Source organism: Leptodactylus fuscus, chromosome 1, assembly GCF_031893055.1.
Source record: "Leptodactylus fuscus isolate aLepFus1 chromosome 1, aLepFus1.hap2, whole genome shotgun sequence".
Classification (NCBI taxonomy): Eukaryota; Metazoa; Chordata; class Amphibia; order Anura; family Leptodactylidae; genus Leptodactylus; species Leptodactylus fuscus.
In genome coordinates this window covers 270,613,833-270,850,844 of record NC_134265.1, presented here as the reverse complement: position 1 = coordinate 270,850,844, position 237,012 = coordinate 270,613,833, and the positions used below count along the sequence as shown (strand labels likewise).

Below are 237,012 nucleotides of genomic sequence, written 5' to 3'. Positions count from 1 at the left end.
TAATCTACAGGCATCATATCATAGAGTAGGAGAAGCTGAGCACATAGATTTACTGTGTAGAAAAAACAGGGGAAAAAATTCAGTCTACCTTTTGTGCCATTCTGTCTTCCTTGTAGAGTGTAAGCTCTTGCAGACAGGGTCTACACACTATGGTATGAATTTGATGTATTACTCTGTAATGTCTCATTCTACCTGTACTTTAACCTATGATTTTTAAAGTGCTGCGGAAGGGTTTAAAGGGGCTCTATCATTGGGAAAAGTCATTTTTAACTAAACACATACTTGCATAGCCTTTAGAAAGGCTATTCCACACATAGCTTTTGTATGTTAATCCCCTCAGTAGTTTTTGAACGAGACCATTTTTATTCATATGCTAATTAGCCCTCATCGAGCACTGTCTGCTATGTGAATAGCACAGGCTTCTGCTGATGAGTCATCTCCCTCCTCTCACACACAGCAGAGAAAGTGCTCGCTGAGACTTCCAGTACTCGTTGCTGGCTAATTAGCATATGAATAGAAACAGGCTCATTCAAAAACTACTGAGGGGATTAACATACAAAAGGTAGGTGTGAAATAGCCTTTCTAAAGGCTATGCAAGGTTGTGCTTAGTAAAAAATGAGTTTCCCAATGATAGAGCCCCTTTAAGGAGTTCAGGGGGCAGTTGTACACAGTGGCTGACAGTTATCATGCTATGTATGCTCATCTAGAGAGAAATGTCAATTATTGAGGCACTCCACCCACTGGACTCCTAAGCCCAGAATTATCAAAGATTTCAATTATAAAACAACAAGGTCTGCAGAATCATATTACATTATATGATATGTCAATCTGCTCAGTTTCTCCTGCTCTATAACATAAGCAAAGGATCCCTTTTACAGAAAATGTCCTTTAATTCTTGAAGTTGGCAGCTCTTATTGAATTAGCATCAGGATCACTATAAAGTCATATCTATCTCTAGGGAAACTGAATGACATAATGACTTCCAGTGGTTCATTTATTCTTTTCCCTTTTCAGTCTCGTTTTCGGGTGTCTATCCATCCACAATGCATTTTTTCATTCTTAAACACTGTAACTTCTTATTCACATTGTGTAGCTTCTTGACAGTCATTTTCCTGTTTGTCATTAGCTCTCATACTGACATGCTCCATTTCTCTCCTTTCTTCCTATTTCTGTTTCCATGTAATAGAAACAATGGCTCAGGGCACTAGCCACATTTTCCACATTTCCAGTTCTGTGATTAAAGTATTTTAGATCTGATTGTGAGAAATGCTTTCTTAGGGGCACAGACACTGGCCCATGACAGCCTTGATTCTCACCCTGGAAAAAAGCAACACATTTATCTGCAAGGCCCCGCAAACGCTAAAACAAAACATATAGAATCACATCTAAAATAAAAATTGTTGTTTGCCGCAAGTAGTGAAGTCAAAATATTAGAGAGACCTTTCAAGGCTTGTCTAGTCTATCCCGCTGCTATAAAATAAAGTGACAAACGTTAGTGCGTGACGTCATCAGCCGTGATCTTCTGCTCTATATAATAGACTGAAGCTTATTATAAGCATCAGCATAGGTGATCACTTCCTTCATATTGCCACTGAAGAGAAGCAATAGTATAGGAAGCAGTAGTATAAAGCAGGGTTCAGCCAGGGTTTTTTGGGCTGGGTGTTCATGTGGAATCCGCGTCAGAATCCGGCTCAAAAAAACGCCTCCCAATGAATTCAGTGGGTTCCTTTTTCTGTGAGCGGTTTGTTCCCGCTTGTGGAAAAAAGAAGCTGCAGGCCCTTTCTTCAGGTGGATTCCGTGGCTGATTCAGCTGCAAACGTCCATGGCATGACACTCCCTTCCGACTAGGCCCATTTATTTGGGCCTAATCCGGAGCGGAATTCCGTGACTGGAGGTCGGTGCACTGTATGCACTACACTGGCATCCAGTCGTGGCTAGCCATTTTTTGGACTAGATTCTGGGGCGGTCTCTGCCTCAAAATCCGGTCCAAAAAACTCCCGTGTGAACCCAGCTTAAGGGTGCGTTCGCATGTCGGAATAGAGCGTGGATTTTGAGGCCAATTCCATCTCAAAATCAGTGCCAAATTCCACCAATTCTTAATGCCAATGTGAGGAAGAGATCAGACTAGGATGCTGAAAAAAAATAATATATGGGGGATGCATGGGAGAAATCTTGGAGACGGTTGTGTGAGGAGCGGATGAGAGCAGAGCGGAGTAGGAGGTCATTGGAGGAGCTGAGGTTACGTGTGGGCAGGTAGCGGGAGATTAGTTCAGAGATATATGGAGGGGACAGGTCGTGGATTGCTTTGTATGTTAACGTTAGTAGCTTGAACTCAATTCGCTGGGCTAAAGGTAGCCAGTGGAGGGAATGGCAGAGGGGAGCAGCCGATGAAGATCGGGGGGTGAGGTGGATTAAGTGGGCAGCGCAGTTTAAGGTGGACTGGAGGGGGGCGAGGGTGTTTGCTGGGAGTCCATGGAGAAGGGTGTTGCAGTAGTCTAAGCGGGAGATTATGAGGGCATGGACGAGCATCTTGGTAGTTTCAGGGGTGAGGAAGGAGCTTATTCGATGGATGTTCTTGAGCTGGAGGCGGCAGGAGGTGTTGAGGGTTTGAATGTGTGACTTGAAGGATAGGTCCAGGGTAACCCCAAAACATTATGCCTGTGGGACAGGGGAAAGTGGGGTTCCGTTAACTTTGATAAATGGGTCAGGTGGAGGGGCCATACGGGGTGGGGTGAAAATGATGAACTCCGTTTTCTCCATGTTCAGTTTGAGAAAGCGGGAGAAGAAGGAGACTACGGCCGCTAATCAATCTGGAACTCTGGCCATCAGGGAGGTAATGTCTGGTCCAGAGATGTATATTTGGGTGTCATCGGCATAGCAATGGTATTGAAAACCATGAGATTCTATGAGTTGGCCCAGGCCAAGGGTGTAGATGGAGAAGAGGAGGGGTCCTAGGACGGAGCCTTGGGGGACACCTTACGAGATAGGGCGTGGTGAGGAGGTGGTGCGTGGGTGGGAGACGCTGAATGTGCGGTCGGTGAGGTATGAGGAGATCTAGGAAAGGGCCAGGTCTGAGATGCCAAGGGATGAGAACTGTGTCAAAGGCAGAGGAGAGGTTAAGGAGGAGGAGAAGGACAGAGTAATGGCGCTTGGCTTTACTTATATTACATACATACACATACAAAAACAAAGTGTTCTTACGTATTAGTGCACAACAGTAATATATAAGTTGCTTATATTTCAGCTTTATTTATGAAAGGCTTAGAGCCCCTCTTGGACACTGCAGATTTTTTGTGAAATGATTCAGAATACCTTGCTATTTTACAGTATGTCAAGATGTACATGTTATAAAATCCGTGATCTGGAAAAAATGGAATCCATATAAAAATAGGAAAGGTTTGCAGAAAAATATGTGAACGTGTGCTAGGAATTTTAATTTTTTTTATGTATAAAAATAAGATGTTTCTCATGAATGAAAAACTGCTTACCAGTAAGTCTTCTTAAGTATGCAAAACAGATGCATGAAAGAAGGTAACAGGAGCTATGTATGGAATCTCTAATATTATGTAGATATTGTAGACTTGATTAATCAATTCCACAGTGGTCACCTGGCACTTCGATAGTATGGAGGATCCCCCTCCCCTCCTTCCACCCTATGATCTGTTCATTAAAATGAGACCGCAGCTCGGTCTTTTTAGAATGCAGGCATTTGACTTTAAAATAGCAATAAAATTTTCCACAATGTTTTTTTTTTTCTGATGAATCACGTTCTTATGTGTCAGATGAATCCCAGTTATACCAAATACTCATTAATCAAGGTTAAAATAGCAGCAAGCAGATTTTTTTTTTTTTTTTGTTCTGGGAAAATAATCTCAATATATCATAAATGTAATTTTGCTCTAATGTACAATTGCATCACTAACATTAAAAATTAAGCTGCCATCACTACATATTTTTGTCAACTACTGCACTTTTCTAGAATTATGCATAATGAACATAATTGCAGGAAAATAGAATATGAGGAATAGGGGATGTTGAAAAGATTGTGATTGCTTGGAATAAATTTGCAGGGAAATGCACCTGAAATCACATTCACTGATCCTGATATATAAGACTGTAGGAGAGGAAGATAAACGAAGAGATCTATAAAGGACACAAGGTATTTACTGCTAGTTAGTGTTTCACCTCCAGTGGAGAAAACAACATTCTTTTTCTTCAAAAAAATAAAACCTCAGCAGACAGATTGTACATGTTAGAGGAGTGAATCGGATGTCTGAACATTTGGTAAAGATCACCAGCTTTTTAGGGCTTTAAATGGCTATTATTGCCTTTAGACACAATTTTTAAAGACTTTAAGGGGAATGTGTCACTATGAGAAAACACATTGTAGTCCACAGCCAACAATCAAAAAGTGAGATACGGAGACTCCAAAATACTCGGATAAAGTCTCCCGGGTTAGACACCATGACAATGTATGCAAAAAGAAAAAGTATATCCAACACATCAGAGCAAACCAATTAAAACTTACCTTTTAATCTTCAAAGAATAAAGTTCATATAAAAAGTTCCACAAAATATTGAGTATATAAATATGAGCATATAAACATACCAAAAATGACGAGACCGACACTACATACTGAATCGCTGACACATTTCAAGGCGAATGCCCCTTAATCATTGCGAATGTGTCACTGTTGAATATGCAGTATTTAAGAGGGGGTTTTTATATTTTCTATTCAAATTTGTATGTCTCTATCTAGATTTTAAGTTACTATATGGTACTATATCCAATATAGTTTTCACTATTGCTGCTAAGCTTAATAATAGACTGACACGTGTCAATTTTGTAGGGGTTTTCATTGCAAGTCACCTCATTTACGTGACACACAATGTTTGAATAGGAGATAACACCTTTATCGATAAAACCACATAAAGCTTCATTGCAATTTATTGTAGTGTGTAATTGATTTTAACTTTTGAGTTACAGTTATGGTCCAAATAAATACACCAAGTTGTATACAATCTTGTGGCTACAGTGTAGCTCAAAAGATAAAATGAGTGGTGCTAGGCAGTCACAGTATATCCCTAGCCTAACACCTATCATTACACCCACTACTGACAATAGATAATGTCACAGCTTTGCTATCCCCCTCCTAGCAATATGCGTAGAGAACTCTCACAAGCCACAGTGAGATGGATCCAGTCTGTTACCTCCTATGACTATTATTATGCTGTAAAGCACATGGTTGTAGAATTGGTAGGCTAAATCACTGACTCCAACTCCGACTCTAATAAATAGCTGACAACCTTGGTCACACAGGAGTGCTCTAAAAAGCTAGCAACTAAATGTCTTTGAGGGCAGGGCCCCACATAGCGTAAATGCTGCGATTTGGCTGCGGCAGAAATGTTGTGGCAAAAACAGTGGCATTTAAATTAGCTACTAAGTGGAAGGAATTCTGGTTAATCCAATTCACACATTGTAGAAAAAAATCAGCAGCGGAAATACTGCAATTTGATAAACTCTCGTGTTTTGCAAATCACAGTGCTTCAATTATACCTATTGTCAGGACGGGCCAGGGCCTCCACTGTGCTGCAGGAAGCGCCCGACCCGATTCTTGTCCAGTGCCCGAATCAGTGCTGGTTCCGATGCTGGGGTAGGCCAGAGGCCTCCGCTTGAGTGTGCGGAGGTTCCGGTTTCCCCCTAGCGCCAGGATAGGCACTTCCAGAGTCAGGGCAGTCAGCAGCAGGTTATTCGTTTACCAACGGCATCAGCTCTCCTAGCGACAAACCCTCCTATTTTCCTTTCTTGCTCCCTGTCACCTGTCTCATGTCCCTGAACTTGGATTCCCTGGATGTGTTTGACCTGGCTTGCTTTACAGACCTCTCCTCCATAATCCTGATTTGGCACCTTCCTGACCTCCTGTGTATGACCTTTGGCTTCCACCTGACCTCCTTTTTGGATCCTGTTTTTGTAACATTAAAGTTTATTGAAGGTTTTCCAAATAAATTTTTTACAACAAAGGGGAAAGGGGCAGCAGGGGGGAGAGGAGGGAAGGGGAAAAAGACCTGTGGCAACAATCCAGGTCCGTTTGGATCCTGTTTTTAGCTACTCTGTTTACCTCCAGGGTATGATCCGGCTTCCCTGACTACGCTTCTGCCTCTGTTACCACGTGACCTCCAGTTATCGACTCCGCTTGTTTGACCACGTATTTGCTTCTTGGGTATCTGTGACTCCCCTGGATTACCCTCCTGCTCATCTGCACTCCAGTACACCCTGCTCTCTTGGACTTCACTCTCAGGTTAGTATCTGGGTTCCTCTGGATCCTCTTACTTGGGGTTCGCTGGGTGTGCGTCACTCTCTGGGCAGTTGCGGATCTGAGCCTCGGACTTTTACCAAGTCCAACTCCACCATAAGGAGCTCTGGTGAAGAACTCCGGGGTCTGGCTCTGCTCCTGTTGGGAGAGTCTAGCACACCCAGGACTGTTTTTGCCTCAGCACTTGGGGGTTCTGGTTGCACAGGACTTAGGCCAGGGCCCCACTGGCTGGAAACGCCACAGTAAAAATCGCAGCATTTTACAGTACTTGCAAAGTGGATGGGATTCATGTGGGGCTGGTTGTCAGGCAAGTAAAACACGTGGAGCTCGGTCTTCAGGTTCACACTGGTGCTTGTTTTATTAGGTGCAGATCACAACAGTTCAACACAAATAGCTGTCTTCAGCATAAAGCAACATAAAGCAAACGGCTTACTTTAGCCACAAGGTAGTAAAGTCCATACACTCAGCAGGCTGGCTCTTGTAGTTCTCCACACAACAGAGCCTTTGGGTCCTCAGCTTCTCAATAGCAGCAGAAACCAGGGAAGTGAGACACACCCAACTGTTTGGACAGGGTTTAAGGCTCCCACTGCTGCTATTACAAAACCCCAGGATAGAGTTTCGGGCCCGGGTCTACAATTAAGCCCCAAAACCTGGATATGGATTTGTCCATCACCAAGTGGAGAGGAGCCATCTTAATGGTATATATCTCCCCTCCACAACCATTCCCACTGCCTGCCTACACCACTTTGCGAAAAAAATCGCAGCATGTCAGTTATATATATGGAAATGCCAGCAGCTTTCCTATAGATATAATTGTAACAGAAAGTCCACGGAGAAAAAGTCTGTGAACTTTCTGTTCAAAGCGCTGCGGGAATGCCGCGGTTCTTCCCGCAGCGCTTTAGCGCTGCGTTTCCGCCCACTGGGGCCTTAGCCTTACAGAGTTATTTGTTGCATCAGGTTCCTAACACCTATAGAAAAGGTGGCGGTTTCCATATAGGTATGATGTAAGCAGAAAGTCTGAAGAGGAAAACACTGAAAATTTTGTGTGAAAACCGCTGAGGGAAAAACTGTGATGCATTTCCATCATCGATTTTTACCTGATAGCGCTTTTGGGCGTAGCCTGAAAGTAAATATGTAGAAAGCTATGCATCTAATTAACTATATAATACCAATAATTGTATAATAAAATAAAAATAATTATTTTATTTTGAAGCTGAAGACAGTACATTTTTTCCAACTCCACCCAAAATTGGTTCTGACTCCATATCCCTGGTAAAGCATTGCAATAAAAGCAGGGGAGAAAGAAGGCAAAATAGAAACTCCCATAATGTACAAAAAAAATCTAAAATTATAAACAGATTTTTAGAAAAATTTTTGATATCTCACTATCTGTTTTTTTTTAATAAGTAAATTTAAAAATTGTTATATATATATATTCTATATTTAAAAGGAACGTATGTAACTGTTTTCTGGACACATGGTTATCACATCACATCACTGCTCGTTCTGGAGAGTGTTATGTTTCACATGCTGGGCATCAGATTGTGCAATGAAAATAAGTAGCAGGACAGCAATAAAGTATCTCAGCAGAAGAGCACGTGCCTTCTGTGAAGACAAGGACCAATTATAGCATTATCTTACACTGTGTAAGAGTCACCTATACATCTGTAAATAGAGACAAGGCAGCATCTGTGACTGGAGTGAGAGGTTGTCTTCTACATCGGTTTTCACCATGCACAGCAAGCTTTGGAAACATACAAATAACTGAACATTGCACAGCTGATAAAATATAGTAAGTGAAAAATAATTCTGAAGCAAGCTGCAATCGTCTGGTGGGCATTCACGGACATACAGTATAGGAATTTACTATAAACGTGTTTTTTTTTTTATAATAATAGTACATTTTTTTTATATAGCACCAGCATATTCAGCAGCACTTTCCAAATTTTATCAGTACTGTATAATGTGTTAATTAATTACTTTTATTACATCTTAAAAGGCAAGAATGAGCATGTTTTGTATATACTGGTACCAATTTATACAATGAGTACTGGGCTTTATGAGAGTGGGCAGCAGCAGTGGCTAAAGGCAAACAGAAATTTATAACATTCCTGTCAAAGAGTAAAAAGGATCTCTGTCTCAAAAGAACAGGGTTCTGACCTCCTATGTTATGGCACCGGTCTGGGGAACACAAAATGTGTACTAAGTAATATATATCTCATTAAAGAAACAACCACAAGGTCTCCCAGATATAAGACCAATATAAAGAATGAGGCTTAGCACAAAGTTGCTTTCGATATTTGGTGCGGGGGGGGGGGTACTGTACTGTAAAGACACTACAACAGTTACATGTCAGCCTCCACTCTTTAACCGGTTAAGGACCGCCGTACGTAAAATTACGGCCTGCGGTCCAGGTACCTAAAGACCGGACTATTGTAAAAATACGTCCTGTCTTTAGGTACCTATTTCGCGGGGGGATGGGTGCGGGGAGGACGGGGGTTAGGTGTTACTAACACCTAACCCCTTCCTCAATAACGTCCAGTCGGAACTGAGTCCGACTGGACGTTTTAACCCTTTCGATCGCGCCGTGAAACATCACGGCGCGATCGAAAGGCATCCGCCGACAATTAAATCAGATCGGCACCCCCCGCGGCGAGATCGGAGGGTGCCGATAGCAGTAAAAGGTAGTCTGGGGTCTGGCCAGTGACCCCAGACTGCCCGAAGCCCCCACATACCTGGTGATCCTGCCAGGACCTTCTGATGTCAGGCTGTGCGTCTACACAGCCTGACATCCTGCTACGGAATGCCATGTGGGACACCTGCAGGCTGTGTCTCACATGGCATTCTATATCAGCAAAGTATTGCTGATTGAAGTGTCCTAAATGGACACATGAAAAAGTAAAAAAAAATGTAAAAAAAATAAAATGAAGTGTATGAAAAAAATTAATAAAGTTATAAAGCCCAAAAATCCCTTTTTCTCAATAGAAAATGAATTATATAAAAAAAGAACTAAAAAGTAATAAAAACAATGCATATTTGGTATTGTCGCGTCCGTAACAATCTGTACAATAAAACTGAAATAATATTTAATGTACACGGCGAACGCCGGAAAAAAAAAACGGAAAAAACTCGCCGGAAGTAATGATTTTTCGCCATCTCACCATACAAAATATGCTATAAAAAGTGATCAAAAAGTCATATGCATCCGACAACAGTACCAATAAAAAGCGCAGGTTGTCCCGCAAAAAATAAGCCCTCAACCAACTCTGTCAACCGAAAAATAAAAATGTTACGCCTCTTAGAAGATGCGATGCAAAAAACATTGATTTATGTCCCCAAATGTGTTTTTCCTCTGCAGAACTAGTAACACATAAAAAAATACTATAAATGAGGTATCGCCGTAACCGTACCGACCCGCAGAATAAAGGGAACATGTTACTTATACTGTACGCTGCATGGCGCAAAATTAAAAAAGTAAAACTCAATGCCAGGATTGATTTTTTTTTTTTAAATCCAGCAAAAAAGGGTTAATAAAATGTATTCAATAAGATGTAGACACCCAAAAATGGTGTCAAAACGAAATGCATCTCATCCCGCAAAGAATAAGCCCTTATATGGCCGCGTCACCAGAAACATAAAGAAAATATAGCATCTCACAATGTGAAGACAAAAACCCTCAAAAATCGCCAAATTATTAGAACACAACTGGGTGCGTCATGTAGGGAATATATAAGCTGTGTGAGCGGATATCAGGGGACACCCCAGATTTACAGCTTATGAGGGAACAGACACCAGAAGTGACCCCTAAAGTGACCCCCAGAGTGACTCCCCCAATCATAGGAGCTACGGGGACATAGTAGGGAATTTGGTGTTTGCAATGTCCTCCGCACAGCTTATACATTCCCTCTTCGCCATCCGCTGTGCAGTCACGTCCGGGATACTAATACTCACTACACCCCCTGATAAATTCTTTGAGGGGTGCAGTTTTCAAAATGGGGTCACTCCTGGTACCCCATGGAATCCACTTTTCTGGTACCTTACAGGCTCTACAAACATGACATGGCGTCCAGATACCAAACATCTGAATCTGTGCTCCAAAAGCCGCATAGCGCTCCTTCCCTTCTGCACCCTGCTGTACGTCCAAACTGCAGTTTATGACACATGTATGACACATGTATGACACTGGTGTACCCCCGGATAACGGACATAATGTCATGTGTGGGTATAAACTGATACTAGGGCACAGCCGGACACAGAAGGGAAGAAGGGTCATTTGGTTTTTGGAGCACAGACGGTTTGGTTTTTGGATGCCATGACACTTTTGTAGAGCTGAAACGCCAGTAATTTGGAATCCCCTGATAAATTACCTTATTTTGGAAACTACACCCCTGAAGGATTTATCCAGGGGTACAGACAGCATTTTTAACCCCCACGTGTTGCTATAACTTTATATATATAACTATAACTGTAGTGGATTGTGAGAGGTGAAAATGACCATTTTTCCAGGAATACGTCCTTTCAGTGCCTAATATATTGTGCCCGACTTGTATCAGAGATGAACGCTCTAAAAGCTGTTGTGCCTGGGATACCCGTTTAACAGTTTTTGGAGTGTCTCTGCTGACATAAGTCGGGCACAACATGTTGCACACTGAAATGGCAAATCTGTAAAATTTTCATTTTTAACTTCTCTATCAGTTGCGATTTCATTTCTGGAAACTAAATAAATGCAACACTCAAGGGTTAAAAATTCTCGCTACACCACTTGATAAATCCCATCAGTGGGGTAGTGTCCAAAATAGGGTGACATGTCTGCGGATTCCACTTTATTGGCAATTCAGGGGCTTTGCAAAAGTGGCAAAAAAAACCAAACTGTGCTCCAAAAACCAAAATAGCGCTCCTTCCCTTCTGTCCCCGGTTGTGCCCAAACAGCCGATTCTACCCACATATGGCATCAAGTACGTTATCCGGGGTACACCAGTGTCATACATGTGGGCATACACTGCTATTTGGGTACCCAGCAGGGTGCAGATGTGAAGGAGCAATATGTGCTTTTGGAGTGCAGATTTAGATTCTTCGTTTTTGGACACCACGTCACATTTGCAGAGACCCTAAAATTGCCCCTACAAAATGGGGTCACTTCTTGGTGAATTCCAGTTTACTGGAACCTCCAGGGCTCTGCAAAAACATCATGGCGCCCAGAGGGTCCCTCTAAATCTGTATCCCAAAAGCTAAAACGCACAGTGGTCCTTCCCTTCTGAGCCCTGCTGTGTGCCCAAGCAGCAGTTTACACCCACATATATAATTTTTTGACCCCCGGGATGGCCCACTTAATAGTTTTAAGAGTGCAGGTCTCTGACAACACAAAGTGGGTGCAACGTATTGGGCACCGAAATGGCATATTTTTAAAAATTTCAATTTTCATTTTGTACATTAATTTTTGGGAAGCATTTTAGGCTCAAAATGATAATACCCCTTGATACATTCCTTGACAGGTGTAGTTTCTAAAATGGGGTCTCTTTTGAGGGGTTTCCATTGTATTGATACTTTAGGGGCTCTGCAAATGCGACATGGCACCTCAAAACTATTCCAGCAACATCTGCCCTCCAAAATCCAAATAGCGCTCTTTCCATTCTGAGCCCCAGCATGTACCCATACAGCAGATTTTGGCCACATATGGGGTATTGCCGTGTTCAGAAGAAATTGTGTAACAAACTGTGGGGGGCTTTTAATTCTTAAACTATTTGCAAAATTAAAACTATGGCGCTAAATGGACAATTTATTGGGAAAAAAAGTAATTTTTCATTTTCACGTCCCAATGTTAATAAAATCTGTGAAACACCTGTGAGGCCAAAATACTCACTCTACCCCTAGACAAATTCTATGAGGGGTGTAGTTTCCAAAATGGGGTCACTTATAGGGGGTTTCCACTGTATTGGTACTTTAGGGGCTCTGCAAATGCGACATGGGACCTGAAAAATATTCCAGCAAAATCTGCCCTCCAAAAGCCAAATAGCCCTCTTTCCATTCTGAGCCCCGCCATGTTCCCATACAGCAGATTATGACCACATATGGGGCATTTCTGTGTTCAGCAGAATTTGTGTAACGAACTTTATGGAGCTTTTTCTCCTTTATCCTCTTGTGAAAATTAAAAATTTGGGGCTAAATTGACAGTTTGTTGAAAAAAAAAGTAATTTTTCATTTTCATGGCCCAATGTTAATAAAATCTGTGAAACAGCTGTAGGGTCAAAATGCTCACTCTACCCTTTAATATGTTCTGTGGGGGGTATAGTTTCCCAAATGGGGTCACTTTTAGGGGGTTTCCACTGTATTGGTACTCTAGGGGCTCTGCTAATGCGACATGGCACCTAAAATTATTCCAGCAAAATCTGCCATCCAAAAGCCAAATAGCGCTCTTTCCATTCCAAGCCCCGCCATGTTCCCATACAGCAGATTATAGCCACATATGGGGTATTGCCGTGTTCAGGAGAAATTGTTTAACAAACTGTGGGGGGCTTTTACTCCTTTAACCCTTTGTGAAAATGAAAACTTTGGAGATAAAGTGACATTTTAGTAATTTTTCATTTACACATCCCAATGTTAGTAAAATCTGTGAAACAACTGTAGGGTCTAAATGCTGACTATACCCCTTGATGAATTCTGTGAGGGGTGTGGATTCTAAAATGGGGTCACTTTTGGGGGGTTTCCATTGTTTTGGTACTCTAGGGTCTCTGCAAATAAGGCATGGCGCTGAAAATTATTCCAGCAAAATCTGCTGTTCAAACACCCAGTGTCGCTCCTTCCCTTCCATGCACTGCCGTGTGCCCAAAAATCAGTTTACGCCCACATGTGGGGTATTTCTGTGCACGGGAGAAATTGCACAATAAACTGTCAGATGCATTTTCTCCTTCAACCCTTTGTGAATGTGTTAATTTTGGGTCTAAATGAATGTATTAGTGAAAAAAAATGAAATGTCTAAATTTCACTGCCATATTATTTTTATTCTTATGAAATGCTTAAAGGGTTAACAAACATCCCAAATGCTGTTTTGAATAATTTGAGGGGTGCAGTTTTGAAAATGGGGTAATTTATGGGGGTTTCTATTATACAGGCCTTTATAATTACTTTCAGAACTGAAGTGGTCCCTAAAAAATTGGTTTGGAGAATTTTCTTGTAAATCTGGAAAATTGCTGTTACACTTGTAAGCCTTGTGACGTCCAAAATAAATTAAAATACAATCAAAAGATGATGCCAATATAAAGCAGAGATATGGGAGATAATATTTATTCATGTATTTGGATGGTATGACTATCCGCCTGAAAAGCAGAGAATTTCACATTTTGAAAATTGCAATTTTTTTCAAATTTCCATCAAATTTCCTAGTTTTTTTATAAATAAATGCAAAAATATTGATTAGTGTTTACCACTAACATGAAGTATAATGTGTTACGAGAAAACCATCTCAAATTCATTTGTGTAAGTTAAAGCGTCTCAAAGTTATTGCCATTTAAAGTGACACATGTCAGTTTTGAAAAAAGAGGCCTGGTCTTTAACATACTTTTGGGCCTGGTCCTTAACCGGTTAAACCAGTATCTCCAATTCATTTCCACTTAGTGGTAAGTTTCTGCATAAACGCTCAGTTATAGCCCCTAGCAGCCATTACTCTTTTCCACCTATACTAGATATTACCCAGGGAATAAAACAATGTAGTAGTTAAATGCTAAAGTGTTGAGACCAGTTGGGTTGACTTTAATGTTTTGGTGGGAAATATGGGTCTTAGGGCTAGTTCACACGTGTTTCCGCGTGTGCATATTCCATCGCAGCTGCCGCGATGCAGTGCACGGCATCCCGTTGCAGCTTTCCGCTCCGGATTAGGCCCAAATAAATGGGTGTAGTCCGGAGGGTGCTGTCGCGAGGTGGACACTGGAGCTGATTTAGCCGCGGAATCTGCCTGAAGAAAGGGCAGCTCATTTCTTTTTTTCTGCTAGTGAAAAAAGAACGCTAGCGGTCTACATAGATAAAAATCCGCCCCCTCTTGCCCCATGTGAACCGGGCCTTACAGGTAAATTTTGTAGTCTGAATTAGTTACTTTCTGGGTAACACCAAAACATTATAGAATTCACATTAATCTCGTAAACACCGTTCTTCTTGTGAAGGTCACCAGGTCATGTAAGGAATTTTATAGACCTGGCAATGTTCTTTGTAGAAAAGGGTAAGCAGATTACATCTATTGGAAGTAGCTACCCTATAAATATGACTCTTTAGTAGGCCTTGTGATATGACTAAAAATGTTAGCCAAACCAGTCTTTTCCAAAAGAATAAGAGAACCATCTGCAGAAAGCGGTTTCTGTGTTCGTGGCTTGACAGTTCAGTACAGAGTGCTGGCAGGCTAGGTGAGAAGCCTTAGCATCTATGTCACCAGATCAGATCAAACTATATGACTAAGGATGCTAACTATATCTCAGAAGGTTCTGGTTTGGCTTAATTCCTACATATCATGTTGTTAGGTTGGTTAAAGTGCCTGACACTGACTATGTACCTACCTAGAGAGGTAGCTTTTCTGCTTTAGGAAACCCAATCTACATCAAATTCAGGAAATAGTTTATAAATAGCGATTTAGGGGGGGTTCACACTTGCGATCGTTGTCCAGTTTGTGCATTCCGCCAGGTTTCCGTCTTCTGCCCCAGCGAAACACACTCGATTGGGTTTGCAAAGGTGACCGCCTGTGTGCGTCTTCTGCCTATCCGCGGGAAAACCGTTTTTTTTTAGCCGGACAAAAAGTCCTGCATTCAAGCGAATGGGTTTTAAAACTGACTGCGGAATGCACAAACTGGACAACGAACGCAAGTGTGAAAGGGGCATTAGCGATTTCTAAGCAGAGATAGATCGTCTACAAAACATATTTTAAAATCTGTAGTTTATTGATAGAAAGATTCTTTAAGTAAAGAGTGATCTAAAAGGATAAAGCAAGGTAACAAGCAGTAAATATCAGTGATACATAAGAAAAGGTTTACCAACTGCCTAAAACATTCCCCATCTGGAGCAAGGTGATAAGTAAATGTGAGAATTTTCAGTATAGTCTCCCAGACAGTAATATAGTATTACAACAATTGCTTTCCACTGCTAATACTTCAGATGAACCTGCATTGAAGAATTATAAGTCATATAACAATGGTGTGTAGATAAGTTACATCTTCCATAAGCTGGACTCTGGCTTTTTCCATTCTTCATCCATCAACAGATTGTAGTTAAAAGGCCTGAAGTACTCCAACCGGTGGCTATAAAATACAGAGAAGACATTCTGATAAATATGGAAGTACGTTCATCTCTTCCATACAGGTATTAGTTCTCTTACAATGTAGATGTGAATGTGGCACATGAGATCTAGCATCACACATTGCTCTACAGTATTTTATCATTAATGTTCTTATGTAAAGGGATGAGCTCAGAATGGAAGGTCAACTGCTGTATAAAGAGGAACTCAACCTGCTTAAAATCAGAATGTGGCACTGTCCAGGAATATTTTCAGGGTTGTCAGGCACCAGACAAAAAACTAGATAGGAATTAGAAAGGTTTTATTTTGGAAAGGTTATACTTCAATGTTCTCTTAAAGAAGAACTTTCATGTCCTTGGGACGTGTGGTAAAATATACCGCTAGAAAGCCAAGAGTGCGCTGACGTCAGCTTTCCCAGTATGCACCCTGGTGCTGGAGATATCAATGCCTTTAGTTTCGGTATCAATATCTCTCCACTGTCAGAAAGGCGGGCCTTACAGCCTAGCATCATCATTGGGCTGTGAGGAAGGCCATCCCAACAGAATTCTTCCATAGCTTTGTACTGTCAGGAAGGTATTCCTCACAGCCCATCGATGACGCTAGGCTATAAGGCCCGCCTTTCTGACAGTGGAGAGATAGCAATGCCGAAACTATCAGCACCAATATCTCTAGTACTGGGGGCACATATTGGGAAAGCTGACAGCAACAGCGCACTGTTGGCTTTCTAGCAGTATGTATACTGCACATCTCTGAGGACATGAAAGGTCCTCATTAAAAGGGGACCTGTAACCAGAACCCATTTTTTTTTATTTATCTACAAGGCTGGGATCTTTTAGGGTGAATTCACACTGAGTAAACGCTAGCTTATTCTGAACGTAAAACACGTTCAGAATAAGCGGCGTCTAAAGCAGCTCCATTCATTTCTATGGGAGCGGGGATACGAGCGCTCCCCATAGAAATGAATGGGCTGCTTCTTTCACTCCGTGCAGTCCCATTGAAGTGAATGGGGAGTGCCGGCGTGTACGCTCCGGCATGAGCAGAGCTTGCCGTATACGCCGGCACTCCCCATTCACTTCAATGGGACTGCACGGAGTGAAAGAAGCAGCCCATTCATTTCTATGGGGAGCGCTCGTATCCCCGCTCCCATAGAAATGAATGGAGCTGCTTTAGACGCCGCTTATTCTGAACGTGTTTTACGTTCAGAATAAGCTAGCGTTTACTCAGTGTGAATTCACCCTTAAGCTGGAAGAGCTTCTATACATTTCTAATCGTGAATATTATTTTACATTTCATAGTAAATACTATTAAAAAGCTTATATTAAAAGATAGATAGACAGACAGAAAAAAAAAATCTGTCTCAAGTTGTCAAAAAAAAAAAAATGAATAAATGAAAAATGCCACTGAATTGCATCCTGGCTTTACTAGCAGAATATAAGAGAGCTTTGTATGGATTTCTCATATATCCATTCATCACATTGACTGGTTTTAAAAAGCCTGAAATACATGAATATAAATGTATGTTACCTTTAAAAAAAAATAAAATTAAAGTGCACCTTTTATTTTATGAAACTTTGGACATGTCCTAAGGTCTTACTGGTAAGGTTCAGATGTGGAGACCCCCTATGATAACTAAAACAAAGGGGCAGAAGTGCTCAGATGAGAGCTATACCCTATCATTTCTGAAATGATCTGCTTGGCTTTCCTTACAGAGTGCGGTATATACAGTTTCTACATTATCATAGATTTTTATTTGGTGTGATGCAATAGTATTACGTAGATTTAAATATTTCATGTCAGTTGTGGTGAAAATACTGATACAAGGATAACATTAATATACAGTATGTATAGATCATTTAAAAATGCTGACACTTTTCATACAGGTAAATATTGTATCTAATCTTCTAAAAGTGATCCATTATTTTATGAAAAAAATTTCGTAAACAAGGCAAAGCAAAATAAAGTAGCCCATGGGTATATAGCGTGTTTGCTCCAAAGTTTTCGGAGACAGACTGGTTGCTATGAAAAGATACAGCAATGGCTATTAGTTACAACAGGTTATACAAGATTTCTATGCAGAATATCCCTAGCAACCAGTCTTTTGTTATTTACATGGGACACCATTTCATAGCGAAGCTGGTGCCAAGTCAAAAATTACGTAGACGCAGAATCTCTTGTGCTAATAATCAGCTCAGGACGGGTTCACACTTGCGCCCCGGTCTCCGCTTTCAGGTTTCCGTCTTCTACCCGAGAAACTGGACAGGAGACGGAAATAGGCAGTCACTTTTCCAACCCATTCATTTGAAAGTGTCCGCCCGTGAGCGTCTTCTGGTCTCCGCGGCGAAACAGTCTATTTTTTTAACCGGACACAAAGTCAGAAATGCAGGACTTTGTGTCTGGTTAAAAAAAAACGGTTTCGCCGCAGAGACCACAAAACGCTCATGGACGGAGACAGTCTGCCGGGTTTCTGTGTCCTGTCTCCAGAAGACGGACACCTGCAAGTGGAGACTGGGGCGCAGATGTGAACCCACCCTCAAATAGTGACTGCTAATCTCAATATACACTTTGTAGTGTGGATCTAAGGGCTAGTTCACACGTGACTAGGCGTGTGCATATTCTGTCACGGCTGCCGCGATGGGATGTCGGGGCAGTGCACGGCATCCCGATGCGGCTTTCTGCTCCGGATTAGGCCCAAATGAATGGGCCTAGTCCGGAGGGTGCCATCGCGAGGGGGACACCGCAGCTGATTCAGCCGCGGAATCCGCCTGAAGAAAGGGCAGCTTGTTTCTTTTTTCCGCTAGTGGCAACATGGCATTAGCAGAAAAAAGAACACTAGCAGTCTACATAGACCACCATTGTGAGAGGGCGGATTATGACGTGGATTCCGCGCCAAAATCTGCCCCCTCTTGCCCTGTGTGAACGGGGCCTAATATTTCCCCAGTGACAACACATTGGAGAATTTGTCGCAGGGACATTATTTACCACCTGTTATCCACGCTATGTACATCATAAGATACCATGTAAAACATTCCCCAGACTTTCCTTGTAGCAGTACAATTATCACATCGCAGCTTCACAACTTTCACTACCTGCAAAATAAATAACTGGTTCTAATTCTGTAGCCTGAAAGGTGGTTTACAAAACGCTTTCCCAGTAAACTACTCTATTCACTTTGTGACTACCGCAAACAACTTTATCAAATGTCTCCAATTAGTGATCAAAGCCTTAGCCGCGGCGGTATTTCTCTTCCTGCCGTGCCTTTTGTTTCCCTTGTTACTTGTATTGCCTTCAGACCATTGTACAGAGATCAATTACTCTTTTTCACATAAGAAAACAGATGTCCACATCAATATTTGGAACACTTACAAGTCAGCTTGCTGCCCTTCCTGTACTTCTCTTTCAGGGACAGGATAAAGTGCCTCATATGTTCTCTTCTGCCCAGATCCATGAATTGCATAAGCATTAAATCGGTCTACGGAAGGCGGAAAGTATTCCCAAGGAATTAGAGCTCTGCCTTTCCAGGTCTCCTCTGTTATGGACGCTTGAAAGGACAGAGGTAGACATTGCTGTACAAGGAAATAATACAGGGTATTATATACTCAGGGTCACATAAGTGTGTTGGAGAAACAGCGTCATGCATTATTTATAAATTATAAAATCTCAGGCTGACAAAGATAAATTTAACATTAGCACAACCTGCTGCTGAGAGGACAGCCTACTCCATACATTAACCTATGTGGAATACAACTACACTCCCTTTGATCTTAGATTAAGATTACTTACAGCAGAAAAGACAAACATAATATTAAAGTTTACGCTGATTGTTTGTTTTAAGGATACGTTTAGCTCTTGGCATAGGTGAGTGGATAAGAGGAGGATAGTAAAATATTACAGGGGGAATTGTGGAAGATGGCAGCACGTTGGGGACATGGCAAATGAAGTTAATGTAGACAAATATGTTATTATGTATTTTAGTTGAGGATATAAACTCTATATACTTAATAGTGTTACTAGGTAAGACTGCCAATGGAAAAGACTTGGGGATATTAATGATAGTAAGCTTAACTTTGGCGACCAGTGCCAGCAAGCTGCATCCAAAGCAGATAAAATTATGGGATGCATAAAAGAGACATGGATGCTCATGACAGAACCATAGTCATGCCACTATACAGATTAGTAGTAAAGAGTATTGTGCACAATTTTGGGCTCCTATGTACAAGAAATATATAGTTAAACTAGAGAGAGTGCAGAGGAGGACATCCAGGATAACTGGGGGAATGGGTGGATTGGCGTACAGAAACAGATTAAGGGCAGGTTTACACCAGCACCCGCTCTCCGCTTTGTGGGTTTCCATCTTCTGCCCAAGAAACTGGACAGGAGACGTAAACCCGGGGGTCAGTTTTCAAATCCATTCACCTGAATGGGTTTACAAAGTGACCGCCTGTGAGCGTCTTCTGCCTCTCCGCGGCGAAACCGTTTTTTTTTTTTTAACCGGACAAAAAGTCCTGCATGTCTGACTTAGCCTAAAACGATTGTCTTTTGAGGAAATGGCACATCTATTGGACTAAGGCCCCATGTAACAGACCACAGTGGAAAAGCACTGCGGGAAAGACTATGGAGGAAACACATCATGGTTTGTCCTCAAGAGCTTTACATAGAAAGTCTGCAGAGTTTTCCTTTGAGGACTTCCTGCATCAATTATACCTATAGGAATACAGATAGCATTTCCATACGTATAATTGACATGCTGAAATTTCCAAAAGCGTGATGGTCAAGAGCTGTGTATACAGGTTTGACATACAGAGGCTATAGCACTTCCCAGTGCAAATGAGGCTCAAGTGCACTGGGTATGTTAAACCTGTTAAGAGGGGTAGCGGTTTGTCATACAACCAGGCTACACGCTCATATCAAATTTCCACCAATACATATCAAGCTCGCATTACTTATGGGGTTATACAGATGCACTTAACACTCTGTTCAAATTATCAATTAGATATAATGATCCTGTGATGAAGCCAAGAGCTGAAGACGGCAGCCATTCCAAACTTGGCAAATCACCACTAATTATTCACCGAGCTAAGAAGAAAGGAGGCAGCTAAAGGTTTCTAAACTGTATTATCCCTAATCTTCGCCCGCCCTCCTGTTTTATGGCTGACAACTGTGTTGTGCAGAACACGCCAGCTTTAATTAGAAATTTCATTTTATTAAATGGCTGTTGGCAGCGATAGACTAGGAATAAAAGAACGAGGAGAAAGAGAAGGCAGACGATCCTCCAGGTAGCTCATTTGCTCTTCTGCAGTGCCGTGTTGAGGATCCGATTTTCAGCTGTTTTAAATGTTTATGATCCACATTTCAGGCTGCTCAGCAGGATCCGAGACTCAGCAAAACCATTACCCTCACTTACCTTCCAAATATTCCTGCGTTGTGAGAGAAGTAGCACCAAATGATGCCCGTGTCTGCAAAAATAAAAATGCACAGCAGTCTGTACTTGAGTCATTTCTTGTATAAGTACCTTAATTCTATGACTGAGAGCAGAGACACGTAATGCAGCTATGATTGTTTTCACACTGCGCACACAGCGGCACCTGCACAACTGCATAATACTAAGCCAGGGCTGCACCGTTATTCACAGGATTACTACACATTCACTTTCCTGCTGGAGCCTCCTTTGGTTTTTAATGAGTGAAAAAATACAGTGAACTTTACTCTTCTTTGGCTCAATATTGTGCAGAGGGAATAACCCTTCCCATGGAGACAAATCAGGCGTTTGTATACAGCAATCTCTAACAGTACATCTGAACCTGTTGCAAATCCTCTAAGGGGCACCAAACTAAGATTCAAAGGAAATGCGTAATACATTAGATGGAAAATAGAATATCGTTTTTTAACTGTTACAAGTCAGAAATACTGCCTGGGCATTTACTGATATATATCAATGTATATAAATATATATAAGGCAATACAGCTTTATTCATGACTTAGAAAAATATGTTCCCATGGCAAATGATACATGTAGGAAAAGTGTGACGTGTATTTCCAAGGCTGCGCTACCTGATGTGGTATTAGTGCCTGGTGCTGAAAGTGTAATAAAAAAAAAATGTCACAATGCTTCATTTTTCAATACGTGTTTGTCACCTGGACCATATTTGCAACTAGGCACTGAAATTCCAGTGTCTATGGCAGCCATTTGGGGAGTGGTAGTGCCACACACAAGTAAGGCAAAAATATTTGAGGTGAATGACTTAAAAATTGTTAGTAAATGGGGTTTCATTTTGCAAGGGGAACTTTGCTGACATGCTGTCTTATGAGCCTAGTTATGTTGTAACTTGTGTTCATAGTTGAAGTAGGAGTTTGCTTCAATGTATCAATGCGGTTTCTGTGTAATTTCTATGGTATTTACAATACACAAGCCAGGATAGTTAACTAAATCTCACGATGTGAATGCAGTGCAGACAGCCACTAAGGAGCAGGTCTTTGTGTGTAGATGCCAACCCCACACATCCTGACTCCTGGTGAGTCAGAGCATGGCTGCTGACAGTTCAGTACATCAAACAAAGAAAAATTGTGACATCAAACACATATATGTAATAGTTTATGCTGTAAAACCATTCATGCACTGACTGATGGTTGGGGAACCCTAACAAATCAAATGTTGTGAACAATCTGCATGTGGAAGATTACTTAGTTCCCCAAATTATGTATACAGGGATTGAAGTATAATTCAATCTGCATGTTTTATATGCCTGGGCATGTAAGAGCGCTTGGCATCTCTTGGCATATCATACATATAGTTGATACTGAGATTTATGGCATATTACCATAATATGTGAGATCTCTCTGAGCTTAAAGGGATCCTATCATTCACATACTATTTTTTCTAGGTACCACGTCGGAAAAGTTTTAAGAAAGGCTATTCATCTCCTACCTTTCGTTCACCTACAATCCCGGTTCTTGTCCGTATGTAAATTAGCTCTCTCGCAGCACTGGGGGCGGGCCCCAGTGCTCAGACAGCACTGGGGGCAGCCCCAATGCTGCCAGAGAACTCTCTGCAGTGCTGCCTCCTCTTCTTCAGCAGTGTCATCTTCAGCCTCTTCTTCCGGCGGTGGCTTGTAACTTCTAAGGCCTCGGGCCACAGACTATGAGAAAATGGCCGCTTACACAGTATTGTAAGCGGCCATTTTCTCGTGGCCTGTTGGCATGCACAGTCTGCTCTGCCCAAGGCCTAGAAGTTACAAGTCACCGCCAGAAGAAGAGAATCCTGAAAGAAAATCCTGACGAAGATGGAGACGACGCTGGAGAGAGTTCTCTGGCAGCATTGGGGATGCCCCAATGCGAGAGAGCTTGGGATTGTAGGCGAACGGCAGCACGGAGAAGACGACGAAAGGTAGGAGACGAATAGCCTTTCTTAAGGCTATTCCGAAGTGGTACCTATAAAAAATAGTGTGTGAATGATAGGATCCCTATAAGTTATGTCATTGGGCCGCCCAGTCATGGGTGGGAGGTTACAGGAATTAGGCAGGGTTGATGAAAGGCTTTGAAAAGGGGTGATGTAAATTAATTGAGGGACAGATACTTTGGAGCCACCATCTAGTGTGCAGTCTTGGCTCTAAACGTCTCGGACGAATTCTGAAAGTAGTTTGAAAATGTTTTAATTTTTGGACGGCTATATTTACCCAATGCCTCAGCATGTAAAAGATAAACTGCAGATACTATTAGGGTGGGTGGGATTTCCTTGGTGCTCATGCAGTCATAGGCAGATCTGGTGAGGAGCATAGGGGTGCTGGGAGGTAGAGGTGGTTTTGTATTTTCTTTAGTTTTCTTGTTCCTATGTATTTTTATCCATCTCTGTGCCTCTTTTATGTAGGAGGACAATGTTGACTGTTGATCCACATGATGTACAGGTGTAAAATACCTCTGTCCATGTGGAATTGCACAACCACCTTGGATCCATTGGCTGAACGTGTTACAATAATAATATACCATGTTTGTGCACTGATACCAGCTCAAATTTCACACTGTGGCTGTGACTATTACATATTTTAGACAGAGAGTTGGAGTTTCATTACTATGCCTTATGCCTTCATTACATCACCAGAAAAAACAAGAACGAGGTAGACTGTACACTCAGCATATAGAAAAAAAGTCTAAAAGTATTTATTAATATATTAATACAATTATTACAAAATAACACACAATACAGGAAAAATTCCCACAAAGGATCCGCTTGGCCGCAACTTCATTGTCCCTTTGTAAAAACATCACATTGCCAAATAACATGTTTTTTTACAAATATATTCCAAGGTAAAAAGAACACCAGCATCAAAATGAGATATAGTAAGTGGGGTTATGGAAGTTATTAGAAAACACACCAACATAAGGATGAAAAATAATGGAAATTTTCACATGCAACTATATCAATAAACACTGTTGTAACCACAAAAAAACAGTCAATAATAATGCATGGAACAATGGAAGAGGCAAAGGGGTTGCATAAAAGAATAAGTAACCAGTGTAAACAACCTCACATGCAACTAGAACCAACAACTATATCTCGGTGTGTCGGAAACCTGCAGCCAGTGCACGTCCACAATGACAGCAGCAGTGAACCAGCACACAAATATATAAATGTATGGAATACCTTGAGAAGTCAGTTCAATGCATAATATTAAACCCGGTATGCTTACCCATGTGCAAGGCTAAACTAATGCCCGGGACCTGCAGCCAGCAGATCAGCCGATACGCGTTTTGGCACTTTTGCCTTCATCCCTGACGAAGGCAAACACAAAAGAAAACAAAAAACACTTAAGAAATGAGCATTTTAGAATTACTCATGTGTGGATACTACTAATCCCTGCCTTGCACACTAGAAGTATCCATGGGCCCGACTAACTAACCTAAGAGGGCACGAACAAAGCAGGAAAAATAACTCACCTGCAAGAGAAACATAAACCTGACTGGATTCACATTTAGGAAGGAGAAGCAGATACAGAGAAAGCCCCCACAGGTGTCCGACTGGACTAATGGTGAATATGAGGAACACAAACTATAAAGGAGACAATAAACGTGAAACACAGAAATACTGACACTATGCAAATGGATAGGAAAAACAAAACTCAGTATCACACACCAAAAACCCTACAAAAAGTCCAAACTTCCAAGCAGTAAAAGACTAGGGTTCACTGCACACGGAACAACTATGCTTGGAACAGGGTGCTTAAAGGGGTATTCCCACCTCACATACTCATCAGTCTTTACTGCTGTAAAATCTTCTTTCTTCCTGGTTTCTTGCATCATTTGGTGGGCGGGGTTTCACATGCAACCTGGCATTTAGCTCCGCCCCCAAATTCACATGAAGCTCCGCCCGCCCACATTGGACTATGAAGTACAGGCAGCAGCAACTCCATTCTGTGTTACATACAGACACTGCCTGTCTCTGCCATAATGAACACAATTGAATTAGCTAACCTGATAACTGGGAGAACAGAAGACAAGTTCAGAAATGAAAGCAGCTCCTCTCCCCTATCTGATAGCAGGAAGCTAAGTCACGTGGTGTAGACACAGGAATAGCTAGATACACAGGCTCGCTCCCTGCACTTAGCCCCTCCTCCCTCCCCCCTGAGAGCAGCAGATACATCACTTGACTCATGAGCAGCTAAGTCAGGGCTGTGGCCACAAAGAATTGAATAAAGTAAGATAGTGGACAAGCAAAGCAGTTTTGCTGAAGCAGTGTATTTAGGAAAAGTCTTACATTCACATTAAGAAGCAGTATAGATAGGATCCTTGTGATGGGACAACCCCTTTAAATACTTATCAGATATCAAAATAAGATGAATAGGCAGAAAGATATAGCTGAACGGACCAGGACTCAGATGACAGTAGCAATTTCAGGCAGACAGATCACTACTGGAAACCACAGGCAACAAAAGTTTAAGACCGACAACTGACAGCATGCAAAGTAGAGTTATATAGCCAGGAGTAGCCAGAAAGGTAATTGGATAGCCCACAACCTATAATGAGCCCTCAGCACTGCAGAGAGTCTTAGCCCCTTCAGATCGGACCGATCGGAGGCATTAGAGCCGGTTGTCTACTGCTTAAAGCAGTAGACACCCGGCGGCTATGGCGGCCGCCCGGCTCCCGGGCGGTCGCCATAGTTACAGACCCGACATGCGCCGTACTATTACGGCGCATGTCAGGAAGGGGTTAAGGGTCCATTCACATGGAGTAAACGCGGCTCATTTTGGCACAATACACGTGTAAAGAATACACGTGTAAAAAAATGATTCAAAAAACACATTGCAAGAGTGGAAAAATAAAAAAGTTATGGGCTTTGGAAGGGGGAAGAGTCAAAAATGAAAAATGAAAATCGAAAAGCGCCCGCAGGGGGAAGGGGTTAAAGATGACCTTTCACCTGGTGAATCTGCAATTTGCAATAGTTTTGTAAATGAGCTAGAAGATTGGTTAAACCATTAAGCGTACTGCGTAACAAGTTACAGGCAGTTCCATTAATGTCTTTCATATCACAAATAATAAACAGGAGGGTAAAGTGACCGTATCCTGGTTACTGCATGTCCTGTTTAACACGACAAATAACAATTATTTTTGAAATAGACTTTTCATAGGTCTCACTGACAGAAACGCTGCTGAAAGAAAAAAAAAAATTAAGAAAGTAAATCAACTAAAATTACCGTATATACTCGAGTATAAGCCGAGTTTTTCAGCACAGTTTTTGTGCTGAAAAAGCCCCTCTCGGCTTATACTTGAGTCAAGCAAAAAAAAATAATTTTTTTTTTTTTTTTTTTTTTTTTTGGGGGGGGGGGGTGTCTATGACCAGCCGCAATAAAAATTTATAGAATCTCCCATAAAATAGTGAAAAAACAGAGAAGCTTTAAAAAATATATAATAAAAAAAATAAAATAAATAAATAAATCCCTCCTTTCCTAGAATACATACAAAAGTAGAAAATGACTGTGAAACACATACACATTAGGTATCCTGTGTCTGACAGTGCCCGGTCTACTGAATATAGGGTATCTGCAGTGCTCCTGTTCCGTCGGAAAGGGATTAATAGGAGCACTGCATATATCCTGTATTCAGTCATGACTACAAACAGGTCATTTTTAATGCACAATGAAAGCTGCAAAAATAAAACCTATAAGAAACTGATGCAATAGCAGTTTATTTCTAATTTCACGCCATTTTGAGTTTTCTAGCTTCCCAGTACATCATATGGAGTATTAAATAGTACCATTAGAAACAGACATTTGTCCCACATAAAGACCTCATACAGCCTTGAAAGGAAAAACCAAAACAAAAAAAAAAAACACACAACAGTTGTGGGTATTGGTTATGAGGGTTTTCTTTAAGTTTGATACTGCTAACCTACCCTTAGTCCTGTTTTTGTCTCCATCCACTATGTACTTCTGGTGCTGGTGGCTGTTCACAGTTAATTGGTGGTCATGGTATTGGACCGAAACAGCCTGAAATAATGATCTATCTTAAGAATAGGTCCATACTAGAAACAGGGGATGGATGGGCTAAGCTGCAATACTATTCACTGCCACTATACAATGTAAGGTGTTTTACTGGGTAGCCAACAAAGAGGTGGGAGCCCAGGCCTCTTCAGACAACTGATCAGTCTAGGTGTCATACCTCCACCAATCTGATATTGATGATATGTCCTTAGGATAGGCTATCAACATCAGAGCCTTGAGGGTCTGACTCATCACCCAGCTGATCAGCTCTCTGAATGGCAGTGTAGCTCATACAAGAGCTAGAGCGGGTTGCTGGTTTATACTCAGTTTTCCATAGTTTTTGAAGAAGCTGTTTAGCTTTATTAAATTTAGTGGGACAACAGTGCAACAACTCGCACCTCCAAATTGAAAAATACAGTGAATAGGCTAAGGCACATGTACAAGTACCTTGGCCCCTTCAAACAGAAGATGTGTTGTTAAGGGCCAGACCCCCAGTGATCTGATATGGATAGCCTAGTTTTCTAAGGCTGGATAACCTCTTTAACGCCACTGACACTTCATGTGTACAGATAATTTGCAGCATGCAGTACTCTCATAAGTACTAAGAGTAGTGCGGAACAAGCACTTTTTATGATAGCTCATTTTCAGCTCTGCAAACCTTCAGTAGCATCTTAACTGCTGCTGATTAAACACTGTATAAAGTGCTTAGAATGATTTATGTGCTGACACTCACTGCCATTACACTAGAAAAACAGCTTGTCAGGACAAGCAAAAAAAGTTATCCAGTTGTATTATCTTTTAAGATGTCAGAAAATTGGAGGCACAGGGGGTCCAGAAGCTGCATTTCTCATAAATGGCCTGAGGGTCTCAGTGCCCTGGGCCTACGAAGACTAGCCATTCTCCGTTGGGATGTTGGGTACTCCCAGCATGGAGGCCTAGAAGCTGGGACCTCAGCTTAACAAGAGGATGCTAGAAATGCATATGTGGCCCATACCTACAGTGCTGCATTCCAGTCCTCTCCCTTTTCTGGGTCCCGGTGGCAGAGGAGGATGGTTCTCCAAGGCCCAAATCACCAGGGAGTGTGAAGGGGGTAAAGGGATCTCCTCCACAGCTTTATTGTTCCTCAGCAGTCATCTTGTGGGCAGCACTATAGCCAGGCTGATTTGGATTTCCAACCACCCCTTTCCAGCAATGGGACTATATAGCATCCTCAACTTTCAACAGGGACTAAGCTGCTGTACTTCTGATCCTCTCTGCTGCCTTTCTGCTAACGCCATGGACACCTAAGATCAATATAATTACAATATGACAATGATCCCTGTACTTACCTGGCGCTGAAACTGCTATTGCAGGCAAGTAACACATTCCCTAGTTTTGCTTCCTGCAATCTGCTATAAGGACTCTACCTCTGTTTTTACCATGGTGAAGGTGCAAGTGAAGAAAAATCTACAGAACCCTACATCTTAGCTATGCCTCCTGCTTTTCTGAAGCTCCATGAACCTTTCATCTAACTGCATAAGTGCCAATGGCTCCATTAAAGTAAGTGCTGCTTCAGTATTATTTTACCTGGAAAGTACAGTATCAGTACCCAGAAAAGCGCCAAAGAATACTTCAAGTCATAGTTATAAAACCTCACCAATATCAATTTCACTCTGTGAGAAAAAAAAAATGGAAACACACACTAATGATGACCTATAAAAAAATATATTTAACGGTCTTATAGCCTTTAGATGTTGATAATTTATCCCTAGGATAGTTCACTAATATCAGATCAGTGGGGGTGTGACAAATGGCACCCCAGCCAATCAGCTGAACCACACAATGCATGAAGACGGAAGTAGATGGCTGCATTCATTGTGTAGTGGTTGTGCCACGGCAATGCATTCACTTGAAAAGGTGCTGCAGTATGCCAACATGGCAACTACATAGTAGAGAGAGTTTCTGACCTCTACAGTGTATGAATAATGTGAAATGGGTAATATTACAAGTTGTTAGGCCCGGTTCACATCTGCATTTGCTATTCCATTCGGGGATCCCCCGAACGGAAACCTATATGCATTAAAAAGTGGATAGCCAAGAAGCCACATGGACCCCATAAACTATAGGTGTGAACGGATCCCTGGTCACAGGAGTGCACTGGCACAAGGGCTTGGCAATTAGGACCTAAATCAAAATCTTGCTTAGAGCTCGTTCACATAAGCGTTGTCCACTCCGTAGTTCAGGTTTCCGTTTCCTGCCTAAAACAGAGGCAGGAGACGGAAACCTGCAGGAGTCTCTCACCCATTCATTTGAATGGGTGAGAAAGATGTCCGGCCGTGAGCGGCGGTGAGCGTTTTAAGCTCTCCACCGCGAAACCGGGTTTTATAATCCGGACACAGAGTCGGACATGCAGTACTCTGTGTCCGGATTAAAAAATCCGGTTTCGCGGCGGAGAGCCTAAAACGCTCACCGCCGCTCACGGCCGGACCCGGTCTGAGCTTTCCGACTTCTGGCATGCAGAAGACGGAAAGCTCAGAACGGAGACCCGAACGCAGGTGTGAACCTAGCATTAGTAGTACATTTTACCTCAATCACTATTAATGAATGACTATTTTAAGACACTTCCCTTTTTTACAAGCCAGGACCTCCATTTATATATCACTGAATTTTGGCTTTGGATCTTTACATATCAGCAACCCTGATTGGACAGCATTCAGTCAGTGACATATCCTTTAGCCAATAGCAGTGTGACATAGGATGACATGCATACAAAATAACTGAAATAGTAGATTCACTGAATTGCCAGGGAGGTTTTCAAGGGGACTTTCATTCCCCCATTTTCCTGATCACTGGGAGTTGCAGTCAACAGAGCCCGAGCAAAGTGACACTTAAGGATAGGTGTCTGTAGAAACACAACACCTTTAAAGCTTAAAGGGATATTCCCAGTATCAAACCTTTTTGTATAATAACTGACATATAAAAAATATTGCTGCAGCACTAGGCTGTCCCCATCAGTCCCATACATACCTAACTGCCTGTAACTTCATTCAAACTCCTCCACATGGGGGCGCTAGAGGTGGGGCCTCTAGCGTCTGTGGGGAGTAGTCGAATTATATGAAACTCTCATCATGGAACTGTTTAATGACAATAGTAACTTCTAACCTGCAGCCCTGAAACCAGCAAAATTTCAATACAGTAAAATCATTACAAAACTACATAATTGCACATGATGCTGATGTAGCGCACCTCTCTGTTGCACCCTGTGTGAATACACCCTTACAGTGAATATTTTCAGAATGTGACTGGGCACAAACCACTGATATACTGTATAACGTGTTACAATTTTAGAAACACAAATAAAAGAACTTACGGGCCAAGTTCAACTTCTAGATACTGTTCCTTTTCAGAATTTAGGAAAAAAGCTTCAACAACTGTAAAAAAACGAACAAAACAGAAGAAAGTGATATAAATGATTTTAGAAACTAACTAGTCAATGTATTTAACTAAATGTAAATGCTTATATATCAGATGAAAACATGTAATGCTGAATGATCGATCTATGCTGCAATCTACACTCCACTTATCTGATAGGCATTTCAAGTTTTCTATAGAGTTCAGGTCAGATCAGTTTCCTTGCCAGGTAAAAGTCTTCATTGTGAACAATGGTTTGCATATTCTTATGTGTTATAGGGAGATGAATCTTACTCTGTGCCTGATGTAAAGATCATCCATCACTACCGGATAAGGTCATCTTACTTTCATTACGCCATGAACTTGATTTTCTGCCCACTCAGTTGGACAGGTTTACTAATAGAAATGCACCAAAATTTTGACTTCATTTGCACCACAAAACTGCACCCTGTGCACATTTATAGTGTGTTTTAGGCCAAGTCTCCACATGGCGTCCCGCAGCAAAAAAGCGATGTGGGAAAAACCGCAGTGGCAACACATTACGGTTCTTCCCACAGCGCTTTCGACAGAAAGTTTGCAAAGGTTTCCTCTCTGTTTCTATTATACGTATGGGGAAACCGCCAATATTTCCGTAGGTATAATTGACATGCATCGATTTCCAAAACCAAGCCAGTTTTGGAAATTGTGGCATGCCCATAGTGCGTTTTTTGTTGTTGTTTTTTTTTATGTAAATTGTGAACCTCATATAGGGCTCACAAGCTACATTTTTCCCTATCAGTAGGTCTTTGGAGTATGGGAGGAAATCCACACTAACATTAGGAGAACATACAAACTCCTTGTAGATGTTGTCCTTGGCAGGATTTGAACCCAGGACTCCAGCGTTGCATGGCTGCAGTACTAACCACCGGGCCACTGTGTTGCCCCCTTAGTGCGGTTTTTACCACAAAGTGTGCATTGAATTCGCTAGCATCCCATCCACTTTGCTCTGACTGTAAAACACCCAGATTTTTTCCATGGCAGAAACGCCACATGGGGCCCCAGCCTGAGTTGGCGAGAAGGATGTGGCTTACATTCTGGTGAACAATAAGCCAACTTATATGTGGCAGAAAACGCAGACAGTTTAAAGATGCAAACTCAAATTATTTATGTTTTCTCTTCTCTGTTGTTCTTGTCTTACTTCTTATGTACACTTTAAAGAAGACCTTTCACCACCTCTGCCACCTTCAATTCTATGGAATCCTGGCACAGTCAGGATTTCTCAGTATCACCCACTGTGCAGTTACTTTCAGCACCCAATATGACAATTAGGCAACAACCTCGAAATGCGCACATGACAGTAGGGAAAATAATTAGCATATTACCAGACTATTGCTGCCTATGGCCAGGACTGCATACCACAAAAGCTATTAACACAGCAGAGGAGAAGCTCAAGCAAGAAGACAGCCCCTATTATGTTGTACTATCATAATCTACTAGCAGAAAATAAAAACAAAGAAGATATATTTCTGGTACTATGGAAAAATATGCAAATCTGTTTCCCAAGATGTAAATAGAGAAACTGTGCCGCTGTTTGCTGCCCTCTAGGGGTAGCTCCCTTGAACATCATGGCCGACTTTCCTTCACTGCAATGATGCGGGATTTTGCCAAGTCAGTATCACAGCTGTGGACAGCGCTATTTCGATCTGGTTGGATCTCTGCAGTACAGCCTAGGGAAAACTGATATGGCAGAGGTGAGAGACTTCTAGAACAGGTTATGGGGATAATGTCACTCCCTAAGGAGAGACCACCTTCTCAGGCGTGTGAAGTCTTACAAAAAGCCATTTTAGCTCCACTGTGGGGATTATGAGAAAAATATGCAAATCTGTTTCCCAAAATGGCTTTTTGTAAGACTCCACACGCCTGAGAAGGTGGTCTCTCCTTAGGGAGTGACATTATTCCCATAACCTGGTCTAGAAGTCTCTCACCTCTGCCAAATCAGTTTTCCATAGGCTGTGCTGAAGAGATCCAACCAGATCGAAACAGCGCTGTCCACAGCTGGGATACTGACTTGGCAAGATCCCGCATTATTGCAGTAAAGGCTTATTGGAATGTTGGGCATGATGTTCCAGGGAGCTACCCCTAGCGTGCAGCAAACAGAGGCACAGTTTCTCTATTTACATCTTGGGAAACAGATTTGCATATTTCTCCCATAATCCCCTGTTTGTAAGATATCTGGTTCTGATAAATAAATTCCAAATAATAGCCACATATTCCTTTTAAGGTCTTGTGGTTGTTATTAGTAAACGCGTCCTTTTCTTTTACATCACATTTTATAAATTGATTATTAAGCTATTAAATATGTAATAAAGCAAAGTGCTATATAGTGCAATATAATATACTTCATCACTGACACATTTCACCTTCACCTTAATGTCAGATACTTATGAAGCATTTCTTCTAAGGAACTGTTGTGAGACATCTCTAATTAATTTAGCAGATTGAACATGTGTTATTTCTCTTTACTGCTGGGGTGATAAGAAGGTTTTAACTATTAAGGCTTGTTTTTGGTAAATGTTGAGATTTAGTGAATTTGTTAAATAGCACCATTAAATTTTACTGCATGACCAGCCTCTATATTAAAGAGGACCTTTCACCACTTTTGGGCACATGCAGTGTTATATACTGCCAGAAAGCCGACAGTGCGCTGATTTCAGCGCACTGTCGGCTTTCCCGATCTGTGCCCGGTGTACAGAGCTTACGGTGCCGGTACCGTAGTGCTCTATGGTCAGAAGGGTGTTTCTGACCATTAGCCAGAGACGTCCTTCTGCCTCGCGGCGCCAATCGCGCTGTGCTGTGGAGCGGGGAGGAACGCCCCCTCCCTCTCCTGATAATACTCGTCTATGGACGAGCTGTGTGAGCAGAGGGAGGGGGCGTTCCTCCCCGCTCCACAGCACAGCGCGATAGGCGCCGCGAGGCAGAAGGACGTCTCTGGCTAATGGTCAGAAACACCCTTCTGACCATAGAGCACTATGGTACCGGCACCGTAAGCTCTGTACACCGGGCACGGATCGGGAAAGCCGACAGTGCGCTGATTTCAGCGCACTGTCGGCTTTCTGGTAGTATATAACACTGCATGTGCCCAAAAGTGGTGAAAGGTCCTCTTTAACCTACAAGAAGTTCTGACAATTATTGTATATCATAACTTAGACTCTCCAGTGAGATCCAATAGCACATGCATTTTTTGTACTGGCTTATATGATCCATTATAGGGCTTTCAACAGATAACTGAATGTTTCTCTAGTAATTCATATGAAATCACCCATATTCATAGTACACAGTGATTTAATGTAGGGGGTAGATACAGTGTTTAGCAATTTAGCAAAAACTGTGGTACTGTGTTAGCTCTAAATCCAATTGCTATCACACCGTTTATTGCTGCTCTTGGTGATAATGGAAGATATTGGACGATAATGGAAAAGAATCTAACACAATGTCATACTATTACCCCAGAGTACCAAACAAGGCTGTCACTAGGGCAGTACTGGTGGCAATGGTCACAGCTCTAAGGGAAAGGGGCCCAATAGCTGGACATGTAGCTGCCCCCCCCCCAGTCACATTACTGCTGCTGCCCATGAGTAACAATGAAGTGCAGATAGCTCACCATAGACCCCCTATTCATGATATCACCTGAATATGGCCCTGCAGACGAAGCCTACCTGCATGCGTAGGACCCCCAATTCCTATACAATGTTGTTGTACCAAGCAGCAGTCAAAAAAAATTGCCTATATGTGCCCTGAAATTCCTGATGGCAGCCCTTTAACCAAAAACCAATGGATCTTAAAAACCTACTGAACAAACTGGCACAGCTATCTGACCTAAGAATGTGAAGAAGATTGTTCCCATCCAACAGAGAACTTTAAATGGCAAAGCATTTCAGCTGACATCAACTATATTAGGAGCATGTAGAACTTACTATTATTCAACAAGTAAAATTGTCTACTTTATAATAACTTGAGGTACACAAATGTTCAAATTGCGGAAACACAGCAGAATGTAGAGGTAGAAATAATTCTTATATATTTCCCATTCCTTTTGTAGCCATTCTTGGCAACCTTTGTACACCAATGTAACATCTAAACACTTCATTTGAGGTCCAGATGTGCTCCCAAGTATAGTAGGGAAGGGCTAGTATCTCATACTGTTACATGCCATTAGCAATTCCTCACATCAATGTGCTAAACAGAGCCATAGTTTTAGAGCATTGGTTGTCTGATACAGGGATATAGGGCAGCGATCAGGCATATGTAATATTCATGTACGAGAGTCTTTTTTAAAGAAGACCTGCCACATATCCTGACATGCCTTTTTTTTAGTAAATGCTTGCTTCTCTCATAGTGAAACAATTATGGAGCATTTTTTTTCTTATTACTCTGTTATTTCTATCAGAAATGTAAGAACACATTAAAAACTGGTGGTCTACCAATTGGAGGGATGTTGTCACAGAGCCAGACACCATACAATCAGTGGTAGCAATTCCAGAACAGGTACACCCTTTTGACAGGAAGAATGGGAATCAATTCGGTTTTCAATGTATTCATATATTTACTAGAGGAATACAGTGGGACAAAAAAGTATTTAGTCAGTCACCAATAGTGCAAGTTCCACCACTTAAAAAGATGAGAGGCGTCTGTAATTTACATCATAGGTAGACCTCAACTATGAGAGACAAAATGAGAAAACAAATCCAGAAAATCACATTGTCAGATTTTGTAAGAATTTATTTGCAAGTTATGGTGGAAAATAAGTATTTGGTCACCTACAAGCAATCAAGATTTCTGGCTCTCACAGACCTGTAACTTCTTCTTTAAGAGTCTCCTCTTTCCTCCACTCATTACCTGTAGTAATGGCACCTGTTTAAACTTGTTATCAGTATAAAAAGACACCTGTGCACACCCTCAAACAGTCAGACTCCAAACTCCACTATGGTGAAGACCAAAGAGCTGTCAAAGGACACCAGAAACAAAATTGTAGCCCTGCACCAGGCTGGGAAGACTGAATCTGCAATAGGCAACCAGCTTGGATTGAAGAAATCAACTGTGGGAGCAATAATTAGAAAATGGAAGACATACAAGACCACTGATAATCTCCCTCGATCTGGGGCTCCACGCAAAATCTCACCCCGTGGGGTCAAAATGATCACAAGACCGGTGAGCAAAAATCCCAGAACCACGCGGGGGGACCTAGTGAATGAACTGCAGAGAGCTGGGACCAATGTAACAAAGCCTACCATCAGTAACACACTACGCCGCCAGGGACTCAGATCCTGCAGTGCCAGACGTGTTCCACTGCTTAAGCCAGTACACGTCCGGGCCCGTCTGAAGTTTGTTAGAGAGCATTTGGATGATCCAGAAGAGTATTGGGAGAATGTCCTATGGTCTGATGAAACCAAACTGGAACTGTTTGGTAGAAACACAACTTTTCGTGTTTGGAGGAAAAAGAATACTGAGTTGCATCCATCAAACACCATACCTACTGTAAAGCATGGGGGTGGAAACATCATGCTTTGGGGCTGTTTCTCTGCAAAGGGGCCAGGACGACTGATCCGGGTACATGAAAGAATGAATGGGGCCATGTATCGTGAGATTTTGAGTGCAAACCTCCTTCCATCAGCAAGGGCATTGAAGATGAAACGTGGCTGGGTCTTTCAACATGACAATGATCCAAAGCACACCGCCAGGGCAACGAAGGAGTGGCTTTGTAAGAAGCATTTCAAGGTCCTGGAGTGGCCTAGCCAGTCTCCAGATCTCAACCCTATAGAAAACCTTTGGAGGGAGTTGAAAGTCCGTGTTGCCAAGCGACAGCCCCAAAACATCACTGCTCTAGAGGAGATCTGCATGGAGGAATGGGCCAACATACCAACAACAGTGTGTGCCAACTTTGTGAAGACTTACAGAAAACGTTTGACCTCTGTCATTGCCAACAAAGGATATATAACGAAGTATTGAGATGACATTTTGTTACTGACCAAATACTTATTTTCCACCATAATTTGCAAATAAATTCTTACAAAATCTGACAATGTGATTTTCTGGATTTGTTTTCTCATTTTGTCTCTCATAGTTGAGGTCTACCTATGATGTAAATTACAGACGCCTCTCATCTTTTTAAGTGGTGGAACTTGCACTATTGGTGATTGACTAAATACTTTTTTGCCCCACTGTAACAGAGTAAGGCTGCATGCACACGGAGTTACGCCGGGCTTGTAAAAATACTCATTCACAGCCATACACGCGAGCGCTGCGGATGGCTCCCGAACACTTCCCATTCACTTCAATGGGAGCTCTCGTAAAGCCAGCGTTACGAGCGCTCCCATTGAAGTGAATGGGAAGTGTTTGGGAGCCGTCCGCAGCCCTCATGTGTACGGCTGTGAATGAGTATTTTTACAAGCCCGGTGTAACTCCGTGTGCATGCAGCCTAACAGCTCCATGCAGATAAATCAAAAGGAAATCATGTTTTTAGATAGTGATATGCCTGAATAGCCTTTAAAAAGGCTATTCAGGTGAGGCTAGTAGATTTTGGAAAGACCCCCTGTTTTTTTTACATATTGGTAAAACCGATATGCAAATGAACCTGTCCGTGCACCCTGGACATTCCCCAAGGCAACGTGCACCCCCCCTTCCCTTGTGTCATACCTTTATAATACCCCCTCCTTTGCTTGTGCTCGAAGATGGCCTCCTCCTCCATAGGTGTAACCGCCTCCATTCTCTGTAGTTTCGATCCCTGCGCTTTGAAATCTTGGGCATGTGCAGTAACGCTCCTTTCTGAGCACTACTGAACATGCCTGAGCACCATTTTCTTATGGACAATGGAAGAAAGCGCACAAGAAAATGGCGCTCACGCATGTGCAGTAGCGCTCAGAAGGGAGCATTACTGCACATGTCAGAGATTTCAGAGCTTAGACTACAGAGAATGGAGGCGGTTACACCTATAGAGGAGGAGGGCATCTTGGAGCACAAGCATAGGAGGGGGCGTTATAAAGGTATGACTCGGGGGGGGTACACGATGGCTTAGGGAATGCCCAGGGTGCACTGATATGTAAAAAAAAAACAGGGGGGTGTCTTTTCAAATTCTACTAGCAGCACCTGAATAGCCTATCTAAAAAAATGATTTCCAAATGATAGAGCCCCTTTAAGGAGGCTTGTAAATGTATCACAATATAGTAATGTATGCGCCATTTCTCTATAGTATGCAAAGCATGGTTTTACACCATCATTTGTAAACTAAAGAAAGACTAGTGTGTGGATGAGATGAGCCCTCTTTAGTGGGTTTTAGCCTTAGCATTTTCCAGGAAATATGGACTACAGCTATTGTTTTCTCTGTTCTTTGATTAATAATTTCAGTCTCATAAAAAATGCAAATGACAAATCTCAAATCCACTAACCAACAAAAGTGGTAGAGGATTTCTATCTACGAACAATATATCTGAGCTTAATGTCATAAAACTTTAATGTAAGAATCTAAAATAGTTTATTATGTGTTTATATATTCAGAAGCGTCATGTTTATTGAATGAGGTGTATTCATCACACACGGCACACGTCAACAAGAATTTGACCCAGAATAAGATATACATTGAACTCTTTTCTATCCATGCATATATGAAAATCAAGGTCTTCTGGGATTTCTATTCCTATCTATACTGGAATAAGAAAATGGGGGAGGAAGATGGTAAGCAGCTTTGAAGAGCAATTCCCTGTGTAAAAATGGAGAACTGACTGCTTTATTAGTATGTATAGGAGTGATTATGTGGGCTTTTAACTGCAGAGTTGTGGATTAAATTATGGAGCATTTCCTAATTCACACAGGAAATAAAAGATCATAATTAAAAAATATATATATACACATTCAGGTATTTCCAGTCATATAGAGTAACTGCTTCGGTACCACATACTATATTTCATAGGATGAGGTGAGCAATAAGGTTGATCATACACCTTCAATATCTGGTGACCAACCGCTTTTTTGTCTGGCAGGTTACCTTCCCAACTCCCCCATACACATGTGCGCTTTCCTAGTTTTCCATGGAGTGAGGGGAATAAACCACTGCAAAACACCTTTGGGAGAGGACTATCTCTAAAGACAGACCTGGGCATTGTAGGGCCTGTGGGCTACATCCGGCCCTCTAACTATTTCTGATTGGCACACGTGAGATAGTTGTACAGGGGCGTACTCTCTATACTCAGAAAGCAATGGTGGCGCTCCGCCTGTGCTCTGAGCACAGCGTAGTCATCCATCCAGCGCCGCCTTTCTTCTGCTCTGCTTCAGACATGAACAATCGGCTCTTCTATCGGCTATTTTGTGGTGGACCCCTTTAAGAAGAGGAGGAGAATGGCTGACAGAGCAGAATAAAGGGGGCCTGGATGGAAATGACAATGCTGTGCTCAGAGCTTAGGGAGAACGCCCCCTGTGCTTTCTGAGCACAATGAAGAAAAATTCAAAAACGGCAGTGCGGACCTTCAAGATAAAGATAAGAGATGAATGGCCTTTATAAAGGCTATTACTACGTGCTTTAGTTTAAAACATGTTTTTAATGATAGAATCCCTTTAAGTTAAAGGGATGCTGATCTTTGAAAAGCTTGCTATTTTATGTCAGGATGTGATGCTAGTTTTTTAAACACTGCAAAAATTTACAATTTCGAAACTGAACAATCACAAGTTCATCATCTCATCATTAAATAATGTTGTAATTAGGTCCTCCACATTGTCATTGAATCATTGTAATGTTTCATTTACTGATTTTTATGAAGGGATAGTATAAATACTGTATATAGTATATAGGTATTGGGTAGAACTGAGTTAAGTATATTAGTCTGGCCCTCTAAAATCCTTCCAATTTCTCATGTGGCCCCATGGGAAAATGAATTGTCCTAAGAGAACAAAGGATAAGGTACGTTCACTTCTTTAACCTTAATACTTTTACAGAGTCAGCTGATCTGGCAGGTTAGAGTGACTTTGGAGTCGGAAGGCCAAACCATCGATTCCTATTTCTCCACATGCGGACTCCAGCTCCAACTCAGAATATTTTATGAGATTTGTATCTTGTCGATATAATCTGATTATGTGTTTTTCTACTAATGTACCCCATTATTTTGTTTTGTTATATAAAACTCAAAAGTAAATTAAAATAAATGTCAGACAGCTATGGACAGACAGGCGCAGCAAAGTTTCTAATTCAGGAAAACAAAATTGTAATTGAATTCCTATACCTCCATGGACCCACTGATATGCTTAAATCAGTAAAGGTCGCAAATTGGACAGCTATAGGACTTTTCCTCAGGCTCACATTCGCTAGCATGCAATTGTGATAATACATGGCCATGTGTATGGGGTGTACAAAAGTGAAAGGCAAAGTGCTGAAGTCTCGCTATATCAGCTCAAGATTACTGACTTATATGTGGTCCAGAGCGGGTCTGGAGTAGGCTTTAGCCCCAGATGTGGGACATAGGCTCATTACTGGGCCATAAAAGTCTGCTAAGTCTGCACATCAGGGCAGATACTGGGAGAAGAGGAAGTGACTAGGTCTGTCCCGACACTGAGAGCCTTGTGTACTGTATAGTGTTTGTTTTTTTGGGTGGATTTATGTGGCTAGATAGTAAGACACATGTACAGTTAGTATTTTCCTTTATAATTAGCGCTCAAACGAGCAGGATTTTTTATGACATTATTTTGTCTGAAGTTAAGAATGTATTTTATTTTGGTCATTTTTGTGCCTGACCTAAAGGTTTATTTTGGTATTTTTCTTAAATAAACTGCTTTGCTGCAAAATTTGTGTCCCCGTCTTTGACTGGCTGGGTCCGCACCACTGCTTCTACCGAGCTACCTTCCCCACAGGGGCCATAGCAAATAATCATCCATGAAAAACAGCTTTCACACATGCCTAAGAATATATTCGTGTGCATGGAACATAACATGGGATAGGCATTATTGCAATAAAAACAGCATGCAGTTCTTCATAAAAGAGTGCCCTGTAAACCCAGCCTCATATATAATATAATAAATAATAATTCTATTTTGAAGTGGTGAATAATATTGTCCGGCTCCACACAAAACTGACACAGACTGTGCAAATGATCAGCTTAAGGCTCTACTCTGATCACATATATTTTTTTACATCGGTTTAATCGGATGTAAAAACAAAAACAAAGGTTTCTACCTTTTTTTGGATGGACACAAAAGTATGTTATATTATGTTTTGGTGTCCTTAATAAAAAACTGAAATGGATCCTTTTTTTGTAAATGGACATCCATGTACACAGATGGTCATCTGGTTGCGTCCGATTTTTCCGGCCATTAAACGAATGTGCTAGACGGATATCAAAACGTGATCTGAATGAAGCCTAATTTGCACAATCATGCCACACATGCTAAATTTTTAATGGAATTTTCCAACTTCGCCAGTAACATTTTTGGTAGACAGAAATCTGCTATCAACCATTGTAAGCAATCACTTTCTTTCATTTTTCAAACAATGGTTGGCAGAAGTAAATGATTTTTGTCTATTGCTTTTAGGCCGCTATAAGTAGCTGCAGCAGATTTTATACAGAAGTATTTGCAAGCACAGACTGTCACAGTAAATCCACTGCTCATATATCCTTGTGGGCAGGTACACTGGAGCTAAGCTGCCAAGCTACAATGCATTCAAGTAGAAAATCATTAAAGGGATTCTACCACTAAAACACTTTTTTTTCTAGTTACCACGTCGGAATAGCCTTTAAAAAGGCTATTCGTCTCTTACCTGTGGAAGTGCTCTCCGCCGCGCCGTTCGTTCAAAATACCGGTTTGTACCGGTATGCTAATGAGTTCTCTTGCAGCGATGGGGGCGTCCCCATTGCAGGAGCAGCGATGGGGGCGTCCCCATTGCAGCTCGAAAACTCACCGCAGCGCCGCCTCTCCGGTCTTCGGTGTCCTCCCCTTGCTTCTTCAGCGTACTGTCGGACGCCTGCGCAGTACGCTCTGTTCGACGAAGATTGCCGAACGTACTGCGCATGCGCGAAATAGCGGTCCCAGCCATAGTGCGGGCACCGCACTTTCGCGCATGCGCAGTACGTTCGGCAATCTTCGCCGAACAGAGAGCATACTGCGCAGGCGTCCGACAGACACTGAAGAGGCAAGGGGAGGACACCGAAGACCGGAGAGGCGGCGCTGCGGTGAGTTTTCGAGCTGCAATGGGGACGCCCCCATCGCTGCTCCTGCGATGGGGACGCCCCCATCGCTGCGAGAGAACTCATTAGCATACCGGTACAAACCGGTATTTTGAACGAACGGCGCGGCGGAGAGCACTTCCACAAGTAAGAGACGAATAGCCTTTTTAAAGGCTATTCCGACGTGGTAACTAGAAAAAAAAGTGTTTTAGTGGTAGAATCCCTTTAAAAAAAATACTGGAATATACCCTGTAAAGGGAATGTATCACCAGAAAATGACCTAAGTTTTAATGTTAAACATTTTTAAGATTTTTTTTTTACATACTTTTTAAAATATGTCACTATCTGTATTAAAGAAAAGTACTATGTCCTTCAATTTTCTACATGGTCACTAAGCCTAATAATATTGACACTTGCCAATACTCTAGGGGTTTAACTTCAGACAAGACAGATAACAATAGAAGTGTAACAATAGACGATACAATCACCAAAATCATTACAATAGAAGCTCACATCTGTTAATATAAATAAAAACTAGGAGTAATATGTGTTTTAGACATTATAAAATATATCAAAATATGATCTATATATAAATTTATATAATAAAATATGAAATATTTCACTTTCTAGTTTTAATAAATAAATTTAATAAAATGGAGACACATTCCTTTTAGATTTACCACCTTCAACACCACAAGATTGGAAATTATTGTACATTGAGGGGAACTTATTAAAGGGGCTCTATCATTGGGAAAAGTCATTTTTAGCTAACCAAATACCTTCATAACCTTTAGAAAGGCTATTCCACACCTACCTTTTGTATGTAAATCGCCTCAGTGGTTTTTGAATGAGACCATTTTTTATTCATATGCTAATTAGCCTCCAGCCAGCACAGGAAGTTCCCAGCAGAACTGCTCTCTGCTATTCTCTCCTATCTATGTGTGCAAACAGGAAACAGGAAGTTATCAGCAGCCTGTGCTGTACACATACATAGGAAAGTATAGCAGAGAGGAGTGCACAATAAGACTTCCGGGGTGTATCAAGAGGCTAATTAGCAAATATAAGTATCTGTGTAAATCACAGATACAAAGAAGCTGCTTTCATCATACCACTAGACAACTTATTCACAAATAATGTTTATAAAAAATAAAATGAACAATTCCATTTTTTACATTGCAGTATATTTAACCGGTGTCACCATAAACATAACATTGTTTTCCTCAAACTTCATCAAGGTTAACCTGGAAACAACACATTTTCCCTGCATGTGATCACGTTTTGCATTTAAACTTTTCACAACTAGTTTTCGATATAATTAGCAGAAAAAACATAGAAATCAATTTGCACAGTGTTAAAAATTCCAGTTTCCACTTCAGCACATTCATCCATAGTGTGATATATTGTGTCACATATCTTTTTTTGGTCTAAGAATATTTTCTATAAAAACGGTTTAAGTAGTATTAACTAATAAAATGGAATATCACAGTTACAAATGTAATAATATGGCCATCTGCCAAAGCGCGGTTTGTTAATAAAACTGCTATGTGATCAAAAGTTAGAAACATGTACTGTTGCTCTTCAAGAGAACATTAAAAAAAAAAATTATATATATAGTGGTTTTCAGGGTCCCCACACAATAATCGTGCCATACAAAAACTTTTATCATGGGCAATACTATATAGTGCTGGAAAGCAAACACTGCGCCAAGTTCAGCGACATTGCTGGGCGGTTAGGAACCGCCAGCGATGATGATGAGCTGTAAGGTTGGCCTCTCTGATGCTGTGCAGTGATACTGGTGATGAAACGGGGCAGAGACAGCTTTCTAACGGTATATAACACCGCCAGTGTTAGAGGACATGAAAGATCCTCTCTAAAGTAGAACCCTATCTTTGCACTCAAGTGATGAAACAATGAAGTGGTAGTCATCTTTTTACTGACATTGAAAGCAAAGTGCAAGTTCCTCAGGGGCAGGCCAGATTTTGCTTCATACGTAGCATAGGCAGAGGATGAAAATGTGAATTACAACGAAAGGGACAGCAATACCATTGGAGAACTAGAGCATTTATTGCTGTCTGTAGGCAAATCAGCCAAATTGAGCCTGTTCCTGGTACACCAGAAGTCTGAACTGAACATCAATAGAATATTGGTTTCTCTACATTGCTTCATTGGTATGTGGGATGTGTTTTTGTCTGTATTTATAGCCCCTACAATAGCACTATCATTGGTTTGGAGGGCATATCAGACCTAACAGATACTCTTTAAAACTATAGAATATACTGAATAATAATATAATAATAATAATAATAATAATAATAATAATAATAATAATAGGCAGTCTCATTTTTAAAGTGTAACTTCTTCCCCATATCCAACTACATAAAATGAAAGATCACTACTGCCTTGCATGTACTGTTACCATTGCCTACCAGAGAAACATTTCGTGTTTTCATATGACAATACATAGTATCACTGGAAGAAACTGAAACTTCAAATTAAAGCAAGTTGGAATTAGCCTATTTAATGTATATTACGATCCAATGGAATAAACAGTTCGCTTACATAACTACGCCTAGATATACACACCATCAGTCTTTTGAGAACCATGTTGCTCCTGTAGGATTATAACACTGTGAAGGAAGTTCTTTTGCTACTCAGTTTAGATAATACATTTTAATTATATACCGTATTTTAAGAGGGGTGAGCAGTAACGGAATATCTCCTGAATATTCATGAGACCACATTCTGATTAGGAAACGCTGATGAAATTATCTAGAATCACATGTGTAAGCTATTTAAAGGAAAAAGCCCTCTTCACAGTGTAAAATGTATTGTATCATTAGAAAAAGCAGAAACAAACAAAAACAACATTTTCATGACATATACTCTTTAAAGATCACCTTTCAAAACCAATGGTATTTTATAATTCAGGGGGAAGCAACCTTTGACAAAGGTCGGCACTTCAGGTATATTTGCTTGGCACAGGGTTCTCTTTAATGTTTAGAACACTTCTGCTCCAAGTAGTTTATCTCTAGCATGAGCCATGTACAGACAAGCAATAAGGGAAAAGCATGAGGCCTAGCATATAGTGTCCAGGCTATGAGTGAATGGAGTGCATAATGGGGTCTATTATATAACTTATATGTAGGGGTCAACATCCTTACAACTAATGCATGGCACACCCGCAGCTTCATCTTTGACTTTTTTAAAAAATAAATAAAATCAGCACACGGTCCATAAAAGGTTGCTGACCTCTGTTATATAATTCGTTCTTTTGAGAGTATTAAAATATGTTTCTTGCTTTTCACTTACTACATTAAAGCTTCATTTTAATGGGAATACTAAAACAATTAAGGGGATATTATTTAATGTTCACTAAGCTTTTAACAAAGTCAATAGTACAGTGTGTATACAGATGGAGTGGCTAGATCAACATAACCCAATGAGTAGTGCAGGAGCCATTCACTTTGCAATGGATATTGCTAAGAACATTTACTTACAAGACAAGTTTTTGTTTGCCCACTGCTTCACATATATATATATATATATATATATATATATATATATATATATATATATATATGAGGACAAACTTTATTTCTGCTCCCTTCTGCAGTTTTTTTTAAAATTTTTGGTTGTCTCAAAGCCAATGGGTGGAGACTAGCTGTTAATATTTCCCATACACTGCACACAATACATATAGGAGAACCAAATCCTCAAGTCTCTCAGAGTCAACATTACAGAGAAGTACTGACCAGTATTGATGTGAATAAAACACATAAACTTAGTATTTAGCTGCTGCATAACTCTCCTTCTCCCCTGCCCGTCATATAGACTTCTATGGTTACATGTAAACTGATAGTATGCATCTGCAAGCTCCATTCCATCTTGGTTCAGAGATTTCAGAGTGAATGTCAGTTATATAGAGAGGGAGGGGTGACGAATAGAGCCTGACAAATGTAGAACTAAGAATATTTCTCTGATAAATTATTAAAGGGAGTCTATCATTCAGAAAACACCTTTTTAATTAATGGCACATTGGAATAGCCTTTAAAAAGGCTATTCTACTCCTACCTTTCATTCTTTGCATCTCTCTGCTGTTTCTGCAAAATTCTGTTTCTTCTCTTATGCAAATTAGGATCACTGGGGGCGATCCCCCACCCCTTTTAACCTTCTGATGACTCCCCTCCTCCTCTTCTCTGGAACTTCTTCCATTCACAGGCATCAGACACATCGCTGTACGTAAATCAAACCTCACATATGCACAATCAGCTCTGCTACTTTGGGATCAGGCACAGCCAAGTGTGCATGTCTGGGCAGCCATTTTCCGGTGGCCTGCTACATAAGCATACTGCGCCAATACGCTCGCATAGCAGACCATGTTACAAGTAGAATAGCCTTTTTAGATGCTATTGCAACGTGCCATCAGTTAAAAAGGTGTTTTTTTGAATGATAGACTCCCTTTAAATAGGTTTTCTAGACCGCAAATGATATTGATGATTTATTGTTAGTATAGGTTTGCAAGCAAAAAGGAAAAAAAAAAACTTTTAGGGGCAGTTCTGCTGATCGGCACCTTTTAAATAATTTTATAATAATCCAAGTTCAGTCATCAACTCTTGTGGCCTACTGCTTCTAATATTATATGCTGTATATATATATAAAACGATTACATGAGAGGGTGAGTCAGAGCATGATACAATGTAACATGAACCCGTTTCTAGACTACATTATTATAATTTTAGAAGCAGACTCATCAACCAATTATTTCCTACTTCCTTTTAAAGTTGACTTAGACACAGTTACATGAGATGAGTTAATTATCTTAGGTTAATATAATGTCACATAGGCTATAAAAACACTAGCCTTCACCTCCAGTTACGATCTATGAGAAATCTGACACAAGCTGTTAGCAGTGTAAGAGCCAAGACTGTAGAAGGAAAGGTAGATGTATAATTGAGATGGAAAGAAGGTCTAACTTTGTGTTGCTGGTGTCACACTATTCTAAAAGGCATAGAACATCAATTAACAAGCTCAATCTAGGATATAATTTGAGAATCAGCGTGAACAGCAGATATAGTATGACCTGTTTGTGAAAGCAGGCAGGTTGGCAGCAGGAAGATCAACTAGAAGCCATTAATGCGCTTGAGTTATCCTCTTCTATGAAGTTGTCTCTATTATAGTCAAGAGTTATTAGTTGTATGTCTTAGGTTCAATTGCTGTGAATCGCTTTCTATCGTTACACTTTTTAAGGAGTTGCCATTTATCTTTTCAAGATTCCAGAAAGGTAAATCTGCCTTATGTGCAGTGGGACATCTTAGTTTTCCTATGAATATAACCATATATGAATTTGCACTTATAGGTCATTGGTTCCCTTTATGTGACCTCAGTGGTCACATATGGCACAGGACGTCAACTGGCAATGGTGCGTATTGGACCAGACACCGGAGTGCTGGAGACAGGCGAGTGTTTTTTATTGTTTCAACTTCCCTGGCCTCCTCCCTGACTTTTGAAATTCCTTTAAAGGAGTTGTCCAGATTTTGCAGAGGTGACAGTCTTTTGTCTTTGCCGATGGATGTGACCTTGATTGCAGGAACGACCATGAATGACTGGGTTTCTGACAAGTATCAGATCATAGAAAGTTCCTGCATTCATGGTCATATCCAGTTAGATTTTCAAAAACTTTTAACTTTTATTTGTCTACAAATTTAAATATGGTCGTTTTCATGGGAAACCCCCTTTAGGGTGCATTCACACTGAGTAAACGCTAGCTTATTCTGAACGTAAAACACGTTCAGAATAAGCGGCGTCTAAAGCAGTTCCATTCATTTCTATGGGAGCGGGGATACGAGCGCTCCCCATAGAAATGAATGGGCTGCTTCTTTCACTCCGTGCAGTCCCATTGAAGTGAATGGGGAGTGCCGGCGTATACGGCAAGCTCTGCTCATGCCGGAGCGTACACGCCGGCACTCCCCATTCACTTCAATGGGACTGCACGGAGTGAAAGAAGCAGCCCATTCATTTCTATGGGGAGCGCTCGTATCCCCGCTCCCATAGAAATGAATGGAGCTGCTTTAGACGCCGCTTATTCTGAACGTGTTTTACGTTCAGAATAAGCTAGCGTTTACTCAGTGTGAATTCACCCTTAGGCTGAAGCCCCATGTTGTGAAAACACAACATTTTACAATATCTGCAAAGGGAATGGAATTGTAGCTAATCCCATCCACACAGTGCAGAAAAAAAATTGCAGCATGTCAATTATAGCTGCAGAAACGTTGGTATTTTCCATATAGGTGTAAAAAGGGCAAGATGTCCACAGAGGAAAACCATGCGAAAATGCAATGAAAACGCTGCTGAAAAAACACAGCTTTTTTTTTCGCTGCATTTCGGTACCTAGGGCTGTGGCCTTAAAGAGGACCTTTCATGTTATCAGGCTCATGCGGTTTTATATATCGCTAGAAAGCCGACAGGGCACTGTATTCAGCTCACTGTCGGTTTACTTGTTATGTGCCCCAGGGGAAGAGATATCAGTGCTGTTACCGATAGCTCTTCACTGTCTGAAGGACGTTCCTAACAGTCTGTAAGGAATGCCCCTCCTGACAGTATGTCCATAGTGATATACTGTCAGATGGGGGACGCTGAGCAGTGAGTAATGCACTCCCTCCTGACAGTACTCGCCTATAGACTTTTTAAAATCCGTCCACCTATTCAAAAGATATGGCCCCTGGAGCATAATATGTAAACCAGCTCTGATTCTCCAAGTGAGAAGCAACCTTTTAATTTCTTAAAGAGAACCATAAACTTACTTCCCACTTGGAGAATCAGAGCAAGTACATGTAATCTTCCTTGGGCAATATCATCCAGGTCACCTTCTGCATAAAAATACACTCTGATATTTGTATTTCTTGATAAAATCCTGCCCTTTAATAACTGCAATGCCAATATATAAAAGTCACACCTCACATTGCAAGGGGGAAAGTATGCCATACATGCCGCAACCCGGTGGAGGAGATCGGAGTAGTAGTGGCGTTGGCTGTGCCACCTGCTAGGCTGAGCACACTCCACACGTACCCCAATCCCACTTCAGGGCTGGTCACAGTCGAGAGGGGTCCTGCAGCTCTACCGGTTGGTGGAGGTAGTAGTAGTAGTAGTATTTTCCCCGGGGCACTTCTAGTTTGGGGAGGGGACCTCTCCTCTCTGAGCCGATATGATGGTGTTCAGAAGAGCCCTGATGGTAATGCAGGCATGATTCAGGAGTCCAGGTAGCAGTGAAAAACAAGTAACAGTTTATTAACCAGAAAAAACAGCAGAACCAGCAGCTTGCAGATGGGGTTGGTAGTTCACAGTCCAATCCCCTTGCCTTGGTCATAGGAAGTTATGCCCAGAGATGTTACAGTCTCAGGAATAGTAATCTTTGCCTACTTCTGCACTCGTGCCACTCCCAGTGTAAGATGTTGGGGGCTGTAGTGAGGCAAGGAGTCCTGACAGGGATCTGGTTACCTGGAGACTAGACCCAAATGAATTCCTCCTGTCAGGGTCCTCCATTGCACGGCACGGCTGGCAAATATTCAGTAGAGACACACAAATGAATTCCCTGACTGTCTCTGGAAGAGCCTGGGGTGATCAATAATCCTCCTAGAGACTGTACTGGTGGCTGTACTGGCGGCCACTGAAGTCCAGTCTGGGTCTTCCCTCTGCACAGCTCAGCATGAACTGGGCAGGGTGGCTGCTAACTCTAGACTGTCTTTCAACGGTCGCCAGGAAGACTGTAGTCCCCCATCCAGCGGCCTGTGATGGGCCAGGGCTGAACCAAGGCATGATTTTTGAACTGTGAGGAGGAAAATGAATAGGGAAAAGCTGCACAATAATCACATTAAATATTGAACATAGAAGACAGGACATACCAAAATAACCTGGAGGCTCAATAGACAAACACAAACATAGCAGCACTCCAGGATGCTGCATACACTTATACACACACTGTTTGAGCCTCATTTGCTTGTTTCTAAAACAGCTGTTATAAGGAAAATGTGCATCGATTGGACTAAAAGTATGAAAGGGCTCAGCATAATGTCTACTATTAATAAGCTGTGGTTGGTTGGATATCAAGAAAAACTAAAGGGGCTGCCTGACACGAAAAAAAAAAAAAAATCCTAACAGGTTCAGAATGGATAATACAATGAACTGGTGCTTGAGTGTTGGTGGTGAGTAGAGTTACTGCAGTTCTTTTTTTAACTCATGCCACGCTTGTTTGAAATTTTTTTTCTTAATAAAAAACTCTTAACCTTAAATCTATGGCGTGTGTCAGTTCTTGAATAATACAAAGCCAACAGTCAACAGTTCAGCTGCAAACAGTGAGACGCTTATTGTTATGTTATACATATTCCATTAGTTACTTGAAAGCATGCCGGGTAGGCTAAAGAAGAATGGTTAACCACGAGTCGCAGAAAACTGACTATTTCTTTATAGAGTGCTGCCACTGTATTTGGGGACTATGTCTAAGCCAGGGCTGATGTGACATTTACACAATGTACCAATAAGTCAATCTGAGATTAGAAACTGCTCAGGAACATTACTCTTGACTCCAGTACAAAATGTATCAGGTCATGGTGACTGGACCAGGTCAGCCTACATCCTAGAAATCTAGGGTTTGAAGGCAGTGATGTAAATCAAATTCAGCACTTATCCTTACTTCAGCCTTAATTTTACTTTCAGATCTAGACTTGCCTCTATGGACTTGCCCTCATTTAGCAGTGATGGTTAGCATTCTCCATAGTGAGAATCAGCCGTGCTGATGGCTAAGGTCAGGGTTTCACAACAGACTTCCATACAAGTAGCGCTGGGTTAATTATTACAGGAGTCAATTGGCAGAAGAATGAATGAACCACTAATTAATCCCACCGAGCACAAACAGGGTGTTGTCAAACATACATTACTAGCAGCCCGCCAGAAGCTTCAGCAAAATGCTGTCAACTGCCGTGATATGGCAAGCAAGCTACAGGGATGGAGTCTAATGGACGTCTCAAGAATTGTTTGATGGTCAAGCACAAAAGCATTTAGGCAGCTGGCCATAAACTGAACTCTGACAGCTTTATTCCAAGTTACAGAATATTGGTGCCGGCCATGTAATTAATGGTATCATAGTTAGGCTATGTGCGTTAATGCTGCTATTTCTGTCTTTGCTCCAATGCATCTAAAATAACACTTTCACTTTGGAAATAGTGTTGAGTAAGGGCTCGTTCACATCTGCGCCCGGTCTCCGTTCATGCAGGTTTCTGTTTCCTGCACAAAACAGAGGCAGGAGACGGAAACCTGCAGGACTCTTTCACATCCATTCATTTGAATGGGTTTGAAAGATGTCCGGCTGTGAGCACCGGTAAGCGTTTTATACTCTCCGCCGCGAAACCATTTTTTTTAAATTGAACACAGAGTCAGACATGCAGTACTCTGTGTCCGGTTTAAAAAAGCGGTTTAGCGGTGGAGAGCATAAAACACTCACAGCCGCTCACGGCCGGACCCGGTCTGACAGCTTTCCGTCTTCTGCATGCAGAAGACGGAAAGCTCAGAACGGACTGTCGAACGCTAGTGTGAACCTAGCGTAAAGCAAAAGCTGTTGCAATCTACAGGCAGAATGTTCCAGAACAGGAAAAGCTGAATAGATTGGTTTATAGTTTTGTTTGAAAAGTTCCATTATCAGGGTGCTGGCACACGCTGCTTCGATTGTGGCCATACCCATACTTAGTGCTGGGGCCACAGATGCATTCTCTTATAAGGAAGCAAAGTGCTGTAACTTATTACTGGCCTCATGGTAACACCAAAAACAATAATCCTATTAATATTATAAATGTGAAATGTTTGTGAGTTTGTGGAATTGTGGGTTTGGATGTTCGGATGTTTGGCGGTCAATCACACAAAACCCGCTCCACCGATTTGGCTCAAATTTTCCACAAACATAGTTAATACACCCGATTGCGCAATAGGCTACTTTTCAACACAATAACCCACATACGTTTTCCACAGGACCCCCACAAAAAACAAACTGACATCACCATCTCTGCAATCTCACACACTTTGGACCATAGCAAGCCCCTAAACTTCACATTACCCTCTACAGTCTAGCCCCTAACCCCACACACTCACATTCACATATTCTTTCCCACTTTCACCCTCACCTTCACCATACTGCAGGAGGCTACCTCTGTCACTCTCAGGATCAGCCATCTTTGCCGACCCCCAGCACTGGGAGGATCCGCGGCACCACCCACCACACTACTACACTATCTTGACAGGAGCATGCGCACTTTGCACACATAAAGAACATCTTTCCAGCACGCCACCATTTTGCACTTACAACTTAGGCCGCAGCACCCGAAAGACTGGCTCCAGGCCGCAACACTACCCGACACCGCTATCACCTCCCTGCTGTTTCCTCTGTAGGATACATCCACCAGCCCGACACTGGTAAGTTTACATACTATTCTTCCACTACCAGGACCTCTGGCCTCTATACTCCGCTGTAACAACACCTTACGCTCCATAATAACCTTACCGCTCTCCCGTAATGCCATATCGTTCCACTTTTCCTCCCCAAACACACTTCACAGTCACTTGCACCTCACTTCACCCCCCTTGCTACGGCCCATGCCACTCATGTTCGTATGCCAACCGCCCGCCATAGCCGCTTCTTTGCATACCACCGCTCACTTCCCTTACACTGCCTTTGCTCCCTGCCGGCAAACCCCGTTGTACTACGGTGCATGTCGGGTGGCCGTTAGCCGTTCGCCTGCCATAGCCCTTCCCTTCCACAATCGCTCATACAGTGCGCTACCCCCATCATGTCTCCAGTTCGTGCCCACATTAGCTCATCCGCCGCCTTCTCTTACCTGTCCTGCGGCTCCGGTCTGTCCCTCGCTGCGCGTAGGCATCCTTCTGCTCATCTCCGCTGCCTACACTGAGCTAGGGCAGTGTCTTAATCCCACGCATTCCAATTATACCAAATAATTTCCCATTTCAATTCAAACGACTACAATTTCCCCTTAAGTTGGCTTTTGCAATGACTATTAATAAATCCCAAGGACAAACACTGAAAGTAGCAGGGATACATTTGGCCACACCAGGCTTCTCACATGGACAACTTTTTGTGGCTTGCTCAAGAGTATCCTGTTCCCAAAACTTACATGTTCTGGCAGAAAATAACAAATCATACAATGTCATATATCGAAGTATATTAACTTGAAAGACCTTGCTCCCAAACACTGTATGTACACTTTCGCAAAACAACGTAGAGCAGCTCAAATACAAACTACGTTAAACAAAAAAGGCTCACGTATTCTCTCAATTTACAAAAAGTCATATCCCATACCTTTGACACACTACTAACATTTCACCCGCCATTCTATTTACACACTTCTACAATCACCGCAGACGAAGTCGCGGGTAGCAGCTAGTGAAAAATAATCTGGAATTAAAGGGTTTGTGCAGGATTAGAAAGCATGCCTGCCTTCTACTTCTCAGGAAGTGACCTCACGTCCAATGTTCACATGCCAATACTAGAGCTCAGTCCCATTAAAATGAATAATACTGAACTACATCATAGCCAAGCGACCATAGATGTGTTGTCTTTTCCTGAGAAGAATAAAACAGCCATGTATTCTAATTCTGCACAATCCCTGTAATCAGAAGGCAAGGCATCGGCAATCCCAGCACTGCTTGCGGTTATGACAGCAACCTAGTTTTTTATTCATTTAAAAGGGTTATGCAGGACTATGATAGTTACCACTTCCTCTTCTCAAGCCAGTGACACAACACTCCAGCAGAGTGATTACTATTGCAAGTGCCAGGCTGTGATCAAGGTCCAAGTGGGACTGAAACACTAGCAAAACCGAACCTGAAATTCAATATAAAGGAGGTTGTTCCGTTATGGACAAATATCTCTCTATCCAAAGGACAGGGAATAAATGTCTGATATCTGGGGGCTCATCCACTGGGTCCCCAGTGATCAGGTGAACAGGGGACCGAAAGTTCTGTTAAGGCCTCCTTGTAAATGGAACGCCACTGCACTTGTGTGACCATTCACTACTAGGGGTCTGCTGGGACTGTAATGCAGCCAACGCCCCATAGAAGCGAATGGAGCTCCAGTCACGCAAGCACACTGTCACTCAATTCACAAGGAGGCCTTAGAGTGACTTTCGTTCCCCTGCTCAACTGATCACTGGAGGGGCCCGGCTCATTGACTGACAATATAGCTAGTATGAGATAGTATAGAGAGAGTTGCCAGTCAATGAATAAATGATGTTGTACATAATCTTTACTAACAAAACTAAATATGAAACTGCTTAGCCCCTCCATACTGCAGGCAGACTGGACTACATTTTGAAAGTTACCATCCCAAAGATGCTCTATTGGATTGAGATCTGGTGACTGTGGAGGCCATTGGAGTACAGTGAACTCATTGTCATGTTCAAGAAACCAGTCTGAGATGATTCCAGCTTTATGACATGGCGCATTATCCTGCTGAAAGTAGCCATCAGATGTTGGGTACATTGTGGTCATAAAGGGATGGACAGGGTCAGCAACAATACTCAGGTAGGCTTTGGCGTTGCAACGATGCTCAATTGGTACCAAGGGGCCCAAAGAGTGCCAAGAAAATATTCCCCACACCATGACACCACCACCACCAGCCTGAACCGTTGATACAAGGCAGGATGGATCCATGCTTTCATGTTGTTGACGCCAAATTCTGACCCTACCATCCGAATGTCGCAGCAGAAATCGAGACTCATCAGACCAGGCAACGTTTTTCCAATCTTCAATTGTCCAATTTCGATGAGCTTGTGCAAATTGTAGCCTCAGTTTCCTGTTCTTAGCTGAAAGGAGTGGCACCCGGTGTGGTCTTCTGCTGCTGTAGCCCATCTGCCTCAAAGTTCGACGTACTGTGCGTTCAGAGATGCTCTTCTGGCTACCTTGGTTGTAACGGGTGGCTATTTGAGTCACTGTTGCCTTTCTATCAGCTCGAACCAGTCTGGCCATTCTCCTGTGACCTCTGGCATCAACAACGCATTTCCGCCCACAGAACTGCCGCTCACTGGATGTTTTTTCTTTTTCGGACCATTCTCTGTAAACCCTAGAGATGGTTGTGTGTGAAAATCCCAGTAGATCAGCAGTTTCTGAAATACTCAGACCAGCCCTTCTGGCACCAACAACCATGCCACGTTCAAAGGCACTCAAATCACCTTTCTTCCCCATACTGATGCTCGGTTTGAACTGCAGGAGATTGTCTTGACCATGTCTACATGCCTAAATGCACTGAGTTGCCGCCATGTGATTGGCTGATTAGAAATTAAGTGTTAACGAGCAGTTGGACAGGTGTACCTAATAAAGTGGCCGGTGAGTGTATATTCAGCTCCTATGCAGACCTAGGTGAACCTGTTGTTACTTTGTTACAGACTACAAAAAACAACCATATGTATTCTGATCCTGTAGTTTTGTATTACACCCCAACTTTTTGCTAAACTCTTACTGAACATGGTAGAGACATTCGAGGTTAGAGTTTGGGCGTTTTCATACAAACCATGTTCTATAGCTTTAACAAAAGAGTTTCAGAGCTGCACCTTTTAACACAAAACACAGATGCGAAGGCTAGAGCACTTAAGAGTAAAAGGTAGATCTAAGGGAGGGTTCACACGGTGTAACGTGCCGCGTGATGTGGCACGTCTACGCCGCGGGAGCCTTTGCGGGCCGTAAACGCTCCCATTGATTTCAATGGGGGCGGGGATCGTATGCGCCGCGCTATTTTGCGGCCGCAAAATCACGGCCGCAAACTAGCGCGGCGCATATGATCCCCGCTCCCATTGAAATCAATGGGAGCGTTTATGGCCCGCAAAGGCTCCCGTGGCGTAGACGTGCCACATCACGCAGCACGTTACACCGTGTGAACCCTCCCTAAGGTACAAGGAGCCAGGCATGTGACAGAAAAAAAGGTATTCCAAATATTACATAGATTATAATTTCTAGATCCATAGACACATTATACAGAAGCATTAACACTTGAAAACAATTGATAGTCTCAAAAAAAGTTTTAAAGAAGACCTTTCATCTCCTCAGGCACATGGGGTTTTACATACAGCAAAAAAGCCGACAGTGCGCTGAACTCAGTGCACTGTCGGCTTTCCCGTTCTGTGCCCTGGGGCTGGAGACGTCGGTGCCATTAGTTTCGGCAGCGATCTCTGCCTACTGTCAGAACAGCATTCCTGACAGTCTAACTGAAGTGTGAAGAACGCCCCTCCTGACAGTACTCGTCCGTAGCCCTGTACTGTCAGGAGGGGGCGTTCCTTACTGCCTAGCGATGACGCTGAGCTGTGAAGAAAGCCCCCCCCCCAATACAAGTCTATGGACGAGTACTGTCAGGAGGGGCGTTCCTCACAGCTCAGCTAGACATGTCAGGAACATTCTTCTAACGGTGCACAGAGATTGGTGCAGAAACTAACGGCACCAATATCTCCAGCCCGGGGGTACATAATGGGAAAGCAAACAGTGCCCTGAATTCAGCACAATATCGGCTTTCTAGCAGTATGTAAAACCGCATGTGCCTGAGGAGGTGAAAGGTCGTCTTTAAATGGGTTTTTAGGAGATTATGATTAATAGAAATAGGTCATCAATATCAGATCAGTAGAGACCAGTTTCAACAGGCTACTGTGCTATGGAACCAGCAGCATAACAGCACAGTGGCAGCAATGGATAGTGGCCAGAAATAGTACTGCAGTTCTTGTCCCATACACTTCAATGAGAGTAGCTAGTATCGGTTGTGGAGAGCAGCAACCTCTTCAAATAACTGACCGGTGGGGGGTGCTAGGACTTGTCCTCCAACAAACTAATAGATAACCTTTTTTACATACTGGTCATAATCTTTCTTCTTTCCCTTTAATATTTTCTTCTAAACCTGTATCTTCTCATAATATGCTATGCCACATACCATCTGAGAACCGTAACTCTAAGGACATGTTGCTGATCAAAAATAAGAGAGAAAAAGTAAAAATAAATCACTACATCCTTGCTGTTTGATAACCACATGATCAAGCAATCACCAAGGACTGTCTCAGACAGACATATTCAGCATGTGAAATGCTGCGAGTCACGGCCTCACCGTTGAGCTACCGTCCATTATGTATGAGACAGTAGTCCTATGGTGAGGCAGTGATTCACAGCATCTTAGTTAACTATAAAGCTGTGAGACTGGGTCATTGGCAGTGCTCAGTCTGAGAAATACACCCAACATAGGGTCCATATTTCATGGACCGAATAAACCTATCTGAAACTAGCCGAATACTATAGTGAAAATTAAATCTATATTATTTGGTTATGGTATACATACATATACACACACATCAGTTGGCGAGAAACATCCAAATTTATTTCTTCTTTTATCTTGGGCTGTGGCAACTGTAAAACATATATACACATACAAACCTTCATAGTCCCAAAGTCCTTGGAAGGGTTCTCCCACTGGGCCTAACGGTGCAGGAGGGTCGTTGAAAAATGGCGCACAAACATCCATCTGTAACCCTTCAGGAGATGGTTTCAGAAAGACTTCCACTGGATCATGTGTTATGGGGACACCGTTCCACTCATGTTGAATTGTAAATTCCATCTAAACCAAAAAAAACCCACAACTGATGTTTCAGAAAACTATGTAAACAACTGCAGGTGTAAGACGTAGATGAGGGGTTTGGGCTCATAGATGCATACAGAAACTGTAAACCACTACACTTGAAAAATGGTGAAGGGGTTGTACCGAGTATTGAACTTATCCATTGCAGAGTCTTGACTGGTGGGACTCCCAATGAATGTAAGAACGGTGATCTTGTGTCCCCCTTGCATGAAAGGAGAGGTGCTTGAATCTGCATGCTACTGCTCCACTTATGGACTGCTGGATATAGAGTTCTGGATTTATTCTTAGTCCTAAGAGCAAACGTGTATATGCTAGTTTAATGGGGTTTCAAGTGGTCAAATTCCTCTAATCAGTTTAAAACTTGGAACAACCCCTTAAAGAGGACTTTTTATCACCGCTACTAACTACAGCTCATTTCATTCTTCCATAGGCACCACTCCACTGATTCTGGCACAGTTGGAATATTTCCATAGTCCCCACCAAACAATCAGTGCAATTAGTTTTGGGGTCTGATATGCTAACTAAACTCTCTAATGCCAAGTGAGTGAAGTCATGTAGGAACAAGAAAGGTGACTGAACTGACCGTCTCTGATTGAAGTTTTGAGCCTCTTTGTTTGCTCCTGCCTGACACTACCCATTTGACATTACATAAGGCACCAAAACTAACTGCACTGATTGCTAGGGAATGGTGGGAGCCTCGAGAGAAAATTCTTACTGTGCTGAAAGCAGCGTGTATTAAAGAGTGCAAAGAGTTTCTGTTGGTGGAGGTGCTAAAAGATCCTCTTTTAGCTGGATATTGCGGACTAAAATATACAATTATCTAACCTATTGATGCCTTAATAGGATTCCTTGGAATCTGCTGAGGGTTTTTCCAAAAGATAACATCTGAATTGTTACTTTTTACTGCAAGGATGGTGAACACAGCCTTCTCAAAAAAGCTTAGTAAGAGAAATTAGTCGACAAGAAATAACATTACATAATGCCTTACTATTATAGTCTCCTCACCATCAGCTGATTTCTGACTCTGACATGTTTCAGGCAGTGCCATTTATAGAAAGTTTTCCTACTGTGGAGCTATATGGTTTGGGAACCATGATAACTACCTGGAAAAACTTTAAGCATGTAGTTAATATAGTTATCTAAATTATAGAATTCCACTCCCTGATATAGGGAAAAAAATATGCAAATCTGTTTTCCAAGATGTAAATAGGAAAACAGTGCCTCTGCCTGCATATTTTTTCCCATAATCCCCCAGTGGAGCAAAAAAAAGGCTTTTGTAAGACTCCATACGCCTGTGAAGGTGATCTCTCCTTAAGGAGTAATATTATCCCCAGAACCTGGTCTAGAAGTCTTTCATCTCTGCCAAATCAGTTTTCCCTAGGCTGTGCTGAGGACGTCCAACCAGATCGAAACAGCGCTGTCCACAGCTGGGATACTGATTTGGCTAATCCCCGCACCATAGCATTAAAGGCTTGTTAAAAAGTCGTGCATGATGTTTAAGAGGGCTACCTGTAGAGGGCAGCAAGCAGAGGCACTGTTTTCATATTTATATCTTGTTAAACAGATTTGCATTTTTTCCCCTAATATCCCAGTGGAGCGAAAAAGGCTTTTGTAAGACTCCATACGCCTGTGAAGGTGATCCACTCTCAGTGGTTTTGGACAGACCCAAGCTCTTCCTCTCGCTCCCACGATCTGCCCTGCAGTGGAGGCTCTGCAGCTTTTTAATGGCCCAGTAACAACACCAGGACCCACATCTGGACCACACATAGGTCAGAAACCTGGGGTTGAAATACTGGAACTCCAGCACTCTGCCTGTCACCTTTCTCTATATACATATATATTTACACACACACACACACACACACACACACACAGTATGTATAAAAAAACAACAACTTTGTATCCTATCCTTGCGTCTGTACACCATTCATACAACTTATGTACACAATTGTTTTGTGCTTGTTCTGTCCTCCCTTTGTGTGTGGGCTATAGGTTGACAGGCAGCTAAACTCCTTCCCAGTAACTTATGCACTCTGGAGCAGTGTCCAAACTTTTTCTTTTATTACAAGGATAGGGTGAAAGTGGGGAACAGAAAGCAGTACATTGCAGTTACAATGGGCATGTGGTAATCCTATTAATTAATTAATTTGAGTTTGTGGGTTTGTGTGTTTGGATGTTTGGATGTTTGTTCCTCAATCACGCAAAACCCGCTCCACCGATTTGGCTGAAAATTTCCACAAACATAGTTAATACACCCGATTGCGCAATAGGCTACTTTTCGTCACAATAGCACACATACGTTTGTGCCAGGACCCCCACAAAACCTAAACTCACACCACCATCTCTGCAATCTCACACACTTTGGACCATAGCAAGCCACAAAATTCATATTGCCCTCTTTAACGCTCCGGAGCAGCCATGTTTGCCAACCCCCACCACTCTGACAATCCGCGACACAGCCCACCCATGTCAATACCCCTAGGCAGTCTAATAAATGCAAAAAAAAAAAATAAAATAAAAATAAAAAAAGTATTACAAATTCAAATCCCCCCCCCCCTTTCCCTAGAACACATATAAAAGTAGTTAAATACTGTGAAACACATACATGTTAGGTATCCCCACGTCCGAAATCGCCCGCTCTACAAAGCTATACAAATATTTTGCCTGGACGCTTAACGCCATAGCGGCAAACATACTGAAAAGTCCAAAACCGCTGTTTTTTCACTATTTTCATTATCATACAAATATCAATCAAAAGTGATGAAACCAATAGCATTTCCCGAAAATGCAACAACTAAAAACTACACCCGGCCCCGCAAAGAAAGACATCTGCCGACACAGACAAATAAAAAAGTGACTGCTGTCAGAATATGGCAACTTTTAAAAACAAAAAAATGTCAACACACTACTGGCAGAAAATAACAAAGCATACAATGTCGTATATCGAGGTATATTCACTTCAAATACCTCTGTCCCAAAGACACTATGTACAGTTTATACCAACACCGTATAGCAGCGGAAATACAAATTAACTTCAACACAAAAGTCTCATGTATTCTCTGAATTATAGCAACAACAAGATACAAAGTTACATTTCATATCCCATACCTTATACACAGTACGAAAACCTTACCCGCGCCTGTATTTACCCACTGCTACAATCACCGCAGACGAAGTTGCAGGTACCAGCTAGTCTTCTATAACACAAACTGTGTATGTATTACTATAGCAGACATCCATGTGACAATCTTCTATGACATGGCTATGCAGGCATTACTATTACATAACAGCACACTATGACACAAATATACATGTATCTTGCTGGAAGGAACATCAGATGTGTAATATTGCGGTAGTGGGGAGGTAATAGACATCTATGATGTGTATGGTTACATGTGGTCTGGAATAGATGCTGGGTCTGGCTCAATGAGCATGGTCTACTAGCTAGAACAACTACAGGAAGAAATTATGCTAGTGAGTGTGGAAACATAACAATATATGTAATACATGAAGGTATAGTGCTGGGTATAGCTGTTACATACCAAAAATGCTACTAAAGGCCCAAGTCTTGGAGAAGGTTTAAGATAGAGTGCCAGGGTCCATTCCTGAAGTGAATAAGACTAACTACAGTGTAGCCTGGTGATGACACCCGGTTGTGGGCGGGAACTACAGTGGCTCTAGTGGGACATATAAGAAAAGGTATGGTGGTTTGCAATTTGCACAATGGCCACTAGATGGAGCTATGACAGGTAATATGAGATGCCTGCTGGAGGCATAACAGTGCTCTTACAAAGTTGTACAGATCAGTTCATTTCAATCCCAAACTACATCTATCCTGACAGGTGCCAGTAAGCTTCAACTGCCCTTTAACAAACATTGACGCTGAAGATGTATAAGGCTTTTCTGAAGGCAAATGTTACAGAATAAAAAGTGACAAAGTGCCCTCTTAAAAGAACCCATCAGCGAATTCCCAACCTGCATCAAATCCACTGAAAACCTACTGGATATCTCAACAATATAACAAATCAATCATCTTCACCTAGTGTCTCTTACTGTTTAGCTTGTATGAAATGAAAAATATAAAGGGCTTAAACTGGTGTGTTTTGTCATTATTATGCAAAAACTGAAGGAAAAAATCACTATGTAACCACTATGTATGAACATAACCTGACAGTCAGCAGTATGTAACTGACTCAAATACACTTTCTAGGTGCCTATGAACGTTCGATAAAATGTAAGCATTCAGTAGATGATGTCCAATCGGGTACAGTCTCCCATAGGACGGTAAGGTCAGCCAAACAATTCATGCGCTATTGCCAACAATGGACAGCTCCAAGCGGTGAAATTCTACCCAAGCTTCAATATCAGCAATTACATATGTATATAAATTTGTAAACATTCCTGTATTCGGTGATCAATGGGAAGAATTGGTTATGAACCATAAAACTATGGTGCTCACACATCTTAAAGGGGCTCTATCAGCAAAATTATGCTGATAGAGCCCCACATATTCGTGAATAGCCTTTAAAAAGGCAATTCAGGCACCGTAAGTTATATTAAACTACCCCCCGGTTTTAAAATAAAACCCTAAAAAAGAATATGTTGTACTTACCTATCGTGCACGGTGGGCGGGCATTCAGGGTCTGACGGCATCTTCAGCCACGCCTCCTTTTCCAGCAATTTCCTCGGGTCCCGTCTTCCTCCGGCGCTCGCAAACTGCCATTGATAAATAATGTCGCGGGTGTATGCGCAGTAGCAGTAGGACATCGCTGGAAGAGGAGGCATCGGACACTGAATGCCCGCCCACTGTGCACGATAGGTAAGTACAACATATTCTTTTTTAGGGTTTTATTTTAAAACGGGGGGGTAGTTTAATATAACATTTACGGTGCCTGAATAGCCTTTTTAAAGGCTATTCACGCATATGTGGGGCTCTATCAGCATGATTTTGCTGATAGAGCCCTTTTAAGTTTGTCTTACACATGAGATGTTAATGTCATTCATTCAGAATAAATGTTCGTCAATGATTCTACAGACGACTGTTCCAGACATACAAACGTTTCGACAAAAACTTGGAAAATTACCAGATGAAAGTTGGTCAATGTCAATGAAGGGACAAAAATAGTAAATTTTGTAAGTGTGTGTTTCTAGTACAAACACATGCCCGCAATACAAAAATCGGCAGCAGATCTTTTGGTGTAGCCCATATACAAAAGATTACAGCTGAGAGACAGATGAAAAAATCCAACACAACAGATCTTGGTTGTGACCAATTTTACTTCATAGTTGTACGTGAAGAATGTTTTTACGTTTACCTACGAATAATTGTTTGCCGATTGTTCAAAATTTTCCACTTCTGGAGTCTAAAGCTAGGTCTCCATAGGAGACTGCCATAGATTCCATCTAAAATCAGAAAAGTCCTCTCTGCCAATATTTGACAGAATCTGCTGCAGAGTCACCTACGGAACATGACGGACCCCATTATAGTCTATGGGATCTGTGGGTAACTACTTTTTCAGTAGGGCTCTTGTTTGGGCTCTTCTCTTTTCAGCTTCCCCCTGCAGACCCAAACAATGGAGAGACGAACTCTAGTGTGAACCTATTGTAAAATCTAGTCTTTTTAAATTGAAGCCTCCTAAACGCTATACAAGCATTAAGATAAGCACAAAACATTCTAATTGTTTACTATATATGGATATTTAATGTTATCATCTGTGCTTTTGTGAGTATTTGTGGGATAGGATAAAAATGATGTGTGCATAGTATTTATTAACATGTATTATTATGAGGCTTGCATCATTTTTATTCCAAATCCTCATAGAAGCATAGCCTGGTAAGTTAAAAATTTCCAGTGTAATGTGAAGCCCCCATGCCTTTATGAAAATTCGCAATTGGACTAATTTCCTGCCTTCTCCGCCAATAAGGAAATATCTACATCAATCAAATCAGGTCTGCCCACCTCCTTGTTAGCAAGAGCCAATATATGTGGCTGTTTACGTGAAAAGGGCCCAGATCGTCGATACTAATTATAGAGAAAATAGTCCAAAACATATTTGGGTAAAAAAATCACAATTTTGTTTTATGCAAAAATTTTATTTAAAAATATGTCAATTGTGCATTCAATAAATTTTTTTTTGCTGTTTCGGACAATGTTACACCATAACCGTTACAATGATACCAAGAACTCCATATCGACAGTGTGGGCCCTTTTCACATAAACAGCCACATATGTCCCCGCCTCTTCAAATGGCCAACGTTTAGCATAACACTTCACTGCTAAATGTTATGGCAGGAGCTTATTTTTTTGAATGGCGAAGTTTGGGAACCGCTGTTCTATAAGAACACATCCAGCACAGTAGAAACTAAAGAGTAGTTAATAAAATGTAAAAGATTGGCTACATTTCTTCTTTCACTTCTAAAACAACATAACAAATATTCTATAATATGTTGCAAAAGATTGATACTTGATAATGTGTCTTAATATTCATGCAAAAAAAATACAAGCCCCCAAGTGACCGCTGAGGACAATCAGCAGCTTCAGCGGAACTCGGGAAGAGAACCGTGAGAAGATGCCGGAGCAGAAGTACTGGACCACGCTGGGAGGACACTGAAGCACTGGGCACAGGAGAGTATGTTTTTTTTTTTAAATTACATGATTTTTTTCCCTTCCCCTGGCATTTTTTTTAATGCTTGAACAACCACTTTAAAATTTATTGAACCTCAAGTTATAAATAACTTTGTATATATGAATGATACAGGTGAATATAAGAAACTTTGTAATATATCTTATTGAAGAAATATGTTTTCTTCTCCACTTTTCTAGCCAAGTTACTTTCTACATATTAGTCTATGAAGAGAGGAGGAGTAGGCTGCTGGAAGACATACTCAGATAATTGCTGCTGCTACACTGTAACGTCTCTGCCTGTTCGTAGGAGGCGGCGCAGTTTGATAATTTGCTTGAAGTTTTTAGTTGCACTGTGTGAACAAGGCTCTAGTTCTGTAATTGTATTTGCACCACACCCGTCTTCTGCCCTTGTTGCCTCTGTCCATTCAGTGGTTTGATTTTGTCTTGCCTGTGACTGACAGCCTGCCTTCCTGTCAGGTTCAGGGCGGGTTCTTCCTCCCCTATTTAGTCTTGGCTCACATTCACACTGGTGCCTGTTATTGCCTCTTGCTTGCTGGTTTCCCTTGCTGTTTATTTACTTCCCTACTGACTATTCTTTTGGACTCTGATTTGGCACTGCATCGCTCGACTGTTACCGAACCCTGGCTAGCTGACCTCCCTTTGTTGTTGTTCATCTTGTCTGCGTTTTGTGTATCACTTATACAGGAAGGGACTGTCTTCGTGGTTGCCGCCAATTACATAGGATAGGGCCTGGCAATAGGAAGGGTCAGTTGGGGGCTTCAGCTTAGGGCTCACTGTCCCTTGTGCCCCTTCCTCCAGGGTTCGCCAGCAGCTTCTGGGGAATTATCATCTGGCTATTCCCTAACATATACTCTGTGCTTTGCTAGGTTTATAGATAATAGGCTACCAGAGCACAGATTATCTAGAAGGCAGCAGCCCCTGCTGCCCCCTCCCTTCTCTATAGAGTTCTATGTGTCAGGCTGGATACTAGATGGAATATTGTGTAACAGACTAATTGAAAAGAAGGAAAACACCTTAATAAGTGGTGAAGGAAACAGATCTTCTTAATAAGATAGATTACAAAGTTTCTTATATTAACCTGTACTATTCATATAGGAAATATTGTTTATAACAGAAGGTACACTTTTACGTTTAGTAATAGTTGTGAATAATGGCTTTTTATAGAAGGGCTCAGTACCACAGGGGGCTTGTGCCCCTTGGATATAAAAAAAGAAAAAAAGTCATAAATAACCCAGAAAATTACTGTTAAATACTAGAGGTAGAAGGCTCTGAATGAAACGATTTACATGTATCTGTCACTCAATGTTACATGAATTCAACCACAAGTGGTGGCAAAACCTACTTGGCTTTGAGAATCGCATTGTACTATAATATACTTGCCTCCTTTGTGAAACCTGTGAATTGGAATTCATGCGAACAGCAGCAGCATATCAAGCTGCCTGTAGCTGCTGGAGCTCGTGATGTGGCTTCACACATATAGTAACAGATAGCAGAAAATGTGTCGCCAAGTAACACCGCATGTGATGTGGCTGCTAGCTGTGCGCTATTAGGATCTAGCTACACTGAGGGACACCACAATTCTTTCCCATCCTTCAGGTATAAAATAAATTGTTAACTGCAGAAGAAAACAGATGGAAAAAAATTACAGTTCCATAAACTGAATGCCACAGTGCGATTGTTCTTAAAGGGACGATAGACTGAAACATTACTTATACATTCAAAATGTTTTATAGGCCTCTCCTAGAGGAATAAAATAGAAAGGTTGAGAACAGATGCTTTATTCAGAAGAGAAAGTCATGTAAGACTGAAAAGTGTTAGACTTTCTTATGATAATATGGCAACATTGCCTTAGTAATATATGCCCGATTTAACATTTTATACAGATAAGAACTCAATTGGGCACATTTATTAAAAAAGACAAAAAATTGGATTTTGCAAACAGTTGTTCATCAGCAAATAATGGAGAACATCTGCCAAACCTATACAAATGTATCCTGGATGTATTTGCATGTAGTAATACAGTTTCATTTGGCACAGAAAATTCAGCATGCACTTAAAGGGGTTCAACAGATTGGAAAAACAAAAAAAACAGGCAGCAAATGGAAACTTGTTTGTTCACAGTGCTACAGGACCGGTTGTCTCTGGCCTTGGTGGTCCACCGCAGAGGCTAGTGAGTGGTTGTCTGTTATGTCAGTCCAGGTAGCTGCAACGGGGCTAAGGAATAGCAGTAGGAAATCTCGCCCTGCACTACTCCCACTAGCTATCCCGGTCCCTGCCTCACGGGTGTGGGTCGGCTGTACTCAGGCTAAGCCTGACCCCGATGGCTCCTCTCTCACTGATACCGTAGGCCTAGAGGGAAGTGGGAGAAGGAATGCCCTATAAGATCTCTAGGGACTGGAGACTAAAGGGGGTCACCCCTAATGAACAAGTGAAGCTGCTACTGACAGGGACTGACAAGGGTGTGCGCTGACTAACAACACAAGCAGCACACAGGAAAAATGTGGGAAAGGATTTCCGCAAACCAATATGGGAAGGTACCTTACACTAGGAAACAAACACAGGGAAACTGAGTAGAAATCAAAGGATAAGGTAATTCATTCACACAGTCAATTATACACAGAGGGAGGATTGGTAAACACAGAAGGGAAAACTCACACACCAACTAGTTCACCCAAACCTCCCAAAAACCAACCACGGAACTTCCTCTATCCAAGATAACCATCTACTCCTCCTGCTAAGGCCTAGCACTGTAAAAGAGACACTCAGCACAGAACCATGGGAGGCATGGGTTTAAATACAGAGTAGAGACCACTCCTCCCAGGTGCAAATGGGAGGACAGACTAATCAACCAGGAAATAAAGCTGCCTACCAGCAGTGCGCGCGTGCAAGTCAGAAGGTGTGCACCAATACCCACGACAGGACAACCCCGCAGCGCCAGGATGCCACCCCAGACACCGCGCAGCCAAAAACTCCCCAGGTAAGAAAAATAGAAAGCAATGAACCAAAATACTCCTAACAGGATCCTCCCCTCAAGGAGAAGACTCTGGATTCTCTAGGAGCATCCTTCTTCGGGAACTCCTTGTGGAATTTCTCCACGAGTCTGGGGGCTGACATATCCGACTCCAGAACCCAAGAATTATCCTCAGGACCGTATCCCTTCCATGCCACCAGATAGCGTAGCTTCCCCCGAACATATTTTCTATCCAGAACTCGGGATATCTCATACTCCCCGGACTCAGAAACTGGTGGAACCTTAACTGGAGACGTTCCCTTCTTGGCCTTCTTTAACAAGGAGACATGCAACACCCGGTTTATCTTCCACCTTTTAGGTAGTTGCAGCTGCGCCGCCACTTCATTTACCATCTTGATGATCTTAAAAGGACCCACAAACCTGGGACCCAGCTTCTTGCTAGGAACCTTCAACCTGATATTCTTGGTGGACAACCAAACCATCTCACCAGGGAAGAACTGCAATTCTCCTCTCTTCCTATCCGCCTGGACCTTAGCCTGGTGCAACGCCCGCACCAGATTCTCTCGGATACGGGACCATACCCCTTGCAGCTTTTTAGAAAATAGCTCCTCCTCCGGAACTGGGGAAGAAATGGAAAAAAATACTCCGAAAACAGGATGTCTACCACCGGAGCAAAAAAAAGTTGTGGTACCTGTGGCGTTGGAATCATGGTTGTTTAGGGAAAATTCTGCCAGGGGAAGAAAGTCAGCCCAATTATTCTGGTTCTCTCGAACAGAACACCTCAAAAACTGTTCCACATCCTGATTCTTCCTCTCTGTTTGTCCGTTAGACTCCGGGTGAAACCCGGAGGAAAACGACAGTGTAACTCCCAACCTGCTGCAAAAAGCCCGCCAGAATTTAGCCACAAATTGCGGACCCCTGTCCGAAATGATCTCCTCAGGAAGACCATGCAACCTTACAATTTCTTTAATAAACGCCTCTGATAGTGTCTTGGCACATGGCAGCCTGGAAAACGGGATCAAATGGCACATTTTCGTGAAGCGGTCAACAACTACCCAAATGACCGTGAAACCCTTAGACACCGGAAGGCCCGTGATGAAATCCATAGACAGATGAGTCCAAGGTGCCTTAGGAGGTTCCAATGGATGTAGAAGACCGTGGGGACGGGTATGCGACGCCTTGGCTCTTGCACAGACCGAACAATTTTGAACAAACTGCAAGACATCCTTACTCCACCCTGGCCACCAAAAATTCCTAGACACCAATCTCATGGTCTCTGAAACCCCCGGGTGACCAGCAAGAACCGACTCGTGACACTCCCTCAGGAGACTTTGTCGGAGAGTAGTTGGGACAAACAGCTTGTTTCTAGGTATCTTGGAAGGTGCAGCGTGTTGCGCTTCGATCAAGGCCTTCTCCAATTTCGCGCCCAATACTGCTACCACCACTCCATCCCCAAGAATAGTGGCAGGCGCCTCTTGTTCCTCCTCAGTCGACATATACCGGGATAAAGCATCAGCCTTAACATTCTTCGAACCCAGCACATAAGTCACGGTAAAATGGAACCGCGCAAAAAATAGAGCCCATCTGGCCTGCCGTGCATTTAATCTCTTCGCCGACCCAAGATAAACCAAATTCTTGTGATCAGTAAATACCTGGACTGGCCTTCTGGCCCCCTCCAGGAAATGACGCCAATGTTCGAACGCTAGTTTTATTGCCAGTAGTTCCCTATCTCCGATGTCATAATTCCATTCAGAGGCAGAGAATTTCTTAGAAAAGAAGACACAGGGATGCGTACCCTCCTCGAACTCCTGAGAAAGTACTGCTCCCACCCCCACCGAGGGGGCATCCACCTCCACTTGGAAGGCCAACCTCTCATCCGGCTGTCTCAAAATGGGAGCGGACGAGAATCGCTTCTTCAGTTCTTCAAACGCGGCTAGCGCCTCTGGCGACCACTTAGCACAGTCAGCCCCCTTCTTAGTCAAGTCCGAGATAGGTTTCACAACCTCAGAAAATCCCTTAATAAACTGGCGATAATAGTTGGAGAATCCCAAGAACCGTTGGACCGCCTTTAGGTTCTCGGGTCGCGGCCACTCCAAGACTGCCCTGACCTTCTCAGGGTCCATCTCGAATCCCTTTTCCGATAGGATATAGCCAAAGAAACATAATTTATTGACCGCAAACACACATTTCTCCAGCTTAGCACTTAATTGGTTAACCCTCAGGAGATCTAAAACCTCTCTCACTCTCTCCCAATGAGTCTCCAAATCCGGGGTGTAAATGAGTATATCGTCCAGATAGACCACAACCCCCCTCCCTATGACAGCACTTAGTACATCATTAATAAAATTCTGAAAAAACGCGGGCGCATTGGTTAGACCGAAAGGCATCACAAGACTCTCAAAGTGTCCTAGGGGTGTGTTAAACACAGTTTTCCACTCATCCCCCTTCTTGATTCTCAGCAAGTTATACGCCCCACGTAAATATATTTTACTAAACCAGCGAGCTCCCGTAACCTGGCTGAATAGATCCAAGATCAACGGGATGGGATAGGGATTCCGCACCGTGATTTTGTTAATCTCCCTAAAATCCAAACAAGGGCGCAACCCTCCATCTTTCTTCTTTACAAAGAAAAACCCCACTGCTACTGGGGACTTAGATGGGCGAATATGCCCCACCTCTAGACTCCCCTCAATATACTCCTTGAGCGCCTCCCTCTCCGGAATAGTGAGATTGTACAACCGCGTCTGGGGTAGCACTGCATTGGGTATAAATTTAATCGAGCAATCATAGGTGCGATGTGGTGGTAATGTCTTGGCTGCCCTTTCCTCAAAGACCTCCCTGAACTCACATATTTCTTGAGGCAAATTGTCTATAGACAAAGACATAACGGATATGGGCAGACATCGACCATTACACCTCTGCCCCCAAAAAACTACTGACTCGGTCTCCCAGTTGATAATAGGGTTATGCTGCTTCAGCCAGGGCCACCCCAACACTACTTGTGCTGGTAATTTAGACAACAAGAACAAGTCAATCTCTTCCCTGTGGCCACCCACAATAAACTCCAGACCCTCCACCTGTTTGGAGATGACAGCTTGCTGTAGAGGGGTCTTATCAATAGCCCACACCGGTATCTGAGACTTCAAGACCAAAGGACTCACCCTTAATTGCTCACAAAACTCTGAGTCAATAAGGTTGACTGACGAACCACAATCAACCAAAATCCGGCACTTCTGCCCATTTACCCATCCAACAAGGGTCAACCCGGCAGTCTGAGTACAGGAAACATACACACCTCCCTCCTTAGTAGGTTTTCTCCCTTTACCCTCAAAAGACCTGGGGTTATTACTCTCCTTGGCGAACCATTCTCTGGAGGGGCATACCCTTGCTACATGTTCCATCCCTCCACACACAAAACAGCGTACTGTGCGGGACCCTTCACTCTTGGGTCTAGCACTTCGCACAGTGGCCCCAATCTGCATGGGTTGGTCCCCCGGGTCCTCTCTAAAAACAGAGAATTGAGGAGGGTTAGCCCCCCCAGGACTCTTGTCTCCACGCTCCCGGAGGCGCCGTCCAACTCTAATTGCCAGCTGCATGGCCTCATCTAGATCTCCCGGAACAGGGTGAGAAACTAGATGGTCTTTAACCTGGTCCGAGAGCTCTGTCTCAAACTGACTAAGTAGAGTGGGGTCATTCCAGTGTACTTCTGCTGCCCACCTATGAAACTCTGTGCATTATTTCTCTATAGCGTGATCCCCTTGCACCAAACGTCGTAGGTTATACTCAGCCGTGCGTACCCTGTCTGGGTCGTCATACAGTAACCCCATTATGGAGAAAAACGCCTCTACTGTTAGTAAGCAAGCTGAGTCGGCTGGTAACGAATGTGCCCAGATGAGAGGATCATCTCTCAATAAAGTAATAATAATCCCAACTCTCTGTACCTCCGAACCGGAGGAAAACGGCCGTAGCCGGAAATACAAAAGACAGTCCTTTTGAAATCGGAAAAAATCTGACCTCTTACCTCGGAAGGGTTCAGGTAAGCTGACTTTTAGCTCCAGAGGCCGACCCACAGGGGCGCTACTCACCTGCCTCTGTATGCCCTCCACCTGAGAGGCTGTGTGTTGAGCCAACTGCTGTAACTGAGATACGCCAGAAGCTTGGATGGCATCCACTCGTAGCTTGATCCCCTCCATCTCAGTGGAAATCTGCTGCACCGCCTGGTACAACTGTTTCAGGTCCGTCATAATGCAAACAAACCTTTTTTTTTTTTTTACGGCTGAGTGTACTGTTATGTCAGTCCAGGTAGCTGCAACGGGGCTAAGGAATAGCAGTAGGAAATCTCACCCTGCACTACTCCCACTAGCTATCCCGGTCCCTGCCTCACGGGTGTGGGTCGGCTGTACTCAGGCTAAGCCTGACCCCGACGGCTCCTCTCTCACTGATACCGTAGGCCTAGAGGGAAGTGGGAGAAGGAATGCCCTATAAGATCTCTAGGGACTGGAGACTAAAGGGGGTCACCCCTAACAAACAAGTGAAGCTGCTACTGACAGGGACTGACAAGGGTGTGCGCTGACTAACAACACAAGCAGCACACAGGAAAAATGTGGGAAAGGATTTCCCCAAACCAATATGGGAAGGAACTTTACACTAGGAAACAAACACAGGGAAACTGAGTAGAAATCAAAGGATAAGGCAATTCACTCACACAGTCAATTATACACAGAGGGAGGATTGGTGAACACAGAAGGGAAAACTCACACACCAACTAGTTCACCCAAACCTCCCAAAAACCAACCACGGAACTTCCTCTATCCAAGATAACCACCTACTCCTCCTGCTAAGGCCTAGCACTGTAAAAGAGACACTCAGCACAGAACCATGGGAGGCATGGGTTTAAATACAGAGTAGAGACCACTCCTCCCAGGTGCAAATGGGAGGACAGACTAATCAACCAGGAGATAAAGCTGCCTACCAGCAGTGCGCGCGTGCAAGTCAGAAGGTGTGCACCAATACCCACGACAGGACAACCCCGCAGCGCCAGGATGCCACCCCAGACACCGCGCAGCCAAAAACTCCCCAGGTAAGAAAAATAGAAAGCAATGAACCAAAATACTCCTAACATTGTCCCCATCATTCTTTGTTTGCTTGGCTGAAGCAATAACATGACGTCTACGTCCTATGCCAGAGAGGTGGCATTACAATGGAAAGGGGGTTTAAAGTGTTTTTACTTAGTTGCTTATTATTTTACACCATTTTTATTACTTTGGGCAAATTGTTCCTGATCCTGAAAAACCTCTTTAATAAATATGACTGCACATCCAAGCTAACAACAAGCAGCACAGTCCTGACTATGGGGCACATAAACTACGGTAATGAAAATATGCCACCTTATTTTTTTTTTATTCTCGACAGCCCCCTGTGCTTTCTGAAGACTCATTGCATCAGGAATAAAAAGAAAAAGATCAGAAAAAGAAAGGTAGGAGAAGAAAAGCCTTTCTAAAGGCTATTCCGAAGTGGTGTTTGTAGAAAAGGGGATTCTAATGATAGAATCCATTTAAACACTGATAAATCTAGTATAGTTTAAAGACTATCTTGTGTAAGTCTGCCCTGTTTAGTTTACCTGCCTGTATATACAGTACCTACTAGTGGGAAGCTTTTAAAGAGGACCTTTCACCTTCTCTACCAATTCTAGTTCTTAGCTTCTGTTAATAGGTGCTGTTCCGATTTTCTCTCTAGCTCCCAACTGTACTCTAACATAGCCTTGTAATGTCAGAGGGGACGTTCCTCACAGATCAGCCTCATCAGTGTCAGAGCTCAGAATCGCACTCCATGCCTGTTCCTGCCTGACACCGCCCTCCTGACAGTACAGAGTCTAAATGGCATGTCAGACACAGAACTAACAACACTAATTGGATTTTTTTTTCTGTATCCCTGACATTAACGAACAAACATTCCAGACTTAGAAGAGCAGCGGCTATTAATTGATGTAAAAAGCTGGACTTGTAGGAGGTGGTGAAAGGTCCTCTTTAAAAAATGAGTCAAGTCAGTCACATGGTGTGATCATCATTCATTTTAAAGGGTTTGACTAAGGGCTAGTTCACACTGGGGCAATGAGGCAGATTTCTACAGTGGATTTCGCCTCAAAATCTACCTCCATACAATGGTGGTCTATGGAGACCGCTAGCTAGCGACATGACCTTTCTTCAGGCGGATTACGCCTGAGGAAAGCAATAGAAGTGAATGGGAGGCGAAAAATGCGTCACTTTTTTTTTGCATATAAACGCATCGCTTTTTTAGCGCTTTAAAAAAAAAAAAAAAAAAAAAAAAAACACGACCGAAAATGTGGTGTGGTTTGTTTTTTTTTTACAGTCCATTCACTTTCAGGGAAGGGGAAGACTGCCTGGCGTTTTCTGAAGCAGTTTTTATCAAAAACTGCTCCAGAAAACGCTCCAAAAAATGCCTCAAGCAGGACCAAAATAAGCCAGGCGGTTTTTACGTGTGAACTAGCCCTAAGTGTCTGAAACCCCTGGCAGAAGATATTGTGGCTGCCTACAAGGGAACATTTCCGTGAATGAACTAGTACATGCTGACAATATAATTAATGGTGAAGCATGTAATACAGAGCCCAGGGTAAATGGGGTTATCCAGAGAAAGAAAGCTTACCTGGTGGCAAGGGCAATCATACCAAAAACAAATGCGTTCATACTCATCCCTCCCCTTATACGTTGCCAAAGCTGCAGGATGACGCCACTGACTCTAACGTCAAGCAATCATTATGGCCTGTGACTGACCACAGCTGGATCTGGTGATCCTGCAATGCCAACAACACAGACCAGTAGGGAAAATGGAAGTCATCAGTTTACAAATAAGTGGCAAGCATGAAAGAATATGGTTGAGTTTGATTTGTTGTGACTGCCCTGTCACCAAGCAAATTCTACCTTCTCTGGATAGCTCATTTAAGTCCACATGCAAGCATTTCACTTTATTAGCAGGTTCCCTTCATGGTTATTAGCTTTATTAGCAATTATTATTCACTTTATTAGCAGGTATTGTTCGATTTTTGTACATGCATAATCTGTTTGCACATAGCACGTTGGTTGCAAAAATTTTTGTAATTGTAAATCTGATCTATACATCTGACTGGGATTGTTCATGCAATAAGTACACAGACTTTACTATTCAACAATTGCAGACATTTGTGCAACTAATCTGCCAGGTGAGAACATGCCTGAAGTGGTCAATAAGAATTCTGCCAGGTTTTCTCTACTAGAAATTACTATCGTCATATAGTGTTTTGCATTGTATTTGGTGGTTTATATTTTGTTCACATCTTTGTGTGTGTACATGATCATGATCGAATCTTGTTGAAACTTACTGAAACAAAGTCTAAACTTGTAACACTGTATGGGAGATAAGCTCATTGTGATGCCAGGGCTGTGCTACCACTACAGCTAGTTTGATTTTACAAAGTCGTCTCTGGCTGAGAGGAATTTAAAACCAGGGATTTAAGCAAGTACTGTAGTTCATGAATGATGGATAGATAAATATTAGCAGAAAGTGATATAGCAAAGAGGGACGTGAAAAATTCCTTTGTTTAATTTCATGCTGAGATGTGCTTATGCTAACAATGAAATCTCTATATTATGATGGGAAAGGTCAGTGAGAAATGTCACAGTTAATTTACATGAGCGTACGTAGCTAAATAGTAGAAAGTACATTACTATTCTTCCGATCTGCAATTTTTCATGATTTTCAAAGCTTAACTGGCTTCAAGGTGTTGCAAAGCATATGGCTTAGGTATCATTGATCTGTGGCTGCTGATCGACACTTGCAACCGTTGCTTTCCATCTGAATCACCTCGTCCAGGCCATGCTCTTGGTACATTTCAATCACTCAATGGCCATCGATGTAGAGATAAGTTGACTGTTCTAACCGCAATTGGCTTGAAGTAGTTAAAAATTGTCTCCTACATTAGGAGTATGCGCAACTGTTTCCACTAAAGACATCTTACACCTGTCTATAAATATTCTTGGTTGCTAACTGTGCAAGTTCTTTTATTTTCAGTCAAAAATATGTACCCAAAAACTATTATCAATAACGTTCTGGCCTCTATATCTTTGTTGGGCCGGAACCCTGCTGTGCACTCTAGCCATCTTGAAAAGAAACATTTAATTTATTATATATTTTTACATGTAGCCCTAGATTACACTCACACCAAAACAGCAATGACCTCCCTAAATTGATGGTGTCCATCCCTTTAATAGTGCTTTAATGCAATACGGAACTTATTCTCCAGCTGTTTAATGAAAACAGTGCACCAGATATATTCTGTTGCAAGGCTGGAAATGCAAACATGCTCTATTGCCTAGAATCATGTACAAAGGTATAGAAATTTTGGTCAAGGGTCCATATGTTTATCACTACTCACTTGAGTTCTGCAACTCCTCTTTATCCTATACAGATAATCTTTGGAAACATTGGTACAGATGTAACACCATGCACGTCTGTTAGTAGGAAACTGGAACATGAGGTTCCAGCAGCAAAAGCTTTTGACTGTTTCACACATATACTACCATTAAGAGTAAAGAGGTCAATAGACTACTTTCTGCTGAGTTCCTGGCATCAGGAGCATCTACTGGCAAAATATCCCTCAATTCCTGAAACCTGAGTTGCCAAGGGTTACTCACTCTACTGAGACAGGGCTTTCCTGTTCTTGCCTCAAAGACTGCAAGCAGTTATAAAAGCCAGAGGTGGTGCAACAAAGTCCTAGTGATGTGTTGGAGTGTTATTTTGTTTGTTTTTTCTGATTCCATAATTCTTCAGAATTGAGTGATTCCATAATTTATTCCCTGTGCTTGTTCTAAAAATCTAACGCTGGGTTCACATTTGCGCACGGAGTCCGTTCTAAGCTTTCCGTCTTCTGCATGCAGAAGACGGAAAGCTGTCAGACCGGATCCGGCTGTGAGCCCCGGTGAGTGTTTTATGCTCTCCACCGCGAAACAGTTTTTTTTTAAACCGGACACAGAGTACTGCAGTACTGAATGGGTTTGAAAAAAGTCCTGCAGGTTTCCGTCTCCTGCGCTGTTTTGTGCAGGAAACGGAAACTTGCATGAACGGACTCTGGGCGCAAGTGTGAACCCAGCGTAACTGTTACTGGCTACCACAATAATTTTTCTGGATTTCTTTTAGTGCTACTTAAGGCCAGAAAGTTACCCTACAAAATGCCTTTAGTTTTTTTCCATGGCTGTGATCTGCTTTTTTTCTGCAAAATTAAACAATTCAAGGAACATCCTCAGGGACTAGAGATTCCATAATTTTTGCCAGGGGTTGTGTTTGGGATGTTGTGTCACCCTGTTTGTTTAGTGTTTAATTTTATGTTTAAATGATTTTATTAACATTTTTCTACCAAAATCTACCCAATGTGAGATAATACAAAAAGTAATTGCCATGGAATTAACTATATTACGAAGTATTTTCTATAAATGGTGACAACTGTGCCAAAACAAGTTTTAAATCATTTATCAATAATAAAGTTAAAGGGTGTCAATTATTCAAAAATCACATTTTTCACTAACCTCTTTAGACAGACTATTGATAGACCTACCTTTGTTTTTCTTATGCAGGCAGCCGCTTCTGCATAAAATAGGTTTTTGCTATTATGCTAATGAAGGTCATGGAGCACAGGGTGCGTTCCCTCTGAGCTCCGTGCATAGCAGTCTCATAACATAGAGAGTGTTCATACCCTCCTTCTGGCCGTCATCTTCACGTCCCCTTCAATGATGAGCTGTAACGGTCTGCCTACTCTTCGCTGCATCATCATCAGTATCTATCTTCTGACAGATCTCGGGCATGTGCTGTCGGCTCTTTTTTTCTTTCAGAGCTGAAAGTGGATGCACGGGATCTCACAAAAGATGCACAAAATCCCATCCATATTGCAAATAATGAAAAACGCAGCATTTTTTTTACCCTGGACTACGGCCCAACAATGCAGAAAAGTTGCTTTCTGTTGCAGATTTTTCAGCGATTTTTTTAGGCAAAGCCAGGAGTGGATTGAGCAGAAAGGAGACATATATTCCTTCTGTAGCCACTAGGTGGTATGGCTACAAAAAATGAAGCAAAATCTGCAACAACAAAAAACAATAGCAGTGTTTCGGCAATGTGGGGCCTCAGCCTTAGGCTGGGGCCCCATGTAGTGTAAACGCTTCGACTTTTTACAGTACCTGCAAAGTAGATGGGATTCTGGCTAATCTCATCCACGCATAGCAGAAAAATAACTGCAGTGCAAAAGCTGCGATTTCAAAAAGCGTTGCGTTTTTGCAAATCACAGTGTGTCAATTACAGCTATGGAAACGCTGTGTCTTCCGTATAGGTATAATAGAGACAGAAAGTCCGTAGAGGAAAACTCACTGCGGAAAAGACGGTGATGCATTTTTGCCATAGTTTTTTCCACCGTGCTTTTTTTTTTTCTGCGACTCGCTACGTGGGGCCATAGCCTTAAACTTTTTCTTTAAATACTAGCTTTACATGACCTGCATAGTAAAAGGAATGGCTGATTTGAACCCTGGAAAACTACTCCTGTAAATGCTGCATAGCTAGAGGTAAAAATTATGATGATTCTTGACTGTCACTAGAGCCGGCTGGTTCAATAAATCAGTCTGTATTCTTTGCATGATAACAGCACTGTGTACAGAAAAAAGGAAATTATCGTCCCTTTATTCTCTAGTTTGGCAGGTTTTCCAGGGGCTGGAACACACTGGTGGCATACCCTGTGGATATATCATCAGTGTTTACCATCGTACAATCTCTATGAATTTTCTTAAATGGTCGCTAACTTTTCAGACAACTTAGTATAATTTAATAAAGCACGTGATTTTGGAATGTAATGCACTTTATTAAAATGTTCACATGGCTAAACTTGGCACTGATTCTGCCTACCATTATTTTCAATGGGAGGCAGAGATTGAAGTAGGATGCCGCCATGATCATTGATAGAACTTGGAGCATGAGCATCCATCTGGGGCTAGCCATTGAGTGAAAGCTACAGCAGAAAGCTGGCAGGAGACAAAATGAGGAAGCATCTGAGAAGAAAGTCTGCCTAAATTCTTCCTAATTTTCCAACATCTGAATGGGATTCCCTAAAGTTTCTGTCACTAGGTATTTCACTTCTAGTAAATTTGCTGCTCACTCCCTGTTACTAGGGAAAGTCCTTCTTTAGGAAACAGCAGGCTCAAAACGAGAACACAGGAAGGGAGGGGCAAAGGTAAGGTCTCTCTTCACAGACTCTGTCTGCAAACCTCTTTCTCTGTAAGTTGAACAAAGAGGACTCTGCAGCTACTCACAGCCACAATGTACAGAGAGTCCATGTACTTCTGACTAGCTGCTTCTGTTGCAAATTGGATGTTAGTCATAGACAGCAAGAAACTTTCCTTATTGTATTCATATTTCTCTCATTCTGTGGCGGGGATCTTTTTAGCTGCATCATAACCTGTATTTAGAGTCCAGTATCCCTGGATCTCCTCTATAGTTTTCATTTTTCTAAACTTTTTAGATATTTTGCATTTCTGGCTGCCAGGACAATTTTCACAATTTTGAGATGTGAAAAAACCTAAATTTCAACACACACACACACAAAAAAACCAAAACCATACCTATATATTTTCTGAAAGTAGACACCTGCAACATTGTCAAAATCCCACTTGGTACTGTATACAGACACCTTCATGCAATTTAATTTTGAAGTGTGTCTTCCATATACACTGCTCAAAAAAATAAAGGGAACACTTAAATAACACATCCTAGATCTGAATGAATGAAATATTCTCATTGAATACTTTGTTCTGTACAAAGTTGAATGTGATGACAACAAAATCACACAAAAATCATCAATGGAAATCAAATTTATTAACCAATGGAGGCCTGGATTTGGAGTCACCCTCAAAATTAAAGTGGAAAAACACACTACAAGCTGATCCAACTTTGATGTAATGTCATTAAAACATGCCAAAATGAGGCTCAGTAGTGTGTGTGGCCTCCGCGTGCCTGTTTGACAACCCTACTACTGCTTGGCATGCTCCTGATGAGGTTGCGGATGGTCTCCTGAGGGATCTCCTTCCAGACCTGGACTGAAGCATCTGCCAACTCCTGGACAGTCTTTGGTGCAACATGACACGCCGGAGGCGCTACCAGGAAACAGGCCAGTACACCAGGAGACATGGAGGGCAACAACCGTAGGAGGGCAACAACCCAGGAGCCGGACCGCTACCTCTGCCTTTGTGTAAGGAGGAACAGAAGGAGCATTGCCAGAGCCCTGCAAAATGACCTCCAGCAGGCCACAAATGTGCATGTGTCTACACAAACGGTTAGAAACTGACTCAATAAGGATGGTATGAGGGCCCAACATCCACAGATGGGGGTTGTGCTCACAGCCCAATAACGTGCAGGACGCTTGGCATTTGCCACAGAGCACCAGGAATGGCAACTTCGCCACTGGCGCCCTGTGCTCTTCACAGATGAAAGCAGGTTCATACTGAGCACATGTGACAGACGTGACAGAGTCTGGAGACGCTGTGGAGAGCGATCTGCTGCCTGCAACATCCTTCAGCATGACTCGTTTGGCAGTGTGTCAGCAATGGTGTGGGGTGGCATTTCTCCATGTGCCCGCCAAAGGTAGCCTGACTGCCTTTAGGTACCGAGATGAGATCCTTAGACCCCTTGTGAGACCATATGCTGAAGTGGTTGGCCCTGGGTTCCTCCTAATGTGTCAGCAGATCCTGCAAGATGAAGGCCTTGAAGCTATGGACTGGCGCTCCCGTTCCCCAGACCTGAAACCGATTGAGCACATCTGGGACATCATGTCTTGCTCTTTCCACCACAGACTGTCCAGGAGTTGGCAGATGCTTTAGTCCACATCTGCAACCTCATCAGGAGCATGCCCAGGCATTGTAGGGAGGTAATACAGGCACGTGGAAGCCATACACACTACTGAGCCTCATTTTGATATTTTAATGAAATTACATAAAAGTTGGATCAGCCTGTAGCGTGTTTTTCCACTTTAATTTGTTTTTTATTTTTTTTTGGGGGGAGGGGGAGACTCCAAATTCAGGCCTCCATTGGTTAATAAATTTGATTTCCATTGATGATTTTTGTGTGATTTTGTTGTCATCACATTCAATATTTCATTTATTCAGATCTAGGATGTGTTATTTGAGTGTTCCCTTTACTTTTTTGAGCTGTGTATATATATACACAAATTGTATATATATACATAAATTTATATGTACCACACCTTCTAAAAATAGTAGTTCAACCTGTCCAGATTTCATTCATATCACTAAAGCCTACATATGCATACTCATATCTGCAGAAATTCACCAGAACTGGAAGGAGCAAAAATCTACTTTTAAGCTAGTAATATTTAAAAAATCATCCAAAAAATGTAGGGATTACGTAACACGAAAAGCAAGTGAACCCCTAAACACTATATATTTCTTGAACGTAGACAACGTGAATATTACATGTGTCTCAATGTGTTATCAATAGCCATGTCCACCTTCCTGTACTAAAACATTATATAAATAACATTTATTATTATTATTATTATTATTAACAACCTACTGTATATTTGCATCTGAAACTCATATCCAATCTTACAGTCACACACAAAACACATAAAATAATAGATAAAGGTCGTGGGGAAGGTAACTCGGTAGAAGCAATCAGTAATCAAACTGAGGAGAAATCCAATGGAAATCGCCAAGGACTGTGCTCTCACATGCTCAGTAAGGTCTGTACAGATCTTACTGAACATGCGCAGTACTCTCTGTTTGGTGAAGACTTCGAGGAGCGTACTGCGCGTGCGCGCAATTGCGACCTCAAAAATATGGCCGCCGGTCAGCATGTGCAGTCGGCTCTACTAGTGTCTAGCTGGCAGAGCCGACTGCGCAGGCATCGGAGATGATGCAGAAAGAAGACGACGACAGAAGGGGAGGATGCAGTTGAAGAAGGAGGCATCGCTGAAGAGAGTTCTCGGGCAGCAGAGGGGACGCTCCCATCGCCGTTTGAGCGCTGGGGCCTGCCCCCATTGCTGTGAGAGAACTCATTAGCATACCGGTAAAAACCGTGATTTATAAGGAACGGCACCGCAGAGACCACGTTTAAAGGTAAGAGACAAATAGCCTTTCTAAAGGCTATTCCGAAGTCTAAAGCAGAAAAAATAGCTATTTAGTGGTAGAATCCCTTTAAAGACTGACAAAAATATTCTGCAAACTGATTTAGATTAGAAGAAAAACCAAGATAAATAAACCTTGACTTCAGGCACAAAATAAGCAAAACTAAATACAGCCTTAACTTCAGGCAAAAACAAAATAAATTCCTGCTCGTCTGAGCGACTAATTAAACAGAAATGTTAACCTAACTATTAGAGATGAGCGAGTACTGTTCAGCCGATCCGAACAGCACGCACGCATTGAAATGAATGGACGTAGCCGGCATGCGGGGGGTTAAGCGGCCGGCCGGCGTCAAAGCGGAAGTACCAGGTGCTTCCATTCATTTCAATGCATTCGTGCTGTTCGGATCGGCTGATCCAAACAGTACTCGCTCATCTCTACTAACTATACATGTGACTTTCCACTGCCACACAAACTAAACAAGCACAACTTTGTCTCACCAGACTCAGGGTTACAGGACAGAGCCATAAATCTCCTCTCACTCCCTGGATCTGCACTGCAATGCAGGAGCTGCAGCCTTTCCTGGCCCAGGAATGAGCCAAGTAATCACAACTGGAGCTGAGGCCTACTCAAGACCTGCACTGGACCACACAAGTTAAAAACCTGGAGGAGATATAGCAAGATTCCAGCACCCTGTCTGTCATCTTCTCATATGGTGTACACAATTTATATATAACACAAACATCAACTACAACAAGAGCTTGTACTCTTAAAAACACTGATACAGAAGATAAGCAATATTTTGCCCTCATTCACTAACAGGTTAAAAATCTAAACTGCACATAGCCAACTGTGACACCAAAATCTAACTTTTTTGAGATTGTACAGCATACCCTACATAAAAATACAACTTAATATTTCATATATACAACCACATTCATGCAATTCAAATTTGCCACTAAAATGCATGCTTACGCAACCCCTTTCCTTACTTTCCAGAAAAGTGCAAGATGTGAGGAATTCATACATACCGTATTTTTCAGACTACAAGATGCACTTTTTCCACCTCAAATTTGGGAGGAAAATTTTGCTTCGTTTTATAACCCAAATGTATCAGGGGGTGGGGTGGGGAAGAGATGAGGTGGTGACGGTGGAGCAGGGTCACCTGAAGTGGTACTATGATAGTGATTGGAGAAAGCCTGGTTCCCTGACTCCTATGCATATACTGTAGTCTGCCAGGAGAGGTGAGTAAAATGAACAAACACATACTGTTAGGATTGGGTCCCGCAGGTTGTTATCATAGCGCACAGCGCCTCCTGGGGGTCAGTTTAACCATCCAGCTGTCACCTTACTGAGATGCTCAGACTTATTGGAGCTGCTCACAAGCTAAGTGCCATTTCTCCTCTATTGAGCATGAGCGGTGAGGTCATCACCACCGCCCCTATTGGGTGGGGACTTCCCTTTAAATAGTGTGAGCCGACGCCCGCCGGGTGCTCACACTTCCACTAAAATTTCCTCAAAGTCCATGGAGTGAATGACAGTAGTTTTCAGGGATAGGCTCCAGTACTCAGGCAGGTTGTCAGACTAGGCCTCTGTGTGGGGTTTCTCTGCTTCAATCTGGGTGCTGTTAGGTGGGGCCTGTAAACCCTGAACCGTTAGATCTACACCGGTTCTAGGAGTGGTAGACGCCATTCCAGCTTGTAGATCTGCAGCAGGTATGGTCTCTGAGATAGCCTATGTGTACTGTCTGACTTCATGTATGGCTCCCAGCTGTGTGCGGGAGCATGGGTGTTTGATGGCTCCAAGCTGTGTGCAAGAGAATGTTCTAAACTTCCGTGGTGGCCCCTAGCTGTCGCAGGGGTAAGTGTGTGTGTGTTTGCTGGCGTGGGGTGAGTGTTAACCCTTGGCAGCCGTTTGTGTTTCACTTGTACTGGTGCACCTGGCCAGTGAGCTAAACTGGCAGGATTTTAGTTGCACCTATGTTCACATGGAGTGTCTCACAGTATACACTGTTCATATTAAGTATCGCGCTGCAGTGTCTTTGCAGCTGTTCACATTGATTTTCACGCTGCAGTGTTTTTGCAGCAATTCACATTGAGTTCAGACATACGGCCGCCCACCATTGGGCCTGTGGACCTCGCTGTAGTGTTCTACAGCTAAGAGGTTCTGTTGTTCAAAAAAATATTTATATATATAATATATATACAAAGAACCGTAACTCATACTCGCCTCTACTTGGCTTCTGACTATCCCCTGCATCCTGTTCAGGACTCTTTCAGGCCTGTGATTGAGATCATGCGCCCTAGACGTCACTGTTGGAGCCCATGATTGGGCCTCAGTTGTCAAATGGGGCACCTTGGTGTAATGATATCACCACACTAGACGTGACCATTGAACCTCAATAACAGCAGTGCCCCAGCAGTGACATCTAGAATGTGTCACTGGCAGAAGAGAAGATGCAGAAAAGAACTGGATGGAGCAAGGATGCCTAGGAAAGGCGAATATAAGTGTGTTATTTTTAATCATTTCTCCTGGGCCTTCAATTATTATAGCTAAGAAGACCCCAGTGTATAATAACAGCACATGGAACATATTATACTGTGTGGTGGCCACTATTGGAAGCATATTATACTGTATAGAGGCCACTGTGGGAAGAATACTGTACAATGTGGGGGCCATTGAGGGAAGCATATTGTACAGTGTGAAAGCCACCATTGGGAGCATATTGTGTGAAAGCCACCATTGGGAGCATATTGTACTGTGTGGGGGCCACTGTAGGGATCATATTGTACTGTGTGGGGGCCAGGCGGTGCAGGTACCTTAGCAGAAGAAAGCCTGCACTGCCGATATGTGCATCCATCACGTGAATAGTGTGTCCCATGTTAACATAGACAAATTCCAGTACAGGGCCATCTATCAACACGGCCCTGCATCTGTTGCAAAACTACAACTCCAATCACACTTGAACAGGTTGGAAAGATGGGAAGTAGTTTGGTAACAGCTGTGGAGACACACAGGTTGTGCAACACTGCTGTCCTCCAGAAGCAGGTCTCCGCCATAACAATCTCATCAGCAGATCCCCCCCCCCCATAATTTTTTTTTTCCTAATTTTCTACTCTAAATCTAGGTGTATCGTATGGTCTGGTGCAACTTATGGTCTGAAAAATACAGTATATGTATTTACAGGAGCAGGAGAAACACCAAAAATCTCCAATTTTGTGCATGAAAATTAAATAGGGACTTACAAAAGAATATAATTTTCTATCCCCCATAGAAATTGTAACTCTAATGTACAATTATAATCTCTAATCTAACTAATGTGATAACTAGGGCCAGTTTTAGATTGGCGTAACATGGCTTTATTGCTCACATATTATGGATTTATCCTCTAAAGTTCCTAAGGTTTATCAATACTGGTGTTAGAAAGTCATAATTCTAGATCTGATGACTTACTGGAAGTACTTACTTGAAGTTTCACTAGAACTGTGCGTGCAAAAAACCCAAAACCCGCAATTATACCCATCTGAAAGCTATCAAACACTGGAATTTTGTATTGAGACTTTCAATGGGTGAAAATGTGTTATCTAACTGACGGAACTTTTCCACCTGTCAGAAGTGTTGTGTATGTTTTACTCTAGTCATAATTGTTTTTGCTATTATTTTATTGTGTAACAAATATTGCTAGAGAGGCGGCCAGTGTATTTTACTATATAAAGATCAGGTAAGGCCAGGATAGGGACAGTGTCAAATGTAACCTTTATTGATGACTTTGTGTAAGTGTTTGGTGCAACTCTTTTGGACCAGCGATGGTAAACATCTGGGTCAGAGCACCGATAAACTTCCTGGTTATGGCCAAAGTTATTACAGTTGCTGTTACAAATTGAGATCTGCATTGGGATCTCCATGTCGAAAAGCATTTTCACTAGCAAATTGCTCCAGATCTGTAAGGGCTATCATCGTGATTCTCATCTTTAAAATAAATCCAAGATCATCTTCAAAGCCCTAATAGATCCTGAGAATTCGTCATTAGTAGCATGGATATACTACATATTTCCTCTACTACCCTGTCTGGACGGATTAATATATGGGTGGCAGGGAAATTGCAGTTACTTTTGTAAATTACTTGTAACCAAACAAAAAGTAATAATGATTGAGGTGGAGGGAGACTCCTCTATATTGTACTTGACCCCTGCCTCAGGGAGAAATGCTAAATGTGCTTCAGCCATAATGAGGCTACCAGCACCATAAAAACTGATAGGACACCATGTATGAAGACTTATACAGCCAGCAAAGAGCAGCAGATCAATCCATACTGTTCAGGTGAATGCTACAGCTTTGTCACTGAAAGACCTGAGCTGGAAAACCAAGCATAGCACCATACATGTTGTAGGGTTGTGCTTGGTATTGCAGTTTATGCCCATTAGTAACTGAGCTTCAGTGCTCACCTCTACACTGTGACCTCTCCAATCATCTAATAAGAGGTGATCCTGAGTATCTGACCCCACCAATTACATACTCATGACTTATTCTAAGGATAACTCTTCAATATGTATGCCATGGAAAAACCCATACAGTTTTTTTTTGTGGTGGATTTTGTTGCAATTTTTTGAACCAAAGTCGAGTATATTGATCAGATGGTAGAAGTATAAGAACTTCTATATTTCCTCTTCCTTTTGTAGCCACTGTTGGCTTTGGCTCAAAAAAACACAACAAATCATAAACGTGGGGCCTCAGCCATAAACTACACAAAATATTTGTGCTTGCATAAAGTCTACCAATCTGAATACCGTATATACTCGAGTATAAGCCAACCCGAATATAAGCCGAACCCCCTAATTTTACCACAAAAAACTTGGGAAAACTTATTCACTCGAGTATAAGACTAGGGGGGAAATGCAGCAGCTACTGGACAATTTCAAAAATTAAAATGGTAGTTGCTGGGTCCTGGGAAACAGGAGGGGGTGATTTGATTGTCTGTCTGTCCCTTCCTTGAGGACTGAGTTTTTTTCCTCCACTTGGAATCCAGCCTGGCTGAATATAGGGTATCTGCAGTGCTCCTATTAACCCCTTCTCGACAGAACAGGAGCACTGCAGATACCCTATATTCAGTAGACCAGGAACTTTCAGACACAGGGATACCCAATGTGTACAATGTGTTTCACAGTCATTTTCTACTTTTATATGTATTCTAGGGAAAGGAGGGATTTAGAACTTTTATTTACTTTATTTTTTTATTATATTTTTTTAAAGCTTCTTTTTTTTTCACTATTTTATGGGAGATTCTATACATTACTATTGCGGCTGGTCATAGACCCCTCCCCTCCCCCCCCCAAAAAAAAATATATATTTTCTGCTTGACTCGAGTATAAGCCAAAGGGGGCTTTTTCAGCACAAAAACTGTGCTGAAAAATTCGGCTTATACTCGAGTATATACGGTACATATTTAAAGGATACATATTGTTTTTCACATGTAACTATGACTATGCTGGTATGGGGGGAGGGAGAGGGATACCTGACATCTCTAACATTCTCACATTACAGAGGGACTGATCACTTGCTACTGGGTTCCTCCACATTACAGTTGTTCGCATTATCATCATAGCAGAAACAGATTGTCCAGCAGATCCACTTGCATTTTTGCATCTCTAGGCACACTAAATAGTATTAGAAAAATGTAACCTCTGCCTCATATCTCATTATCAGCACACCTTTAGCTACAAAGCCCTGGAGGATTGTAGTTTATGTTACATCACTCCAAAGAACAGTTACCTCTGGGCATTTTTATGCCTCTGAAATGACCTTTAGATACTAATACAATCTTTCTGCTTTGCTGGATACATGAAATAAATTTTGTATTAGGGATCTGTGGATTAAAGGCATCGTACAAGACCGTCAAAAATTGTACTTAGACTTTATTAGCCAGAGACTAGTCTGCGTTATACTGTAATTCAGAGCTACATTCCTACAGACTTCAGACCTGAGTTTCCCCGTGGTTGCATACTACAAATCGATGAACTTTTGGATTAACTTGGAGAATGTATTACGACTGGCATTTCCTCATACTCTTTTTCTGGCATGAGTTACACAAAATTTGCATAAGGTGGTGAGTGCGGCGCAGAACCAACAATTTATTGCACAAGGGGTCTGAGTTAGAGAGGGTGGGTGGATGAGGTCTGAAACCTGAAACAAGCCAAGCCTTCCCCAGGGGTGCACCATATTCGCCGTCAGCCCCTCTGGGAGGAGTGGGTTATACTGAAGTGAGATCATAGAAGAGTTAGGTAAGGCAAGTGTAAACAACTTATGACATGTAGTCCAAATGGATCTAGTGAAACAGATAGGACCCAGAGGAGGGATGACAGGCCCAGGAGGTGAGCGGGACCACAAGAAAGCATTGGGGTGGATCAGGGGCAACCACAGCTTCTCAATTTCAACCCACTTGTGAAGGACCGCGATGCAGCCCAAAAAGGAATGCAATGCATGTGGGTAGCTCAATAATAGTGGAGAAGATGTGGAACCACAAGACCCCCTTCAGCCTTGCGAGCCAGCATAACAGAGAGAGGGATACAGTGACGTTTCCAATTCCAGCTAAATTGAAAAATGGCCTTCTGGCTGGACCAAAGTTCAGAGCGAGGGACAGCGACAGGAAGGGTTTCAAAAAAAGTACAAAAGCTTGTGGAGGAGAGTCATCTTGACAGCTGTAATGTGACCCATAAGTGAAATGTGGAGGGGGAGCCATTTATCCAAAAGCGAGCGCAGCTCATTGAATAGTAGCCGAAAATTGGTCGAATACAGTGTGGAGTAAGAAGAAGAAAGGTACTTGAGTGAGCCATCTTGCCGCTGAAAAATCGTAGTTTTGGCGAAGAAGGCTGAGGTTTGGGTTGGGTTATATTCAGGGGAAGGGCCTCAGTCTTTGAGGAGTTGATCTTGTAACCTGACAGAGTTCCATATTCCCGCAACGTTAAATAAAATAATTTTTAATGGAACATTAAGAGCCAAAAAAAAAAAAAATAGGAAAAAACCCATTAAAAAATGATGAGTAGCAATGATGAGTATTCTACGCGTTTCAGTACTATTAAGGCTTAATATTCATTGTTAATGTTTTTTTTTTTCCTTTTTTGGTTTGTTTTTTCTTTGGCTTTTAATGGTCCACTAAAAGCAATTTTTTATTCCAATAAGACTCCATAGCAGTGCCAGATTTTATTATATTTTGACCAAATGGTGACTGGTGGACCCCACTGACTTAGAATGAATAATAATATCGCTGTGGACATTTCAGAAGTGATGAAAACATGAATGGAACTTCCAAAAAGGATTATATCTATAGTGTGAATATGTGACTATATCGATAAATGAGCCCAACTATTCTAACTACTGCTGATGTCCTACACTTTATGACGCCACATAGTCAACAATATTGTTAGTGTCTTCACAACAAACCATCAAGCAAGTGACAGCCACAGTGCTCACAAAATAAAGCACGTCTGAATGTCTCCATAACTGTAGTAACCATGGAGTCTATCCAGAGTATATCCAGTCTATATAACAATACCAACGTGCTGGTCCTATAGGCGCTGCTGGGAAGAAGGACGTTCCTGACAGACTGTCAGGAACGCCCTTCTGACTGTGAAGAGTTACGGTACCGGCACCAATAGCTCTTCACCCGGGGCACAGATCGGGAACGCCAACAGTGCGCTGAATTCAGCGCACTGTCAGCTTTCCAGCAGTATATAGAACTGCCTTTGCCCAAACCCATGAAAGGTGAGGTGAGTAACAGTGTTTATTATGTTCCCTCATCTCCCCTGGGGCTCCGATTATTATACTCAGGGGGTCTGAAAAGACCCCTGAGTATAATAATAGTTCATGGGTGTGCAACTGTGGGGCATAATAGAGCTTGAAGGTTCCACTGTGGCCCCTGTAACCTCTATTATGCCCCACAGCAGCCCCCCTGCAACCTCTATTGTGCCCCACTGTGGGGCATAATATAGGCTGCAGGGGCCTATGTGTATATATACGTATATAGGGGTTGGGTGCGTGGAGAATTGAGGAGTCAAAGATGTCTATGTTTCAAACTTTACAGAGTCAAGTCACAGCTGGAAGAAGTGGTCATGGCGGTCCAAAGGGAAGAGACTGGAAATGTGGGGAGATGTCTCCTGTGAGTATTACTGCATTGTATTTATTGTAATGTCCCACCCCCCTGCTGTCTTTGGCTGACGATCAAAAGATGAACATCACCCCGGGGGGAGGGGGGGCGTCTTTCGATCGACCGCCTCAGGCAGCAGAGAGGCTAGGTTCACCACTGAGGACCCCTCTAGGCGAGAATTAAGGATTAGCGACATAAGTGAGAAATTTAGGGAGAGAGGATATCCTGAACAGGTCCTAAGAGAATCCTCAACTACTATGACAAGACAGACAGTTGGTAATAACAGAACGAAGCGGCTCCCATTTATACATACCTATCACCCCTTTGCATATAAAATTCATTGCATCATACGCAGACACTGGGGGACACTACAAAGAACATTCCCACAGGTGGAGGAATTTCAGAATGGCTTTATGCCCTATTACAAGAGACCCAGGAACTTGCGGGATTCCCTAGTCAGGGCCGACCTGGGGTCGGACCTTAGGGTCTCCAGAAAGACATTTTTGCACACCCCAAGAAAGGGTACATTTCCCTGCTTGGGGAGTCTACAATGTTCAAATGAATTGATAGGATATACCACCCCCTATCTGGACAGGTTTTCACAATATCGGGCTTTTAAACCTGTGAATCCACTTATGTGGTGTATTTGATCAAGTGTCTGTGCGGTCTCACATATGAGGGGGAAACCACCCAGCGTGTGCGGGACCGCATATGACAACACAAATCCAATATTAGGTGTCAGTTAACTCATCTACCAGGGCCAGTGCACTTTATAGACAAGAACCACACTATTGCTCAACTCCGTTACCAAGTGTTCGAATAGGTAGAAGCACCTAGGAGAGGGGGTGACAGTGTGCGCCTCCTGAAGAGAAAGGAGGCATACTGGATTTTTACTCTACACACCGTGGAACAGTTGGGTTTCAATAGAGAGTATGACATATCTGCCTTTGTGTAATAGAGAACAAAATGACTGACATATCTTTTATTTTATTACAGAACCGTCGTTAACCGTTACCATCTGACTATGAATTCTGATCATCGTGAACATTGGTATCCTTGGTCCAGGACTGTACGTGTATTGTATATTACAGGCAATCCATGACATTTCTATGCTACTGCACTCTTTCTATCATTCTTGTATATAACGCTTATTCCTTTCTCATCCCTGATCCTGCATTATCTCTTACTATTCTCTTTCAGAATACAGTACAGTTGTGTTTGACAGATACTTCATATCGGCCATTCTACTACCCTCTTTTCCCATATGTTTCTTCTTCCTCCCTTTTTTCTTACTATCCAACCTGGATATTATATAATATACACTTTACCTTCCTTTTTCTTATTATACTACTACAGATCCATTTTTGTATATGTAATCCATCACACACTTTAGTCATTTTACAGCCTCATGCCATTGATGGTTCACAAGTCCCACTCTCTGGTATACCTCCTATCAATGACACCAGTTTCACTATCCCAGCAGCTCCTCCCAATTCAGTACATTCCTCTTAGCGTCCTATGGTTACTAGGCAAGCAGGCGGTCACGTGGGGACACTGCCCCACATGATGCGGAAGCTCCTCCAGCTCACTGTGTCTTTCTCAAGGCGGGGACACAGGTGGAGCTTGAGTAATAGATACAATGTCACAGGACGTCAGTGACGTCACCACGTAGCTGAACACGGCGCGGCATTTAATCCCAGCTACTCCTCACAACACGGAACCACCCCATGTGAGCAGTCTCCAGCCCAGGACATTAGGGGTTAAGGTAAGCTCCAGCAAGTCTATTAACCTTTGTGAAACAGACACTTATGCCCTGGCTCCCCCTCCCCCTACAGGACGCCACTGTGGCTTCCAATTACATGGAAGGTGATTACACTCCTCACCAAGGTAACGAGCGTGCTTCTATTAACCCTAGACTTGTCTATAAACAAGAGTGAGCAATATACTGTATACTCTCAACCCTTATCCACAGAGGCTATTCAGTTTTCCTACTGACAATATCAGTACATCCATCTACCTACCACTGACTGACACACAGGAGCAACATAATATAGACGGTGAGCCTATATCATGATTACATGGGAACATATATCCCTCTGCTCTGGTCTCTGTATATACTGACTTCAGTCTTTATTTCAATTCCATCCACCCTAGCCCTGTCTGTCCTTTAAGCCATCTTCTGGCCGATTTTTGCCATCTTATACTTTGTGACCATCTTGAACTGATTTTCATTTTACTACTTATTTAGCAGTTCGGACTAATTTTCCTCAATATCACTATAGATGGGTGTACAGATACTGATAGGATGTCACAGCGTGGACTCACACTCTTAACATATAATAGATGTTGGCGTGTTTTTTTTCATAGAATTTCAATTTTCTTCATAAACATGGATCGGGACCAAAGATCACCAAGATGATGTATTGCATATGATATTTGATAAGATGTTGTATTGAATAGCTTATTTTGAGCCAGTGATGACTGACCAGAAAAAGATCACCTTTGTGTTGTATTACTGCTGTAACCTATTGTAAACTTACTATCAGCTATGTGACGTATTTTGTACATAAATGTATATATGGTTTTGCACGTTATTACTGTACATATACACGTGCTGTGGTGCATTACCTTTTTTCTTTTGTTTCTCCAACTTTTGTTAATATTTTGTAGAGTCTGTTTAAGGCCAAGTGAGGCCGAAAACGTTTATAAAAGCTGCACCATACAGGGTGTATTTCACTTTTGATTAAACTTACATTGAAACAGACTTTTCAATCTCAGTGGGATCTTCTTTAATATAGATTATACAGATTGGGACCTTATTCCACTGTGGTCAACCCGATATCCCACCACACCGCTTTACAGAATATTAACCCAGTCCTGCAGATGGGGTTCACACCACCGCTTGTGTCCGCTCTGAAGGTCTCCATTTAAAAAAAAAAAAAAAAAAAGACACCTATCACAAAGGTCACAAACGGACAGTAACTGATGGCTATCAGTTACTGTCCATTGCCCATAGACCTCAATATTACAAAAAATAAAATAACGGACACTTGCTGTCCGTTTTTTCAAACGGACAGAAAAGTCCTGCATGTAGGCTTTTTTTTGTCCGCTTGAAAAAACGGACATGGTTGTAAACAGGCCCTAAAGGACACAAGATAAAATCCCATTGAAATGAATGGAAATTGCAAACCGACCAGCTAAGGATTGGTTCTCACTAGCGTATGTATTCCATCCAGGGAGAGTCTGCATGGAGACCCCGCGGGAAGGAATACAATCGCAAGTGCTGTGCTGTCAAAGCGCAAGGACCCCATAGACTATAATAGTCCCAGTAATAGTGCTTTTACAGCACAGCGCTTGCAATTGCGATTGTATTCCTTCCCGGGGGGTCTCCATGCGGACTCTCCCCAGATGGAATACATACGCTAGTGTGAACCAACCCTAATGTCTGTTGCTAAAATCATGTACGCACAACAGCCTCGGACACTGCAGAGCGGACCTATGGTAGTATGAACCCCCCCCCCCTTAGTGTCCACCCTGAAAGTCTTTTCCCCTTGTAAATTGATACCGTTGTATTTGTCAATAAGCAAACAAGCTACTTGGTGCAATGAGGGCGTTGCCACTTACCTTTCTGGAGCAATGACAATGTCCTAATTGCTCCAAAGAACTGATTTGCATATTGACAAAGGGGCAATATGTCATCTATAGAGGGGAGAACAGTTTTTCATTCAGGTGACCCCAACCTATATGCTGGGTTCTGGTGACAGACTCCCTTTAAGTAGGTAAGGTACCATGTAGTGGATATCCAGCCGCATACATAGGTGCTGACCATAGGACCTGAGGTATCAGTGGACACGTATGCACAGCCATTGCCAGGTTCTACTCCCAGAGCTTCTGTCCTTCCCTATCTCATAGAAGTTGGAGCAGTTCCTGTCATGAGATTACCAGACCATGAACAGCCCACTTCCTACGTTACTAGGCTAGTGACACAAGCGGGACATGCACCATCCGCACAGGACAGGGACACTCTGCGGTACAGCACACTTGCATACAATGACAGATAAAGAGCTGTCAGGTTTCCTCACCTCAGCGCCATTTTCCTTGATATTAATTAGTGTGTGCGCCGGAGCAGCTAGTTGCAGCCAATCACGACACTTCTCTTATGTACGACTGCACAAGTGCCACAGAACAGGCGCACTGTGATTGGTCCTTTCAAAATGATGGTTTCGATTGGCAAGCGATGCAGGGAAGCGTATGGTTGCTAAGGAGCCGAGTTCATCCAGTTTCCAGCACCTTTCAGTTATACGATTACTTGGTAGAGTCGGCTGTTGGTACTCAAGGTACGTTCACATGTATGCGATTCTAGACAGACGTAAACGCCTGGTAAAGAAATCCTGTACAGTCACAGCTGTTGTAGCATGAGATTGTTCAGACACAGTCAGTTCCACCAGTGTGTATGAGACCCTGTCTGTTTAGCAGCCTTCTGTCTGAAGCTGTGTATGGCTGCCACTGTCTATGAGGGTAGCCTGGTAGGCACTGCATGGTGTAGCACTCAGTCTGGCACTGTCTATGAGGGTAGCCTGGTAGGCACTGCATGGTGTAGCACTCAGTCTGGCACTGTCTATGAGGGTAGCCTGGTAGGCACTACATGTTGTAGCACTCAGTCTGGCACTGTCTATGAGGGTAGCCTGGTAGGCACTGCATGGTGTAGCACTCAGTCTGGCACTGTCTATGAGGGTAGCCTGGTAGGCACTACATGTTGTAGCACTCAGTCTGGCACTGTCTATGAGGGTAGCCTGGTAGGCACTGCATGGTGTAGCACTCAGTCTGGCACTGTCTATGAGGGTAGCCTGGTAGGCACTGCATGGTGTAGCACTCAGTCTGGCACTGTCTATGAGGGTAGCCTGGTAGGCACTGCATGTTGTAGCACTCAGTCTGGCACTGTCTATGAGGGTAGCCTGGTAGGCACTGCATGGTGTAGCACTCAGTCTGGCACTGTCTATGAGGGTAGCCTGGTAGGCACTGCATGGTGTAGCACTCAGTCTGCCACTGTCTATGAGGGTAGCCTGGTAGGCACTACATGTTGTAGCACTCAGTCTGGCACTGTCTATGAGGGTAGCCTGGTAGGCACTGCATGTTGTAGCACTCAGTCTGGCACTGTCTATGAGGGTAGCCTGGTAGGCACTGCATGGTGTAGCACTCAGTCTGCCACTGTCTATGAGGGTAGCCTGGTAGGCACTGCATGTTGTAGCACTCAGTCTGGCACTGTCTATGAGGGTAGCCTGGTAGGCACTGCATGGTGTAGCACTCAGTCTGGCACTGTCTATGAGGGTAGCCTGGTAGGCACTGCATGTTGTAGCACTCAGTCTGGCACTGTCTATGAGGGTAGCCTGGTAGGCACTGCATGGTGTAGCACTCAGTCTGGCACTGTCTATGAGGGTAGCCTGGTAGGCACTGCATGGTGTAGCACTCAGTCTGGCACTGTCTATGAGGGTAGCCTGGTAGGCACTGCATGGTGTAGCACTCAGTCTGGCACTGTCTATGAGGGTAGCCTGGTAGGCACTGCATGGTGTAGCACTCAGTCTGGCACTGTCTATGAGGGTAGCCTGGTAGGCACTGCATGGTGTAGCACTCAGTCTGCCACTGTCTATGAGGGTAGCCTGGTAGGCACTACATGTTGTAGCACTCAGTCTGGCACTGTCTATGAGGGTAGCCTGGTAGGCACTGCATGTTGTAGCACTCAGTCTGGCACTGTCTATGAGGGTAGCCTGGTAGGCACTGCATGGTGTAGCACTCAGTCTGCCACTGTCTATGAGGGTAGCCTGGTAGGCACTGCATGTTGTAGCACTCAGTCTGGCACTGTCTATGAGGGTAGCCTGGTAGGCACTGCATGTTGTAGCACTCAGTCTGGCACTGTCTATGAGGGTAGCCTGGTAGGCACTACATGTTGTAGTACTCAGTCTGGCACTGTCTATGAGGGCATTCTTTGGATGACACTTTATGAGGCTGTCTGTCTAGGAGTATGTATGGAAGGTACTCTATCTATGGAGATAGTCTTTCTGGTTTGCAATTTATATTGGTGCTCTTTGCATTTTGACTGGCCGTATATGTGTCAGGCTCTATATAAATATTTGACATTCTGATTCACATTTTATTGAGGTAGTTTCTGGCTTGCATTTTACATGTGGATACTCCCTGATTTGCTCTTTATGGATACTCTAGGTGGCAACTTATATTGGGGCCCTCAGACTGGCAGTATATATATATGGCTGGCACTCTATACTGTATGTAGAACACTGGTTCATACATCTGTACATTCCCTGATTCACACCTTATATTGGGGCACTCTTGGCTACACTATTATACAGTGGCGTAATTAGGAATGGCGCCCCCCCCCCCCAACCGTTTGTTTAATGTTTGTGTAATGACAGTCACCTCTATTACAAAATTGCCTGAATACTGTATAAGCAATGCCGCCCCTGCTACCTCTTGTGTCACCCCCTCTACCTCATAGATTGTAAGCTCTTGCGAGCAGGGCCCTCAGTCCCATTGTGTGAAATGACATTCTTTGTTATGTATCTGTCTGTATTTGAACCCTACAGATTGTACAGTGCTGCGGAATATGTTGGCGCTATATAAATAAATTCCTCCGCTCTATTTTGTCCCTAACACTAGGTTCACACCTGCGTTCGGCACTCCGTTCTGTGGTTTCCGTCTTCTGCATGCAAGAAGAAGGAAACCACAGACCGAGTCTGGCCGTGAGCGTTTTCGGCTCTCCGCCATGAAACCGTTTTTTTAAATCCGGACACAGAGTACTGCATGTCCGACTCTGTGTCCGGATTAAAAAACACAGTTTCACGGCGGAGAGCATAATACGCTCACCGCCGCTCACGGCCGGGCAGCTTTCTCACCCATTCAAATGAATGGGTGAGAGAGTCCTGCAGGTTTCTATATCCTGCTTCTGTTTTGTGCAGGAAACGGAAACCTGCAGAACGGACACCGGGCGCAGATGTGAACGAGCCCTTAGACGCCCCTGCACACACTATTATGCCCCTTAGTGGCCCCTGCACACACTATTATGCCCCTTAGTGGCCCCTGCACACACTATTATGTCCGACTGTGGACACCCATAAACAATTATTATATTCTTTTCAGACCCCAGAGTATAATAATCGGAGACCCGGGGAAATAAAAACTACTCTTTCTTACCTGTCCCCCGGTTCCTACACTGTCGGCCTCCGCTGCCATCCTTTTTCAAGGACGTCACATGACCCGGGACGCAGGCCGGGTTCATGAGACGTCAGACAACTAGGAAGGAGGCCTGGCAGGATTGTGGAGAGATAAGTAACAGTGTTTTTTTTATGTTTCTTACCGATCCCGGGCCTCCGATCATTATACTTGGGGGTCTGCAAAGACCCCCGAGTATAATGATAGTGTTTGTGGGGCCCGCGGTGTCACTTACCGATCCCGGCCCAGCCAGGATCAGTAAGTAAATAGGGCCTGTAACGGCCTATTTAAAAACAAAACGCAGCGGTAGCGGCTGTCACCGGGCCCCCTAATGTCCCGGGCCCTGTGGCAGCTGCCTCTGCTGCTATGGCGGTAGTTACGCCACTGCTATTATATATGGGGACACTTCAAAGTGAAAATATTAGGCTCCAACAGAGCGGTTTCCAAAATAACAGTAAAAGATTGCTTATGTCTCAGCAGTCAGGACTATCCATACAAGAACCGAACAGAAAACTGTCAAGCACAAAGCCAATATCTGCGAAAACCATGTACAATTTATTCACACATAGTTATAAAAAAAAAAATTATCAGTAAAGCATGCATTCATTAAAATAGTTGCCGACACCATATAAATACCACATATTGGTCTGTAGATATCATAAAGGACACGTGTATTAAATCAGTAATACAATATGACCAACATACTAGTACATCATAAGACATTAATTTAGTGCCTAGAGTAACAGTACTAAGTGGCAATAGATACAAGGGATGTATGGGGTTAAGTCACTACTGCAGATATCAGCACAATATAAATGTGGAACAGATAGCCAGTCAGTATGTAATCCATCCATCCTTCCATCCATAGAACAATACTGGGAACCTACCTAGTCCATCCTGAAATAGATCAGTTTGTTGCAAATTTATGCACAATAGTTTGTTGCATATGCGGTGACCAGATGGGGGAGAACACTGCATTGCAGGGTGCACACTTCTCACGGTCTCTGGGCACTAGGGCACAGCGCTGGTGCTGTCCTACATTACCACCACTGGTACTGGTGATGAGGGGGCTGCACAAATGTTAGTGGTGATTGTTCTCCCAGGGTGCTTCCGCTATACTGTGCTGACTGGTGCTGTTTGGGGTGCCCTGATATTTTTGGTGCAGAGTCAGACACAGAAACAGTTGTAAAGTTGAAACAGAGTTGAACTTTTACTCAAAACTCTTCCAAGGATGTGGAGGCACAGATACTGAAACAGTTTCTTCTGTACACAATAACAGGGTACACCTGGTGACACGGAAAAGTTCTGAGGTGCAGGTTAGACTTGATGAAAGCTGTTCTTAGCCCTTTAAACTTCAATGTCACAGCCCTAAAGTACATTTGAATTCCTATTTGGCTCATAGGAGGATGCCGACCACCATACTAGCACACATATTCCCCACTCACACTATGTGGTCCTGATAGTTCAGAGTTTCGGGGCGCGATAATCAGGGTGGTGGGATATTCCACAAGTTTGGCTTTGGATCCTGTGATACTTGCTATGGAGCTTTTGTTCCAGAATGTTCTCTCCACAGTCTCATGCTGACGCCTGACTTCCTTCAGGGCAATGGCTGGTGAAGGGAAGTTGGCTTGGTAGAAGGAGTGGTGCGGACCCAAAAAGTCAAGACAGGGACACAAAATGGGCAGCAAACTGGTTTATTAAAAAAAAAAAAAAAAAACAGGAAAAAAAATACTTGACTTCAGGCATAAAATAAACAAAACAAAGTACAGCCATAGCTTAAACAGAACTGATAACCTAACTATACATGTGGCTTGCTTCCAGCCACACAAACAAAACAGGAGCAATATAGTCTCACTGGACTCAGAGTTGCCGGACAGAACCATACATCTCCTTTCACCTCATGGAACTGCAGGCTGTGCAGCCTTTTATGGGTCAGTAATGAGCCCAGGATCTACACCTGAGGTGTACTCCAGATACACCCTGGATCACACATACACTGCTCAGAAAAATAAAGGGAACACTGAAATAACACATCCTAGATCTGAATGAAATATTCTCACTGAATAATAATAAAGTTGAATGTGATGACAACAATATCACACAAAAATCATCAATGTAAATCAAATCTATTAACCAATGGAGGCCTGTATTTGGAGTCAGCCCCAAAATTAAAGTGGAAAAACACACTACAGGCTGATCCAACTTTGATGTTATGTCATTAAAACATGTCAAAATAAGCAAAATAAGGCCTGTATGACCTCCTTACAACACCTGGGCATGCTCCTGATAAGTTTGCAGATGGTCTCCTGAGTGATCTCCTCCCAGACCTAGACTAAAGCATCTGACAACTTCTGGACAGTCTGTGGTGCAATGTGACACGCTGGTTGGAGCAAGACATGATGTCCCAGATGTACTCAATCGGATTCAGGTCTGGGGAACAGGCGGGCCAGGCCATAGCTTCAATGCCTTCATCTTGCAGGAACTGCAGACACACTCCAGCCACATGAGGTCTGTCGTTGTCCTGCATTAGGAGGAACCCAGGGCCAACTACACCAGCATATGGTCTCACAAGTGGTCTGAGGATCTCATCTTGGTACCTAATGGCAGTCTGCCTCTACCGAGCACATGGAGGGCTGTGCAACCCTCCAAAGAAATGCCACCCCACACCATTACTGACCCTCTGCCAAAATAGTCATGTTGAAGGATGTTGCAGGCAGCAGATCGCTCTCCACAGCGTCTCCAGACTCTCACATGTGCTCAGTGTGAACCTGCTTTCATCTGTGAAGGGTGCCAGTAGCAAAGCAATCCTAGTGTTCTATGGCAAATGCCAAGCATCCTGCATGGTGTTGGGCTGTGAGCACAACCCCCATCTGTGGACGTTGGGCCCTCGAGTCGGTTTCTAACCATTTTTGCAGACAGATGCACATTTGTGGCCTGCTGGAGGTCATTTTGCAGGGCTCTGGCAGTGCTCCCCCTGTTCCTCCTTGCACAAAAGCAGAGGTAGTGATCCTGCTGCTGGGTTATTGCCCTCCTACGGCCCCTTCGTCTCCTGGTGTACTGGCCTGTCTCCTGTTAGCACCTCCAGCATGTCACGTTGCACCACAGACTGTCCAGGAGTTGGCAGATGCTTTAGTCCAGGTCTGAGAAGAGATCCCTCAGGAGACCATCCGCAACCTCATCAGGAGGATGCCCAGGTGTTGTAGGGAGGTCATACAGGCATTTGAGTGTTCCATTTTTTTGAGCAGTGTACTTCAGAAACCTGGGGCTGATATACCTGGACTCCAGCACTTTGCCTGTTACCTTCTCTCATACCCCCCCCCCCCCCCCCCGTTTGTTCGGACCTACATAAAATGGGTCCTAGATAGAGCATCAGCATTTCCCTGTAGCTTGCCTGCCCTGTGTTCCACCGTAAATTTTAAGTTTTTCATGTTTAGAAACCACCTTGTGACTCTGGCATTCCTCTCCTTAGCGTGGCATCCTTAGCATAAAGTGTCAGCCCAGGATGTAGTACCATAGACAGTACTTTAACCTAACTATACATGTGGCTTACTTCCAGTCACACAAACAAAACAGGAGCAATATTGTCTCACTGGACTCGGGGTTACAAGACAGAACCATACACCTCCTTTCACCTCAGGGAACTGCACACAATGCAGGAGCTGCAGCCTGTTCTAGCCCAGTAATGAGCCAAGGATCTACACCTGAGCTGAGGCCTACTCCAGATCTGCCCTGGACCACACATATGGCAGAAACCTGGGGCTGATATATCTGGACTTCAGCACTCTGCCTGTCACCTTCCCACACTGGGCAGACAGGGGACAGGATCTTCTGAATAACTAGATTATGTCATCTCTCCAACTTTCCTGTGCCTGTCTAGAACTTGATACCTGCACTAAGTTCACAGTTTTCTTCACAGGACTCCACACTTCTTTCCTCACATTCTCCTCCTCCTCCTAACTCCACAATCTCCTCACTAACATACACAGGAACTTCCTGCAGGGGTTTTAGTATGAGAAACCAGTGATCAGCTGAATTCTCCCCTTTTCCCCTTTTAGTCACTATTTAATCCTATGGGAGGTGTGATGCATGTGTGAGACTCACTAAGTGTATCAAATCAAATAGGCTTTATTGGTACGTCCGAATGGATATTTGGCATTGCCAAAGCTAGTAAAGTGTGTGGGGAGTTGGAGTTGAGGGGGAGAGTATGGGGGGGTGGCCTATTTGGGGTATAACAGTCTGTGGAGTCTCATCTTCCTCTTGGTGACAGCTGGACACGTATTGGGCAGCGATCTCCATAGTGGCCTCTTCTTCTCCCAGTAGGATGTAGAGTTTCCTCTTCTCGTCTGCAGATATGAAGTCTGGGGTGTGGGCAGAGAGTCTTTGGTAGTAGACGGCCCTCACAGCTGAGTATTTGGTGCAGTGTAGCAGGAAATGGGCCTTATCTTCTAGGGCCCCCTGGTCACAGTGCTGGCAGTCTGTTCTCCCGTGGCTTGTACGTCTGCCTGTGTCGCCCCGCCTCCATCTTCAGGTTGTGGGCGCTCTGTCTGTATTTGGGGTGGTGTATTCTCTCCAGGTAGGTGGCCATGGTGTAGTCCCTTTGCAGTGACTGGTACACAGTGAGTTTCTTGGAGTTATTTATTGCGCTTCTCCATTCCTTGATGTACCGCTCTTTGTCTCTCTGTTACTCCTTTTATTTGAGCCTTGTTCAGGGCATGTTGGGGGTTTTGGCTTGCAGATGGCTGATGCTTGGTTGGGGAGTATCAGTTTTTCTCGGGGCTCTGTGGCTGAGCCAGGCTTGGTGGTGGTAAGAGCCAGGACTGCTGCCCTGTATGTGTGTCCAGAATGATAGCGCCCTCTTCTGCATGGTGAGCCATAGGGGGAGTCTGCCTAGCTCTGCCCTGCAGGCCATGTTGGAGGTGCTGCGATGGACATGGAGCAGGTACTTGCAGAACTCCAGGTGGAAGGTCTCTGTTGGGCTGGAATCCCACTTTGACTGGTATGGGTAGGTGGCTGGGCCCCAAACCTCACTGCCATAGAGAAGGATCTGAGCGATGACTGCGTCAAATATCTTCAGCCAGACCCTCACCAGTGGTTTGAGGTGGTACAGTTGTCTTTTGATAGCGTAGAAGATTCTGCAGGCTTTTCCTTTCAGGGTTTCTACTGCTGCTTTGAAGTTTCCTGATTGGCTGAGCTCCAGCCCCAGGTAGGTGTAGCTGTTTGTTTTACTCCAGTGTGGAGCCGTTCAGTGTGAATTGTGGGGTGGGGGCTTTGTTGTGGCCCTTCTTCTGAAATACCATGACTTTGGTCTTCTTCTGGTTGATGGGTAGGGCCCATGTGGTGCTGAATTTTTCCAGCACTGACAGGCTTTCTTGGAGGTCTTTCTCAGTGGGGGACAGGAGTAGGAGGTCGTCACTGTATAGCAGGACCTTCACCTCCCGATTGTTCAGGGTGAGGCCTGGGGTTGGTGAGGCCTCTAGGGCTGTAGCCATTTCATTGATGTAGATGTTGAAGAGCGTTGGGCTCAGGCTACAGCCTTGTCTGACCCCTCGGGCCTGTTGGAAGTATGCTGTCCTTTTCCCATTCACCTTCACACTGCACTGGTTTCTGGTGTAGGAGGTCTTGATGACGTCATATGTTCTTCCTCCTATTCCACTCTCTAGGAGTTTCAGGAGCAGGCCTGGGTGCCATACTGAATCAAATGCCTTCTTATAGTCCACGAAGCAGGCGAACATCTTGCCTCTTCTGGTGTTGTGGACGTGCGTCTTGATGAGGCTGTGCAGGGTGTAGATATGGTCCGTGGTGCGGTGGTTTGGCATGAACCCTGCTTGGCTCTTGCTGAGGACCCCGTGTTGTGTGAGGATTCTGTTATTGATGATGCTGTTGAACAGTTTCCCCAGCGTGCTGTTGACGCAGATCCCTCTGTAGTTGTTGGGGTCGTATTGGTCTCCATTCTTATAGATGGGGGTTATGAGGCCTTTGCTCCAGTCACTGTGTTGTGAGACCTGCTGAGACTTGAGATCCCCTGCTGTGTCACATAGGCTACAAAGAAACAGGGAATAATCAAATACAAACGTGACAGGTTTTTTTGGGGGGCCACAACAAAATAGCAGCAATCCACAGCAGTTACTTCTTGCTATATACATGACAAACAGCTTTTATTTGGGGGGGGGCACAACAAAATATCAGCAATTCACAGCAGTTACTTCTTGCTATATACGTGCACACCAGCTTTTCAGGCTGTGTAACCCGAAAACAGGGATACAGAGCAATTAGGTCAGGCTATGTACGCTCAATCCAGATATCCAGGGTGTGTACCCCCAAAACCTAGATGGGAGAGACAGAAATTTATTCAGGCTATATCAGCTCAATCCAATTTTTTGTCAATCCAGATCTGCTAACAGGTTCTGGCCATTATCACATAGGCAAACATGCCTGGGCCCAGGTGCAGCGGGGAAAACCATATTGCCATATCATCCAGGATGGCATCCCTGACCTCGGAGGCAGTGTGCTGTCTGTACCCCAAGGTGATGAGCTTCAGCACGGCCTGCTGACATCTCTCCACACCAGTGTTACAGCGTTTCCAGCTTGTAGCTGGGGTGGAGGTTGCAGCGCAGTAGGCTTTCAGATAACCCGTGATATGAATTTTGGGCTGGGAGAGGAGATAGGCCACTCCAGTTTGCACCTCGGGCCCAGACTCCACTACATTCACCCGGCCTGTCATTAAAGAGAAGCAGCATCCCTGACCACAGGGGCTTGTCGGTGGTCAAGTGGACCTTGCAGCAAAGCGCAGAGCTCTGGGCCCAACTGATGTTATGGGACACGTGCAGGCGCAAGGCGGGGATAGCACACCAAGAGAAGTAGTAACGGCTAGGCCCAGCATAGGGAGGTGCCACAGCTGCCATATGGTGACGGAAGGCCTGGGTATCCATAAGCATAAACGCCAACATCTCCAGGGCCAGCAGTTTTTCGATGAGGCCGTTAAAAGCTTGGGTATGTGAGAGATGGTGAGTGGCTGGGAAGAGGCGCATGATGATGCAGGCCAAAAGGACGGATGAGGGTGAACTCCCCAATGTGTCAGAGACAGATGTGTAGGTGTCCAGGCTGGTGTAAACAGTGGGCAACAGTGTCGGCAACGCCGGGCGACGATTGTCCTGCGTTTGCTCTCTCCCACTGAGCCCAGGGCTTGCTTCCAAATGACAGCGCACGCAAAAGGTGGTAAGGTTGCTCTTTTCAGAGCCCCTACTCAGTTTAGACTTTCAAAGTGTGCAAACCGCACTAAATTTGTCATGTAACTGGTGACACTAGGCCCCTCAGTGGCGGTAGTTTGGCCAGGGGGTGCCATTAACACGTCCCAGACCTTGGAGAGTGTGCCCCTGGTGGGTGTGGACCGGATGGCAGTTGTTAGCCTGTTGGAGGAATTAGTCTGGCAACATGGGCGAGTTTTGCATGAGTGGCTAGTACACAGAAAATCTTTGGCCTTGCTGCCTCTGGACATGCCTTTGCCTGTAGCCACCTTTTTTCCTTCTTAGCTTGCCTCCACATCTACACTGTTTTCCCCGCTATACATCACCCCTGTCCATTTAGGGTCGGTGGCCTCGCCGTCCACCAACTCCTCTTCCAATTGCTCACTCTCCTCTTACTGCAAACCGCACATGACAACAGCATGCCTTGATGGCAACTGTGTCTCATCATCCTCATCACTGAAAACGGAAAATGCTGGTTGCAGGGCCACAACCACAAAATTGCCAGGTGATGGCGGATGCTCCAGTGTTTGGACATCAGTACACACAAAGTCGTCTGGTAGCTCCTGGGATTCGGGAAGTGGTTCAACAGAGGGAGAGACAGTAAAAGGACCCGAAAAGAGATCCTGGGAGGGGGCAAGGGTGGGATGACTGTTGGGAAGATTGGGCATGTTGGGAGGAAGGAAGGGCAGACGCTTGGGTATGAACACGACTGCAGGTAGTGGCTGACCGGCTGCTGGAAAAGCAGCTGGAAGCATTATCCGCTAGCCATTGTAACACCTTTTCCAGGTGCTTGGGCCTGGTCTGTGTTGTACCCTGCACCCTGCTTAACGCAGCTGTCATATCAGCAATTCTGATGAGCACATGCTAATGTTTCTTGTACAGTGGAAAGGATGAGATAGGATTTCACATAAGTCTGCCACCCATGGAAACTCATAGTGCAGAAACTGAGGGAGCTGACTTTGATGAACCCTTGGGTTTTGTAGATGGAACTCCATCAAAGGTCTCTGCTGCTCACACACCCTGCTCAACATACGGTATCTAGGGTTTCAGCGTGTGGTCCCTGGGTTAGTTACATGACCACCCTAGGGATATGGGTAACTCTACATTTTTGATTAATTATGTTATTTAGAAAGTAGGAGGGAAGAAAATGTTTAGATTAGTGTAGGGATTTCAAGTTATCCCAGACAATCCCTTTAATTAACTTCTAATTTCCATTGTCAGAGTCTGAGGTTGCTAGGTGGGGTGGCATAGACACACAAACCAGATTTTTAGTCCAAAAAGGTAGAGTTTTATTTTTACTCCACAAGAAACAGCGCAGTAGCAAAAAAAGCAAAAAAAAAAACAACAAAATAAATACCTGCTTGGCTAGGCTCTAACTGAATTCCTAAATAGGTTACCTCACCTATAACAGCAGATTCAATAGCAAAATTGAATGGTACAAGACACAGCTCCCACAGTGTGACCTTCCAGCTGGCCCTGCAGCCCAGCTCTGTCCAAAGTCTTGCTGCTGGAGCTGACCTTTTAAACTTCACTGATGAGGACAATCCACAGCAGCTGACACACTGCAGAAACATCCACAATGTGTGGACTGGAGGGTTGTGGAATGACAGGTCCCACTGCCAATCCTACCTGCCAGTCCTAAAAAATCCAGCCCAATACTGAGCATGTAACAAAAAATGCTCAGCAGACAAAAGCTGTCTGCTGAGAACAAGTCATTCCTGGACATTCTCTCATCTTGCCCACCTGTGTAGTCTGGGCGAGATGTAAACCCCCTCCATTATTTTGCCGGCCATCGGCTTACACATTTTAATAGAAAATAGTCTCCACAATTCTCCCTAGTAACCTTCTAACTGAGCTGTTGCCAGGGAAAATCCTTACACATTTGTATTGGCAGTATATAGAGCTGTATCTTTTTGTAAAGAGGGGTGGTCACAGGCTGCTGCTGCTGATGACAACTCATCAGCCTCCTTGAATTCACCTCCTTCTGTGTACACACAGCACACAGTGCTCACTGAACTTCCAGTGCTCATTGATGGCTAATCAGCATATCAATAAAAGCGGGCTAATTCAAAAACGGCTGGGAGGATTAACATACAAAAGGTATGCGTGGAATAGCCTTTCTAAAGGCTATGCAAGTATATGCTTGGTTAAAAATGAGTTTTCCCAATGATAGAATGCCTTTAAGAATAGTTGTTTGTGTCCCCCTTGGGCAATCTCTATATACTTCAGATCTCTTGATACTGTTTATACCAAAGATTCAGTGGACCCATGACTAAGGCAGATGATAGTGTCATGAACCACCCACACCATGTAGAGAAAACGCATGATTCCACCTCATGGAGGTGAGGGGGATTGGCTTGTCTCCAGGCATAAAACCCCATAGTTATTTGTTCCTAATTGTATCCTTATAAAAATAGAATTGTCATGGTAATGCTCTGTAAATATTAATGCATAGCGGAAGCAAAGCTAGTGAACTTATAATAATACTGAATGTGACAAATTTGGTATAGGCTATAATTAGAGGTTGTTGTGAGCTGTTATTATATTGCCTTGAGCTGCAGCAATTTCTTCAACAAGAAGGCGAGCTAGTAATAGCCTTTTATTTGATGGCGTGTTTTCAGCTGGCCTAATATTAGAAATAAGTTACGCTCTCCTTATTCGCAATCGATCCAGGTTTTCAGGTCGTTATTTATGTAATGAATCGTCATTATTCTCAATGAATAGTTTTATTTTTAATAGCTAATGTAAGGAAATGTGTCTGAATTTCTGAAGGATATAAATGGTAATTATATCGGAACTGCTTTGTGATTTTAGGAGCCGGGAAATGGCAAGTGTAGAAATTGACTTCCTTCGAGATCAAGGTGAGTAACAGACTGTTAATATTTTCTAACATTCACACTAAAGGGAGTTTGCGGATCTAAGTGGATTTCTGTGTTTGTGTTACAGAACATTTAGGTTATGCTCACACAGAATATTTTTCATGTGTATCCCAACAAGTCTTCCGCCCTGAAATCTGCTAGAAAGTTTCATCCCATTTAACTTCAATCCAGGCCGCACTTTTTACAGCATGAAGGGATTCTGTATGAAGTAGAATTCTAAATCAGCCTCATCAGACTCACCAAATACAGACCAAGGGTCAGCCTCCGATTCCTGTCACATCAGATTTGCACATGTAAGACATAGCCTTAAAGGGTTTATATATAGTTCAGACAAGAAAAATGAAATAAACTGCATATGGACAACATGACAAAATAAGACCTCATAACTCCCTTTTTTTTAAAGGGGTTGTCCTGTAATTTGAAAGTTAAAATTGCATTTATACTTTCCTCCATCTTGCCCTCCATTCCGGTGCTGGGTCACCCATCACCTGGGCTCCTTTGTTTCTATACAATGTGGCTGCAGGACCGCTACAGCCAAACCCCACTTTCAGCTATACTGCAGCACAGTATAAACAGAGGAGCACAGGTAACAGGCGGCCCTGCACAGGAATGGAGGGGAAGATGTAGGCAAGTATAAGTGCTTTAATATTTTCTTCACCTCCCCTGCATTCAAATTTGTAATCCCAGATAACCCCTTTGCTGCTCTTGTGTCATCATTCAGTGTTTACATTGTTGAAGTGTGCCATATATTCTGTCATGGCTACAGGGATCCTGTGCGTTAACAGGCTCTTGAGAGGCAAGGTCTGTATTAGCTGAGTATGGGCTCCTTTGTTATGCAGTCCCCCAAGCAGTGGGCAATTTGATTAGTCTGCAGTGCATCTAAAGTAAAGTGACTGCATTAGATCTTAATAAAAATAAAACAAAAAAAAAGCATTAACTTGGTTCGACAGGTTCTAGTCAGGCTTATGTGTCACTATGGTAACAGTCAAAAAGCTAACTCTGTGTAGTCTGATCCTGCAGTCCTGTTTTCACTTAACCATCAAAGGGATTCAATCATTAAAATGCTATTTTTTTTTTTTTATTTTTTTTTTTTTTGTCCCTAACACATATGAATAGTCTTAAGAAAGGCTATTCTTTTCCTACCTTTAGATGTCTTAGAAATCCCTTTTTTCTTCTGTATGCAAATGAGTTCTCTCGCAGCACTGGGGGCGGTCCCCAGTGCTCAAACAGGACTGGGGGCGGTCCCCAGAGTTCAAACAGCATTGGCGGCGTCCCCAATGCTTCGAGAGAAATCTCCACCGCCGCCTCTATCTTTGCCTGTAACGGCCTCTCCCTGCGTCTTCTTCTGGCACTGGCCTCAAACTTCTAGGCATGTGCAGTCGGCTCTTGCCATCAGGCCTTTGGCATAGCCCACTGCGTATGCGCACGGCAGTTTTCTTGTAGCCGCTTACCCCAGCGTACTGTATAAGCAGCCACAAGAAAATTGTTGGCGTTCCAGGCGTAGATGGAGGCGGTGTTGGAGAGTTCTCTCGCAGCATTAGGGCCCGCCCCCCCAGTCCTTAGAGAACTCATTTGCATACAGAAGAAAACCGGGATTAATACCGAACAGCGATGCGGAGAAGACATCTAAAGATAGGAGCCTTTCTTAAGGCTATTCCTACGTGTTAGGGACAAAAAAATGCATTTTAATAATTGAATCCCTTTAAAGTGAGCCTGTCAGCACAAAATTGAGATACAGACTAATCACAGTACCTTGTAGGGTTGTCAGCACAGTTTACAATTATGTATTTCTTATTTAGGACCGCTGCTCCATTCTTGTAAAAATTTACCTTTTATCCCTATGTAAATGAGCAGAAAAGGGCTTTAGGGTCATTGCTTTCCATTAATGGGCTTTACTATGTGCTGCTGCTACCTCCATCCACTAACTGTACTGTGCATGTTTGATGATGACACACTGCAGCCTGAAGTGCAGGAATATGGCTTGAGGTAGAGGCTGTGTCCGGAGCTGCTGATCCCAAAATCGGCGTAAAGCACTGAAAAATCCTCCGACGAGTATGTGATACTACTAAAGCACAATGTACATAGAGTAGGGACTGGAATTTGAAGAAAACACTGTCTTGCACTGACAAGATTAAAGGGAGTCTGTCAGGTTCAAAATGTTTCCCAAACCAATAATAGTACTGTGTAGGAGCTTTTAACAAGAGCAGAAACATAACATTTTGGCCACAAAGCGATGAAGCAGTTCGTAGATAATCATCTTTTTATGGCTATGTAAATCAACCAGATTTGCTTACAGTCAGCGGCAACTGCTTTGGCTCTCGTCCAGAATAGTTGTCCAATGTCTGTCCTTTAGCCATGATTGACATTTTATATCCTCTCTGTATGCGACATGGTTGTAGACAAATCTAGTAAGTCAGGCCTGCCTCCAGTGCACTTGTAGGCTGATTTGCATATCCATTAAAAAAAATGTATTTCTGCATTGCTCCATCGGCATCATGCTATAGCTGGTGAGTCTGGAGGAAGGTCTTCTGGTCACGCAGACCCCTCTATACAGTCAGGCTGCCTCCGTGTAGTGTTTATTTAGACTGTTACAAGGGATTTATCACCTCTGCTTTCATTCCCCCTTACAGAGAGTCTATCACCTTCCCTCCAGCAGGTTCCTCTGCCACTACGGTGTTAAAGAGCGCTTTACAGTGATAAACAGCATAGCTTTCTTATGTATGTCTCTTGTGTAGATTTGGAGAATAATAACTTTGAAGCCATATGAGACCAATGGTGCACTTGGCGTATGCTTTCAGCTCTGGGCACCAACCATGTTATTTCCACATTACTTAATAGTTATTTATCTTCAGTTCTACACAAGTGACATACTTAACAACAGTAAGTTATTTATCACTGTAATGTGATGGCGGCAGATGACTATGCCTGGGGAGGTGCTAGACTCCCTGGAAAGTGTACCTCTAAGGAGTCCCCGATTCAGTTTTACACTGTTCTCCCTTTTGCAGGCTGCCACTTCCTCTGCATGACTATATGACATGTTTCATGACAGGGATTCTTTGCTTTCTGTGTCATTCACTGTTTATTTGATAAATGGGCTCATAAGGGCCTATCCTTCTTATTGTTGGTATTAATCTGAATCTCATTACACTACAGCAAATACAATAAATGTATTTGACATTTTCAAGCACCCATTTAAGGCCTGGCTAATGAGTTTCTGCCTGTCACCTTGCACATCTGCTGTGTTCCCCAAAGTGCGTGCTTGTTAGTAGAGATGTTTACCGGCATCACTTCCAGCAATCCTCAGGTGAATAAGTCATTTCTAGACATCTATGTGTGCATTGTGTCATTTGTGCTGGGAATGGGAGGCCTTGGACAAGAGTGTTGTATAGAAAATGTCATTCTGATATTACATGAAACATTAGCTGTTTAATATTACCCGATTTTCCTTTGTTAAGCAGATAAAACTGTTGTTTTTTTTTCTGGTGGAGACATTATAGATAATTTTTATTATTACTGTGTTAAAGGGGTTGTCCAGCCTGATGGTGGGTGTCAGTACTTGGAATGTTAAGCCCATCAGGGTGTCGGGAAGTGCGGTTTTAACCGCAAATCTTCTTTTTTGTTTTGTTGGGGGCAATATAGCTTCATAACTCTCCTGATGAACCCGGAATAAGGAATCTCCCGGGTGAAACGCATTGAGAGAATAGTGACGACAACTAGACAGTTATAGCACACCCATCTTTACCTGCTAGTGCTGGCAGCACTAGATGGGTCTGTGTTAGACACAGGATAGTGAGTAAATCATTACGGATTAGAGTGTTATTGCATAACTGCATTACTCTATGACTGTCTAGATATCCTAGCCTGTCAGAACACAAGAGATATGGGGGGTGGGATCTATACCCCAGGTCTGACATGGTAATTCCCAACATACTAGGGTGGAGTATCCAATCTCCACTGACTAGAGGGTTAATCATTGGGTTATATCGTTACACAGTAGCCTGCTGGAATATCGTGCAGGCTCACACTGTTGTAAATGAATTCTGTTTATGTTGTGGAAAGAAACATAGTGTCTATTCAGGATTAGTGCGTCCCTCAACAGATTCCCTCTCTACACAATATAAGTGCCTAGCTGAGAGAGGAGGTAATTTTGGGGGCTGTAATTTTCCTTTAATTCTCTTTCTCTCTCTCTTTCTCTCTCTCTTTTCTCTCTCTTCTTTCTCTCTCTCTTTCTCTCTCTCTTTCTCTCTCTCTTTCTCGTCTTCTTCTCTCTCATCTCTTTCTCTCTCTCTTTCTCTCTCTCTCTTTCTCCTCTCTCTTTCTCCTCTCTCTTTCTCTCTCCTCTTTCTCTCTCTTCTTTCTCTCTCTTCTTTCTTCTCTCTCTCTTTCTCTCTCTCTTTCTCTCTCTCTTTCTCTTCTCTCTTTCTCTCTCTCTTTTCTCTCTCTCTCCTCTTTCTCTCTCTTCTTTCTCTCTCTCTCTTTCTCTCTCGTCTTTCTCTCTCTCTTTCTCTTCCTCCTCTTCTCTCTCCTCTTCTCTTCTCTCTTTCTCTCTCTCTTTCTTCTCTCTCTTTCTCCTCTCTCTTTCTCTCTCTCTTTCTCTCTCTCTTCTTCTCTCTCTCTTTCTTCTCTCATCTCTTTTCTCTCCTCTCTTTCTCTCCTCTCTCTTTCTCTCTCTCTTCTCTCTTCTCTCTTTCTCTCTCCTCTTTCTCTCTCTCTTTCTCTCTCTCTCTCTTCTCTCTCTCTTTCTCTCTCTCTTTTCTCTCTCTTCTTTCTCATACATATGGGGTATTTTAAATATTAATCAATACAATTTGAGTTTATCTTTATTAGATATATTTGGCCATATGGAACTCTTTCGGTACATATATTAGACCTCTTTTTTGCTTGGTTTTAAATCTCCTCTACAATTAGGGGGCTTTTCACACAGAAGAATTTGAAGCTGATATTGATCTGGATTCAGCCTCAAAATTGGCTTAAAGTATTGTTTGAAATGTGTCTCCATTGATTTCAATGAAGCAGTAAGAAAAGCTTTGTTTTTCATGCACCGAAATATAAAAAAGAAGCGTTCCTGTTCATTCCAGGTTTTTGTAGCTGAATCATCATAGACACTGTGGTGCAGGCCTCATGATCCATTACACTCACCCTTAGGTCCAAAGGGTCCCATTGGTATCATTGGTATACAGAAGATCAATTGGCACTTGCTGCGCCTCTTCAAAAGTTATAAGTGAAGATTTTAATATGAGCTCAAAAAAGCTTAAGCTGCATAAAAAGCTTTGGATCCTGGAGACTGTGACAAAAGAATTCTGATTTTCAACTGGTGTAATACGGGCAATATTAAGTCCCCAAATCTTGCAATCTGATCACCTGTATCTGGTTTAAATATATGTAATATATTTTTTACACTTGAAGAACAGGAAAATCCCTTTAGGGCCTCTCTTAAAGGTTTTAGACTAATTTGTCTCTAACTAAATTATGTAGAAAATGGCCAACTATTACTCTAAAAGTAATAGATTATCATTTCAACAAATCCTCCCATGAGAATATAATGTGATGTAACATTAACTCTAACTAAAAAAATACATACCAGATGCTCTTTAAAGAGCATCTGTCACCACAAAATACTGTTCTAAGTAAAAATGTCTTGGTAAACAGCCCAATGGCACACACAAAATTTAGGGACTTCATCCAGTTGAATCCTCCCATGAGAATATTTAGATATATCACATGGATCAAACATAGAAATGGTGACAGATGCTTTTTGACTTGCGGTATAATGTAGCAACGCAAAGTTAAGAATATATTATCCTCTTATACACTGTACACTTGAAGAAAAAGTGCTCATTAAAGGGGTATTCCCATGTACATAATCATATCTATATTTGTAGATCATTGAAAGTTAAACATTTTTGCAAATATAAGTAATTAAAAATTCTGCAAAGTTTTAAATATTTTCTCTAACTTTCTTAGTGGTGACCTCTGTTATCTTGATTGGTTGCCAATGGTTATGACCACCAATGCAGAAACCTTTCTATGGTCGGGGTCTTGTCAGGAACCCAGCTATGATTTTCTTATTGTAGCTGTGTTATCAGAGAGGGACACTACATGTAATGAGAAGATAAAGAAATCATGGCTGATTTTCTGACCTTAGAAAGTTCCTGCATTCATGGTCATATCCAATGGCAACCAAACAAGACAACAGAACTGTGACCACAAGATATATAGAGAAAATCTTTAAAACTCTGCAAAATGTTTAATCTCTCTATATTATAAAAATGAATTTCTGTCTGTTCTCTAATACTTCAGGTATCCGGGAAGGTTTAAGACGAGACTCCAACTCGCTCAGACGTACTATTGCTGAGATACAGCATTCCAAACACAGTGCCCCCCCCCTTTAGCCAATACAAACCTGCAAGTCTACACACAGTTCCACATGCCGTAGGATTAGATACGCACATCTTCACACAATACCAAACTGGAGGATTAGATATGTGCATCTGCACACAGTACCACACCAACAAGGATTAGATACTTGCGTCTAAACACAGTACTACATGGGGAAGGATTAGATACAGCTTTACTCCGGGTATCCATAACAACTGATCACAGGTTTTTCACTGATATCCAAAATGAGACACATAATCACTAGAGATGAGCGAACAGTGTTCTATCGAACACATGTTCGATCGGATATCAGGGTGTTCGCCATGTTCGAATCGAATCGAACACCGCGTGGTAAAGTGCGCCAAAATTCGATTCCCTTCCCACCTTCCCTGGCGCCTTTTTTGCACCAATAACAGCGCAGGGGAGGTGGGACAGGAACTACGACACCGGGGGCATTGAAAAAAATTGGAAAAAGTCATTGGCTGCCGAAATCAGGTGACCTCCATTTTAGACGAATAGTGGATTTCAAATCCGGGTCATATGAGAATGTGAACTTTGTGACTATGAGACAGGGATAGCTGTACAGGCAGGGATAGCTAGGGATAACCTTTATTTAGGGGGGAATGTTATTAAAAATAACTTTTTGGGGCTCTATCGGGTGTGTAATTGTGATTTTTGTGAGATAAACTTTTTCCCATAGGGATGCATTGGCCAGCGCTGATTGGCCGAATTCTGTACTCTGGCCAATCAGCGCTGGCCAATGCATTCTATTAGCTTGATGAAGCAGAGTGTGCACAAGGGTTCAAGCGCACCCTCGGCTCTGATGTAGCAGAGCCGAGGCTGCACAAGGGTTCAAACGCACCCTCGGCTCTGATGTAGGAGAGCCGAGGGTGCACTTGAACCCTTGTGCACCCTCAGCTCTGCTACATCAGAGCCGAGGGTGCGCTTGAACCCTTGTGCACACTCTGCTTCATCAAGCTAATAGAATGCATTGGCCAGCGCTGATTGGCCAATGTATTCTATTAGCCTGATGAAGTAGAGCTGAATGTGTGTGCTAAGCACACTCATTCAGCACTGCTTCATCACGCCAATACAATGCATTAGCCAGTGCTGATTGGCCAGAGTACGGAATTCGGCCAATCAGCGCTGGCTCTGCTGGAGGAGGCGGAGTCTAAGGTCGGACCTGAATGGAGACTGGTGTGGAGCGATCTTAGACTCCGCCTCCTCCAGCAGAGCCAGCGCTGATTGGCCGAATTCCGTACTCTGGCCAATCAGCACTGGCTAATGCATTGTATTGGCGTGATGAAGCAGTGCTGAATGTGTGTGCTTAGCACACACATTCAGCTCTACTTCATCGGGCTAATAGAATGCATTGGCCAGTGCTGATTGGCCAGAGTACGGAATTCGGCCAATCAGCGCTGGCCAATGCATTCTATTAGCCCGATGAAGCAGTGCTGAATGTGTGTGCTTAGCACACACATTCAGCTCTACTTCATCGGGCTAATAGAATGCATTGGCCAGCGCTGATTGGCCAGAGTACGGAATTCGGCCAATCAGCGCTGGCTCTGCTGGAGGAGGCGGAGTCTAAGGTCGGACCTGAATGGAGACTGGTGTGGAGCGATCTTAGACTCCGCCTCCTCCAGCAGAGCCAGCGCTGATTGGTCGAGTTCCGTACTCTGGCCAATCAGCACTGGCCAATGCATTTCTATGGGGAAAAGTTAGCTTGCGAAAATCGCAAACTGACAGGGATTTCCATGAAATAAAGTGACTTTTATGCCCCCAGACATGCTTCCCCTGCTGTCCCAGTGTCATTCCAGGGTGTTGGTATCATTTCCTGGGGTGTCATAGTGGACTTGGTGACCCTCCAGACACGAATTTGGGTTTCCCCCTTAACGAGTTTATGTTCCCCATAGACTATAATGGGGTTCGAAACCCACTCGAACAGTGAGCGGCTGTTCGAATCGAATTTCGAACCTCGAACATTTTAGTGTTCGCTCATCTCTAATAATCACATGACGCTTATGGACATACACAGAAACAACTTACAAAATACACCAGTGTAAAATTGGACAATTATTATGGGGCTACTACACAAACATAAAATGTAATATACCCGTGCGCAGCCGGGTCCTCCCTCTAGTTACTTATATTTGCAAAAATCTTTAACTTTTAATTATCTACAAACTTAAAAATAATTATGTACATGGGAATACCCCTTTAAGTAAAGTTTTGTTAATTTATAAGTAACATTGTATAAACGTATATGTAATAACCAATTCACTTATATCTTCTATTTTCTATAATATATATGTTTTATTTCTAGTACAAAGATTAAGAGAAAAACTCAAGCAGTATGAAGAAAAGGACTTTTCTGAACATGAGGTATTACAGGGGTTTGTTCACAATTATGCAGTTTATCTTTACATATTTGGCAACCATCACCTTTAATTTTAGTTCATTGTTCTGTCCCATTTTAGGATCGGAACAATGGACTGAAAAACTAATATAATTCTAGATGCAGATAGAAAACATTCTGTCTGTATTGGCTATCATTCATTGCACTGCAAAAAACAAGAATCTTTCTCCAACCCACAGTAGGGTTCTAAACAAATCATGCATATAGATCCCAGGGCCCAACAATACGATCCAAAATAACAAGGGAACAATTATATGAAACAGGCATATGAGATATTGTCGTTCAAACCCCAAGGTTTGTAAGTTTTCAGTAAAAACGTCCATCTCGCTTCAATCTGCAACAATTTTTGTTCACCTCCCGTCAGGTACAGCTGAACCAACTCAATCCCCTGAAATTTTAACAATGGTGTGTTGCCACCATGGGCATCACAAAAATGACGTGCAATGGGGGTATCCTCCTGGCGGCCCATATCATTAACGGGGTCCTATCATACAAACGCTTTTTTTCTTAGTAACACGTCGGAAAAGCCTTAAGAGAGGCTATTTTTCGCCTACCTTTCGTTGTCTACTCCATACCACCATTGCCTGAAATCCCGTACAATACTGTGGAAGCAGCCATTTTCTCGTCGCCTGTGGGCATGCATATTCTGCTCTGCCCAAGGCCTAGAAGTCTGAAACCTGCGCTGGAAGAAAAGGATGAAGAGGACGTTGCTGACGAAGATGGAGGCGGCTCTGGGGAGAGTTCTCTCGCAGCATTGGGGACATCCCCAGTGCTGTTTGAGTGCTGGGGCCCGCCCCCAGTGCTGCGAGAGAACTCATTTGCATACCAATGAAAACCGGGATTTCTTCCGAACGGTGGTGTGGAGAAGACAACGAAAGGTAGGAGAAGAATAGCTTTTCTTAAGGCTATTCTGACGTTACTCAGAAAAAAAAAAGCGTTTGTATGATAGGATACCTTTAATGTGATCTCTGATCCGCCTGCAGAACTCACAGATAGTTTTACCTACATATTGAGTCCCGCAGGATGAACAGGTCACCTGGCTGAGGAAACCAGGTGAGATATACACCCCATCCACCACTTTACCATAATAAAAATACAGTGAGAACATAAAAAAACAAAACCCAAAACTTTGTACTATCCCTTTACCGTTCTGTTATTGGTGATGATTTTAATTCCTACATGGTTACTTTTTTTTTTTTTACATAGATGAATACTCCACCTTAAGCTACTGTTGTTCATAATGAATTAAATAACCAATTATTCTCATATAATTATCACTGCTTTTATTTACCAGCTAAGATCCCCCTATACCCATATTCTATACTGAATGGTAGCATGAGAGTAACATAATCAACACATTTCTACAAGAACACTATGCCAAGATCAAAGGCAATAAAAACAAAATAGATTTTGAGAGAGATATATATAGATAAAGGAGTCTGGAATGGGTTACAAAACTCAGACTCTTGGATGCCATGAAACCACAGTGAGACTCATTATCTCCATATGGAGAAGAATTGGAACGGTAAATATTCCCAGGAGTAAATGGTCTGCCAATGTACTCCAAGCCTCAACGAGAACTCGTGCATAAAATGAAAAACCATCCCAGAAGAACATCCACACAACAGGCTCCTCTCCAGCTCTGTGTGTCGTTTAGTTTTTAGTCCAAAGCCCTGTGCTGATTACTTTTCAAATCTATCTAAATAGGGTTCCTCTCTCCATTATTGTGTGATATACAGGTCTAGATCCCCTACATGTCAGGGAACTTACGCCATATAATTTCAACTCGATAATAAATCAGTCTTCAGTAAACTCCCTAGTGCCACCCAGTGGTGCCTGTAGGCAGCCATAATAATATTATTTAAAGCAGAACCCCAGCTAAAACTTTTTTTTTTTTTTTTTCTTTCATTGAATAGAAAGCTTCCGACTTGTTTTTAACATTTCAGTTAACTGAGGTGGATGCCGACAGGGGTGCTCCATCCGCATCTTTCTTTCTGCCGACTTTTCCCATCATGGATCAGAACAGTACATTTGATTCAAGGCAGTGTGAACATATTCTAACTCTTATGTAGAAAGATGGAAGGAGGTTTCCAAGTGTTAGCTATTGTGACCAGAAAGTGAAATAAGGTTGTGTTTTTGGGGGGAGAGTGGTTGGAAGGGTGCTATATAAAGCTATAAGAGTCCCATCTCAGTTGGGGAAAAAACTTGGAACTAAAAACCCATAAATTCTAGTTTGCACTTTGTACCATCTCATTGAAATCTTGAAGATTAGTTTACACGTGAATAGGGTGTGGCGGAATTTGGTCCAGAAAAAAAAAAAGACTTCAGGAATTAGGAAGCTGTTTTTGGACACTGAGGCGGTTTTTGGTAAAAACCGCCTCAAATAACGTCAGGCAGTTTTTCCCTTCTGCACAGCGAATGGACCTTAAAAAACCGCAACGCGATTTCTGCCTCCCATTCACTTGTATTGATTTCCTGAGGCAGAATCCGCCTCAAGAAAGGTCACGTAGCTTCTTTTTTCCGCTAGCGGCAAAAAACGCTAGTGGAAGAACGAACACTAGCAGTCTATATAGACCACTTTTGTATGGAGGCAGATTCTGCGTCCAAATTCTGCCCCACTGGCCTCGTGTGAACGAGCCCTGACTTCAGATAGAGAAGTAACTGCATGTTATGGCGGCCATACAAATTACAAGGCCACTGTTTCTGTTCAGTAGTGGCTTGTTTCCCTCTACATACTGAAAGCATACACCTAGTCAGCAGAATGTATGAGAAATGTGCTACCTGGCTTGTTTTTGTATTGCATTAGGACAATTGCCTGTTCCCTTAGACTGGCACTTTTTCCTTTTGTGACCTTTGCTGTCTTAATTTGGACTTTAATGGCTGAACAAGCGTACGGTCGACAACTATCTAGGGTGTATGACAAGCTTTATTCTATATAATTTTTCTTTCCAAGGTTCACCTTGTCTGAAATTCTGTTTTGTCAGAAGATCAGAAACCTTTACCTGTGAGCCTGACACTTTCTCAAACCACTATATAATGGCTTCCCCACTGTACACTGAGTGGTATCGCTATCTACATCTGCCATTGTACATATACACACAGGTTAATATGACAGCCAGCACTGTATATTTCAATTCTTATGTTTCTTTGGCTTTTTTAGATGCCTGGCAATGTGAGGAATTATGAGAGCGCATCTTCTAGTCGAGCTGAGAAAAGGTAAGTGCATAAACTGATTATAGGATACGAGAATGCTAATGTTACAAGTCAGAAAACGCTCTTGCATTTTGCACTCGGCTGCTTTATTTGTAATTGAAGATGAACATTTGGCAAAAATGGCGCATTTTAGATATTCTTTGGTACTATAAATAACATTCGTATATCAAGGTAGATTTATGAAAACTGACAAAATTAACCAGCAGTGTATTAGTCACAGGTCATTCCTAAATCCATCAAATCTGTTGGATATAACCTCTTCTCGCATATTATGCAAATCTGTTTCTTTCTTCTAGAAATGCAGATTTTCTAATTGGGGAGTTTGACAAATACAGTGAGGAAATGAGCAGCCAACTCCATTTATACCAGGTATCTGCATGTCTATCTATCTATCTATCTATCTATCTATCTATCTATCTATCTATCCCCAAATTCTTCCATCCCTTCCTTCTTTTAGCCCTCCATCCATCTATCTTTCTGACCTGTCATTATATCTGCCTGCATTCAGTGAAGATAAATGAACAGCATTGAAAAGCTTGAAATGGCTTTTGTGCTATTTATTTTTGTTTTCTTCTCCTTTTAACACTCGCTTTTTGTTTCTTCTTTTTTAAAAAGGCTGAAATGGCTGAAATGAGGTTAAAGCTAGAAAGCATTGTAAAGGAAAATGAGACGTAAGTAATTTGTCATTGCCTCATCATATTTATTCCCTTCCTTTCTTATGCAGTTTAGTCTTGCTCACTGCTACATATGGATTCTCTCTGTCTCTGAAAGGCCATCCCACCATTAAATATTATGTTTCTCTTTTTACTTATGCAAAACCTAAGAGTATGTTCACACGACGGAAAATGAAGTGGAATCTCGCACCAAATTAGGCCCAGATGAAAGGGCCTAATCAGGAGGGAGTCTCGAGCCGCAGATGGAATCCGTGGCAAGATCGCAGCAGGACGCTCCTTTTTTTCCGTGTCCTGCTGCGATCTCTGCTTCCCATTGGAAACAAGCTATGTGCTACCTGGCTTGTTTTTATATTGCATTAGGACAGTTGCCTATTCCCTTAAACTGGCACCATTGAAAACAATGGGAGCATTGAAATGGGACCATTGGGGGAGAGGCATGGGACCATTGAAAACAATGGGAGGCGTGGATTCCAGGAGGAATGTAATCCGGATTTGGGGGTCAAATCCACCCCTAAATGTGTGCCAAATTCCTCTGTGTAAAAACAATCTAAGAATTTTCAATCTGAATTATTTACAAAAAAATCTTCTAGATTTTATTTTCCCATCTTTTTTGGTATTGGAGGACACCTATAATATTTCTTTCTTAGGGGATTCCTAGCATTTTTATCAAAAGAGAAAAATATGCACATACTTATAAATCACTGTAATAGGCACATACCTAAATCAGACCCCAAAATTAAGTATTCATTTACCTGTTTTCACTCCTAGGCTTTGTACAGGGCCCTGCACATACAGTGTTGGCCAAAAGTATTGGCACCCCTGCAATTCTGTCAGATAATACTCATTTTCTTCCAGAAAATGATTGCAATCACAAATTCTTTGGTATTATTATCTTCATTTAATTTGTCTTCAATGGAAAACCACAAAAAGAATTGTCAAAAAGCCAAATTGGATATAATTCCACAGCAAACATAAAAAAGGTGGTGGACAAAAGTATTGGCACCATTTGAAAAATCATGTGATGCTTCTCTAATTTGTGTAATTAACACCTGTTACTTACCTGAGGCACCTAACAGGTAGTGGCAATAACTAAATCACACTTGCAGCCAGTTGAAATGGATTAAAGTTGACTCAACCTCTGTCCTGTATCCTTGTGTGTACCACAATGAGCATGGAGAAAAGAAAGAAGACCAAAGAACGGTCAGGACTTGAGAAGCAAAATTGTGAGGAAGCATGAGCAATCTCAAGGCTACAAGTCCATCTCCAAAGACTTGAATGTTCCTGTGTCTACCGTGCACAGTGTCATCAAGAAGTTTAAAGCACATGGCACTGTGGCTAACCTACCAGGATGTGGACGGAAGAGAAAAATTGATGAGAGATTTCAACGCAAGATTGTGTGGATGGTGGATAAAGAACCTTGACTAACATCCAAACAAGTTCAAGCTGCCCTGCAGTCCGAGGGTACAACAGTGTCAACCCGTACTATCTGTCGGCGTCTGAAAGAAAAGGGACTGTATGGTAGGATACCCAGGAAGACCCCACTTCGTACCCAGAGACATAAAAAAGCCAGGCTGGAGTTTGCCAAAACTTACCTGAGAAAGCCAAAAACGTTTTGGAAGAATGTTCTCTGGTCAGATGAGACAAAAGTAGAGCTTTTTGGGAAAAGGCATCAACATAGAGTTTACAGGGAAAAAAAGAGGCCTTCAAAGAAAAGATCACGGTCCCTACAGTCAAACATGGCGGAGGTTCCCTGATGTTTTGGGGTTGCTTTGCTGCTTCTGGCACTGGACTGCTTGACTGTGTGCATGGCATTATGAAGTCTGAAGACTACCAACAAATTTTGCAGCATAATGTAGGGCCCCGTGTGAGAAAGCTGGGTCTCCCTCAGAGGTCATGGGTCTTCCAGCAGGACAATGACCCAAAACACACTTCAAAAAGCACTAGAAAATGGTTTGAGAGAAAGCACTGGAGACTTCTAAAGTGGCCAGCAATGAGTCCAGCTCTGAATCCCATAGAACACCTGTGAAGAGATCTTAAAATGGCAGTTTGGAGAAGGCCCCCTTCACATCTCAGGGACCTGGAGCAGTTTACCAAAGGAGAATGGTCTAAAATTCCAGCAGAGCATTGTAAGAAACTCATTGATGGTTACCGGAAGCGGTTGTTCGCAGTTATTTTGTCTAAAGGTTGTGCTATCAAGTATTAGGCTGAGGGGGCCAATACTTTTGTCCGGACCATTTTTGGAGTTTTGTGTAAAATGATCAATGATTTGACTTTTTTTCATTCTCTTTTGTGTTTTTTCATTGCAAACAAAATAAATGAAGATATTAATACCAAAGAGTTTGTGCTTGTAATCATTTTCTGGAAGAAACTGAGTATTATCTGAAAGAATTGCAGGGGGGGCAATACTTTTGGCCAACACTGTAGGTTCACTTACCTGTTTCAGGATGTTGAATGTGAAACAGAACACAATGTCCTGATGCTAGGTGCCTTGCTATGTTGCAACTGTACAAAACCAGGGTATTCCAGTTGGAAAACATTAACATAGTTAATGCGGTTACATATTTACATATTCTGGTGCCCCCGCTGTTTCTTTTGATATTTTTTCAGAATGTTGAGCTCCATGCCTCTCCTAAAGCCATCCAATATAGGACTAAGCTATTGAGCATTTCTCCCACTGAGCACAGGACAGCAAATTTACTAATAGTGATTTAGTTTTAAAGGGGCTCTATCACTGGGAAAAGTCATTTTTATCTAAACACGTGCTTGCATAGGCTTTAGAAAGGCTATTCCACACTTACCTTTTGTATGTAGATTGCTTCAGTGGTCTCTGAATAAGTCCGTTTTTATTCATATGCTAATGAGCCTCCAGCCAGTACAGGAAGTTCCCAGCAGCCTCCTCTCTCCCATTATCTTCTATGTGTGTGAAGCAAACAGGAAGCGAGTCATCATCAGCAGCAGGAGCCGTCTCCCATAGAAGACAATAGGAGAGGTGTGCACCTTCTATGTGCACTAGTCTAATTAGCATATGAATATAAACAGACTTATTCAGAAACCAGTGAGGCAATCTACATACAAAAGGTAGGTGTGAAATAGACTTTCTAAGGGCTATGCAAAGGTGTGATTAGTTAAAAATGACTTTTCCTAGTGATAGAGCCCCTTTAAACAGTGCAGCTGTAGACTAGATGTTCTGGAAGGGAGTCTATCAGCAGTAAAATACGCATCAAACTAATCAGAGTACCTTTATTCTGCATTGAAACTCCCTTTTCATGAAAATCATGATTTTATTCTAATGCAACTTAGCTTGTAAGGGCTTTAAAGGAAGTTAGTCCCCCCCCCCCAACTGCCACCCAGCTTTTCATCTGCCACCCCTTTTCATCTAATTTGCAGAAGACTAAAACATTGATCCCCATGAAAATGAGGCTGCAAGCTGAAATGCGAAAGATGTCTATGGAAAGTTTAGAAGCTACCCCGAAAAGTACTACCAATTGTTTGATACCGATTTTCCTGCTGACAGACTCCTTTTAAACTGCACCAGAAGTGTCTGTTGCTGTTTTGATAAATCTGGCTTATTGTTAGAGTGCCTTGTCTAACATGACACCACTTTATTAGTTAGCTTCAAAGTTCATAGCATGTTTTTCAGGCCAGGCCTCTTTTTCATAGAATACACAGGGTATAGGGACTGGACTGAGTTACGTACACTGACAAAATTCCCTATCAAACTGAATAAAATGTAACTTTTATTTCAAACTGCATGCTAAAAACGTAGACCCAAATAAAAAACAAAAACAAAAGGTAGAGAGGTAGTGCTCATAGAGACAGCTTGCTGAGTAGTGTGACAGTGGGCAATGTCCCTCTATACACAATATCTTGCCTTCACTGTCCCTACAGTGGTGAATTTTTTTTGTTGTTGTTGACTAAGCCAATTGAGTCTAATAATTCAACAGTTTTCTCAAACACCATCAGAGAGTAGCCATAGTTTAAGACTGACTAGAATGAGTTTGCAGTTTCTAACGATTATACAGTATTAGTAAATCTGCCCCATAGTGTGAAAAAATCAAGAGAACACCACATATTCCATCTATATAACAGCAGTCTTTATAGGACATTTTTTTTATGTTTTCAATTTGGATTTGTTGTTAATATCAGATTGATGGGGTTCTGATACCTGACTCTCCCACCGATCAGTTCAGCTGTATTGTATCCCAATATATGAACCTTAGATTAGCTTTCAGGACTATGTGCAATATCTCATTTTATATTTTTCTTCCAATTATTCTGTTCTTGGTAGTATCCCCTTTCTCACGCACACACTCTATCAGAGCGGTCGTCCACATCCCATTTGACCAGCGTTCTATTCCATGCTGGCTTTCTACTCCAGGTACTAGCCATGAGTCACATTTTTTCACTGTTGTGAATAGTTACTCAATAATGCTCAAGCCTTCACCAAATAGATCCAACTCCTCCAATTATCAGCTCCCTGAAATTTAGTTTTTTTATTTAAAAACAACAACAACAACAACAAAAAAAACTATTGAGATTAAATAAAAATAGATGTAGAAAAAACCCAAGATTTTCATTTTTTGGAAAATCGCCCCAATCCCCAGATCCAAATTTTGCTTAGCAGTGATGGGTGTGGATTGTGCAATGCTCAGTCCTTGACTTTTTCTACTGTGTTGGTGTACTTTTATTTGTTGTATTTTCCTCCTCTTTATTGCCTGAGTGGCGGCAGCTTGTTGGATTCATCTTGACTTTTCCAATCCAATTTTTCACTCTCCTTAGTTGTCTCTCCAGAACTGATTGTCTTACTCACATTTTTCACTCTACTTTTGACTGTTTTGGCACTGGGCTTTGTTTTCTAACTTTACCAGCGCGGTGAGGAACGCCCCCTCCCCTCCTGGTAGTACTTGTCCATCCCCTCTCACAGTACAGGGCTATAGATGCTACTGTGAGGAAGGGCGTTCCTGACTGACTGTCAGAAACACCCTTCTGACAGTGAAGACCTACGAGCTACGATACCGATAACTCTTCACCTGGGGCACAGAACGAGAAAGCCGATGTATTACACCGCATGTGCCCTAGATGGTGAAATGTCCTCTTTACAAGAATGGGAAATACAAAGGAAGTATGTGTACCCTTCTCTTATGCTGAATCCACTCCCTTCTTTGGCAAAAATAATCAAAGCAAAATCTGCAACAAAAATGAGGTTTTTTCCCCAATATGTGGCCTCAGTCTAACAGGTCTTAGTATTTCATTATAATAGAAAAACCATGACATTCACTTCTGTGTTTTTTTTTTTTTTTTTTGAATGCTGGAATCACATGGGGTATATTGAAATACACATAATCCAATTTCAATTATAGAGGAAATACATGAAACAGATCAATAATAGCACAATGTTTTGGTCAGAAAATGACCTTTCTTATGTACAATTTGTGAGTGTGACAGGCAATATGGTAACTGCTGGGTTGGAGACCCCTTCCACAGAGCACCATGAAAAGGAGAGTGTGGGACCAGTGCTATTAAAAGATCTTTCTGGAAAGGGGTCAGAGGACTGGAGAAGGAGCCATTGGGCAGTCAGATGTATTAGACAAGAAATGGCATTTTGCAGCTTGAATATTCATTACAATGTACATAGACATACAATTTGGACTAAACAAAGCAAAATTTTAATTTAAGCCCAATTACAAAAATGACTTTTTTTTTTTTTTTTTTGCCCACAATACATACAATTCAAGATTTAAAAAAAAAAATCTGCAAAGGTACATAGCCTTAACATTCCTGTAGACCTGCAAATAACTTCCACAAAGCTGTGACCTATTCTTAAAATATGCTATAACACTAAAGTAGAGGTGGGTTGCATGTGTCATTGTGACATCTATGTCACCAGGTTTACATAATGACCAAAATATAGCCTTTAGTTCTCAGCGCACGTTCTTCTCTGCTAATGTCTTGGCTATGTTACCAGCTGTTCTCACATGAATGTATCGCTCAGAACACCAAGCTGTTTAACTCGGCAAGGTGGCAATTTTAAAGAAATGAGGTGGCAGACGGTACTAAAACTTATTCCAAGTCTTTTGTATATTTCCACCTGTTGACTCATGACTCTGTCATCATACTTTTGGAGGCAGAAATGATGGACTAGAGCTAAACCAAGTATCAGCAGTGTTCTGCAGATATTCTTGCTGGTCAGACATGGCAGGAAGGAGCAAGTCACTGTGCCGATGCCTGTAATTGTCCTGTTATAGGTAGGTGACAGGCTGCTATTACATGTTCTAGGACATCTTGCATAAATGCAGCTTTCACGTTGTAGCTCTTCACTAGTTCATTACTGTTTAAACAAAAGATCAAGGTCATCTATTGAGAATTTCATAAAATTCTTTAACATAGTTTCTTCAAATGGATGTACTAACTGGTAGTATAAAGTATATAAAGGTATATAACTTATGTGCTACACATATGCTGTATTTGTTGTCTAATTTATATAATGTAGTCTAACAAATCAAAGTTACAAAAAATCTGACAACGGGAGGGAGCGGCTTATGCATTTTCAGCAAATTTCGAGTTCCATCCGTATTCTTAGAAGCCCATAATCGACTGGAGGACTGCCCAGTCAACATCATCAGCTTCCTCAGATCCTGTTGATACCAGTCCAATCCATGGGAGTGCTATATCAAATTTCAGCCTATCATGCTGGATCTGCAACCTACATTCCTAATGACAGCTGGGCTCTGCACCTTGCAGTGGTGGCAGTTTTCTCTGTTGGACATCAGAGATCTAGCAGGCATTAATGAAAGGAGCCGTCATGCCCTGCGGCACACTATGGAGCCGATAAACACTTGCCTGAATTCTTGGCTTAGGCTGCCCTTGTGTATCTTCATATACACATATAGTAGATTTGGTGAGATGGGCCACTGCGGGGCATTATATTGTATAGGATCACTAAGGAGGCATTATACTGTATTAGATGGTGTAATGATGCACCACATTTATACAACAAGAGTCACTTTGCAAATTGTGCTTCTTTTCTAAATGTAAACTAAATATTAAGATTAGAGCTTGTATGCACTACCAGCGGTGTACTCAGCTGTGAAACAGTATATACTTCCAAGCGTAATCCATTTTCACACACCCCTCATCGACTCAGGTGTATGAAGGATCCATGAAAACGGGCCAAGAAATAACAAATACTTTTATTCAATGGAACGGACGCACGGATCATAAAAAGAAAAAGTTGTATGAATAGATCCATTGATTTCACTGGGGCATGTTCTATCTGTGAAACCCTGTTCTGTTACTAAGCTCTTAAGATGAGTTCACAACGTATTTAGCGAATTTGTTTAAGGGATACGCTGGAAAACCAATGCCAATGTTAGAGTTCATTATTACAAGAAAAATGTATCCGTTGCTTGTCTTTTCTTTTTTTTTTTTTTTTTTTTTTTTTGTCAAAAGCGTGGTAGAATTTGCTATATTATCTGCCAAGAAAAACAGACATCAACACATACGTTTTTAAAACATTGAACTCCATGTAAAACAAAGCCCTTCTGTTAGCCTCTATTTTTAGGCCCGCTAAAACTGAGATGTGATGTGAACATATCCTTTTGTTATTTTTCTCCAAAGTAGCTTATATTTTTTGCTTATTTATTATGTTATGCGTTAAAAGATTCTGTACTTTGCTACATTTTTAACCAAAGCACACCTTAGAAGCCAATGTTCTTCTCCCATGTGTCATGTCCTTTTATTCCATTATAACATGAGTAGATGATACAAAACTGCAGTAGGCAGGCCCTGTAGAGACATCCTACCCCCAAATATATTATGAGCTTAAAGCAATTTTAGTACAAGTGTATATAAAGACCATTACAAAACTGACTGGTGTATACGAGTAATGACTCTAATTTCTTGCATATTTCACTGGGGGACACAGCACCTTCGGTATAGACATGGTCACTAGGAGGCAGACACTAGGAAAAAGAAGGCAGTTGGCTCCGCAAACAGTCTATACCAGTCTTTCTCAAAGTGGGCGATAACGCCCCCTTGTGGGCACTGGAGGCCTATAGGGGGGCAGTAAAGGGCACAGAGAAGATTGGGGGGCGTTGAAGCGGTTTAGGGGGGCGATGGCTAATTTAAAGGGGTGGTATCATAACAATGATTCTATCTATACTGCTTGTTAATGTGGATTTAAGACTTTTCCTAAATACATTGCTTCAGCAAAACTGCTTTGTTTGTCCACTATCTTACTTTATTCACTTCATTATGGACACTAGCACCTGGCCCCCTGCTCATTGCTGAGGGAATATACCAAATGTATAGCACGTCTATTGGAGAAATAGGTATAACCCATCATAATTCAGTCCTACCTCCCCGGAAGAAGGCTTAGCGTGCTGAAACGTGCGTCGGGCTGACAAACAGACACTAGGTGTTCTTGCCTTACATCACAGTGATTCTATATGGGTAAGATGGCATATTTCTTCTTGATGTAGACCTATTCTTATTGTATTTTACATTATGTGTGCATTATACCTGCGGCTCTGCCTCCCTGATGACAATATGTTGTAAACATGGGTTTATCCCTGTTCCTGTTTCGGAAATACATATTGTTGGTCATTTTCTGACTTTATGTGGAATTAAGGAGAGTGTTCTTTCTGCAATCAGGATATTATGACTATATACATGCTTAGTCAATACTAGGAGAGTAGTTTAGCTGCATTCGGGTAGTGTGATTATTTAATAAATTGTTTGTGGAGGTTGCATCAGGTGTAGTTCATCTTACTATATATATATATGTGCAATACTATTTCACTAAGATTCATCTATGTGTACTGTTTTATACGGTGTTTTGCATCTGTCCAGTATATGTGTATTTCTCTATATTGATGTATATAATTTTTAACATTGTGTTAATAAAGGTATATATTTTTTATACTTGAACCTGTAGTTGGATATGTTGAGTGTCGATAAACCATCTGGCCTGTTCCAGTTTTGTGTTTGTATATCATTGCTGAGGGAGCCACATGACATAGCTCCCTGCTGTGTGGGGGGAGAGAGGGGGGGGGGGCTGAGTGTACGGAGCCAGCCTGTGTCTGCACCACACATACACATCACCTAGCTAGGGCGGATCCAGGGCCGGGCAAGCCGGGCAACCGCCCGGGGCCCCGCTAAGCGCGGCCGGGACCTAACAAAAATGGTCCCGGTCGGCATGTCCCGACTCCAATTGAGCTCAGCGTTAAAGCAGGAGCTCACAGCTCCTGCTTTAAACGCCTATGTATTCGGCTCATTGGCGGTAGGACGCCGATGAGCTGAATGCATAGGCGTTTAAAGCCGGAGCTGTCACAGCTCAGCTCCTGCTTTAACGCTGAGCTCCAGCCTCCGGCATTTGTAGCCGCGATGTGATGACGTCATCACATCGCGGCTACAATATGTGTATGAGGGAGAGAGCTGCGAGGGAACGAGGAATGGTGAGTGTGTGTGTGTGAGTGAGAACGGCATGACACTGGGGCAGATGGAGGAGGGAGAACGGCATGGCACTGGGGCAGATGGAGGGGGAGAACGGCATGGCACTGGGGCAGATGGAGGGGGAGAACAGCATGACACTGGGGCAGATGAAGGGGGAGAACAGCATGACACTGGGGCAGATGGAGGGGGAGAACAGCATGACACTGGGGCAGATGGAGGGGGAGAGAACGGCATGACACTGGGGCAAATGAAGGGGGAGAGAACAGCATGACACTGGGGCAAATGAAGGGGGAGAGAACAGCATGACACTGGGGCAGATGGAGGGGGAGAACGGCATGACACTGGGGCAGATGAAGGGGGGAGAATGGCATGATACTGGGGCAGATGGAGGGGGAGAGAACAGCATGACACTGGGGCAGATGAAGGGGGGGAACGGCATGACACTGGGGCAGATGGAGGGGGAGAACGGCATGACACTGGGGCAGATGGAGGGGGAGAACGGCATGACACTGGGGCAGATGGAGGGGGAGAACGGCATGACACTGGGGCAGATGGAGGGGGAGAACGGCATGACACTGGGGCAGATGGAGGGGGAGAGAACGGCATGACACTGGGGCAGATGAAGGGGGGGGAATGGCATGACACTGGGGCAGATGGAGGGGGAGAGAACAGCATGACACTGGGGCAGATGGAGGGGGAGAGAACAGCATGACACTGGGGCAGATGGAGGGGGAGAACAGCATGACACTGGGGCAGATGGAGGGGGAGAGAACGGCATGACACTGGGGCAAATGAAGGGGGAGAACAGCATGACACTGGGGCAGATGGAGGGGGAGAACGGCATGACACTGGGGCAGATGGAGGGGGAGAGAACGGCATGACACTGGGGCAGATGGAGAGGGAGAACGGCATGACACTGAGGCAGATGAAGGGGGGAGAACGGCATGACACTGGGGCAGATGAAGGGGGGGGAATGGCATGACACTGGGGCAGATGGAGGGGGAGAGAACAGCATGACACTGGGGCAGATGGAGGGGGAGAGAACAGCATGACACTGGGGCAGATGGAGAGGGAGAACAGCATGACACTGGGGCAGATGGAGGGGGAGAGAACGGCATGACACTGGGGCAAATGAAGGGGGAGAGAACGGCATGACACTGGGGCAAATGAAGGGGGAGAGAACAGCATGACACTGGGGCAGATGGAGGGGGAGAACAGCATGACACTGGGGCAGATGAAGGGGGGAGAATGGCATGATACTGGGGCAGATGGAGGGGGAGAGAACAGCATGACACTGGGGCAGATGAAGGGGGGGAATGGCATGACACTGGGGCAGATGGAGGGGGAGAACAGCATGACACTGGGGCAGATGGAGGGGGAGAACAGCATGACACTGGGGCAGATGGAGGGGGAGAACAGCATGACACTGGGGCAGATGGAGGGGGAGAACGGCATGACACTGGGGCAGATGGAGGGGGGAGAATGGCATGATACTGGGGCAGATGGAGGGGGAGAGAACAGCATGACACTGGGGCAGATGAAGGGGGGGAATGGCATGACACTGGGGCAGATGGAGGGGGAGAACGGCATGACACTGGGGCAGATGAAGGGGGGGAATGGCATGACACTGGGGCAGATGGAGGGGGAGAGAACAACATGACACTGGGGCAGATGGAGGGGGAGAACGGCATGACACTGAGGCAGATGAAGGGGGGAGAACAGCATGACACTGGGGCAGATGAAGGGGGAGAGAACAGCATGACACTGGGGCAGATGAAGGGGGGAGAACGGCATGATACTGGGGCAGATGGAGGGGGAGAGAACAGCATGATACTGGGGCAGATGGAGAGGAAGAACGGCATGACACTGAGGCAGATGAAGGGGGGAGAACAGCATGACACTGGGGCAAATGAAGGGGGAGAGAACAGCATGACACTGGGGCAGATGAAGGGGGGAGAATGGCATGATACTGGGGCAAATGAAGGGGGGGAGAACAGCATGACACTGGGGCAGATGAAGGGGGGAGAATGGCATGATACTGGGGCAAATGAAGGGGGGGAGAACAGCATGACACTGGGGCAGATGAAGGGGGGGGGAATGGCATGACATTGGGGCAGATGAAGGGGGGGAGAACGGCATGACACTGGGGCAGAGACGGGGGGGGAAATGAAACTGTGGGCAGATAAAGGGGGAGAATGGCATGAAACTGGGGACAGAGATAGAGGGGGGACATGAAACTAGGGGTAGATGAAGGGTGTATATGAAAATGGGGGGAGATATAATTTACGGGTGACTGTAGGAGGATTATACTGTGTGGAATCACATTAAAATTGAATGAGAATGGGTGGAGTCAATATAAGTGGGCGGGGCCTAATTTGCTGCGGCGCGCGCAGCGCGCCACACATTTTGTTCCCTCTTTCTAGTCTTCAACAGTTGGGAAGTACAGGTTAGAAGTGCGAGACCCCCAGTAAGTAGGGCCCCGCCAAAGTCAATTTCCCAGGGCCCCGCAAACCCTGGATCCGACACTGCCTAGCTCCCTGCTGTGAGATAGAGGGTGGGTGTGGAATAAGTGCTGCTTTCTTATATAAAGCAGTCTAAATCCTACTGGGCTAAAGGACCTGGTCTCTCTGTTCACTAAGATAAAGCTTTATTATATAGAGCAGGCTGCTAGTGGGCAGAGGAGCCAGGTCCTTTAGGAAACTCCGTACAAGGTAAATCCAAGTCTACAGGACCTTTTGATGACATCACAGGCCCTTCAGTAATCCCATAGGATCACGCTATGTGGTGGGCGGAGCTTCTCGCTAATTTGGGTGGCGGGGCTAATTGACGCAAGCAAACAGGAAGAAAGAAGATTTTTAGGCAGCTTAGAAGGCAGATCAAGTTTCATGAGGCTACCCCTTTAAAATTGTTTTTTTGCTTTTAACACAAACTTTACTGCTCCTTTACGCTTAACGCGCGTTTCCTCGTGTAACGCCATCTAAGGGACTAGACAGTAACTATTTTCTGTCCAAAAGTTGTCAAACTGTACCATAGATGGCGGTAAGCTCCAATGCAAAGCGAGAAGTTTCTAGTCCATTCTCGAAAGTACTAGGCCCGCCCGCTGCCTCATATAAAAGCGCACGTGCCATCATGTCACAGCCAGTCATGTCATTCGACGATATTACGAAAACAAGTGAATTTAGCAACTAGGTAATAGAACTGATAACAAACGAGGAAATAAAAATAAAATTCAAAAATGGATACCAACAATTTTGGCTACAAAAGCCAATCCCACAATTGTACCCTGGATTGTGGTCCATCGTTCAACGATTTTTGATAGCATTCCCATTATCGTATTTGTGTGAATGTGGATTTAGTGCTGTGGCAACGTTGCTAACTAAAAAGAGAAATCGGTTGCAGATTACCGAACGCGGTGACTTACAGCTGTTTTTGAGTAAATTTGAGCCTGATATTAACAAACTTGTTAAAAATCATCAAATTCATTCTTCACATTAGATTAGTTTTAACCCCTTCCCGCCGATGGCATTTTTTGATTTTCTTTTTTCGTTTTTGACTCCCCTCCTTCTAAACCCCATAACTTTTTTATTTCTCCGCTCCCAGAGTCATATGAGGTCTTAATTTTTGCGGGACAATTTTTTCTTCATGATGCAACCAGTAATTATTCTATATAATGTACTGGGGAGCAGGAAAAAAATTCAGAATGGGGTGGATTTGAAGAAAAAATGCATTTCTGCGACTTTCTTACGGGCTTTGGTTTTACGGCGTTCACTGTGCAGCCAAAATGACATGTCCCCTATATTCTGTGTTTCGGTACGGTTCCAGGGATACCAAATTTATATGGTTTTATTTACATTTTGACCCCTAAAAAAAATTCCAAAACGGTGTTAAAAAATTTTTTTTCTAAAAGTCGCCATATTCCGACGGCCGTAACTTTTTTATACATAGGTGTACGGGGATGCATAGGGCGTCTTTTTTTGCGGGGCCGGGTGTACTTTTTAGTTCTACCATTTTCGGGAAATGTTATTGCTTTGATCACTTTTTATTCAAATTTTTAGCAGAATTAAAACAGTGAAAAAACGGCGGTTTGGCACTTTTGACTATTTTTCCTGCTACGGCGTTTACCGAACAGGAAAAATATTTGTATAGATTTGTAGAGCGGGCGATTTCGGACGCGGGGATACCTAACATGTATATGTTTCACAGTTTTTAACTACTTTTATATCTGTTCTAGGGAAAGGGGGGTGATTTGAACTTTTAATACTTTTTATATTTTTTTATATTTTTTTTTACTTTTTTTTTTATTTTTTTTTTTGCATTTATTAGACCCCCTAGGGGTGTTGAATCCCAGGGGGTCTGATCACTAATGCAATGCATTACAATGCTAATGCATTGCAATGCATTGCAAAAAAGCATCATCTCTTTTGCAGGCTGTATACACCAGCCTGCAAAAGAGAGAATTTGCAGACTGGCTGGGAGCCCTTAACAAGGCTCCCGGCTGTCATGGCAACGGGGGGTCGGCCCTGGAGCATGCTCCAGGAGCCGGCGATCCCTGCCAAAATGGCGGCGCCCATGCGCCGCCGGGAAGATGGCGCCTCCGGCGCCTTTGACAGCAGCGCCGGAGGGGTTAATGCCTCCGATCGGTCCGGGGACCGATCGGAGGCATTAGAGCCGGTTGTCTACTGCTTAAAGCAGTAGACACCCGGCGGCTATGACGGTCGCCATAGTTACAGACCCGACACGCGCCGTACTATTACGGCGCATGTCGGGAAGGGATTAAAATTGAAATGTTTGTTTTAATAACATGAATAAAAGTTTTCCTAATATTACAAAATGGTGTTTTGCATTACCCTCATCAGAAAGTCTTATTTTCACATGACACACATAATTTAATTATTAACATAATGACTGCGATTGTGATTCTTAAGATGTAGTAAAGTAAAAAAATTTGGGGGGAAGGCGCTAGAAAATAGTTAATTCTCGAAGTGGGCGGTAGACAAAATAAGTTTGAGAACCTCTGGTCTATACCCTCTCACTGACTGTCCACTCAGGCAGTTTTGAACCTAGTGTCGTAGGAGGCAGTCACGACCGGAGTCAGGTCTTTCTGTCTTACTCAGTTTTTTTTATTTTCCTTCAGGGACAGGGGGTTGTCGGTGTGTATGCTACACTAGTCGTACCCCCTGCGGGCACAAGCGCTCTATTTTAGAGCGCCTCGCAGTCACCCAGTCCCCCTCTTTACTTGCTGGATATTCCGGCGACCCCACTATTACGTGTGAGGTATCACCGAAGGGGTGAGTCTGTGGCGCCTGAAGACATCGGACTGGTAAGTATGAGCAGGTGGACATAGGTGAGTATGTTGCGTTCCCCTTTTACCCTCTTACCCTCTCTTCTCCCCTGCTTCCTTCCCCTCTCTCTCCCCTTTTACCCTGGGTCCAGCAGTGGGATTTTTTGCTTTTTTTGGTCATTTTGCCTTCCACCTTGGCCTTGGAGCGGCCGTGTCTTCTACCTGAGGCTGCAGCTTCGCCAGAGGGTGTCCCTAGATTTCCAGTTCGTTCGTTATGTAGCTCTGCTCAACCCGCTCTGGAGTCCTCTGGCCTTTCTCCCCCCACCAGTTTTGGGCGTTCCCCCCCCCCCCCCCCCCCCAGGTTTGGGTAACTTCGCCAGACTCAGACTAACTTGGTCAGTCTATGGCAGTATCTTGGAGCGGCTGCCCACTCAGATTGGGGGATGCTTCTTTCTGCACAATCAGCAGACGTGGTTAAGGCCCTAACAGGGTTTTCCAGTTTGAGTCCTAGGGGCCTCTCTTGCAAGCAGGCTAGAAAATCCTTCTTTAGGACAGGTGGGTCTAGGTCTTCTCCTGCTTACTCTGTTTATTCTGGGGACGCCTCTGTCTCCGAACCAGAGTTCCAGCCATACATTGGTAGTATCTGCTATGCAGGAGCTTGTTCATGCGGATTGTGATACTTTTCAGGTATCACAATCTGCTCAGAAGGATATCTCCTTCTGCATAACCGCTGTATGCCTAGCCTTGGAGCATTTTGACCATATATGGCAGGATCAGTGGCTTCTCCCGTCTGGCCCTTGTTTGTTTCCAGGAGGTCAGATGTCCTGTTCCTTTCCCGGAGTTATGCATTTCTAGGTGGACCGAGTCCTTTGCGGTGGTGCAGCCATTGCCAGGTTTTCTAGGGCTACCATTTTGCCTCTAAGTAACTCTGCCTCTCTCAGTGATTTCTCTGTTAGAAGGCTGGACTCTTTGGTTGGCCTTTTGTTTGCAGCTGGTTCTGTGCATCTCTCTTTTTGCTGCGTCCTGGGTTAATAGTATCACCTGGGGCAAACAGCTGAGGGCTGGTCTTGCTGATGAGTCAGCTCTGCAGGACTACCAGCTTCTGGTGGAGCAGATTCTATACGCTTCTAAATGCCTATGTGATGCGGCTCGCCGGTCTGCCAAGACCGCTGCTGATGTTGTGTCTGTGTCACATGGTTGTTCCGTTCCTGGAACGTTGAACCGGCTTCTAAGATTGTGGTTGCTCTACCCCTTTTTTCTTATGTTGAGTAGAGCCATCTGTTTGGGGAGGGCTTGGAGTAGTGACTGGGGTTTAAGGTTCCCTGCTTTCTCAGAGACGTTCAGAGCGTTAGCTCTTCTTTCCTCTTCAGGGGGCAGTCTCCTCAAGAATGTGCACTCCAAGAAGCCCTCCATCAAGCCCAGACCTGCTGGGCATCCCTACTCTAGCCTCCCTGGTTTGGTGCTGACTAGCCCCAATTTGCATTTAGGTCTTCCCCTGCCCAGGGGTCCTTGGGTGGGGGTTCACCAGCTCGCCTTCTGGGAGATTTGGCTTGCCTGGGTTCGGGAGGTGATCTCGATCGGCTATTCCATAGAATTTTTCAGGAGGAAGGTCTTTTCCTTCTTTTCACGCTCGAGCGGCCTTTTTTCTCGAGGCAGTCTCCATGCTTCAGCAGCAGGGAGTGATTGTCCCCGTACCTGCTTCACAACGTTTCCAGGGATTCTTTTCCAGCCTGTTTACTGTTCCAAAGAAAACTGTTCTCTCTGTTCCATTATGGACCTGAAGTCTCTCAACAGGTTTATTCAAGTTCATATCTTTTGCATGGAGTCTCTGCTATTCGTGGTTGCCTTTATAGAACTGGGTGAATTCCTTTTGTCTATCGTTATCCGGGAAGCTTCCTCCACATTCCTATTCAGACTGACGCGTTTCGGATGTTAATCCTTCTTCGACTTCGAAGAAGGATTAACACTTGAAACGAGTCAGTCTGACGCTCCCCCTCCCCTTTTTCCTATTTTTTCATGTGTAGTGCTGACTTTTAAGGCTGTTAAAATAAAGGAGAAGTTTTTTATTCAACAAACTCCATTGCTTCGCTGGATGTTTCTTTTGTTGGATTTTTCTATTCCACCCACATTTGACGATGAGGCTGTTGAGGCCGAGTTTTTTTCTGAGCCTGTTTTATAGTCTATGATCAAGGCCAAGGAGCCTCAGTGAGCTAGAATTTCCCATCACACTTGGTAGTCTTATGTCCGCTGGTGCAGGACTGTAGATTGTAGTCTTTTTCGTTTTCTTTGCCCAGGTTCCTGGCGTTCTTCAGTCTGGGTTGGATCAGAGTCTTGGCTTCTCCCTGAAAGGTCAAATATCTGCACTTCCTTTCATTTCCAGTAGGCCCTGGTTTTCCTTGCTCAAGTAAAGATCTTTTTTCCAGGGTCCCTCCTTACGGCTTCCAATTGATCCTTGAGATCTTTACCTCGTTCTTGAGGGACTTCAGGCTCTTCCCTTGAACCTCTAAAGCAAAGCTCGCTCTGTTTTCTTCTTGGAAGATGGTTTTTTACTTGTTGCAACCACTTCTATTTGTAAGGTTCTGAGCTGGCAGATGGCCGCGCCAGTCTACCTTCTTGGTTCTTCACAGGACAGGGTGGTTCTTTGTCCTCCACCATCTTTTCTTTCTAAGGTGACATCCTCTATTCTCATCAATGAGGACATCGTCTTGCCGTCTTTCTATCCAGAATCTAAGCATCCTCATGAGCACCATCAGCTGCCTGGATGTTGTTCCAGGCGGCCGTTTTTTTTCTAGCTCTCACGGAACCTTTTTCCACGCTGTGATGCATTTATTTTATTTTATTTTTTTTTTTATTTTTTTTTGATCTTCCAGAGAGCTCTAGGAAGGGCTTGCCGCTTCCAGGGTGTACATCTCCAGATGGATTTGGTCTGACATTAGGAAGCCTTACGGCTAAAAGGTAGTGATTCTCCCTTCTGTGTAGTGGCTCACGCTATCAGTGCTGTCAGTGCCTCCGGGGGTGTTTGGCATCAGGCTTCTGTTTTGCTGGTCTGCAAAGCTGTTTCCTGGGCTTCGGTACACATTTTCACTAAATTTTTCCAGATCTTTTCTGTGTCTTCTGCCAATGCCAGTTGGTCGGAGGGTTCTGCAAGTGGCAGTGCGCCGTTTGTTCGTAGGACTGTCTGTTTTTCCCTCCCTCAGGGACTGCTTTTGGACATCCCAAGGTGCTGTGTCCCCCAGTGAAATATGCGAGAAAAGGGGATTTTTGTGTACTCACCTGTAAAATCCTTTTCTCGTTGTTTCACTGGGGGACACAGATCCCACCCATTGTTATTTTGTGTACAGGGTTTTTTATTTTATTTCTTCACAAATTTAGGTTTGTTGGTGGTTGTTTGTTCCATATTCGTTTTCTTGTTTTTGGACTCCTCTCCTACAGCTGTGGTACAAAACTGCCTGAGTGTTCTGTCAGTGAGAGGGTATAGCCTGTGTGGGCGGAGCCAACTGCCTTCTTTTTCCTAGTGTCCGCCTCCTAGTGACCAGGTCTATACCCCCAAGGTGCTGTGTCCCCCAGTGAAACAGCGAGAAAAGGATTTTACAGGTGAGTACACAAAAATCCCTTATTTCACCCTTGGTGGCTCTCTCGACTTATTTTGTAACATTACAGGGAACTTATTAGGTCACTTTGAAACACTAGATCTCCTAAAGGTCCTTATGGACTGGTGGTTTAGTATCCCAAATAACCTACTACCAATGTTGTCTGTGACTGATATGAAAAATATAAACCTTTATACTTAGCTAGAGATGAGTCCGAGTCTCATTGGACTCCTCTCTGGTGCTCCTAGTGTCTTCATATTCATTTACTGAAGCTGAGTAACAGCAGACTGGTTCCCTTTATGTAATATTTCAGGGGATCTCTGCTTTATATTCAAAAGTGAATTCTTTGTTATTTTAATATCTACATAATACCTCATTCTAAAAAAGAATCTGATATTTTGTAAGTTGGATCCTAACCAGTTATGAGTAGGAACATCAGTGCAGCGGGATATGTACCAGGACTGCAGTGTCTGAGGGGGAACAATTGCTCCTTGCCAGAAAAGTTACTGATTCTGTATTTGGCCCCAGGAACTTCAATCTAGGTCTGTGGTTGCCTGAAGACACTCTTCTACAAACGTCTTCAGGCAAGTTCTTATTTTACAGAAATGGATTTTTTTTTCCCGTGCACAAACCATCTGTTCATGTTGGTAGGACTCCTAATTTTATCAATAAATCTGGTTTTCTGCAAAATAACCCTAGCAAGGAATGTGTGAAAGAATAGTTATTCTGGATGGTGCTGAATTCCTGCCATCTAGACTACTATTTCATATTACTTGCCATTCTAAAGCCACATTCCAGTCTCAGAAAGCCCTGGGCAGGACTGATAGCAGCAGGACCAAAGACAAAGGGAAAAGTGCTTGACAGGTGATGTGCTTCAAGGCCACTGCACAATACCCTGTGACAGCTAAGGCCAGGGCCCCATGTGGCGAATCCCATTCACACATTGTGGGTAAATATGCATAGTGAACATGCTGCGATTTCCAAAACCATCGCCGTTTTGGAAATTGCAGCATGTCAATTATACCTACGGAAACGCTGGCAGTTTCCCTATTGGTATAATTGAAGCAGAAAGTTTGCAGGAAACTTTGCAGACTTTCCTTGAAAATCACTGTGGGACCTTGACAGCACTGGGCAGTACTGTAAGTAACAGTCTGCTTCACCCCAAGTGTGAGAAGGAGCGCTATCATAGGTCTTGCCTCCCAACCGCGATCAGGCTACATAATCTACATCAGACCAAGCGAAGATCACTCCACACAGAGAACTAAATGATCCTGAAGTCTTCCTTCTTTTTTCTCTTATTTAGCTGCTACAGACTCCTAGTATATCTTCTTTTTCTCAGTATAGGTGTGTAATGTTCTGTAAGATATTACTGTCTTATTACCCTGTATCTGTATTACTATGCTGCTGTAACATACTGAAATTTCCCGACTGTGGGACTATTAAAAGATTATCTTATCTTATTTTTAGTAGTAACAGGCAAGTCTATGAAGGGGATGTGACTTGGCCTGTTGCTGTAGCAACCCATAAAATAAAAGCTTCCCATGTCGCTCATAGTGAAGTATTTTTCTGATTTTGAGTGCACAGTTTTTGCTACAGAATTCTGTTATTAATGTGAAGGTGATAAAAGCACACATTTTCCACTGGTATTTTGTTTTAATAACCATGATGGTGATATGGACCTCCATTTTAATCTCAAATACTGCGATACGTGAAAAAGGCAATTTCAGTTATTCAGTATTTATTCATTTTGTAAAGGTTTTAAGGAAAAACCAATAGTACACTGTGTATTTGACTTTTTTCAGTCCTGTATGACCTCCTAGCAATACCAAGAACAAACTGCCCTCTCTCCCTCCCTGGCCACCAAGATCGTGGACACTGGGAGATAGGAGACATAGTGCATCCATCACACTTTGATACACCAAAAAATACACACCATAATTTGTGCCAAAAAAAAAAATAGTGTGCATGACTTACACCACATTTGTTAACTGTTTTAGATGCCTTTTACAAGTGGTGAGGCCTTAGTGGACAAGGGATATAGCCAAAAATTCAGAAAACTCAGAACTTAAGCCAATTTATAGGTGTGTAAACCCAGGATAGTCAGCAAACAGCTGCTAAAATACGCCATGAGGCTTAGGCCCCATGTAGTGTCAGGAAGCAAAAAAGCACTGTGGGAAAAACCACAGGGCGACGCATCGTGGTTCTTCCCACAGCGCTTTGCACAGGAAGTTCACAGTACATGTGCCATGGCTCAGTTCACATCTGCGTTCAGGAAGTGCGTATGCTATGCTACTGCCGGCACTATCAGTTACTTGGGGGATTCACTCACTGTCTAGACAAAAAGTGTGCAGCCTAAACAAGCCGCTCGCCTTTTAAACATTTTGGTTCACATGCACTACCCTAAGAAGGCAAGAGGGGGGAAAAACATGGCTGCTGCCATAGAGAAAAATATATTGCTTTTTTAATTTATTTTTCACTAGCATGTACTCGCGACTTCGTTGGCTATGGCGCCGAGGCGCGTAGAGTTGGTGTGTCGGTGGTGGAGATGATCCGCCGTGCGCAGAGGCGGACCCGTATCACCCCTAGGGTGGTGCTCTCTCTCTCCCGCTGCAGCTCCCGTGGCCCCCACCTCCAGAGGCTCCCCCACCTGCGGAGGCTCCGCCATGTTATGGGGCGCCTTGTACCGTTTTGTGGGCCCCCTGCCTGTGGTGCCTTTCTGCTGCCACGGCGGCACCTCTGCTCCCGCTGCAACCCTTCTCCAGTGTTCTCCCTGGTTCGTGTGGCCGGGCCCCCCCCATTGTACCCCCAACATGTGTCCGGCGCCCCATCCTCCCATTTGCTACTCAGCTACTCAGGGTCCTACATGCCTTGCCTGCGGGCCCAAACACGGTCGGCCCGCTGTACCCGCACCCTACAGTCTCCCTGGGCTCCCCATGGCTCTACATACCTTGCCTATGGCCCGATGGTGGGCTCACCTGCGGCCGAATCTGTTTGGGAGGCAGGTTGCAGAGTATCCGGAGCCGCGAGTATCCACCATGTTGGCCGGGTCGCACAGCGGAGCCCGGCCCGCCCACAGACTGCCTCGGATGTATCGGGGCGCGCCGCTTCTCCACCGGGCTGCCCACAGCCTGCCACGCACCAATCGGAGTGTCGCTGAAAGAGCTGTGATCATGTCAGCTCAGGTCCTGCAGCGGAGCCGGACTGTCATTTCGCCGGTCGCAGCGTGGCTGTCGGGGGTGTGCGCGTCTCGTGCAGCGGCCTATCTTTCCTTCCGGCTAAATTTCTAGGTATGTAGAAAATCTGAGCAAAATCCATTCAGGTGTTTGGCTGTGATAGTGGAACAAACATCCAAACCCACAAACATCCAAACGCACAAACTTTCACATTTACAATATTAGTAGGATGCTCTGTAACTATGATATAAGAGAAAAAAAAGCAATAAAAGTCAGGAGATGCATCATATAGGGAATTATTTATTCTTTTTTTTATTTGTTTGGATCCTGGGTTTAGTGGTCCTTTAAGTAGGAAATGTTCTTTAAGTTTCTGTTTATTTGCATATTGTAGTTGCATACATTTGATGTTGTGCTGTACGTCCACCTAATTTCCCATGATAGCTGTTAATAACCTAGGCAGTAGTTTAAAATCCCTTACTATATTATTTATGCCACATATTTCAGTGCCCAGAGGCACACAGTATTATTGTCAGGTCATATTCAGGTTGCAGTGATTCTCAGATGTGTGTTGGGTCACACTTGCATACTGAGACACCTACCATGATGCTGACTTAGAGTTTTTTCTAAGCATCTGACTTGGTGATAATTTATGAGCTGGGGTAAAGATGCAGGAATTATACCTGGGACAGCTATTGGTTATATTTATACATTTTTGTATGGTGTATGTTTGTCAATCATCGTAATCATCAATATTTTGATGGCAGGCGATTGCTCCTAATTTACTAAACGCTATAATTATAATAAACCACATAATTGCGAGAATGCTAATGAAGAAGCCTTATTGCCACCTATGTGTCAGTGTTTTCACTTTATCTTTTTTTCTGTTGTTATTTTTACTCTGAGTTCTATCTTTGGTGATATCCATGCTTGTTCATTCTTCCAGGTGCCGGTAAACCACATCAGACTGTGTTTTCAGTAATAAAGCTTTTCACATACCTATGTGCCTGCTCTCTTAGTGTGAACCTTAGCTGACTTATTAGAGTTGCTATAGCTGGTGCCAAGAAATAGCTGTTTTTTGGAATTTTTTTTTGTTCACCAAATTATCTACATGTAACTATGTGACTGGCACAATAGCTGAGCCTTTTCTTTAGGCATTCAGAATATTAAAGGGGTTGGCCACTTTCAGACGAATATTGACAAACAAATGTACAATAAAAAGATATACAATTTTCCAATATACTTTCTGTATCAATTCCTCACAGTTTTCTAGATCTCTGCTAGCTGTCATTCATTCTGTTACTTCTAGAGGATAAATCTCTGACCATGGTCATGTGATTTACGGTCCATGGTCATGTGATAAGTGCACAGGTGCCGCTCGTTATAGTCACAGCACAATAATCAGACATCTGCCTGGTAATCAGCTGTGCACCTGTGTGCTCATCACATGACCATGGACCGTAAATCACATGACCATGGTCAGAGTTTTATCCTCTAGAAGTAACAGAATGAATGACAGCAAGCAGAGATCTAGAAAACCGTGAGGAATTGATACAGAAAGTATATTGCAAAATTGTATATCTTCTTATTGTACATTTGTTTGTCAATATTCGTCTGAAAGTGGCCAACCCCTTTAAGCATACACCCTTCTCATGGATTGTAGATGTGTTAGCTGTATGTTTAATCTGTCGGCCTATGTATGATACCATTGGGTTACCATTGGGATATCCTGCAATGGTCTATCAAATTTGTCCATCCATTCAAAAGATACGGCCCCTGGAAGATTTTATGTGATCTAGCTCTGATTCTCCAAGTGGACATTAACCTTTTGTATTTCTCTGAGAAACTAAAACGGTCCCTCTCAGATGGAGAATCAGAGATCAGTCACATATAACCGTCTAGGGGCAGCATCTTTTGAACGGGTGAACGTATTTAATACAGAGGAACATTAAATGGATCACTTGGTGACAGGTCTGCTTTAACCTTGTATTCAGTCAAATGAACCTTTTTCAGTGATGTATTATACTTTTACATCCATTTCAGTGAATTTCTATCCCATACAGAAAAAAAATACAACTTTGATGTACAACTGCTAAAATAAGGCATAGAAGAAATTCCATTGGATAGATAGTGGTCTATTTGCCTTCTGTACTTGGTTTGATATACTGCACTCCTATACAGAGGTACAAATACTATTATACATGGGAAACTAGCATCGCAGTTCCTCCCATTGAATAAATGCAAACACTGTACTTGCTTGTCAATGAACCAGCAAATGTGGGCCACTGACAACAGGTGAACCTCCTTGGTGGGACACATCTCCTATTTAACAACATTTTATGACCCTTTACAAAATTGTGATGAAAATGTTTCTCTTATTGGTTTGTAGGAAATATGCCTTTGTTATTCAACTTTGCAGCCCCATTTTCATGTCAATCCCTGTTTTATTCATATGCAAAAGTACTTTGCCCAGGAATTTAGAACTGAGACCAAAGCCCAGGAAAACTAAGGCATGTACCCAAAACATGTTTCCCCTTATTTGCATAGTCATAAAACTATCATATAGATGGGTCTTCAAAGCTGAATAACAGAGACATATTTGGAAATTGTAAAATCACCTCTACAAGATTCTGTGAATAGGTTTATAACCAATTTACTGCCGACAGGGGCCCTTTAAAGGGGTATTCCCACCTCACATACTCAGCAGTCTTCACTCTTGTAAAATCTTCTTTCTTCCTGGTTTCTTGCATCATTTGGTGGGCGGGGTTTCACAGGCAACCTGTTTAGCTCCGCCCCCAAATTCGCATGTAGCTCCGCCCACCCACATTGGACTATGAAGTACAGGCAGCAGCAACTCCATTCTGTGTTACATACAGAGACTGCCTGTCTCTGCCATAATGAACACAATTGAATTAGCTAGCCTGATAACTGGGAGAACAGAAGAAATGAAAGCAGCTCCTCTATCTGAGTGCAGGACCTAGGTCACATGGTGCAGACACAGGATTAGCTAGATACACAGGCTCGCTCCCTGCACTTAGCCCCTCCTCCCTCCCCCCTGAGAGCAGCAGATACATCATTTGACTCAGGAGCAGCTAGGTCAGGGCTGTGGCCACAAAGAATTGAATAAAGTAAGATAGTGGACAAACAAAGCAGTTTTGCTGAAGCAATGTATTTAGGAAAAGTCTTACATCCACATTAACAAGCAGTATAGATAGGATACTTGTGATGGGACAACCCCTTTAAGTAGAGGTTTTAGAAGGAGAATTTAGTGGGATTTACAGGGTTTTGGAAGGTGCAGACGTCAAGCAGTCTTGCTAAGTGTTACAATTCATTTAGCATCCACAAGTCCAAAATTAATGATTAGTTTAAATTGAATATATATAGGGTAACACATACTACTACCTAAAACTCCCTGTCTGTGACATCTATGTGTAAGGTGTAATTAAAGGATTAATATATACCTAGGTATGTACCACAAACTATCTCTTGACTCTTTACCCAACATCCATATTTCTAACCTCGAAATTAAAAATGGCTTTTACATTGATATAATATAAGAATCTCTTAATCATACAGTATACTAAAACATATTACATAATTAGTGTATATTGGACTAGGTGATCTTCCTATCCTGAAATGGTTTGACTGAACCCTTAAACTTATTGATCAAAAGCTCAGAATAGTCTAAACTAACAAAATGAGTAAGGCAACATTTACAGAAGTTCCTAGGAACCTTCATTCCTGATTATTGGCTGTAACGGTCATCACAGTTTGCATTTGTCGGCTGCACATGTTATGTTTAAACAGGGTGGTGTGCTACCAGCAAAGAAAGATGTTATTACGACCCAATCAACTTTTTTTTCCTTAAATAAATGGCCTGATAATCATCCCGTTAAACTTGGTTTAAAGGGGTTGGTTATCCACCTTCTTTTTATTGATGACCTTTCCTGTTTACATTGCACACCTTCAGTTTCATACTTTCCTCAGCATTGAAAAATCATCGGAAATCAAATTTATTAATCCAAAGGCCTGGATTTGGAGTCACCCCCAAAATTAAAGTGGAAAAACATGCTACAGGCTGATCCAACTATAATGTAATGTCCTTAAAACATGTCAAAATGAGGCTCAGTAGTGTGTGGCCTCCACGTACCTGTATTACCTCCCTACAACGTCTGGGCCTGCTTCTGATAAGGTTGTGGATGGTCTCCTGAAGGATGACCTACCAGAACTGGGCTAAAACATCTGCCAACTCCTGGACAGTCTGTAGTGCAATGTGACGTTGGTGGATGGAGCGAGACATGATGTCCCAGATGGGCTCAATCGGATTCAGGTCTGGGGAATGGGCGGCCCAGTCCATAGCTTCAATGCCTTCATCTTGCAGGAACTGCAGACACACTCCAGCCACATGAGGTCTGGCATTGTCCTGCATTAGGAGGAACCCAGGGCCAACCACACCAGCATATGGTCTCACAAGGGGTCTGAGGATCTCATCTCAATACCTAATGGCAGTCAGGCTACCTCTGGCGAGCACATGGAGGGCTGAAGAAATGTCACCTCATACCATTAACATTCCCTTTATTTTTTTTAACAGTGTACTTGGACACATATGTTACATTAATATCAGGATTGGTTGCTGGTCACTCACTTTGCAATTACTAACCAATGGCATCAGAGATGTGCTCAGTGGTAGACAGGTCCAGAGATACTGATGACCATGCAGGTTTCTCATTGTAGTATATGCAAAATCTAGCCTGGTGTTGTTGAAAAATGTCTCCTGGATGGGGGCAACACAGTGGCTCAGTGTTTAGCACTGCAGTCTTGTAGCACTGGAATCCTGGGTTCGAATCCTGCCAGGAGCAACATCTGCAAGGAGTTTGTATGTTCTCCCTGTGTTTGTGTGGATTTCCTCCCATTCTACACAGACATACTGATAGGAAAAAAATGTACATTGTGATCCCTATATGGGGATCACAATCTACATTTAAAAAAAAAAAAGTCTCCTGGAACCCTTTGGGGAATCAACTGAGCTGTTAGTATTTGAAATGAACACTAGAGAGGGGTCTGGCTATCATACATTTTACCAATCCACACCATAATCATGGGAGTAGATCTGTTGTGACATTCCCTTGTGAAGATCTTTTAGTGATGTTGCCGACATGGTCTCCAGACCAATTTCTGGCTATCGTTGTTTCTGATACAAAAGCAGGACTCAGCGCTGAAGAGGACAGACCTCGATTTCAGGCTCCATTGCTGTCTTGCTGTGCACCATGATTGGAGGTCTGGCTTATAGCCCAAAGTAAGGCACATGCTTTCTTTATGGTTTGTACTGACACTGTTTTCTACCCTAGGTTTGCGATTTGATGTTAAATTTCACTTGCAGTACAGCATAGACCACTAGGTGCAAATCTTCCAATCAGTCAATCCATCCATGCAGAGGTTCACCTCCGCGTACCTCTTGCTGTCCTCCCAACCACCAAGACACTCAACATTAAAGAGGACCTTTCATACTGTGCTGTAATTAATTCCTTGCCCCATGGAAGTGAATAGGATCAGGCTTCCATTACATTGCATGACTGCTATGAGTCAGTCAACATGCGATTTAATTCTGAGGATGTTAGGGCATGCATGTGAATCTGCAGCCACTTCGAGCAGCTGATCAGCAGGGGTCCTCCATGTCATATCCTCATTCATTATTTTTTATTTTTTTTTATTTTTTTTTCCTAATGGAGATTGTGAGCCCCACATAGGGCTCACAATGTACTTTTTTTCTCCTATCAGTATGTTTTTGGAATATGGGATGGAAATCCACACAAACACGGGGAGAACATACAATCTCCTTGCAGATGGTGTTTTTGCCCTTGGCAGGATTTGAACCTAGGACTCCAGCGCTGTAGTGCTAACCACTGAGCCACTGTGTGGTCCCCTTACTCATTCATTTTTTTATCGATGACCTATCCTGAGGCTAAGCATCAATATAAAGGACTTGCACAATTCCTTTAATACCCAACATGCTTAGTATATAGAGATGAGCGAACAGTGTTCTATCGAACACATGTTCGATCGGATATCAGGGTGTTCGCCATGTTCGAATCGAATCGAACACCGCGTGGTAAAGTGCGCCAAAATTCGATTCCCTTCCCACCTTCCCTGGCGCCTTTTTTGCACCAATAACAGCGCAGGGGAGGTGGGACAGGAACTACGACACCGGGGGCATTGAAAAACAATTGGAAAAAGTCATTGGCTGCCGAAATCAGGTGACCTCCATTTTAGACGAATAGTGGATTTCAAATCCGGGTCATATGAGAATGTGAACTTTGTGACTATGAGACAGGGATAGCTGTACAGGCAGGGATAGCTAGGGATAACCTTTATTTAGGGGGGGAATGTTATTAAAAATAACTTTTTGGGGCTCTATCGGGTGTGTAATTGTGATTTTTGTGAGATAAACTTTTTCCCATAGGGATGCATTGGCCAGCGCTGATTGGCCGAATTCCGTACTCTGGCCAATCAGTGCTGGCCAATGCATTCTATTGGCGTGATGAAGCAGTGCTGAATGTGTGTGTTTAGCTCAACTACACCGGTGGAGTAGTTGAGCTAAGCACACAGATTCAGCTCTGCTTCAGTCAGCGCTGGCCAATGCATTCTATTAGCTTGATGAAGCAGAGGCTGCACAAGGGTTCAAGCGCACCCTCGGCTCTGATGTAGCAGAGCCGAGGCTGCACAAGGGTTCAAGCGCACCCTCGGCTCTGATGTAGCAGAGCCGAGGGTGCACTTGAACCCTTGTGCACCCTCGGCTCTGCTACATCAGAGCCGAGGGTGCGCTTGAACCCTTGTGCAGCCTCGGCTCTGCTACATCAGAGCCGAGGGTGCGCTTGAACCCTTGTGCAGCCTCTGCTTCATCAAGCTAATAGAATGCATTGGCCAGCGCTGACTGAAGCAGAGCTGAATCTGTGTGCTTAGCTCAACTACTCCACCGGTGTAGTTGAGCTAAACACACACATTCAGCACTGCTTCATCACGCCAATAGAATGCATTGGCCAGCACTGATTGGCCAGAGTACGGAATTCGGCCAATCAGCGCTGGCTCTGCTGGAGGAGGCGGAGTCTAAGGTCGGACCTGAATGGAGACTGATGTGGAGCGATCTTAGACTCCGCCTCCTCCAGCAGAGCCAGCGCTGATTGGTCGAGTTCCGTACTCTGGCCAATCAGCGCTGGCCAATGCATTCTATTAGCCCGATGAAGTAGAGCTGAATGTGTGTGCTTAGCATACACATTCAGCTCTACTTCATTGGGCTAATAGAATGCATTGGCCAATCAGCGCTGGCCAATGCATTCTATTAGCGTGAACTGAGTTTGCACAGGGGTTCTAGTGCACCCTCTGCTCTGCTACATCAGATTGCTACATCTGATGTAGCAGTGCCGAGTGTGCATCAGATGTGTAGTTGAGCAGAACTGGCTCAGCACTGCTAAGTCTCTGCATTCGCATAGGAATGCATTGGCCAGCCTTCGGCCAATCAGCGCTGGCTCTGCCGGAGGAGGCGGAGTCTAAGGTCAGACCTGAATGGAGACTGGTGTGGAGCGATCTTAGACTCCGCCTCCTCCAGCAGAGCCAGCGCTGATTGGTCGAGTTCCGTACTCTGGCCAATCAGCACTGGCCAATGCATTTCTATGGGGAAAAGTTAGCTTGCGAAAATTGCAAACTGACAGGGATTTCCATGAAATAAAGTGACTTTTATGCCCCCAGACATGCTTCCCCTGCTGTCCCAGTGTCATTCCAGGGTGTTGGTATCATTTCCTGGGGTGTCATAGTGGACTTGGTGACCCTCCAGACACGAATTTGGGTTTCCCCCTTAACGAGTATATGTTCCCCATAGACTATAATGGGGTTCGAAACCCATTCGAACACTCGAACAGTGAGCGGCTGTTCGAATCGAATTTCGAACCTCGAACATTTTAGTGTTCGCTCATCTCTATTAGTATATCAACATTCAGTACTGCCATGCTTAAGGAGATCAGATACAGCTTGCATTAGAAGAAAATGAACTTGCACTAGATTCATACTAGGGTTAGGGTTTCAATGCCAAAAATGGAAACCCAACCCACTTAAAAAATGGTTACCCGTGGAAATAGACCATAATGGTGTTTGCTGGGTTTCTTCCCGAAATCGGCGGAGAGAAAAATCTAGCTTGTGGGACTTTTCTCTGCACATATTTGAAGCGGGCTCAAACAGTCACCCAAAACAGATGTGACTGACCCTAACAATATCATCGACATTATATCTTTGCACCTAACGTTGTTAGATGACTTTTAATGCTTCATTATGAGCATTATTGCATACTAGAAGCCTTTTCCGTACACTGTGATCTTGTGGCTGAATGCTTCTGTCCTCTGTCTAATAAATGCTGCCTTCACTTCTTGTTCACAGTTATACACTCAGTTATACACCAGATAAAACACAGTTGTTTGGCTGCGTTCTTCTGAGCGGCTCATTTGTTTTTATTTCATCACATTTCTATGTATACAGCTTACACATAATATTGACTCTGTTTCATAGTTCTCGAAAATGTACAAAGATATGCTTTCTATCCATTTGGCAGAGTGTTTTATAATTGGCACTATAACTGCTCCTATCCTCCCTGCCAACTTTTGAGACTCACTACATTAACATGAGGCTTCCACTAATGAAGCCATCATACACATTGCACATAACATGGGATACAGCTGATAATGTGAATAATGTCATTGTATAATTCCCCTTCAGATCTTGTAACTGTGGAAAGTTAATTAGAGGTTCAGTTACGCAGACAGCTACAAAACACTACAAGGAAAGTGACAGAAAGCGCCAGAGAGGTGGCACCATGTAAAGAACTCTAAAGATATCGCCTTTATTTCTCCTAGGCTTCACGAACAATTAAAAGAGTCCCTGGAGAAGCAGCTGGAATCGCTCCCTACTAGCGCTGCTTTGGCCAGCGAAGCCTCTACAACGCAAGAATTGATTAAAAACCTACAGGAACAATTGCAACTTGCAAATCAAGTAAGCTGGAAACCGGGCGTTGTTCCGAAATACACTGTCCTGATGGTATCGCACCTATGTGTGTTTCCCCTTTCCCATAAAGCCAGGCCAGGATAAACTTAAAAAAATAACAACGAAGAAATAAACCTTTTATGACTTTGGTAAGAGCTATTTTAGCTCTGCTGGCACAGCTTTCTTAAACTACACAGATGTACACTAACTCACGAAACATCTGTGACCTATTAAATTAGCTCTTCATATATGGTGTTAGAATAGAAATTCTATCTGGAGTATACAAGGTACAGCAATATACTGCTCAGTCCTTCAGCCTCTGATGGTGCTTGTGCTGCTGATAGGTGAAGCAACAGTGCCCCCTGCTTGATAAGAATGTGCTTGTGCTTAACCTTCATTGTAATGAAAGGTTTTTAGTGTTGTTTCTGAAATGGCTGCAATTTTCTGTGCATAAATACCAGGTAGAAAGCAACTAAATTGCACAGCCAGTATTATTATATACATAAAAATACAGTCTAGTCATCTATTTGCAACCATCCTACTAGTTGTTCTAAAATAAAAGCTTGTTGGTTTTTCTAGGAAAGAGACAGTGCATTACAGCTGTGGCAGACGGTGGCACAGGAAATGGATCGCTTGCAAGTCGTGTACCAGAAACATATGACTGATGCACACATACATGTGGCAGAGAGACAGAAGCAAAAGGTAGTGCGCTGCTTAAGCTGGAATATACATTGGGTTCAATCTGTTGAAGACTTAGTAAAATAAGGACACCAGTATAAAGTCCAAATACTGGGTACCATTACAACAGTTTAAAAGGTTAAAGGGACCAACTGGTGAGAATAACCATATCCCTGGTTTTGTTATATGTTTTGTGTGAGCGCTACTGAATTCTGAGAATGAGCTGCTGTTTATGGCGTAGCTACTTTTTTGGAATCAGAGACAGCTAGTCAGCAGCACTGATAGATATTGTGCAGTGCCTGCTATGACTATACAGAGCCAAATACTTTCTTTTCTACCATCTTGTTTGGAACTTTGAGGTGTTGTAACTGGTGTGGGGAAGTTAGCTCGGTAGAAGCAGTGGTGCGGACTCAAACAGTCAAGACAGGGACACAAAATATGCAGCAAACTGGTTTATTTAGAAAAACACTGGAAAATAAATAAACCTTGACTTAAGACACAAAACGAGCAAAACAAAATACAGCCTTAACTTCAGGCAAAAACAAAATAAAAACCTGCTCGTCTGACGCTAGGTTCACACATGCGTTCTACTCTCCGTTCTGTGCTTTCCGTCTTCTGCATGCCAGAAGACGGAAAGCACAGACCGGGTCCGGCCGTGAGTGGCGGTGAGCGTTTTATGCTCTCCGCCGCGAAACCGGATTTTTTAATCCGGACACAGAGTATTGCATGTCCAACTCTGTGTCCGGATTAAAAAACCCGGTTTCGCGGCGGAGAGTGCAAAACGCTCACGGCCGGACATCTTTCTCACCCATTCAAATGAATAGGTGAGAGAGACTTCTGCAGGTTTCAGTCTTCTGCTCTGTTTTATGCAGGAAACGGAAACCTGCAGTACGGAGAGCAGAACGCAGATATGAACGAGCCCTGAGTGACTAACTATACAGAACTGATAACCTAACTATACGTGTGGCTTACTTCCAGCCACACAAACAAAACAGGAGCAATATTGTCTCACCAGACTCAGGGTTACAGGACAGAACCATACACCTCGTTTTACCTCATGGAACTGCCCTGCAATACAAAAGCTGCAGCCTTTTCTGGCCCAGTAATGTGCAAAGGATCTACACCTGGGCTGAGGCCTACTCCAGATCTTCCCTGGACCAGAAATATGTCAGAAACTTGGGGCTCATATATCTGGACTTCAGCACTCTGCCTGTCACCTTTTCATACTGAATACATTTATAATTAACATGCCCAAATTTTGATCCAGAAAACCAACCTATTTTGGAACATAGGTGGGGTCACTATAAATAATTATTTCTCTGGTAACATAAAAGTGGTGAACGGTTACTCGCTTCTTGACATTGATGGTATATACACCGGATATGCTGTTTATGTCTAACATGATAACGGGGCCACCGATACCCCACGAGTCAGCATGATATGGCCACCTAATCTGGAAAGAATAGATGTGGGCCCACACATTAGATGTAAATGTCTGAGACAAGCAAAACCTATGTAGCTAGCAGAGTGAAGGTGAAAACTGGAATGTTGCTGTTATATCCATGAGCATACAACGAGAATCACTACTAGCCACAAAACCATGTTAAGCTTGTCCGCTACATTCCTTATGTGACCGTGATCGGCATTGGTTAGAAGTAAACAGGTGCATTCAGATGCTTATTGTATTGACCAAATATATGTGTATCTGTGGCCAGCTCTTGTTTAAGCAATAGACTCGGTTTGTGGCTTGTTTAACCTTGGAAGTTGTTTGGTTTTTTTTTTGTTTGTTTTTTTACAATTTTTGCTTTTCTGTTCGTGTATTCTGAAATCTCTTTGCTTTATGTTGTTAGCGATGAAACAATACTAACTGGGTATATTTTCATTTATATCATAGGAAGAGCTAGCAAATCTTCAGCAGCTAACCAAACAACTTCATGGCGCACATGAAAAGGTAGAACAGGTAGGTGAAATAGCCATAAAGACAGTATTGACTGTGATGTGTGAAATGTAACGGAAAGGGAGGCTGAATGAGCAGTGCTAAACATTCAGTAGCTTTACTGAAGTATGAACAGTGCATATTTAAGGGACCATTACAGACTCCTCATAAGGTAAGTCTAATGGGGTGTTAAAATCACTGCTTCAGTCCATTTTACACTGAATCTACTTTTTAACAGTGTGTGTTTAAATGACCAATAAATATTGCTATGAAGAATAAAAAAAAGAGTAGCGAGTTACCTTTCCTTGATCTTTCATAATAAGCATTAAAGGACATGTACACTGAATGAGCCTTTCCTCCTCGGTGCATCTCCACAGATACCATTAGTTGACACCTTGAACCCATTGAACATTTGTCTGAATTGAAAATCACTGACATTAGTGATTTTAGGTTAGGAAACTTCCTCCTGTGCCACAGTACAGACCATAATAAGGCGCTTTTACAGTACTTTCTACAAGAAATATTGTAACTATCATCTTCTTTAGCTTTCATTTTGGTAACACTTTTCTTTTCTTAAGTGTTTTTTTTTCATCCATGGCAAATCAAGTGGCAGCATATTTCTAGGTACTACCAGTCCTTCATGAGGATTCATTTTCTATGTTACTGTCAGTGCCCCTTTCTTTCAAGTGTTCTTCTGTTTGATTCAGTTGCAGTACCTGCATAGTGTCTGGACTGGATTGGCAGGGGGTACTGCAAAATTTTAGAAAAAAAGCTTGCTTTCATTTAAACAGCTGCTGGGATTCTTACAATTGCAACCCTTCTGATCCAAAATTATTAAAGGGGCTCTATCATTGGGAAAAGTCATTTTTAACTAAGCACATACATGCATAGCTTTTAGAAAGCCTATTCCACACCTACCTTTTGTATGTAAATTGCCTCAGTTGTTTTTGAATAAGTCTGTTTTTATTCATATGCTAATGAGCTTCCAGCCAGCACAGGAAGTTCCCAGCAGCACTGCTACTATTCTCTCCTAACTGTGTGTGCAAACAGGAAGCAGGAAGTCAGCAGCAGCAGCCTGTGCTGTACACATAGGAGAGAATAGACAGAGGGTGCACGATGAGACTTCCGGGGTGCACCGAGAGGGTAATTAGCATGTGAATAAAAACGGGCTCATTCAAAAACCACTGAGGCGATTTACATACAAAAAGTAGGTGTCGAATAGGCTTTCTAAAGGCTATGCTAGGATGTGCTTATCTAAAAATGACTTTTCCCAATTATAGAGCCCCTTTAAATAATTCTGCCTGAGCAGCTCAACCAGTGATTGGCTGAACGAGCACGCCCAGTCATTTTCTGCTGTATCGGCAAGGGAGCAGGAAGTGGAGTACAATGAGGACCTGAGCACCATTGGAACAATAATGCTGGGGAGCAGCTCTTTTATTTTATAATCTTTGACAGCCCACTCACCCTTTTTATGACTGGAAACCCCTTTAATTCTGCTCATATTTAGGGCAGGATCAAACCATTTATAGGTTCCTGTTACCTTAGAAAATCCACCCTTTAATACCCTGTTAAGAAATCTTGAGGTCCTTAGGAGTTTACCAATCCCTTTTACTTTGGACCATTGAGTGGTCTTTCACTACAAAAGACGCTCCAAAGAAATTGCACTACAACAAACACATTTTCCCTCAGATAACAGCTGTTTGGGGGTTTTAGTTGGAGGACACTTTATCTGCCATGTGTCAAGGTACACTTCTTATGAGTAGAAATTGTCCAAAGCGGATAAAGCTTTTAAGTGCGTGCCTGTCATCTGAGCTCACATAATGCATTGCTTTTTGGTAGCAGAAGTCGAGCAAAATTCAGAATTTACTTTTCGGTCTGGACAGCTAATAAAACATCATGTAATTAAAAAGTGGTACAAGATAAGTAAAACCAAAGTGACTTAACTTTTATATTGACTTAAACTGTGAAATATTGTAGAATGTCCTCCAAGAGCAGAGATTCTGTTACAGTTTTTTTTTTTTATTGAAGTAGCTCTTTATTTGCTTTGCAGAGTCCACAGTGACTTAGAGAAACTCTCTTTCAGCTAATATTACTGCTGTGGCCTTAGAAAGCCCAGGTCAGGAAATGTAATCCTTTACCCCTATTAACGAAAGTATATGGTCGGTTGTAATTGTCAGTTATCAAAATTAAAAACTTTTTCGTTATCATCAAAGCAAATGGATATATAGACATACCTTTAAAGGGATTCTACCATTAAACTACTTTTTTTTCTTATTACCACGTCGGAATAGCCTTAAGAAAGGCTATTCGTCTCCTACCTTTAGACGTGGTCTCCGCTGCACCGTTCTGTAGAAATACCGGTTTTAACCGGTATGCAAATGAGCTCTCCGCAGCAATGAGGGCGGGCCCTAGCGCTGAAAGGCCGATGAGCGCATCCCCATTGCTGCCCGAGAGCTCTTTCCTGCGCCGCCTCCTTCTTCTGCAGCAACTCCGCCTCTTCTGGCTTCTCTTGTTCTTGTAGTTCTATACAGGAGCATAGAGAGGCCACCCCAAAATGGCCGCTGGCCGGCCATTTTTGGGTAGCCGCTCTTGCAGTTCAATACAGGAGCTGGCCGGCAGCCATTTTGGGGTGGCCTGTCTATGCTCCTGTATCGAACTACAAGAGCAAGAGAAGCCAGAAGAGGCGGAGTTGCTACAGAAGAAGGAGGCGGCGCAGGAAAGAGCTCTGGGCAGCAATGGGGATGCGCTCATCGGCGTTTCAGCGCTGGGGCCCGCCCTCATTACTGCGGAGAGCTCATTTGCATACCGGTTAAAACCGGTATTTCTACAGAACGGCGCGGCGGCGACCACGTCTAAAGGTAGGAGACGAATAGCCTTTCGTAAGGCTATTCCGACGTGTTAATTAGAAAAAAAGGTAGTTTAATGGTAGAATCCCTTTAATATCTTACAGGACATAGTTACGTCTTCATCTCCATCTCTATTGGACTAAACGGAACAGTAACAGATTCGTTATACTATATGAACATTGCTAATAAACTTCAGTATAGCCATAGAAGTCAGTAAAGTGAGATGAACACCATGGCATCAAGCTGTAAATTTACATACTAAATATAATTTAGTATTCCAGATCTGATTCATTTCATGTACATGGTATGCGGTTTCTCGTGTATTTGTGGTTACTGGGCGTTGTGAGAACATACAGGACATTGAGTCATCTCCTGACATAACCTAGCGCCTAGCTTTGACTATACTGTCAACTACTGAACAGCAAAGATGTTAGAAAGGAAATCTTTGTAAATGTTTAGTCAGCTGTGGATTTCTTACTAGTGCAGAATAAATGGGAAGAAAAAATAAAACGGTCTGTGGCCTTGTGTTATTACATCTTGTTAAACATACAATGTCCTGTGTAATGTATGAGCCATAAATTAGGCAAGGAAGCTAAAAGAAAGTAACCATCTTCATAGAAGTCCGTGTTTCTTAGGTTTACATAACTTTCTCTGTTTTATTATAGAATCTAATTTTACGTCATTCATTTTTAATAACTTATGGGCACACTTTCTCTGTTATCATACAGTATATTGAGCACTTGTGGGGGGGGGGGGTTGAGCAAAATAAAATGTGCCAAGATTATATTACAAACTGCATCAAAAAATGGTGTACACGGCATGTATTACATTTATCATGTCTGGTTTATAAGTGGCCTAAAGGAGTCCTATAATAAACAAATGCAGTAAAAATGGTAAATGGGTGGCAGGTATGAGTTAGGGAAGGAAAAAATGTGTTTTACATGGTCCACCTCATTTATTATTTCACGTGTATCATTTTCACTTCTACACTATCATAGCACATTCTAGTAATAATCTCGCCCAAGTTTGCTTATATATTTTTTACATTGTAAGGTTCTGTTCACCTCTGGGAAGTGGATATGGTTTATAGCAGTAGTCACACCACTCCATTACATCTTTCCTGCCAGAGATTTCTATATTTCAACTCTACTTTGAGTCCTGCTATCATGGGTGGCATATTAGAATCCTGTTGAGAGTCATTTATATGATAAATGAAATGTACACTTTAATTTATAGCAAGACCAATGGGGAAAAAGAGAGGGAATTAACCCGGTATAATCTCAATGCTAGTGACATCATTGCATGATCAATGGAAATCAAACTTTTGGGACTCACCCCTCCCCCCAACCCTGAAAACAAAGGAATTATTTAGTTCTTCATGTCTGTGTAAGTTCCAGTTCAGCTTAGTCTGTTTCATCACCTTATTCGATAGAAATTCCTCTTTAAAGTTCACCTTTCACTATTTCCACCAACTCCAGCTCTTTCCATCCTTTGCTAGGCTCCAGTACACTGATTCTGACATAGTAGTTTTCTCTAGCCCCCACCATTCCAGAGTAAGTGCAGTTAGTTTTGGTGCCTGATATGCTAACTAAGGTTTCTGCTGCGGGTGGTCTTGTACTCGAGCAGACAAGGGGCTCAGACAGGACAATGGTGGTGAACTCTGAATCCCACTTTCCTTGCCTGCACCTGCGTGCGACCGCCCACTTGGCAGTATAGAGTCAAGCATGTCAGGCACCAAACTGACTACCAATTGTTCGGCAATATAGCAGCTAGAGAAAAATTTTCAACTTTGCCAAAATCAGTTGACCAGTGCCTGTGAAAAGATGGAAAGTAGATGTAATGATAGGTTCTCTTTAATATATTTGTAAATTCCTGACTCTTTGAAGAAATTCTCTTATTTCTTAAAGGAGTTGTTAAAGACACAGGATAGGGATGTCAGATAAGTTCCCTTGTATCCTCCCCGTGAATGAAACACCAGTGCACTACTGTGACTAGTGCTCCATTCACTTCTATGGCACTGCCAAGACTGCAATATCTGTCAGCATCGGCAGCTCCATGGAAGTAAATGAAGCAATCCATCATGTAAACGCACTAGTGCTTCATTCACAGTGAAGCTACAGGGGAACTATCAGTTTCCGTTCTGCTGATTGCTGGGGGTCCAAGCATTCGGACCCCAGTGATCTGACATGTAGCCCCTATTCTGTGGGTATGGGCTAAGTCTCTTTATTGGCATAATATAAACCGTATATACAATCAAATCTTATGATCCTAGCCACAAGACATCCTTCTTAACAAATGATTTTTGGGGAAAAATAGAGGGTACCCTTACTATAGACCTGCTTGACTGCTTCAATAACATTCATGGACCTGATGGGTAAAGCACTAGAAACAAATACTACAAAGACTACACATGGTTTGTTGTTATCTACTACCATAGAGATGGATAGGTCTGCATCGGAGCTGTAGACACAGAACCAAAGGGCATTTTTAACAAAGTCTATGTGCAATATTTCTGTATTAACTCAAGAAACGTTTGAAGAGGTTTTTATAGCATTTAGCTGTTACCTAATAAATGTCTAAATAGTAGATATCAAATGGCTTTGTCATCTTTAGAACTGATATCACATGTATAAATAATGTTTTAAGTTATTGATTGATTGATTGCTTTTCTATACCAACCCAATATCATAAGGTTGTAGAGTTCTTAGAACCTATCTTGTAACGGTAAGGTCCAGAAATTAGACAGAACTTCTGAGCTGCTCCCTTCCCAACAGGCAGCGCATGACCATTTAATGGTACTATTAGTGTTTGTTTCCTATACATAACTTATTGCCGCCTTGAATGCTTTACAATATTATATTAGAAGTGTTGCCACGTTTATCTGAATATTCATATCCTGTGTTTAATAGAATATATGTTTTTACTTTTAAGACAAATCAACAGTTTTTGCAGACTGTGAGCGAGCAGCAAATGGAAATCGACCAGCTTCAAAAACAGCTAAGGTATTGCATGTGCGTGTGTATATGAATGTGTGTAATTTTATTTGTAAAGTAGTATTTTGTAAAATTGCATCTCGATAATGCAGTATTCAGGAGACCGACACAAGGATAACTGCAGAAAATGGCAAGTTGAAGTAAGGACAGTAAATTGTCTTGTATAGATTTTACAGTCTAATAATTTACTAATGCAATACAAAATTTTTCCTCGGTGTTTGTGACTATTTTGTTGTCAAAAGAGGTAGATTTTCCATATATATATTTCACAGATTATTTTACTGCGAGCTTCTAAGTACAAACTGTGCAAATGCTTTTTCACAGTATGTGGGTGTTGTAATAGTCTTTTTTATTTGGTCCAATGTATGTTAACAGGCAAGCAAAATTGGATGTAAAAGTAGCAAATATGAAAGCTGAAGAAATGGCTGCAGTTGTAAGAACATGGGAAGACCAAGTGAAGAGGAGGGTGAGTCACAAATTACTCATAGTGTTTTTAAGGTTTCCGCAGATGAAAAGGAGACTATTTACAAGTGGATTGAGTAGAAACTGAAATCTGTTGGTGCTGGCAGCTGTTTAAAGATTGGATATTAGAGTAACAATTTATTGGTCCACACGTATTTGCTAAATTTCCCTGGCAATTCATCGCATTCACCATCGATCCAAAAACTATGAAAGAAGCCCAACTGTTATCAGGGCAGAGCGGAGCTGGATTAACCCAATTGTAATGCCTAAACCAGCTGCACCCACCCTCCCCATTCTTATAGAAGGTGCAGACATCTGTTACAGGTGTCACGAAAGGCTTAGTGTTTGCATATTACCACTGGATGGAATCAGTGACCTAAAAGTCATTGTGATGTATGTTGTCTTCACTACCATAGAGGCTGCTGATGCAGTTTACAGCCTTTATTACAATATTAGGCAAAAAGGGTATTCAGTCCTCTAAAGTGATTTGGACTACAGTTCCAACCAAAACAACACTTTGCCAATCCCATACTACCTTGAGGTTAATGTGAAGTAAATGATGGAATGCATACATCAGTCTGGGAAATATGGCCTGCACACAGATTGTTTTTCATGAGTGTTAGGGTGCGTTCACACGACGTAACATGCCACGTGATCTGGCACGTATACGGTGTGTGAGAGTTTGCGCACCGTATACGCTCCCATTGATTTCAATCAGCGTTAGGATCGTAGACGCTGCGTTATTTTGCGCCCGTGATTTTACGGGCGCAAAATAACGCGGCGTATATGATCCTAACTCCCATTGAAATCAATGGGAGCGTATACGGTGCGCAAACTCTCACACGCCGTGTACGTGCCAGATCACATGGCACGTTACATCGTGTGAACGCACCCTTAGGATCCATTCGCACGGAGGAAAATGGCAAGGAATTTGGTGTGGAGTTTCAGTGCTGAAAAAAAAGCCTCCCATTGACTTCAATGGGAGGCACTTTTTTCATCGCTGAAATTCCACACCAAATTCCTCACAATTTTCCTCCGTGTGAATGGACCCTAACACAGACTTGTGAATAAACCCTTAGTCAGTTACGGTCTTATACCTGCTTGGGGCTGTCACAAGTTGTACTCACAGACATACATTTCTGACTCCTGGTCCTAATGGCGTTTGTGACACACTACCCGTGCGGCTTGTGACATTCTCCTCCCTCCTTACATACATAGAAAGTTCCCAGTGCTCAAGAGATCACTGGTAGGAGTAGAGAAAGGAAGGAGGAGGATTGTTCGAATGAGGACAGTGTTCACGCTATATTCTCTGGAGGGGCAAAGGATTAAATACAATTGTAATAGTAAGATGCACTTAATGCAGCATGTCCCGCTGTCTGTAGTGAACAGGTTAATGGGATCTGCTGCTATGAGCAGCTTGGTATTGAATTTACCAGTATTGACTTGCATGCTCCTCCAATACATTGAAATAAGATAAGATAATCCTTTAATAGTCCCACATTGGGGAAATTTCAGCGTGTTACAGCAGCATAGTAATACAGATACAGGATAATACAGAGTAATATATTACAGACGTAGACACAGATAAGCTGAGAAGAGAAGATATACTAGGAGTCCATGGCAGCTAAGGAAAAACAGAAGAGAAAGAGGAAGACCTCATGGTCATCCTCATAATCATTAGTTCTCTGTGCGGAGTGCTCTTCGTTTGGTCTGATGTAGATTATACAGCCTGGTCGCGGTTGGAAGGAAGGACCTGCGATAGCGCTCCTTCTCACACTTGGGGTGAAGCAGACGGTCGCTTACAGTGCTGCCAAGTCCCATCAGGGTCCCATACATGGGGTGGGATTTGTTCTCCCGCATGGAGGCCACCACAGACAGTATCCTTCTGTCACCCACCACCTGTACTGGGTCCAGGGGGCTCCCCAGGACAGAGCTGGCCCTCCTGATCAGCCTGTCAAGTCTATTTCTGTCCCTGGTTGACATACTGCTTCCCCAGCAGGCCACACCGAAAAAGATGGCTGAGGCAACCACAGAGTTGAAGAAGGCCCTAAGAAGTGTCCCCCGGACTCCGAAGGCCCTCAGCCTCCTGAGCAGGTAGAGTCTGCTGTGGCCCTTTCTGTGCAGCGCCTCCAGGTGATCAGCCCAGTCTAGTTTATTATTGAGGAGCACGCCCAGGTACTTATAGGTCCTGACTATCTCAATACATGTTCCTTGGATCTCCACCGGGGTCGGAGCACCTCTCCGTTTACTAAAGTCCACCACCATCTCCTTGGTCTTCCCAGCATTAATCCTGAGCTGGTTCTTCTGTATTAGTTCTTCTGTATTAGTATTGAAATGCAATGTATTGTACAACTCTAATTGGGACACCGGATTTTCACTTTTGTGTTTGCATAGAATATATTATTAAAAAGCTGTGATGAAACTGTTTGGGTCTGTGTAATTTGTGAAAGTCATTAAAGCTGTTGTCCCATTGTGGACACTTATCTATTATCCATGGGACAGGGGATGTCTGATCGCTGGGTCCTCCAGTGATCAGGAGGACCAAAAGTCCTCCTTAGCCTTCCTTGTGAATGGAGTGTCAGTGCATTTGTTTGACTGGTGCGCCATTCACTTCTATAGGGCTGGCAGATATTACTGTCCCAGCAGCCCCATAGAAATGAACGGAGTTCTGGTAACACAAGCCTACTGACACCCCATTCACAAGGAGGTTTTAGGGTGACTTTTGGTCCCCCTGTCCTCTTGATCACTGGGGAATCTGGTGATTGGGTCCCCAGCAATTGGACATGTATTCCCTGTTCTGTATATAAGAGATAAGTGTCCATAAAAGAGCAACCCCTATAACACTTTCATTTGCCCCCTATCCACATAATAAATAAATGTGTGATAGTTGGTTATCCAACTGCCAAGATCCCTATAAATCATGATAACCGGAGAATTGAATCCCCCATATTTGAATGAAGAGTTAGTAGCGCGTCCTTACTCCTGCCACGCTCATCTCTTTGAGACTGCTGAAGAGATGCAGAGTAGAGCAAAAAGCTGTAAAGCATATGCACGACCACCACTTCATTCATGGGAAGGACTCAGAACCTTCATTCTCATTTTTGGAGGGGCTCCCATCGGTTATTTCCTGGTAAACCCCTTTTATTTAATAGGGGGCTGCCAGACTTAACTCTCTAACGACACATGATGTACTATTACAGGTGCTGTGATTGAGGCTTCCACATAGCAGCAATATATGGATGCCACCATTTTGGACCCAATTACCGTCCCCCTGTAAAGCAATACATTGCTATTGCAGTATGTTGGGTTATTAATCAGATCCACAGGGGGTCTAAAAAAAAAAAAGATAAAAAAAAATAAAAATCTAGAATTCAAAAATGAAAAATTTCTCTGTCCTTCAAGGAGTTTTCCAGGCTTTAGGATAAGTTATCAGCTAAAGAGCAATAGGGGTCCTGCTCCCAATCCCTGGCTGAATCAGTTGTTTAAGGGTCATTGCACACAGAATTTTTTGGCGCTGATCTTGACGCTGAATCCGCCTCAAAATCAGCCTCCAAAAAAGCCTCCCAGTAGAGTTCTATTGCGGGGCTTTTTTTTTGGAGGTGAATTCAGCGTCAAGATCAGCGCCAAAAAACTCAGTGAGCACTGACCCTAAAGAGGCTGCAATTTGAGCACGAGTGTTGCAGCCTCTTCCATACTAACCAGTTCCTAGCTTGACATCTAGCACAGCCCATTTACTTGGGACTGATGAATGTGACGTCACATGACCTGTGAAGCACCCCTTAAACTTCAAACAGCTGATCCCCACAAATCATCGATTCAGATCTTCAAGGGATTTTAAAAATAAACACGCCATCGTTTTGGTGGGCCCAGCATGAGAGCCGGGGGCCTATCATTAGGATACTTATATGAAGGGCTGTGCTACGCAGCCTGTAATAAAAGTATAGTGACTTTATAACACATAGCAGTGCATTATATTAGAAATCAAGACAAAAAAGTCAAATAGGAACAAGGAAAAAAGTTACAAAAAAAGTAAAGTAAAAAAAAGTAAAAAATTCAAATGACCCCTCTTCCCTGTATTGTCTTGCTTCTGCTTCAGTGTTTTAGCCCAAGATAATATCATCAGCACTGTGGTAAGTTAAGACAATGCAAAGCCCACCTGCAGTCCTATGTAAAGCCTCAGATAAGTGATGCTAAGCCTTTTTGTTGATGTCAAGCCTTTTTGTTGCATTACCTTCATGGAACGAATAACCTCTAATAACAGAGCTGTGAAATCCTAATCCAGCATCTGCCCTATCTCATTACTGATAAGATGGTGGATATTTCACTTCAAGCTATAGCCCCCAAAGGGGTAACAAAAAAGGAAGAGCTATGCTTTTCTCCGGCTTAATGTTTGAAGCCATAATTGAGACACTGCTAAGAAATCAATAAGTAAACATTGCGAGCAATGAAAATGTATATGTAATGATGTTTTTTTGCAATCTCTCCAGCTCATAATGAGCAGAAAGAGATCCAGGTGCTTTTGTTAGTGCTGAAAATGGGTTATGTTGAATTTGTTCTTTGTGCTCTGTAGGAGGAAGAGGTGTTGGCAGCCCGGGGCAAGGAAGACGCGTCAGACAAACGGGTGCAACAGCTTCAGTCTGCTGTAACACAATTAGAAACCAGGTAATGACTGCTATGCTGAATATGAATTCTTTTACTTCCTTGCATGCAGGCAATGGCATGATCGAATTAATGAGTACGCTTTATGCAAATAATTGGTTTCCTTGTGATCTACTGAGCATGTCATCTTTTCATTATAAGACAGTGTAGCCCAGTACACTTAGTATACTGTCTAACAAAAGGATAAGGCAATGCTAAGGGTACCTGTGTTATAGATGTGTGATATTTTACCTTGCAATTCAGCAATAAATTGAGATTCTGTCTGTGTTAATGGACACATACAGTAAAGGGAGGCATAGTCTAACATTTTAAAACACCCTGTTAGTAAAATTGTGCTAAGTAAACACTTTAAAATGGCGTGTGTATAGTTGTATCTTTTGGTTAAGAGAGTGGATTGTGAGCTCAACTGTTTCAAATGTCATTTACTATTCTCCATCTACTTTATCACTGATGGTAAAGAATTATACAGTAGTGAGTGTGGAGAAGCAGGGGATCTGGCCCATAATGCAGTCAGATATAAATGGAGGGGTACAAGCCGTACATCTTTGGAAGTCCTTGTCTCCCCCTGCCTCTTTTGTCTCTGCTGCAGACAGTTACAACAACTGGAGTTTCTTACTGGTTCTTGTAACTTGACCCAGGCAGCAACTCTATAGGGATAGTCAGTAAACAGGGTCAGAAAGTAGATTCTGCTCGCCAAAGCTGTCACTTCACTGCTGAGATGTGTAGGGGAGGTAAGTATATGTTTGTAATGTAATGCATGCTGAATTTTTGCATCTGGTACTGAAATACTTATCCTCAGTTTGGCAGTAGTTAAAGGGATTGTTCATGAGTACATTATCATATATAAAATTGTATTCTTCTCTACTGTTATAAGTAATAATAATAACAGTCAGTTTGGAAAAAGGGAAAAACATACTGCGTACTTACCACTCTTGTCACAGTTTGTATATTGTGGGAGGGTCTGCACTGTGATTGTCATCTTTGCTCTCAGGTCCTGCTACTGTGCTGGGAGATCATTGTATATAGCCAGTATGATTATATAACAATGATGTTACGTGTATTGGTATTATTTCACAGTGAACATATAAAATTATGAAAAGAAACCACAGCCATCTGTCTGTATGTATTATGCAACTTTCAATATGCCGCATGCAAAATTGGATTTATATTGTACATCAACATCACATCTGGATTTTAAGTCTGCAATATGAAATTTCAATACCGACAAAGTACTGACTCCGTACAAATACAGACTTGTGGCCAGTGTTGATCTCTAAACCATATGTTTTACCTTATTTTTTGTCATTTGTTTATTTGAATATGATGTTTTTTAGTACTTTAAGGTAAGAAGATATTGATGGCAGTGTTGCAGACTGTGTACAGTGATCTCCTATCTAGCAGCAGCAGAGTGAAGAGATCAGTGTGAACCGGCAATGTACTGCGTGTCCTTTTGTTCTGATCTTTTTACTTATTATTATCTTGTGTTTGCACTTTTGCTGCTATTGGATTTGTGCTGTGAATGGATGTTATGGTAGATTCCATATTGAAAAAGCGTAAGATCAGGTGCTACAGATGTCGTACTGGTCTTAAAGAAGTAAGGGCATATTGTGTACATGATCTTTCATGACCTTTTCTTTCATATCATTCCATGTGTTACCTTATGTTTATCATCCTTTATTCTCGTTTTTCAATACAAAGACTGAAAGCAGCGGTGCAAGATGTAGAACAGTTGAAAGGAGAAAAAACACGAATAGAAAAACACCTTGGGGAGCTACAGACCAAATATTCAGAACTGGAAGTGGAGAAGTATGAAGCGGTTTCTAGAGTACGGGACAGTTTACAGATCATAGAAGAAGCCAATCTACAGAGGGACCAGGTAAAGCCATTCATTGAAGTAAACATTAGATTTCATGTGACATTGATTCACAATTATAATAGCAGCGTATAACCATATAAATACATCTGTAGGTATATCAGCTTTATGTGCAAGATAACTTATTGGCGTTTATGCTGAGCCTGCAACTACATACAGTCTATAACACTTCAGATTTTGCCTTTGGACACCTCACTTTACTAAGTTTGATTCCAAACTGCTCAAACATAACACCACTGGACAGATCAAATATTGTGCATATCTGAAAAGATATCTGTATGACTGTCATAGGTTAAAGAAAAATAGTAGATCAAGTTAAATGCTATATTTAACTTAGAACACTGTGTCATACATATGTACCTAGAACATAAAGGATACCATTTGAGAAGAGACAAAGAATTCTTGTCTTGCATTGGTTCTGAGCTGCAACCCAGACTCACATTTCTATTAGTTTTTACTGAAAACAGTCAACACACATTTCTGTAATTGCGGTAAGGAGACTTTTATATACCTTCATTAACCCCAAATCTTATATTTTGTAATAGGCTGCTCCACTGAATCAGGTACAATTGGACTTTTTCTCTAGACCCTACCATTCATAAACAATGGGTGCTGTTAGTTTCAGCACCCGATATGCTAATTAGGCTTTCTACTATCCGGTGGGTGGCAGGGGTGAACCTACCCCTTTTGCCGCCCGAGGCGAATTACAGAAAGCCCCCCCCCCCTGGAGGCGGGGGCAGAGCTGAGGGGGCATGGTGATGTGAATGGGGCGGGGCTTAGCGCCGGCCCCTCGGAGGGGTGGGGCTTAGCGCCATTCGCAGACAGAGAGCAGGCACGGAGAGGACCTGCTCTCTGCCTGAGCGTTGCTCCAGTGGCCTCCCCAAACCACCGCTCGGTGCTAAGCTTAGGTAAGCAAAAATGCCGCCCTCCCTGGGGCCCTGGCATAGTGCCGCCTGAAGCGATCGCTTCAGGTTGCCTCATGGGAGGTGCGGCGCTGGTGGGTGGTCCTGACCAGGAGCAGAGATGGGACTGCCCATCTGTCAGTACAGAGCCTATTTAGTATATTTGGTGCTGTAACTACCTGCACTTATTGCTCAGAAATGGTGGGGACTAGACACAAAATTTGTCTAAATCGTCAATTTGTCTATTAAAAGATGCAAAGAGTTGGAGTAAGGCTATTTGCACACGGCCTTGTGTACATGGTAAAACAGCACGGATGGCAAATGGATGACATTGTGTGGTGCCTATGCCTCCACAGACCCATTCACTTCATCTAGTGAGCCAAGGCTACAAAATAGACAGGTCTAAGTACCTGTCCTGATTTTTGTCTTGGGCTCACTGCCACATATACAGGCTTGTGATAGTACACAGGCGTTTGTTTGGGGCCATAGATATCAGTGGGTCAGTATGCTATCCATGAAAAATACAACTGACAGGGCACCCGGATGTATGCATATAGCCTTAGTGGATGTGGTGTAAGGTCCTCTTCAGCTGAGCTCACATGATGCAGAGGGACAGTTAGTTTCCCCTACATTAGGTTGCTGTATGATGTCTGTAGTGAATACTACTACCCACAAGGCTTATCATCAAATAAACACATTTAGCAAGTCATGCTTTGTGTTTTCAACTGCTTATCTTGTCGATTAAACTTAGACTAGACTATAATAAAAAAAAATACATGCCAAGTCATGCAGTGTATGTATAAATGCCTCACCTTGTTATACAGAGGAGTTGCTGAAGTATATTGTAATAATTATGCTTCTTCATTATCCCTTTTTTGTGGGATTATGTCATAAAAAAGTCACAAGTGGGCAAGGCCTATGCAAAATATACATAAAATGGGTATTCATGTGATGTTTTGTGGGCATTCCTGGGGTGACAGGGCTTAATAGGGACTCACTAATGGGGTGACAAATGTTGGGTGATATGGTACCAAAGATGGATATATGCTTTAAAGCAAAGTCGTCAAGTTTTTTCTACTGCTCTATGGATATAGAGGATACGGTACAGGGAGAGAAGCTGTGCTGAGGCTTATCTTTCCTTCCTACCATGAGGACGCTTGAGTTTTCAGTATAGGCTAATGGATCACTGCTTCTAAAAGCCTGTCATAGCTAAGGAAATGTGAGTTAAACAGACCATGATGAAACCTATTCTGAAATTGCATGTATAATTGCAGGACCTGTTTGTTAATCTATTTCATATAGACATTATGTCACTTTGTTTGTGCATTAGCTGCCGCCTGCTGACACTCGGGCGTTAATTAAATAATTAATGTGTTTCCTAGCATGGGATCTTATGTTAGTGTCACTCCAATTTACGTAATTGCTACCAAGTCTACTGTAGAACACCAGACTTTTGGCTCCCACCCAATAGTAAATGAAACCTTCTTGTTCAAGGGAGGTCAGAAATTGCAAGCTGTGGGAAGTTTGCTGCTGACCTCAGTTATATTCATACATTTCTGTTTTTAAATATCTATGTATTAAATAGGCGCCTTGACTTTTATTTCAGTCTCCCATTTACTATATTTTGGTAGCTCAGATAAATGCTGCTTTGTGACCGTATGTCATGGTCAATAACTTTACGGTCATTACTTCATCTCATTACTAGAGATTGGTATAGATATTTTACTGAGAGCCCCCCTTGCAAAGAATATTAAAAATATTAAAGACTTTGGCACTATGGCTAGATATACTGAAAATGTCTAATATATATGGGTTCCATCTCTTTGTCCCACACCTATCTTCAGAGCTGGGTCCAATAAAAACCTATTCTGACTGGTGGTGGAGCCTAAGTGAATAGAGAGGTTACACATATGCAAGGCTCTCTTCACTTTCATAGAAGTTCAGGGAAACCTGTCAATCAATGTGTTCCCAATACTAAATTGCACACATCATATCTAGATATACATATAGAGATAACAGACGCACTGATAATGCACTGTTCTAGTTCTGATCAGTAGTGCACTTTGCAGAGCTGACAGGCAAATCCATTAGCTGTCAATATCAAAGAAGTAAATAGAGATAGCCAGGAATGAAGATTGACATTACCAGCCTAACCACCGCTGCTAGATAGCAGAGGTGGCGTGAAACAAAGACAATGGGCTGTAAACGCTGAGAAGGCATAAGTAGCAATAACTAGCAAACAAATCAAGATAAATAAAGCAGTGTATTGGGTAAAACACTTCAGTTACCTTAATAATACATTTTATTTATATAGCGCCAACATATTCCGCAGCACTGTACAATTTATAGGGTTCAGATACAGACAGACATACATAACAAAGAACGTCATTTCACACAATGGGGCTGAGGGCCCTGCTCAAAAGAGCTTACAATCTATGAGGTAGAGGGGGTGACACAAGAGGTAGCAGGGGCGGCATTGCTTATACAGTGTTCAGACAATTTTGTGCGTTAGGAATTGTGATAGGCTAGTCTGAAAAGATGCGTGTTTAGGTTGCGTTTGAAACTGTACCTTAAAGGGATTCTATCAATGGAAACCCTTTTTAAACTAAATAGACATAGGAATAGCCTAAAGAAAGTCTATTCTTCTCTTACCTTTATTATTCTGATCTGCGCTGCCATTCCTGAGAAATATTTTCTTTCTTCCTTATGTAAATGAGTTGTCTCGCAGCACTGGTGGATGTTCCTCTGTGCTCAATTCTCCAACGACGGCCTGTCTTCTTCTCCACCCTCTGCCTCTTCTCTCGCGCTCCTCTTCTCTTCATCGAAAAGCAATAACTGTGCATGTCCGTCAGCCGTTTTCCTGTGGCCGAGCGGGAGAAACCGCACGAAAATGGCCAATGGACACACGCTGTCAACCATTTTATAATTATATAATGTGATTTATTTATATTTTTTTTAGATTCTGTCTGTCACAGTTGAAGTGTACTTACAATAAAAATTACAGACCGCTCCACTCTTTGTAGGTGGGAAAACTTGCAAAACTACCAGTGTATCAAATACTTTTTTCCCACTGGATGGCAATTTTTTATGCCAAAAAATTCTACCTCCCATAGCCTTGGATATTCTTACTTTCAGAAAGGTGTTCAAGCTCTGCTTGAAATTCTATAATACTACATCTTGTGGCAGTGAATTCCATAGTCTTATCGCTCTTACTGTAAAGAAGCCTATGGCTATGGTAAAAACCTTTTTTCTTCTAGACATAGAAGATATCCCCTTGTCACAGTTACATGCCTAGGTGTCAAGAGATCATTGGAAAGATCTCTGTACTCTTCATTCATATATTTGTACATTGTTATGTAATATCCTGTATGACATGAATTAAATGTGTCTATTATTTGCAGGCACTTCTTAGGGAAAAGCAAAAGGAGGAAGAAATTCAAACTGTGAAGCAGGCAATTGCTAAAATAATTCAAGAAGCTGCTGCAAGAACACGAAAAGAGGTAGACATGTCTTAACCAATATGCTTGACTTGTAGCGTCTATTTAATAGTAAAATATGTGCTGTCAGTGAACAAGTAGCAGGGTTATAGCCTGTCCATACGGAAACATGCTGAAATCATTCACACTATTCTGTACAGATAGTCTACATGCGACTCCTTGTATTATTAATTGCTGTACATTATGTCTGGAAGCCCAACTCTAGGACCTCACACAGTCAGATAGGGATATACATTGTTAGTCCCACTGAGCATAAACACTCGCTGTACAGCACTAATAAAAGGTGATAATCAGTACTAAGTGCCATTAGAATTTCTCAAATACAGCATTTATGGTAATTGAGCTTTGTGAGGACTGTTATAATAACATTAGTAAGTGTGCCATAAACTACCGTAGCCTCAGAAGGGTCTACACTGACAAGTGAAGCCTAAGGAGAATGGTGCCTTTTTTATAGCAATGGGAGTCTTAGCAGCTAATAACCCTCCCTCACTCTTATTGTGTGCCAGAAAAACAGATTTAAAGGGGTTTTCCCATCTCCCTGTTTTAGCAGCTTTGCCTGCTGTCTCTTCTTCTCACTTCCTGTATTCTTTATCAAATAGTTAAAGCCACCTCCCCCAAGCTTGCTGAGCAGGACACTATGAAGTATTACAATACTTATTATGAATACTAGAAATCTAATATAAATGCTGATCAAATAATATGCACATGCTTCTAGAGAAGAGACCGTGTTATCTGTGTGTTTACATAAAGAGATAACAGACTGGGCTTTATCAGCAAACTGCAATTAGCTGAACTGATTGTCCTGCCAGCATAGCTGTAAATAACAGTGAGAACAGTGTGTGATGTCATCTGTCCTGCCTTATCACACAGGTCCAGCTCTATGGAAGGAATAATTTCACATAGCACGAAAATAAAGCAGTGTTGCTAAAGCAATATATTTAGGAAAACTCTTCAATTTACATAGGCTACCAGTATAGATAGAATCCATGAGATGGGAATACCTCTTTAAGGCATGTTTTTCTTTTGTGTCATAGAGTTTTTTTCTTTAAATATACAAGCAGATAGTCCTGCAATTGACAATCGGCAACCAGCATGCTTAGGTCCATCTATCATTCACTCTACTCTGGACATACAGAATATGCTGCCTATAACTGTTTACTGTAAAGCTTTGCCTTAAAGGAGTTGTCCAGTTTCGGACTTTAGGGTATTTATATGCAGCTGTATAATATATATGATAAAAAAATCCCAATCCTGACTGTGTTTTCTGCCAGTGATATCTCTGAAAATAATACAGGTAGCACTGCAGCCTTGGTGTCATATGTAGTGTGTCTTTCATATGACACCAGAAGAAGGTTTAGACGTCTTATAATGTCTGAGATATATCTGTTTGAACTTACCCTCCCTTACCCTAATATTGTCTACATTTTATATACCACCGTACTGCATACATTTTAACGTTCATCACATATCATCTAAAGATGGTGGCCCTGAGCTAATGCACTCTGATCACTGGCATTGCTACCCGTCAACACGCCTCTCTCTCAAAGTTGTAATGAATTAGGGGGGCTAATAAAATGGTTAATTAAATCACCTCCTTTTCCTAGATTTGAAATAGAGATAGAAAACAGACAAATTATACATTCCCACATGTGAAAACACCCAGTCTACAAACAGATCAAAATATCTTTACCATAAAGTGAACGCCGTAGCGGGGAAAAAAATCAAAAGAGCTAAGCCGCTGTATTTTCGCCATTTCTTTTCCTGTAAAAATTATTATATAAAAAGCGATCAAAAAATCAGACATTTCCCAAAGTGGTAAAACTAAAAAGTACATCTGACCCTGCAAAATAAAGATGCCTTAGGCTTAGTTCACACGTAAATTACTTGGCACTGGAAAAAAATGCTTCCTAATTAGGAAGCTTTTTTTGGACCTTGTCGTGCTTTTTGGAGCTTTTTTTGGGGCTTTTTTTTGTAAAAACAGCTTAAAAAACGGCAGGCTGTTTTCCGCTCGCGTAAAGTGAATGGGCTGAAAAAACTGCGTCGCCTTTTTTTCTGTGCGTTTTTTTGAAAAACGTGTGGGGAAAAAAAATGCATGTTTTTGTCCTCCCATTCACTTCTATTGCTTTCTTCAGACGGAAAACGCCTGAGGAAAGGTCATGTTGCTTCTGTTTTTCTGCTAGCAGAAAAATCTGCTAGCAGAAAAAAAAAAGCTAGCAGTCTACATAGACCACTATTGTAAAGGGGCGGATTTTGAAGCGAAATCCGTTGTCAAAATTAGCCTCTTTGCCCCCGTGTGAACTAGCTCTTATACCTCCTCATACGCGGAAATATAAACAAGTTACGGGTATCAGAATGTGTCAGAATTTATTTTTTTTTGCAAAGTTTGGGATTTTTTTAAAGGAGTTACAGCATAAAAAGAAACAATATAAATTTGGTATCCCTAGAATTGTACCAACCCGTAGAAGACAGCTGACATGTTATTTTTTGCTGCACAGCAAACGCCATAAATACAAATGCCGTTAGGAACTTGCACAAACGCAGTTTTTCTCCAATTACATTGCATTCTGAATTTTTCCATCTTCCCAGTACATCATACAGAATATTAGATGGTACCATTATGAAGTACAATTTGACCTGCAAACATTAATCCCTCATATGGCTCTGTGAATGGAAAGATAACAAGGTTATGGGATTTGGAAGATGTGGACTCAAAAACAAAAATCGAAAGATGCCTGCAGCAGGAAGGGGTTAATATTGGTTTGAAACTAGATAACCCCTTTAAATGCAGCACATGACTCACAGTTCACAATAATAATATACAGGGCTGAAGTGGCAAGATACTTTTTCCATCGTCCTGTGAATAATGTGTGAGCTTGGCTTTCGGAGGGTCATCGGCATCGTTGTAGCCGATGTACCTTATAATCATAATGAAACAAAGATTTACCCATATTCCTTGGAGAGGAGAACTTTGCGAGTGTGCAGATTCTGATGTCTGCAGCCATCTCATTAAATATTAAAGCTACAAAGTATTGCAAAAAAGTCTGGCAGCGATGAGAAAAGTTCATTTTATGGTTTTTGCAGGACAAATATTTTTAAAATGACTCCATTTTCCTATAGTGCTGCCATGAGACGCCAAAGTGCAGATGCCAATAGCTGTAAATTGTACATAATCAGCACTCGAAAAGTGAAATGATATTAAACGGGTCAGATACAACATTTTATTTCATTCATTATTTATATATTGCTTTAGTCTACAAGTGCAAAAATTATAAATGCTACTTTCCTGTTTTTTATCATGGGATATAAGAGTAAAATATCTCCATTGTATAGAGTTAAAGGAAATGCTGACCCAAGAATATTGACCTTATTTATTTATTCATTTATGTGTTCTGAAGACTAAAAGTTAATGTCGTGTATAAGGCCTTGGCTTTCCAGAGAACGCACCACACAAGCCTAGGATTAGTAAATCTTCTCCATTATATTGTAAGGAGGGTATCTAAAAGGAAATGAACAACAAGGGGCACAATCTGAATTTGGTTAGGGGAAATCCAAGGCAATTGGAAGGGTTAAAATCCAAAATATAATTATCTTGTAGTGCATAAATTTAAACATAGGATAAATATACATCATATATCCCAAGATAAAAATGTAAAGGAAATAATTCCTTGCAACACCATTGAGAACAATTCTTAAGATCGTGCGAGTTGAGGAAGCAGCAGGTGTCACTAACATCTGATAATGATCAAACTTCAAGCATTTTCCCCAATTTGCGCCATGTTCAGAAATGCCGAATTGAAAGCACTGTTTTTTGTCAACACAAAACCTCAAAAATTGGATCAAGTGGTATGTATGATTGTGCAATGCCGCCTGTTCGATGTGAAAGTAATTGGCACATGTCGGAAACTGAGAAAGACAGAATCCTTGAACTTGAGAGACTTTGGCTTATCACTCTAGCAAGTCATTTTACACCTAGATTTTGACATGTCAGCGCTGTTCAACATTGTTTTTCTCGGTGTTTGGGAGAACAAGGACGAACAGGTATGACAAGAGGTGCGTGAAGTTGAACAATTGTACAAACGAATCCTTTCATTGGAAGATTTTCACATAGTGGTCCATTCTGTACTACAAGTAAAATTGGACATCACATTCCAAGTCTAGGGCAGCAAATAGTGCCACCACAAATTATCAAAAGGCGTTTGCATGACATTGGGCTATGAGCCAAATGTTCAGCTACAGCTCCTTTGACCTCACTCCACCACGGTCAAAGACTACCATAGTGCACAGCAAGACCAAAAGAGGCTTGAATGGAGGTCTGTCGTTTTCAGTGATGAGGCCTGCTTTTGTTAGCCGAAATATAGTCTGGAGGCTACGTGGACAACGCCATATTCCTTAAAAAAGGAATATCTCTTCGGTCCTATTCATGGGATTATAGTGTGGGATGTGTGGGGAAGGTAGTTTGGGAGATGCAGTGGTGCGGACTCAACCAGTCAGAGATAGCGACACAAGTCTTGCAGGAAAGCAGTTTATTTAAGAAAAACAGCAAAATAAATAAACCTTTACATCAGGCACAAAAATGAGCAAAATAAAATACAGCCTTAACTGCAGGCAAAATAATGCCAAACTAAAATCCTGCTCGTCTGAGCGTTAACTAAACAGAAGATACTAACTGTACATGTGGCTTACTACCAACCACACAAAATCAACCAGAAAAAAACACCATACCATAACACAAGGCTTTCAGTGTCAGAACAGACCAAGACACTGCCTCTCCTCCCAGGATCTGGCCTGATGTGGGAGTAACGAGCCCTATAAGCCAGTAATGACCTTTAGTAGCCACACCTGGGCTAAAGCCTAATCCAGACCTTCCCTGGACCACACGTATGTCAGGAATGTGGCTGTGATACCAGAGATACAGCTATTTATTCAATGTGTCCCAGGAGCCATTTTTAACAGGACAACAGCAAGTCACATGTTGCTTATGCTATGGTTAGCATCCTGCATGGCCTAAATGTGCCACCATGGCCTGCAGTATCTCTGGTTTTGTCTACTATTGGGATCTGGGACATCATTGGTCAGTAATTGCTAAGGGAGCTGACAGTATCCAATCTTGATGTGCCCAAGTTCATTCAGCATAGTATACCATAGCTCAGACAACCATTAATAACCTCATTGATAGCATGCCAAGACAAATAAGTGCATGTACTTCTGTGTGTGGTGCTATTCTATGCATATTACTAACATGTCTATTGATTCCGTGATTTTCAAGACTCCAAGACTTCCAACTTGCCATTGCAATTTCAGTGTCGCCTAGTGTATATTTACAGAATAAATTCACCATGTGGTCTTTACTGCCATCATTCTTCTATCTGTCAAGCCCTAGTAATAATGTTTAGATGCAGCAAACACAGTGAAGGAGGTTGATGTAGCCGATAATAGATTTACAAGATATGGTTTAGTAACCTAAACATATGTTGTATTATTTCTTTTACATTGTAACTGGAAATTGACACAGTTCCCAGCCATGTATACTATGGCATGTTGTTTTATTTAAAAAAATATGTCTTTATTCAGTTTTTCTATAAAACTTTTTCACTGCGTACAATGTTCAAACATTTTACAAAGCTAAATCTCCGGGCCATGTAATATAGTCTCAGATGACCAGCGATCTTACAGATGGTTCTCCATGTAGAAAATGAGGTGATTTATTTTCCCCGCATAGTAGATTTGTTAAATGTTTTAATCTACATATGTACACATGCTTTGTTTGCCTGCATATAAAATATACCCAATACACAAGAAAGAGTATATAAAGTTCTTAGTGCTCAGAAAATTAAACCATTTTCTGTTCTGTTTACACAGTGTCTATTTTTTTTTTTCTTTTTTGCTTCCTGTTTTTTTAGTACCAATATAATCCTTTTTAATCCTTTTATCTGGGCTTAAACTTGAAAAAAATATTTCTTCATACACAAACATTTAATACAATGCTTCTGTTAAACAACAAAATGGACTTAAGAGATATGTGCTCGGCTTCTTAGAGAAAATATGCAAATACGTAATTCATTGTAGGGACAACTGTTGTAAGGTACATGAAGCTTATTAATCCTATCAATTTACACAGTGCTGTCTTGTTAGTATATAGAGTCTGGAATCAGTGCTGCCGTCTGTATATACTGCTGTGTATGAACACTATATGACTAAAATGTCATGGCAGAAGTTTATATATTATAAGTAAACTTCTTCTATACAGTATATAATATGGGAGCACGCAACAAGTAATCATTTTTGTGGTAGAAGGAGCTATCCCTGCTGTCACTATGGAGGCTACTCTACACTCCATCCCTTGTACTAAGTGGATGTTATTTAACTAGAATTGGGAGAAACATTCCATGGGGTTTAGGTTAAGGCCCCAGGTTGCAGAAAAGCAGTATCAAAAAACACTGTGTTTTACAGTACCAGCAAAGTGAATGTGCTTCTATCCACACATTGCAGGAAAAAATGCAGCAGAAAAGCTGTGTTTAAAAAAAAAAACAACACACGTTTTTGAAAAATGCAGCATGTCAATTTTACCTGCGGAAACTCCTGTGTTTTCCCTATGGATTTAATAAGGGAAGATGTGTTTCTGCAGCGTTTTTTTCTGCAGCGTTTTGAATCTTTTCATTACCATTATAACCTAGCAGATAGGGAATAAAGGTCTGAATACTGGGGATCTGTCCACTGGGACCCTAGTGACAATGGAAATGGGTCTCAAGTTCGGTACCCTCTGTGAATAGAGAAGAGGTGTACATGTGAACTCCTCTCGATTTTACCTCTACTGTACTTGACCATCCATCCAGTAGAAGCAAATGGTGTGGTGCTCTTGCCTAATTTTTTCTCCTGATTGGGGGCATTTATTCCATAGCTACTCAACTGGGAATAGGTGCTATTATTTTCTTTATAAAACTTTATTTAAAGTATACAAAGAAAAAAAAAGTATATGTTCATAAACAGTAAGGATAGCCAGTATACATAGAAAATCGGGATTACAGGATTCTATTTATGTATATCAATCAGAAACAGGAAAAACAGCTCACTAGAGGAGCGATACATTGACAACATTACAACATCTGGACTGTCAAAGAATAAGAAAGAAAAGAAAGTCACCATTATGTTTAAATTAAGACATGAGGCGTAATAGGAAAGAAGTGCCAGGAGGCACGAGAGGAAAAAGAGGGGAGGGAAGAAAGAGGAGGAAAAATGGGGGTAAAGGGGAAAATGTAGGAATAGGTAAACAGTAAATTCAGGCGGGCGCGCCATGGCCTAATGATCCACAGAAGAATTAATGACAACCCCTACCAGGGGGGTAGGGTTACAACCCACCACTCGGGAGAAACTACCAAGTTTTTATTGTGGAAAGTGGCTCAGTGGCCATGTAAACAAGAGCAAACAGAAACACATTGGCACAAATTGAGTTGAGGTATCTGAATCTGATGGTTCATATCTACGTCCCACTTTTGCAGGGAAGAGGTCCCCCAATACCATGGGCTAACTCTTTTAGCTATAGTTAGGAAATATTTTAATAATTGAATTTTTGAAAATCACAAAGGGTGCCAAAAACCATAGAGGGCAGGATCACAGCCGGGAACGCTGGCAAGATGGACACTGAAATTTATTAAAAAGATCAAGAATCCTTTTTAAAAAGATAAGTGAGACAGTCCAAACAGATATGGAGCATTACTTCTGCAACTCCACCACAACACTGTTCGACATCAGACTCAGAGGGAAAGATCACATGCAAGAAGGTTGAAACTCAGTACCACCTTTGGGGAATTTGCAGTTCTTTTCTTGATCAGAGCAAGCCAATGGAAGCTTATGTTCAGAAGGCCTGGTTACAAACTTCAGTTTGTAGGGCTGCGTTATAGGGCACCTCACAAGTGGAGAGCAGATGTGGTGGAGTAGAAGTCATCACGGGAGGTCTTTTCTCATGTAAACTTGAGAGGGTTCGGAGAGAAAAGATAGAGAGACTTCAGCTGGAGATGGGTCACCCAATCGAGGATCCTCTCTGGACAGGATTGTTGGAGTTCCACAAATGTGGGTAGATCTCTCACCAGACAAATCTACCAAGGCACATGCGCATGGTTCAATATATGCCACAATTTCTCTATATATTGTAACATGATTTTTTTTATTTTTTTTTCGATACAAGGGCATTAACATCTGGTGTGTCTATTCATTCAAAAGAAATAAAATAAAAATTTATGGTTGGCATCTTGCTGCTTTCCATTTACTTTTCAGTGTATTAATCATGTCTTCCCTATGCATTATTTATTATTCTGTTTATCCACCATTGTTGGCTATATGTGCATCTAATATCTGCAACTTTCTGTTTCAGGTAGATAGTGCCAAAAAGCTGTGCAATGTCAAGATTTCACAGTTAACAAGCGAAATTTCGGTGCTACAGAGGGTATGTACCTGTATAGTAGATATAAAACCTGGTTTCTAGCCTAGGTTTAAGGAGGTTGACCTTGATTTAAAGGGACTGGCCACTATATCTATTTTTACTGATATAAAGTTATTACATCTATGCCAGTTGTTTTGATTTGTATAATGCGCCCCCTTGTTTAGTTCAATGTTCATCACTGACTTTTCAGCACATCTATCAGCATCCTCCATTGAATAACACTACATATGGCATTGTTCATGAGTTAGTTTTTCTTGTGGTTTGCAGTGTAATTCACTTGAAGCCCTTTATAGACAGATTTGGCCATGTAGATTCTACGCTTTTGAAGGGGGGGGGGGGGATTGGATGATGGACCTGCATCTGCAACCGCAACACCAAACCCAGCCCATGGACTTGAATGGTGATGTTTTAGAATAAAAAAAAACCACAAAACAAAAAAACAGGTCCAACAGTTATTATTCCTTCTAAACAAAAATATACCTTTTTCCCAGGGTGCATTGCTTAGTTTACAACACTTGCTACACAAGCCTGTGATCTGCGCAAGTAGTAACTGTACCCCTTAGGCTTTTAGGACTTTACATTTGTCATTTTTAAAGGGATTCTATCATTAGAATCCCTTTTTTTTCCAGTACTACCACATCAGAATAGCCTTAAGAAAGGCTATTCTTCCTCTACCTTTAGAATTCTTCTCTGCACCACTGTTTCAGTGATATTCCCGATTTTCTCCTTATGCAAATGAGACTACAGACAGCACAGTGGGTGACCCAGTGTGCTCAAACAACACTGGTGGCATCCCCTGTACTGCCTGAAGACTCTCCAGTAATGCCCTTCTTCTTCTACAGCCGTGCGCGTCCTCCTGCGTTATCTTCCAGCGAGACTGTGTCATTTGTGTAGCGGCCACAGAAAAATGGCCAACAAGATATGTGTAGTCAGCTCTGCCATCAGGCAGAGCCGACTGTGTATGTCTTGCGGGCATTTTTCTGTAGCCGCTACATGAGTGTACTGCGCATGCTCAGTAGCTCCATATTGGCATCATTTACGCGAAAGAAGACGCAGGAGGACACGTGCAGCTGTAGAAAAAGGGTGTTGCTGGAGAGTCTTCAGGCAGCGCAGGGGACGCCCCCTGTGCTGTTTGAGCGCAGGGTGACCGTGGCCCAGTGCTGTCTGGAGACTCATTTGCATATGGAGAAAACTGGGAATTTCACCGGAACAGCGGCGCAAAGAAAAATTCTAAAGGTAGGGGAAGAATAGCCTTTCTTAAGGCTATTCCAACATAGTAGTACTGAAAAAAATGGATTGTAATGATAGAATCCCTTTAAAATGTTTCAAAATGAAAAATATCAACACAAAGGGATGCAAAGAAAAAAAATGCCATTAAAAACACTTGAAACTCATGATGGTTTTTACAAGTATTTACCAACGCTATAAAGAATGTGTGTGAATGAGCCTTTAGCAAGAAGATGTCTACATGCAGCTGCACTAAAGCTTTTTCCCCTGAAATGTTACATGAGTATGTAAATGTTTTGTAACTTGCGTCTAGTAATAACACATTTCTACTTGCAGCACTTCTATGGAGTCGCATTGCAAATCCTTGCCTTTTGAAATTGGCAAATCTCCTATTTAAATTAAGTGTGATTAACAGTACATTATGTTTTTCTAAATGATGGCAAAGCGCACTTCAATGCAAGCGGAATGATTCTATAGTCAGTGAAAGTCCTTATAATTCAGTACCATTTACTGCTCATTAAATGCAAATAGTAGCATTTAACACTTAAGGGATAATTTGAGAAATGACGGCAGAATCTGTGGATGAATGTGTTTTTCTTCTTTCTTTTCATTTACTATAGTGTGAATACAGCTAGGCCCTTAAGAGTTCTGCAAGATCATTTTCTTTCAGCTTGCAAAAATCTCTGCAACTGAATTAAAAAAACAAAAACACCCTAAACTAAAAAAGCCATTACCTATAGATATAAAGTTTTATTGCTTGTTAATATGGAGCCCATACTACAAGGAACGATTATCTCATTTGTCGTAGAATATAGCGCAGACGCATATTTTCTTTAGCTAAGATAACACAACAGTTCTATTTACTTAGCAAATCATTTACTTGTTATATTGCTTTGGAAATCCAGAGAATTCCCCGCTGTGGTCTGGCTCAGCATTTTGAATTGATCTCTTGAAATATATTTATTTCCCATTGTATATGTAATTTGCCCAGTGTCTGATAAAAGCATCATTTATAAGCCTATCTATAAAAATGGAGTGTGACAATTAAGGCTTTGACATTCTGGAAGCGTCGGGCTATGTAAAAGCTGGATAGCACTCCATGGCAATTTTCATAGGAGCTTCATCAAAGCTTTCAGCACTGATGTTTGCCTTGACTTTTCTACCTTCTCTACCGTCTATCGAAGATCTCTAGCAGTTGCCACTAATATATTTATCTACAACAATTAATTAACTATTAATACAGAGATTTGATGAAATGATAGATCACTTCTGTGTTGACTCATACTGCTACTTTGGATTATTCAATTTTTTTTTTTGCATGTATGGTGCAAAAGTTTTAGGTAGGTGTGAAACAAAACAACGAACACTTACAAAAACAGAAATATGAGGCCGGGCACCACCTGGCATAAATGTCGCGGTTTGTCCATGGCTGAAACGCCTTGGATAAAACTGTGGCATTTTACGGTCATTGCAAGGTGGATGGGACTCTAGCAAATCCAATCCACACCTTGCGGAAAAATACGGACATGCTGCGATTTCCAAAACCGTTGTGGTTTTGGAACTCTCTGCATGTCAATTATATCTATGGAAATGATGGTGGTTACGCTTTAGGAAACAGAGTCTGCAGAGGAAACTTCTGTGGACTTCCTGTGAAAAGCGCTGCAGGAAAAACCGTGAAGTGTTGCTTCTCTGTTTTTTTTCCCCCCAGGACCTTTAACAGAAAGCCCCGCTACGTGGGGTCTTGGACTTAAAGGGGTTTTTCTAGTTTCTTTTTTAAAAAGATGTGCTAAAATTAATATTTCTAATTGAGACCACATAAAAATGTCCTACCCTTGCAGAATTGTGTGAGCAATTTAGTCTTTGTTACAATCGCCCCCTTACTGGTCTAGATCATGTGCTGTTCATTGTGCACAGGACTCCAGTTGTTAGAAGCTTTACGCCAGCTCTTTTTTCCTATAATGTGTGATTAATAAGATTAACCAAAATCTTATACACTTTTGCTGGTACTGTAAAATGCAGTGTTTTTTTCGCAATCTTGGGCCTTAAGAGCCTAGACCTCTTCCATCGGACAGACATTCTTCCATGAGCAGGAAGAGGGTTTTATGGACACTGACTGGCTACCAGCCTGGTAGATGCATAGGAAGAGTGACGGTGACAAAGTATTATGTGTTCCTCTACCCTGAAATAGATGTATATGCTTGATCATCGGTATCATTCATGGTCCTGCATCAAGGTGTGTTCACATGGTGCATTTTTGTCCAAAAAAAAACATGTTGGACTTTAATAGTTTATTTTTTTTTTGTCATTTAACAAAATGCAAAGCGAATGAACTAAAGAGAGATCTACCGTATTTTTCGGACTATAAGATGCACCGAACCATAAGACGCACGGACCATAAGGTTTTAGAGGAGGAAAATAGGGAAAAAAAAAATTTTAAGGAAAAAAAATTGGTGAAATATTTAATAACCTAATAATATAATATTTCACCAATGTAAATAGAACCGGGGGCTTTCGGACACAGGGATACCAAATGTGTATGTGTTTCACAGTAATGTTTTTGTTTTATATGTATTCTAGGGATATGGGGGTGATTTGAACATCTATCTATCTATCTATCTATCTATCTATCTATCTATCTATCTCTGTCTGTCTGTCTATCTAATCTCATCCATGGATGGAAAGAGACACCCTGCAGTGAAGCTATGCAAGAAGAGAAAAAGGGGCGGGCCAGACGGGTGAAGGAGGTGTGGTTTTCTAAGCAAACTTGAAAACACGCCTCCTTCTCCCGTCTGGCCCGCCCCTCCTTCACTGCCTCTCAGATCTTGCTCCTGCAATGAAGCCACACAGGCAGGGAAGTAGGGGCGGGCCAGACGGGTGAAGGAGGCGTGGTTTCAAGCTTGCTGAGAAAACCACGCCTCCTCCTCCCGTTTGGCCCGCCCCTCCTTCCCTGTCTGTGTGGCTTCATTGCAGGAGCGAGATATGAGAGGCAGTGAAGGAGGGGCGGGCCAGACGGGAGAAGGAGGCGTGGTTTTCTCGGCAAGCTTGAAACCACGCTTCCTTCACCTGTCTGGCCCGCCCCTCCTTCACTGCCTCTCATATCTCGCTCCTGCAAACACGCGACGCAGACAGGGAAGAGGGGCAGAGCAGGCACCGTGCTGCTCTCCTTTTGATTCTCATAGACAGGACACAGACGCTGCACGCTGCATTCGGACTATAAGACGCACACACATTTTCCTCCCATATTGGGAGGAAAAAAAGTGCATCTTATAGTCCGAAAAATACGGTAAATCACATGGATATTTGCTGTGACCATGCTTTAACGGCTCCAGTTCTTCTAAGTACATTGCACAAAGTTTTTAAAGGAACTTGTCAGGGAGGTTCTTCCAAACATCTTGGGAATGAGGATCATTATTACTTGTAATATATACTTAGATAATCATACATCTGACTTGAATTCGACAAAATCCCTGACTATATGCAAGTGTATCTAGAAAAACTGGTGCTGTTTAGAAGGCAAAGGGCGGTGACACCAAATATTGCACTAAAAGTTATGTTTACTGGAATTTTTTTAAATTATTTCCAATGTAATTGTGTTTTTAGAGTTTGTGTATGTGGGGTTGTGTCACAATAAATATTTTCCCTGGGTGACGAATGCCTATTTACAACTCTTGGTGAATATCAGTGTCATGTATCACATCTTCTGCTCTAAGGAGAATCCATATTGAACAATCAGATAGTCTCAGACTCTTTAGTAGCTTCCAGTAGATACCACAGCGATTGTTCTCAAAGACAGGAAAAGATATTGGCATTCTGTTTTTCCAAAATCCACGTTGGCATCTGTCTTGTTTGTTAATACTGTTTGTATATCTATATGGTGGCTTTTGTGATAATTTCAAATTTTATAAACCAAGTACAGCCTGTATATAGAGCATATAAAAATGAATGAGTTATACAGTATGTTATTTCTCATTGACATTACGTCCATTTTTTCTAAAAAAAGGAATGCGCTGAGAAGCAAAGCCTAATTGAACGTGCCTTAAGAGACAAGCGAGCAGCAGAGGAAGAACTTGAGAGGGTAAAAAAATAAACTTTTTTTTTTTTTTTAATATGTTGTGATTTTTTTTACTGTGTTCATCCCTGAAATCTGGTCTTGTGGAGAGCGTGTTTGGGAACATGGGGAGCGTTATATACAGTCATTCAGTCATGTGGAATCAATGTTAAAATCCTTCCTTCCATGGACAAACATACTTATAATTGCACCTTGGGCAAAAGTGAATAATTCTTCAAACTGACCATGACTTTATTCACATTTGTGTCACAGGTTTAGTTCATATTGCTGTGGTTACCACTGGCTTACATTGGGGTCTATAAGGGTTGCAGCCCCATTCATTGCATCAAGGATTTGCATCATAGGCTCCCAGTCACTAAAAGAGTCTATCATCTCTAAATGGAGCTGAGCAGTAAAGGGAGTCTGTCAGCAGGGTAAGGCTAGGTTCACATCTGCATCGTAGTCTCCGTAGGAAACTGCTGCAGATTGCATTGAAAATCAGCAGAAAGAAAAGTCCTGCACAGATGTATTTTCTTTATGCTGGTTTCAGTATAAAAACATGAGAACCCAAAGGGCACCCAGCAGGACCATATCATAGTCAGTGGGGTCCACGGATAACTTCTGTTTTAGTGGACGGGCTCTCCATCATTTGGGTCCTCTGGTGGACCCGAACAACAGAGACCCAGCACAACTGTGAACCTAACCTAACTTTACAAATCTTCTTGGGGAAAAAAGTGCTACAATCAGGCTAGCCTGACCTAGCTAAGGCTAGGGTCACACCTGCGCCCTGGATTCCATTCGTGGGTTCTCCGAATCCACTTGAAAAATGCATTTTTCAGGCAGAAGCCTGGTGGACCTCATTATATTCTTTGGGCTCCACAGGTTTCTGCAGGTAACCGCTTTTTAAGCGGATTGGTTTCCGTTTTTCGGGTCCCCAAGTGGACCTAAAGAACGGTAGGCCAATCACAGGTGTGCACCTAGCGTAACTGTGTTGCTGGTTTAATATGCTTCCTCCTGGTGGCGACTTCCTTTAAAGCAATCTAATATCAACCGACAAATGTAAAGAACTGATTGATGTCCGAAGGGGGAGCTACCAGGATAGCCCATTCATAGTAGACGCTGTTATATCTGTGGCCGTTTACAGTACAAGGCATACCTATAAAACAGACCTTTATGAAATGCCTCTACCAGGTCAGTTTGAACATTTATTTTAAATTTTTGGCCAAAGTGTGACTTTTAATAAACATTTTGCCCCATACATCCTTTATCCTCAGCATTGAGAGCCACTGAGAATATTAGAGCATATCTAGCAGCATTTTTCGTTTCTCTTATTCATAACTATTAACATTCACTTTTATATAAGTTTGTGTTTCACATAACATTACACTGGCAGAATTACACTGGCAAAAAGCATAAAACCACACAAGCGACACAAATTTCTTCTTTGATACACTGCGCATGAAGTTGTTTCTTTCTGACTTGGCCATTATCCAGTGACTACATTTCAGTCCTTCATAGTAATCTATTGCCAACGTGATCCAATCTCTTGTTGCAGGTGTATCGAGAAGGCCGAGGAAATGAGAAAGATTATAGGAAGCTGGAGGAACTACAGCAGCGATGCCTGATTGCAGAACGCACAAAAGATGACCTCAAGATAAGTCTGAATGCTGTGCAAAAGAAAATGAAACAACTGGAACTAAAGTGAGCAAACCCTTTTAACTATCAATTATATCTGGAGAAAGTCAAGTGCTGCTGAAGGTTTCCAAGATGACTATGTAGATTAGCGTTCTGTGGGGAACTGTACATCATTATGAGATAAGGCCACATACTGTTGGCTATTTATCCTACTGTGCTTTCAGCATAGAAGAAATGTCTGTAAAACGCTAACCGTAAATTCTGCAATTTGGTATATTGCAGTTACAGGGTGCACTTCTTTATTTTTATGGTAATGTTATAGTCGGTACCACCTGAGTCCCAGTGATTTATGTCAGTCTATGCATGTCCCGTATTCTAAGAATAGGCATGCAAAGGAAGACTAGGGCGACCACGCATCCTGTGTGTTCCGTATTGTGGTGATTTTTCACAGGTTTATTGGCCTTTAAATAATAACTAATTTTTTTTTTTTTTTTTTTTTTAACATCTAAATGTCACAGAACTAGAGGAAAACTTTTCCTAAGCATTTGCATTTGGTATTACTACACAGTCCAGTCACATTAATGTGATCAACTGTCAAAATCCAGAATAACCACCTTTCGCAGAGCGGACCACTGCAAGACGTGCAGGAAGAGAGGGGATGTTGTGATGATGTTCACTGGGATGTTGAGCCATGCCAACTCCAGTGCCATGTCTAGCTGCGCTAGGTTACGCAGTTGAGCATCCATGGCACGAACAATCTGATCGAGGTGGTCCCACAGATTCTCGATTGGGTTCAAGTCCGGGGAATTTGCTGGCCAAGGGAGTACGGTAAACTCATCCTGGTGCTCCTCGAACCACACATGTACACTGCGAGCTTTATGACACGTCGCATTGTTCTGCTGGTAGATGCCATCATCCTGAGGAAAAACAATTCATATGTAGGGGTGAACATGGTCAGGAAGGATAGATGCATACTTGTGTTGATCCATCATGCCTTCCACAATGATGAGTGCACCCAGATGGTTGATGACACATGTCTTCTGCGATTGGTTATTTAACGTTGACGTCAAAAGTAGGCGGTGGTCACATTAATATGATTGGACTATGTATATAGCGAAGCTCCCTCTTGCTGACTGTCTAGATAGTTATTTAACAGCATAAGCCAATCCCCTTTAATTTTTCCTAGGTCCTTTTTTTTTATAACTTTGCATAAATGAGTAAGGCTCGATTCATATAGCTGTCACATAGTTTGTCATATTTGGGGTTAGTGGGGTCTTTCTTGTGTCAGCAGCCTTCCCTATGTGGCACATGCACGCTGCCATTCCAATTTATCTGTATGGGACTGCTGAAGAGAAGCCAAATACAGTGGTTGGCTATTTTTAGCAGTATTTGTAGTGGCAGCACAAGTGGAGGCCACTTTACATCCTTCATTCTCATGATGAGTGATAGTCTAAGTGGTCGGACCCCTCATCGATCTAGTAGCTTTTCTCTATTCAGTAGAGGCGAGTTCCCTTCAAGCCACAACACAAATGTAAACAGAGCCTAACATGTTTATTTATGTCTCTATCTTCACATAGTATATTGTCATAAAATAGACAACTCATAGAATTAAGTGAAATAAGGGGCTATGATTGGTCACTATAATCAAAGTTTTGAAGACCCAGTTTCATCTGCCATAACTAAAGTCCTATGTTGCTATCCCCCAGCACTAAACAGCTATGATTTTTTTCTAAAGAACATCAATCCTTCAGATACCCTATTTCTTGGTAATTCTCTGATAGATTTATATGTTCTATAAAGTGTTGTAAAAAGTTTTTCTTATGTTTAACAGTGCAAAGAGAAATTCACATGGGAGCAGGCAACCAGCATTTGCAAATTCTCAGGACAGCCATAAAGTCAGAAGTGTAGAGAAATATATGTTTGAGTATTTGTGTACTTTAGTTTGTGTGTCTCTTTATATACAGAGCCAGATGTATCAAAAATGTCTGAGATAAGGAAAATGTTTTTTTGGCCGTAGTACATCATCCTTCCAGTGCAATTTATAACCTGAAAGGCAAAGTGGTTGCTGCCGTTGACAAGGCCACACTTATAGGAATCAGAACTTATCGCCTGTCTCCCACCAGCGAGAACAGTGTCCTCTGTTTCTTTGGAGCAGATGTCTCGCACATGCACTCCTGCTTTATTCAGAGTCTATGGGACTGATGAAGCTAGTTATCTCTCTTAGTCCTATAGAGATTGAATGGAGCAGCAGTGTGTATGTATGTGTGCTTGGAGGACATGGGAACCTGTTGGCGATCCATAATGGTGATCCTGTGGATTGGTGATGTTTGATTTTGGGGAAAACTTTTTAGCAACTTTCATATTGCCACACTTTTCAGGAAAGCTGATAATTGTTTGCTCAGTACATGGGAAATAACATAATTTCTGAATATGACCAATATTCTGCAGTCTTTAGCAGTTTCCTCCTCTGCGTGCTAGATTTATGGTTTGGTTTGGTCTCTGAGATGGTGATTATGGAGCTCTGAGTGAATTTAGTAGAATCTCCTCTACAAGTGTCTCTCAACCAGAAACATTCTCGGGACCATGCAGAGGGTGCAGATGTTGCAGAGTTAACTCTAACTTCTGCAATTGGTTAACTACAATATGATATTTTATCATAGAGGACAACAAAAAGCAGTGAGGTTATGATAAGATATATTGCTGCAACAGTTTAAATAATTGGAGATGCTCAAGATAACTGGTACTTGTGTATCTAGAGAAGTACAGAAATGTACTGATGTGAGGGAAATGCTTTGGTTGTGATACAGTTCCTATTCACTGTCTTTTTTTCTTTTACCCCTCGTTCACATCTGCGTTGGTATTCCGTTCAAGGGAGTCCACATGAGGACCCACCTGAACGGAATACCAAATGCATTTGCAAGCGCTGTGCAGTGCAAGCACACGGACTCCATAGACTATAGTGGGGTCCGTGTGCTTGCCGTGAGATCTCTTCAGGGAATGTACGGAGAGGACAGTACTTCACAATATACTTTCCTCTCCGCATAACTCGTGCAGAGATCTTGCAGCAAGCACACAGACCCCATTATAGTTTATGGGGTCCGTGTGCTTTTACCGCACACCGCTTGCAGATGTGTTCAGTAGTCTGTTCGGGGGGTCCCCATGCGGACTCCCAGAACAGATTACCAAACGCAGGTGTGAACGAGGAGTTATACCCTGCAAGTCCTACTTACTCCTCCCCTGCCCTCTCCAAATACTTCTATAGACATGAGTTATATGAGTCATGTAACCTACAGTCTGAAGATAGATATATAGCAGGAATTTTTGCAGTGAAAGTCATTTTAGCAGAGGGAAAGGTCTGGTAAGAATAGAAATAGGCATTTCTCTCTGATAGGATATACAGTACTACAAAGAAAAAAAATGACAGTGCCTATTTAAAGCTTATGACCACTCCATGATCTGATGAATTACATGTGTCCTGCTGCAACGTATCAGCTCAGCTAGGCTGAATTATTAATGCAGATCCAGATTATATTGCAAGCTAAGATATATGAAATACAATATATTTGCAAAACTGCTCATCTTTTATGTGGGATGACTCTGTTAAATGCCCAATTTCATTCTCAATAAAGTTTGATTATCTAATTTTAAAAAAAGACCTCCGCATGTAAGTGTTAAATTTGGCTCCTCTTAGTGTCGAGGCACCTGAAGAGATTCTGTCATTATAAAAAATTTTACAGCCAATTTCGGAGCAGGCAATTTGCTACTTTTTGTATCATTTTTCTCTCCGTCGTCAGCAGTATGTTCAGGAAGTTGACATAAAACTCCTGTGTGACTGTATAATGATACCTCATGTAGCCGTGGCTTAAATGACTGAAACTTTGGTGTTGAAAAAGTGTGAAGAGCGCGGTTATATTTTAGGAAAGCACTTAAAATACCAGCCCCACTGAGCTTCCCTCAGGAAGCAGACGGATATGACGGCCTTCACATGTGCTTTGATTTCTATAGTCTCCAGTTGTCTTTATGGGATCTTCTGTACATTTACTTAGCACTTTGAGATCTCGGTGAACCGTCCTCCTCGACAATCTTATTACCCAGTAATATTTTATTTACTGCAAATCATGTGTTTAGTCATAGAAGAAAAATATTATTAGCCCATAACTTCCTGCTTGCTTTTTTATAGCTGCTATCCCTTTTATGTGAATCTTTCTCCCCATTTTTTATACTCCAGTTTTTTATGAGCACTTTTAGCTTCCCAGCTGCATAAATCTATATGTAATACCTTTTTTTTCTGAAAAGTTGTGATTACAGTTGCAATTGTAATTCTCCAAAGGGCATATTTTTCTGTCTGGATTCAGACTACCTAAAGAGCTCCACTGTTCGGATCTGATGCAAATCAAAGCTCGCACACTCTGAGCTATTGTTCCATGTCCTGAATTAGTAACTGTAAGATGACAATATTATATTCTGATTTTACCCGCAGTCAATTTTGATTAGCACATTATTCCTAGGTAGAACACATGGATCATAGCCTGCTGATCTGTGGCATTTGGGAGAATAGCTTCACCCTGCATTTTGTCTTCTGAAAGTGTGCAGGCTGAAAGAAAATACATAATGTAATGATGCAACATATTTCTTAGCCGGATTGAAATTTCTGTAAAATAAACATTATCCTCTGGTTTCCCTGACTTTATAAAATGAGGATTGCCTAATCATAGCAGCGCTTCACTCTTATTCATATAGATAGAGATGATATTGCCTTTCATTAGTCAGGCTGCCCTGTAGTCTGAAGTGTAGGCTTCTGCTTCAAAAAGTCACCTCATAGCAAATCTGCCTATATGCAGTTATGTTATGTGATGGACACATGACACATGTAATGTAACATCTCTGATAACTGTAGTGTAAAGAGCCATGAACCTCTGTGCCCATCATGTGACCAGGACAGATTATAATCTACTGGATATAATCAATGAAATATACGTCTGAAAACAAGCAAGCAGAGATCTTGTAGATTAAGATCAAATTCCAATATTGTGGATGTGGACCCACTGTATCACTAAACCAGTATGGCTCCTGAGGGCATTTTCTGTGTGTTCCCTTGTTATTCACCCTCTTCTTCCGTACACTGATCTGGACTTCGCTGCAGAGGTGCACCAGGTTGCTATCTTTAGGACTGATCCCAGTGTTACTGATATGTGACAAAGAAATGGTTAAAGGACAATCTGTGTTCAGGAAAGGTGGTACATGCACTACAGTAAGTATCAGGCCGCAGGTCAGAGCAGGTAGCACAGGCACTGAGTTAGATAATCCAGCCAAGGTCAACCACAGGTAATCAGAAAACACGGAAAAGAAACACCTTCAGGGCCCATTCACACGGAGGAAAATGGTGCTGAATTTGGTGCTGAATTTCAACATTGAAAAAAAGCCTCCTATTGACTTCAAAGGGTTCCTTTTTCTGCTAGCTGAACTGAAATTCTGCTAGCAGAAAAAGGAACCCATTGAAGTCAATGGGAGGCTTTTTTTAGCGCTGAAATTCAGCGCCATTTTCCTCCATGTGAATGGACCTTCACAGGACTAGTAATCTAGAAACCTTTGGTCAGACATCTGCCTTAAATGTCCCACAAGGGCATGTCTTGGAGCAGTCAGAAGAGTTTAGCAGTTTCTTAAGCGACAAACTCGCACTCCTATCATTCAGGGACAGTATCACAGCTTCCACAGCATGGAAAAACAGTGCAGCGAACAGAGAAAAAAAGGCTGATGGACAGTACGGAAATTCTTTGAAAAATGATATAGCAAAAACAGATATTTCCCTTTGAAGAATGATAACTTTTATCTATAGAGATCAGTGAACTTCTTGAAACAAGTTGACAAAATGATGGTCAGCTTCTGAGAAGGTATTTTACAATGAACATCCAGTACAGCTTTGTTTCTGGTTGTCACTTCAGCAAAATGTCCATTGCTACAAAATATAAAAACAAAAATGTCTTTGTTAGGCTTGGTTTACATCTGTTTTAGAAGTTCAGGCAGGAACCTCTGGCACAGAGTCTATGAATAATTCCAGATAAATAAGTTCTGCTCTTTTGTCTGGGGTATGATGGACACCAAAGTGGAAATGCAACAAACAAGTCAGTAGGATATGTCAGGCTTCAGAAGGGTTTGTAATGGATCCAACCTTTGCATCTAGTCCGTATTTATGCTCCTTACATAAAACTAGACCTCATCTTTAAATAATGCTAATAGTAAAGTAATGTATGCTTATCCAGGTGAGGAAAATGTTTGTTTTTGTACCGTGTTAGTCAGTTGGTAGGAAATATAAAAAAAAAAAAAAAAAAAAACTTGAGTCTTCAGTAGTTGATACCCTTTTTAATGGCTAACTAATAATGATGATAGATTACAACGTTTCGAAGCTCCCGGCTTCTTCTTCAGGTATATCTAAAAACAATTTCTGAAGGATGCATATTTATGTACAAGAGGGACACATAGGAATAGAATTCTAGGAGGGAGGGTAGAAGAAGGTTATTAGTTATACAACTAAACAATTCATCAGTTTGTGATGTTCTTATCAGTTCACAGAGTGTCTTTTATGGCTGGCTGTCTCAGTTCAGTGATTTCTGTAGGATGCCATGCCTGTTTAATGGTGTCTGCTTAGGACGAAGCTTACAAGGGCTCTTTCTTCTCCTCAGCTGAGATTCAAAATTTTACACAGTGAAGGTGAAGGAAAGGAGTAAGGGTATTTCCACGATGTGGAAAATGAAGAGGAACTCTTCTACATTTTCGCTGTGACCGGATGCGAGGGTAACAATTTCTGGAGTGCACCTACCATTCACAGAGTGCCCAATTCTGAGTGCCATGAGGTCTTCAAATGCCAGTACGTCCAGATACCCTTTAGAAGCAAGATGGGAGAGGATCCTCTGAAGAAAGCAATCTTCTCCTGTTAAATTCAGTTGTAGAGAGCTAGAGAAGGTTACCCTTGGCTAAAGAGCCTAAATTGTCTCCCCTTTATTAGAGGAGTGCAAATTCCAAGGGTAAAGCCATTCCCTTTTCAGCCAAAATGTCAGCTGCTGCCATAGTTCTGCCACATGGAAGCTTGGTGCTCACCTCCCTTGCAAATGTATTATCAGGGAAAGATGGCATTGATGCCACTGACCATTCTGCCGGGAATCTGGTGCTGAGATGGGAGTTTGCCAGTGGTCTTCTGAATTTTGCTGATGAGTGCTGTCCTGGAGCTGCGGACCAAACAAATGAGATGAAGAAGTGGCCAGAGAAAGAAGCGGTAGAGGCGGGAAGGCAGGCTGTGGTGTGATGTAGGCCTCCTCTGAGAATTCTGACCATGCACAATCTATGTAACACTTCAAGAAAATGTCTAGATGGCAGGTTCCCAAGTGGTGGGACCATACTCCTGTGTCCAATATAGTAGGAAAAACTGGGTCTAGAGTGGGAGCTAAAGCAATGTATGTATGCTCCTGTTGGGTTCCAAGTCACGTCCCCTCAGGGGGAAGAGTGTTAACCCATTCTTGTCCAATTGTAAGAAAAATAATTTGGGTACCCGGGTTATAAGCAAGAAATTTGAAAAGCATATAGAACACTATTCACCAAAGTTTGACATATTCACTGTATAATCCTGCAGTTGTAGTAATAAATGTATTGACAGATATACAGGCAAAAGTTAAGGTTGGACTAGATCAAATAGTGGCTTCTCTACTGTTCAATTCTGTTTCCATGTATGCCATATCGGGACCGCTGAGGTTTAAGTTCTTTAGCACCTATCTGACCTAAAAGGTTGAGTGAACGTAATACGTATTATTTGTGATAAGTTAATAAAAATTTCATGTAAAAATACATTGTTTTGTATTTTCAGTTCTGAAGAAGAGCTGTCAAGGTGCCGTGAAACTATAGTAAAACTGAATGAGGTTTTGGACTCTGAGAGAAAAGAGAGTAGCTCTGTAAGCGAGGAAAGGTTAAAACTTGTGCAGGAAAACGAACAGTTACGAAAAGATGTAGAAGAATGGAAAAAGTCAGCTACAGAGGCACAGCAAAAAGTCACGTTTCAGGTAATGTTCAGTATAAGGTTACGTTCACAGTGGAGTTATTTATCCCTGTCTTTGCTACAGATCAGTTTCTGGAGAAAATATTCAGCCTGTAGACCTTTCACATATTTTTATGACAAAGTAAAAGTCCAGCTTTGTGTGTTACTTGAAGAAACCTTTTCCTTTTTTGTAGATTATTTTCTATTGTGTGTTCGTTATCCTTTTTATTAGCTTCTTTCTCCATATATAGCATATATCAATGTCTAGTCGCTTGGGTTAAAACCATTAGCACCCTACAACAAACCCTAGCATACAGAGGCCATATCACTAGGTAGATTTGTCAGGTATACTGTGTATGTCTTAGGCAGCAAGGGACTGAAATAATTTGCTTCTGGTCACAAAAAGCAATTAAAAAGGTGTTCAGATTAGATTAGTGCGATGTTTAGCTCTGGCCCCCAAAGTAGAAATTATACTTAGCTACGAAAGCCTGTGACATCACAAGATTGTCACAGTACTCCAACTATCATAGATTAGGTTGGATGAAGACCAAGGTCTGTAAACTTATAACTCTACAGCAGGGGTCCTCAAACTTTTTAAACAGTGGGCCGGAGGCAGAGCACGTCGCACAGACACTAGGTAAAGTGAAGTGTGCTCCATGGCCTGGCCCGAGCTCCCCAGGAGCTTCATTATAAATGCACGCCTGCCGACGTTGTCGGCTGGGCCAGACAGAAGTGCTTGGCGGGCCGCATGTGGCCCTCGGGCCGCAGTTTGAGGCCCCCTGCTCTACAGTGTTAATCCAGCGGAAAGTAAAAAATCTAATAAGGAAATTAGTATAAAACCCTGGATCAGTTTGTCTTCACAAAAACCTAAAACCCGTCATGTGTAATGTTATTTTTTCCTTTCAAGAAAAGTATCCAGGCTATTCTTGATCTTGTCCAATGAATCCACCATCACCACATCCTGTGGCAGTGAGTTCCATAGCCGCGCAGCTCTTATAGTAAAGGAGGCCCATCTATGATGCTGATGAAATATTTTTTCCTCTAGGCACAAATGATGTTCTCTAGTCACTGCCCCAGGCCTGGGAGGAAAAAGATCACTTCAGAAATCTGATCCATTGACTTCCTATAAAACTGGGAGCCATATAGGAGATGAGGACTGATGTCTGTGCTGGCAGTCTTTGTACAACACTGTGAAATATGTTCGGACTGTGGTAGGCAGAGGAATTAAACATTAGCTAGGGATTGTTAGAAGGGTTTCTCTGTCGTGAATTTCTTTCTTGATCAAACTTTGGGAAGAAACAATGGACAGATTTACTTTGTCACATTTGTGAATCCAAAAATTACCCACCCTAAGCCAGCTTTTTATGTTAAAAAAAAAAAAACAAAAGTGGAAAAATACACTGGATATATTTCTGATTTGCGAAGACCATTGAAAGTTTTATTTCTGTATATTTCAGTACAGTAATTAGAAACTGAGTGCTTTCCATAAATTACAATGGAAAACGCCAAATGTATCCATGCAAATTACTTCAACAGACAGATGGCAAATTGAACAATACAAACACTCGGAGCTCTTGGAGAACCATTATATATTGTAATCGTATTAAAATGAATAGTATTTCTTCTTATCTGCTTTTTGTACAATTCTTTGAAAACAGACCTATTTCTGCACCTGTAACCATTACTATAAAGTAGAAGATTAAATCAGGATATCAAGAGACATTAAAGCTGCTTGGACTCTCGCATTAGTAAAAGTGCGTACTTAAAATGCCCAAGAGAGGACATGTTTGTTATCTGTATATTGGTATAGTGGTGGCAAGAGACGTCTCTAGCAAACTTGGGTTTACAAAACTAATTCATGGGGATGGAGTGGCTAATTCTTTATAAGGCCAGATCATATACTTTTGTTATATTTGGATGTATGCGGTGTAGCACCACGGACTATTTATGGCTAAAGCTGGGCAAAGACTTGAGATAGAAATTATCCGTCAGATGGAATACCAACTGGTTGAGAAGCATGACTCATATCTGATGGCACAGTGATGTGAAAATAAAGCACCGGTATTGGCGCTATGAAGTAGATCAATGTTCTTTGCAGGGCCCACATATATTTGTTATGGTGGTCCTTGTGCCAGCAGAACAGACAAGGAAAACACAGTTTGTTATGATGTAGGCTACTGTAACTTTTTGAGACTGAAATGTTACTACTGCATAAATGCTAAAAACCCAAAAGTTTGTATCCGTTCTTACAACTATTTGCCTCTATGTTACTTCAATCCTCTTTTATTCCTAGCGGTGGGGGGACAATAAAACAACACAGCACAACACAAAATTCTTAGTAAAGATGATTCACAATTATGTTATAGGAAATATACTGTACATACTTATGGAAACAGGCAGGATTGTGAGGTCCTCTTTGAAGTAGAACTCCCCCAAAAAATATTTTCTTCCCCCTTTATAAAGGTACATTATATAAATTGTAGTGAAGGTAATCTTTTTACATCTGGCTGTATTTGTACATATATTATCCAATTCATTTTGGTCCTTAACTGTGTTATGTAACTGACAGTCTGAATTTTTCCAACTAACACATCGCCCATGTTTGGATAGTTAGTTAGTTTCTTGATTTATGACTAGCCACCCTCTTAGAAATGAATTTGGAACCTGACTTCCTGTCCGCATATACCACACTGGAAATGTATCATACTTTGCACACCAATTGGGGTTTTGTGCAAAAAATGTTCCTTTTTTTCTTTTATGCTGTTCTTGCCAATCAATAGATCAGTGGTTGCTGGTAAGGAACTAGATGCCTTCACTAAGGTTTCTCCAAACCCTGGACAACTCCTAAAAGGTCAGCCTGTCCATAACACTTCAAGAACTTGGGTATCCTCAAGTACTGCCATAAAAATCATCAAATACTGTGATGAAACTAATTCTTATGAGAACCACCCCAGGAAAGGATAAGTTGTTTTAGAGTGGCCAGCCTCAGAAACTGCAAAATAACAGCATCTCAGATAAGAGCCTACGTAAATTCATCACGAACATCAAATACCAGCCATATATCAGCATCAGCTATTGAAGTATATCAATCCAACATCAATAACCTGATAAATCAATGTTTTGGAAGAAGTGATATTTCTACATAGTAAATTATTTTCTTTTAAGTAGTATAGAAAAAACAGACCCAACAATACAGTTATACATGCTACTCATTCTGAGTAACTGAATCATTAGTTGAAAGGGGGCTTATTCAGAATAATAGCAGAGAGGAAATAAATTGGTGAACTATCCAGCGCCGCCTTCATCTTCTTCAGGAACGTGTCTTCTTTGAGTCTTCTCCTGGGGGTTGGCTTCAAGCTTCTAGGCCTAGGGCAAAGCCGACTGCCCATGCCTGCCAGCCGCAAGAAAATGGCCGCTTACAATACTGTGTAAGCGGCCATTTTCTTGTGGCCAGCGAGCATGCGCAGTCAGCTTTGCCCGAGGCCTAGAAGTTTGAAGCCAACCCCTGGAAGAAGGCTCAAAGAAGACCTGTTCCTGAAGAAGATGGAGGCGGCGCTGGAGAGTTCTCTCGCAACATTGGGGACGCCCCCAGTGCTGTTTGAGCGCTGGGGCCCGACCCCAGTGCTGCGAGAGAACTCATTTTCATACCAGCGAAGAGTGGGATTTCCACGGAATGGCGGTGCGGAGAAGACATCTAAAGGTAGGAAACGAATAGCCTTTCTTAAGGCTCTTCCTACATGCTAAGCAGAAAAAATTCTGTTTAAATGATAGGATCCCTTTAAGGTAGCTCTTCACTGGGATCATAAAAAGGGAAAGCCGATAGTGCGCTGAATTCATTGCACTGTTGGCTTTCTAGCGGTGTATTAAACCGCATTTGCCCTAGGAGGTGAAAGGTCCTCTTTAAAGGAATAGATTTTTATCCACTGGATGTAAGCAGAATGAATGACAACAAGCAGAGATCTAGAAAATTATGAGGAATGGTGCCACATTTTGAGGACTGATGAAAATAAAATTGTTCTTTTTCGGTCTTGCGGCCACAGACAGTATTTCAGACAACCCCCCAGCACTGGATACAAGCCACAGTATGTTGGGAAGGCAGTGAAGCATGGTGATGCAAAAATCATGATCTGGGGATGCTTCTCATACCATGGTGTTAGACCCATTTATTGTATATGCATCATGGATTAGTTTTGATACATCAAAATACTTAAAACGTTATATTACCCTATTCCAATATAACAATGACACAAACCATACCAGTAAGCAAACAACATCTTGGTTACAGACAAACTGGATTAGGATAATGGAGTGGTCTGCCCAATCTCCTGACCTCAATCCCATAGAGAACTTGTGGGCTGGCATAAAAAAAAATGCAGTATATGAGGCGAAACCCTAAAACCTCTGTAAAGGATTAATACCAACTGGATACATTTTGTTGTATTGATTTGGAATTGCATCTCTAGAATTTACAGTGAATATGCCTTTATGCAAATGAAAGTTATGATAAAGATTTTGCATTTTATTTGCTTTTTTAAACTCCCTTCTATTTTTTAACACAACCATATGTTTTCAATATTAACATTAAACCTGAAAATACAAGAAAGCGTTCCCTTGTGGCTAACTATATAACTTGTAGAGAAACTAAAGATCCCAACATCCCCGTACGGATGCAAGTATTCTTCTTGTGTGAGTCCCTGGATGCCCACCTTGGAATGGCCTGGTTGGAGTTGAGCAGAAGAAAACCAGTGTTCCAATGCAAACTAAAAACCAAGGATCTTGCTCTACTTTAGCCTGTTGACAGAAGTATAGACCAGCTTGAAGTAGGATTCAGTATCTTTATTGATTTCTCACATATCGGTAACACATTTTGGAGTATAGAATTCCTTCATTAGTCCATACTGAAAGATACTGAACCCTACTAAGAGACTGAGTTAGCACAAGATCCCTGGCTCTTGGACTGCATTGTACATGGGTTTCCTCCAGTTTACAATGTAGAAAATAATAGTAAAATAAAAAAAAAAAACAAGATAAACCATGGAATGAATGAGAGTCCAAACTTCTTACTGGTGCTGTATGTAATATTTGTCTGGGAGTGTTATTTTAAATCTCTAGGCCTCCAGTTATGTTAGGCTCTAAAAGTCAATGGTCTATCCTTATGGGTGAATATTACTGACATTTTGATGATATAATATATATATATATTATATATTAATATATATATATATATATATATATATATATATATATATATATATATTATACATTCAATGACCACTATAAAAATGAATATGGTTTATAATGCAACCTGCTAAAAAACAAGTTACAAAATTATCAAAATAATCTTGGCCACTGTTGAACGTTATTAATATTTGACTGTGATGTCATGCTTCCATCCAGTTACATTTTCCATTGTGGGTGGAATAGCAGTTAATATAATATTCTGGTAAATGTATTTTTCCGTGGGTAGACTGTGCCACTTTGTCAGTGTATGTTTTTTTTTTATTCTTGTAGTTAAGCACTTTGGGACATGAATTTTCAGTAAAGGAACAAGGTTTCAAAGTACAGTTGCAGGAAATGGAAGATGGATGTCGAAAGTCTATAGAAGAATTAATGAAACTACTGATGGCTCAGCAAAAAGCAAGCTACAAGTGGAAAGAGGAAACAACTAACCTTACCAAAAGCACAGAGACCAGGCTGAGAAAACTGCGGTACGTATACTCATCACAAGTACATTACATGATACATCTTTAATGCAATTTCTTGCAAAATTTTCTTCTCACAGAAGATATAAAAGAAATTGAGAATTTATTAACATATAGTTTATTCTCATACAATTGTCATACACCAGGCACTCATGAGACAACCCTTTTAAAATGGGAAGGCTGGGGATCAGTTGCTCTATTGGGGTTCCACTTCTGGCGCCCCTTAATCAACCAATCATCTAGTATTACATGGCAGCTAATCAGTTGAATGTGTGTCGATGGTAATATAAGGATACCTCGAGTCCACTAAAACAGGAGCCAATATGGGCCCATGATGAAAAGTCCAAAGTGGGGAGCCTCCCTCTATGATGTTCATAAGCCCTACCAGGACGGGGATTGTCTTCGTAAAGAGAACCTCTCTTGTTAGTCCTTGGGCTATAACAGCTGATGTCTTATACCAACAAATAACCCACAAGTGACAGCCCCATTCACAACAGTGTACAGTTTCAAGCCAGTTGCATGGTAAAGTCTATTACATATATGATTACAGCAAGTGTACATAGGAACAAAATTGACACAATGTCCTTTAAGCCTACAATTGTACAGAAAAGTAGATGCAAAGTGTCAAATGCAGGTACTCTTTAAATTGCACCATTTCTGACTGTTTATATACCAGAGACACTTACAAGCCCAGTGGACACTGTGGTTTGGAAAAGTGATAGTGTAGGAATCTGTCTTTAAAGAAGGACTCTCACAAATAATGTTCTGGCTGTTGGCATCTTCTAATCCACAGTGCAGTTAATTTGCTGACCATGTGCTTTTTTTTGTGATACACCTTCAGTTGGGTCCCTCATTGTGTCATGTCAATTCATACATGCTCTTTGGGCACAGGAGACACCAGTTTCTCTATGCAAGTCTTTGAGTCTTCACTTGAGAATCTCATAGACTTCCATAGGGAAACAGATTTCCAGTCCACACAGCAGAGGCAGTATAACTATGTGAGTTAGACTGTCAGTCACACAACACTATGCAGAACAGATGTTATATTGCAGAAAAGTAGCACTGCTCCACAAAGCAACAATACTGCATTTCACCAATTGGCCTTTACTAAAAGACAAATCAGTATTACAAAGGGTCACAGCAGGTTCTACCTGCTCAGGAGACTGAGGGCCTTTGGAATCTAGGGGGCTATTCTTAGGGCCTTTTTCAACTCTTTGGTACCATCATTCATATTCTTTGTAGTGGCTTTCTGGGGGAGTTTGCATACCAGCCAAGGATAGAAATAGACTTGACAGGCTGATTAGAAGGCCCATCTCTGTCCTGGGGAGCCCCCTGGACCCAGAACAGATGGTGGGTGACAGAAGGATACAGTCCGTGGTGAGCTCCATGTTGGAGAACAACTTCCATCCCATGTATGAGACCGTGATAGCACTGGGCAGTGCTGTTAGTTACCGACTGCTTCACTCCAAGTGTGAGAAGGAGCTCAAGATCCTTCCTCCCAACCGTGGTAAGGCTGTATAATCAACATCAAGCTAAGCGAAGATCACTCCGCACAGAGAACTAAATGATCCTGAGTCTTTCTTTTTCTTCTGAGTTGCTATGACTCCTATTATCTTTTTTATATTTGCTATTCTGAGTTTGTATGTGTTCTTTCTTGAATATATTACTATATTATCCATGCTTCTGTAACACACTGAATTTCCCCATGGTGGGACTATAAAAGGATTATCTTATCTTATCTTATTGCTCTGTACAAAGAAAGAATACAATGAGATATTTCCACTACTTAGAGGTTATCCATTTTGGTCACCCAAAGTGTAAACTTTGTCAACCAATAGAAAAGCAATATGTCTCTCTGACTAAAGTGCTATGATATGGAGCAGATAGGGGGATTTATGCAAATATTGTCACGAGTCTCCCTTCCCAACAACTCACTAGACTGATGAAGTTTTATAATAATCGTTTATGGCTCATTTCAATATTCATTATACATGTTAGAATGAGAAAAAAAACATCTCAATGCCTGAATATTGCTTTTTTGTCTGGTTACTTTGCTCTACCCTTCTAAAAAAATAAAAAAACAACAAAAATTTAGCAACAAGCCATAGGTACCCCAAAATTGTATTAAAAAAATACAGCTCATTCTGCAAAATAAGAAGACTTACACAGCTCAATAGATTGTAAAGGTGACAGAATATGGCGATACAAAGAATTATTTTTTTTTGTAAGTATTAAAACATAAGAATTACTATATAAATTTGGTACCTCTATAATTGTAGCGACCCACAGAATAACTGACATAAAAATGTAATCTGTAAAAGAATAGCTCAGTTGCTTTTTTTTTCCAATTCCCACCCCATTATCGTGGTGCTAGTGTGACTATTGTGAAAAAAATTGTCAGGGTTGAATTTAACTATTCACAAGCTGTCATTTCATTGAAAGCAGCGCTCCTCACTGTAGTCACTTTAATATCCACATAGTTAGAGCTAGCTCCAGCTATTTGTGTAGCTGAACCGCTCTAAGAGAGATGGAGAGAATGTAGAAAAGTTCTTGGAAAAGTAACTTGAGGTATTTATTGAGTTAGCGGAAAAGCTAGAAACACTGCAAGAAGGGTCCCGTAGTGTCAGATCTCCTAGAAGTGATGTGTGTAACCTAAGCTTCAAATTTCCCCTATTAATAAATTGTGTTTTGCCAAGTCAGCGACTTTAACATGAGCTTAATTTTAGCCGAGTGAAAACCGTACTACTCCAGAATATGTCACCATGATCTAGCGGATTCTATTTTTATTCTGCTTGGCAAATATATTTCTGTTTTGCCAGGGAACCAAAGTGAAGCAAATAATTAATAGCGTGGCACAAGCGCGCGCACACTTCATCTGTATTTACAAATATGCATTGCATACACATTTCTTTCATTCTCCGTGCCCTTTAGCTGACATTTTTGCTGAGACTTGAAGCTCATCCAAGTGCTTTGCTTTTCCAAGGTATGCTAATTAAAAACTTGCTCAGCAGAATTTAATGTTGCAGTGTTATTTATACTGCCGGAGAACGGCTTCAGCAAATAGTGACCCTCCGTAGTGCTGCTAGTTCAAGGGAAATATCCTATAAGCAGCTGTTATGTGTTTAAACTCCATCATTATTCAGAATGGACTCAGAGCCGCATTTGGAGTTTTGTTTTCCGCTGGATATAGTATTTGAATATAAGTGCACGGATGTGTCTTTTTTTTTTTTTTTTTCCCCTTTTTTTTTTTTCCCCTCTTTCCTTGTTTATGTGCTGACAGAAGATCTGTAAATCTTTCAGAGACTAAGCTGGAAGGTTGCCCAGATTTTTAAATTGGTATGGGAGAAGCAGTCACTCTGAAGAGTTAGCAGCCTAATAGAAGCCGTATCTGCAGTACATTGAGGCAGACAGAGCAATCTATTGTCATTGGGTGCTTCTGTGCCATCAGCTTCTTGGCGTTTTGCAAATTGAGGCACCTCTTCCCGCATCAGAGTGATGATTACATGGGTGTTAATGTACAGGATGTTTCACGTCTTCATGCTAGCTGGTGTAGTCGTCCAGTACTGTATTCTCAAGAATATCTATAGATGTCGAATCAGCCGCTAGCTATGTACTGTATATGGAAGATTAAATACTGTCACATGAAGCACGACTAGGAAAGAATGCTATAAGTGCAAGTAGGTGGAGGGGTTAGGTTTCACTGACAGAGTTGACAGCAAGTGTCAAATTTATGAACAATGTTTCTGCCACAATTCCCCTGTTTTGTACATTGTATGTTTTTCAGAATTATAATGCATTTTTTTAACAAATCTTTACACATTTCTCCCATAATGTATGTCAGGAGGGACCACTTGTTTACCACTGTGTGTGTGCTGATCTATAGTAGGGTTGCATCATATATTCCTATAATGACTGACATTTGGATCAGTAGAATTGTGCAGGACTGATTGTTGACGTCTGACCTTATGAATATATTACTTTATAGTTCACAATTCTACAGATTTCAGACAAGAAGTTATCTATAGTCATATGGGTATCCTTATGGCAAATCAAGTTTAGCTATAAAGCCTTTCATTTTACAGTCTCATCACTCAACATGCAGCACAAGAACAGTGATGTGAGGTGTGCAGACCTCAGCTTTATCAGAGATCTATACGTGTCAGGTGCATCAGAGATGATGGACTCGTATCTCTATAACTATTAAAATTTTTATATGAATGCCCCCTGAGTGGACAGATTAGGGTATCATAGTTAAAGGGGCTGTGTAAGTGTTCATCCTCTCTGCTATGACATGACCCATCGTACTTGAGCAGAAAGAGAAGTGCTCCAGGAGCTAAAGGACCGCCCCCAGTGCACTAACTGCCTCATTTGCATAAGACTATAATGTGGTGTGACATCTGAATATGCTTGCAGGTTATTGAACTCCATATTTTGGTATTATGTCCCTTTTTCCTCTCTTCCTCCCAGATCACTTAAGCATGGGATTATGCTGTTGGGGGTTTAGTTTTCAGTTTGGTTACCAGTTTTAATCTAAGGGTCCATTCACATGGAGTAAAGTGGCACTGATTCTGGCACGATAACTCACTAGGGTTGGTAGGGTTGAGCGATCGTGTTCGGAAAAGATCTGATTCCGAGAAAATTTCACGATCGCGATCGGAATTCCGAACATGATCTTTTTAGGTGGGATCGAGATTGGTGCTATTTCCCACAATGCTTTGCTTAGCCTTCACACTGAGTATACGCTCCGCTGTGGTTCCATAGGAATGAATGGAAGCTGCTCCGGTGCCCGGTGTTCTCCTTCTTCTTCGCCTCGCTGCTGCTCTTTTCACCTCGCTGCCCCGCCTCCCAGGTTAGTGTTTAAAGTACCCACCCACACTCTCCTAACCCGCCCACACTCTCCTAATCTGGGAGGCAGGGGGCAGCGAGGCGAGAAGAGCAGCGTGGAGCAGCAGCGAGGCGAAGAAGAACACCGGGCACCGGAGCAGCCATCTCTGCAGGTAAGTGGACACCAGGGGGGACTAAGTAGCCAGGGGATTAAAAAAAAAAAATCCTCTGGCTACTTAGTGATTCACTACACAGCATGGATTCTAACAATTAAAGCGTTCAGTTGTTAGATTCCATGCTGTATAGTGAATAGGATTGCTTTTAAAATCCGATCTCCGATTAATAAAAAAATCCCATTGACTTGCATTGGGATCGAGATCGGGTTCGAATGAAAAATGATCGGAAACCGGATTTTAAAATCGATCCTGAAAAGTCAAGATTGGCTCAACCCTAGTTCTGCGTGGAAAACAGAACCCATTGAAGTCAATGGGAGCCTTTTTATCAGCGTTGATTCTGCCGCAAGTTATCGTGCCAGAATCAGCGCCACTTTACTCCTTGTGAATGCCTCCTAATTCTTATATTGTTGTTTTCCCTTTCCCTTGCACATTGCCTTATTATCTATATAGTAGTAAACCTTTGGTTACTCAAGAAGTGCTCTGTGCTTCAGATAACTATCTCTTTTGATTCTTCCTGAGCTGCTGGTTGTACTGATATTATATGTACCATACCTTCTTCATAGTTTACCTTATGGCATTAGAATTTCATTGGTTGTGTATTTTTGCATGGTGCTATTGTAGAGCTTTTAATGTTTGTTATTTCTATTAATAAAAAGTTATTTACCGAAATACTTATTGCATTGATTCCCCACCACTTATGCTCTAGCATTGCCCGTTTCCCTGATGGTCTCTGCTTTCTGGTTCAACAAAGCCACTATCTGCAGTGGTGACATGCTACAGACGGTGATAAGCTGCAGTGGTGAAATGGCCCATGTCAGGAGAAATGGAGCAGGAAGTAGTGGCCATGTGTGGGAGTGGCGGGCAATCATTGCAGTGAGAACTACTATCTGATTTTATAACATTTTAAGCTGTTTTTAATTTCTTCAATCCTCAGGGTAAGGTATAAATTGCAGATATGTGACCACCGGGAAGTACAGTGCTTGACTATGTCCAGTGGTCCCATTAAAATTAATGAAGCAGGGGCACACCTGGCAGACCACCTCTCCATTCGTGATGGAGAGGAAAGTGTACAACAGTTAATCCCCCACTATTCTGCAACAGAATTTGCCTGTGGTGGAAAAATCGCAACATTTTATAGTACAGGCAAAGTGGATGGGATTCAAGCGAATCCCATGCCCACTTTGCGGTAAAAACCACTCTGCAGACACGCTGCAATTTTCAAAACGGTGCAGTTTGGAAATTACAGCATGTCAATTATATCTACGGAAACGGCAGCGATTTCCCCATAGATATAATCGTGACAGAAAGTCCGTGGAGGAAAACTCTGTGAACTTTCTGTCTAAAGCGCTGCGGGAAGAACCGCGATGCATTGCCGCCACAGTTTTTCCTGCAGTGCTTTATTGCTGCAGTGTATCTCGTGGGGCCTTAGCCTTAAACAATAGTTCTTGACCATATGTTTAAAACTCCCTATATATAACACTGGAGATGAATTCAGTAAAAAAAAAAAAACATGCCTTAAAAAAAACAGAGATGACTTCTATGTGAAAAAAAGAAAAAAAGAGACACGTCAAGCTTTGAAAAGACAGGATTTTAGTCATTTTCCTTCAGTGATGCTACTTGGAATCTCACGGCTTAGTTCTGTGAATTGTCATTGTCATCTGAGCTCCCACGATGCATTGTCCTCAGCTAACAAGTCGTCAGCAGGATGTTGTAGCTAGCTTTAGATGTGAATGGAGAAGGAAAATGCGTGTAACCCAGGATCACTACAAGATGAACATTTTATGTAAATTGTAGTAATAGGTATTGCAAAATTGTGTTTTATATGTGGAATTCACCAGTAAATGCCTTTCATGTCAGCTGGTAATCTTCATCTTTATAGTTCCCTATTATCTGTGGGGCCCCTATTTCAGTGCTGTTACCATCGAAAAGCAAACTGAGTTCGTCCTGCAAGAAGTTATTTCGCTTGTGTTCCAGAAGCCCAATGTCACGATATAAGGAGCATGCTAATGCTGCCCGCTCTCATTTCTGTATTTACTTTCGAAAGTCTTACTTTTTCATATTCCCGATCTGCGTGTGCGTTTTGCTTGGCAGCTGTCCTATCTTGACAAAAGAATATCATTAAAGACTTTTTCTGCTGGTTGAGTAAGACAGCTGCAGGTACTGGCACAATACAGAAATCCATAATCACGGAGAGTAACTAAAGCATATTGCCGTTTTTTCACTAGAACAAAACACATCTGGCACAAGCTCTGTTAATTTGTTATCTGTGCATCATGAATAATGCACCAGCTACAGCTGGCACATCCCAAACCTATTTGCCAAGCTATGAAATAGAGCGCATTTTATTTCTCAGTACCTTTGTCTGTGTTAAATGTCTAGCTTTCCTAAACTCCTTAATCTGTATCATCCACAGCTCGACCAGCGCTGCCTTCTTCAGGTGCATTTTTACCTTCAAGTAGCTTTTTATATTAAGACTTTTAAACAGCTTAAAAGCATTTTGTTTATTCGTCTTTCAGGAGCAGCAATATTTGCAGCTACTCAATTCCCAGATTTGGAACGTTTTACAGCTTCTCCGGCTTCTTACAGGTTGATTACAGTAATGCTTTTCAGTCTAGATTTCACAGCCTTATAAAAACGGCATATAAAATGCAAAGCAACTTAGCAGGCAGCACCACTCATATTGTTTCCCTAGCAAAATCATATGAAAAATAGGCAAGACAAGAACTGCTGAACATTATTTCGGTCACATTCATTGGTTGACGGTTTTATTTCAAAAGTCCAAATTCATTTGTACGTTCTGGAAAGAAATAAAGTGAAATGAAATCTGAACAGCATCTCATAAAAACTGCATAGAACAAGTGTAAACTTAGACATAGTTTTATAAAGACTGAAGTAAAGCTGTGCTGGAAACATGGCATATTGAACACCAACCTTTTCTTGCTCTGTTTGAAGTGTTTGTGTGGTGCAGTTGTTATGATGCCCTATTTCATATGACACTCTAAACAGAGTCCCAAAATGGAGATAAACAAATACAAAAATCACATTATAGCTATTAGCTTGCTCAGAAAGTGAAAAAAGAGTCTTAAAGAAAATCCATTATCCACATTGGGACCTATTAGATAGGAACATCACTGTGGTCCCCTAGAGCACTCAGACTGGTGAGGAACAGTCCCCTGCCAATGGCAGCTTGGAAACAAAATGGAGACTCTAAAGCAGAAAACTGCACTGACAGTGCCAGCCTTGCATTAGCAGTTTAGTCTCTGCGACTGAAGTCCCTGGTCTGTCACCCAGGAACTGTTCAGCCCGATTCTGCGGGCTGAATGGTATAATATGGAGGTAGAGGCATCATAGACTGCTGCTGGAGGTAGAAGGCCCTTCTCTTGCTTCCATACTCTATTGTGGGGATGTTCCTGACAGTGTATGAGAGGTAAAATTGGGGAATGATTTGCTGCAGGTTTGGAAGGTTTTAATTTGGGGAGATGATTTGGGTAGCCAGTGTGCTAGAGGTGGAACGGGGGAGACTGTACAAGCTATTAGGAGAGGGGAAGGTTGGGGGCCAATGTTGCTGTGATGCTGTACTGTGGTGTTTGGAATTTTTACTGAGGTATCTTATGCTATACAGTGGTATATGTTTAGCACTGCTGGGATGAAATAGTGTTGCACTTTTGGGAGGTATTGTCTGCTGGACACTGATATTTGGCACTGGCTGAGACTTATTTTGTGGTGTTTGGTGCTATGCAGTATTATGTGCGCTGTAATGTGCCACTAGTGAGGGCATTATGTGTACAGCCCAGTGGCATTTGTGCGGCACCTGTTGTAATATTTCTTTCTTGCTGTTGAGGCTTCTGCAGCACAATAGATTGGCTGGTGAGGCCTGAGTCGAGAACGTTTGAGAAATGCTGGTCTAGAGTGAGAGGGACTCTTTATAACCATTATTATTATTATTATTGAGTCCTGAATAAAAACCCTACTGACCTCAATTGCCTTTTTATTCCCTGTTCCAGTATTTGCAGATGGATCTTCTACAAAACAGACAACCTCTTTAAATGAAACCTCCATCTTTTAGAAACTTGTGCACATTAGATAATGCATGAAATACAAGAGCTCTATGAAACTGGTCACCAAACAGACTTCTACAGCGCACAATGATCGGCCAAATGAATGTTCACACGTTCTTTACTGATCATTGCCCTATCTAAATATGGTGACTAATCAGCCAACAAAGAGGCAAATGCTTGTTTGATGTAGAGCGCATCATTTCTGCAGGCGATAAAAACAACAGTTGTGTGTAACAGATCCCGTCATGTTAACAGAGGAGGACAAATAATCATATTACTGATTCCCACCGTCCCATGGCTGCTTCATTTATAATATAATATTAATATAATCACTTTGCCTTACTAGGACTGCTTTGTCCTAGCATATTGGAATATTTATGTATAAGGCTCCGGCCTCTTAGTAATTCTTGCCCATGTAGGTGTGCTGAATCACAGATCTACTCCAGTAAGGAACTGACATAGATTTTCCAACGTAAGTTGTAGTAAATCTGGCAGACCGGGCAAGTCTGGGATACCAGATATGATACCATCAACTCCTTACCATGGTTACTCATATTGAAGACAAGTTCAGCCTTTATATCATTTTGCATTGATGAAGCCCCGTCAGACATGGGTATATTCTTACTTGCAGAGGCAAATACCTTATAGCAGTGTAGCGGTCTATCATAACGCCATGCTCAACCCAATGGGACTCTTTATTAAGAACAGATTGCTCTAATACAATCTATTTCTTCTCTCCTTGTAAGGGCTGGCTCTATGTGATCTCCATGTTCTGCCACACGTTATTTCTGTAAGGAGGGTGTTAAGATATTCCAGCCACTTGGACGTATGTAATTAAACTTCAAATGAGATTCACTTTCACTTATATTGTAGCTGATATATTTTGACTTCTGTGCACTTCAGGGCATTTACCAGAGTACACCATAAAAATGCTGTCAGCAATAATATACACTGCGTCTCTTTCCATAGATTTATAAATGAAGGTTATCCTTGTTTCAGCATTATAAAGTAATTCACAGTTTTCATTATTTTGTGACTCATTTAGGCAAAATGGACTTGGCATTTGATTAAACCCGTGTCTGCTTTCTGCCACAGGACCATTTAAATAGTTTGTTATAGAATGAATTGCTTTTATTGCTGCTCCACTAAGTGGGATTATGATCATCAAGTGACCTCTAAATGAATCTGCAAACTTTATCCTCATGAGTCATCGCACGTCGAGGGTAAAATACTGGGGGATCAAGAGGCATTACAGAAGATTTACACTACAGCTGCACGCGCAGATATGTTGTATGGCTTCAATATCGTAATGATATTATTAGCGCTTGAAATTATGGGATGATTAGTGGTTGAGTGGTTAGCACTTGAGGAAATAAGGGTTAAAATAATATCCACTGTATAATACATTGGCCCGTATTTCTTGCTATCACAGAAGTCAATTGAACGATCAGAAGAGACACAGTCAAGAACTAGTCTCTCAGCTGGAAACCACCCATGAGAAGAACGTTGAGGTAAGAGGGTTTATTACATTTATATACCAATTTTGGGAGGGGTTGTGGTATTTTTTTTTTTTGTATGATCAGGGTTAATTTTATACAGTCAAGAAATGAATAATTGAAATTGGGAAATTTTCTTTATTAGAATTTTTTTTTTTTATTGACCTGGGACCGCTGGAACTGGAGGTTCTGTCACCCACAGGAGCCAGCACAGAAATAAATCACTGATAAGTTGCCGGGGATATCTTCTCAGTTTTCTTTAAGAAAGTCCATTGAGTTTGAAGTATCCTCCAGCAGTGAAGACTATCAGCTTGAGTCCACCATTAGTGTAAATTGTAAGGTTGTTTGGTCAGAAATCTGAGCTGCTGAGATCAAGGCCTTACACACATCATGCAACAAACCCTCAAAGTCAGTAATAAATTGTAAACTGATTTCTATTTATGCTAGATACACACACACACACACACACACACACACATATATATATATATATATATATATATATATATATAATTTTTTTTTTATTTTTTTTTTCTCTGACAAAATATACCACGAAGTTTCCATAGAACTGATTTAGCATTGGAAACTTTGTGGTATATTTTGTCAGAAAAAATTATTCTTTTCTCACTTATCTGGCTGAGGGTCCGAAGAAGAGAGTTGCTGGAGAGAGACAGACAGACACAGGGAAGTGTCTTATTACCTCTGTGCTGAATCCATAGCTGCACTGGTCAGGACTGCTCAATAATGTCCTGCATGCTGCAGCTACAATTCTCTACACTTGTGATAGGGGAGCAGGATTTTTTCTTCTCTGTGTGCATTGTACATAAAACATCATAGCAGCTAGTCTCCACCTCCAGCTTTGGAACAACTTAGAAATATAGGTAGAGATGAGACAAATTGCTAAAAAATGTGAGATACAGGCCATATAATGGTCAGAAATCAAAATATACCTCCTGTACACATGAAAGCCTATTCTGAAAAGTCACCTGAAACAACTGCTACGATCCAAGGAACATATTTCTTATCTTGTAAGTGTGACTTCCTCAGTAAAGCTGAAGAAACTTTCCTACACTGTGTTGTAGCATAGACGGAGTGCCACGTTTGTGTTGTCAGCCAACTGTGACAAGTTGTGGATGGAAATGAAAATCCCTGCAAGCTGATATATCTTTTCACACAGTGTCTAATAGAATTTGAGGTTTTCATTTTTCAAGTGTTATCATTTTCATAGAAGTTCTAATAAAACAGATAATTTCCTTGTGAATGTGTTAGATTTAAAAAAAATGCATATTATTAGGGATTTACAGAGTAATTCTACCCATTCAGTGTGAATGTTACCAATGTGGTTATGTGGGAAGATCTGCCCTGGCTAGATTTTTTGCCACAGCATTTAATAAAACACTTACTGTAACATGCCATGTTTCTGTACTATAATGACCTTCCATGTTACACATTCTTGTAGGTATATATAATGTTAGGAATTTATAGTATTGATGATGTGGTTCTCCCCACCTTTGTTAGCTTTTTTGATGGATCTCTCCTCATTTAAATAAAGGGAGAGCCTTGTCAATAGCGCCAGAACTGGCAGAAGCCAGAGTGGAGTCATCCCCATGGCACACTTCTTGTTCTCAGCTCATGTTTTTGTATGCTGTTTTCTGTAAGAAGAGAGCTTGTTGGTATTTCATTCTGCCCATAGTTCCCTTTAGCATGAAATCTCAGATCCGATCAGGTATTTGTGCTAGGTATATTGTGTGTATGTACAGTGTTGGCCAAAAGTATTGGCACCCCTGCAGTTCTGTCAGATAATACTCAGTTTCTTCCAGAAAATGATTGAAATCACAAATTCTTTGGTATTATCTTCATTTAATTTGTCTTCAGTGGAAAACCACAAAAAGAATTGTCAAAAAGCCAAATCTTAATAATAAAAGGTGAAAGTATGTGTGTTTGGATATATGGATGTTTGTTCCTCAATCACACCTAAAGGGGCAAACAAATTTACCTGAAATTTAACACATACATACCTTGGGTCCCAGATTGAAAGATAGGCTACTTCGTATCCCCGTACTCCATCGGGATTCACATCCGCCGACGGTGATTCTCTGAGATGACATCATCCCAGACACTTCAGCCGCAGGACCTGAGATGACGTCATCCTAGGCCCTTCAGCCGCTCACCCCATTGGCTGGCGCTTCTCTGTGTGGGTGGAGCTATCAGGCGCACAGCAAAGAAACCAACATGGCGTCGCTGTGCGCTCCATAGCGGCTGTGCCACGAGGGAGACGTGCAGGGCTCGCCGCCGGATCACCCTATGCTGCCGCAGCCAGGGAAAGGCTTGCCTGTGCCGATGTCAAGAAAGCCTGCTGTCCCGCACCACCTGCGGCCTACAAAGTCTGCAGGTCAGTCTGGGATCTAGCACTCAGCCACACTATGTCTGCGTTCACACACAGTCATTCCACACCAGGACACTACATGTCACGCCAGTGGAGTTAGGCTATTTTAGGGAGGGGGGCCTGCTAAACAGGGGGGGGGGTGTTGGGGGTACAAGGGGTGCCCCACAGGTGCGGGGCCATAGGAGGGGGGACTGCATGAAAAAGGGGGGGGGGGAAGGTTAATCTGGGGTGCCACGGAAGAGAGGGGGGGGCCTGGAAAAACAACGATGGCGCGGGAGGGTCAATATGGACACACAAGCCGGCCACTCAGCGACACGAATAAAATGGCGGGGTCGCAGGTGGGGGGGGGGGGAGGGGGCCGGAGTCGCAGGGGAGGAAAGAGGGCCGAGGTCGCGCAGGAGGGGTGATGGAAAGGAGGCCCGGGGTTGCGGGGGGTGGTGGAAAGAGAGGAGGGGGGTTACAAAAGGGACACCATGGCGGAGCCACAGCCTGCGCTTAAGGAGGGTCGCGCAAACCAGGAACCCTGCCGCGGAGGAAGTCGCGGGTACTAGGAGGGGAAGAGGGCACGTTCCTGGGGGGGCAAAGGGGCACGGGGTAGGTGGAAGGAGTGACCACAAGGGGAAGTGGGTAGGGATAAAGGGGGGTGGCGGCTGCCAGGAAGGAGAGGAGGTAAACACTTCCAGCGGGCCGCACGGGGTTGGTAACACGGGGACAGGCAGCATGAGGAAGGGGGAAAAAGGCGTCCCGGAGTAGGTAACATGGAAGAAGGGGGCATGGTGTTAGGGGGGAAGGGGGCCCATTTATGGGGAACAAAGGGGCACGGGGTAGCTGGAAGAAGTAACCACAAGGGGAAGTGGGTAGGGAGAAAGGGGGATGGCGGGCAGCAGGAAGGAGAGGAGGTAAACAGTTCCAGCGGGCCGCAAGGTTGGCCCCGAGGGTCCATGGACCCTCAGGTGTAGGAAGGTTCCACTGCGGACACAAGACAAAGGAACAAGCCTGCGCTCCGCTCCAGGTGCGTCCCGCAGGGGGTCAGGGTTCCGCAGACGAAGTCGTGGGTAAAAGCTAGTTGGATATAATTCCACACCAAACATAAAAAAGGGGGTGGACAAAAGTATTGGCACTGTTTGAAAAATCATGTGATGCTTCTCTAATTTGTGTAATTAACAGCACCTGTTACTTACCTGATGCACCTAACAGGTGGTGGCAATAACTAAATCACACTTGCAGCCAGTTGAAATGGATTAAAGTTGATTCAACCTCTGTCCTGTAACCTTGTGTGTACCACATTGAGCATGGAGAAAAGAAAGAAGACCAAAGAACTGTCTGAGGACTTGAGAAGCAAAATTGTGAGGAAGCATGAGCAATCTCAAGGCTACAAGTCCATCTCCAAAGACCTGAATGTTCCTGTGTCTACCGTGCGCAGTGTCATCAAGAAGTTTAAAGCCCATGGCACTGTGGCTAACCTCCCTAGATGTGGACGGAAAAGAAAAATTGACGAGAGATTTCAACGCAAGATTGTGCAGATGGTGGATAAAGAACCTCGACTAACATCCAAACAAGTTCAAGCTGCCCTGCAGTCCGAGGGTACAACAGTGTCATCCCGTACTATCCGTCGGCATCTGAATGAAAAGGGATTGTATGGTAGGATACCCAGGAAGACCCCACTTCTTACCCAGAGACATAAAAAAGCCAGGCTGGAGTTTGCCAAAACTTACCTGAGAAAGCCAAAAACGCTTTGGAAGACTGTTCTCTGGTCAGATGAGACAAAAGTAGAGCTTTTTGTGAAAAGGCATCAACATAGAGTTTACAGGAAAAAAAAGAGGCCTTCAAAGAAAAGAACACAGTCCCTACAGTCAAACATGGCGGAGGTTCCCTGATGTTTTGGGGTTGCTTTGCTGCCTCTGGCACTGGACTGCTTGACCGTGTGCATGGCATTGTGAAGTCTGAAGACTACCAACAAATTTTGCAGCATAATGTAGGGTTCAACCAAATATTAAGCTGAGGGTGCCAGTAATTTTGTCTGACCCATTTTTGAAGTTATCCATGAAATGATATAATTTGAGGCCATTTTGGTGTGAGAAATCTGGGTCTCCCTCATAGGTCATGGGTCTTCCAGCAGGACAATGACCCAAAACACACTTCAAAAAGCACTAGAAAATGGATTGAGAGAAAACACTGGAGACTTCTAAAGTGGCCAGCAATGAGTCCAGACCTGAATCCCATAGAACACCTGTGGAGAGATCTCAAAATGGCAGTTTGGAGAAGGCCCCCTTCAAATCTCAGGGACCTGGAGCAGTTTGCCAAAGAAGAATCGTCTAAAATTCCAGCAGAGCATTGTAAGAAACTCATTGATGGTTACCGGAAGCGGTTGTTCGCAGTTATTCTGTCTAAAGGTTGTGCTACCAAGTATTAGGCTGAGGGTGCCAATACTTTTGTCCGGACCATTTTTGGAGTGTTTTTTTCATTGCAAGCAAAATAAATGAAGATATTAATACCAAAGAGTTTGTGCTTGCAATCATTTTCTGGAAGAAACTGAGTATTATCTGACAGAATTGCAGGGGTGCCAATACTTTTGGCCAACACTGTATATATATATATATATATATATATATATATATATATATATATATATATATATATATATATATAGTCATGGCCATAAGTGTTGGCACCCCTGAAATTTTTCCAGAAAATTAAGTATTTCTCCTAGATAATTATTGCAATTACATGTTTTGCTGTACACAATTTTTTTTTTCTTTGTATTGTAATAGCACAAAAAAAACTGAGAAAATGGCCTCAAATTATATCATTTCATGGATAACTTCAAAAATGGCTCAGACAAAATTACTGGCACCCTCAGCTTAATATTTGGTTGAACACCCTGTGGAAAAAAATAACAAATCAATCGCTTCCTATAACTATCAACAAGCTTCTTTCACCTCTCATCTGTATTTTTGGAACACTGTTCTATTTCAAACTTCTCCCCGTCTCTTATATGTGAAGGGTGCCTTCTCTTCTCCCAATAGCAATTTTAAAATCTCTGCACAGGTGTATAATGGGATTTAGATCCGGACTCATTGCTGGCCACTTCAGAACTCTCCAGCTCTTTGTTTCCAAACATACTTCAAAAAGCACCCAGAAATTGATGGAGTCATTGTACTGCTGGGACACATTGTACCCAAGACCTGCGACACAAACCCAGCTTTCAGACATCGGGCTCTACATAGAGACCCAAAATGCTTTACTAGTCTTCAGATTTCTTGATGGCTTGCACACAGTTAAGGCACCCAGTGCCAAGGGCAGCAAAACAACCTCAAGACATCTTTGAACTTCCACCATATTTGACTGTGTCCTTTTCTTTGTAGGCCTCATTCCATTTTCAGTAAACAGTAGAATGATGTGCTTTACTAAAAGCGCATCATCTGTCGGCAAGATGTTTTCCCAGAAGGATTTTGGCTTACGTTCATTTTGGCATACTGTAGTCTAGAATTTTTATGTCTCTCTGTCAGCAATGCGATTCTCCTGGATCGACAGATAGTTTGCGCTGACATTGATGTATCCTGAGCTTGCAGGACAGCTTGAATTTCTATGGAACTTGATTGGGGCTGCCTATCAACCATCCAAACTATTTTGTTTTGCAACCTTTTTTGTTATATGCAGATTGTGATCCATATAGGGATCACAATGTACATTTATTTTCCTATCAGTATGTTTTTGTAGAATGGGAGGAAATCTACGCAAACATGGGGAGAACATAGAAACTCCTTGCAGATGTTGTTCCTGGTGGGATTTGAACCCAGGACTCCTCCGCTGCAAGGCTGCAGTGCTAACCACTGAGCCACTGTGTTGCCCCTTGTATTGCATCCTTTTATCAATTCTTTTCTTCCATCCAAGTCCAGGGAGATTAGCTGCAGTATTATGGGTTGTAGACTTCTTGATTACATTGTGCAACGTGGACAAAGGAACAGCAAGACCTTTGGAGATGGACTTGAAACCTTGAGATTTTTGATATTTTCCACAATTTTGGTTCTCAAATCCTCAGACAGCTCTCTTCTCCTCTTTCTGTTCTTGCTTAGTGTGGCACACACAGACACATAATGCAAATATTAAGTTCACTTCTCACCTTTTTATATGGTTTCAGGTGTGATATATATATATATATATTTCCCACACCTGTTACTTGCAATAGGTGAGTATGAACGAGCATCACATTCTTAAAACAAACTTATTTACCCACAATTTTGAAAAGGTGCCAACTATTTTGTCTGGATCATTTCTGGAGCTTTGTGTGAAATTATGTCCAATTTGCCTTTTTTTGTTTCAGTTTATCTGTATTGTTCCAATACACCCAAAGGTAATAAACATTTGTATAAGAAAACATGTAATTACAGTGTTATACTGGGAGAAATACTTCATTTTCTGGAAAAATTTCAGGGGTGCCATGACTGTGTATATATATATATATCTTTCTGCACCTTCATAGAATCCATCTTTTTTATTATTTAGCTTGAAAACTTGGTAGCTGATCTGCAGGAAAAAAGCATGAGGCTTCAGAAGCGCCTGGACCAAGCAGAGGAGCGAGCAGTAGAGGCTTCAAAACAGGTATGACAGCATAACAAGAATTAATTTTATGTATGCATTCAGATGACAGAATACCAAGCTCACTATAAACCTGCACTTAACATATACAATATGCCTACGCAGTGTCTGAAATGTAAAGTAAAAATTCAGCTTCTGCCAAAGTCCCCAAAGCCTCTATACCATGGATCTTCTAATAGTGCATGATCTTTCACTGCCATGACTTACCCAGAATCCTGCATAGGAAATGCTCCGGCTGTTGGAAAACATAAAAACTTCTTACTTAAAGTCCAAATGTCTATAAAGAAAAGAGTTCTTTTCAGTAGCCAAACTATGGAAAGCCCCACCCCAGGCGGTAGTAATGGCAAATACTATGGCAGCATTAAAACAAGGGTTTGTGGTTTATCTAATAACTTATAACACTTAATGTTATTTGTAATCTAACTACAAGTTATGAGAATTACATTTTCAAAGAAGAAAGGTTGATCCAGAGATTCATTCTCATTGCCAAATTTGTAGACGTGAAGAAGTTTCCTCTAAGACAGTAATTGGTCTCTGCCTCACAGGAGTTTTTTTGCTCCTCTGGATCAAGACTAGGATTTTAGCTTAAACTTGATGGACCTATGGTTTTCTTCCTCATTAACTTTGTACTATATAGAAGCAGAAAAGTTGTTGGAATTGAATGACACTTTTAACATGTGAATGTAATATGTGATTACAATGTTAGAACAAAAGAATATGTTTATTGCAGAAGACTTTACAGTTGAAAGGAGATTGTAGTACTCTGTTGGGCCGCCTCTAGACCAGACACAACATGACATGCAGTTTGGCATAGAGGAATACAGGTTCTGTATGGTATCCTGTGTTACACTTGTCCACTAATATTGTAGTTCAACCTGTAGATCATGTACCCTTGTAGGTTGCCGAACCTGACGTCTTAGTTGGTCCCATAAATTCTCAGTTGGTGATGAATCTTAATGCCAAAGAGCTCAATTTTTGTCTCATCTGACCACAGAACCTTCTCTCAATCACTCTCAGAATCATCCAGATTAGTCAGATGAGACAAAAATTTAACTCTTTGGCATTAACTCAACTTGCCGTGTTTAGAGGAAGAGAAATTCTGTCTATGACCCAAAAGAACTCCATCCCCACTGTCAAAAGCATGGAGGTGGAAACTTTGTGTTTTTGGGGGTGTTTCTCTGCTAAGGACACAGGACTACTTCCACCGCCAGGACATTAAAAATGGGTTGTGGCTGGGTCTTCCTGCAGGACAATGACCCAAAACATACAGCTAAGGCAACAAAGGAGTGGCTCAAAAAGAAGCACATTAAGGTCATGGAGTGGCCTAGCCAGTCTTCAGACATTAATCCCATAGAAAACTTATGGAGGGAGCTGAAGCTCCAAGTTGCCAAGCGGCAGCCTCAAAATCTTAATGGTTTATAGATGATTTGCAAAGAGGAGTGGGCCAAAATTCCTTCTGACATGTGCACAACCATCATTCCTTCTGACATGTGCGCAAATGTCTGACTTCTGTGCTTGCCAGCAAAGGTTTTGCCACCAAGTATTAAGTCTTGTTTGCCAGAGGGATCAAATACTTATTTCCTTCACTGTAATTGGAAGTCCTGCCATGTCTATCAGTCAGCAATCTCTCACATAGAGGTACACTACCTAAAAGTAATCTTTTTATAGGACTTTGCAGGAAGCTGTTTTCTGCCCTCTTGTGGCAAACCCGGTGTCTAATCAGACCACACCTACATTCATTTACCTATCTGCCTGAGACATAACTGCAAGCCGAGTATTGCAGCAAACCAACATTTCCATTTGGGTGCGTTATTTCATTTCTTTAATGCATGTACCGTATTTTTCAGACTATAAGACGCACTTTTTTTCCCCAAAATTTTGGGGGAAAAGAAGGGTGCGTCTTATAGTCTGAAGGTGGCGCCTGGCATCCGCTGTAATAGAGAGGCGGAAGCCGGCAAGTGATAGACGCCATTACAGGTGCCGGGGCCTGAGACATCGCTGCGCTCCTCTGTCCCGCATGAAGCCAGCAGCGGCAGGGGCTCCTCCGTGCCCCCGCCGCTGGCTTCATGCATGACAGAGGATCGTAGCGATGTCTCAGGCCCCGGCGTCTATCCCTCCCCGGCATCCGCCTCTCTAGTACAGCGGATGCCGGGTCAGTATCCGTGGCCCCTTCTCCCCCGGGGCCGTTCCCCACCGGCCCCGTACCTGTAAAGTTGCAGGCCGGCTCCTGCGCGGCGATATCGCAGGAGCCGACCTGTTCGGGTGACAGCCGGGAGCCTAATGAGGCTCCCCGGCCTGTCACGGCTATATTAGTATTGCGGCTGGTCTCTATGACCAGCCGTAATACTAATAGACAGAATGTCCCATAGACGGCAATACAGTTGTATTGCCGTCTATGGGACTTGCGATCAAGTGACCGCAGGGTCAAGCCCCCGGGGGGGAATAAAATAGTTAAAAAAAAAAAAAAAAAAAAAAAGCTTTAAAAATATGAAATAAATAAAAGTTCTAAATCACCTCCTGTTTTTTTTTTTCAATACAAGGTGATCTAAACAATAGATATCCCCCCAAAATGGTATAACTAAAAATTACAGCTGGCCCCGCAAAAAAAAACGCTCTATGCATCCCCGTACAGCTGCAGGGTCACCTGTCAATGTGGCCTTGCAGCTGTTGCAAAACTACAACTCCCATATATTAAATATTTTACCAGTTTTTGCTTCAAAATTTTTTTTCCCTATTTTCCTCCTCTAAAACCTAGGTGCGTCTTATAGTCCGAAAAATACGGTATATAGTTTTTATGATTTGAAGAAGGGACATTGAATAAAAACAACTGAGTAAATCCTAACAGGACTCTACTAGGAGCGACAGTGAAGGCCCTTCTACCCCACAACACAAAATAATATATAAACCATTATAGCACAGAGCTCAGCTTCTCTCCCTCTTTCATATACTACTCTGATAAATCCCCAGGCTCGCCTTTAAAATCACACCTAATATACAGTATATTAAGAGGACCATAAAACTGATGATCCAGCATATTTGTATACCATTGAGAGTTTCCAGAAAATCGAATCTGAAGTTATTTTAGGTTTATTTCTAATTTTAAGGGCTGCCTTAAACAATTGCCTAAGTCTAACAGAATGAACAAGCCAGAACCCACCAGTCCTGATATAAACGTTCAATTTATTTCAGCTCATTAAACATAAAGCATGTAGGGAGAGAGTGGTGCATAAAAAACAAGCAGCAGCCATTTTGCATGTGTCCCACTTCCTGTGACTTCCTGTGATTCTGAAATGTCATCTTTAAGGCGGCGCTTAATTTACAGGCCATTTACAGATCAGGGAATTGTGTCTGATACTGAATTGAGGTCAGGAAGAATACAATGTATTCATTTAATACAGAATCAAATGAATTCAGACAGCTCTTCTATGGATTCTGACAAAACTTTCAACTATAAAGAGAGACTGTAATGTTTGTAGTAAAAGCCGCTGCAGGACATATCTTCACATACAAGTAACGGAAGTGTCAGAATCTAAAGTATTAGTGTACATTTTGGTCCATTTATGTGAATGTACATTTTGTCTTCTGACATATGTTAAACCGTAGAACCAGATATTTTCAGCTATGATCAAGTAAGAGGATTTGTTATAGTCAGCATGGTTCACTGAGACAATATTATTTTGCCTTAAGTCTCACTCAAATTGAATGAATTCAGAAGAGTCGATGTGTTAAGTTAGCGCAGGGAGGAAGCATGGAACAGAAAATTCTTCATTACTGCTTCTTAGTTTGACACATTGGCAGGCACAAAACTAGTGCCCTTGGCAACCACCCATACGTGCACCTCCATTTTCTAATTCTACTTGCAAAATGTTGCATTTTCTTACTTCGCCATATAGTAATAATTAGTGAAACGGCAACTTCTGAGCTGTTGTCAAGGCATCTTGAGTGTGGCACATAATGTAAAAAAGGCTCTAGCTTAAAATTAAAGGGGACCGGTCATGACAAAAAACAGTGTTTTATGATGAACCATTGCAACTATTCAGAGAAAACATATTGAAGATTTAAGAATGAGATGGGCACGAGGAGGAGTCCAGGCATGGTAGATGTGTTTGTGCATTGTCCCCACACCATACTCTTTATAAAGTATGATAAAGCTATAGCTGATACCTATATGCTTATGCATCAGTCTTATAGAGGTGTCAGGCCTGGTTCACATCTTCGTTCAGTATTCCATTTTGGGGAGTCCGTTTGGGGACCACCCTGAATGGAATACTGAACGCATTGACAAGCAGTGAGCTTATGAAAGCACACAAAGCACACAGTATGTCTGCATGGGGACCCCCCAAATGGAATACCAAATGCATTGACAAGCGGTGAGCTTATGAAGGCACATGGACCCCAAAGACTATAATGGGGGTCGGTGTGTTTTCCACGCTGTGTCTGCACAAGTCATGCAGAGAGGAAAGTACTTCATGAACTGCTTTTCTCTCCACATGTTCCGTGCGGATACTGCGCAGAAAACACACGGACCCCATTATAGTCTATGGGGCCCATGTGATTTCATAAGCTCACCACTTGTCAGTGCATTTGGTATTCCGTTTGGGGGTCCCCATGCAGAGATTCTGAACGGAATGCAGATGTGAACTAGGCCTTAATAAGTCAATGAAGCCCACCGCCCATGGTATGTACTAAGTAAAGATACATAATTAGAGATCCGTCATTTGTTGGTAATTTCCTCATAAAAATAGAAGATCATTCAAAGTTAAAATGTATGAAAAGCACAATGTAAAATATATTGCATGTTACACTTGATAACAATGTAGCTGGAAGCTGAGAAGTGGCTCAAGACTGGGCAAGTGTTAGAAAGCCCGTTTGTCTGCCAGTCCCCTTGCGATAATACAGAGGTGGTGGTCTTTCTTCACATGTATCTATTCCTGGGCCAGTACAGTAGCTGCACTCTTGGGAAGCAATGCTTTATTGAACAAAGTTCTGCAAGAGCTGACTTGTGCTTTATTTGTAGATTTAGAACTTTTATAGTCTTGTCCAATTACCCAGAAACATTCTTACATGATTACAAAAATCTCCTGGCGAGAATTGGTGCTTTATTACTCAACGTGAATTTGTTATTTTGTTGCTCAGAGAAATTTTCTCTTTTTAACCATTTGCATATCTCTCTGCAGCTCAGCCGTGTTGTTTCCCAGAGGAGAAAAACAACTCATGAACTGGACCTTGAGAAAATCTAAAAATAAAAGTACAACTGTTCTAATTGGGATTATACAACCTGCAGTAAAACATGGAAGAACATGAAGAATTAATGACTTCTTGTCAGTGCTGCAGCGAGCGGCGGTACAAACCTTTCAGTTGTGGACAATCTACTACGGTTTTATAATGAGAAAAAATGAACACTTGTCACAAATATAGTCTTATGCCAATTGTATTCTTAAAACTGTATCTGTTTAATAATGCCATTTTTTAAGATTAAACTATTTATACTTAGTTTGCTTATTGATATTCGCAATATTACGCATCAGTTGCTCCATTTCTTTAGTAGCCATTTTTCTCTGCTCCACCCAGTTCCACTGTTAGCAATTTTAGATGCATTTGTGAAGACCACCTAGTCAGGGCTATGGTAACTGCCTTTAGTTCACATCATCTTTCCCATTGGAACTAAATAATACAAACATACAGTACCCAAATATGTTATCTGTACCATGGAGTGTAGTTACCTTTCAATAGATTCAGGCATTAGGTGTGAAAATCTTGGACGCAGTCTCCGGGTGCCGAGGCCACCAGGGCCATGTGTTACAAGGGACGCAAAGTCTTTTAGAGAGACCTCGCCTTTGCAGGCCACTTTGCGGTGTGTAGAGTTTCACAGACCATGCAGGTTTTACTAGGAATTCTGGGAAAGGAATATGCAAATAAGTCCTCCTTGATGGGAAAAGGAAAGCTTATCTCCTTAGAGATCAATGCCTGGTTTTCTAAGAACCCAAGTGACACAGTTATATGAAAAGATGCTCCAAATCTGTTATTTTATGTGAAATACAAGTACTGACTAAACCAGACATGTCAGGAGAGGTGACTTGCTTATTCAGGGCTCAGGCACACCGCCATTTCATAGATTTGTGTTGCATGGAACCATATTTGGATTTCCATAGAGGTCCATAGAGGTACACAAGCCCTTTGCATACAGAGGTTTTTTTTCCCTGACAGAATCTTGGCATACTAGATTGCGGAGGTTTTGTCCACAAGTATTAGGCCCACAATAAAGGAGCTTTACAGAGTCCTAGGAACATGGGAACAAACCATTTCCATTATTCTCACTGGTGAGTTGCCATGTCCATGTGATCCTTTCACATCAAATCTGATTTAGTTTCAGTGGAGCGTGTCCATTTATGTATTTTTGGCTACTTATACAGCACAACCATATTTTGCAGATATAGCCAACACTGTCCCAAGTAGGGCTCACAATCTAAATTCATATCCGTATGTGTTTGGAAGGAAACCCACACAAATATGGGGAGAATATACAAACTCCTTGAGGATGTTGTCCTTTGCTGGATTCGAACCTAGGGCTCCAGTGCTGCAAGACATGTATTGTAATTGAAGAAAGGGTCGGTAGGTGCCCACACTGTGACTGATCTTACAGGTTAGTGTAAGCTACATGACATACGGTTTTCTGGGACATCTTTAAACCAGCAGAGCTGCAGCCACTTTCTATACATAACACATCTCGCTCTTCCCTAATTCCTATAGACATTAATGCGATGTTATTTATACAGGTGAATCACAGGCTGCCGCATAAACCTCTGTGACTCCCTTGCTATTTTCATTTCTCCCATCTCTTATCTTCCTATGTATATTTCAATGTAATATTTAATACTAACACCAGCTCCCCGAAGCCTGTAAACTAGATAGATGACATCAGTGGGAAAATGAAACCATTCTTCACGATAAAAGCTTCAAATATTTTTACATTATCGGAATTTATGCAAAAATTGATGACGGTGTAAATATAGCATAGGAAAGGTTTGCCCACGTAAGAAGTGACAAGTATTGTGATTCTTGTGACAAGAGAAGCCACACTAGGCGATAAATCTGTAAAAATAAGCACCTTTGTGCTGTACATTCTCCACTAAATGACTGGCCTGTCACAGCTTATAGCCCTGAGCTTTTCTTCCAGCCACTAAGTCTCTTGCATTAGTTTAGTACAGGAAGATATACAATTTTGCATTAGTCACCAAGCATAATTTATATAGTAAATTTACACTTCAAAAGGAATTCAAATGACACGAATTCTTCATTTAATTAAGGGCATGTTTTTGTCACATTTGCATATTTCACTAGAAAAACACTTTTTTCATATTTTAATACAGTTTTTCATGTATTTATAAGATAAAAGGCAGTGGTATAAAATTTACATGAAGATTTATTCATCACTATAACAAAATGTCTTCCCATCTAAATGGACAGAATTAGCCGAGCAGTAAAGCACTTTCTATTGGGGCTGCAGGGATGTTATCAACAAGTATTTAGTCTGAATGCAGAAGGGTCTCCCGGTAATTAGGAATTACTTTACATACATTGGGGCCTATATAATATTTATTTACTATTAATATTAATAGAATCTGCAGATTCTGACATTCAAATCCACTAGCCCCTGCCATGTTTGCTATAGTGTGGTCTCCAATAGAGATGTCCACCAGAAGCCATGTGTTGTATGTTCCATCTACAGCTCCCATTGTGAGAAGGGTCAAACAAGCCCCCTACAATAAATTTAGATTAATGCAGACATTGAACCTGGGGCCCTGGATAGCATGAAATAAGTATAAGAAATCACATAAAGGGTATTACAGGTTCTATTAATTTAGTTTATTAAATAACTGATTAATGGGTTCTGACTACTCAGACCCTCACCGATCCAGAGAATGGGGGGTGTTATTCCCCAGTGTGAATGCAGCAGGGCTGAATGGGACACATTCACTTCAATGAGCGCATTGGAGATAGTGGAGTACTTTACGCCATTTTTCTTTTCTTTAGAGACTACTATTAGAGATGAGCGAAGATGTTCGTTTCGAATAGCCCCTCAATATTCGACTATTCAAACAAATATCGAATCCCATTATAGTCTATGGGTAAAAAACGTTCACTATTCGACTCAGGAGGGTCACCAAGTCCACTATGACACCTCAGCAAATGATGACAACACCTCTGCAATGCAACTGGGACAGCAGGGGAAGCATGTCTGGGGACATCTAACAAGCCCAAGTCACAGTTTTACCCCACCATCACAGCCTATCAACTACACACTTTCCACACTCAAAAAAACCTCTATGAAAGTGGAAAAATACCTGAAAACCTTCTCTCCTCCCCAATTGTATGGAAAGAAACCCAAATTTTAAGCTAAAGTAACATTACCAAGCACCCCTTTAAATCACGTTGCCCATGACAACACAGATGGCATAGGCAATGGGAAATCCAACAGTACCCACCCTTAACTGTCATTGTGTGTGTGTGTGTGTGTGTGTGAGAGATGTGGTAAGACCTTCAAAAATTTACTTTTCTGGCCCTTAACGCGAGCCCTTCCAAATTAAGTTAGAGGCCCTTAAAGGGGTACTCCCACGTCGCATACTTACCCGTCTTCGTTCCTCTAAAATCTTCTGTCTTCCGGCTTTGTCTTGTCATTGGTTGGCGGGGTCACATATGCAAAGCCAAGCGGCGAGATGCCGCCGGCCCTGCGTGCGCGCTCATACACCAGTCTACCCTTCACAATGCTAATACAGACCCGACACCCTGCGGGTCTGTATTAGCATTGTGAAGGCTAGACTGGTGTATGAGCGCGCACGCAGGGCCGGCGGCATCTCGCCGCTTGGCTTTGCATATGTGACCCCGGAGCGGAACAGCATCGCTTCTGCTGCTGCTGTCTTCATGCAGGGCAGAAGCATAGCGATGTGCCTGTGCCGGCGTCTAACAGTCCCCAGCATCCGCCTATTACAGCGGATGCCAGGGAGTTAGATGCCGGCACAGGTGAAGCCAGCAACATCGCTATGCTTCTGCCCTGCATGAAGACAGCAGCGGCAGAAGCGATGCTGTTATTCCGCTCCTCCGTCCCCCTCCCCGGAATAGCAGCATCGCTTCTGCCGCTGCTGTCTTCATGCAGGGCAGAAGCATAGCGATGTTGCTGGCTTCACCTGTCCCCCAAAGGGTAAACTACCCCCCCCCCTCCAGGCTCGCTCCCGTGTACTTAGCCCCTCCTCCCTCTCCCCTGAGAGCAGGCAGACACATCACTTGACTCAGGTCAGGGCTGTGGCCACAAAAAAAAGAATAAAGTGAGATAGTGGCCAAACAAAGCAGTTTTGCTGAAGCATTGTATTTAGGAAAAGTCTTACATTCACATTTACAAGCATTATAGATAGGATCCTTGTGACGGGACAACCCCTTTAAGCTGAGCTACCAGCAGAGATTGAGGCCCTTTAGGTGATTTCAGCCTTTTACCAGCAGAGTTTTAGGCCCTTTAAGTTAGTTTAGCCTTGCACCAGCAGTCTTTTTGGCCCTTGGGGTGAGTTGAGCCTTGCACCAGTACATGTCCCGTAAGATCAGGTGAGGCCTAAGTTCTGCGCTTTTCACAAAGTTCTACTTGACCACCGACGCGTGGAGAAGTGCACACTGACTGAATGTAGTTGAGGCTGGGACCGGGTCACAAACTGTGGCGGCCTGCCTTGTCTCCCCGCCCAATATTCCTGGCAGGAGTGCTGAAACACCACCCTCCTCCGCCGCCGTTAAATAGACCCCAGCTACGAGCTGGAAACGCTGCAACGCTGGCATGGGGAGACGTCAGCAGGCCGTTCTGAAGCTCATCAGCTTGGGGGACAGACAGCACACTGCCTTCGAGGTGAGGGAGGGATGCCATCCTGGATACTTGCCAGCCTCCAACACGGTCCATACCTGGCCCACGTTTTTAACTTATTGGTGCAACGGTCTTTAAAAATGTACCACAATGTTCTCGAGGTACAGGTGAAAGTGCGGCGCTTGTGCGCCCACTTTGGCAAGTCTACAGTAGCTGATGCTAGCCTTAATACACTCCAGCAACGCCTACATCTGCTTGAAGCACCGGCTATTGCGCGACGTAACCACACGCTGAAACCCTAGATACCATATGTTGAGCAGGGTGTGTGAGCAGCAGAGACCTTTGATGGAGTTCCATGTCCAAAACCCAAGGGTTCATCAAAGTCAGCTTCCTCAGTTTCTGCACCATGAGTGCCCGTGGGTGGCAGACTTATGTGAAATCCTATCTCATCCTCTCCACTGGACACTTTACAAACTCACTAGAACCTCTATGAAAGTGGATAAATAATTGGAAACCTTCTTTTCTCTACATTAATATGGACAGAAACATAACTTTAAACCGAAAGAAACATTAGCATGCGCTCATCACAATTCCTGATATGACAGCTGCGTTGAGCAGGGTACAACACAGACCAGGTCCGAGCACCAGGAACAGGTGTTACAATGGCTAGCGGATAATGCTTCCAGCTGCTTTTCTACCAGCCAGTCAGCCACTACCTGCAGTCGTGTTCATACCCAAGAGTCTGCCCCTCCTTCGTCCCAACATGCCCAATCTTACCAACAGAGTCATCCCACCCTTGCTTCCTCCCAGGATCTCTTTTCGGGTCCTTTTACTGTCTCTCCCTCTGTTGAACCACTTCCCGAATCCCAGGAGCTACCAGACAACTTTGTGTGTCCTGATGCCCAAATACTGGAGCATCAGCCATTTCCTGCCAATTTTGTGGTTGTGGACCCGCAACCGGCTTTTCTGGGCCTCAGTGATGATGACGAGACACAGTTGCCATCAGGACAAGATGTGGTTATGTGTGGTTTGCAGTAAGAGGAGAGTGAGCAATTGGAAGAGGAGTTGGTGGACGACGAGGCCACCGACCCGACATGGACAGGGGTGATGTCTAGCGGGGAAAGCAGTGTAGATGTGGAGGCAAGCTAAGCAACAAAAAAGGTGGCTAGAGGAAGAGGCATGTCCAGAGGCACAGGACTGCTGCTTCATAGAAGCCAGGCCAGAGGCAGCAAGGCTAAAGATTTTCTGTGTACTAGCCACTCGCCCAAAACTCGCCCATGTTGGCAACCTCCCTCGATAGTATGGAAATTTTTCAACGTATGCGTGGAGGACAAACTGAGTGCGTTTTACACACTGTGCAACTCTAAACTAAATAGAGGCTCAGAGAAAAGCAACCTGACCACCTCAGCCATGCGCCGTCATTTTGAAGGCAAGCACTGGGCCCCGTGGGAGACAGCAAACGCAGGACAATCGTCGCCCGGCATTGCCGACACTGCCTCTTCCACTGTTTACAGTGCTGGTGCTGCAGTCCAGACAACCAGCCTGGACACCTACACATCTGTCTCTGATACTTTGGGGAGTTCACCCTCATCCACCCTTTTTGCCTGCACCATCATGCGCCTCTTCCCAGCCACTCCCCATCTCCCAGGTGTTTCATTGTAGGCAGAAGTACAGCGCAAGCCACCCATATGCCCAAGCCTTCAACAGCCTCATCTAAAAACTGCTGGCCCTGGAAATGTTGATGTTTATGCTTCTGGATACTCAGGCCTTCCGTCACCTGATGGCAGCTGTGGCACCTTGCTATGCTGGGCCTAGCCATTACTACCTCTCTTGATGTGCCGTCCCCGCCTTGCGCCTGCACGTGTCCCATAACATCAGTTGGGCGCAGAGTTCCGCGCTTTGCTGAAAGGTCCACTTGACCACCGACGCATGGACAAGCGACTGTGGTCAGGGATGCCGCTTCTTTGTAATGATAGGCCGGGTGAATGTAGTGGAGGCTGGGCCCGGCCTATCTCCTCCCAGCCCAAAATTCATGGCAGGGGTTCTCTGAAAGCCTACTCCTCCGCAGCAACCTCGACCACACCTGCGACCTGTAAGTCCTTCAGCATTGGGGTGTGGAGACGTCAGCAGGTCGTGCTGAAGCTCATCAGCTTGGCTGACAGAAAACACACTTCCCCGAGGTTAGGGATCCCATTTTCAATGTGACGGCAATGTGGTTTTCCCTGCTGCACCTGGGCCCAGGCATGTTGGCGTATGTGATAATGGCCGGAACCTGGTAGCAGATCTGGAGCTTGCCAGATCTAACACGGTCCATACATGGCCCACGTTTTTAACTTGTTGCAAAGGTTCTTTGAAACCTACACCATTGTGCTTGATATACTGGCGAAAGTGTGGCCATTTTCGTAAGTGAAAAGTAGCCTCTGCTAGGCTGAAAACATTCAGAGCACACTCCTGTCATCTTTGCACCGTTGGCTGACAGAGGAAGATGAGGGGGATGAAGTGGCATTTCATGTCACTGTCCCACACGAGGCTTGAGGGTGAAGTTCAGTGCATCCCATTGCTTCAGCACGGATGGTGTGAAGGGGAGTGGAAGATGGAGAAAATGGACCCTTAAAGTTGGGGGCAGCAAAGTCATGCCAAGTAACACACTGGCACACATGGTTGACTTCATGTTGGGTTGCTTTTCAAGAGACAAAGGCATAGTTCACATCATGGAGAGCAAACAATACTGGATTTTGCAATCCTCGACCCCCGGTATAAGTAAAAAATCTCATCCTTTGTTCTGGTAAGGGAGAGGAAAAAAATCACAAAAATGATTGCCACAAGCAACTGGTGTAGAATATGATGTAAATGTTTCCGTAAACCCTCGCGGGCGGCAGAGAGGAGATTTCCTCCATGAGGCTAACAACTGCCATCCTCTGCACAACCACCAGGGGAACACTCTCCAATGTCTGGGACACGTTAATGCCCGCCCCCGCCCAAACTACCGCCACTGAGGGGCCTAGTGTCATCAGGAGGGAAAAGTATAGGCACATGTTGCGTGAGTACCTGGCCAACCACAGCCCTGTCCTCTCCGATCCCTCTGCGCCTTACACGTATTGGGTGTAGAAGTTGGACCTGTGGCCCTTGGGGTGAGTGAAGGCTTCCCTCAGCTGAGGTTTGGGTGAGTTTGGCAAGGGGGTGCAAGTACGCCCCGCAGTTAGCCTTGAGAGCTGTCAAATGTACAGTATGTATGTGTAAAAGGATTTAATTTAGTTTATTGTAGGACGTGCTTCGTGCCTTGCATTATTATGTAATGATGTGTTACATAGAATTACTTGTAGGATCAGTTAATTTTGTAAGCCGGTTTACAGCAGTGCACCTGTATAATTTTGACACATCAGGCCAGAGTCCGGTAGCAATATAAGCTAGCCATAAAGTGCTTGAATTTATACCTTATGTTAAGTAATGGACAAAAAATTTTGTCCCTTTGCACTGTACACTATATAGAGAATGTGGAGAGTGGTGTAACTGTACTTGGACTGAATACCACGTAGGGAGCATGACCAAGATAGCCACGTGTTTTACACAACCAGGAAAGTGTATATACTATACACAGATTTTCTGTATACCGCTTAGGTTTGGGGAGGTACACACCGTTAAAAACTGGATTGAGCGTATATAGCCTGACAATTGCTGTGTATCCCACTTTGGCGTTTTGGGGTACACACCATGCAAAGCTGGATTGAGCGTTTATCGACCATCTCCCTGCAGTATTGCTCTGAAAAGCGCTATTGTTGTTCTTCAGATTTCCTGCCTAACAGAAGCTAATACCTATCTAGCCCTCAGCAGATCTCTTTCTCTCCCTATCTCTCACTGCAAATGAGACGAAGATGGTGGCGACTATTCTTATAAATCTGAGGTCACCTGATTTCGGCAGCCAATGGCTTTTTCCAATTTTTTTTTTAAATGCCTACGTTTTTCTACTTCCTATCCCACCTCCCCTGCACAGTTATTGGTGCAAAAAAAGCGCCAGGGAAGGTGGGAGGGGATACGAATTTTTACTGCGTTTGCATGTGGTATTCAATTGGAATCGAATACCTCGAACAGCCTGATATTTGATCGAATACCAATTCGATCGAACGCCGTTCACTCATCTCTAACTACTAGACTTATATACAAACAACATATGAATCACATTTTAAAAAACTGTATTTATTTAGAGAATAGCTAATAATACACGTTACTTAAAAAAAATAAAAGTAAAAAATAAAACTAGGATATACCTTTAACCCCTTAAGGATTAGGCCAATTTTTTTTTTTTTGCATTTTCATTTTTCCCTCCCCACATTTCAAAAGCCATAACTTTTTCATTTTGCAGTTCACAGAGTCACATGATGGCTTATTGTTTGCGGGACAAATTGTAAATTTTAATGGCACCATTAAATATGCTGTGCAATGTACTGGGAAGCTGTAAAATATTCAGAATGAGGTGCAATTGGAGAAAAAATGCATTCACACCAATTTCATATGAGTTTCATTTTTACGACATTCACTGTGTGGTAAAATGACATGCATTTTGACAATGACAATGACATTTGACACACACACAATGACACACACAATGACAATGCATTTTTTCTCCAATTGCACCTCATTCTGAATATTTTACAGCTTCCCAGTACATTGCACAGCATATTTAATGGTGCCATTAAAATTTACAATTTGTCCCGCAAACAATAAGCCATCATGTGACTCTGTGAACTGCAAAATGAAAAAGTTATGGCTTTTGAAATGTGGGGAGGGAAAAATGTGTTGTGCGGTATGAAAACAGCAATACCAAATTTTTATAGTATTTTTTTTTTCAATGTAGATTGTGAGCCCCATAGGGATTATTTTTTATTATTATTATTGTTGTTTTTTTTTTATATAGCACCATTAATTTCATGGTGCTTTACATTTGGGGGTTACATACAATACACAAAATATACAGGTAGATATAATACTAACAATGACCGACTGGCACGGTGGGGTAGAGGGCCCTGCCCATGAGGGCTTACAATCTATGAGGGAAGGGGGGTAGAGACAGAAGGAGAGGGGGAGACTGTACAGATGGGGGTGCGGTGATAGTGTTATTGGAGGTTGTAGGCCTTCCTGAATAGGTGAGTCTTCAGGGCCTTCTTGAAGCCTGTGATTGTGGGGGTCAATCTTATGTGTCTTGGTAAGGAGTTCCAGAGTATGGGGGATGCACGAGAGAAATCTTGGAGACTGTTGTGTGAGGAGCGGATGAGAGCAGAGCGGAGTAGGAGGTCATTGGAGGATCTGAGGTTACGTGTGGGCAGGTAGAGTGAGATTAGTTCAGAGATATATGGAGGGGACAGGTTGTGGATCACTTTGTATGTTAGCGTTAGTAGCTTGAACTCAATTTGCTGGGCTATGGGTAGCCAGTGGAGGGACTGGCAGAGGGGAGCAGCCTATGAAGATCGGGGGGGTGAGGTGGATTAAACGAGCAGCTCAGTTTAGGGTGGACTGGAGGAGGGCGAGGGTGTTAGCTGGGAGTCCATGGAGAAGGGAGTTGCAGTAGATTAAGCGGGAGATTATGAGGGCCTGGACAAGCATCTTAGTGGTTTCAGGGGTGAGGAAGGAGCGGATTCGGTGGATGTTCTTGAGTTGGAGGCGGCAGGAAGTGTTGACGGTTTGAATGTGTGGCTTGAAGGGGTAGAGTTATGGTTACCCCAAGGCAATGGGCTCGTAGGACAGGGGTAATTGTGGTTCCGTTAACTTTGATAGATGTGTCAGGTGGAGGATCACAATGTACTTTTTTTTTTTCCATCAGTGTGTCTTTGTAGAATGGGAGGAAATCCACGCAAACATGGGGAGAACAAACAAACTCCTTGCAGATGTTGTTCATGGCGGGATTCGAACCCAGGACTCCAGGCTGCAGTGCTAACCACTGAGCCACCGCGTTGCCCCCAAATTTATATAGTATTTGTAATGTTTTAATACCTTTTAAAAAATGAAAAACTTTGCGAAATAGCAAAAATAATTTGTGCCACCATATTTACATGTATGGAGCTGGGTATGGTGACTCTTTATGCAAGACAAGATGGCGTTTGATCACTTTTTATTCAATTTTTTATAGAAGGCAAACTGTTGAAAAAAATGCTATTTAGCTATTTTGATTTTTTTTTGCCACTATGCCATTCACTGAATGTAATAAATATTTTAATATTTTAATAGTTCGGACATTTTGGAGCGTGGGGATACCTAATATGTTTATGCTTACTTTTCTTTATTTACTTTTATATCTGCTCTAGGGAAAGGGGTGTGATTTGAACTTTTATGGGGGATTTTTTTATATACTTTTAAAAAACTTTTTTTTTTTCTTCTATTACTTCTATGATCAGACCCCCTAGGGACCTTGAAACCTAGGGATCTGATCGCTCATGCTAATCACTGCAATACTACTGTACTGCAGTGAATAGCAAAATGCCTCTGGCAGCATGCAATAGAGCTAATGCAATGACAAGCCTGGGAGTCTTCAATAGGCTCCCAGCTGTCAAGGCAACCGATCACCGCCCTCCACTGATGTTCATAAGGGCGAAGATCGGTGAAAAATGGCAGTGCCGGTGCAGCCTGCACAGTTTAGACGCCGCAGTCCTATTTGACTGTGACATCTAATGGGTTAACAGCTGTGATCAATGCAAGCACCGATCACTGCTGTTAGCGGTGGGTGCCAGCTGTATTATACAGCTGGCATCCACCTTGTATGGAGAGAGCTCAGCTCTCTCCATACAGGACATACTATTATGCCCTGTGTCACTAAGGAGTTAAAGAAGAATATACACAAACACAAAAACAGGTCTCTTTGCGGGACAGGAGTGTTACTAGGGACTAGGCCCTGTTAGCAGTCGCTAACAGGCCCTAGTCCCTAAGGCCAGGTCCCCATGGGCCAGAAACGCTGCGATATGCCCGGCGGGTTTTGGAAATTGCAGCATGTAAATTATATCTACGGAAACGCCGGCGGCTTTCCCGTAGATATAATTGTAACAGAAAGTCCGCAAAGAAAAACTCCATGAACTTTCTATTCAAAGCGCTGTGGGAAGAACCACGTTGCGTTCCCGCCGCGGTTTTCCCGCAACGCTTTTGCACTGCATATCGTCCTGTGGGGCTTTAGCCTAAAAGGTCTTTTGCAAGATAAAATATACCACTATTCTAACGCTAGATTCACACTAGCGTTCGGCAGTCCATTCTGTGGTTTCCGTCTTCTGCATGCAGAAGACGGAAAGCTGTCATACTGGGTCCGGCCATGAGCGCCGGTAAGTGTTTTATGCTCTCCGCCTGCATGTCCGAATCTGTGTCCGATTTTTAAAAAAACGCTCACCGTCGCTCACGGCCGGACATCTTTTAAACTGATTCAAATGAATGGGCTTGAAACATGCCGGCAGGTTTCCGTCTGCTGCCTCTGCTTTGTGCAGGAAACGGAAACCTGCAGAACGGAGACCGGGCACAGATGTGAACGAGCCCTAAATAGTACAAGGTATGTAGGTAGGGGCCCATCACAGATTTTGCATCGGGATTAAAGTTATGCCCGTTACTGCCGGCTACTTGCTTGGTTCAGAATATCTCCTTAATATTTGTTCACATCTGCATTACTTACTTTGTTGTTCTGCTTAGTCACAGCAAAAAAAAGTAGCAGTAGATTCCTGAAATTAAAGATACCAACACCACTAGACGGACCCCTTTGTCTGTAATGGGGTCTGTCATTTTACCAGATGCAATAATACAGCGGGAGAATTGCACTATCATGAGATGGTATTCATTGGAGCATGCCGTGATTTTCCACTGACTCCATATGAAATTGAAGGTATACAGAAGAACAGTATGACCCCGTCCTCTTCTGTAGGTGCTATATTACAGCATGAGGCTTTAGGCAAGTGGCAAAAATAAATCAAAAAGTCAATAGCAGTCTGGTATTCAGGTGACAAACTTAAAGGCAGACTATGAAATAGCATTATGCTGCTGCGGCTGGAGAGCCTATTAAGGTGCTCATCTCCAGCTCCGCAATGTGGGAATCGTGACAGGCTGACAGCAGATAATGTGTCAAATATGTATGGTAAATACAGCTCCAATGTGTGACTGCTAGAAAAATACCGTACAGGAAAAGGTAATACACCAGAACATCTGTAGCTATCAATCATTGACTTAACCAACTCCTGACTTGATGAGTTGTAAGCCACAGAGAGCGAGTTACTTACATGTTGTCTTTAATAATACAAAATTAGGGGTTAAAAATGTAAGTCGTAATTACCATTTTCTGCACATATAATGTATAAAGTAATCTCCATCCGCTGTAATGTTCCTATTACTGGGGAACGTGGAAATGTAGGAGCCGAAAGGTTAATTGGCCAATTGAGTGTTCCCGAGTCATGAAATGACTGTTCATTATTAGGGATGACCTGGGTTATCCAAAGCACGATCGGCCTAGCGACAATACAGTATGGGGGAGGGGAGTCATGCCCTTCTTACTTACATGGTTTTTTCCAACTTGTTGCAATTTTTTAAATATTTATCTCGCAATCCCCCACCCCAGCTTCTGAGTTTCATCTAGAACTATTTCACCTCTTAGTGTTTGAAGGACAATGGTTGTGCAGAAGAAAAGCAACAAAGGTCAATTAAGAGCTGATCGGCCTATGAATATTCATGAGATATGCTAATGTTGTATTCCCGCTTCACCTGCCTACTAACAAATCATGTCATAATAAATATAGGCTGACACCTAGATAAACATCAGGTTTTATTGGCATCCACCACCTCCCAGTAAGTGCGTATTCCTGGAGACAGATGATATGTGAAGCTCAGTTGTGACACCAGATCTTTAAGGCTCAATAAGTAGATGATGAGATTTGACATCCCTGTCAGAAAAGCTGCTGGCTTCCTTTTGTGAAAGATATATTTAGACCTAATAACTGCGAGAGCCATTGTGTGTCGCTTGTTGTGATAGCATATACACTGCAGGAAATCAGCACTGTAGTCTAGAATACTGGTCACACCTTCATCTTCAAGAAGGAGCTTGTTATGGAAAGGCAAAGCACAAGGAGTCAAGTGGCTACTTCATAAACATGGCGCACTGCTCTGTGTTTAGAGAGAAGTTATAGCCGTACTATTTACTGTGAACACGATGTTATTATAGTAGTTGATAAATTCCAATATATCATTATTACTATTATAACAGCGGCGGCTGCCGGAGATTAACCAAAATTATGTTTAAGCCGCAGAAAATTATAATGGAACTCAATGGATAAGGGGAAGAAGTTCTACCAGTGGATTGCTAACTTTTATTACCCTGTCTACTTCCCATTTTGATGTTTCTTTCATGCACAAGGTAAATCTTGGTTAGGGTTTATTTCTACTACTTCTGCAAAATGCATTTACTGTACATACTAGGAAACGTTCCATTCCCAATAACCATAGGCCGCCATTATATGGACAGAGCCCAAAATAGTGGTCTTTGGTCCATTTGGTGACATCCATCAGTTTGTTTTTATTACTGCATGGAATTGCATAGTAGGGTGATCCAGAAAGAGATGACCTGTAAAAAGAACAAAATATATATATATATATATATATATATATATATATATACTGTATATTTTATATAACATGGGCACCCCAAAATCTTTCCAACAGAAACCTTGACTAGACACTTTTAACATATGAAAAAACTTTTAGAGCCCCTTCACACAGAGTATACGCTGGCTGATTCAGAACGTGTAACTTGTTCCGAATCAGCGGTGTTTAAAACAGATCCCATTGCTTTCTATGGGAGCCGGCATACGTGCGCTCCCCATACAAATGAATGGGCTGCTTTTTTTCCATTCATTTCTATGGGGAGCGCACATTATGATGGGTGACACAACTTTTGAGAGTGTTCGAAATACATTACAAATAAATGGTGTAGCTTTTCTTGAAATCCAGAGATGTAGGGTTTGGTTAGATGAAATGGTTAAATGTGTCTTGTTTGTCACATAAGCTTGAGCAGATGTTTTACTTTACCTGAGGAGTCTGGGCCAGGGCTCGTACAAGTCCAGTCCTTCAGCCAGAGTTCAGCTTTGACCAGGGTGTTATTCGGGAATGTGACATTGTATCCGCTGTCGCTTTCTAGCAGTTACACTCAGCAAACAGCACATCCGGAATTACAAGAGTATATGTGTTGTGATGAGACTACTCTGTATTGCCTACAGTGCTCTGGCGAAGCAGCAGTAAGCGCCAAATCCCTGCTGAGTAACTCGGCCCCCTGTGGATTTACACATTAAAGGAAACTATCACTTTGCCATTCTGCCTTTTTACTAGAGTTTATATCGGTTTTCCGCAACTTGTCACAGCCTAAATTTATGTCAAAAGTTGAGTGACTTTACAAAGTTTGCTGTCCTCATATTGTAATCATTTTAAGCTTTTTAATATCTTTCTTCTTTTATTATGGATGCTTGGAAAATCTTGCCCTTGGATACAGACAATGGTAAAGTACACACCTCAGGTCTGAACGGTTTCATCCGAGCTTCCAAACAGCTAGAACACGGGACGATGTCTTCTTTTATTATATTGAGCTTTTATTGGACACCTATTGCTGGTTACCACATGTGACAGTGCAGCGTGTTAGTCATACATGTCAGGACACCATAGGCGGTAGCAAATTACACGACTGGAGGAAGCTTGGCAATGGACTTTCCCTGTATTTTATTCTATGTTCTGGGATATCTCACTGCTCCCTGTAACCGGGCTGGGTGTTATGCAATTGGGCTGGACATAGCTGGATGAATAGTGTCCCAATGAAATAGCCAGTCTGTCAGATAACTAGAAGACGTCTTGTTCTTAAGTAGTTACACCACTCTGTATCACACCGTGGTCATGAAAAGCATCACAAGGTCTTTAGATATGATATCTATCTATATTATTTTTCAGTTACAGTGCCTTAGGGTATGGT

At 42.4% G+C, this 237,012-nt stretch overlaps 2 protein-coding genes across 3 annotated transcripts; one reads left to right on the top strand and one right to left on the bottom strand.

The window, feature by feature from the left end:
- Positions 1–15,240: 15,240 nt before the first annotated feature.
- Positions 15,241–93,356, bottom strand: LOC142218683 (UPF0462 protein C4orf33 homolog). 2 transcript variants are annotated; one of them, XM_075287572.1, is made up of 6 exons: positions 93,288–93,356; positions 57,082–57,262; positions 30,402–30,462; positions 20,986–21,037; positions 18,948–19,147; positions 15,241–15,588 (listed from the first exon to the last, which is right to left on the bottom strand). In XM_075287572.1, exons 2-6 carry the CDS (start codon positions 57,260–57,262, stop codon positions 15,498–15,500), a joined length of 585 nt encoding a protein of 194 aa, XP_075143673.1. In that variant the 5' UTR covers positions 93,288–93,356; the 3' UTR covers positions 15,241–15,497. The 2 variants fall into 2 exon arrangements, with proteins under 2 accessions (XP_075143673.1, XP_075143664.1); XM_075287563.1 differs by lacking the exon at positions 93,288–93,356 and adding an exon at positions 60,826–60,897.
- A 157-nt stretch (positions 93,357–93,513) lies between these two features.
- Positions 93,514–221,667, top strand: SCLT1 (sodium channel and clathrin linker 1). Its single transcript, XM_075287538.1, has 22 exons — positions 93,514–93,542; positions 106,488–106,534; positions 115,254–115,312; positions 118,507–118,562; positions 118,856–118,928; positions 119,175–119,230; positions 149,625–149,760; positions 150,331–150,453; positions 152,324–152,389; positions 158,143–158,213; positions 158,580–158,670; positions 163,237–163,328; positions 165,024–165,201; positions 169,502–169,600; positions 177,966–178,037; positions 183,262–183,336; positions 184,865–185,010; positions 192,800–192,992; positions 198,479–198,675; positions 209,160–209,238; positions 216,116–216,211; positions 221,386–221,667. The coding sequence occupies exons 2-22, from the start codon at positions 106,498–106,500 to the stop codon at positions 221,446–221,448; spliced, it is 2,058 nt and encodes a 685-aa protein (XP_075143639.1). The 5' UTR covers positions 93,514–93,542; positions 106,488–106,497; the 3' UTR covers positions 221,449–221,667.
- The last annotated feature ends 15,345 nt before the right edge of the window (positions 221,668–237,012 follow it).

Excerpts from the sequence above, each read along its gene's own strand:
- SCLT1 (XM_075287538.1), top strand. The coding sequence starts at position 106,498 with ATGGCAAGTGTAGAAATTGACTTCCTTCGAGATCAAG. Across the intron at positions 106,535-115,253 it reads TGACTTCCTTCGAGATCAAG|TACAAAGATTAAGAGAAAAA; the intron begins GTGAGTAACAGA and ends TTTTATTTCTAG. Across the intron at positions 192,993-198,478 it reads AGCAAAAAGTCACGTTTCAG|TTAAGCACTTTGGGACATGA; the intron begins GTAATGTTCAGT and ends TTATTCTTGTAG.
- LOC142218683 (XM_075287572.1), bottom strand. The coding sequence starts at position 57,262 with ATGGAATTTACAATTCAACATGAGTGGAACGGTGTCCCCATAACACAT. Across the intron at positions 21,038-30,401 it reads CTAGAAGTTGAACTTGGCCC|ACACGGGCATCATTTGGTGC; the intron begins GTAAGTTCTTTT and ends TTATTTTTGCAG. Across the intron at positions 15,589-18,947 it reads GAAGGGCAGCAAGCTGACTT|CCACCGGTTGGAGTACTTCA; the intron begins GTAAGTGTTCCA and ends TGTATTTTATAG.